Raw genomic sequence first — 259,869 nt, forward strand, 5'->3', positions numbered from 1 at the left:
GGGTCCGGACCTGGACCCGGTCCAACTGGGTCCGGGTCCGGGTCCAAAAAAGTGGACCCGGTTGCATCTGGTTCCAATTCTGGGTAATATTTTTTTGGACCCGGTACCTGGTGGGTACCCGGTTTGACTGGTCCCGACTCTGGGTACCCGGTTGGAGCGGGTATAAGTCCGGGTACCCAGTACTTAGAATTGGTTTTTTTCATATACTCATATAAAATTGGTAATAGGATAATAGTTGTTAAGTAAAAAATTAGTATTTAGTAGGCCTTTAGGCCCATTTATTTTTTTAAAAAATTTTATATCTCAATTTGCCCATTTTAGTATGTTGTTAAACTTACAACTGGGTACCCAGTTCGGGACCTGGTACCCACCGGTTCCGGGTCTGGGTCCAAAAATTTAAGACCCGGTTGGACCAATTCCAATTCCAGATTTTCAATACCCAGTGGGTCCGGGTCTGGGTCCGGGTCTATGAAATTCTACCGGGTACCCGGTTGTGCTCACCCCTAATTAACAACACCGTTTTCAACCACTGCCATCTCTACTCTTCTTCAACAACTCTTCTCTTTCTCTCCTTTTGAAAAATTCGGCTACCTAATTTTAGGGAGCAAATTGGAGGAAGAGAGAGAAGGGTGTTGAAGGAAGAGTTTTGTCTTGTTCGATTGGTGAAACATTTGGAGCATTTCCCTGTATTCAATAAATTGTGTTATGGTCAGCATCTCAGTGTATTATACTTGTGTTGAACATTGATATAACATTGTTGCAATCAGAGATAATCATGAGGTGATTTATGAATTCACGTTGGGCATAATGTATCCCCTCAAGTATGGCCAGTGGCCAGTAGTTCTACCATCAAACTATCCAAGAAGTATATGTTTCGTTGAAATCCATCAATACATTCTCCTCTATAGTTTCCAATAACTCCTGCACTAAACAAAGGATCAATATGTGTATAAGATACCTAAGAAAGAATACTTCACATATAAACAAGATTTTAGTAAATTTATTGCCATGTTGCTGATGTAGCTAGGTAGTACATCAAGCACTGACATGTTGCTAATTATTTGTACTGCAATATAGATGGTTTAAGAATCATTATACGCACTTGAAAAGCTGAAATAAATCTCTTATAGCATGAACTAGTTAAGCTGAATTATGATGTAGCATCACTCCAACTATGCTTGAAAGCTGAAATTCGAGAGTGGTGCTTGTTGTTTAACTGGATGTTAACTTGAACATGATAGTAGCGCCTATTGAATTGTGCTTGAATTCGATACTTGATGTTATTGAACTGGATAAAATGTGCTTGAAATGGATTTATACTTTAACTCGATGTTGTTGAACCATATATATACTTTCGTGTTGTTAGGGATTGGATTTATACTCGAACTAGATTTATACTTTGCTAAGAACCAAAAATTCACAAGAAAATTCAGAAATAGATGAGTAGACTTTGATGAAAGTGGGTATAGTTAGTATTGATTGATAAGGTAATCTCTCAATACACTCGTATGGAGAATTGTACAATTCGTTGGTTTTAATTCTTGCAAAATTTGTAATTTCGTTGTATTCAACACATTTATTTGACGATTAATATCTTCATCATGTATTAGTATCAAATATCAGTTATAGAAAAAATTGATATTTAAAGCTACACATCAAGATGAATACAACTATGTTTTTCTTATATAATGGTGAAAATTGGTTTTGATCTTAGAATTGTAATTGTTATAAAAATTATGAAATGGATGAAAAATATATATATAGGATCACGTGAAAACTACTCCTTGTGCTAAAAACTGAAAACTACAATATAAAATGAGCAAAAAGTTTTTGAAAATGAGCAAAACTATAAAATAAGCAAAAATTTGTAAAATGAGCAAACGTTTTTAAAAATGAGCGAAAACATAAAATGAACAAAAGTTTGTAAAATGAGCATAAACTTCGTAAAATGAGCAAAAGTTTGCTAAAATGAGAAAAAAATTCTTAAAATGGGCAAAAACATGAAATGAGCAACAAACATAAAATGAGCAAAAAAACTACAAAATGAACAAAAAGTCGATTTTCAGTTTTCAGCTTGAAGTTACTTTTCAGTGAATTCTAACTCTATAAAGTAAATATATAAAAAGAACAAGTGTCAGAATCTCATTTTTATATGCAACCATAGATTTCCTGTTTTTGGTTGTTCTTTAGTCATATGGCAACTTAAAGAACAAATTAGACAGCATTAGGAGGAGCTTTATTGCACGAACTCGTGGGTCGCAATATTGCGAAACAAAGAACAATTTGATGCTGGCTAGATCTCTGATCTATCTCAGCAATTTGCTTTGCAATTTCAACTGAGTTAGGGTGCAAATCAAAGTGACCATCCTTATGATCAGTCTAATATTGACATGTATATGAATTCTAATCAATTTTTTTGTGGGTGATAGGGATGTTGTTGGGTGAATCAAGTGATGTAAAGCCGTTTGGGATTCAAAATTTTTTTAGGGAGGTATAACTCTAATGAACAAGTGTTGTAACTCTAATCTAATCGTATGGTTGAGATTCATTCTCATTTCTCAGGTAAGGATCATTCTCATGTGATCTTATACTAACATTATTATGTAATCTAATGAGATAAATATTAGACATTTTATATAAAAGAAAGTAAATATATAAAAACAACAAGTGTCAAAATCTCATTTTTATATGCAACCCCTCCTCTAACAAAATACAAACAATATATTTCATAATTTTATCTTTTATATATTGTTTTTCTTGACTCAACAACTCATATATTTAACATAATATCTTGAAAGGAAAAAGAAGTTACATCAACATAATATATATTTCCTGACCCCGCCTGTTCTCATTTTCTTCTATCTTCTCTATGCTCTTCCACAAAATCCATATTTTATTTTCCCTTTGTTGCTAATGTTATTGTTTCTAATAAATTTCAGTATCTCTCTAACGGAGAGTTTTTCTATCTATATATTGTGTTATATTTACCCATATAATGGTTCATTCACTCCATGTGAGAGTTTAACTTTATCTTTGGTTTTTTATGTAATTCAAGAGATTATTTGTTGATCAAATTTTGTGTGGAGTTGCAACAGATGTCAGTACTTTGTTTACAATTACTGTAATTAAATTCAGTTATATTTCAAAACTACAAAGATTGATAGACGTTCTTGTAGATGGTTGCATCAGACAACAATGTGAAAGATAAGGGTTTTCAGAAGTGTTAAGTCTCCTCAATGTATGTTGTATGACTTTGACTCAATGAATCAATTTTAATTTCAAAAAAGTAACATAATATTTACTTCCTTTATCTCTAATTGTTTGCTCCATTATATTCCCAAATTTAAAGTCAAAGTTGACCAACTTTTACCATAAATTCCAATTTTTAAGAAAGTTGTTTCAATTAGAGATCTCGAGTTTTAGCCTCAAAGTGTAACATGTATTAGTATATACAAATCTAGAGTAGTAGGCCTATATATAATAGGCTTTCATCACTAGAGCTACCAGGTCTAGTATATATAAAAAAAAAGAATTATGTATAGGGTGAAAGAAGGTTTAATGTATAGGGTGGGAAATGGGAAGGATATTGACAAATGGAGAGATTTGTGGATTGGAGATGAGAGGGGGAGATTTATTGAGAGTGATGAGATTGATGACTTGAAGGTTGTTGGAGATTTGATAGGTTATGAAAAGATAGAGTAGAGAAGTGACCTAGTTGACCAACATTTCACTGACAAATAAGAAATGTATTTATGTTATTCCTCTTAGCCTTCGGGGTGGAAGTGATGACTTTATGTGGGCATACTCAAAGGATGGGAAGTACACGATTAAAACCGCATATATGACAGGAATGAAGGAAGTCTTGATGAATTTCATGAAGCTTGGGTGAATCTATGGAAGATGGAATTCTCCCCAAAGGCTCACCATTTCATGTGGCGTGTGTATAATAACACACTCCATGTACGTGTATCGCTTAAGGTGCGACATATAGTGGAGGAGGCATCGTGTCCTTAGCGCCTTGGTACCGACGAGACGGTTCAACATGGCATCTTGAACTTTAGCAGAATTCGGTAGCTATGGAAGGATTGTGGCTGTGACAAGGAGGATATACTTGAGCTGATTGTAAGGTGGTATGAATTGGATGGGAAGATGGTGCAAAGAGGTTGCATTTTTGCATGAAATTTATGGTTCTAAAGAAATATTATGTATTTGAGAATAAATTCTCTTATTGAAGTTGTTGAAGTTGTGGCTCTTCGCATGGGCAATCGGATGAATACAATGCACACACCCAACATATCTATGCTAGTTCGAGGAGAAGTGTTCTCCCTAGTTCGAACAAGTGGTGTGCTCCAGTACCGGGTATGATACAAATTAGTATCGATGCCTCGTTTAGTGAGGACTTGAGGAGAGTTGGACGGGTTTGGGTGTCGTAGCACGTGACAACAAGGGTAAGGTAATCTTCTCGACAGTGAAGAGATTGAAGGCATGTTCGTCGCCGGACATAGCCGAAGCTAAGACCATCTCGTGGCTGTGGGTTGGGTGAGGAAGCAAGGCCTTTAGCAGATTATTGTTGAGTCGAATGCACAAGTTATCATCTCTCTATCGCAACTCTCTATTTTTTGGGTTTGGATGCGATCCTTGGAGACATTTTTTTCTTTGCTCTGAATTTTATTATATTCGTTTCTCTCGTGTTAGAAGAAGGTTGGAATTTCGTTGCCCATTATCTTGCTAAGATTATGCCTTTTGGTTATGAACCATGTCGGATGAATCCTTGTCCCAAAACTGTTGCTCTTTATGTACTCATGGACGTTTTCATCCCTTGATTGATGGCACTTTTTTTTCCTAAAAAAAAAAATATAAAAAAGGAAGAATAAAACTATAATACCCCGAACTTTAATCTCGTTTTATTAACTACTAATTATGTTTATTAGCATAATTACGTCCTAAATTTTTTCGAAATTATTCTGATAAAAGTTATTTTCTAAAATAAGTATATTTACTTTAGTTATACAAATGATATTTATTATTATAAATGATTTTATCTATAATATAGTTTATGACTTTAATATTTTAGATAAAAGTTAAAGTTAGAACATTTGAAAAGGGTCTTGCTAAATGGCGCCCTAGAATTTCCAGTTAACCCCCTGTATTTTTTTATTTGTATACATGGGTTGTATTTCCCTCCCTACATCTCTTTCATCCACAATAACTCCGGCAATTATTCCGACTAACTTTCGCATCAAGAACTCCGACAATTTTTCCGGCTAACTTTCCGACGACAATATCTCCTGCACAATAAATCTGGCAACTTTTCCGGCCACATTATTGCAATATTAATATTACTTAAATTTTATAATTCTTTTAATACACAAAATCGAAGTATCGAACTATATTGACTTTAAAAAAAGTGTCCAGGCACCTAAATTAGGTGTCTGAACCTGTGGTCAGGCGCCTAAATTAAGCACCCAACCACAGGTACATGCACCTAATTAGGTGCCTGAACCTGTGGTCAGGTGCCTAAATTAGGTGCCTGGTCAAGCACCTAAATTAGGCGCACAACCACATGTACATGCACCTAATTTAGGCACCAGTGGTTGGGCACCTAATTTAGGTGCCTGACCAATGACCATAGTTTCGGGCACCTAATTTAGGTGCCTGGACACTTTTTTTTAAAGTCAATATAGTCCGATTTTGTGTATTAAAAGAATTATAAAATTTCATTAATATTGATAATGCAATAATGTGGCCGTAAAATTAGTCGGAAAAGTTGTCAGAGTTATTGTCGCCGGAAAAATTGCCGGAGTTCTTGATGGGAGACCGTTGTTGATGAAAGAGATGTAGTGAGGGAGTGATGGAGATAACTCCGGCAATTATTCCGGGTAACTTTCCCATCAAGAACTCCGGCAATTTTTCCGGCTAACTTTCCGACGACAATATCTCCGGCAACATTATTAATATTAATTAAATTTCATAATTCTTTTAATACACAAAATCGGACATATTGACTTAAAAAAAAGTGTCAGGCAACTAATTTAGGCGCCTGAACCCATGGTAAGGAAACTAATTTAGGCGCCTGAACCCGTGGTCAGGCGCCTAAATTAGGCGCCCAACCACAGGTACAGGCACCTAAATTAGGTGCCTGAACCTATGGTCAGACGCCTAAATTAAGCGCCCAACCACAGGTACATGCACCTTATTTAGGCGCCTGTACCTGTGGTTGGGCGCCTAATTTTGGTGTCTGACCACAAGTTCGGGCATCTAATTTAGGTGCTTGGACACTTTTTTTTTTATTCAATATAGTCCGATTTTGTGTATTGAATGAATTATAAAATTTCATTAATATTAATAATGCAATAATGTGGCTGGAAAATTAGTCGGAGTTATTGTCGCCGAAAAAATCGCCGGAGTTTTTGATAGGAGATCCTTGTTGATGAAAGAGATGTAGTGATGGAGTGATGGAGAGTGAAGAGAGTGAGGGAGAGTGAAAAGAGAGTGGGATAGTTAAAGAAAGTGGGATAGTTAGTGTTAAAGTATAAATACATGTATATGTATTTATACAGGGCGTTAGTAGGAAAATCCAGGGCGGCATTTAGCAAATGAGTTTGAAAATAGCAAAGTTTGACATTCAAAGAAAATAGGAAAGAAATACTCCCTCCGTCCCTTAATAGAGTGCCCATTTCTCCAATGCACGTTTGCCAATGCACGTTTTGTATCGTTAATATCTTTAATTTCATATTAGTAAAAATTATAAAAGTTTGATTTTCTTAATGTACGTAATGAGATGAATCAAACAAGACCCCACATGACTATGTTTTTTCTTAAAAGTTTGAGTGCTCAGTCTCGTTTTTCGCTCATTGCTAATCCTGCGTGGGATCTGTGTCAGTCTCATGGCTGACAATCTCGCAGACAAAGTTTCGAATCTCAAAATCACAGCAGATGAAGGTATTGTCGTAGACTTGGAGGGTTGGACGAAAATCCTACGGCGTCGATAAACCTAGCACTGGTGGGAAAAGTCCTCACTATTAGAACGTATAATTTTGAAGCCCTTAAAAGGACTTTGAATCAAATCTGGACTCTTTCAAAAGGGGCTCTTTTCCGTCAAATCGAAAATAGCCTTTTTGTGATTCAATTTGCTACGGCAAAGGACAAAGCCAAGGTTATGGCTGGCCGACCTTGGACTTTTGACAACCATCTCGTGCTTTTGGAGGAGATTGAGAGTAGTATACAACCATCCGAAATTTCACTGACTCGATGCCCTTTTTGGGTGAGACTTTATAACCTCCCTATGGATAGTAGAGCGGAGGCCGTGGTGAGGACTATAGGCAACAGTATAGGGCCCGTGTTAGAGGTGGAGTCAGATGGTATTACATGGGACAAGTCGGCTCGGGTAAAGGTGAATCTGGACGTATCCAAGCCGCTTCGCCGCATTCAAAAACTCAAAACTAGGAATGGGAGGATGGTGGTGATTGAAATCAAATATGAGAGGCTTCCCACTTTTTGCTATGAATGTGGGGTTATGGGACATATTGAGAGAGATTGCCCAGTAGAGATCGAGGAGGACCAAGCGTTGTAAACAATGGGGGTGGCTTCGGGCATCCCCACGGAAGGGTCGCATGAAGATGATAGAGGAGACCAAAGAGTTTCTTCACCGCTCGCGTCGATTGATCTTTAGCGCTCAAGCTAATGAGGAGGATGTCACGTTGAGGGGTGGTGCGGTGATAGGGTGTGTGGAAGAGGGAACAAGTAAGGAGGCCGAGAATGATGGTGAGCAAGGTGAATGCAGCAACGTAGTAAAGCAGACCACAAATTCTCATGCAGTAAGTGATATTCTTAATACTCAATCTCTTTCTTCCACAAAGAATGTGGAGTTATTTAATAATGATGCTGGGCCCCTTTTTAATGAATTAAATGTTGACTTTGTGGGCAAAGAAGTTAGTGATTTAGTTAATTATGAGCATGTTGACAATAAGGGGTCACAAGGAAAGCTGGCAGTAGACTTTGGGGAAGTTGGTTTCAATGATTTTAATCATAAAAATGTAGGGGATTGCGTGGATAAGGGTGTAAGAGGGAGGGATGTTGTGCATATGGGAGAAAAGGGGGAGTTGGCAGTAGATAATGTAGTGGGGTCATTTAATGTTTTTGATGTTGAAAAAGAGGGGGGGTGTGTGGACAAAGGGACGGATGTTGGGGACTCAGATGGCATGGGTTTCAATTTGGATACAGTGATGCAAGAGGATGTTGGGGTAGTGAGTACTACAGTGAGGAAATGGAGAAAATTGGGTCGTGAAAAAAAGGTTAATTCTGCTAGCTTACCAGTGAATGATGATGGTGGTAAAAATGGTAAAAGAGATAGGGATAAAGTGGACGTTGACTTTTCTAGTGGCCCTTCGAATAAAAAAATTATTTTGGATGTTTCTTCTTCTGGATGGCGAATGGCGAGGACTGATGATGACCAGTCCCGCGCTCAATGAGTATTTTGAGTCTCAACTGTAGAGGGTTGGGCAACCCCTCTGCAGTTGGTAATCTTCGGGATTTACTCCGAAGAGAGGCCCCGTCTCTGGTGTTCTTGTCGGAGACGAAGTTGAGTAGTGGCGAATTTGCGCGGATTATTAGTAGATTGGGGGATTTTTATGGGCTCTCAGTTGATTCTAGAGGTCGATCTGGAGGTCTAGCTTTACTTTGGAAAAAGGATATTAATGTTGTTTTGAGCTCTATGTCCCTACACCACATTGATGTGATCGTGAGAAGGGGCTTGGGGAGGAGGAATGGAGATGCACAGGTTTCTATGGCTGGCCAGAGATACAGAATAGACACTTATCTTGGAGCTTATTGGAGAGTCTTACTGCTCAGTCTACTCTTCCGTGGCTCTGTTTGGGTGATTTTAATGAAATTTTACTGGATTCGGAGAAGATGGGGGGAAATGATAGAGCGTCTTGGCAAATGGAGAATTTTAGAAATGCTGTTAATGTGTGTGGTTTTCATGATGTCCCGTTCTCAGGGTATGAGTTTACATATGATAATGGCCGCGAGCTTCAGGATAATGTTCAATGCAGGCTTGATAGGGCTCTTGTCACTACTAGTTGGTCGAATTTGTTTTTGGATGCTCATCTATGGAATTTGGATCGAGAATGGTCGGACCATGCCCCGATTAAACTCACCTTGTGGAGACGCGATAGTGTGCAACAGCTGGGTGGTAAACCTTTTCGGTTTGAGCAAATCTGGGCTAGCGAAGCAGAGTGTGAGGAGGTCATTGCGGGAGCGTGGTTGTATGGGGCGAACTTGGAGACTAAGGTGGAGGCATGTGCGGCGAATTTGAAGAAGTGGAGTGGGGAAAAGTTTGGGCCCATCTTCCGAGAATTAAAGAAGAAGCGCAAGAAATTAAAGAAGCTTAATGGTGCTCAGCTCTCGGCAAGCCAGTTGGAGAGTAGGCGTGGGTTGCTCCGTGAGATCGAGATTTTGTCCCAACATGAGGAGCGGTACTGGCAGCAGCGTTCACGTGCTTTATGGTTAGCGGATGGTGATCGTAATACTAAATTCTTCCATCAGAGAGCTTCAGAGAGGAAGAAGAAGAATCGCATAACTAGTCTCAAAGATGATGCGGGTGTTGAGCACGAGGGATGAGAGTGTGGGAAAGCTTGCAGTGCACTATTTTCGCAAAATGTTCACTTCGGAGAACCCTTCATTGATTTCACAGGCCCTTGCAGATTTTCAGAGCCGGGTTTCTGTAGAAATGAACAACATTCTGAGAGCGGAGTATAATGGAGAGGAGGTTCGTATAGCGCTTAGCCAGATGCATCCAATCAAGGCTCCTGGCCCTGATGGTATGTGTCCTATGTTCTTTCAGACATACTGGCACATTGTTGGTAAGTCTGTTACTGATGCAGTTCTTGATATTTTGCGTGGAGCTAAGATTCCTAGTCCTTTGAACAAAACTTTCATTGTTCTGATCCCGAAAAAAAGCAAAGCTGATTGTATGTCTGACTTCCGCCCTATTTCTCTCTGTAATGTCATCTATAAATTGGTGTCAAAGGTGCTTGCTAATCGCCTCAAAGTTTTCCTTGATAAAATTGTTACTGTTAATCAGAGTGCTTTTGTTCCGGGGCGTCTGATAACAGATAACATTCTGGTGGCTTTTGAGTTGTTTCATCATATGAAAAACTCGCAACATGTAGAGGGGCATATGGCTCTGAAACTGGATATGTCTAAAGCATATGATCGTATTGAATGGGATTTTTTGGATGAGGTGCTGAAAAAATTTGGTTTTGCGGTTGACTGGTGCAACAGGGTTATGGATTGTGTCCGTTCTGTGACCTTCTCAGTTCTTATTAATGGTCGACCTTCGGAGGAATTCTCTCCTAACAGAGGTCTCAGACAAGGGGACCCCCTATCGCCATATTTGTTCATCTTGTGTGCTGAAGTGTTCTCCCATTTGCTTAGGAAAGCGGAGGAGAATAATTCTCTGAGAGGTATCAAGGTGGCCCCCACCGCTCCTTCTGTTAATCATTTACTGTTTGCTGATGATTGTGTGATTTTCTCTAGAGCTACCATTCATGATGCGAGGCTATTCAGGAAGCCCTACGGGTGTATGAGTTATCCTCGGGTCAAAAGGTAAATTTTGATAAAACAACTCTTTCGTTCAGCAAGGGCGTAAGAGATTCAAGGAGGGGTGAAATTGAGCAGAAATTGGGTGTTAGAGTGGTTGAGGTGCATGATAGATACCTTGGCTTACCTACTACAGTTGGTCGTTCGAAAAAAGTCATTACAAAAGGTGTCAAAGAAAAATTATGGAAAAAGCTTCAAGGGTGGAAGGGGATGATTCTTTCAAAAGCTGGTAGGGAGGTTATGATAAAGGCAGTGGCCCAATCTCTTCCTACCTACGCGATGAGTGTGTTTAAGTTTCCCTCTTCTTTTTGTGATGAGATACGATCTTTGATAGCTCAATTCTGGTGGGGGCAAAAAAATGGTGAAACGGAAGATCCACTGGGTTGCTTGGAAGAAACTATGTAAATCAAAAGGGGAAGGTGGTTTGGGATTCCGAGATATGAAACTGTTCAACTGGGCTCTATTGGGAAAACAGGCATGGCGTCTTGCGACTCATAAGGGGAGTTTGATTGAACAAGTTCTAAAGGCGAAGTATTATCCCTCATTCTCTTTATGGATGCTGAGCTGGGGTCGAATCCGAGTTATACTTGGCGTGGTATTTGGGAAGCGAGGTGGGTGTTGAGAAGAGGAGTTAGGTGGAGGGTTGGTGATGGTGAAAAAACCGAGTTTGGCATGATGAATGGATTCCAGGTACGCAGTCTCGCAAAATTATTTCTCCGCGAGGGAATTCGAATCCTAATACTATGGTGGGGATTTAATTCATCCTATTTATAAGAATTGGAATAGAAGTTTATTATCACAACTCTTTTCTACCTTTTGAGGTGGAACGAGTAATGAGTATCCCTATAAGTTCCCGTCTTCCGGAGGATGTTATGTGTTGGGACCTTGAAAAGGATGGAGTGTATTCGGTGAGATCTGCATACAAAGCTATTTGGGGGACTCGAACAAGCTATTGAAGCCTCTACTTCGTCTCCTTCGATGGTTTGGAAGAAAATATGGAGTTTGCAAGTGCTGCCCCGGGTTAAAATTTTTGCGTGGAGGGCTCTCTAAACGCCTCCCACAAACTTAGCTCTGAACCGTCGTGTTCCTAGTAGGGAAAAGATTTGTAGCGTGTGTGGGCAAGGAGATGAATCTGTAGTTCATGCACTATACTACTGCTCTTTCGCACAGGAGGTTTGGAGACTTAGTGATTTCGACATTAGGGAGCGAGACGTGGGCAGGTATGTGGGTGACTGGTGGAAGGTTGTTTCGAAAAGTCGAAGGGGAGGCGATGTGCGAGTTGGGACTCTATCTTGGGCGATTTGGGGGGCTAGATGCAAGATGTTAATGGAAGTGAGGGGGGCTATCCTATGGCCACATGGCAATATGCAAGAAGATATGTAAAGAAGCCTTGGAAATTAGCCAAACTCGCCACAAGGAGAGCTGCTGCTGCCCCCACGCAACTGAATGGGCCAAGCCAGGCTGGAACCGTGAAGCTCAATATTGATGCGGGCCAAATTGGGTTGGTGGGTGCGGGTTAGGTGCGGTGTCCGTGATGAGAAGGGTGATGTACTAGCTGCTGGTGTGCGTTTCAATTCGAGGTCGCTTGGGAGCCGCGTGTTAGCGGAAGCAAAGGCGATTTATCATGGTCTCAAACTGGCGAAGGAGTTAGGCTACCGTCACTTGGAGGTGGAGAGTGATAGCCTTCTAGCGATACAAGCTTTAAGAAAGGGTAGAGGGGATCTAGTGAGTTTCATTTAATTATAGATGACATTTTAGATTTGGTTGTTTGTTTTGATTTTTGTTTTGGTCTTTCGTGAAACGTTCCGGTAATAATGTTGCTCATATGTTGGCTCATCTCCAACCTTGGGAGATTGGCAAACGTGTTTGGGTGGATGATATTCCGGTTGATGTTATGTCTTTGGCTATGACTGATATAATATGATCTCCCTCTTGGGGTTCCCCTCAAAAAAAAAAAAAAAGAAATATTTTTTGAGGGCTTTCTTTACCTTTGAATAGTGTCCAAAAAAGAAATGGGCACTCTATTAAGCGACAGAGGGAGTAGGAATGAAGAAAGCTGATGTTCAGCTTCCCCAATCCAACACAACGGACCATCCTACCACTCTTCTTCTTTCTTCTCCGCTCTTGTCTCCCACCTTGCTCTCCAAGGTGTTGAACCACCAATCTTCAATAAAGCCACCTCCATTTTGTCTCCTCAATTCAGCTATAAAAACCCATTGAATCTGAGCTTGGAAAATCACAAACAAAATTACAAAATTTCCCTCTTTTCTTTCGACACTACCATCAACACCACCTGCTTGGTGCGCCGCACAACCACCACCAGAGCATCCCGGTGCGCCGCCCAGATTCGCTGCACCACCGCAGCTCTGCCGCGCCGCCCAGCACCCTTCTTCCTTCACTCGCCTCCTACGCTCGACTGCACTGCTGCTGCTTGTTCGGCCTTCTGCTCGGTTCTCCACCAACGAACACCGCCGACATTCTGTCTCCGTGCCTGCTTCCTATTATCGCCGGCGTACCCCCTGATCGCCGGAGTTCTATTTCCCCTGCTTTCTCTCCTCTGCTACGTTCGATGCTGTATTCGCTGCTCACCGGAGTTTGAAGGTCGACGAACACCACCGGGATTCTGCTGACGTCACCGCGCTGCTTCTGCCCATCAACACCGGCGCTCAGTCGCCACTCGTCGGAGCTTGAAGCTCCCCTGTCTTCGCTGCTCATAGTAGCAGAGGTATATATACCTCTTTTCTAATTCTGACCTTTTGTTTTAAAAGTTTAAGCCCAAGTTAACTTTGTAGTTGTTTAATTGGGCCAAAATCTTATTCAAAGTAGTTAAACTTATTAGGTTAAAATCAGATTTACATAGTGATAGAGAAAACCTTCTTTTTTTTGAAATTAACCATTTAGTTAATTGTTGGACTATTAGAGTTTAACTAAAACTGATCTGCCTAATTAAACTATCTAGTTTATTTTATTCCTTGACTTGTTGGGCTAATGAAAGACTAAATTGATTTAATTAATTTTAATTAAGATACTTAGTTTAACTCTTTTAATTGATTTATCTTATTCTTATGATTAAATTATGTTATATTAAATATTTTTAGTATAGGAAGTGGTTATAAGTGATTTATGTTATATAATATTCATTAATTAATGTTGATGGCATTTTAAAAACAAGAGGTTTAAGTATTTCAAATCAAAGGGATTCAAATGGTTTGACTTAATGCCAAATCTTCTCAATTAGTTTGAGTAATTGCAATCATAGGTTATATTTGACATTTTGCAGTTATAAAATTAGGGGTGATATACGCAAGAATCATTTGGTTGTTTAGCGGATGATTTCTAATTATGGGTCATGTTGTTATAACTTTGAGGAGGTCATGTATAACGATTCTTGGAGGCTAAGTTATGATGATACTTAAGGAGTAAGAAAAGGAATAGCGTACAAGGTAACTTTTCATGTCTAGCAACTATGCATGCTCGTATATGTTACATGAAATGATGAGTTCGAATGTGTTAATATGACTTTGTAATGATATGACTATGTGATGCTACGACTCGATGAATGCTCATGAATTTATGAATATGTATGTTTATGAAGTATGGTTATATGAATTATGGATCTATTATGATTTTTGGGTGTTGTTTGGAAATATGAATATGTGCAAGTTTGTAAAAGTGTATGGTTCTGCTAGCTTAGCATTATGAACTGAACTGACAAATGAGTAAGTTACATGTGGAGGAATTTGTTACGATATACGAACGAACACGGACCAAGAGGGTCATATGATGAAGTTAATGCCATGTCCAAAGCGTGTACTTGCCAATGAACTATGATCACGTAAATGTTCCCTGTCAGCAGACTATTCAATGAGAATATTTTCTGATAGTATTTTCGAACAATTACCAATATAACGTGATATATGTCTATGTATGAAAATGTCTATGCATGAAAATGTTTATGAACTAACATCGTTTTTACGGGCTGGAGTAAAGTTACTGAGTTTTCAACTCATTTTAGGTTATTTTCTGTGTTTTCTCTTTTTTTTTTATTTTATGAAATCATTCAGGTATTATGAAGATAGATCATGATAAGTTATATGAAGGATACTCCAGAAAGGTTGGGTTGAAGCGACTTTGTATATTATTTGGGTTACCTAGAATTCCCTATATTTTTGGGTAATAATTATTGCATAAAGATGATCATTTGTATGACTAAGAGGTCATTTTAAGCTATCATTTTATTAGTGGACCATAACCCACAGGCTTAAATTATGTTTTTGCTGACGATTAAGGTTGTGTAATTTGTCGGGGCGTTACAAAAACAACAACGGACGTTTGTTACTTGACCAAAAATGATCTATTTGGCTGATGGTTTGTATCAAACAAATAACTCCATTAACCTTGTTATCCTTATTTTCTCGAGCAAAGATAGAAATGATGAGTTATGAGGTGAAGGCATGTTCTCTTCACATTATTTTTTTTTCTAAACTTCTTTGGACTTTTCTTATTTTTCTGTACTTTCTAAACATTTCTTATTTGTTTCCTGAAATTTTCTTATTTTTTCAAACTTTTCTTATTTCTTCCTAACTTTTCTTAACTTTGTTCAACTTTTCTTCTTAACTCTTAAGCTAATGTTATTTTTTCTGCACTTATCCAACTTTTTTGAAAATAAGCAAAATATAAGGTGAAGTAAACAAATTCTAAATCTATAGAAAAATAAATCCTGTATAATTCTTTTCATGTATAGAGAAATAACTATTCCTAAATATATATCCTTCAAAACCCTTAGAACAAATACATTTTGAAGCCCACGAACAACTCCTGAGTGACATATAGCCACCAGATCCCTAATAACAAAACACTGTAACTTTTTTTTAGGGGACAAAACACGGTTACTTAATACCAGCACAGTGAGCAAATCATGCAAAGTATCTCTCTTCAAGATTCTAAGTTAGATTGTAAAAAAAAAAAGTTCTAAGCTGATTTCCTTTAGACTAGGACTCTCTTTAATTTCTCTCTCTATGACTCTATATACTATCTAGGACTAAAACGTTTCAAATTTAAACTTTTACTTGGTAGTTAGTTATCAGTAATCTTCTTCTTCTCGTCCATTCACACTATAAATCTATAATATCTCATTACTTATCAAACTTTGCCATTTCCAAACTCCAGCTTCAACTATCTATTTTAACCTATGATTTTTATGTACATCATCCACTATATATGATGACAATAAAAGGAGGTGCAAGTCAAGCTTGTGCAGCATGCAAGTATCAAAGGAGAAGATGTGCTCCAAATTGTGTACTTGCACCTTATTTCCCTGCTGATAAGCCTAAGATGTTCCTAAATGCGCATAGATTGTTTGGAGTATGCAACATAATGAAGATACTTAAACAATTAGGAGATGAACAAAAGGAAGAAGCAATGAGATCTATCATATATGAGTCTGAAATGCGCCATAGATTTCCTGTGTTGGGTTGTTCTTTAGTCATATCGCAACTTAGAGAACGAATTAGACAGCATGAGGAGGAGCTTTATTGCACGAACGCGTGGCTCGCAATATTGCGAAACAAAGAACAATTTGATGCTGGCCAGATCGCTGATCTTTCTCAGCAATTTGCTTCGCAATTTCAACTGAGTCTGAGTGCAAATCAAAGTGACCATCCTTATGATCAGTCTAATATTGACATGTATTTGAATTCTAATCCATTTTTTGTGGGTGATAGGGATGTTGTTGGGTATGGTGAATCAAGTGATGTGAAGCCGTTTTGGATTCAACAGCAGCAGATACTACAACAACAACATGAAGTTAATAACTTTTATATGAATAATTTGAATATTAATGCTTCACTTGAAATGAAACCGTTAATGATTTCACAAGAGTTGCCTCTTCAACAAGAAATTGAGGTTTCTCATGATTATGATGTTCATACTATTGCTGATGATCCACAATCTAATATTGAATCCAAGGATGCTTGTCAATCAAGGTCGGTTATTTCTTCTTTTTCTTGTTTTGTTTGCGACTCGTTAAGTATGTTGGTTTCAGCACGTATATGGCTAATGGCTTCGGTGTTAATTAGTTTGGTTCAATACGATTGTTCTTGTATCAGTGTATGCGATGTGAGTTACTCTTAATGTTAATGTATATATGAGGTTATTGATAAGAATTATCTGTGGTTTATGATATACTAACAAGCATAGATTAATTTGGTGATGATTAAAGGTGGCAAATACTACCACAACTTATTAATACCATTCTGAACTCGAGATAAAATTATCGGATTTAGGTTAGTGTTTCATCCTGTTTATGTAGATGGGATTATATGACTCGACCCATTAACTTGATTGGGTTCGAGTTCAATTTTTATATTTGAATCCTTGTAATGGTTTACTTAAATTGTCTATGTTTTGTTTTTAATGCATGGTTGTATATGGTTCATTTCGACATGATGCTCACATATACAAAGATGGTTAAGACGAAGGTGATCAATTTGATTTGTTTTGTTTGTATGTGTTTGATAATTGGGTCGAGTTAGTATTATTGTTAACCCGTACAATAAACGGGTTGTATCAAGGTTTAGTGAACTCAACCTTTCTTAATATGTGAAGTCGACAAGAACTCATTAGTTGAAGATTACTTATCGCAATTCATATAAATATTTGAGCATACAACAACTTGCACGAAAGATAGATTAGTGAATCAATTTTCAAAGTTTTTAGTTTATGTTCATTATCGAAGTGCTTGTAGAGAATGGTATCTCCTTACCATTTCCATCTAAAATTTTCGTAGACGATGCCCTCCATTCCTGTGTCAATAGAGCGGAGCCGAGCTAGTGCAGTTTATGTTCCATCCACACCCAACCCAACCTAAAATTTTCATAGACAATCCCATGTCCATCATCCATCATCCATGGTGGTATGAAATGAAAATCTATTCGTCGCCTTAACGTGAAAATTCTATTGTGCTCCCGGGAGCACAGTGCACACCATGCACCCAGTAAATTTGTTCCATTTCCGATAAGTAAAATTTCTATTTTAACAAATGTTCATTTTAAGCATATTTTTCAGCAAAAATATATGTTCTAGTTTTCGTAAAATTGTTCTATTTTCAATAAATAAATGTTCTATTTCAACAAATGTTCGTTTTAAGCTTATTTTTTAGCAAAAATTTATGTTCTATATTTTGTGAATCCGTTTTATTTTCGATAAGCAGATGTTCAATTTTAAAAATTGTTTTATTTTCCACCAAAAAATATGTTCTATTTTCTCTGAGAATATGTTCTATATTTGATAAGCATATGTTTTATTTAAGTAATTGAATTCTAGTAATGTTCCACTTTAACAAAACAATGTTCTCTTTCGTATTTGGATTATGGTAATGTTTCACTTCAACAGTAAAATATTCTTTTTCATAAATGAATTCTTGTAATGTTTTATTTCAACAATAAAATATACGTTTTCGTAAATGAATTTTGTAATGTTCCACTTCAACAGTAAAATATTCGTTTTCGTATTCGTAAATGTTCGTATTCGTAAATGTTCGTATTCGTAAATGTTCTATTTTGTATTGTGGGAGCACAGTTCTCATTGTGTCCCGGGAGCATAATGCACGCATTAGCCTTAACGGGTACAACAGAATAACTATTCCCACCCTACCATCCACTTGAGGTCCACACCCAATCCATATCCACCCTACCCACGCCATTACCCGGCTTAAGAAAATAAATCTACATACCTAGTGTATTGAATTATAAGTTCACCTTAACCTATTCTTGCAAAATCCACGTACAAACATTAAAAATAAGGATACTTTAAATTAGAGCTGATGAACTCTGGCCCGGCTTAATTTTTGGGCAGGTTTGAGAAGAATTTTTTGGCCCGCGGTCAGGCCGCTTTTTTTGCTTTGGGGAGTCAGAAATGATTTTTAGTCTATTTTTAACCCGGCCCGAAAACCCACTCATTTTGGCCCAAAATACCGAGCTTTGGGTCCAAAAATTTGGCCCGAATTTTGGCCTGACTCGACCAATGGACAATTTTTTAGGCATGGCCCGACCCATAATTGTCTCTACTTTAGATAGGTCGTCTTATCATCCACAATCGGTATAAATTCATTCTCATGCTCGCCTCACCAAAGTGTGGATGGTGGACTAGAGACCACCTTCTTCTACGTGGTCCTGCTCCAAAACGCATAGCGTAAAACATTAAATACAATTTTGAAGAAAAGGAAATAAATTTTTAAAAAAAAAAAAAAAACAAAATGGCCTGGTAACCTAGGGGCGAGAATTGCGGTTGATAAGTCCCCAAGAATTGCGGCAAATCACTCCCACAATAACATCACATTTAATTTATTTTTTTTAAATAAACTACTATTTTTTATTAGTTTTTGTTTTGTCATGTTTTTTACAATTAGTATGGTATTCTTTATTTTATACCTTAATAATGTTCTTTTTCATATTTATTTTCATGTTTATGAATTTATAATATTTTTCTATTTCTCAAGTATTATATACACATGTTCTTTTATGATTTGTATGTGTTTGTTTGATATATCCATGTTCTTTTCATTTTTATGAACTTTTAGCCTTTTGTTTCTCAATTTATATACACACATTCTTTTATAATTAGGGCATGTTCTCCCCACCTTATTTTCAATTCAGTTCAATTCATTTCAATTCAATTCAGTTCAGTTCAGCTCTGGACAATACTTTTAGGGCCTGTTCTCCCCAGCTTATTTTCAGTTCAGATCAGTTCAGTTCAGCTCTTGACAATACTTTTACTCTCACATATCACTATTCAGTTCAGTTCAATTCAACTCAGTTCAGATCAGTTCAGTTTAGATCAGTTCAGCTATTTTATGCCGAAGAGAACATGCCCCTACTCTCATATATCACTATTCATTTCAGTTCAATTCAATTCAGTTCAGTTTAATTCAGTTCAATTTAGTTCAGTTTAATTCAGTTCAACTCAATTCAGTTTAATTCAGTTCAGCTGTTTTATGTCGAAGAGAACATGCCCTTTGTATGATGTTCTTTGTTTGATATATTTATGTTCTTTTTTATGATTGTATTCATTATTGTGATTTTTGATATTTTTTTGTTTATCAACTATTATATGCACATGTTCCTTTATAGTCACTATGATGTTCTTTTTTTATATACCTTCATGTACTTTTTATGATTTACTTGTATTTGTGAAATTCACTCTAAAATTTAATATGTTAAAAAGCAATTTGTTAGTCCACGAATTGTGTTAATTATGCTATTACTAGTGTTTCTTTTTAATGGTTATTGTGATTTTTGATTATTTTTTGTTTATCAATTATTATACGCACATGTTCTTTTGTAATCAGTATGATGTTCTTTGTTTTACATCTTCATGTTCTTTTTATGATTTTACTCATATTTGTGAAATTTTCATTAAAAATTAATTTGTTAGTTAGTTCACGAATTGCGTTAATTTTGCTACAACCTATGTTTCTTCTTAATGGCTCCATTATGAGTTTTGATACTATTTACAAGTTTATGTGTGACCAAAATATGTGATTAATAGGTAAGGAAAAATATACTTATGTGACTATGTGATCGAGATTGTGTTTGACACGTTTCGCCATGTATTTTTTGAAATATTAACTTCTTATAATTTGTGTATATGTAAAATTGGAGATATATATATTCAAACACACATTGACAAGCGTGAAAAGGTGAAAAATAGATATTCAAAAGAAACAGGTCAAATATGATTTAGATAATAATAATTGAAAATCCTCCCACTATTATTAATTAGTCTCATTCTCTCCTAAAAATTAATTTAATGCTACCTTTACATTTCTATCTTACTGGCAGCACTAAACTTCCTTGTTTTCAGTAAAAAAATCTTCTTTGCGTTTATACAGGAAGCACATAGCTCTTCATGGTCTCGTGTGCATTTGCCAAGCGCAGATTATGCACTAAGGTGCCCAGTGTTTATTGTACACCCAAAAAAAACATATCATTTATATAAAAGAACACAGACTTTTTTCAACAACTTTTCTACTTTAAAAAAGAACACACGGCTTAAAATTAAAGTTATAAAAGAACAAATGTTATAATGAAAAGAACATACCGTAAATGAACATCTACACTTAAGGTAAAAGAACATATACCTTTTAAATTTAAATTTGAAAAAGAAATCTTTAGTTGCAAAATTTAAAGAAGCAAATAACAACAATTTTTAAAAATTATAGACTCTAAAAATGATAGAACGACTTAGTTTAGATAAGGTTGGGCCGTGGGGCAGGTATATATGTAGTCATTTTACAGAGGAAAATGAGCTGGGTCCAAACAAATCTCCAGGTATCGGAAGAGCTTTAGTAAGATCTGTGAGTTAGTTGCAATGTAGCATAATGACAAATATAATTTCTGTTTTGCAGCGCTGAATCAAAGATGAAGAACGCAATAGCTATAGATACATTGTCTCAAAACTATGAACTCAAAAGTGCTGCAGCATGTTTTAGCCTTAGCAAACGTTAATTAGTGGGATGGGCGAGGACACAACATGGTCTCATATATATTTTACTTAATTATTCTTTTCTTACTCATCAGTATAAACTTTTGAATTCCTTGATTTCTTTTCCCACATTCAATAATGTAGTACTCAAGGTCAATATACTTATTATATACTCCATAAATTTATATAATTTTATTTGTTTTCAAAGCAAATCTTCATATAGTGATGTATTCTTATTTTATAAACTAGTTTTTATACCCCGTTGAGAGAATATGGGTATATAATATATTGGATCAATATTTGTTTAAGTGAAAGTATTGGGTCAGACCGTCTGACCAATGCTTATTGTCAGACGGGCTGACGGCGCCACCGCTGACGGCGGCATTGATAGTTTGGACTTAGTCGGAAATCATGGAGATTAGTGAATTATTGAATTTGCAAGTAAATCATTATGTTTGCATATTCAACTACTGGAATGTTTTTCATTATTATCCTTCTTGAGTAAGAAAATGGTCTTCCTTCAGAAACACTGTAGCTGTTCGATGCATATGTGACATTAGTTATGTAATTCAAACTCTGGAATGGTGGAAAATTCAATTGTTTTTCATGGCCACGTAAGGAATTGTTGTCAATAGCCCCTTAAAATGTAAGTGTAGTTTTTCTGTGGGTTGGAGAATTTTTCGAGGGGAGGGGGATCTTCCTCTTTGCTGACCATGGTTATTTGATCTTCATTCTTTCAGATGGTTGTTTTATTCTTTCAGTTCGTTGGTATATTCTTTCCGTTGGTTGGTTTATCCTTTCAGTTGGTTCCTTCATTCTTTCAGTTGGTTCCTTTATTCTTTCAGTTGGTGTGTAAATTCTTTCAGTTGTTTTCTGTGTGTGACGTCCGACGAGAATAATTTGTCAGACGAGTCTGACACAATACCAACTCTTTGTTCAAAATTGTTTAAGTTTTACAAAGAATAAATATATAGAATGAGGAATAATCATTAAGGTGTATGATTAGAAACCATAATATTAACAAATAATAAATATATAGAGAGAGTTTTTTTGTCAGAAACAACCTTTTAAAAGTGTCATTTTGTGATAAACAACCTTATAAAATTTTTTTTGGTGAGAAACAACCTTTAAATGCGATTTTCTTGTCAGATCAGACCCTTTGACCATTTTTCGGTATTGACTTGATTTTTCTGGCGAAGACTTGATTTTCCGATGAAGACACGACGCAATGTAGACAGGGTCCTTCTCCTTTCCCGTTAAAAAAACGACCCAAGTCTTTAGACAGGATATAGTTTACAATTGTAGCAGAGTTATGATATACAGACTTTAATCAAGAAAAAGAAATCTTAGATTCCTACATCCATCAAGATCAATTATCAAAATTTTATTTCCGGGATCCATCTCAGCTTGTAGCAGATATCGCATGTATCTGCCGTCCTCAATCCAATGTATATTCTTACAAGTACGACTAATCATCATCATCGATATGACACAACACATTAGGTGCAACAAACTGTAAGCCTCATGAAATCAATATGATGAGAAGAAAGTTCACAAAGAGAAATTTACAAACATGGAAGTCCCTTCTCAAGCATTTCAGGTCAATCATCGCCCTAGCAAAGCAACACGATCCTTCTGCACTGCTTGAGCAAGGTTGATGTCGAAGAGCTCACAACGTATGGGCATCTCCATTTCATAGAACGGGTTCTTCAACACATAATCTGTATACAGCTCATAAATATGTTTCAAGAGATACTCCATATGTTGTGTTCCGGGCTCACATACAACAAAAAATTTTGTTCCTGCAAGCAGCATCATACAATAAGTCTAGCACGAGCAGAAACCTTACATTGGTAATCGACCATGCCCTCTTCACGTGGCAGTTTACAAAGATAAACAATAACTAGATTTTGGGATTTCATCAACAGGGATGCTCAATAAATTCTTGGACCCCTCCAAGCTATAAGTTTGTGTTGGACATAGATGAAACTCGGAAATAGGCAGGCAGCTTACTACATAGCAGCAATTATTAAATATTTCTGCAAATCAATCATAATTATGATTCCGTTCCTATAATAAAATGCCAATTGCTACCCCCACCAAACCACACAAACAGAGTATTTATCACTCCCAAACTCAAACCTTTCCTGGAAACAGAAAATGTAAAAGCAAATAACTGCAAGATAAAAGGTTTATCAATGGGGTCCCTAATATTTGTTGAAGATGTACATTGTACCCTCACCATAGAATTTGTTCTCATTAAATTGATACTTAAATTTTTTGTGATTAAGATAACAACTTCCAAAGTTGCGATGATGAGTAATTAGCGGGCCAGGCCTTGGCTAAGCCTTTTCCTGTCAAAAGATAAGCGCTGCTCTAAACTAAGGTATCGTTTGGTTGCATTTGGGAAGTTGATCTTCCCTTGATTTTTCACTTCCCATGAAATTTCACTTCCTAGGAAGTAAAGAAAATTGTTTGGTAGGCTATGGGAAGATGGAATTCCCATGGGAAGTGGCACTTACCTAGGGGGAACTAGGTAAGCAACTTCCCCCATTGTGTGGGAAGTAGAACTTCCTAGGAAGTGCAAATTCCCATGATTTTGCCAACCAAACAACTTCATATACTTCTACTTCCTAGGAATTTGCAATTCCCATGATTTGTTTTGTCAACCAAACAAGGCCTAAGTAGAAATCCTGAAGTTTTAAAACTAGGATTAACACATCCAAACTTTTTACAAATTTATCTGCTTACCCAGCTCAGAATAAGAGTTGAGGAAATCGGAATCCTCAACTAACTAAGTGAAGGGACCTCTCACAATATGGGTTTTCCTAGTTGCTGACGACTCCCTAATTTCTCAGCTTAGAGGATATAATTCTAGGTAGGGTTGAATATGTCAATCTTCCGTAACTCATAACGGTGTCAGACGCCAGTGACTCCATTCATGCTCTGCATGTCCTAGATTATAGGACAAGATCTAAAGCACAAGAAGCGTCCCCTCTGATGCTGATCTCAATCATGATTCTTACACCTTGGTTTCTTGTTGTTTGAATTCTAAACACTAGTCAATCCATGGCCTAAATAGTAAATATACAACCTTGCTGATTTACCAAGTTCAGCTTTCAAGATAATAGCAGAAGATGATATTTTATGACTTTATAATAGCAATACGGCTGTCACTACTGTTGATCCTTATTCCTTAAGACCTTAATCCCTCATCCCACGACTACTGTGAAATAAATCAATTGTAAAGTGGGCTTGGTAGGTACTTCAAAAGCTATAAGCAATAGTACACTTTGCTTATAGCGGTTGCTTTAGAATTGTATTGGTAATTTGTGATAAAGAATTGTATTGGTAACTTGTGATAACATTATCCTGTTCCAAAGCTGAATAATTAGCATTCTAATTCAATGACCTGACTTGGTAGTCATTTGACTTTGGACTTTGAATGCCTCGAATCTCGATACACCGTACCCCCCTAGATATCACTGATATACCTAGTTAGATTTCAAACATTATTGGAAAAGGTTTGTTATGTGGCTGTCAGCCCAACATCATTGTTTTGTTTTCATCCCAAACTAACAATTAACTAATTAAGGACCCGTTCGGGATCATATGCAATTTTTAGTTTTTGGTTTTATAAATGTAAAAATCATATGATACAAGAGATATAATGAACTTAAAATTAGTCATACTTATACTAAACATGTCAATTTTTAAAACTCACAACAGAAAATTGGAAACTACATTTTATGGTTCCATATTTTGTTTTTATTTTTTATTTTTAGAAAAAAACTGAAAATAAAAAATGATTACAAACATGCCCTGAGTTATGAAATTGATCTCATTTTGGGGTCTAGAGTCGATTTAATTAGTTTAAACTTATTTCATGAAGTGGGAATACATAGGAGTATGTTAATTTTTCCAGCTCTATAACAGAAAAGTTAGCTAACTAAATCAATTTCCAACCCCAAAAGATAAGTTTTAAAACAAGTAGAATATCACACGAACATAATTTATTAATTGGGAGATAAAAGTAGAGGCTTCATTGTGATAGAAAACTAGGCCCTAAAAGAAACACACATTATCTATTTGTGTTGTAATTAATCGAAAACAATACATTGCTCTACAAACTATCCTTAGATCTGAAAACTACTTTAAATGTTTCACCCTTTAAGAATCAAATCCAGTTCCTAATGTTATGTTCAATACCAAGACAATTAATTGGTTTTCTAATTAAGCAATGCCAAATCATGTGCGTTGTGAAACCTCCACCACCAAAGCCGAAAACTCATTCCATTCAGCCACAGATTATCACGAACAGAGTCATTTCACAGCTAACTTTGTCAATGATAGCATTACCCTACCTCACTTCATACTTCCTCTACTCCAAAAAGAATGCAACAATTGCATTTTTGGACCAAATATTACAAACTTTGACCACAAATTCCCACCACTACTTAAATAATAACATGGTCATGTATGGTCTTGTTAAACTCATGTCAGTGTGTAGTTTAAAATATAGTTTATGATAATTATAATCGATAATTAATTAGAAATATTTATGGTCAAAGATATGCATTAGAGACCGCAAAAACTAAAACGTCGCATTCTTTTTGGAGAAATTAGCAGCTCAAACTTGCATATATCAGACAAAAAGAAGTACAATTTTGTCATATAACAAGAAATTGATCATTTTAATCAAATTTAAACGAAATAGGGATTATACCAGTAAGAGATTGAAAGCAATGGAGATCAAAGGTATCGGCTTCGAGGAGTTCGATACCGAAACAGCCCGAAACAGGAGATAATTGCTGGGAAATGGCGTGCATTGAGTGCCATAAACTCGCTAATCTCAATGTATCATTCGTATCCATTCTACCAGCCGATCCATAATCCTATAAAGTTTATATAATAATCTTCATATTTTACTATAAAGAAAATAATAACTGCAACTACAAAGCAAATTGTATGTAAAATGTAAATTAAGAGATGTTTATACCTTATAATATATGAGACCTCCAGATTTGTTGATGATGTAAAAATTATAAATTGCCGCCATTTGTGGACTCCAATTAACTTCAGAGGAAAACCCTAATTCACGAGATATCCTCTTCAAATCCTGGTTTTTTTGGGGGGAGATGAATTTGTGGGATTTCAGTTTACATCAGTATAAAGATAGGTGAAATTGGGAGTGAAATCAAAAGAATTTATGATACATGTCAAACCAGGAGCTCTAGTCAAGCTTCTAATCTCTATAAAAAAAAATTAGTGAAAATAAAATTATGGGATTCTAGAGGAGATGTGCTATATACAGTAAATATATTACAAATAAATAATAAAAAAAGCTAAATACATCACTTAAAATCTTGTAGAACTCAATTATGGTTAATTTTATCTTTTTTATAATTAAAAAACAATTAACAAAAAGTGAAAATATAAAATCCATTACATATATCTCCTCGGCCAATAAGACTTAGGCTCTGTTCTTTTGGACTAAATTAATAAAAACTCAGTTCATTTCAGACAAATTCATTTCAGTTCAGATCAGATCATTTCAGTTAATTTCTCTCATAATTTTCATTCTTTCTATTCAGTTCAGACAAATTCATTTCATTTCAGCTCAATCAGACTAATTCGGTCAAAGAATAAAGCTACAAGGACAAGTTTTTTGGGTTGACTAAATTTATAAGGAGGGTAAGGGTTGCTAGTGTTGGGCGTCAGGTGTATCCGATATGGTCAGGAGTTAGATGAGAGGAGGTTGTGAGGTGCGGAATAAGTAGTAATAATGATCCACTTTTGTTGTTGGGGTTAATATTCAAAGGGGGTAGGTTAGTCTTTTATTTTTTTGCTATATTAAAGATGCATTAGTTCCAAAATCCAAGATCCTCTTTGCCTTTTTTTAAAAAAAAAACTAAATAAATAAAATAAAATCGGAACCTCCCCTTTTTAGAATTAAGTCATGTCTTTCTTCCTATGTAGTGAATATTTCTTGTAATCATCACTCGGAAGAACAACTTATCTTTTCTCTAATGTCATTTTATTAATTGATGTCTTTGAGGAAGCTTCAATCCCCAACTGAAGTGGGTTGCCCCTCCTATAATTGAGGATGTGTCCCCTTTCCTAGTTTTTTTTCAAATTGAAAGCTTCCTTCTCAGTGTCCTAGGTTGAGTGTCTGTATGACTGGTGGTTTGTGTGGTATACTAAAGGGGTGATCTTCCGGCAGGAAAATTTCCCATTTAAGGTTAGTATGATGATTAGAGCATAGTGCCAATAAATTAATATTTCGGAGAATGTGGTTGATATTGTTGATGCTCAGGTTACTTCCCTTAATAGGCAGAAAAATAAGGCAAAAATGCATGATCAGGTAAGTTGGTCCACCCCTCCTAGTGACTATTATAAGGTTAATTTTAATGGATCTAAACTGGATAGTGGTCAAGCGGCTTTTGGTTTTGTTATTCGGGATTCTGAAGGTAAAGTTCTGCTTTGTGGTGCGGGGACTTTAGATGATTCGGATTCTATTCTGGTGGCGGAGGCTAGGGGCCTTCGGGAAGGTATTAGAGGGGCTAGGTCTTTAGGTATTGACAAAAATTTTATTGAAGGTGACAACTTGGCTGTCATTAACTCTATTAAGCAGATTTGGAAGATTCTATGGATGATCCATTCCATCATCTTAGATACAGGAAATGATTTGTGTCATTTTGGGATGTTCAAATTTGTCATGTGTTAGGGAAGCAAAAGCGGTTGCGGATTGGATGGCGCATCGTGGACATTCGACGTCCACCACGACATAGTGGTTGATGTTACCGATTTACCTTTGCTTTAATCATCCGCAAGATTGCTTTAGGGTGGCCCAACTCTTGGGATTCTCCCTAGTTCTTTCTTCCTTTCTAAAAAAAAGGATCAATCACAAAGCATCAAATACAAGAATAGAGGATAAGGTAGAAACAATAAAACAATTGATAGATGAAACAAAGTATCCAACATTGGTTATCTAATCAACAAATCATCAGTTTATTAAAGTATCTAGCTATCAAGTGAAATCTTATATCCAACCTTTCTCCACCTCAACCAAATTTCGTGGTGAAGCACAAGGGCCTTTTTCAATGAAGGACTTGCGGAGTTTTTGTTTTTTGTTTTTAGGGGAAAAGCATGATATTATTACTCATTGATGACGAATCCATCAAAACATAAGGAGCCACCTCCATAGGAGAGTGGTTCTCCCAAATTTACTCAACTCCAAAAGGGATGATTTTAGCTAAATTATGGGCTACAAAGTTACCGTCACGTTTAACATGTGACCATACAATGGGGAATAATGCATACTAGAAGAAAGAATATTGTGCAGGACAAGATCAAGATTCGCGAGATAAATGGCATGCTTTGAGAGACGGTTAATGACTGTTTGACAATCGGATTCCAACATAACATCTTGCAAGTCGAATATTCGACACAAGACGGACAACCATTTCTATAGCCTTAGTGTAACACCCCGATAATTCTCTTTTCTAGAAAATACTTATAATATAAAACTTAGAGAATTACCCAGGCATTATCGCCCGTGTGATAACGTTTCGGCTTACTCAGAATTTTGCAGCGGAAAACTTACTAAAACAAAACCAACTTTATTAAACTTATGAAATAAGAGTCAAACAATGTTTGAACTGAAACACACCAACTCAAAGCTAAAGTCTGAAAATATAAACTCCTAGAAACAACTTAAATACTACTATCACAAAAGCCTCTCCATTCCAGATTCCCCAATGGTATGCATCTTCGAACCTGTAATGTCAATGCTTTCTTGACTCTGCTCCCCCGAAGGATCACCACAGGATCAATAGGCAAAGCCATGATCACAAACACAGACAAGCACGTAATCAGCAAAGCTGAGTACTACATATCAGACAACAATAATCCTAAACATGATACTACAACACAACTTGTAGAATAAAATAACAATAATAATATAACAACTGCAGATGACTCTTACTGAACTAGACTCTAACTTTTATTTCTTCTTTAAATGGAATAGTTATTGGGACGAGTTGACTTCTGAAATAGGAAATACGGTCATGACTCCGTAAACCAGAATGACCTACGATATCGAGGAACCTTTGAACTAAAGAGGAATGGTGATCAATCCAACCTCGAGAATACATATCACGGCGGACTATGTACTCCAACCCTTAGTGTCCAACTCTAGACGTGCACCAGTCTAAAGTCTATAACCTATTCTCGTTTCACTTTACGTTGCATTCATTTTATACTTGTGTTGACACCAACCAAGCACATAATACTCACAACTACTAATCACATAACATCACAAAACTCCTTTTTAATCTTAGAATTAATAAGTGTTCACAACTTAGCATCCAAGACTCTTTTAACTTCTTTTATTCTTTACTAACTTGCCTGTTGAACCTAGCCAACAGTAAACTGTACCTTTATATAGGTATAACTCAAAATTACCAAATAAGATCCTCGGTTCTTATAAGATAAATAGTAACTCAAAGAATCCATGATTCCAATTTACTTACATTAATTCACTCACGAATTAATACCAAACTAAACTTAGTTGCTTGCATCAAACTTCCATACAAACAATCTACTTAAACATATTCTTAGTTTACATGTAGCATACAAGCAAATAACATGTAAAGCCATCTCAGTAAATCATATATATGAACTACAAGGTCCTATACATGATACTACAAATTAAAAACATCCCTAGAGCATGTTTCTAACCATTTAGCACGTAGACTATGTACGTACCTCGTATAAACGTAACGGTAGGCCACTTTTAAGCACTAAAAGTCCCCTACAGTGAATTCTCCGCCTAAAACAACCAAGAAACGAGTAAAATACTTGTACTAAAAAAATACAGCAACTTTAAAACGTCCCAAACCCTTCTAAACTTCTTTAAAAATCGTTTTATAATTTAAACTCTCATTATTTTTAATCCCTAGTATAGATAAACTATTCTAGTGATTAAAAACCATTAAAAACCTTAAAATATTAACTTTCTGAATTTCCAGCAACTATAAAATTTTCTAAACCTTCTGAAAATATTTTAAATGAATATAAAAATCGTATTCCAATCAAAATCATATTCATACTCTAAATATCGATTTCTAGTGATTTAAAACCCTAAAAATCACATCTTTCATGATTAAAACTAAAAATAATAAATCTGAAATTTTCTTTTATACATATGATCCGAAAAATATATTTCATAATAAAAATAATAACTCAAATCGAAATCATGCAAATAATAATAAAATAACAATAAAAATTAGAACTTTAATGGAATCTTAAAGGAGAAGTAAAGAAAACAACCAAAATAAGAGGAGGAAGAGGGCGCCGGACTGAAACAGCAGCAAGGACCGGCGGCAGCAGCTTTTTCGGCTTCAAAAATGTTTGTGACGTTTCTTGTTCAACAAGAAACGTTACTTAGCGAAGAAGAAACAATTTTTGAGAGAGAGAGATGAAAGTCACGCTCAAGAGGAAGAAGAGAGAGAAAATGTCGAGTGGGAGAGGAGGCTCAAAGATCACGTGCAAGTGAGGAGAGAGAAAATAAGTGTAGGGCAAAAATTCGGGTTTTAGGATATTTAAATAGGCTAATCCTATTGGGCTTAGGAAAAGGAATTCAATAATTAAAACAATAGGCTAATCCTATTGGGCTTAGGAAAAGGAATTCAATAATTAAAACTTTGATGACTAACAAGATGGGCTTGTTAGGACTTTAGTCATCAAATTATCCTTTCCCTTTTTATTTCTTTTGGGCTTTCGATTCCATTAAGTTTCTTTTCAAATATACTTTTAATAATTAAACTCTTATTTAAAACACGCTTAATTAAAATATTACAAACTTTATTAAGCTTAGAAAAATATTTTTAGTTGACTTTTAAAATAGTCAACCCTTTTTAAAAGTCAAATCATTTTCCAAACTCATTTGGATTTAATATAATTACATAAATAACTTAATATATTTATGAAAATCCTTTAAAAATGTGGGGGATTACAGTCTACCCCCCTTAAAAGAAGTTTCGTCCCGAAACTTAACACAAAACCCTCTTGTTTTCAAAAATGTCTGAACTCATCATTTCGAAAATCTTTGAAGAAAAGATAGTGCCTCTGTGCACTTTCCCATTTTTAAACACTTGTGTACTTAGAACACTTTTCTTATGCGGAGACTCTACTTCTTTTGCACTAACATGTGCAAATTGCCCAACATAGGCATACATATACATGAAAATGTCATAAAAATAGACAAAAAGCGCGAAATTTATCGCATTCTACCCCCCTTAAAGAAAACGAGTTACGCCCTCGTAACTCACCTCAAGGAATAGGTCTGGATACTTTTTCTTCATATCCTCTTCGGCTTCCCACGTTGCCTCTTCTGACTCGTGGTTAGACCAAAGAACTTTGACAATATGAACATCCTTGTTACGCGTACTACGCACTTTCCTGTCGAGAATCTTGACAGGTCTTTCCTCATAAGTGAGGCTACTATCTATCTGCACTCGTTCAGGCTCTAACACATGGCGCTCATCAGGGATATAGCGCTTCAATTGGGATATGTGAAACACATCTGCATCTTTTCAAACTCCATTGGCAATGCCAATCTATAAGCTACTTTCCCAATGCGCTCCAAAATTTCATATGGGCCTACATATTTAGCACTCAGCTTGCCCTTTTTCCCAAATCGCATAACGCCTTTGGTGGGTGATACTTTCAGGAATACTTTATCACCTACAGCGAACTCATCTTCGCGCCGCTTTAAGTCTGCGTAACTCTTCTGCCTATCTTGCGCAGCTTGAATTCTAGCCTGAATCAATCTAACGTTCTTGACGGTCTCCTCAATGAATTCTGTCCCCAAAACTACATTCTCACTATAGTCGTTCCAGCAAATGGGACTTCTACACTTCCGCCATATAACGCCTCAAAAGGTGCCATCTTGATACTCGCATGGTAACTATTATTGTAAGAGAACTCAATCAAATCTAATTGGTCCTCCCAACTTCCTTGAAAATCTATAGCACAAGCTCGCAACATATCTTCCATAGTTTGGTTAGTCCGCTCAGTCTGACCATCGGTCGCAGGGTGAAAGGCGGTACTCATCTTTAATGTTGTCCCAAGGTTTGCTTGACCTTCTTCCAAAACTTAGATAGAAATCTAGAGTCACGGTCTGAAATAATGTCCTTTGGGACTCCGTGCAATCTCACTACATGCTTGATATAGGTTGTAGCGAGTTGCTTCTTCTTCCATGTCTCCTTAATAGGTATGAAAACAGCGGACTTGGTCAGTCTATCCACTATAACCCAAATGGTATCATTTCCACTCCTCGACTTGGGTAAGGCAGTCACAAAGTCCATAGAAATCGAATCCCACTTCCATCCAGGAACCTCTAGTGGTTGGACTGTCCCCATGGGCCTCTTATGGTCTATCTTCACTTTCTGACAGGTTAGACACTTAGACACATACTCGGCTACCTCTCGTTTCATGTTCGGCCACCAATATATCACCTTAAGATCCTTATACAACTTGTCACCCCCAGGGTGCACAGAATACGGAGTATTATGTCCCTCATCCATAAGACGTCTCTTTAGATCGTTACACTTCTGTGGTACACACCACCTTCCCTTAAACCTTAGACTCCCATCTCATGAATCTTGAAGTATTTCCTTACCTTGCTTCATTTTCTCTTTTATCTTATCTAGATGCTCATCCCCAACTTGACCCTCAATGATCTCATCGAAAACTGACACTCCCAAAGAAAGATTACTGAGTCTAGCCTCACTTTCCCCAGGATTTAAAATTTCTAGGTTCAACCTTTGCATATCTCTACACAACTCCTCAGGAACTATCAAAGACTCAGCTATGACTCGATTTCCTACTCAAGGCGTCAGCCACCACATTGGCTTTCCCTTCATGATACTGGATGTCTAGATCGTAATCCTTAATCAACTCTAGCCATCTCCTTTGTCTCATATTCAAGTCTTTTTGGGTAAATATGTATTTCAAGCTCTTATGGTCTGTGAATATCTTGCAGGTTGCCCCATAAAGATAATGTCTCCAAATCTTCAATGCAAATACTATGGCAGCTAACTCTAGATCATGGGTAGGGTAATTAGCCTCATAAGGTTTCAGTTGACGCGATGCATAAGCTATTACCTTCCCATTCTGTTGCAACACACAACCCAAACCATTCTTCGAAGCATCACTATAGACCTCAAATCCCTCATTCCCATCAGGTAGGGTTAAGACAGGTGCAGTGGTTAAACGATCTTTCAAGATCTGGAAGGCTTCCTCACACTTCTCATTCCACTCAAACTTGGACTCCTTTTTCATTAAATTCGTCATAGGTCTCGCTATCTTCGAGAAATCCCTCACAAATCTCCTATAATAGCCAGCTAAACCCAAGAAACTTCTAATGTCAGTCACACTCTTTGGAGTTGGCCACTCACTCACAGCTTGAATCTTAGCAGGATCTACAGATACTCCTTCCTTAGACACAAAATGACCCAAGAATGCTACTTTCTCCAAACGAAACTCACACTTAGAGAACTTGGCATAAATTGGTTCTTCCTCAAGGTTTCTAAGATAATCCTCAAATGTTCATCGTGTTCGGTTTCATTCCTCGAATAAATCAAAATGTCATCGATGAAAACCACTACGAACTTATCTAAAAACTCATGAAAGATTCTATTCATCAAATCCATAAATATAGCAGGAGCATTGGTTAACCCAAATGGCATTACAGTGAACTCGTAGTGACCATAACGCGTTCTAAAGGCAGTCTTAGGTACATCCTTATCAGCTACCCTCAACTGGTGATATCCTGAACGTAAGTCAATCTTCGAGAACACACTAGCTCCGTTCAATTGATCGAATAGGTCATCTATTCTAGGCAAAGGGTACTTGTTCTTGATGGTAACATTATTCAACTCCCTATAGTCTATACATAATCTCATACTCCCATCCTTTTTCTTCACGAACAAAACAGGAGCTCCCCAAGGCGATGCACTAGGTCTGATATAACCCTTATCCAAAAGTTCTTGCAATTGTGTCTTTAACTCACTCATCTCAGGAGGTGCCATTCTATAAGGTGCCTTAGATATAGGTGCAGTTCCAGGAACTAAGTCTATGGTAAACTCAACAGCTCTTGCAGGCGGCATCCTGAAATTTCACTCGGAAATACGTCCATAAACTCATTCACTATTGGAACATCCTCAAGTTTTAACTCAGCTTCTTTACTCACATCTTGCACACTACAGAAAAACAGCTCACACCCCTTTCTCATCAACTTCTGCACTTGTAGAGCAGAGATCACCCAAAGTTTTTAGGTTTCCCAAATCGTCTATATGAGGTAAATTTTCCCGAAGGGTTTCTCAACACTACTTTCTGGACTTCACAATCGATCCTGGCCTTGTAATGACTCAACCAGTTCATCCCAAGAATCACATCTAAATCTCCTAAGTTAAACTCGATCAAATCGGATGGAAAAACACTCCCTCCTATCTTCAAAGGTAAGTTCTTAAATAACTTAGTACACTTAACGACTTCCCCAGTAGGAATACTAACAGACAAGTCAATTGACTCATACTCCACCAATCCCAGACTCTTTAAAACAGAAGGCGAAATAAAAGAATAAGTAGCCCCCGAATCGAATAACGTTTTAACGAAAACTGAGTTGATAGAGAAATTACCAGTTACCACATCCGCAGATCTCTCTGCCTCGTTATGACTCATCACGAACACTTTTCCTGCAGGTTTGTTCTGGGAGAATTATCATTAGCAGCAGGCCTACTATGGTTCCTTGGTTATTTTGACCTCCAGGCTTAGGACCCTGGTTCCCTATTTGATTAGACCCTGGTCTAGCCTGATTACCGTTTCCCTGAATTCTCAAACCTTTTCCGTGCTTAGGTAGCACTCATACTCTCTGTGACCCTTCTTCTGGCAGTAATGACAGGTCACTAGCTCTCCTTACAGTCTTCCCAGGATGGTTTTTGTCACAGAACTTACAAATGTGAACCCTCTCAGGTTTACCCTGACTATTATCCTGGTTGTTCCTTCCTTGAAAGTTCCCATTCCCATTCCGGTTTTTCTTAAAGTTATTTTGGTTTCCTCCAGTACTAACCTCCTTTCTCTTCTCACCAACTATTCCAGCCTTCTTATCTTTCTCGATTGCAACCCATAAATATGAGAAGCTCTCCCATACACTACATCTAAGGATGTAAAGGTCTCACCCCCTAATCCCAGCTGGATCTCATCAGTCAACCCTGTTCGAACCTCTGAGCCTTAAGCTCCTCAGTAGCTACAACCTCAGGTGCAAACCTAGACAAGGCTATGAACTTACTATAGTATTCAGAAATGGTCATACTACCCATTCTAAGGTTGATGAACTCTTGGGCTTTCTGCTTCCTCATGAAGGCAGGGTAAAACTTTCCTCTCAGCACAATCACAAAGGCTTCCCAATTGAATCCCTCAGCAGCACTCAATCTAGCCCCATTTTCTCTCCACCACAAGTCAGCCTCATCTTTAGGTATAAAACAGCTTGTCCTACTCTCATGTCAGCAGGGCAATTCACTACCTCAAACAACTTTTCAAATTCCCTAATCCAGTTTTCTAGGAAAGTAGGGTCAGCTTGTCCCTTAAAGTAAGGTGGTTTCACTTTGGACAGTCTTTCAAACATTTCTCCAGCAGTCTCTGGACGTTCAACCTTGTCCTGGTTCAGTTTCTCCGCCAAGAGGCGAATAGCGTCAGCTAGTTCAGTGTTGTTAGCCATTCTACTTCGGGACCTGAAAGTAATATAACTCTACTCAGGCTCCAGAAAACTAGTATAGACGTCTAAGCAAGACAATACTTGATTTGATCACTAAGATCGCATCACATACAATTTCACTAAGTTTCAACATGGAATGTTCACTAATATTCATACAGTTGTTCACGTAAGTAAATTCATAGTCACATGAATTTAGGCAAGAAAAATTGAAATCACATAATAAAAAAAAAAAAATTCCCCATTACGTGTCCAAAATAAATTTTTACTCCTTGAATTAGACAAACTAAAACTTTATTCTTCCATAGAAGGGAAAAGAAAAAATGTGAAATAAAATAACACACTAGTATATATATTTTTCCTAAAATGCTACTCCTATAAAACACCTTTGTTTGTTGGCATATACCCAACCTTATTCTTTTAACTAAAACCTTATGTACCTCTATATATATATATATATAAAAAAAATATCTATAATTTATAACCTATGGCACTACACTGCCATCCTTGTCCTTATCTTCCTTATATTGTTGAGGTACAAAGTCTTCATCACTAACTTCGTCCTCTTCGTCAGTCTCATAGTAGTCAACGAATTTCCTCTTGATCTTAGACTGCCTAGTAGGTATGGTGTCCAATCTTCCTCAGGTTCAGATTCCACCCTCATACATGCATCATATATGTCTTCCCTGTAGTTCCTCTAGCATGATCCATTTCTATGATGACTTCATCATCCCTAGCATAGTGTCTCCTCAAGATGCGACGCATTATCCAATGCAGTTCTTCATATTCTCTATGGTCAATGGGTGGATGATGGTCGTCGTCTTCATCGTCAGTCAGGACGATAGGGTTAAAGTAGTTTCCTAAATTTGCAGCCATAATAGTAGAGCTACATCACAATAACCCAAAAGGTTTAGCACTCTTCCTTAACGTATTCCCACCAAGAATCAAAGAATAAGAAAACAAAAGCATGAAAATATAACACTTTAATAGGCAAAGGATATAACAATTAGCAGGAAAGAAAACATTCATGCATCGTTAGTAGGGAAGAAAAATAATAATGCACTTATTTGCAGGGAAGAAAATTTATAATGATGCTGAACTAAATTTTCAATGCAGGCATATAATATTTTTATCCTATATGCCCTTCCTATACTACCCATTCTCACAATGTCATGTTGTAAACCCTTAAAGGTATGAAAATAATGCAGGCACTTTTTATAATAACATTACTTTTGTGCCTAAATAAATTTTCTAAAAAAAAATTTCGAACTAAGACATTCGAAAAAAAATTTTACTCGACACAAATTTTTTTTTTTTTTTTTATTCGGCTCCTAAAAAAATTTCCGAAAAAAACGAAAACGACAAAAAATTTCGAACTCCTCGACTTTCGGAAAACGAGATTTTCGAACCTTATTTCCAAAAAAAAAAATTTCGGTTCTAAAAAAAAAATTTTGATCCTCAAAATATTTGTGTTCATCTTTCGAAAGAAACGTAGGAGCAATACTAAGGTTTCCTTCAAATAATCAATAAGCTAGGTAACTTAAGAAGCTAAAGTCACTTAATAAGCTAGTTAGTTAGGCGCCTATAAGTCTTAAACTAACCTAAAGCTCGATACCACTTTGTAACACCCCGATAATTCTCTCTTTCTAGAAAATACTTATAATATAAAACTTAGAGAATTACCCAGGCATTATCGCCCGTGTGATAACGTTTCGGCTTACTCAGAATTTTGCAGCGGAAAACTTACTAAAACAAAACCAACTTTATTAAACTTATGAAATAAGAGTCAAACAATGTTTGAACTGAAACACACCAACTTAAAGCTAAAGTCTGAAAATATAAACTCCTAGAAACAACTTAAATACTACTATCACAAAAGCCTCTCCATTCCAGATTCCCCAATGGTATGCATCTTCGAACCTGTAATGTCAATGCTTTCTTGACTCTGCTCCCCCGAAGGATCACCACAGAACTCAATTATGGTTAATTTTATCTTTTTTATAATTAAAAAACAATTAACAAAAAGTGAAAATATAAAATCCATTACATATATCTCCTCGGCCAATAAGACTTAGGCTCTGTTCTTTTGGACTAAATTAATAAAAACTCAGTTCATTTCAGACAAATTCATTTCAGTTCAGATCAGATCATTTCAGTTAATTTTCTCTCATAATTTTCATTCTTTCTAGTTCAGTTCAGACAAATTCATTTCATTTCAGCTCAATTCAGACTAATTCGGTCCAAAAGAATAAAGCTAACAAGGACAAGTTTTTTGGGTTGACTCAAATTTATAAGGAGGGTAAGGGTTGCTAGTGTTGGGCGTCAGGGTATCCGATATGGTCAGGAGTTAGATGAGAGGAGGGTTGTGAGGTGCGGAATAAGTAGTAATAATGATCCACTTTTGTTGTTGGGGTTAATATTCAAAGGGGGTAGGTTAGTCTTTTATTTTTTTGCTATATTAAAGATGCATTAGTTCCAAAATCCAAGATCCTCTTTGCCTTTTTTTAAAAAAAAAACTAAATAAATAAAATAAAATCGGAACCTCCCCTTTTTAGAATTAAGTCATGTCTTTCTTCCTATGTAGTGTATATTCTGTAATCATCACTCGGAAGACACAACTTATCTTTTCTCTAAGTGTCCTTTTATTATTGATGTCTTTGAGGAGCTTCAATCCCAACTGAAGTGGGTTGCCCCTCCTATAATTGAGGATGGTGTCCCCTTTCCTAGTTTTTTTCAAAATTTGAAAGCTTCCTTCTCAGTGTCCTAGGTTGAGTGTCTGGCTATGACTTGGTGGTTTGTGTGGTATACTCGCAATGGGGTGATCTTCCGGCAGGAAAATTGTTCCCCATTTAAGGTTAGTATGATGATTAGAGCATATGTGCAATAAATTAATATTTCGGAGAATGTGGTTGATATTGTTGATGCTCAGGTTACTTCCCTTAATAGGCAGAAAAATAAGGCAAAAATGCATGATCAGGTAAGTTGGTCCACCCCTCCTAGTGACTATTATAAGGTTAATTTTAATGGATCTAAACTGGATAGTGGTCAAGCGGCTTTTGGTTTTGTTATTCGGGATTCTGAAGGTAAAGTTCTGCTTTGTGGTGCGGGGACTTTAGATGATTCGGATTCTATTCTGGTGGCGGAGGCTAGGGGCCTTCGGGAAGGTATTAGAGGGGCTAGGTCTTTAGGTATTGACAAAAATTTTATTGAAGGTGACAACTTGGCTGTCATTAACTCTATTAAGCAGATTTGGAAGATTCTATGGATGATCCATTCCATCATCTTAGATACAGGAAATGATTTGTGTCATTTTGAGGATGTTCAAATTTGTCATGTGTTAGGGAAGCAAAAGCGGTTGCGGATTGGATGGCGCATCGTGGACATTCGACGTCCACCACGACATAGTGGTTTGATGTTACCGATTTACCCTTTGCTTTAATCATCCGCAAGGATGCTTTAGGGTGGCCCAACTCTTGGGATTCTCCCTAGTTCTTTCTTTCCTTTCTAAAAAAAAAGGATCAATCACAAAGCATCAAATACAAGAATAGAGGATAAGGTAGAAACAATAAAACAATTGATAGATGAAACAAAGTATCCAACATTGGTTATCTAATCAACAAATCATCAGTTTATTAAAGTATCTAGCTATCAAGTGAAATCTTATATCCAACCTTTCTCCACCTCAACCAAATTTCGTGGTGAAGCACAAGGGCCTTTTTCAATGAAGGACTTGCGGAGTTTTTGTTTTTTGTTTTTAGGGGAAAAGCATGATATTATTACTTCATTGATGACGAATCCATCAAAACATAAGGAGCCACCTCCATAGGAGAGTGGTTCTCCCAAATTTACTCAACTCCAAAAGGGATGAGTTTAGCTAAATTATGGGCTACAAAGTTACCGTCACGTTTAACATGTGACCATACAATGGGGGAATAATGCATACTAGAAGAAAGAATATTGTGCAGGACAAGATCAAGATTCGCGAGATAAATGGCATGCTTTGAGAGACGGTTAATGACTGTTTGACAATCGGATTCCAACATAACATCTTGCAAGTCGAATATTCGACCAAGACGGACAACCATTTCTATAGCCTTAGTGTAACACCCCGATAATTCTCTCTTTCTAGAAAATACTTGATAATATAAAACTTAGAGAATTACCCAGGCATTATCGCCCGTGTGATAACGTTTCGGCTTACTCAGAATTTTGCAGCGGAAAACTTACTAAAACAAAACCAACTTTATTAAACTTATGAAATAAGAGTCAAACAATGTTTGAACTGAAACACACCAACTCAAAGCTAAAGTCTGAAAATATAAACTCCTAGAAACAACTTAAATACTACTATCACAAAAGCCTCTCCATTCCAGATTCCCAATGGTATGCATCTTCGAACCTGTAATGTCAATGCTTTCTTGACTCTGCTCCCCGAAGGATCACCACAGGATCAATAGGCAAAGCCATGATCACAAACACAGACAAGCACGTAATCAGCAAAGCTGAGTACTACATATCAGACAACAATAATCCTAAACATGATACTACAACACAACTTGTAGAATAAAATAACAATAATAATATAACAACTGCAGATGACTCTTACTGAACTAGACTCTAACTTTTAGTTCTTCTTTAAATGGAATAGTTATTGGGACGAGTTGACTTTTCTGAAATAGGAAATACGGTCATGACTCCGTAAACCAGAATGACCTACGATATCGAGGAACCTTTAGACTAAAGAGGAATGGTGATCAATCCAACCTCGAGAATACATATCACGGCGGACTATGTACTCCAACCTTAGTGTCCAACTCTAGACGTGCACCAGTCTAAAGTCTATAACCTATTCTCGTTTCACTTTACGTTGCATTCATGTTATACTTGTGTTGACACCAACCAAGCACATAATACTCACAACTACTAATCACATAACATCACAAAACTCCTTTTTAATCTTAGAATTAATAAGTGTTCACAACTTAGCATCCAAGACTCTTTTAACTTCTTTTATTCTTTACTAACTTGCCTGTTGAACCTAGCCAACAGTAAACTGTACCTTTATATAGGTATAACTCAAAATTACCAAATAAGATCCTCGGTTCTTATAAGATAAATAGATAACTCAAAGAATCCATGATTCCAATTTACTTACTTAATTCACTCACGAATTAATACCAAACTAAACTTAGTTGCTTGCATCAAACTTCCATACAAAAATGCATACTTAAACATATTCTTAGTTTACATGTAGCATACAAGCAAATAACATGTAAAGCCATCTCAGTAAATCATATATATGAACTACAAGGTCCTATACATGATACTACAAATTAAAAACATCCCTAGAGCATGTTTCTAACCATTTAGCACGTAGACTATGTACGTACCTCGTATAAACGTAACGGTAGGCCACTTTTAAGCACTAAAAGTCCCCTACAGTGAATTCTCCGCCTAAAACAACCAAGAAATCGAGTAAATACTTGTACTAAAAAAATACAGCAACTTTAAAACGTCCCAAACCCTTTTAAACTTCTTTAAAAATCGTTTTTATAATTTAAACTCTCATTATTTTTAATCCCTAGTATAGATAAACTATTCTAGTGATTAAAAACCATTAAAAACCTTAAAATATTAACTTTCTGAATTTCCAGCAACTATAAAATTTTCTAAACCTTCTGAAAATATTTTAAATGAATATAAAAATCGTATTCCAATCAAAATCATATTCATACTCTAAATATCGATTTCTAGTGATTTAAAACCCTAAAAATCACATCTTTCATGATTAAAATAAAAATAATAAATCTGAAATTTTTCTTTTATACATATGATCCGAAAAATATATTTCATAATAAAAATAATAACTCAAATCGTAATCATGCAAATAATAATAAAATAACAATAAAAATTAGAACTTTAATGGAATCTTAAAGGAGAAGTAAAGAAAACAACCAAAATAAGAGGAGGAAAGAGGGCGCCGGACTGAACAGCAGCAAGGACCGGCGGCAGCAGCTTTTTCGGCTTCAAAAATAGTTTGTGACGTTTCTTGTTCAACAAGAAACGTTACTTAGCGAAGAAGAAACAATTTTTGAGAGAAAGATGAAAGTCACGCTCAAGAGGAAGAAGAGAGAGAAAATGTCGAGTGGGAGAGGAGGCTCAAAGATCACGTGCAAGTGAGGAGAGAGAAAATAAGTGTAGGGCAAAAATTCGGGTTTTAGGATATTTAAATAGGCTAATCCTATTGGGCTTAGGAAAAGGAATTCAATAATTAAAACAATAGGCTAATCCTATTGGGCTTAGGAAAAGGAATTCAATAATTAAAACTTTGATGACTAACAAGATGGGCTTGTTAGGACTTTAGTCATCAAATTATCCTTTCCCTTTTTATTTCTTTTGGGCTTTCGATTCCATTAAGTTTCTTTTCAAATATACTTTTAATAATTAAACTCTTATTTAAAACACGCTTAATTAAAATATTACAAACTTTATTAAGCTTAGAAAAATATTTTTAGTTGACTTTTAAAATAGTCAACCCTTTTTAAAAGTCAAATCATTTTCCAAACTCATTTGGATTTAATATAATTACATAAATAACTTAATATATTTATGAAAATCCTTTAAAAATGTGGGGGATTACACTTAGCTTCGGCTACTTCTACCGACCAATGGGCACGAACCCTTCGTGTGGCAGCAAACAAAATACGCCCAAATGAGTCACGTGCAATGGCTCCCAATCCTACCCAACCCTCAACAGCAAGGGAAGCATCAACATTAAGTTTGACAACATCCTTGGGTGGGGCAGACCAAATACGAGAGTTGGTGCCACTAGTACAGAAAAGGCAATTTGTGTCGGATGTGAGGCGCCTATTTGCGTCGCACATAGGTCCGACGCCAAAGGCCTCGACGCAGATAGCCCAAACATGATCTGCGTCGTATGACGAGTGACGCAGATGGTTGTGCTATTTGCGTCGCACCCTATATACGGTGCGACGCACATTATCAATCCCCAGCCCCCAATCCCCAGCAGCCCATGAAATGTGCGTCGCACATGGCCAATGGTGCGACGCACATCACGCATCTGCGTCGCACCATTGGCCATGTGCGACGCATATGCTTCATTTTTTTTTAAAAAAAGTAGGCTTTGCGTCGGATGGAGGGCCACATCCGACGCAAATGGCTCATTTATCAAAAAAAAAAACGAAAATCTATTTCACCATTAACCAGATCTAAATTACAGAATGACAACATATGAACGAAAATAAAACTGAACGAAAATAAAACTGAACGAAAATAAAACTAGATCTAAAAATGTCAAAATTATATTATACAACATGGATGAAACAGAATTACAACATTTGTCAAAACAGAATGAAACACATGAACGAAAATAAAACAAAATCAGATCTAAAAACTGAACAAAAATAAAACGAAATTGAAAATAAAAATTGAACAAAAATAAAATATTATTGTTCTTCAATTTTGTTCTTTGTCAGATCTAAAAATTACAACACTAAGATAAAAAATTAAACCTAAAAATCAACAAAATCAGATCTAAACAAACGAAGAAGTGTTCGAACTGATAGTCACGAAATTTCTGGAATTTATGACTCTTCCTCAGTTGTTCTTTGTTAAATTTCTGGAAATTCGAACTGGAAAAGCGAAGAAATGTCGAAAAAAAGACGGTCTTCAAACAGATCTGAAAAAAAATGGCAAATAACTAAAAATTAATACATGCAAAAAAGAAGAAAAACGAAAAATAAACATGTTACCTTAGTCTTGGAGTGCGAAGAACGAAATCAGTAGACTCATAAAACAAAAACGATTCCAATTCACGAACGAACGAAGGAAATGAAGTGAGTGAGGGAACGAAAGATATTTCACGAAATCAGTAGTCTTGTAGTGCTGAATGAACGAAATGGGACCGTGAAATGGAGTGAGTGAGGGAGGGAGAGAGAGAAGAGAGAGAGAAGAGAGAGAACCACGGATCTGAAAGAAATGTAGGGCCTGTTTGGTTCAGAAAACTGGAATGGAATGGTATGGATATCCCATACCATCCTGGTATGGATATCCATACCAGGGTGGTATGGATCCAGAATCCCATACCAGTTTCAAATTGTTTGGTTCAATCCTGTAATGGATTCAATGTCCATTTCTGCTGTTTGGTTCACTTTTGGAATGGATTCTGCATTCAGTTTTTATTTTAATATAATTGTACCAGCTATATGTGTGTGTGTGTGTATATATATATATATATATATATATATATATATACACTTTACAACTTGCATCCAGATCCAAGTAGCCATATCAATACAGTAAAGAAATTTGGTGGCACAACTTCTATCAAGCGACAAAAAAAAAGATGTAATCAAAGTCTAAACAAAATCATTGTATATTACACCAAACTTATTGAAACACCTGGACAAACATATGCAAAAAATGAAAGATGCCAACCATTGTATATTACACCAAACTTATGCGCAAATATTCTACCAGAGGCAAAAAGATGAAAAAAATGAAAATTCATAGAATACCTTCTGCAAATAAGATGTTCGCCGGTCGGTCGGTGGTCGGAAAAGGTGGCTTCTCTTGTCTAGGGTTTAACCCCTCTCTCCCCCTTCCACAAAAATTAGGGTTTGAAACTTGAGTGGAATGGAGTTAGAAACTTAGGGGGGAGGGGAGATCGGGATTCTAGGGGGATGGGGTGGAGATAGATACCCATGGGTATGAGACTCTACCCTAAATATGCCCAACCAAACAATGGAATGGATGTCATTCCATTCCATTAAAAATACCCCAACCAAACACCCCCGTAGTGAGTGAGGGGAAGAGAGAGGAGAGTGATAGGAGTGAGTGAGAGTGAAATGGAACCCTGAAATTCACGCGGAGAGTAAATGGGTTTAGGTTTAATAGGAGTGAGTGAGAGTGAAATGGAACCCTGAAATTCACGCGGGTTAATGGGCCGCGACTGCGTCGGACGGGTCATGGAGTCCGACGCAAATTGGGTTTTTGCAATGCGCTAAAGTAACATGCGACGCACATTGGGTTCTCGATTTGCGTCGCATGTTCCTGCAGGTCCGACGCACATTGGGTTCTTGCAACGCACCTATGGTATATGCGACGCATATAGCTCATATTGGTGCTCACTTACATATGATGTGCGTCGCACTCTTCTTCGCGTGCGACGCAAATGACCCTTTTGCGTCATTTCCGTTTCAGTGCGATGCAAATCAGGGGACGCAAATCAATGTTTTTGTACTAGTGTGCTTGAGGAAGACACATGAGAAGAATGAATCTGCTTCACATACGAGCCATGTTCATCGACCCATCTTGAAACTCGGGCTAGCAGAACATTGTGAGTCGTCGCCATGTTGTTGAACACCATGGAATTGTGAGCTCCCCAAATGCACCAAGCAAGAAAAGCACCTTTGATCCTGATTTTGCTATCAACCTCACGCCAACTCACTAGAGCATCACACATAGATGAATCCAGTGCTCGCTGCCGCAGCTCGTCACAACCGCTGTCAATCCATAAATCTAGCATACAAAGGCAATTAATGATAGAATGCACCTGTGATTCAGCTTGGCCGCAACCCCAAGGAGGCAAGGACATGAGTTGTCTTGGTCAAATGTCGCTGGGTTAGGAGGCCACGAACGGAAGTGTATTCGTACACATGCGCCACAAGAAATGCCTCACCTTAGGACTCACATCCATACACCCAATATCCACCCACACCTAATGAAAATTGTCAAGACTCCCACCTCTCCCAAGCATATAAGCGGTTTTCACCAAATAACAAGCATTTTTGGTGTAAGCCCAAATAAGTTCATTTTTCATGGCAGTTGAACTTAGGGGGTGCTGAGAATACATTTCACATCTCTCGCATTAAAATTATCTTCAATTAAATCAAGCTTCCACTCTTTTCTTTCAAAATCAATTAAGTCCCTAATAACCATGGTGAGCTCATTATTTCGGCCACTAGACAGGAATCTTCCATCATCATCAACAACCCAAGGGTCGTCCCATATCTTCACTTGAGCCCCATTACCAATTCTCCAAACTACGCCTTCTTTAATAAGAGCTTTAGAGCTCCAAATGCTGCTCCAAGAGTAGCTACAAGAATGCCCAAGCGAAGCTTCCAAAAAGTCACAATAATTGGGTAGTATTTTGCCCTCATAACTCTAGCAAAAAGCGATTATGGTTCCCGAACTAACCTCCAAGCTTGCCGACCAAGAAGGGCATCATTAAAAACTTTAAGATCCTGAATCCCATACCGCCAAAACATTTTAGAGTACACAATGACTCCCAACTCTTCCAGTGAATCTTCCTGTGAGAATCTGAACAGCCCCACCAGAACCGTGCCATGCCGAATGAATTTTTTGAATAACTGAACTAGGGAGTTTATAAACTCCCATCAAATAAGTGGGAATAGCTTGAATGACTGATTTCAGTAAAATTTCTTTGCCTAATCTTGACAATAGTTTCTCCTTTCAACCTTGGAGTTTCTTCCAAATTCTATCCAATAGAGATTCGAAAAGAAGTTTTTTCAAACACCCCAAAATAGAAGGGATACCAAGATACTTTCCATGTCGATCCACCTGTCTCATGCTCAAAATATTTGTCAAAGCTTCTCTTTGGTTGATGCTGACTCCTCTGCTAAAAGACACCTCCGATTTTTCATAATTAATTTTCTGTCCGGAACTAAATGAGATGAAACAAAGTATCCAACATTGGTTATCTAATCGACAAATCATCAGTTTATTAAAGTACCTAGCTATCAAGTGAAATCTTATATCCATCCTTTCTCCACCTCAACCAAATTTCGCGGTGAAGCACAAGGGCCTTTTTCAATGAAGGACTTGGGGAGTTAGCATATGCTTTAAGAATATAAACATCGTCATTTAATAAAATCATCCCAACTAAAACTAAGATTGAAAATCGTGAACCACCAACTTTAGTTTCATAAAATCAAAAACATTAAATTGATTTGGCTAGCTATAGTAAAATATCAACTTCACCCTCATCTAACCGTGGAAAAAAAAACCTTAATGAGTTACAATAGAACCCTAAAAGTAAACAACAACGACAACTAAAAAGCAATAACACAACATATATGTTATTATCCCACATTTTTAGGACTTCACTTTTTTTATTAGAAAAGATAATTGGTCCGAAGATCAACCTCTATTAGGTTACTAGTCTACGAAACATGGGTAATACTCTGAAATTCGAGGTGATACTTCACTGATCTACTACCTCCTCCTCATCTAACCTCACGTACTTAATAATGTATTAATTATACATCCAGATGTACCACGTACCGTTTCACCTCCAAACCTACCACTAAGCGCGCGCGCAAGTCATTTTGTGACCGAGAGGTCATACAATTGCCACGCCTCAACATTCCACCCCCTTATTTGTCTTTACATTCTTATAAATCTCTCTCTAATTTTCTCCATTTTTGGCGCTCATACTTTACCGACCCACCCAACTACCAAAACTCCCATATCAATGGCAGACACACCAACACCATCACCATCACCAACGGTCGAGATCAACGGCCTAGCATTCACGTACCCAGGAATCGACGGTCACCCACCACCGGGGTCCACCCCTCTAATTAAAGACTTCAACCTTTCCCTCTTCGCCGGTGATCGATCCCTTCTTGTGGGCGCCAATGGCGCAGGTTCGATTCTTCGTAAACACCAAGATTTCATCTTTTTCTCTCCTCCATTTTAAATTCACTTGACATTGCTTTTTTTTTGTTTTAGGGAAAACGACGATACTGAAGATATTAGGTGGGAAACATATGGTTGAGCCTCACATGGTTCGGGTTCTCGGGCGATCCGCTTTTCATGATACCAATTTAACTTCTTCGGGTGATTTGTGTTATCTTGGTGGAGAGGTTTGCTATTTCATTTTACTCCTCTCTTTATTATTTCTTAGCTGTTTTTTCTACCACCTCCTTTCAAAATATAAGACACGCCCGATGTTCGAGGTCGAACTTTTTGTTAATTACTCTTAATCTTAATTTATGTTAATAGAAAAATTTTAAAAATAACGTTATTATAGTAAAAGAAAATTTAAAGCGTGAATGTCTTATATTTGAAACGGAAGGAGAATTGGAGATGGTACTAGTTTAGGGTAAATTAATGACAAAATTATGCATCAATGGGTGTTATTAATGGCTTAATGCTTAGTTATTAAATGTATCACATTTACCATAATGCTAGTAGCTTGCTGGACATAGCTACATCTAGCCACCGGATGGATTACAACTCCAAGTAGATCATTTAAGAATAACGGTTAATGTTGAGTTGAATTCAAACTTTACCTTAAAATTCTATCAGTAGTGGGTAAATTATGTACTGGGTCAACCGAGTTTTATCCGGAGCTTTTCACTGTTGTGTTTGGTAATTTGTGCTTTATTGTGGTAATATTGATTCAATGAAAAGATTTTGTTCTCCTCTTTGATTTAAAATTTCAAATTTATATTGTCACTTGGAAATGGATATGTAGATGCTGTTTATTTCTATAGCTTGAATTTAATTCGAGGAAAAGTGACTCAGAAGAATTTCAAGTTATTAGTTTGTGATGAGTTTATACGTGTTTGCAAAGGACTCAGACATACTTGTGATAGCTATGCAGTTCCTTTACAAGATCAATATTGTCTGTGTAGTGGAAGCGAGATGTTGCTTTTGCTGGATTTGAGGTTTCTATACAGATGGATATTTCTGCTGAGAAAATGATATTTGGAGTAGGCGGTGTAGATCCTGCAAGAAGGGCTGAACTAATCAAGGTACATTGAAGAAGAAAACTATATATTTGACATGTTAATGATGCTGCCTTTTCATTTATTTTTTTGACATGAGCGCAAATTCATTTGTCAGTATTGGTGAAAGAGTGGTGGGGTTAGTGCGTCTAATAATCATTTTAGCATCTCCTGTTTTTACTTGAAAGCCAATGTCTTTTAGCAATTAATCAATGGTTATTGTAGATGAGTCCACCCACCCCCAAAGAAAAAGGAAAAGAAAATAGAAATAGATCTCGAGATAGAGCGAGGGTAAAAAAACTAGGTGGATGGTGATCTCAAACAGTCTAGAGTTTAGTCCTGAAGATCCATGAAACCCCTAGTTTTGAATTAACTGTAGTTTTTTTTTTTTCACCTGGAACCAGAGGAGCAGATTATAGTCCTGCAAAGTTACATGGATAAATAGAAAGCCTCTTTTGGCTACTGTGATTATAAACCTATTGCAATGACATTTTGAATCCATGCTCTCGATAGAGTAATGCAACTAAAGGTATGCTTGTTGATTGCTGTTCTCCACATCATGTAACCTCGTGATCTTTTATCATTTCTCTTGAGGTTGGGGGTAGAGATTGAGAGATAAGATTATAACTTTTCTAGAGCTTAAGATATCTATGCAACTCTAAAGGAGCTTGCTGCACCAACTGATGACTGGTCCTTGTGCTTTGATCTACTTTTGTCTTACCCTTTTCATGTTATATTCCTCCTGTGGTTCTGCACATCTACAGGATGATTTAACGTATGCAGGTTATTGCATGAATTTGGCAATTCTTCTTCATGACTCTATCTCTCTTCCTGTCTAAAACATACTTTATTCATGGCCTTAGTGAATGGTACATATCCAATGACTAGGGATGAAGTTGTCCAGGGTCAGCTTTCAGACCTAGTAACCATATAACTTGATATTGGAGCTTTTAGGATCTCATTGGGGATAGATAGAGGAGGTATTTCATCTTCTTCCCTGCTTTTCTTGACCGTTCTAACAGCCCAAGCATTTTTGTTGGTTTAAGAAGTAGATCTTCTTTCTCAGGTACAATTTTTAGTGCATATTAGAGCAAACAATGTCTATATAATCTACCTCATCCTTCAAATTGGACTTAAACTAGAATGATCCGCCAGAATTGTAAGGGAGCCAAGCTTTGTGTTATCTGGCATTTCTCTTATTCTAGGATTAATTTTTAGAAAAATCTACTCAGTGCCGGTTGCACTTAACTAGATTGTTTCCTGTTAAGCTCTTGATTTAATTATTTGCACATAGGTCTTCATATTTCTCATACCACAATTTGGGAAGCATTATATAGTTTTCTTCACTCTTCTCCTGCTCAGTAACATCTCCTTACTTTGCGTTGCTTCATTTCCACTAGAGTTCCTTTTTTCATGTTGCTTCACGCAATATTAAGGAGCCTATTTTTGTTTGAACACAGACGACAACCAAGGTTCATTTGGTTGGTTTCCCCCATTATTTTCCGAATGTGATTTTAGTCCTATTTTCATATGCGGTGACTTATTGAATCGTAATGTTCCTCTCTTGTTTTTCTGTCCATCTTATACAAAGGGGATTGTTAAACATCGCCATGAAATTACTTAAAATCGCCCAAAATTTATTTTTATAGACAATTTTACCCTTTCCTCTTTTCCACCACCCACCACCCCCACCACTGCCCTTTCACCCTGTCCTCTTTTTCACACCACCCACCACCCCCACCACCACCACTGCCGTGTCACCCTCTTCTTTTTCCACACCACGCACCACCCCCACCACCTATTTTCCCACTGCCACCTGCGACGTCCACCACCTCCATCTCCACTCACACGCTGAAAAAAACTCAATTTTTTTTAAAATGCAAACGTTCGGCATTGAATTTCTTGTTCAGCTTTCATTGTATTTGGACTCATCGTTATCCTTCTACAACTGCTATTGTTTTTGTTTGACATCTTGGACTTGAATTTCTTAGAACTTGCTTATTACGGACTCTGGTACAGTGTTCTTCAAATTATATTCATTATTACTTCCCAACGGTATGTGATAAGCATGTTAACATGTAAAGTTCGTACTTCTAAGTATGCAAGCTTGGTTCTACTTTATGCTAAAATTTTGTACCTTGCAAGAAGAGTGTAAACTCTGATCTTGAATCTTTCAACAGCAGCACATTATTATTGAAAACTCAATTTTTTTTTAAAATGCGAACGTCCGGCCAGGACGTTCGCCCCATGGGATCGCCCCATGGCCAGAACGTCCTGGCCGGACGTTCGAACCATGGGGCGAACGTCCTGGCCGGACGTTCGCATTTTAAAAAAAAATTGAGTTTTCTTCAGCGTGTGCGTGGAGGTGGAGGTGGTGGACGTCGTAGGTGGCAGTGGGAAAATAGATGATGGTGGTTGTGTGCGACGAAAGAAGTGGAGGTGAGGGTGGTGGAATGAGGTGGATGGGTGGTGGTACACATGGTGTTGAAGAAGGAGAGAGAAGGGTGATTCAAATGGAGGTGAGGATGGTGGAGTGAGGTGGGTGGGTGGTGGTGGCAGCCAATAGGAGATGAGTGGTGGTGGTGGTAGCCAATAGGAGGTGAGTGGTGGTGGTCATTTAAGAATAGAAAAGAAAAAGGTTATAAATGTAATTTTAAATTTTTTTTTGGGCGATTTTAAGTAATAGTAGGGCGATGTATAGAAGTTCAGTATACAAAATATCATCAACTTAAGTGCTTTGGACATACAACCTCTGAGGATTCGGTAAAGGATTATAAACCTTACCTTTGACCGCTTAAGCTTCAGCTTGCTAAGAGTTGCTAAGAGTTGAAACTTTGCAGAAGTTCTCGGAAACTCTGATGACCGATTGCCGACCAGTAACTCTGAATATTTTCTTTTTACTTTTTGTGTCATACAGCCTCCTCCCTGGAATCAGGAGCTCCCTTCTTTTTACCATATGAGAGTAACCTGTCCTCTTTTTCACCCAAGACATTTACGGAAAACCTTATGATTCATTATATGCTTGATGGATATTGTAGATCGTAGGAAAGCAGGATACTTCATTTTGTTCCATGCTTCCTTAGGGTGATAATGTGTATGTTGAGCTAGAAAAGGCGGCATCAGATGTGTAATATGGTTAGAAGAGGTTAGTAGCTTGCCTTAAAGTCATCAATTTTTAAACGCACTTCTCTCTTAGAGCAAGCACATTGGTGACATGGTCACCGTTCTTTCACCCAATTCCTTAATTCAATCAATGACCTAGTACCTTGCTAAGCATGCTCTATGGTAGTTGGTCCTAATTCTAAGCTCTAACTCAAATTCAAGCTTGTCATTGTCTACAAACCAATGAAATCAGATCAGGCATTTGGAGTAAGGCGCTTGATCTGTTTGTCAGATCTTTTTCCTTGTATATATGTATATAAATGCCCTTCTCTGGCTTTTATCTTCCAAATCTAGAGGATATGTTATGTACCTGCCACATCAACTTGACTCAGTAATTCAGTAATTTTGATTCTAGCAAGGTGATTTGTCCATTTTTATTAGGCAATATAAGCATAAAAGAATGGAACGGTCTTCACGTGTTAATCTGTTCTCTTGTCAGTAGGTGTTGGACATCGATCTATCTTGGAGGATGCACAATGTATCCGATGGCCAGAGAAGAAGAGTGCAAATCTGTATGGGCCTCCTGAAGCCATTCAAGGTATATCTTGCCGTTGCTCAAATTTCAGAGTTAACCTTGGGTGCTACCTTAAATATCTTATTATCAGCTGAGTTAAACCCTTGTCCTGTTTTTCTAGGTTCTTCTGCTTGATGAGATCACTGTTGACCTTGATGTCTTGGCAAGAGCTGACCTTCTCAAGTTTCTGAAGAAGGAATGTGAAGAGAGGGGTGCTACAATCATCTACGCAACACATATATTCGATGGGCTCGAGAACTGGCCAACACATATTGTGGGTTTAGTTAATCTCTAATAGTTTGTGATAGATACACTATTTTTAGTAGTTTTTTTAAAAAAAACTGAACGATGCAATGGCTTAACTAACACTTCTTTTTCTGCAGGTTTACGTAGCTCAGGGCACGCTACAATTAGCAACGCCCATGGACAAACTTAAGGATATATCAAATATGTCACTAATGGTTAGTCCCCCCCCCATCCCCTCTCTCCTGAAACCACCAATACGGGAGGGGGAGAAGAAGTCGATTACAATTTCTTAGCTCTTCTGGCTTAATGGAGTAATGATGACCTCTGATGGTTTTCTTGCAGAGAACGGTGGAGAGTTGGCTGAGGAAAGCACGAGATGAGGAGAGAGAAAGAAGGAAAGAAAGAAAAGCAAAGGGGCTCCCAGAATTCGAGAAACAAGTTGAGGGAAGCAGAGTCGTCGGTGATCCTGCTCATGCTGCTATTCGTGTAATTAACAATGGATGGGCTGCTGGTAGACTGCATTCCACTCTTGCTGGTGAAGAGAACTTCACCTTCAGCTCTAACAGAGTCCTAAGACAATAGCTCTACTCATTCAATGTATCAAATTTAGTGGATTTGATGGTGTTCTATGACTGTTTCAACAAGCTATCTACAAGCAGGCTGCCATTTTTTCGGGCTGTTTACACATTACACATATAGCATTCAGGGAGACTTATTCTTCTTATTATCATTATTTTCTGTTGTACGCATAAATTTGCATATCTTTTTGGGAGAATTCCTTTTGTAGAATGGAAAGAAATTTCAAGTTAGTCCAATTTACCACTTCTATTGTTTGAGATTGGTTGGCTACTGTTTTCTGGTGGATTCTGCTAGCATTTGCCCACCCCTTCTGCTAAGTACGAAATACACGAATTGGTTAAACCAATTACTTCCTCCTGTTTTTCAGATGTACTTGTTATTTAGAAGTGCACATTCAATTAGTAAAAAGCAAGAGAGAATGTGGTATTTTTGCATTAAAAAATATATTTATAATATATACTTGGCTAGATTTTCGTTTGCTAAACAAGAAATAGGTTGGTTGTAATTAGGGGTGAGCCTGAGCTGTTCGTGAACAGTTCGAACTCAACTCGATCAAAGTTCGTTCAGAGCTCGACTCTTTGTGGCTCGGCTCGAGTTTAAGTTCGGCTTGAGACTTTAACGAGTCAAGCTGAGTTACAACAAGTTTGGATCAAAAACCTCGTGAACAGGCTCGATTACTTTTTTATATATGGAAATAATGATTATGTATGTATGTATGTATGTATGTATGTATGTATGTATATATATATATATATATATATATATATATATATATATATATATATATATATATATATATATATATATATATATATATATACTAAATAATAGTAAGTTAATTGTTTTGTTATCAAAGAATAAACTCAAAAAAAAAATAAAAAAAAGACGAGTAAACTGATGATAATTAGGTCAAGCTTGTTCGAGAACAACTCGATAACGGTTTCGATCAACGCTTGGTCAAAGTTCGGCTCGGTCCCAGGCTCCCAACTCAGTTCGGCAAGTTCTTCGAACTCGAGCCCAGCTAACAAGAGTTATGGCTCAGCTCGATCGAATAAGCACCCCTAGTAGTAAGCCCCGAATAGAGTATAATTAAGAGTTGTTAAATCCCATGGACAAACATACAGCTAGTCCTTGTATCTTAGGAGCCCATAAATCCACTAGAATAGCTGCAAATCCATACAATTGACCACCGAGGCATGGTTGCCAGCTCTAACTATCCTCTTCCCAACCACGCCAATGTTGACGTTTGATCATCAAAGCATACTCTTCACGCAAATTCTCTTTCCTTGGTCCTTTGATCATCAAGGTCACCACAGGAGAATTAATACTAATTATACATTGCCTTCAAAAGAACAAAAAATGACTTTTTTACACTTAAAACCGAAATTGTAACTGAGCGTTTCGTGGTTCAAAAATGCCAAACGCTCAAAAATGCTGAATCTCATCTAAACCATCACTTATTCGTCTTAATCAGTGATAGGCAACGCTACTCGAGCTCGGTTATATTGGTTTACTGTAATTTCCTTGTAGTGCAACTTGGTGTTTGAAACTTGCCTTAGTTGTAGATCTTTTGCCAATCACTTCAATAGTACCAACTCCTGGTACCTTTTACAATGGACCATCTTCCCTTTCATTGATTCTATCCTTCCACAATTTTTAGGCCTTATCGAATAAAAATGGCACCTCCCACAGTATAATAATCCAAGCTGCTGATATAGCCATTATTATTACTCCCTCCTTCATGGATTACTAGCAACATTAGGTATTATTCGTAAGAGAGAATAAATTCAATTGTTGCTAGTACTTTGTTACATAGGGAGTAACGTTTTGATAACCAGAAGAGCTATACAGCTGTTGTGAACTAGATCCTAAAAATTCAGCTACTGGAGATGAATAGTTAGCCTCTAATCAGTAATCACAATAATAATACTCTTCAGTGACTAATAAGAGTAACTAAATCAGATGGACGAAAGTCCAACACTACTTTAATCAACCTAGAGTCCCTACAAAGCTACAATAACACAACTATAAAATGGAACTGCCATCGTTTTGCTCCAAAAGAATATCACCGTCACAGTATATATATCAACATGAAACAAACTCTTTTCCTGAGATACATTTTAGTTATTCTGAATCTACAAAAGTATTGATATAACAATTTCTATGATCATAACAAAACCTTCATAAACATAATCACATTAACACAATAACTCTTGTGATTTTTAACACAACAAAGAAAAACACATGCCAAACGCTCAATATCATCTCCCACTTGAACAGGTGCTGCAAAATCCACACATATTCTCATCCTACGCTCAGCCGGGCATATCCTGCCATCTAAGCCTGTCAAATGAACAGAAAGATTTCAGTAAAATGCAAAAATGTAAAATACTTCATATTTGTATGATAAAATCTCTATAGGTTTAGAAATCCACCTTGCTAGCAATGTTGTTGGACAGCCAGTCCAGTCCTTCGTAGAGACCTTCACCAGAAGTGGCGCACGTGCTCTGGATATACCTGCAGATACAAAATTTAAAAGTTAGGAACCCTTCAAATTCAGTCACAGCCAGCAAGGGCGTGTAGAGAAAGGAAATAGTGTAGTGCAAAAGCACAAAATTAAGTTACCAATGACGCTGACGAAGGGAGTTGAGACCAAGCTTATCAGTAATCTCCGCAGCAGTCATAGCATTTGGAAGATCTTGCTTGTTAGCAAATACCAGGAGGACAGCATCTCTCAACTCATCCTACACAAGAAGATATCACACGATGATAAAATCATCAATCACACAGATGTTCAACCTCAGCTCTCAAATCCTAGTTCAATACTCACCTCATTCAACATCCTGTGCAGCTCATCCCTTGCCTCAACAGCACGATCACGATCATTGCTATCCACCACAAAGATGAGACCTTGGGTGTTTTGGAAGTAATGTCTCCATAGAGGTCGGATCTGGATATTCCACAAGATTATGAATGAGACAACATTTTAACCCATGTATTACTACCAAAATTAACGCAGTGGAGCTAAATTAATGTGCAACTTGATGTGCAATGTGAGCAGCATCATGAGTTCCACATTTACATAAAAAAAAGTAAGGGAACTCACAAAAAAGCCCAAATATATTTAGCTTATGAAAACGTAGAGTGCCAACCAAGGATATATAATCAGCACTGGACCATGAATAAGCATTGTTGCATTACAATATGTTGAAAATAATTTCAACAAATTAGCAGGGCAACATGGTATTAAGAGATATATGCCACATTTCATAAAAGAACCTTCGATTACAAAATCCGGAAGGAAACCCAACACATATGGTGCAAACAAAATACAACTTATGCTTTTGCTATGTGCAGACAAGAAAAGAAACGTCAGCACAAGACCATAAGCATGCACAATTTACGATAAGTGCATCTAGAATTCAATCAAATATATTTCAGAAACAAGGTTTATAGTAAATTCAACATTTGATGTCTGCCACAGCATGGATAGCCTTCCCTTACAACAACGAAGAGAAAACTGAAAGACGAGGCGGCACCAACTGATATTGCTTATTGTTATGTTATGTACTGACGGAACAATAAGTAATCAGCACAAGACCGTCAATAAGCATACACATCAAAAATGAATACACCTTCTTGGAACTCAAAGAGTAAAAACAGGTAGGAACCAGTCCTCCAGCTACACAACTTCTTCAATTATATTTTATAAGGGTATCATGAGTAATGTAAGCCACAGCATGAATAACCTTCCCTCATTCATATTGAAGGGAAAAAGATATTACAAGGTGGCGCAATCATTATAGCTTATGATTTTGTTGAGTGCTGATGGAGGATTAAGAAATCAGCACAAGACCGGCAATAAGCACACAAGTATAAGTATTTACTTAGTATTGATTGCCGTTGAATAGAAGATGTAGGTCATATAACACAGCCTTTTCTCACCTCACAGAGGAAAAACATAAACAAGTGCCGATACTTATAGCAAACAATTTTATAAGTAAATTTTGGAGATAAACAGCAAAAAGAAGTAGCACAAGACCGTACAGAAGCACAGCAAGAAGAAACAGAATCCTAGCATATGTTCAGTCTGAAATACACACACATAATGCGTGCACAAAGATATCCAAGTATCATATTGTTGCATTATTTCACATTAATCAAAAAGTCAACAAAACATTTATGTGTCCACATTACTTGTCAGTTGAAATATCAATGTACACTAGTGTCGCTTTAAAATTCTAACAAAGCATTACTAGTTAATTGCACATAAAAATGAGATAACTAAGATAGTTATTGAGAAATTTAAATAAATAATTACCTTGTCTTGACCTCCAACATCCCACACAGTAAAGCTGATGTTCTTGTATTCCACGGTCTCAACATTGAAACCTAATCACAAAGCAAAAAGTATACTCCTTAATATGATCCATATGACAGAAGCAAGTATAACAGATGTAACAAGTAGAAAATCTACAGAAACACTAGACCATCATCTATCATCACTTCAACAGCAACAACATGAATGTATAAAGACAGAGAAGCATATAAGGATGGCATGAAATACTCTAAAAAGACGATACCTCACGGACCTAAATCCTATCATAACCTAAAAAATAATCGAAGAAAAATAAGATAGATTTAAAAGGATCTTCACCTCTCCTTCACCTCTCCCTCATCTAGGTTGCTTCTTTCACCCTACCCCCATCCCTCTACAAATCAAGAGAAATGTTCAACCATTTCATGATCAAGATAAATTTATTGATCATTTCATTACAGCACTACCAGCAAATGTGCTGTTAAAATGACATCGGCATACTCCCTCTGATCCAAGATCTTAGTATCACCTAATTACTTTTGATCCAAATCTTAGTATCAACAAATCACTATTGTATCATTTCATTACAGCACTACCAGCAAATGTGCTGTTAAAATGACATCGGCATACTCCCTCTGATCCAAGATCTTAGTATCACCTAATTACTTTTGATCCAAATCTTAGTATCAACCAATCACTATTGATCCGCATTATAACTCATAAACTCAATGTGGAGTACTAATGCAACATTTTCACATAAATCAAAATAACATTAAACCATTGTATATTACACTACATTTTATACTATACTCAAAATGGCTAAAGATGTTTACATTTTGGATCAATAGACATGAAATAATACACAGACTACAAAACACTTCTGATCTGCACCAATTTACAATTCTAATCCTTAAATCTCAGTAACATAAGCAACAAAAAAACTTAACAGAACATATAAGACAAATATAATGGCGAAAAAAGCTTACCGATGGTAGGAATGGTGGTAACAATCTCTCCAAGCTTAAGCTTATACAAAATGGTGGTCTTACCAGCCGCATCGAGACCTACCATTAAAATTCTCATTTCTTTCTTCGCGAAAAGGCGACTGAAAAGCTTCGTGAATGAGAGCCCCATTTTCTTCAACAAATCTACACCAAAATCCACCAAAAATTCACAAGTCAAAGATCAAATCACCGACAACAATCACGTAAATTTCTTCTCATTCAAATTCAAAATCGATCAACAGATTCAATCGTGAATCTGTTTTCAAACACAATTCCGATCACAAAAATGTGATAGATCTTTGAAAATCGCAAACAAAACAGATCGAATTTGAGCGAACAATGAAGATTTCTTCGCAATTTTGATCGAAAATTACCAGATTCAAAAATTCAGTTGAAGATCTGATAATGATGATCAAAATGAGCTCAAAAAAATGAAGAGAGAGAAAGAGAAATGCGCTTACATTGAGGAGAGAGAAAAAAGAGCTAGGGCAAGAGGGTGGACGGCGGGCAATTCTTGAGTGTCCGCCCGTTTTAAAAGTTTATAATATCAACGGGTCCGTCAAATTTATTTGGGTTGATATTAAGGGGTTATTTATAGATGGGCCTTTGTGGGCTGTGGGCCCATGATGGTATAATTTGATGACGTTATAACGACGGTATGATTTGCCGTTTGATTTAGAAGTAGTAGCTAGTTCGTGTCCTGGGCAATACATTCCCGATTTATTTACCATCGTGTATTTGAATCTTTAAAAATAGAAATATTGTCTTGTTTTTAAATTATTTCTATTTGAAAAAAGACCAATTGAGTATTATAATGTAGTTGATGAGTGCTTTAGCATATCAAATAACAGATGAGGGGTTCGAGTTTTGAAATCACGCATTTTTATTGTTTAACTAGTATTTGGGCTTGAGAGTTGCCCTGGGTTGGAATTGTTTTCCGAACTTAATATACATTTTTTTAATTCCCATTACAAGAAAAACTGAACATTTAAAAAGTGCAAATATAATAATATAAACACTTAAAATATGATTAAAAATTGATTAAGATGATAATTGTGTCATGTAATAACAAGAGGTCAAGAAAATAGTAACATTTGTTTGACTTCGGTTTTAGATGTTTTTTTAGGGGAAGAAGTGGTAATGTTTTAATTAATTATAGTGTGTGGCGCGGTGCATGAATGATGACACATGGTTGGATTGGTTGTTTCACGTGATGGGTTTTATCATTTATGCTTTTAGGTCGTAGATCGTACGCTAATGGTGGATTCTTCAGGGATTTGAGAGGTGGGCTTCATAGTTAATGGGCCATGGTTATAGTGATTCTGTCGGTGGTTTTTCCTCATATTCCCCATATTTTGAGATGTATAATTGTACCGTCCTGTCAAAACAAGAGGGAGAATGTATAATGGTTCTATTTTCGGAAGCATTTTAATTATATTAAATGATTAGGTGTTAATATATTTTATGTATTAAAATAATTAGTAGTGTTTAAATGATAAGTTAAAATCTTTACTTTTTTAAAATCAGGTGACTGATATTTTGGAAAATTATTTATTTTGTCAAAATAATTTATCAACTTAAGCAACTAATTTTGCCAAACAGTTAAACTGATTACTTACCTTATCAGTTTCAACTTTATCAATTTATTTTCAGCTAATATTGTCAAATAGAGCCAATTTAATGGTCCCCCTTGGTCCAAGGAAGGGTGATATAGCCAGTTACCTGAATTTAGACTTGAAATTGATTAAAAATCCCATATGTGAATCTCCAATTTCGCGTATAAAATTAGATTGGTTGAATGTGAATTTGGTTCCGATCCTTCATTATTTTTAGAATTATAAATAGTTGCATATCTATTTAAGTTGAGCTAATATTAAATATTAAAAATAGATCACATCAAGATCAAATAACTTTATGTTTGAGGAGGTTAATACATGACGCACAACACACTAGCATACTACCAACAAACTGGTGCGACAAACTACTTTCGGCAAAGTATGGTCCGTAGTGGTGCTTAGATAGCGAGTCAACCATCTGGTCAGCGACTTTGTTGGACAAGGAAATCAAACAACACCAACCAACTGCAAAGGATTAGCAAAATTCCAAAGAAAACAACTTTCAGAACGTTGTGTCCTAATCCGACGCAAATCATGTATGACAAATTTGTGTCGAGGCATGTAGCGTTGGATCCAGAACCGACACAAATGATTTTCTGATCGTTTGAGAACCGACGCAAATCGTGGTTTTCCGTACTAGTGAGCATAACCCTAGATCTTGAGAGAAAACACGAGGAAGGAGAGAAATGAGGGAAGAAAAATACACCTTCACTTACCATTGGCATTTAAGAAACAGCTTGACAAGTTTTAAATTCCTACTTTACCTTAAAATAGCGATGATATTGATGATGATATCTATCTCTATTATATAAGCCAAGGGAGGAGGTGTGGTGTCCTCTTTTGAAGTGACTAAAATACCCTTAATGATCTAATTAATGGAATGAAAAAAATTACAAAAGCAAATCACTTAAAAATTCTCTTTCCAACTTGCCATTTAAAACAAGTTTAAAATGGTATATGCATCAAATACTTCAATCAAAAATTAAATAGACAAAATATCTATACCTTATTAAAAAAGATGACATACATAACGTGCACTGAAAAGTCTGGACATTCACTACCTTTGATACTCTTTAATTCAGTTAAACTAGAGGTGATCATGGGCCGGGCCGGGCCGCGGCCAAAAAAATTTGCCCAATGGTCGGGCCGGGCCAGGCCTAAATTCGGGCCGATTTTTTGTGTCCAAAGCCCGCTATTTCGGGCCTAAATTAGCGGGCCAAAACGGGCCGGGCCAAAAAATAGACTAAAAAGTCGTTTTTGGCTTGTCCAAAGCCCGCCCAAAGACAAAAAAATATGAGCGGGCCCGGCCCGGCCCGCGGGCCCAAAAATTCTGCCCAAAACCCGGCCAAAAAGCGGGCCGGGCTCGCGGGCCGGGCCAAAATGATCACCTCTAAGTTAAACCAACTCATTATTTTTGTTCTTTCTGTTCAATATTCATTCACAAAAAATTAATTAATGTTAACAATCACTCACAACCTTTTTATTTTTTTACATTAGAGAATTAATATTTCTAAATTTCTCTGACTGTTGAATTTTTCACATTTAAGTTTTATCATAAATAAAGTACGAATGGAGTATCTAATAGAATAACAAATTTTGAAATTAACGCACGCATCGCGTGCATATGAAGGCTAGTATGATTGATTCTAACAATGAAGGTGAGCTGAATTATGGCAACAACTTAATGAATGTGAGGAAGAGGTTGTTGAGAAAGAGTCTAAAAAGAATGGTCGGTGTGACTTATGTTTGAGATCAAATTTAAAAGGGAAATTTCCTTAGTTACCCTCGAGGTTTGACGTAATTCTTAAAATACTCCTTACATTTGGGGAATTCATCAATTACCCAAAAACTTTGACTTTGTCAATGTTCAAAATACACTTACTATTGACGGAGTCCTAACGCTATATATAAGGTTTTTTTCTCCTTCTTTTCTCCATCTTCGTCGTATTCCTCTTTCTTCTCACCTTCCTCTATTAATGACATCCTAAACCTTCAATTTTCCTTCTCTCCTTCCACCTGGCCTACATGCTTTTCTTTCTCTTCCTCATCTTCATCTTCTTCATAATGATATTTTTACTTAAATGATAAAAGTTATAAAAGTATTCATTGGTTGCCCAAAAATTTCAAATAAAACACAACGCAATGCACGGAAAATATACCACAAAGAAGCATGTTTACACATAAAAATGTGTAATAACTTTTAACACATATTAAATACAATTTTTCTTTGATTTACTTAAAGATTTTATATAAATAATATTAATTTTTACGAAAATTTGGAAGTGGACATAACTTTGACATGTTGTGGGGCGGCTCGACATGCCCATAATAACCTTGTTTGAGAAAGAAAACTAGTTTGAATATAAAATTAAATAATTCATGTAATCCTACACATTCATTGATGCGCGTCAATCTCTCAAAAACTCTTTCATCACTTCGATCCCAAATTATCAAAATAGTTGTTGATCTTCAGATCCACCAATTGTTGTTGCTTTTCTAAATCTTCCTTTTCTGAATCATTGTATTTTCCTTCCTCAATATGTGTGCCATTTAGGCCTATTTGATTGCCATCATCGAGCATCTCCTTGTTCTTTCCCCATAGAACTGCATATAGCCCCAACACAATGAACAATGATCCTATAGCCCTGTACATCAAGTAACACACAAAATAATGTTACCACCATAAACATTACAAATATTTTTAGAAATTGTCTTACAATAGACCGCCTACTTTAAAATTAAAATTATATTAAAAAGAGAATTAGTCAATAGTGATTAGGTTAATTTCTTTCAATGATTAGTTTAATCTATTTAGTGACTAGGTCTACTTTTATATTAAAATTAGACCGTATTTTTTTTATAATTTTTGATATTTTTATTACACACATATAGGCCAAGACTACATTTGACCCCACATTCGAATTAGTATCAATGGTGGCTTAATCTCTATTATATAAGCCAAGGGAGGAGGTGTGGTGTCCTCTTTTGAAGTGACTAAAATACCCTTAATGATCTAGTTAATGGAAAGAAAAAAAATTACAAAAGCAAATCATTCAAAAATTCTCATTCCAACTTGCCATTTAAAACAAGTTTAAAATGATATATGCATCAAATCTTTCAATCAAAAATTAAATGGACAAAATATTTATACCTTATTAAAAAAGATGACATACATAACGTGCACATAAAAAGTCTGAACATTCACTACCTTTGATACTCTTTAATTCAGTTAAACCAACTCATTATTTTTATTCTTTCTGTTCCATATTCATTCACAAAAAATTAATGTTAACAATCACTCACAACCTTTTTAATTTTTTTACATTAGCGAATTAATATATCTAAATTCATCTAATTGTTGAATTTTTCACATTTAAGTTTAATCATAAATAAAGTACAAATGGAGTATCTAATAGAATAACAAATTTTAAAATGAACGCACGCATCGCGTGCATATGAAGGCTAGTTGGGATATAAGCTAGGTTGAATAAGTTAAAAGAAGTGAAGTCTGGTTGGATAAGTTCAAATTATATTTTGAAGCAAATCTAACAAGATTTCACATTATATCTATATAAATATATTAAAAAACATTCTTAAACAAGTCTACACGCCACGTAACACTATCTCTTCAATAGTTTCATTCCATGTCATCAATATTCATTAAAAAATTGAAAACATGTTTAATACAAGATTCAACCACATGACCTCAAGACTCAAGTTAATAAAGTAAAGTTCTAACCAAAGAACTATGCAACATTAGATACTACTCTTTTAACGTGAAAATATTAATAACCCAGAGCATCGTTCGGACCTATTAACTAGTTAGTTTTTCTATATACTGATGAGATTTATGGTCAAAATTTCACTCCGTAATAAGTTATTTCATTTAGGGAGAACAAACAGAAACAGAAGTACTAGCTACTAACGAGATAGCTAGATTAAAAAGTAAACATATTTCAAATAGAAAGAAGATTTGGTACTCACGTTCCAATATAGAGTTTCTCCATGCGCAAGGCCCAACTAAGTAAAGCCACAATCACCAACAACAAGGGATTGAAGACAGAAACATACAAAGGACCTTTCTTTTGTATTGTCCATGACATTAAGCAAACTGCAACTGCAGATCCCACAATACCCTATACAATCAATTGCATATATAGTACTGTTAGACCTAGAAATATTGATCATTCAAGAATTATATACATTTACTACCTTAGTTTAAAGTGTTGTCTTGTTTTCTCATCAAAAAAAAGGTTTTGTTTAAAAAATTACCGCGTAAATACTTGATACCATTCGAATATGAGATTTCAAGGACCAATCAGAGATTTTGTGGTTCGTGCAGGCTGCAATAACGGTGCACTGGATCGTAGCCATGAGGCACATTAAAGCCGAACTTGTGTAAGGTGCTGCAAAATTCTTGCTCATTTTCGCCTATCAATTTAATAGACAAATTAGCATAGCATTTGCAGACAGCAACTGTGCAATAATTTTTCATCACTACACCTTCTGACCTGGGAAAAACTTTATCTACCCAGTAGGTCAACAACCCTCACTAATAGAAATAAATAAATAGTTTTTAATGTTCTATTTCTAGTGGGTTAACTACCCAATGGGTAGATGTAGCATTGCGCTTCTGACCTTCATTTCATTTTAATCTACACACTTATACTTTTTATGCATGCCAATGCAAAACATTGATGACATATATCTTTAATTTTGTATTTGTAAAAATTATAAAAAGTACATATTAATAAAATACATGTTATGATGAATCTAACAAGATCCACACGACTATATTTTCATCCGTGTATAAATCACAAATGATGGTCAAAGTGAAATTTGTGAATAATGTAAAATATCAAAGTGTAACCATTAAAAAGAAACAGAGAGAGTATATAATACGTGTAAAGTTCATATAATTTTTATATCATGATAATCCATTATTTTGAAATGAATCTAACAAAAATTAAATATTTATCGTCATAATTTGTTTAGTTCTTGTTACAGGGAAAAAAAACATATAATAATGTAATAATTTCAAAGAAATAGAGGCAGTACGTAATACGAACTTTCGTTAAAAGTGAATTCCTATGAGAGAATATAATGAAAAAGTGCATGGACTTACTTGGAGAATAAACCAAATAGCCATGGCAAGGTTGCTTGCAAGGAGAAGAAGAGGTCCCAAGAAGAGATTAAGGTGACTATTTGACCCATTGTTTCTATTATTCATAGAATCGTCACCATCATAATGCCAGTGAATATCAGGTTGACGTATGTAAATAAGATGCCCATGATAAAATGAGAGTAGCATAGCTCCACCAACACATACTAATGTCCCTACTATTTTTGCTTGCCCTCCTCTCTTTCTTATTCCAACTGCTTCTAAGCTATTCACAATACAAGTGATAAAAGAAAAAGAGCATTAGGGCAAAAATAGGCAAAAAATTACTTCTTATTTAGAGGTGATCATTTTGGCCCGGAACGCGGGTCCGACCCGATTTTGGGCAGAATTTTTCGTCCCGCGGGCCAGGCCCGGCCCATCCGTATTTTTTTTTTGCTTTGGGCGGGCTTTGGGCAAGCCAAAAATGACTTTTTAGTCTATTTTTTGACCCGCAAAGCCCGCTAATTTAGGCCCGAAATAGCGGGCTTTTGACACAAAAATTCGACCCGAATATAGGCCCGGCCCGACCCGACCAATGGGCAAATTTTTTTGGCCTCGGCCTGGCCCATGATCACCTCTATTCTTATCTCCTTTTAGAAATATTTCTATCATGTTTTGTTCAATATTAAAGATAGATATAGAATAATTTAGTTACCCAAAAGGAACGGCAAGAAGGAAGGTCATTGCTGGGAGAATATTATTCAAAGCGCAAGCAATTGTTGCTGTGGTCTCCTTGAGTCCAATGAAATAACATATTTGATTCAAGGTTGCCCTGTTTTTTACAATTAAAACAAATTTATATATTTATTACAAAATGAATAAAATACTTAATCACCCATAATATGAATGTACAATATCACTTACCCAAAAAGAGAACACAAAAAGACCTGAAAGAGAATTTGCTTGGTAATCTTGGGTCTTTTTTCTCTGCAAATAACTTACTATATTTAGCATGGCACATAATGATAAGGATTAAGGACCAAAATTATAAACTTACCCCCCATGGCCCTATGTACATATAGTATGGAGTACAAAAGACAACTAAAAATCAAAAGTGTATTTTTTTTTTTACATATGGAGTATATTAATTTAATTAGCTTTGATTTTTTTTTTTGTGATATTAAAATCAAATGTGATGAAATAAAACCCACTAAACAATCTGACAAGATAATATCGAATATATGATGAAGTAGTATGTTTTTTCGCTTGAACAAATGTACTTCATACTCTCATAGTACTATACTAAGATTACCTCTCTTAGATTATACTTACCTTAATTCCCGTGAAAAAATAAAAATGAAAACTATGTTTTGAGACGGAAGGAGTAGTCGAGTACCATATATGAACATTATGTAAAGCTAAGCAAGTACTTAATCCACGTATACTGACGATGAACTGGACGTACATGTTTGATGTTTGTAACTTTGGAATATGATAAACGTGGGGAAGGAACAAACGAATGAAACGATGCATGCATGCAAAAAGCAATATACATTCATTTATCCAAGAATGAAGGCCAATTATATTGGGTGTTTTGGTTTGTTTAGTTTGCATGACAGCAGGCACCCATTTGATACCCTACCAATAACCAAATACTAATTCGGCTTAATTAACTTCGCCATTTTTATACAGCTGTTCTCAATTACCATGTTGCTTTATGTGTGCTACTTTCATTTTAGTTTTTCACTCCACCTTTACCACTTCATTAATTTTCATGATTCTTGTTTATAAATTGAGTTTTTAGTGATTAATTAACCCATTGCTTCAAGCCTTCAACAAAGATATGTCTTTTTGCAAGTTGCTTATTCATACAAACAAATATAGTACTTGAAAAAAGAGTATATCTTTGTAAACATTTTCAAGATTTCAAGTAAAAATAACGAAAAAAAGGAGTATTATTTGATAGAGTAAAAGTCTATTCATGAGGTCTCAACCATCAGTTTAAACTTTTGGTTGAGTTGATCCTTTAACATCATTCAATCAAAATACTGAAAGTCTGGAATAGATTACGTGGCAGCTCGAGATCTAATATTATTAATGGTACTCTAGGATACTCGGATTCATCAAGTACTCCTTGGTTGCATTGCCAAGTTTGCATGCATGCAAATGATAACGCAACATTAGCTATAGTTACAAATAGTACGTTAAATATATGCATACTATATAATATAGAAGATGAAGAATCATTAATAAACACACTCTTCTTTCATTTCAGTCACTTATTATATTATGACTCTTCTTGGACTTCATGGAGTAAGTCGTTCAAGCAATGAATTGTAATATTTTCTTTTCACTTTCAATCATCAAGGGCGTTTCAATTAGCTCAATAACATTTTTTGTCTCTCTCTAATAATACTAGTATAATATACACACCAAAATCTTAAAATTAGCCGCTTATGTTATACTTCACCTGTAACAAAATAGATGTTACACTTACTAAATATGATTTGTAACAAAATAAATGTTACACTTCTTTTTTGGACAACAATTTTCTCTGTATCTCTTTTATCTGACGAGGCTTTTTTTCTTTATGATCTATCTCTATTCTCTTCAAAAAAATTGCATAGAAAAATGTGTATGTTTTGAAGAGTGTAACATTTAATTCGTTACGGAGGATATTACGGAGGGAGTAAAAAAAGTTTAAAAGGATAGCTAGCTCAAATCCTACAATCAATCAATTTGATAACTATATTGTTATACATATATCATGCATAAAGTTTGAACAAAGATATATAATTCATTAGTTAAAATGTTTAATATATATACCTTTCAGAGAAATAAGCGAAAGGGACGAGAACAATAGTGGCAAAAAGTTGACGGTAAGCAACAAGGACAAGAGGGGCCATGCCAGATTCCATTGCCACCTTAGAGCTAATATTCATCCCAGCATACCCTATTTGTACTATAACCATTGCAAAAAATGGCAATAACTCATTTCTTCCCATTATTATTTTTCTCTTTTCTCTTCCTCTTTAATTATTTATTAGAAGTTTTAATTCCTCAATTTTCAAAATGAGGAGAGGAGAGAGAGAGAATATAAGAGAGATAAAAATGAAGAATGTAAGTAGTATAGAAATGAATGAGAGTGTTTATTATGTGTTAGTGTACATATATAGGAGGGTTTTAGGGGGAGGTTTGAGGCTTTTAAGTAACAATAACTCTAATAATTTGATGATGAGAGCATAAAGCCAAAAAAAAGTAGAAGCTTAACCGTAAAAAAGGGAGAGATTTTCTTACAACACTTGGAGTATTGCATGATATATGGTGATGAAGGTGATGAACACATACTTATGTGGCATGCATATTAGTTCCATGAAAATAAGTACGTCTTGCTTTTTTGGAGATCTTGTATTCCTATTGGTGTATAGTTATTGTGAATCTTGTTGTATCAAATATATTAATTACTTTACAGTATTATTCATATTCTTTTTATGATGTAGTCATATTCTTTTCTTTGTTCATGTTATTTTTATTAAACGAGTTAACAAACAACAACCCTAATCCGACTTGTTTATTTATACCTTACTTTTAAGCTCGCACATATGCAAAAACCAAAGAAATCAACCTTATATATTTCTCAATCCACTTCTCATCATTTACTAATATTTTACTAGAAATAATAAACTAATCCAAACAACCAAAAACTAAATCTTAAGCAATTAAGGAATTATTCGAACTATTTCAAGCAAAACTAATAATATTATCTTGTCGATTATGGGTTAAATAGTTCGACCCTAACCCAATCCATTTAATAAATAGGTCGTGTTAGATCAACCTGCGTACTTAAAGGACCGAGGTTGAAAATGTTAACGCATATCCGTTAATTTTGAGTTGGATTTGAGTCGAGTTAACGGATCACATCAATTTTTACCGTTTCTAGTCAAGTGATACCCCTAGGCCCTAGCGTCGATATAGGTCCTCCACTATTACTATTAAGCTATTAGCACTTTATAAATAAGTTTAGCTATTGGAAAAAAGAAGAAATACATGGGAAAAAGAAAAGGAAGCCGTCTCTATTCTCTGTATTGCATAAATGTGACTACCTTTCAGTTGAATGCTATTGCTAAGAATCTTGGCTTATTTTGAGCTTTCGCTTTAGCTTTATTTCCGTTTTTTGTCTTTTCGGGACTAACGGTTCTTGGCTTTTGTATGATGTGTCTCTTGCCAAAATTTGGGCACTAGTGCCTCGCCCTCTGCGTGAGGGTTTAAGTTTTAACCTGAATTAGTTCCAAGTGTTCCCATAATTTCTTCTTAAAAAGAAAGGCCACACGCATAAAACTTGCCTTCTGTTTCATATTAGCTACGGTTATTGAATTTAAACACATAGGGAATAGTTTAGTTTCTTTGGAGAAACAATAATAATACTATTAATAAAAGATTACAATATAAATTGTGTAAGATCACCTTAATATCAAATTAGTGTAAGTTCAACTTATTCTTTTTGTTATAAAAGGGTCACTTTAGAAAATCGATCACCTCTTTCCTTAAAACGGGTCAGTTACGCTCTAAGGGTGTGTTCTCTTTGCCTTAACAAAATAAGTTTCAAGTTAGTTATGAGAAGGTTCAAATTTCAATCACATCTAAATATTTTCAATCACATCTAATAAGTTTCAATTATAAGGTTCAATCAGAATTAATAAGTTCCAAAAAGTTAATACCAAGTAAATTAATGTTACCTTAAATGTGCATGTAATAAGTGGTAAATTATCATTAAAAAAACATGTTAATAATTAACAATATTAAGTAATATTAGTGGCTGATTATAAATTTATAATTAATGACCATGGTGTTTGTCTAAAATTGTCAAGACTAATAGTATGTAGTTAGGGTTTAATAACTCTAGCATATTGTATACGTTTTTTCTTTTTTCTCCAATGTAGCTATCTCATATTGTTGTCATTTTTTCCCTCCTCTTGTTTTTTGATCCATATGAGCCACAAAGGCAATACAAAATACAAAGAAGGGAATGGAGAGTCGAACCTGTGACTTATCGTTCACATCACCTCAATCTTAACCACTAGGTCAAGACATTCTTGGTTCCCCTTGCAAGTTTTGGTGTTGTATCTCTTAGCATCCTAGCATAGCAATTGTATATTTGCTTATGTTTTTCCCTTCCTTTTTTTTGAATGAACCTTTCACTTCATTTTAGTTATACTAGCCTTATATGCACGCAATGCGTTTGAAAGCATACTAAAATTAAATTAATTGTATAGTAGAATTGTATTTGCATTTTGAAACAAAAAACTCATGTTCAGTTTAAATGTGATACTTTTTCCCTTCCTTTTTTCGTTCACATGAAATATTTAATTATCCCTTAGTTTTAATTCTTTTTTTTTTCCCTTTTTCTATTCTTTCTTGCCCCACCCATGTTGCCTTATATAATAGCGATGAAAAAAGGTGGGAAAGAACAATAAACTAGGGAATTATTAAGGCAATAAACAGTGTAAATGAATTAAATTAGGTAGAAAGAAAAAAGAAAGTACAAACCATGCGCTAACTTATGGAATAAAAAGATAATTTGTATATCATTTGATGTGAATATTATTGTAACAAAATAAATATCAATATAGCAAAGATATGTTCAATTAGATACTTATCTTTTCGTTTATTTTTAATCTACATAATTTCCTTTTTGGTATGTTTTTTAATCAACATATTGTTGCTTTTTGTTTTGTTGGGTAACATGTCTCATCTGCTTTCTCCTCTTTTTTTCCACCCATACACTAGTGGAAAAATGAAGAAAGGTTGTGCTGAAAAAGGCCTGTAGGGCTGCGCTTTTTGACAGCAGCCTTTTCAATAGTAGCCCTTCACTTTTTAAGTAGGGCTGCGCTAGACAAGCGCAACCCTTCCTACCAAAAAAATAAATAATTTTTTTTTCCGACATTTTTTTACTATTAATCTCACATTTTCTGAATTTTAACATTTGCATTAAACTTTAAAGTAAACCATCCAAATCCAGAAGAGAAGAAATTACAGAATAGAAGAAATTATAGATCTACAATGCAACTAAACCCAAATATACAGAAGAGAAGAAATTATAGATCTACAATGCAACTAAACCCAAAACAAAAAAAGAACGAAACGAAAAAGAACAAACACTAATATACAGAAGAGAAGAAATTATAGATCTGAAAATACAAGAACATTAATCAAAACAAAGATTAAGAAATTATAGATCTGAAAAATACAAGAACTACCTCCAAACATTAACCTAATAATGTTTAAATACATAAAACAAAACCCTAATACATAATTAAGGAAAAAAAAATTCGAAAATACTTAAAATGCCTATTTGGAGCCTTAAACGAACTCGGATGGCTTAAAAAGCCTAAACATCACAGCATAGCGGTGAGTTTGACTTGTTGGGCCGTTCCGCTTCTGAAAAGATATCACAATAGGCAATCAGACTCCGTCGGCATGATTAGTGCAAATCATTTCAGGGTTTTTGTCGCAATGTTTCTGGGAGTTTTTGAGAGAGAAGAGAGGATGAGAGAGAAGGAGGAAAGGGAGGAGGGACGTGAGAGAAGGAGGAAAAGGGATGAGGGACGTGAGAGAATGAGGGATAATATATTTGACGAATCCCGCTTAATATTTGAAGCCCGTGAACTTTTTTATTTCAAATTTTTTTAAGAAGGCCTGCGCTTTTCTTCAAAAGCGCAGCCCTACATAGCAAAAGGGCTTCACTTTTTAAAAAAGCGCAACCCTTCACTTAGTAGGGCTGCGCTTTTTAAAAAAAGCGCAACCCTTCACTAGTAGGGCTGCACTTTTTTAAAAAAGCGCAACCCTTCACTAGTAGGGCTGCACTTTTTTAAAAAAGCGCAACCCTTCACTAGTAAGGCTGCGCTTTTAGGAAAAGCGCAGCCCTTCCTGCGCAACCCTTTCTTTTTTTTCCCCTAGTGATATCATCCATTTTTTAAATATTTTAACGTACTTTTTATTAATTTTTCACCTCGAGTGAAGTGAGTAATATAAAAAGAAACGGAGCTAATTTTTTTTTTATTAGGAAAAATAATTGATGCGAAGACCAATTCCTATTAGACTAATAGCATGGGAGACACGCATAAATTAAATACAAGGTTATACAGTCCAAAAATAAATGCGACAACATAAAGTTAGAATGAGAATTCAAATCCTAAACAATATCTTAAAATTCGGAATGACACTTCACTGATCTACCACCTCTCAGCAGAGCTAATCGAATTACCCAATTATCAACTTATATAATATGATAGTTGTCCCCAACATTAGTTAAAGCCTCGTAAGAATAGTCAAATTTTGTCTTCAGCGGCAGCAAGGTATATCTAATCTAGGCTTATATTAGCTGTGGCTAGTTCATCGTCGTCAGTCCTATACTCTATAGTCTATAGCATAGTAATTTCATGAGTTGTGCATATCTCACACGCAGCATGCAAGATGAAAGCTTTATTTGCAAATTGCAATTGCTATGTAGAACACGTTAAACAGCTAACACCTTGAGAGAATGAATGAGCTAGGTTTTACGTGTAGTTTTTGATATTATCCATATGACCATATCGTAGTAATTACAAATTTGTTGGATGGGCATCCATCATCTTACCAATAATGAATGAACCCTACGAAGAAGAACATTTTAATTTCGCATTCATCGGTTATGAAGATTTAAGGTGGGTCATGGGTGGTGGATTTGGTGAGATATTTCCAAGTCATATTTCCACTAATTCCATCAATTTCTTGTTGCTTAATTGATATAATGCCATTGTGGTACTATAGCTACTTGTGAATGTTGTACGTGATGCTGGTACTATACTAACTGCTCATAACCAAAATCCAAAGACAACGTTATCAATATGGACTGATCAATTCATCATCGTTGGTCCTAATAAAAAATACAAGCAAAGCCAAAAAAAAAAATATATCTGAAATGAACAAATTATAAAAAAAGGAGTTATATTACAACCAATTAAAGTTGGTAAAAGGGTTGTGTTATGTCAAATTCATATCAGGTCCATGATCGATAAACGAGTTAAACATCCTCAATTGTAACACGACCTGTATCAGAGGTCAACAACACGCAACCTTACCCGAATCGTTTATTGACTCGTTTATCAAGCGTGCATATATACATAAACTAACAAAAGTATGTCATAAAATTATTAACCCATGTCTTATATACTAAAACTAATAAATAAACCAAATTGAAATAAACAAATAATAAATATTATATATTTATTCAAAATACTCATATTATTTTAATTCCAACTAAAATAATTGATAATAAAATAGTAATCAAACGGGTTATCGTGTCGGATTCAGGTCAAAATGTTCAACCTGACCCAACCTGTTTAATAAACAGGTCATGTAAGGTTAACCCACTCACTGAAACGGTTTGAAAACCTTGACCGAAACCCGCTAATTTCGTATCAGGAATGGGTCGAGTTAACAGGTTGTGTCAATTTTAACCGCTTGTAATCCATATATACGTTCGGGGTGTTTGTTAAGTTTTTTCATGGATTTTTGACATTTACATATGGCCAAATAACAAAGAAAAAGTAAGTATATGGGTAAATGACTTTTTAGGTATCTAAAAAGCCAACTTTTTTTTTATCAGGATAAATAATTGACCCAAAATACTAACCCATGCTAGGCTACTAGCTTGCATGAGACACCAACTTTAGAACTGACATGTGTACAAGGTTTCACAACCTAGAAAACAATAGGACCAAAGGCCACTACCACCACAAGAGGGAAATTCCCAACTTATTGTTAGAATGAGGATTTGAATCCTAAGCAACACCCTTGGATTTGGGGTGATACTCCACTAATCTACCACCTCTTCTTCTCTCCAACTTCGTTCTAGCTAAATCCCCGCCTTTTTTTAATCATATAATCAATTTTTTCATGACTAATTGTCCCACTATATCTCACCTTTTGACAATAGTTATTCCAAAATTTAAAAAATCAGTGACAAGTAACATCCCACAAAGGCTTGTGCATTACACGAGCTCATATTTCACTCCACGACTAAGTATTTTTTTTAAACAAATTTTTCGAGGTAAGATGAATATTATTTAAGTGGGTAGATATTTTAAGAGTCTCACAATAGAAATAGAACGAGAGTCTACAACCAATTAGACCAACCTTAATTACTACTGCAATTAAATAATTGATTAGTATCATTTCACTTTTTCAAGAGATAGTGATTCTCTTTTGGTTCATCCACCCTTGTTTTGGGTCATCACCAACTTTATACCACAAAGTAGCATATAAGTATAACAAAACCATATTCCATATATTTCCATGGACCACACCCACAAATGGATGAAGGTCATAGCTAAATATAGACCTATGGAGTCCATGTCCATATAGTACTTGTTTATGTAATTATTTGGGACTTCATTTATAAACTCCATAGTCCATATGTTGTATGAATATGACATGACATGTATGGAAGTCGTACGTTCGGACAAATGGTAGCTTAGGGGACCAACAATTGACACTTTCTGATAATAGATTCATAGATTCATAGTACATACTCGATACTCCCACTTTGAACTTTCCACTCCATCAAAAAAATATTGGGACCCATTTCAATGCTCTCTCATTGTTGACTTGCATTCTTTCTTCTCACTCATTTTTTCTCTCCCCAAATCAAATGACTCACTCAACGACGTCGTTTTTGCCATCCATGGCAGTTTTTCCGGCGACACCTATGTTTTCTACTCGCCGCTTCACATTTCGTCGGCGCTTTTTCTCCGCTTCTTTCAGGTTATTTATCCCTATTTTTCCTTAGTTTTGAATCGTGATTATAAATGTTTGTACATTATCATATAATCATATACTTCCTCCGTTCAAATAATAAGTGAAACACTTCTCTCGTTTATGTGAGAGTTTTTTTTTTTAGATAAGTGTTTTACTTATTATGGAACGGAGGAAGTATCATATAATGAGAGAGTTATCTTAAAGGAGTGTGTTATTTGAGATTGTATTTGTATTGTAACTTGTTTGTTTGTCAAGTATATCATATACTTGACAAACAAACAAGTTACAATACTGTATATGTGTTTGTTTGATTTGGTTATGATAAATAAATTGAAATGCAATTTCATGACTCTCATAAATCATAGTACTAGTGTACTACTAATTTACATCATATTGGGGTATTGTTGGAGCTTTTATAGTCTTGTAGTATTTGTGATTGTTGAAGTTGTTGTTTAATATTGATGTCGAAGTCGAACTTTTGAATTGTGATTGTTGGTTTGTGTACAAGTTTTCAATAAGAGTTACTTCCTCTGTATTTTTTTTACTTGCATCATTTGTGTTTGTACAAGGACCAACCAAGGAGAGGAGAGAGATAGAGAGGGAAAAAGGGCGACTCATGTGATAGGAGAGAGGTAGAGAGTAATTATTGTCCAAAAAGGAAATGATGCAAGTAATTTGCAATTTCTAGAAGTGGGAAATGATGAAAGTAAAAGAAAAGCGGAGGAAGTAATTAGTAAGAAGTAGTTTGTATGAACTATCTTTGGCCTTCACAAAGGGTATGATTAGAGAGGGAGCAAAACTTTTGCGACTCGAAAGAGTTGGGAGTTCTTCATTTAGAATGAAGTAGTAAATGAAAAAAAAAAGTGTGCCAATCACACATTACATGAGACATAAAAATCATAGGAGGGTGAGAAAGCATGTGTAAAGGAAGCAATTGCAGCTGTCGTGTCCACCTGAAAGCATGACTCGAACTAGACAAGCTGTCGAAAGATTTCATCTATTTGTTCTCAATTCCAAAAGAAGGATTTTTGCGTTCAGTTGGACAAAGGCAAAGGACCTAGTCGAACAAATCTTCTCCTGCTACTACATGAAACGTGTTAGTAAAGTAGCAATCCTCTGTCATTAGCGTCTCTCTTTCACGCCTTTTATGTAGAAGAGCTAAACCAGAACTGACTAAACGTGGAAGGAGGCACTTTGTTTTATTTGTTGGGACGAAAGATAATGGAAGTTGTGGAAAAATAAGTGGAGATTGTGTAACTCCCTTCGTCTCTTTTACTTGCTTGTCCGTGTTGTCCTGCAAGTATATAAGAGAAAATATTATGTTGTGGGACCTTGTTAGATTGGTCTCGATGTGTATTTTCATAGTATCAACTTTTCATAATGTTAATATGACGTAAATAAAGATATTAATGGTCAAAAATTGGATCGGACGACCACCAAAAAGCATGTAGCAAGTATAAAGAGACAGTCATATTTCTTCTAGCGATGCAGGCTTCTCTGCCTTAACTTGAATTTCTTTATCTTTGAGTGTGACTAGGGTATAAGTGAGGTATCTTGTAATCTAAATATTTGAGCGGGTAGCATTGCACACAGTTGCAGTATAAAGATTTTACTTTCATTTGAGTGCATTTAGTTTGGTAATGTAAATAATATGGAATGGTATTGCTCCAGATGTCTGTATAAAAGGCTAAGTAGGAACATAAAAGAACTCTGTGAATATAAGATAGTTTAATAAATTTATTCAGATAATTATGGTTAGGACTTTGAACTTGGTCTAACTTATGTCACTTATGACCAGAACCTAAGCATGTTCTGCCCTAGGTGGTGGTTTCAAAACTTACTTTAGTGATATTTTGCAGGAATACATATTGCACCCAGGACTTTTGGTTGGAAGGTTCATCTTTGTTGTCAAATAACAATATACATTATAGAAGTGAGTACTAAATGGATGTCAATTTTATTGTCAGACACTGTTACATATTTGCCTGTTCACTTTACCATATAGCTTACCATGATATTGGCTGGTTATCACTAATCAGGCATTTTAGGGTAGAGGGAGGGGAATGGAGGGTTTCTATGCATAATGGTACAATTGCACATGGATTCTTAGAGCATATGCATATGTAAACCCTCGTTGGTTCAATAAAGTTCTATATACGTTGAAAATTCATACTTTCTGGAGTGTCTTGACTGCCACATTCCTTTTATGTCCACCACTCTAGAGGCTAGGACTAAATGCTTATAGAGATGTTTTTAGAGTTTTTGGTTTTGTGTCTTACATAACCATGTCATATTTCAGTTACCTAGAAGAGATGAAGGATTATTGTTGTTATAATGCTGGTGGAGAGTGACAAAACTCAACAATTTTAGTGAAAAATGGCAACGCAATATTGAGATTCTTCTTAAAATTAAGCTTGTGAGTAAAACTTATGGCGATAACCTCCAACTAGGAAACTGATATGGTCTATGAGACATTGTTGATCTACATTGGATGCATCGTAATTAGTACATGTCTAAATGCTGTCACTTTATTTCACGATAATTTTTCATATGCTTTTATTGTTAGCGATCTTTAGAATTATGAGTTTTAGCTTTTCTTTTCTACTTTATAATGTCTCATATCGTTCGTTAGGGAAGTTGTTGACCTATGCCATGAGGAAAGATACGGAGAAATTACTTCCTTGTTCAGATTTGACAAATGAGGGGAAAGGTACATGTTCAAGGCCGGAACTCAAACATAGTCTGAAGGTAAGAATTTATGTGATGCTGTGGAATTTTCAAGTCAAAAGTTCTAAGAAATATGTGAATGCTTGTCCTTATGTTTCTTTCAAGATTAAGTCTTTTAGAATACATGTGTTAACTTGCGTTATATATTTGATTCCTTTCACGGCCTATTCCTCATGTTTTCCCCTATTCATTGCGAGACATATGGTATTCATGGTGAATTGGTGATGGACATGACTTTCTTCAAATCTGAGATGCATTTGATTTGTAAAGGAACTTTGTAAATACCTTGGAGTTTGACGTTGTTTGGTTGATTTCCTTGGTCTTCTATGGCATAAGAGATGTATACTACTATCCAAGACTTATTAAGATAATTTTTATATTTGCTAGCAAGCCCACTGGCTGAAGCATTTCAAGAAAGATGCTAGAGCCTGTAGGGCATCTTCAGCTGGGAGTGGGGAGAGGGGAGAGGGAGGAAAGAATTGGAGAAAACTCGGCATTTATATGGTTTTTGTTTTTATGTATTCAACATTATGCGTTTTTTTGGTTAATCTTAGATTAAAATTGTACATGGTGATCTTCTGTCTTGTCATTTTTAAATTGGAGGATAGTGTTGAGATAAAATTTCATAAATTAACCCCTTGCTAATGAATCAATGCTTTCCATGACCTCAAAATGATAGAATTGTCAAGTCAATTTTTTTTTACTACAACATTACTGGTTTTTGGCTCTCAATAGTTGAGAGAGGATGAATGGTGGAGAGGGTAGTGGATAGGATCGCAAGGTGACAAAGGTGTTTGTAGGGTGACACTCATGGTGGTGGTGGTGGCATACGTAAGCTGCTCAACAATACGTTCCTTATATAGTATCTGTGTCATCGGGCTTGACTAATACAAAATGAGGAAATGGTGAATGTGATCAATTTACATCAATAGCAATGGTCTGCAGAGGTTTCCGGTGGTTAGCAATAAAAAGATAAGGCAAGGATTCAGTGAGGGTTGGACGCGGCAACACCAGTAAATATAAGAGAGGGAGTGAGAGAGTTAAATGAGGGTGAGGGACGAGATGACCCAGAGGAAAAAAGAGATCACAAGATGAAGTTGATGGTGGTGGTGGCAGCACTCAACGATGTATGGAGGTCAAGTTTTGGCTGGTGATTTGTGGCAATGAACTGTAAGGGTATTGAATGAAAGAGAGATAGTGAGAATGAGAGGGAGGGTGTTAAATGGTGATGATTTGGTGGTGGCATGTGACAATTGGACTGCAGTAGCATGGTCCCATAGGCGGTGGAAGGAACAGAGAGAGAGAGAGAGGGGGGGGGGAGAGAGAGACTGTGTGAGAGAGACAGAGGTTGTGGCAAGGACCATCATTCCTGGTTCCCATGTCCGTGTCAGAGGAGAGGGTAAGTGAAGGGGTTTTTTTTTTTGGGGGGGGGGGAGATAGGCCATATTAGAGTTGGCTGGTGAAGGGTTAATTGGATTATGATGGTGTTTGGCTGTTTGTATACTAAGGTCATGACAATTATTAAAATAGTAGTGAAGGGCTATTTGTAACATCCTATGATCCTATATTATTTGTCCTCCAAATAAAATTTGCAAAAAGACAGGTTCACCATGTAGATTTTAAGTGAAGGTATTAGTCATTTCACCACAATAACCACATTAAGTAACAAAGTTAATTTTTATCCATGCAGAAGATTATTTTGGAATGTTTCCACAACTTAGGGTTTGGGTGATAAATCACAAAAATGTTGTTGCTTTGACGAATTTCCTATATATGTTTGGACCAAAGGGAACGGATCTTCACAGCTTGACGCTTTGTCTGTTGATCGCTCTGATCTTCTTGTAGTGTGCCTTTCTGACCTCCTTGGTCAGAAGATCTTGTTTAGCTGAGGCAGTGTTGAGCTTCAAATGTGTGGATGTTAATTGTTACAAGCTATACAAGCTTACTATGTGGGACTGAGTACCGAAGACTCATAATTCTGACACAAGTTATCTCTGTATTGAACTAATAACTCTTTTTTAGTTGGGCGAGTACTGCTATATATCGTGTCTAAGTAGTATCTCTCCTAGTTTTTATGTCCTTTTTATGTTTCACCAAAATCTTGGAATCAGGCAACGCTTGGTGTTGAAGTGTTCCCCCTTTCCCCAACTGGAACTAATGTTAAGGATGAATCAGAAAAGGTACAGGGGATAACAATTTGACATTTGTGCTTGTTGAGAAGTTTATGTCACAACTTACAAATAGTCATGTGGATAATGCAAGGAGAGATGAATAAAAGTGACTGGCAGTAGATAATAGCTGCTATTAGAAAAGAGTGAAGCTTTAGTCACAGGACATAAGTAACTAGGTTTCGTTGTGGAGCCTGATGATTTGATCAGAGATGATGGAGTTATATTTTCTACTTTTGGGTGAAAAAGGTTCTAGCTGTCAAAGAATAGCTGATGTTTTATTGAGTTAAAGGGCCCTCTCCTTCATTTTCGTCTTGGAATCCCATATCCACTTTCATGAGAAGGTGAATTCTTTGAGGCATTTACCACTTCTTCTTCAGGCCCCTAAATTCCCCCCCCCCCTTCTTTTTTTTTTTTTTTTTTTTTTTTTTTTGCTTTTTCTTAGAACTTAATTTTCTGCTCTTATGCCTTGAGTTTTATATTCCTCTTTCTATCGAACATAGTTTATGAATAGGTTATGACCTATTTGAAACTAGTTGCTTTTGCAGTGTTTGACTTTGCTCTCTATATGCGCAGGGTCACCTAGCTACCATAATTCACTCCTTATCAATATCATCCTTTATCTTGCTTAGATGGAGTCCTTTGAATATGGGAAGCATATTACTGAAAATGATCAACTGTCTGCATGCCTTTTCAATGCAAGCTTTTGGGTCCAGAAAACTGCTGTTTGCTTCCTTGTCTAGTTCAGTGAACAAGCCTACGCCTCTTAACTTGGATGTATCTCTACCTTCTATCGGAGATCTCCAATGGAGTCTTGCACGAATGATGTATCTATTCAACATGCAAGTAGAAAGAAATGTTGCTACGTAAGTGAAAGTTGCATATAAGATAGTTTAATGCCGTTAATTTCTTATAATATCATGTTCTCGGAAGCTACCATGTTATTTTATGAAAACCATTAACAGTTATATGAAGCTCTTGGTTTATTTTCTCTTGATCTTTGTTTTCATTGGCTTAAAATCTAAGTGTCAACTTCAAGTGTTCGTGCAGATGTTGTGAGTTTCCAGTATGGGTATTAAGGGAAATGAAGAGTCTCAGGAACATAGTTTAAAAGTCTCCTGGAAGTGGTTAGTGAGGAGATCTCATCTTTACTTAGAGCTTGTACAATGATAATGGCTCTCCAATGAATCCGCTATTCTCTCTCTTCAAGCTATTCTTAAAGACTATGTCTAAAAAACACCCAACAATAATAGAACTCTTTAAGGAGCTCTCCATTTTATATTTTACTATGTAATGGTCCCCATGTCAATTAATGAAACTCATACCTTTGTGTTTGTGTCACCAATTGATTGGTTGGGGGCAATGGACAGTCATTTCCCATTTCTCCTAAATAGTATCTCCTCCAAGAGACACTTGTCAAAGTGTCTCCATGGAGATACACTCAAGATACACCCAAGAGCCTGTGGTGAACCCACTAATGGCGCAAATACACAGGCAAGAGATAAAGAATAACAGGGAAATGGTAGCATAGGTTAATACAGAAATGGGAAGGGATAGTGTACTGCTTTCGAGAGGCAGACTCTCTCCAATTACAAAAGACTTGGCTAATTTCTCAATGCCTTGATTCAATTAATCTCTCCTCTATATATACAGCAATCTCAACAAAAAGATGCCCATTTAATTACACCTCATTACCTCCTATTTCTCCCTCCACAACTAACACCTCATGATTCATCATATCTAACTGAAAAACATTCCCTTCTAGAAGGACTCCTTTTCACCTTTTACTGATTTGCCCTCCTGCTCTAAGTAAACCAAATAGGGGGTTTGGGTGGGTATATTTCATTACCCCCTTCCCAAACTCGCACCTTGTCCTCAAGGTGGAAGGTAGGAAAGTGCTCCTGGATGAATGAGAAATGCTCCCAAGTAGCTTCAAATTCAGGCATTTCCTCCCATTGGATTAGGACTTCCAAAGTTGAGACATCCCCATGTAAAGTAGTGCGCAGTGCGCACTCCCAATAACTTAAGAGGATGAGCCTCCAAAAACAAATCACCAGTTAGCTCCTCACGTAGTGGAGTAGGAGTAATGGAAGGAGACCTATGTATGTGATCGAGACTCTGCAACCACGTTCTGATATCTGTCATGCCAAAGGTTGAGCTGATGTTGAGGACAGTTTTTGATCATTAATTTTCACGAATTGAATGAAAAATGGTTCCATAACTCCATGTATATGATCGAGACTCCGCAAACGACGTTTCCATATCGAGTTTGGTTGAATTACTGTATCTGCTAGTACTATTCTTTACGTTAGGAGTTATTAGTAGCTATATGAGTTTGTCTATGGAGATATCATGCTGGTGCTCCAATCTTTTATAGTAGCTTAAATCTGCCTTAAAAGTTTTGCATTAACCTTCTTAGTTCTTGATTGATCCTTCCTCTCCAAATAGGTGAAACGTAATACTATTTACTAGTAAGGGATCTCCTATTGCTGTCTTTTTTACCATGAACTTTCATTTATCACTTACAAATCAAGGTGTCTAAAGGGCCTGTTTCAACGTGCTCGCTCCAGTGTCTAAGCAGTGTGGTTCATGGGTGGCTTGAAAAGTTATCCAGACTGGCCCATTTCAAGCCGGGGACCTGTTTATCCAGCTTCTAAGTTTATGGATGTAGTTTCTTCTTTAAATTAGAAATTATATAAACTGGAAAGTGATGAGCCCAACCTGGGAACAAACTGCCCAAAACCTTATCCATCTGTGATCTGTGCGTACACTGGATATATAATCCCGGCCGAGGTCTTGCTCAGACTAATCCTGAGAGCGGTGGCCTCCTCTGCTCACACCTGCTATCCATGCACGATTTTAATGCAACCTTGACCTTGTCTTCGGTTGGCATCCATTCAAAAACTTGTGCCACCTATCTCAATAGGAGTATATGGTTACCTGTTACTGTTTTTCTGTTGGACTTCTCATCGATTTTTCACTACAATATTGTATCATAATGGCTAAACCAGCTGGAATTGACATTATGCAGGTTCTTATTGGTACTTCTTGTGGCATGCTTCTCTTTCGTTGTCATTGGTGGATTCCTCTTCTTTAGGTTCAGGTACCCTGTGATATCCACTTTCACCATACAATATTATTGATTAAGTTTATAAGTTTTGTAAGTTGCTCATATATCACAATATACTTCCTTAAATGAAGACGTAAGCTTCGTGTTTGCACTTATCTTTTCCCAGTCACCTGGCTTTCCTTGCTGATCCCAGAAAAAAGGAAATAAAGAATATAGCAAATGCAACTGTGCAACACTGGTTGTCTGTTTGTTGTTTGAATAACCAAGCATTTTCTGCTGTTTCCTCTGTTCTACTTTGTTAATGTTTTCCCTGTTTGATAACATAGGAATAATTCACAATCTCTGGAGGATTGCTTCTGGGAGGCCTGGGCTTGTCTTTGTTCTTCATCAACCCATTTAAGAGTGTGAAAATGATGCTCTTGTGAACTTTCTGGCACTGTTTCTTGTGATATTCACTTGATTCTGCTTGGCTTATCAATTATCTGGTAGTTAATGCAGCTGCTGCATCTAATATCAATTTTTCCATGGTAAATTGCAGCTGAGAACACGTTTTGAGCGAGTGGTTGGGTTTATGCTTGCTATCTGGGGCATATTATTCTACTCTCGTCTATTGAGCACAATGACAGAGCAGTTCAGAGTAAGTTTAGGAGCATAATTTCTCATAGGAGTCCTGCCAAATGGCAAAATTTTAGCCAACAAAGCCTCTGATATATCATCCTCACATAATGCCATAAAGGCAGCTAGTGATGGTATAAAGGGACTAAAGGTAGCCTGAAATTGGCACTTGGGTAAATACTGTAATAGATTATGGCATTTAGCTGTCTAATTGAGGTACTTAAAGTTTATTCTCATAGGGATCATGTTACACTGTGCAGTGACCACTGAAATATCTTCTTGAATTTCTGACCATAAACTCTGTTGCATCATGTCCATCGTGTCTCACCAGAATAATATGCAAAGGCTCAGGGAGGGTGCCCAAATGCAAGTTTTGGAGACTGATCATATAATCATTTGTGGAGTGAATAGTCATCTGAACTTCATTCTCAAGCAGATAAATAAGTATCACGAGTTTTCCATCCGTTTAGGCACTGCACACGATAGGTATTGTGTTTTGTGTGAATTATAGATGTAATTTGTGTCATCTGGCAACCTGTTCTTGTTTGCATGCTATACAGGAGGCAGAGAATCCTTCTCCTTTCTGACCTTCCGAGGAAGCAAATGGAAAGGATTGCTGAAAATATTGCTAAAGATCTTAACCATATCGATGTTCTTACAAAAAGGTAAGATTAGTTACTGTTTCTTATTCGTAGAATTAAACTACTTCACAATTTAACCATCTGAGATTTCATTTGATCATTCCAAGCAAGCCTGTTCTTTCACTGCTTTCAGAAATGCCAATCTTTTGGTCGGGAGTCTTCCTGTTTGTGGTTGTCTACTTTTCTATAGCTTAGGCCGATGTGTAAAACCACCTTTAATATATCATGTAATCTACCTTACCCCAGTACCTCTCATGGGATCCTGTTTTGAACAAACTAAAGCAACCACTTCCATGGTGAAATCATTGGGCATCGTTTTGAACAAAACAGGAAAGATCTAGCTGAACTTAGGAAATTGCAAGCATGCAGGTCTTTTATGAGTGACGCACACATCTAGGTAGCGTTCTGAAACGAAATAGCCAGTTTTGGAATAAAAAATTGTAATAACTTGTGTATGGTCAAATAGGCATCAATGCTTTTTATAGTTCTTTGAATACTACAATTTGAGTTTAATATGCCACTCCTTGGCCTTCTGTACTATAGGTTGAATGCCCATAAAAGTAAAGCTGACTGACAACGGAGCATAGGAACGTCGATTATTTGATTAGAGTGCTGTCAAACCTTTTCTTATAGGTTAAGGATCTCTCTTTGATTTCTGGAAATCCTGTTAGTTTAACCATGCCCTAGCTAATGTGGATGAAGTATCTTTCTCTTTCTTAGTTGTTGTAAGTAAACTTGTTCGATTAAAGAATGTGTTGGTGGGTAATATTTTTGGGAGCTTACGTTGGATTTTGCAATGAGACAGCTGCAGTCTCAGCTCGACGAAATCTTTTGAAAGAGCTGCTGCAAACAAGGCTCGTGCTGTAATTATATTACCAACAAAAGGAGATAGGTAAGCGTCTCCCAGTTTATTATGTAACTTTTTCTCAGACTGCATGTAGACATCATGCAGACATTTCTAGTCTGCAATATGTGTTCCTTCGAGTGTTTTGAATGTTAGGAGCTGTTTACATTTATATTCCTCTCCAAATTTACTCCATAAAAGTTAATAGAAGGCCTGGATGGTTGGTCATTGGTGACAAACATTTAGTTGTTTTTGCGGTAGGTTGGATGTTGTGCTCAAAGAAGAAATATACTCAGATAAGGGATCTCTCTCTACAAATCTCTATAATCTGAGCCAGAGAGAGGCTGAGTATCTCTAAGACAAATTGCTGGTAGCTTTTATATGATAATGTGTGACTATCTGAGTATTCATTGCCTGAGAGGCGATATGTTTTTGGAAAGGTCTAAAAATGTACAGCAGTTCAGTAAGCTCATCCAGTTTTCTACTATGATGTTTACTCTAGAAATGAAATTTTCAAGAACTGCTCTCTTTATCCCTCACATGATTTGCAGAAAGGAATATCATAAATGGCTGAAAGTATGAAATGACGAGGAAAGCTGATCATAAAAGAAACCTTCCCCTTCTAACCATCTTAATGATCGACCAACCTACAGCATGTTGGCTCCTCTGGCCCCCGCTTGGCATAGAATTATTTTTCATTCTAGAACTTAATGGAATCTCCTTATAATTTGTGATCAATATACTAAAATGCTTCAAGTAATGGGTTTATTAATATCTACTACAGTCTACATGTCATGTACACAAAAGTTGGTGTGCTTGTCTGACCTTGTTTCTTTTCTTCTACCTTTCTAAAATCTACTACCACCTTGCTGTCAATTTCTACATTTTGGAGTATCTTCTAGTATGAGAAATGTTTGTATTGATCTATCGACCCTTTGCCTTTCCAGGAGATACAAAGATATATAAGTAATTAATTGTCAATATCTAATACCACTAATTTATTTTTCTAAATGATACGACATTGAGATCTTTATTTGGAACGTGTCTGTTTTATGAGATTATTTGCGTTGCTTGGCCTTCTATCAGTTGGTCAAGGATTAGGATGCGCGATAGGACTGATGATAATTTATCGTAGTTGGTTTTCAGTTGGACTCTTATTATTGCTATCACCCTTGCCCAAATAAACCACAGGGGCTTTTTCCTGGCTAAATGTCAATCATTGAACTTCACATTTTTCTTGATGTGAGAAACCTTACGAATGACCTATAAAAGAAGTGTAAACCTCTTTGATATGGAAAAGGGAGCTTAAATTTTAGTGATTTGAAAGCATTGCTTGGGTAATTTATTCAGTATTCCCATTGATTTGAAATCATTGCTTGGGTAACTTATTTAGTATTTCCATTTCCATGTGTCACTAAACCTCTTTGACAGCAGATTAACCTGATCTGTATGCTCTGACAACTTGGTGAGGAAAAGACTGCTTAAAACTGCGTGTGACAGTTATCTTTATTTCTCAGGTATGAAGTTGATACAGATGCGTTTTTATCGGTACTGGCATTACAACCGCTTGCTGAAATGGCTTCTGTACCTACTGTCGTTGAGGTGTCATCTTCTAAAACTATGGCCAAGTACTTTCAAATTGGTCATTGCATACATGTTTTTTTAAGTGGACTTGTGTGAAATTGAAGCAAGAATTTAGATGCATATGTTTATATTCAACTTCTTATAGACTCATACTAATTGCAGGTTTCAAATTCCAGTACTTGCGAGTTGCTCAAGTCAATATCAGGCCTCAAAGTCGAACCAGTAGAAAATGTTTCTTCCAAATTGTTTGTTCAGTGCTCTCGACAAAAGGGCCTCTTCAAGATCTATCGGCACTTGCTCAATTACAGAAGTACTGTATATTTTCCTATTTTGAGACACTTTTGATATTGTCTTGTAGTAGATTTTCAAACTCCTATGCAAAATAAATATGTTTGTGTCAATAGTTGCATGTCTTACTTAGAGGGAATCCTGTTTTAAGTTTGGTGTTGAAGTAGCTAGTACTCTGTGATGAACTGGCCTAAGGTAGAGGGGTAATTTGGGTAGTGCACTATAAGAAGTTAGGTTGCAAAATAAGTTAAGAGAGTTAGTGAGGAAAAGATGCTATAAATACAGCAGATTAGGCAGAAAACAAATCACGTTGAAAATTGATGAGCATTTGTGTGAGCTCTTAACAGTTCATTGGGAGAGAACAAGCCTCTCAAAATCTTGTAGTTATCACTGTATTTTACTGTTTTTCGAGAAATTATCAAAGGTTATCTTATCTCTATGATCAGTTTCATATATTCACTCTTAGACTCTTAGGCTTTGTTCTTTTGGACTGAACTGAAGTGAATTTGTATGAACTGAAGTGAATTTGTCTGAACTAAACTGAACTGAACTTAATTTGTCTGAACTTAACTGAGTGAAACCTGTGAGAGGAAACTAACTGAATTAAACTGAACCAAACTGAATTTTCCTGAACTTGACTGACTGAACAGAACTAAATTTTCATTAATTCAGTCCAAAAGAACAGAGCCTTAGTCTGTTAGTTCGTACATACTCGCATTTTATGAACCTAGTGATTGGGAACTTTTGCAACTCTCTTTAATGTCATGTATACTAGGGTGGTTCCCTTGTAAGCAGCTAATTGACAGTGCTCAGCAGTAGTATTAGTTGTTCGTTGCTTTCCTTGCTCTAGTTTGTGTAGTATGGCGTGGTTTTTCTATAAGATTCTCACATCCTTGTCTAACATAATGGTTTTAGCAATCTATGAGTCCCAATGTCTAATCTTAAGATGAAGTGAATGGACTATTGGTTGTTGATAGTGTTTTAATCAATATGATTTTTTGCTGTAATTCTAAAATGCTGCGATGTACTAAAATCAAGCCCCAAGTATCTAGAATTATCCCTCACCTGACTGACTGACTAACATTTTTGTACCTCGTTGCAGAAAATGTGTTTAATCTCTGTGATTTCCCTGACCTAGCTGGAATGAAGTACAGGCAACTGAGACGTGGTCTACAAGAGGTAATTGTCTATCAGACGAAACTTAATTGGCAATTTGCTAGTAACTGGTCAACGATTTCCCTGACATCTTTTTCCGCTGTTGTGATTGTTAGTTCACTTCTTACAAATTTCTCTTTCAGGTGGTTGTTTGTGGTCTTCACCGAAGTGGAAGAGTAATCTTCCATCCAAATGATGAAGAGGTGTTGAAAGAAACTGACAAAGTAAGTTAGTATTAAATGTTTTATGTAGTTGCTTTGTACTGATACAGGAATCCACTGTAGATCTAGCCCTTGATTGCCGATGCTCACAATGATCTTCAACATTTTTGGTCAATTGAGCTGCAAAAAGCGTGTAAGAAATGGCCATGAAATGAGAATCAGAATATATATGATGTCATGAACTGATATTGTTTAGATGTAGCTAGCCAATAATTTAACAGAAGATTAACAAAAGAGACTTGATATATTTGCGTTTTTCATATGACTTACAACTAATGTGTTGCAACATGCAAACTTGCATCTAATACAAAACGGAGGAAATAACTATGTAACCCTGTGCTGCAATTAACTTGGTAGTTGGTCTTTAAGACGACTGTCTTACCTTAATGTCTGAGCTATAGGGGTAACTTGAAAAGTAGTGTAAACAAAAAGAGACCCTTTGAGAAATATAGTGAGGCGGACTCATCAAAGTTTGCCTTAACTTGAAGAAATTGGCAATTACTAGTTATGGCAATGCTATACCTTTTATTTCATGATCTTCCACTCTGCATGGAATCGAAGGAACTTTTTGCGTATAATTAATTACCATTTGTAAAATAAAGGGAAATGTACTTTATGTATATGGTATCCTTTTAACAAAATCAACCATTGATATTTTCCAAACTAGAGAGGGATCTGGACTTTGCAAGTATTCTTAAACAGCACAACATAGTTCCTCAGTTTCAATGCAACCAAGCTCCTTGACATGCAGTTTTAGGAGAATAGACAAGGTAAATTGACAAATTAATGAAAATAATCTAAACACCGGTGAGGGAGTGACTGGGTTATTACATGTATAATTAATATGGCTGTTTTCCTGGTCTATCATGCTCCTAAAAATCTGCGCTAAGGTTGCAAGTATTCTAAAACAGAGCAAGTATAATCTGTTCTTTGATTTCAAGAAATAAAGAAGGAACCAAATACTAATGAAAAATAGCAGAGATATGGCTTTGGAAATCAAATTGGTGATCACCGCTTTATCGCACTTCTTTGTGATGTTTTGCGTGGACAAGCATATGAAGGCGATCCTAATAAAATTCAAGTATTTTTTTTTATGTAATTGAAAGCAAACAAGGATGATACAGATTCGCCGGACTTCGAATGGTAAACTGTTTGTTTACTAGAGTCGTTTGTCACAACTCTTTACTTTCGTTACATTAGATTGCCTTGGAACATTGAGATAGATCTCTTATAAATATGTGCAATTTGTAGTATAATCAGGGTAAATCTTGCTTTGAAATTTGAATAAGCTCTTAAGAAAAATATTTTTGGATGGCCGCCAGCCTGCATGGATGAATGCGGCCAGGAAGGATGAGATATCCATCAGCTGGCCTGGCTAGAAGGATTTTATGGGAACCGGGGCCTTTCGCTTCATCCTTTAAGCTCCTATTTCTGTTGGACGGATTTAGGCCTCCTTTTAAATCCTTGTCTTCTATTGTTTTGAGTTCGATCTCATAGTTTTTCTGTCTTTCGACGACAGTTTCTTGGATTAGAAGGGGAAACTGGAATAATAAAAATGTTTATGCGCATTGCATCAATTGCAATGACACATTTCTTAACTTTCTGTTTGATTTCCGATGCCTAAATAGAAATAACTCTGAGGGCACGGAATCACTTGCCCTAATTTTGTTATTTAGCTGTCATTCTGAATTTTTTTGATGATAGTATATCTTCAGGCAATCTTCTACATTTCAGCCATACTGTATTCAGTCTGGGTGGCCAACTTTAAATTTATCTTTTTTTTTTCCAAGGAAACAATTTATATTGATTGACAACTAGGAATTGGCAGGAATGTGCCGTGTTTGATATTTCATCTCTAGATATCTCTCTCTAGTCTTTGACAGTCATCCTTTTTGATACTTCATACCTGTATCGTGAAGGTTTTATTCATTGCTCCTCTCTATGGAAGAATGAAACCACAAGTTTCCTACTCAATTGTTGGAGATGTAAATAAGGAGATCCACAACTTAAAAGACTTGGGAAATAAAGGTGACTCTGACAAATATATGGCAGCAATAGAGAAATTGCGGCGTGAAAATACTCAAAAACGTCGTTCAAAACGCCGATTTACGGTATGCTGTAACTGAAACATGATTGAATACTTTCTACAGAAAATGTAACGGGAATTAGAAGAAGCTTAACTGTTGGTTCCATTTGGTGTTGTCCTAGGCATCAGACTGGACTCTAGGGCCAAAAGAAAGCATACTTTTGCTAGGTTGGAGCCCAAATGTAGCGGAGGTGATTAAAGAATATGACTGTTATCTTGGACCTGGAAGCTCATTGGTATGCTGTTTTTTCTTAAACCATCTATCCGTGTAGACATATCTCTGCTCAGTGATAGTAATCTGATGTGGGGAAATTCTGAAACGTACTTGATACTGGCTACATGCATTTTCTCTTACCTTATAGAATAAGTTGAAACAAATTTTCTTACTCTCAAGATACTTGCTATTATTTCTATGTGGGCTTTGCCAAAATATTGTGTTGCCTTACCGCCACATATATGATTACAGAATCTTGTCCTCTTGATGCGACCCTATAACGGAAATTAATCCTAAAATGTAAGTAATTATGCTGTGTGCAAGGTTGACAATAATTTTTGGACAAAGAATGTTCATTTGTTTGGTGCTGTGACTTTTATTATTATTGTTTTGGTCAGATTCTTTAACATTATCTAATTCAACAAAAGTCTAGGTTTTCTGGTTCTGATTTTAGTTTGTGTTGGCTCATAAAACATAGACAAGTCAACATCTATGCAAGCAATAATGGTGGCTGAATAATAGCTCCATGCAGAGAGCTTCTGACATGTTTTTAGTGCAATAATTTGCTCACATAATTAGATACAGGTCAGTACAGTAAGCCATCTTCTGGTGGGGACTCATCTGCAGGAATCTAAATATTGGATATAATCATAGATCAGAGACTACAAATCCAGATATGATGAGGATGAGCCTTGGACCTGATTACTTCATGAAAATTTTCTTCTCAAATGCAGGAAATATTAGCTGATGTTCCTCTAGAGGAGAGGAATAGCACTCTTGTTGGTATAAAGAAACTTGAACACATACAAGTTTCCCACATGGTAACCGTTTGACCCCGAATGGCAAAGTCAGTTAGCTGTAACTACTATATACTGTGTTTATCTTACTAACGTGTAAAATCTACTTGTTCCTGCTTCCTTTACAGGTAGGAAACCCAATGGATTATGATACGTTAAAGGAGGCAATAATGAGAAGCCAATCGTCTATGAAACAGGATGAAGAGATCCCATTCTCAGTTGTTGTAATCTCAGATAGACAGATAGTACTTGGAGGTGAGAATCTACTGTCATTGAGGATTTGACTCAGATGAGCTTTGTGTTTGTATTTATTGTGTTTGCTTCAGATCCATCCAGGGCAGACAAGCACTCTGTATTTTCTCTTCTGTTGGCTGAGAATATATGCAATAAACTCGGACTAAAGGTGAGCAATCTTAGCTGTCTCAGTACATTCTTCCTCAGAACTCTGTTTGCATCTTGTCCCTAGATATGTTATCTTGAGTTCCTGGCATTAAAGAGCATCTTGTCCCTAGATATGTTATCTTGAGTTCCCGGCATAAAAGAGCATCTTGTCCCTAGATATGTTATCTTGAGTTCCCGGCATTAAATATTCTATTTCCCTCGTCTTTCTTTATTCCGAGTCCTTCAACATTGAAGGTCTGGTATTGGAGATGTCATTATAGATGTATGGCTTGCAAACTATTTACAGTTTTTTAATATGAATGAAGTGACATCTTCTTGGAATTTGTGTGTTTCTTACAGGTGCAAAATCTTGTTGCGGAGATCTTTGACTCAAAACTTGGCAAACAAGTAACCCTTCCTGTAGCAAGATTTAGTTTCTTAACATGATTCTGCATTAGAATTATTGTCTTATATGTTTTAGCATCTTTCAGGTAACAAAAATAAAGCCATCACTGACTTATATTGCTGCAGAAGAATTGATGAGTCTTGTTACTGCTAATGGTTTACTCTTTGTCCTCGTTAGACGCTTGTGCATTTGATGTGCCAGAATCATTTACTTAGGATATTGATTCCCGAGAAACATTTTGTGCTGCAGTTGCAGGGAATAGTGAACTGAATGGAGTATGGAAAGACATTTTCGATGCTGAGGGCGACGAAATATATGTTAAGGTACTCAACTTTAATCCTGAAAATGCCCTTTGGACACCTCTGTTCCTGCTGTTAAGCTCTTTTAATCCCTCTATTACTTCCTAACTGAACGCATTACCATGTTAATACAGGAAACAGGCCAATTGTTTAATTTGCTAACCACTGAACATGAGATGCACTATGATTGTAGGCTCTATATACTGTGGACTGTGGTCCTCTTGCATAACTGATTACTCTGCCATGGAATGTGCACATGGTTAGAGTTGTATAAATATACATTTAGCACCCCTTACAAACTGTGAACTATACCAAATTTTATATTATAGGTTTCTATCCTGGCAACTTCATATTTTATTATTGTAAAATCTTGTGAATTTTGTTTCAACTTTCAATTGCTAACTTTCAATTGCTGTTACCATGGATGCTAGTAAGAATTATATCAGGCTTCAGAAAAAGTGCAATCCAGGGCAAGTAATCTTTATAATTTACAAACCAGGCTTAGCCATGGTAGAATCTTTTTGAGATGGCCTCTGCTCTGGTTTTAGCTTAGTTTCAAAGCCTCAATAGTATCCTTGTACAATTTCTAGGTTAGATTGATCCTTAATCCTTGTTAGTATCCTTGTACATCTGAACTGTACTTTGAACTCTTCATCCTTAACAACTTCTTTGCAGGATATTTCCTTGTACATGAAGGAGGGGGAAACCCCATCATTTAATGAGCTGTCTGAAAGAGCATGTTTGAGGCGAGAAGCGGCCATCGGTTATGTGAAAAACAACAAAAAGGTATGTGACTTCTGCTTAGCTAGAACATCTTAGCAAATGAAATTTTATTAATAGTTCATTGTTACTGCAGGTTATAAATCCAATCCCCAAATCCGAACCTCTGAACCTTGATATGACTGACTCACTAATTGTGATATCCGAGGTTGAAGGAGAGCAACCTGTTATTGTCCAGTAAAGTTGTACCTCCCTTATTTTTTTTGTCTATTGGTCCATTCTTCTCTTTTATTGTTGTGTACAGCCACGGCCCACGAGCATCGGTTCTAGGTGCTAATATCTGCGCGATCATGTTTAAGTGCAGTTTTTTTTGTAGTTAGTTTAATGTTCACCTTGTAGAGTCATAAATCTGAAGCTCAAATTTGGCACCACACCACTCTGGGTTTCAATAAAAGCCAGTTCTTAGAACATGTCATTGGCTTCAAATATTGCGAATAAGAGCTGTTTTCACTGTTATATGATGAAACATTAGTTTCAATATCTCATCAGAATTGGACTATGTGGTTGAAGCCAAATTTTTTAGATTTAATTATGTTGACAAAGTTCCAGTTCTTTAATATCTTGTGTAATCTTGTTTAGCATTCACAAAGCCAAAATTGTGCAAGCTTGGTTCCAGATGATCTTTCAATCTCTCTGTCGTTGAGAGCCGGTGGCATTCTTCGAGGGTTGGATATTGGTTCATTTCACTACTCTTAAGACTTGATGATTATTATTACGGGGACATGGATACAAAGAGATTCAAAAGTAGGTCACTGTTCCGAGCGAGGTTATGACATCTTCTAACTTGGCTAAGCTCGTAATTTGGCATGCAAGGGCATCATACTCTTATCAAGAATGAGCAGGAACTATGGATGAAAGAGGCATGCAAATCTTCTGTATTATCTGTGTGGTTGGGATGTAAGAAGAAAGAAACGTGAGAAAGCTATGTATAAGTTAGTAAGCAGATATAGGTTGGGAATAATGGGATGTAAGAAGGGACTAACATAACCACAAACTACAACCTTATTAAGTTTCCAATAAGTAGTTTTAAACTACGTTACGTGATATGCTTGCTCCTGGGCCATACAAACTCTCATTGATGATATACGACATTTACTTCGTCACTTCAGATTCTATACCATTAAACATATTTTTTGGGAAGTCAATCGAGTAGCAGAACTCCTATCAAAAAAAGATCACAATAATTCTGCTGCCTCAATTGACGTTGATCCCCCAACTGATCCTAATCTTCACAATTTTTGTTTTACTTGATTCGTTAGGATTCTCCCTTGAGAGAAGGGTATCCTAACTTCACTCATGTACCCAGAAAAAAAAACGTTACGTGATTGTCTTCGAATGCTAATGGAGGTAAATTGTCTAACACTAAAAAGTTGAAAAAGAGATGTATGAAGTTGGGTAACAGAACAAAATTCATCTCTCCATATTCATTCATTATGTAATATCCAATTTACAGAAACCTCTGGACATGCATCATGCATGAGCATGTGCTTCATCACACACGCATACTATAATACTAATGAGTTCAATTATTTCATCTATTCTTTTTTCCTACTTTGCCTCTCATGCTATTTATTCATTTTGGCAGTTTTTTTTCCTACTAATCGTATGTGAATATAAAAAACATAAATTATCATCCAACTTGTTTTGATATATACTTTCAAATGTTTTTTGAGTTAGATTATTAATAATTAAAGATATTAACAGTTAAATTATACAGTGATAAATGTTAAAGCAAAAAAAAAACAACTTAAAAACAATATAATATATTTTTAAGTAAGCCTTATATCTTTGCACTTTCATTTAACCTTTATTTGGGTTTTTTATGGTCTATTTGGTAGATGGTAACAAATGGTGTTAATAATATAAATATGAAGATGTCAATATCTATGGTGCATTTTGCTTCTTCTTAGGACAATGTTTTTAACTTTTCATTCCCAAACTTGTGAATTTCTGTAAATTTCAATAGTTATTAGTTAAGATTTAGGAGGTGGTATTAAATAAAAACTGAAATTTGTAAAACAAAAAACATATACTTCCTCCGTTTCAATTTAGTTGTGATAATTTTTATTTTAGGAAGTTTCAGTGACACTTTCATTTTAGGTAATAACTTCTCTTTGTCTCTCTCGTATCACACGGGACACTTTTATTTTCTTTCTCTATCTCTCTCCTCTCCGAAAATTGCCTAGGAGTCCGGAATTTTAAAAGTATCACAATTAAATTGAAACGGAGAAAGTACTTCTATTTTATTAATGTTTTGTTTCATTCCGTTACAAGAAAAACGGAAAAATATTAACATGAAGACAAGCTTTCCCCTCAATTCACCGAACATAAACTGTTGAAATATACTGAATTATCTGGCATCAGAATTAATTTTTATGTTTATTGTTTTTAATTCTTTGTTGCTTTATCACTTTCATGCTGATAAAGGCCTGTTCACCCCAGCTTATTTTCAGTTCAGTTCAGTTCAGTTCAATTCAGTTCAGTTCAGTTCAGTTCAGTTCAGTTTAGCTCTTGACAATACTTTTACTCTCACATATCACTATTCATTTCAGTTCAGTTCAGTTAAACTGTTTTATGTCAAAGAGAACAAGTCCTAAGTTATAACCTAAACTATTTACAAGAGAGCCATCATAATTATCCTTCTTTCTTTTCAATTTACTCACTTCACTTTGGGGAGAACCAAGGAGGAAGTACAAAAGTATGAGAAAGAAACTAAAAAGGTGGAGAGATAAACTAAAAAGTGGGTTAAAACATTAAAAAGTGAATGACATGAGTAGAGAAAGAGGATAAAGTAGATGAGACATGTTATCAATAATCGAAAAAACAACGTGTAAATATGCCAAAAAGGAAAGTGGTTAGATTAAAAAGAATAAAAAAATCGTACGAACCCGATATACACTAATTAGTGTGTACCCAATATTTGCCTTTTTAGTTTCTCTCTCTTCGAGTTCTTACTTTGTTTTGCAATTTTTGTGATATAGTTGATTGTGCAATTGAACCTGTTATAGAAGATTAGGATTATATTGTTACTTTCGATATAGTATGTTTGTGTATGATATTATGTGTTTCCCTGTGCTATACTATATTTATTTGTGATAGCGTTTCTTTGTGCTATATTGTATTTGTTTGTGATATCGTGTATTTCTTTGTGATATAGTATATCAGTTTGTGATATAGTATATTTTTGTGTATTATAGTTCATTGTATAATTGAAGCAATTATAGAAAATTAGGATAATATTGTTAGTTTCGATAGTTTGTTTGTATGTGGTATATTGTGTTTTTTTGTAATATAGTGTTTGGCAAGAGTTGTAGTATTTCTTTGTGATAGTTTTTCTTTGCGTTATTGTGTATTTGTTTGTGATATAATGTATTTCTGTTTCATATAGCGTATTTATTAAGAATTGCGGTTGGCTCAAGTAGTGAGTTTTTCTCATCTTCCCTAACAATGCTTAGGATTCAATTCCTACCCCAAGCATTTGTTTGCGATTAGGGGGGAGGGGTTGGGGGTTGTCTGGCTTATAATGGGCCTCTGGATGGGGCCCTGTGTGAGGGCAGTCCAAAAGAATTCTTTTTACCAATTTTTTTATTTTTTAAAATATAGTGTATTTGTTTGTGATATAGTGAATATATGTGTATTATAGTAGCGTATTCCGATTCACGAGCATGAGTCTAGAACACTCAAATGGCCCGTAATAATCCAACCTTTTACCGGTCCGCTCAAAATGGTCCCAACTTTTAATTAGTATATAATAAACCGTATTTTGGGGGGTATTAGCTTATGATGGACCATAACCTGCTATTAACCTGCTGCTATAGGTCACCTATTATAACGGTAAGTTTTTCCCTTTTTTCATTTCTGTCCCCTTTATTTTTCTGCTGCACTCCCTTTATTTAAATAAACTTCCTCTCCAAATCCTCCTCTTTCTTAATTTTCACTCATGTTCTTCCATTAATTCCTCCATAATTATCAATCTTCATCAATGGCTATTTCATCTTCCAACTCTGGGTCTGCATCAAGTGGAAGGGTTTGGCCTGTGTTGAGATGTTACCACAACGATATTTCACCCCTGAGAACTGTGAAGCACAAGGGCCCTAGCTTGGGGAGGAAATTCTATGGCTGCATTCACTTCCCAGTAAGTTATGTTGATGAAAAAAAAACTTTTTTCTTTTGTCAATTTCCCTAATTTAATTCAGTTCTTAAATTTGTTAAAAATAAGTAGGAACATTGTGGGTTCTTCTTGTGGGAGGATGACGTACGTCGCGGTTGCACAGCAGAGAGGGAGGAGATGAATTACTTGTTATTGGAGAAGGACACTACCATTTCTGAGCTGCAGCATCAAAATATGGAGTTGAAGGAAACAGTTAAGAAGTTGAAGACCAAGATTTGTAGTTTACAAGTGAAGGTTAGAAGTGGGGGCCAGCCAAATTCAAGCAAAGATCAGACATTTGTTAGGACTGTAATTGCTTGTTGCATTACATTTGTGGTTGTGTATCTATTAAAATGAATTGAGGGTGGTTTAAGTTGTGTAAGTTAAATTCATGTAATAGGGTGTAGGGTTTAAATAGTTAATGTGTTAATTGAGGAAAATGTAATTCTGTGGCAGCATTTAAAGTGAAATATATGAAGTCCTTCAGTCCTTGCATTCTAACACTCATCCATTAGCCACAAAATGTTTGCAATGGTGATCAACTAATTAATCATTAATAAACCAAGTCACAAAATGTTACAGTTAGTTGAATTCAATCCTAATACCAAACTAAACTTGACAAAAAAGGACTTCAAATGGACTGGACTTTCACCAGTAGCCTTTACATGGATTTGCAACATAGTCCTTTACATGGACTTTCACCAATGGGCTTCACATGGACTTGCAAAAAAGGAATTCACATGGGCTTCTAATGGGGAGCATTTACTGATTCTTGAGTTGAAGGTGGATTATTCATTGCTGCAAATGAAGGAACCACCACAGGTGTAGGCCTTGCCCTTACTCTAGGAACCTGTCACCACAAGCAGATGTTAGACAGCAAGCACAATATTCATTGAACCAACTAATGCACCAAATCACTTACATTAGTGAAAGCACTCCCATCTGAACCAAATAATACACCAAATCCAGTAGGAACCTAAAATTAGAAGGAATTATATTAGCAAAGTTTCAAAATGATGTTGGAAAATCAAAATCATTCAAGGAAAAATCCATGTGATGAGCATTACCCTGCCTCTGTCTCTGGTTCTTCCCCTTCCCCTACCTCTGCTTTCAGCCCCAGTGTCTCCTGTAGACCCATCACCTCTTCCTTGACCACCAGCCCTTCCACCTCTTCCTTGACCACCAGCCCTTTCACCTCTTCCTTCACCACCAGCCCTTCCACCCCTTCCTTCACCACCAGCTCTACCACCTCTTGACCCTCTGCCTCCCCTTATAACCCTGCCACCTCTTCCTGTTCTTGAGGGCTCTGCTATTATGGGTTGGGCTGTGTTTGAGGGTTGTGTTGTGATTGTTGATCTAGTGTTATCCCTAGGCCTACCTACTGGCCTCTTCATTGGTGGCTCTTGCTGAACAGGTCTGTCTCTGTTAAGACACCTCTTCTTGTTGTGTCCCTTCTCCTTGCAAATTGAACATGTCATTTCTAACCCATGCCTAGTCAATTTTCCAGGTTTCTTAGGATTTTCATATGGATCTTTTCTCCTGTTCAGTCTAGGTCTACCAGGCCCAATCTTTATTGGAGGTGGGGTAAGTGGACATGCCATTACAGGCCAATGCCTTTCACCTGTGCATGGTGGGATGGACCATGCATATGCTCTTAGGTACATCTCCCTCTTATGGTGGTCAGCAACATAGTCCTCTGCCTCTTTATTGCAGAAGTAAATGCAGGACACAGCATGACAACATGGAATGCCAGTCATGTCCCACTTTCTACATGTGCAAGTTCTCTTCTCTATGTCAACAACAAAGCTATCTATAAACTGGTTCACTTGGAACAAAGTTGTGGAAGAAGGACAGGGGAGGCAATTTGCTGCCAATTCTTTCTCTCTCTCAAGTTTAACTTGAATCCTAGGACAAATTTTTGCACTGGACTTCTCCATTTCACCTTTTTTCATAACTAGTCTATGCATTAAGGCAACCCTAATATCCTCTAGCATATATATCAAATGTTTCACCCTAGCATTGATTATATACCCATTGAAAGTTTCTGCAAGGTTATTCACTATCACATCTACTTTCATAGTATCTTTCAAGTGTGCCCTACAAAATACCTTTGGATTGTAGCTTTTGAACCCCACAACAGCCAAAGGATTGACCTTCTCCATATTTGCCAGTGCTTCATTCATGTCTGAGATGTTATATGATTTGGCAGCTCTCCAAAAAAGCTCCTTCATTTCATCACCTTTGAAGGTCCTATGCCACAAAGCAAAGATGTGCCTGGCACAATGCCTGTGCTCTGCTTTTGGCAACAACCTTGCAACTGTACTGAGTATAGCCTATACATTTAGACAAGGGATTAATTCAGACAAGTATAAAAAAAGTAGGGTGAAATAAAAGCAACTGTGAATGGATATGTAAATGTAAACTGACCTGATTTTCATCACTTAGTATGGCTAATCCATCACCATCTTCCAACTGTAAATGGACTTGTAACTTTGTAATGAACCATTCCCATGAACTTGTGTTCTCTCCCTCTACAACTGCCCAAGCTATGGGGTACATTTGATCATTACCATCCCTACCCACAACTGCCATGAGTTGTCCCCCAAAAAGGTTTTCAAAAAACATGCATCAATGCATATAACCCTCTTGCATCCTTCTATCCATCCTTTCTTCAGTCCATCAAAACCCATAAACAATCTCTGGAAAACTGGTGGTTTGTCCTCATTACTACTGTCAATCAAAAGAACAATATGTGACTCTGGACTTGCTACTCTCAATGCTTGAATGTACATCCCTAGCTTGTTATAATGATCTACCATTGACCCATGCAACAGTTTATGGGCTTCCCTCTTAGTTTTGTAGGCAAAATCCCTAGACACAACAACCCTGTAAGCCCTCCTAATAGTCTCTTTTATCTCAGATGCTGGCCAGTGAGGTCTAGATTTGAAGACCTCAAGCAACTGTTGTGCTGCCCAAGTGCTTTTCAGCTGTATATTTTTCTTCATGTTCCTGCAACATGTATGTTCATTCTGTATAGTCTTCACAACAAAACATGCCCTTCTACTGTCCCAAGAAGAATACAGTTTGAAAGGGAATCCAAGCAATGCAACAAGCACCTAATCTTTGCCCTCTTTTCTTGTTACTAATATTAAACCTCAAGTTTCTACCTTGCATAATTGCAAAACTTGCAACAGCTTGTTTGAAAGACTCTCTATTTGGAAACCTTTGCCCCACCTTCCACTGAAAGGTCCTAAAGTCCACACTTGCAGTATCAACAGCCACTGACCTTCTGCTTCTTCTTTTATTTAATTCCACTTCTCCATCACTTCCCTTTGGTGTGTGTATTTCATCCTCAGAGTTCTCATACTCACTCATATAACCACCCTCATTTGCTTGTCCATCATCAGCCCTAGACCCCTTATTGCTGTTAGTAGCAATAAAACCTTCATCTGCCTGCTTTCTTAGTTCCTCCACAATCTCTAACAAATTGTTTTTGCAAACTTTCACCCTATTCTTTGCAGTTAGATATTCTTCATCACTAGTGTATACTTCATCATCATCAAGCTCTTCAGGCTGTTCTAACTCACCCTCAAACTCACCCTCAAGCTCACCCTCTAATTCACCCTCAAGCTCATCCAACTGTTCATCCTCACCTTCAATCTGCCTTCCTTCAGGCTCATACAATGGATCACTGTCACTACTAGAGCTTACCTCATCACCAATCAGTTCTTGCCAACCAAGGGGGCTATCTGGCCTGGGATCATTCCAGTACTCATGAGGTATATAGTGATTGGCAGTTGAGGTTTGTGTGTTAACAACAGTTTCAGCAGGTTCAGATGTATGAGGATGGGAGATATTGTGATTGGCTTCCTTTGAGGGTGTATGGAGTTTCTGTGGAGTTGGCTGCTTGTTTGTCTCAATATGCACAGTGCTAAGGTTATCATGTGCACTAAGAATAGGTTGGTGGGTGGAATCAATATGCACATCAGCTGACTGTGTATTCTTTTTAGATAAGAATCTTGGACTACTCCTAGTTGGAGAAAAGTTGGCTGACTGTGTTTTTTTGGGGGCCACTTTTTTCAGGTTGGCCTCTTCTTGTGGGGTATCTTTGGTTTGGTTATCAGGTTTTAGTGGTGCCCTTCTTGGGATGGGCTTTTGGGGTCTGTCCTGGGTTGGTTGTGGCAGGGGTAACAACACATCATTAACAACATCAGGTTCATCTACTCCATGCAAGACAAACAGATCAATGGACCTTGATTTTTCAACAATTTTAGTCATAGTCCTCACCTTAGCATCATCATACACCCTTTTCAAACCATCATCCAGTGAACAACCAGATTTCAAGTAATAAATCATTTCGTTATTTCTATAACCACCACACTCCTTTGCCATCTCTTCTAAGAAAAACCAACATAATTCATCAGGATCAACTGGGTATGTTTTACCTTCCCCTCCCACATACGCGGTCCCATTTTTAGTTGACTTAAACAGCCCACCATGCCAAAATCTCAAACAAACCCAATCCATATCCCTTTAACCTACCCAGAAATTCAATAATTCAACAATAAGAAGCTAATTTCCACAAATTTAACTGTAAATAAAAAAATCAAATTTCAAAAGTTAAATGAGGAAATACCTGCAATCGTCTTTTTGTCTTCAAAAAATCGAATTTTCTGCACTACTGTCCCAATCGTAGTTAATCGTTTTTAATGGAGGCTAATCTAGTAGCTAATTTCTGAAATTAAAAAAGAAAGAAAGAAGAAGATGAAGAGATGAAGAGTGTAAGAGAGGAAGGAATGCCAGGCATTAATGGAGGTTAGAGAGGAAGGAGAGAGAGAAAAAGCATTAAACTGAGTTTGGGAGGGAATTAAACCCACGTGAGTTTCACGTGCTTCAGGTTAACCTGTTTCTCAGGTTGCCCATGGGTATGGTCCATCATAAGCTAATACCCCCAAAATACGGTTTATTATATAATAATAAAAGTTGGGACCATTTTGAGCGGACCGGTAAAAGGTTGGATTATTACGGGCCATTTTTCCATTTTACTTTGAACCAGATCCATACAAGTCGAATTGTAAAAAGAAACGGAGGAAGTAAAAGAATGAAGGAAGCAAATAATTTGAGATGAAGTCATGAAGTTAGAGTAAGGTAGAAGCTGTAGAAGACACAAAAGCAAGTAAGCAGTAATCCAGTTCATAATTTGGCGCTTCTGTTATTTTCCTCTCTTCTTTATCCATTTACTCTCTCTCTCTTCAATTTCCCAAATCGCCGACGCTTATATAGGACCCACAATATAGTCTCACTCTCAACAAGCCTACCATTATTTCTTACAACCATTTCTCATTTCTATACCACACTCTTAACTCTTAACTCTTAACCGACATCATACCACCATTAATGACATAATTCCATTTTTTTTAGCTATAAAAACCATTTGTATACTCTTTCAAATTTGTCCTACTTTCAGTTTGTTTTTTTTTTTTGACGGGTACTTTCAGTTTGGCTAAAATTGTGATTGATAAAAATACTAAAAATGAAGTTTGTTACTGTTACTTTGTCATCAATGGTAGTATTAGTAGTAATTGAAATGCATTTTGGTGTTGCATTTGGTGGGTGTCAAAAAACTCCTGTAATATTTAACTTTGGTGACTCCAACTCGGACACTGGTGGACTCACTTCTGGACTCGGTTACCAGATCAATCCTCCTAATGGTCGCTCCTTCTTTGGCCGCCCTGCTGGCCGCCTTTCTGATGGTCGACTTATCATTGATTTTCTTTGTAAGTTGCTTTCTTTTATCGTTATTGGTAGAGTATTAAACTATTCCTGTAAATTCGACCGTCAGCTTAATCTTTTAGTTGCGTTGCTCCTTTAATATGATATTAGTCGTGACATAAAGGTCACGGGTTCAAATTTTATCTACCCTTCCTTTTTAAGTGGAATATTTAGTGTCAAGTATGTGGGCTCTTGCGTAAGGGGGTGTGATAGAGTATTAAACTATTTGTAGAAGTTCAACTATCAGCTTAAATTTTTGGTTGAGTGGGTCCTTTTACAGTTATTTCATTGCCTTTGTTCAGTTATAGTCTTAATATGATAAATGTTGTATACGAAAATATTAATGTTTATGACGAATGATTAAATGTTGTACATAATGTGATTTAAGTTTGAACATAGTATGAACAAATTTATGTTTCTCGCTAGGAGGAATTGGGTAAGGGTTGGTAGAATCATGATGGTTTAATTTGAGTAGGATACAACCGTAGAAGTGATAAATCATGATTGAATTTCCTATAGTACCTCTCTTGAAATGAGTGTACTCTATATGAAAATGTGTAATGCTTATGCAAGCTGTTTGAAAACATGAAATTATGAATATACCACACCAATTCCTTATATATGGATGATGAGATTCTATTGATAGAGAGCCAATTCCAATAGACTTATTGGAGGGTCCTATTGGCGTAATGCGTTTATCAAGATTCAAGGCAATACGATCATTATTTTGAAGTTGAGGTCGTAAAGTAGTGATATTATGCTAGCTCAATATACCAATTAGTTCTTTTTTCATTTTTTTAAGGGGTTAAGTAGTTGCTAGTCTAGTGATAAAGTTTGTATCTCACACTATTGAGGTTGTGAGATCAAACCCTACTAGAGGCACTTTGGAGGCTCTCCTCACTCCATAAGGCATTGCTTGTGTAGTTGGGTAGGAACAACCTGTTCGAGGTTCCAATCTAGTAGGGCTCTTCTACTTACCCAATCTAAAAAAAGGAAATTTTGTTTCAATATATAGTAACCTTATCAGATGGTCATGCCACAATTTCCTTTCGTTCTTCTAAACAATGATCTATAACTTGCCACTTTAGTTATACTAAAAAAAAAAACTTAGTAATTAATTTACAATATTAGTACATTGCTGTCTCTGTAATCTAAGTGAATCAGCAAAAATGTTGGGAGGAATAAGAGTCAGCTTACGCTTAAATAGACTAAAAAAACTTACCCAAATGATAGTATAGTAGTTCATTGTTTTACTCATAGGCAGTCATGCTTGTTCTTATTCCTAAAATCCATTTTTCTAGGTTTTGTGTTTCCAAAAAAAAGGGTTCATGGGATTTTATTTATGCAATGGTTCAAAATTTGAATCAAAGAAATTGTACACCTTTTCCCAGTATTTGATGACACTAGTGGTCCAGTCCCCACCTTTTTTTAAGATTTGAATCCTGTCTGATAGTTATCTAAAATCTGAATTGGGACAAATACCACATGATATATCATTTTCTCCTGTTTTTAATCAAGTAGGAGTGTTGATTTTTGTGGTAGATCAGAATTAAATTTTTGTAGGCCCTCAAAATTTTGTATCCAAGATCTCTAATTAGGGTGAAAATATGTCAATTCTGCTATAAAAGAATGGCTACCAATTTTTCATTCTTATTGTTTACAAGTTACAACTTTTTTCATGCTTTCTTCTTTTAGTCTTATGAAAGCTTTGGCTCTTGTAGTCTTTATCTTGCTTTGATAGCAAACTAGCAATTAAAGGGCGGTGATTCGGGAAAAGTAATCTAGCAATCTAGCATAGATCAATTTACAAAATCCTGGAATAGTAGATGTCACCTAGTTCAATTAGTAAGATCTATAGAGCATGTTACCTGAACCTAAACGCGCTCATTGCTATGCCTCCTATAACTCCTGCCAACTCTTAGAGATTAGGTAAAGAATCTAATCTCTTAAGCGACGTACGTAGAAATTAGCACTTTAATCTCTGAACACTCGTTATTAGTATGGAAAACCCCAAATTTTCCTGATTGGACTTTTTAATCCCACCTCATAAGTATCTATATTGTAATTACAGTTTCTTACCTATAATTGTAGTTGATTTGATCTACAATCCAGATATGTTGAAAAAAACTTGTAGATGAAGGAAATCTCATAAGTTGGATCTTTTGGCAAGGAGAAGATTACTTTTGTTTTGTGTGCATATGGAAAAGAACAAGATGAGATTGCATCTTCCCATGTTAATCTGTTGTTCTTCTATTTTTTTTTTCTAAAGGTAGATCTACATGTCAGAATTCAGAAAACTCGGGAAAAATCAAATCTTTGTCCCTTAGATCTGCTATGTGCATAGTGGTAATAAACTAATAATGTATGTCGGTTCACAACTCACAAGTGATTAAAAATAGGTTCCAAATATTTTTGTCTTGTAAGCAACATCAGCTCCCACATTATTCATATTAATAGATTCCTAACCATATGGCTGTTTTATGCAGGCCAAAGTTTAAATACAAAATTTTTGAGCCCATACCTGGAATCATTGGGGTCTAATTTCGAAAACGGGGCGAATTTTGCTATAGTAGGGTCTACTACACTCCCTGAATATAAGCCATTTGCTTTGAATGTTCAGGTTATGCAATTTCATCATTTCAGAAGCCGTTCCCTTGAACTTGCTGCGACAGGTGGTTCTCTAACTCATAAGTAACAAAAATTTGAACTACTAATCCCTTTTTTCACAACTCTCTTTACTGATGAACTAGCACTTTCCGCTCTCTTGTGTTTTTCGGAGCACTTTCCACAATTTTATACCCTACGTCCCAATTTTAGTTACAATATTTAATCTATACTGGCTCTTAGAGACTGAGATACACCTTTGACCATTGGTATCTATATTTACGTATTAGTAAAAAAAAATAAGTTGTGCTTAATTGGTTTATGAAATATAAATCTTGGCAAAATACTTCCATAATTTGATGGAAAAGCTATCGGAGGGAAAAGATCATACATCTTTTCTTACATGACATCACGGATAAAAAAAAAAACTGGATAGCTAGTCTTTTGCATTGGTGTCTAGTCAAATGTCAGGAGGGGAGTTCAGTATTATGCTTAAAACAGTAATTATATGCAAGTCATATAGCTTTTCCATGGAATGACTGGTATGACAGGAGCAAAAGGGTTTTTTGATGAACAACAGTTCCGAAATGCGCTCTACATGATAGATATTGGGCAAAATGACCTTGCTGATTCATTCTCCAAAAATCATTCATATGCACAAGTCGTCAAAATTATTCCTCTGGTAATTGGAGAAATAAAGAAAGCAGTGAAGGTTAGTCTAGTTTATACTTTATCAAATAGAAGATGGTGCACCCTTGATGTTTTTTCTCTTCTTACATTCTTTCGCGTGTTTCTCAAAAAGTGTGTTGCTTTAATGTTTGCATAGACATTGTATGATCAAGGAGGAAGGAAATTTTGGATTCACAACACAGGGCCGTTAGGCTGTCTACCTCAGAAACTATCGTTAGTACAACATAAAGAAGGCGATGTTGACACAGCAGGATGCATCTCAAGTTACAACTCTGCTGCACAACTGTTTAATGCAGCACTTCTGCATTCGTGCCAAGAGATGAAATCAGAGTTAGCAGATGCTACAATTGTTCATGTTGACATATACTCCATCAAGTACGACATAATAAGCCATGGTGTGAAACACGGTAAGTTCTATAAGAAGCTAAAATATTATTGAATACGATATATTATCATGCTAATGTGGATGCATTAATCAATTGATTAATGTGTGATTATGTAGGATTCTCAAGTCCATTAATGGCTTGTTGTGGATCTGGTGGACCTCCATATAATTATAATATCCATATGACTTGTGGTAATTATGGTTCCCAACCTTGTAACAATGGATCTCAATCTGTAAGTTGGGATGGGATTCATTATACAGAAGCAGCTAACGCGATTGTAGCCAAAAGAATACTTTCTATGGATTATTCGACTCCGAAGATGCCGTTTGATTTCTTTTGTTAGATATAAGTTATATGATCATCGACTCTGCAATTGTTGTGTATTGTACCTGGGATTAAGATGGCTAAGTGTACTAATAAAAATAAATTATTTGTAATCTCTACTAGTGATTTTAAGCAGCAATCTGAAATGTAATCTTAAGAAAAAATTTCAATGCAACAGGTAAAACCTCAATTTGGAAAAAATAAGTATCACATATGATCCTAACTGTCAACAATATAACAGTTCAATTATATAAGCTTTGAAGTTTCTCTTTTGTGAAACCTCACATATCATCAATATCTTACAGAATTTCTAGTTCTAATGACTCCTACAATAATTAAAAGAAAAAATGAAGTCACCATTAACTGAATTGTTCCTCCAATTGTTTCTCCAGCATAACAGTTCCATTGAATTCTGTCAACCGAAACTCTCTGGTATAAATACACAATTTCTCCTGACTAATATCTGCAAAACCAAATCTATTTACCCACATAGATTTAGCTTTCTCTGCTGCTGGAAGCACTAGTTTCTTCACCTTCAAAGAACAAAGCAACTTTTCGATACACGAAAATAATGCTAGAAAGTAGCCTTTCCCTCGAAATTTTTCTCTTGTGGCCACAAGAGGAAGCTCAGCTACTTCATGCCCAAGAATTCTAAGAAGACCAGCTGACACAACAGCTGATTTAACAGTTAAAACTACACAATACATTCCTCTAAAATCCTGACCAGCAATATGCCTTCCATGGACCATCAGAGGTATCAAATCACGCCCGTCCTCTAAAGTTAACTGACTAAAACACTTTCTAAACAGATAAACAGCCTTAGACAGGAGAGGGAGATGTTCAGGAAGACGATGTTTCCCATTCAATATATGCAATTGTACATCATCATTAGCAACCTCAGCCAATCCTTCCTCCAAAAGTTTATGGTTTATTTTGCTGAACTCGGATGATGGAATCGCCTCAGAGCCACAGGCAACGCGATCATTGAGAGCAACAAAGATTCTGTCACAATCATAACTGCAGAACCACTTGTCCTCGGGTAGTTTTTTCAGATCACAACGCCCATCTTCTCTCAAGCAACCAACATGATGTTCCTTTTCACATTGATCACAGATTATAACAGTTCTGTCATCAAAATTGTTGACACTGAAATCATTTTCCAAGCATAGAACACAGGTGCCGCCATAGTCAATGTCAGATTTCCTAACCACTCGTGTCCTAGTAATTGGCTTAGACCTACTTGAAGAATCATAAATCTCTCTTTCTTTGTCATCATTGTTCTTCAGAGTGGTCTGACTCTGATTAGCTAAGGAAATCGCTACGTCATGGAGTGTAATCCCATCGGCTGTATAAATTTGTTGATAAGGTTTTTTCCTGGTAGCCATTCCTGCATGAGCTTCAAACTGTGAAGGGCTAATCTTATTGCTGCAATGACCACAAACAATACCATTATCTTGCTTGTACCCCTCAAGAATCTTCTGTCCCCTTACACAGTATGCCAAATAACTCCCATCTGGAAGCCCATTAGACTGGAAAGGCAACCGATGTAGATCATCATTTCTCTTCTTACCTTCACCCCTTTTCTTCTCAGTCGCATTCAACAGCGAGGTAGACTGTTGATTCAAAGTTTCCCCTACACATTGTGAAGGTAACACACCTTGTTTGCCACCACATAGCTCATCTTCAGAACATTCAACCTTCGTGAGACTCAGATTTGTAGAACCAATGCTCTTGTAATCCTCTGATTTATTTTGGAATTTAATTCTTATCTTTAGGAACCCTGTAGAACTAGACTGTGTAGGAATTTTTCGAGTCACAGTACAAACTCTACTAGAACCATCATAGCTCCTATTGATCTTTTCATCACTACAGCTCGCGCTGCATGAGTTATCTGAACTTTCTGATGTAATTTCACCAGAATTGACTTGATTATTACTGCCACTTAAGTCATTAAAATTAGGGATACTACTAATATCCAAGATATCAGATGCATTCTCATTCTGTACAATAACGGGGTCTGAAACTCCTGAACATATATCATCACTATGTTTATGCTCATTTGAAACTACTCTTGCATATTTCTTCATAGGTGATGATGCTCCTAACGCTTGAATAATAACACAATCTAGCTTCCTCTTCAACTCAACCCTTCTTGGAGCTTTATTATTTTTCAGTTGTTCATATACAGGTAATGCTAGCACAGTAACTCTTTCTTCTCCCATATTAAGAGACTATGTACCTGTTAAAAAACAGAGCTTCAAATCAACTGGAGATAAGGGGGAACAATTAAGTATAACTGTATAAGATAACAAAGACTTACAACTTTAACCACTAATATACTTATTTTCACGTAATGATGTACACGTTGACATTTTGAAATATATGTTGCATGACAATTTTTTATATTTTAATATAATGGTGATAATATATGATCAAAGTTTCACTTTTTAATATATATTATTCCGTTCAAAAAGAACAAACGAATTGAACTGGCGAACTACGGATTAGGTGTGTGACTTTAAGACTTAATTCGCGTATAAATTTGGTTATTTATATATTTTTGTATATCACTATTATAAATTTGTAGTCTTTCACATGAACAATTTCATTACAATTTATATTAAAAGTCACCTACTGTACTGTTCATTTTTTAAATAGACTTCTCAAACCTCCCCGAAAAAACATCTCTTTTAAAAAAAACCTCTTATACAAGTATTACCTTGATTCTTGATTACAAAAAGTCCAAAACCCTAATAAAAAAACCCTAATAACAAACCCCACAATGCCACAAGTGATACTTGTTCATCAAAAGGAAAAAAAAATGACATCATTAATTCTTAATCTATTTATTATTTACAGAAACAAAACAAATACTACCATAATTGCTTACCCTTAAATCTTAATTAATCGTACTTAATTATTATATCTTCCTTAACAAATAAGTAAAGAAAATTTTCCACTATTCAAAAGTGTGAATTTTTTGCACTTACTCTCAAAATAATCATTCAATCATCAAAGTTCTTGAATTACAAAGGAAAAGGCTACAAAAATTCAAACACTTAATTATGTAGAGTTGAAAAAAGTAAAAGAACATACCTTGAACTTTAAAGGGTAGTAAATTGGTTTCCACGAGAGAATTTGCGCCCTTTTTTTTACTCTATGAAACACAAATTATTTTTTTGCGTTATACACAATATAGTCGGTTAAAAATTATAGCTAAAGTCGGTGTAAATAAAGTGATAAACGATCATAATTTATCTTCGTATATACTTGAGGATTATGCCCATGAATTATAGTCTTTCAAAGATAATATTTTTAGGGGGAAAAGATAGCAATTCATCTTTACTTATCCGGTTTTTTCAATATATTTTTTATATATATAGTTAACGGTAATTGTTGTTGATAATACTCGATGTTGATGGTTTAATGAAACATAAATACCAAAAACTAATTATAAAAAGACCTATTAAACATCATCTTATATTTTCATTCCCTCCTAAACCACCACATAAAATTAAGAATTTACATATAATAATAATAATAATAATAATAATAATAATAATAATAATAATAATAATAATAATAATAATAATAATAATAATAATAATAATAATAATAATAATAACAACAATAATAATAATAATAATAATAATAACAATAATAATAATAGTAATAATAATAGTGATAATGATAATGATAATGTAATGATTATATATAAATTTTGGATGCATTAAATGGGCATCAATTGATATTTTGATAGAGTACATTATTAATTTGAAGTTACAATTGCATCGATCATACTTGTTGGCCCACGTGCCAAGCCCGCGTGCCTCGTGCCACAACGTGCCGTGCCAAAATGGGCCAAGAAATGCTCGTGCCGTGTCGGGCTCGTGCCAAGTTGTAAAATCTAAGGCCCATGCACGACTCGGCCCACGTGCCGTGCCATCGTGTCTTATACAAATTTTAAATATTATGAAATTTTAACCAAAATAAACGTGCCAACTTGTGGGACGGCCCGTCGTGCTCGTGCCGGGTTCCTGTCAAACTTTTAGAATGTTGTTCATGCGTGGCCCACGGCCCACGACCCACGACTCGTTCCGGCGTGCCGTGTCGTGCTCATAGCGGGCTCGTGCTGGGCCGAGCTCAAATCGTGTCGTGCCAGCCCGGCCCATGCCCAGCTCTACTTGTTGTATAATAATCTCAAGAGCACTATTTAATTTCTTTTATATTTTGTTTTAATGCTTTACGATGATATACTTATTTAGAAACAAAGGAGCATCCTTTAAGCAAAGATGAGGTGTAGAAATAAAAGTTACGTCAAGATTTAAGTACTCTTTTTTTATCTAGTCTTTAGATAGACGGTTCAAAACGTATAATTTTGCACTTACGATTATCAATTTCTGATACAAATATGCAATATATCTTCTTCAAGTGGTTCATTCTCTCTTCAGAAGAAAAGGTTGGAAATACATAAATGAATAAAACAAAATGATAAGAGCATTTTGGCCCCTTGTATATATTTTTTAAACTTATATAGTACATTAGGTGTTAAATTTAAAATGCATAATGGGAATGGAATAGATGATGAATCACTACCAAAATAGCGAATTCTAACTATGGACGCTATTAGCCTCATGTCGAATAATATTTGACGATGGATAAATGGTGCACATCCGCTATTAACGCTATCGTGTTTTCAACAAAACTGGTTGTACCTACTGTTTCTTTTTGGGGGTCAATATCCGCAATGCAGCTGATTCAAAAAAAAAAGTGATACTTCAAATTAACCCTTACTAAAAAAAATAAAAATAAAAAACCAACCCGTAATAAATTAATTAAGACAGAGTAAAAACAAGTCACCCACATGGCCACATATCTATCAAAAATGTAATTAATCACACCTCAAGAGTCAGCTAATCACATAGAAATGTTGTAATGAGATTATCATATAAGTTTTTGGTGTTTCTCTTTACGAAACCTCACACATCATCATCATATTCTCAAGATTTTGAAGTTGTAATGACTCCTATAATACAAAATAAACAGGTACCTATTATTAATCCATCTGTTGCTGATCTAATTGTTTCTCCAGCATGACTGTTCCACTGAATACTGCTAATCGAAACTCTTTCATATACATAACCAACTTCTCCTGACTCACATCTTCAAAACCAAATTTATCTACCCACATAGTTTTAGTTTCCTCTACTGCTGCAACCACTAATTTCTCCACCTTCAAAGAACAAAGCAACTTCTTAATACACAAGAACAATGCTTTAAAATACCCTTTGCCGCGATATCTCTTTCTTGTAGCCACAAGAGGAAGCTCAGCTATTTTTTGGCCAAAAATTCTAAGAACACCAACTGATACAACAACTGATTTAGCAGTTAAAATGACACAATACATTCCTCTATAATCCTGGCCATAAGCGTTTTTTCCATTGACCATCAAAGGTATAAGATCACGTCCTGTAAGTGTATCTTCAAGACTAAAACCTTCTCGAAACAGATAAATAGCCTTAGACAGCAAAGGCAGATGTCCAGAAATACAATGTTTTCCACTCAATAAACGCCATTGCGCGTCATCATCAGCAACCTTGCACAACCCCTTCTCCAAAAGTTTCCTGTTTATTTTACTTAATTCGGATGATGGAATTGCCTCTGAGCCTCTGACAACACGATCATTCAGAGCGACGGAAATTCTGGCACAATCATAACAGCAGAACCACTTGTCTCTTGTTGGAAGTTCTTTCAGATCACAAAGCCCACCCTTTCTCAAGCAGCCAACATGGTATCCCTTTTCACATTGCTCACAGATTATAATAATTCTGTCATCAAATTTGTTGACACTGTGATCATGTCTTGAGCACAAAACACAGGTCCTGCCATTATCGACTCCAGATTTTTTAACTGCTCGTGTCAGTCTGATTGTTCTGATTTTGTCATCATTCTTCTTCAGAGCGGTCTGATTTTGTTCATTTAACTGAATTGCATATTCATGGAGTGAACACCCTTTATCTAATAAGTATATATATTGATAAGGTCTTTTTTTGACAGACATTTTTGCATGAGCTTCAAAACCTGAAGGACTAATCTCATTACTGCAATGATCACAGAAAATACCATTCCCTTTCTTGTATCCCTGGAGAAGGTCTTGTCCATTAACACGGTATGTCAATTTAGACCCGTCTGGAATCCCATTACGCCCAAAAATCAACTGATGCAAGCTATCATCTCTCTTCCTACCACATAAACCCTTTCTCTTCTTTGAGCCCTTAATCACCGAGGTAGACTGTTGCTTCAAAGGTATTCTTTCAGAATCCTCTGGTTCAACTCGAATCTTGAACGTTACCTTTCGGACCTCAGTTGTGCAAGCATGCTCAGGAATTTCCCGAGTAAAAGTCAGGATTCCATTAGAAATAGAACCAATCTGGATCCTACTTATGTTATCATCACTACTACAGCAGGTTTCCCACGAGTTTGCCGAACTTTCTGATGTTATTTCACCACAATTAACTTGATTACTACTGCTACCATCTAACACATCAGAATTTACGCTTACGCTAAGTTCCAAGATATTAGATGCATTCTCATTCTGTACAACAATGGAATCTGAACCTCCCGAATATATATCATCACTATATACATTTGAAACTACTCTTGCATATTTCTGTGTAGGAGAATTCTGATTTTTGACTTGTTCATTTACAGGAATGGTTACCACATACGCTTTCCCTTCTACCATATTTACATAAAAAATGTACCTGTAAGAGGAGGACTCAAGTTACAACTTTAAAACAACTGCATCATTCCTTTATCTCGCTTTGACCATAATTATAACTATTTTAAATAACCGGTACTTTTAAGTTTTAAACTACCAACTTTTTATAATTTTGCAAACGAAAAAGCTAAAGATAGTATTTGATACTTCCTCCTTTAAAAATAGTTGCACCATTTGTATAATGTTTAAGATTCACATCTTGCACTTTGATTGTCTTTGATGATTTATATTTTAGATAGTCATATGAGGTCTTGTTAGATTTGTCAATGTATATTATTTTAATATCAAGTTTCTATAATTTTTACGTATTGATAATTAGAGATAATAATGTTCGAAATAATGTATAGACAAACGTGAAAACATGAAATGATACAACTATTTCTAAATCGAACTCAAAAGTATATCTGAAGGTGCGAAAGTCAAAGTCACATTTTACACGGAATAATGCATCAGAATTTTAACTCCTAGAAACTAACGTCTAGCAAGTAGCCAAGTAGTACTAGTAGAGTAGTAGTATTCATTCATTAACTGAGATTTTATGAGATTGGACCAAGTCAAGGTTTAACAAGAACATGCACAAAATGCATTCATCTTCTTTCTGAATTCTGACCCAAAATATCTTTCATAAACTTCCTAAAATACCCCTACCATTTTTCTTTCATCCCAATATATCTTCTAATTAACTAAATATCTTGAATTAAATCACCCAAAAAAAAGGGAAATTCCTAAAAAGTTTAACATAATCAACAAAATTACAATGTTAATTAGAAACGATACTTTTGAAATCAACTGTAACTTTCTTAACAAGTGAAGAAGATTTCCCACATCCCAGTTTTCAGAAAGTGTCGATTTTTTTGCAGATTTTCTCTGTAAGAACTATTTAATTCTACACAATTATTCAAAGAATACGTACAAAATGTAAAAAGAAAAACTCAAGAAAAGTAAGAATATTGAGTAAAAATAGTACCTTTATTTTGTTTGACGAATATAAAATTTGATTATTGGTAGAAGAATTGAGCCATTTTTCTTACTCCATTCATTGGATTGTGGACCCCATTTGCAGACAGAAATTCTTAAACGTTACGCGAAGACCCAAATTTTTTTATACCAAACAAAATAACGTCGGTTAAAGAAAAGCCAAAGTTAAGTCGGTGGAAAACCTATCATATTTTTCTCAACATTTTACACTTCTTGATTCTTGATTCTTGATTTGTCTTTATTTCTTCAGGGGAATATACTGTATATGGAATTTTACTGCGAAAAAACAAGCCAAAAGTCTGAGATGGCAAAATTTATTTCTCACTACTCCACTATTCAATCTTGAGTGGTGAGATTTTAACGTTTGGGGATTTATCAAAGAAAGTCGAGACTGGAGATGGAATCCTCCTTAGGTGTACACATTTCGTTTTTAAATAAAAATTATTAAAAGAGAAGGTTTAATTTTAATATAAAAGTAGATGTAGTCATTAAATAATTAAATTAGTCACCGAAAGAAATTAATCTATTGTTGAACTAATTCTCTCTTTAATATTGGACTTATCATTATTTAATTTTAATTTAAAAGTAGGTGGTCTTTTACACGATAAACTCTTTATTAAATAGAAAGAAAAAGGAAATCAAGGACTTATAAGTTCTAGATGAAGGGTTGAAAATACACCAAAGGAAAAAAAAATTAAATGGAGTTTTCGGTTTTTTTTTTTTTTGTGTGGGATGGGGGATAGATAAGAGTACTAGTGTCTAATTAGAGCTTAGTTTTCAAAAAGAGATGGAGCTCTTCAAGATTTCGGTTCTACATAGATTTAAATACATATAAGAATTCTAGATAAGCTAAAATTAGAGTTTGGTTTCGAATGAACAACCTAATTATTATAATATACAAATTGTGTATAACTTTTGCTACGTAATTCGAATTATTAGAATTATTGTTCCATTAAATAGTGCTCGAAAGGTGTTCCGAAATAAGATTATTTATAATATAATTATACAACTTATGAAATAGAGAGCGCCACGTAGGATAGTCATATCATTCATTTTTATTTTGAATATTTTTTTAAAAAAAATAGAGTTTTACATAGATTTAAATACATAAATGGAGTTTTGGATAACAAGAAATTAGAGTTTCGTTTTGAACAAACAACCTAAATTATTGTATTATGTAAATTTAATAACTTTTGCTACATGATTTAAAGCATTATAATTTTTTAACATTTGAGAGTGCTTGAAATATACTTTAAAATAAAATATGTTTACAATATAGTTTTACAACTCATGAACATTTATTGAACCAGATGAATGGTAAGATATTATTTAATCTTTCTCTTAGATAAATATAATAGTTATATAATAATTATAACTATAGTGTACTATAGTATGACATTGTGACTATATCATTTTACAAGATTAAACATTCGTCTTTCACAACCTCAGCCTTACAATTTCGGATGATCTAGAGTTTTAATAAAATTCTACAATGTAGAGTCGTATATGAACTATATATTTTAAAACCAATGGCTTATATTGGTGGAATGTGAGAAAATAAGGAGGTGGATTTTAATGAGAAAAAATAGAGGGGGTTTCAAAAAGATAATATATGAGTCATTGATTTTTTATTCAATGGTTAATATTGCTCAAACTCTACATTCTAAAGTTCTTAGAGGATCCAAACACCAGCCTTTCTCAACTGAACCAAAACAATTTAGTATTGCAACAAAATTTATTAAGGAAACTTTGTTGCTAAAATAAAAATTAAAATGTATAGTGATAATATGTTACATATATATACTAGAGTTTTTTATGATGCAAAAATTAGAGTATGATTTTAAAAAATAAATTAGAATAGTATAGAGAGCTCTATCTAATCATGACATGTCATTCTTTTTAAAAAAATTTTAAAGTAGTGATTGATATAGATATAAATACATATAAGGTGTTGTTAATAAGTGAATAGTACACTATCATTTTAAATAAACAAACTAAATGATTCAATTATGTAAATTGAATATAACTTTTGCTACCTAATTCGCAATATTATAATCTTTTTTACCATCGGAGAGTGTTCAAAATATGTTTGGAAATAAGTTCCATATACAATATAGTTTTACAACTTATGAAAATATATTTATTTAGATGAACAATAACGTATCATTTATTCTTTATTTTAAATACATATAACAGAAACTATAAAAATAGCGTATGCATGTGACAGTAGCAATTATGTCTTTGAAAATCATACTTTTAAAAATTGAGTTATATAACTATAAAAAATACATACATATAGTTTTGAACATATAACATACCATGATGGAATTACATGAAAAATCAAATGAAAGTTTGTCAACGACATCGCAGATATATTATGCAATTGACTAATTATTTTATTTCTAGGATATTTGTTATATACATAATTTTTTATATTTTTCTTTTTCATATATCTATATGTCATATCTTATTTTTTTTTTTTCTCAAAGAACTTAATTCTACTAAAATAATAGAAAAATCAAGGTTCAAGTTTCTAGATTATTTGAGATCACATATCATAAAAAAAAAGATGAAGTTTGATAATTCTTGATATGGTCATGATTAATGAAGATATTTTTTCTCTTAAATAGTATTTTCAATTAGTAATAGAGGTTAACTTTATATTTAATTTATTTTATTTATGATACCATCGCTATGATCTTATTTTTGGCTTTTTCATCGTATATTCACATACGCCTTAGTGTTTATGTGTGATATTAAAAGTTGAAGTTGGGGCTGTAACTCATATATTTTTCTCTATTCTTCCTGTCCTGCTTTTATTAAATTATTACCCTCTACTTTCTTAAATTATCATTTGAACATTTTTCATGTTAAAACTATGTTAGCTATTGTTAGTCTTCCCAATTATGGGATACTTTTTAATAATAATAGACTTAGCTACAATATTTAGTTGAACATTCAAAAATATAAAATTTATACATCACAATAACAAATCTATAAATTAAAGTATGATGACAAGCAAATACTTTCTCTATCTTTTCTTATTGCAATGATGGACTTGGTTTTAAGAGAATTAAACAAAAAATAGGTACTTTAACATAGAGGGGTTAACTAGAGTAGGGGATAAGCAAAACTCTAATGAAGTAACTTTATGAGGCAATTTGATTTATATAAAGTAAATGCGATGTTGTCAACTATAGTTGTTTTTTTTTTTTTGCCAAAAGTGGAATGGTAATTTCAATAAATGAAACTACCATTGTTGCAATAGAAAAAGAATTGAGGAAGTATATAAATACAATGGTGTTGAAAAATCTTAATTCACAACAACAAAAAATCAATAATGTTAACAAATTAGAAAATTTGCAAAAAATTAAATTAAACAACAACCTGTGCAACGCACAAGCTTCAAAAATAGTTATATGTTTAAATTATAAATCTAATACTCCCTCCGTCCTATAATACTCTGACACTTATGAGGCATGTAGTTTTAGATCATAAGTTGTTGTCTGGTTATCAATTGTTATTTTATTGAAAAGTAGATGTGATAGGAGTGAGTAGTTAGTAGTTAGTAAAAGTAGTATTATTTTATTTTAAAGAGAGAAAATGTGGATCATGGTTAGAGTTGGTAGGTAATAAGAGTGTTATTATTTTATTTGGAGGAGAAAGAGTGTGGGTAAATAGTTTAAAGGTAGAATAATTAAAATAATAGTGGGTCAAATGCCAAAATAAAAGTGTAAAGAGTATTATGAGACAGATAAAAAAGGAAAATGTAAAGAGGTTATGGGACGTAGGGAGAAAATAGAAAATAGTAACACATTAACATTAGTAAGGCAAAATCAAAGGCACCTTTTGAATAAGCTCTGTCTTTAGCTTTGGACTCCACTGACTTTAATTTATTTGCATCAAGGCAAGAGCTATGCGATGAATAGCCATGTGTTACAATCTTGCCTTATTACAATCTATTTTAATGTTTTAACTAGGTTTTGGACCCGTGCATAATGCACGGGAACTTTAATACAATAAAAATGTTTATATATCCGCTACATTGAAAACATATAAATGATTATTTACGTCTACTTGATCAAAAACTTTGTGTTTAAGAGAAATACACATTTATATTAATTATAAAGTTGTTTAACAGATACATGATATTCATATGTTTTGGAAGACTTCGTTTTAGAGCAAAACAAAATGTTTTAAGAAGCTACTTCATCCTAATATAACAATGAGATTTTTACACTATTCATTCACTATCATACCCTTTCGCTATATATTGTTATTTTTATGTAAAGACAAATATAGTCATGGGGGTATTGTTATATTCGTCTTGATATAATTTCAAAATACAAATGTGTATAATTTTACTAAATAGTAAATAAAGATACTAACAGTAAAAATTGAGCATTGGCAAGCGTGAAAACCCAATTGCTGCAGTAGAAAAAGAACGGAGGAAGTATAATATAGTCAGAAGCAATTATATCATCATAAGTAAAGTCAACAACACCTTAGGAGGAAGATTGAAATTCCAGATTTTCTTCCACACTTCCGATACAATAGAATCGCCAACAATTGTATGGGAATTCATAAAAAAATTAATAAAGTGATGGTCTTATTTAGTAGAACATACCAATTTTGGTGAGCCCCATAGAAAGCCATCATCTAAGGGTTGAGATGGTAAAGGTTAAGGATCTCAACCGCCTCAACAGGGAGAAAATTTGCACATTGGTTTTCGTCCCAGTAACCAGTGGGGGGTCAATCGTCTCAGAAACTCTCTCTACATTACATCTTCATTTTTTCCTCGAAATGGCCTTAAAGTATTAGACTTCCCATTATCTTTCTGATATAGGAGTACTATTAGGCAATTTTTACCAATGACTGAGAAATGGCTACATAAAATTGGCCATGACTGAGAACTGGTCTCGGGAGATACAAACCCACCATGCGATAGGGATTGTCCTTGACTTTTGACACACCACCAACTAAAATTGCCTTTTTTGAAACCTCAGAGGAAATTTGTTCCATCTGACGGAATGAGTACCATACGGGGTATAAATACCTTATTCCACGTTGCTACCTAAAATGACCACAATTTCGATGATATATTGTATCATACTTTATTCCCCATTTCATCTGGTGGAATGAGTATCATACAGGGTTTCCCCACTCTACTTTTTTCCTAAATACCTATTCCCCATTGCTACTTGAAATGATCACAATTTCGATGATATATTGTATCATACCTTATTTCCCATTCCATCTGACGGAATGAGTATAATACAGGGTTTCTCAATTTACTTTTCACCTCCCAAAGACTACCTCAAGTGACTTCAATGGTCCACAATTAACCCTTATTCATTAATTTCTTCCTAAAACCAATTTTCGAATATATTAAGCGAACTAAAGTTTTAATATTCATTAAGACTAATTTAGAAAATGTAAACAAATATAAATACGCACTACTTGTATAATATATGTGTGTTTTATAGGTTCTTTATAAGATGTACATTTCAATATTATCTTCTACATCAAAGAAAAAAAAACCAAAACAAAGTTAAATAAATTAACAACTTTTCCAATTCAATAACTTTATTTGATCTTTTCAAAACAGTTTCACTCTATTATAAACCAATTAAACTTGAATACTTATAAATCCCCCTTTTTTTTTACATATAAGCTTGAGAATTAACTCATCTTGTTGATTCACCTTCTAAATTAGTGTCGCAATGCTCATTAGATATCTCTCTTTCCAGTCTAATATCGTCCACACGATTTATGGTTTAAAAATTGTAACATTACTTTTATATAAAATTATAAGATAATTATTTTACTTGTAGTTCCCTAAAATGACCACAATTTTGATGATATATTTTATCTTACATCATTCCCCATTTCATCTAACTGAATAAGTATTATACAATATTAATTATATAAGAAAATCATGGCCCTGCTTAACTTTAATGATGAATAAGTGAGAAATATCTATTTTAGCAAGGAAACTATATTTAATCATGCATATAAGAAATAATTATTGATATCCTATAATGTCAACTACTTCATGATTCACTCATACTTTATATATATTTGAGTTTAGGATGTTAAATTTATGAACAGTTATATTAGTTTTTTTTTGCAAGAATAATTAGTTAAAGAATATTGGATTATATTAAGAAAAATAATTACTATTCTTAGTTTCTTAATACACGTAACATATTTCTTTTTGGGATATTTCATAAAAGTTGCAAAATAATTCGCAAACTATTATAAAAATTAAAGAAAGCTTTATTTTATAATTTAAGCACATGTGTCATGTTTTCACTCTCTCTCCTACTCTTTTATTTTATAATTTTTATAGAATGGGCCAAATTCAAGTGTGTGAATTTTCTTTAAAAATGATATTAGTATCAAGCGTAAGTTCATAAGTGTATGTACTTATATCGTTTGATTCATTTGAATGTAAGAATGTGGGAAAATATTTGAGTGACCCTAGTCCCTAAGCCTAAGGTTGTCAACCTTCTTAGTCGCAATAATAGAATAATATATTAATATATATCCAATAAATTGGAGAGAGAATTGCCATAGATTAATGTTTTGATGTACTCTTGACCTTAATTTTTAGTAGTGAGAAGAATATCCATTTTTATCTTTAAACAACTTATCTTGTCTGACTTTTCTTAATTCTCCCTTAAGTTGTCTGAAAAACATTATAATTATTATAATTTGTTTAATCTTATCTAAATTTTCCAAACTTATATTATATAGTTATGTCAAAATTAGTTAAAGTAGACAGATGCTTATATATTGGTTTTCATTTTTTTTTACCTAATTCAATTTCTTGAACATATATATAGATGAATCTTATTTTACCTCTCTCACTTTAACTTTGTTTTTTTAAAAAATACTTTTAGTATGTATTGGTCATGGATATGTTTTTTTATGATTATCATATTAGCTTACCTAAACCACTTTGGGACTAAAAATTGAATATTTGAGTTGTTATTGTTTTTGTTATATGTAATCTCTAGTCATAATCATGGTGTGATATTTTTTTCAACAAAATCATCTTTTTATTTCTTGTTTGGTAATAAAATAAACTTGCATTACTATTATTATCACATTTGCATATTTTCTTGAAGGGGCTAGCATCTCATGATAATGGTGTGGTATTCATTACCAAAAGTGAATAATATTAAAAAAAAAAAAACTTATTAGACCAATGTACCCATTGGCTTGAAATTAGGTAATTTTTAAATTAATTATATTATATAAGTTTGATAGGTGTGATGAAAAACTTAAAGTTGTTATACCAACGCACCCATTGGCTTGTACTTAGCTAATATTTGTTTTATATTTGGAATTTCATATTTTGACTTTTTGAGTATCTTGTATTAGTGAAAAACTTAAAGTTGTTATATCAATTCATCTTTTTCATTGTATATTTTCTCTCTCATCTAAATTGGTATTTAGCTTGAAAATAATTCCATAACTGGTTTTTGTGAAAATAATAAGAATGACCGCTAAGATAATATATGATTTTCGTTTTAAAAAAAAAAGATAATATTTGATTTGTTTCCTTAATTGATAATTGGTTGATCGATTCCTTTAGTTATTGTAGTTGATATTATTTTTAGCAATGCCACGTGGCATAAGCAAGCATTAGGTCGAAAAGTTGAGGGTGAAGGAGAACAGAGGAAGGTTGAGGTCTTGCCACGTAGGACAATTTTTTCTTGCTTTAATATTATATATGATAGTTAACAAGCAAGCTCATAGTTTTAACTTTTCATCAATATATATTCTCAACCTTTAGTTTTCTTTAGGAGTGTATTAAAATTATTGCTTAGTTATTTAAGTTAGGAGTAATTTAAGGAAATTAAAACCATGATTAATTAGATAATTAGAAATGATATTTCGATCAATTTAATATTCGATTTCATATCATCATACTTCTATAACAATACTATGCATATATGATATATGAGTCATACACCAAATATAAGAAATGTCATTATGCAATGAGTCTGTGTCGCACGTGCTCATGTAGCGTCGCCCCTGTTTGCTGCTAATATCTCTCTAACCCCCTCTTCCGCTGATTTTATAAAATTATGAATAATTACAATCTAAAATCAACCATTACTTCTACAACGGAAAGAGTCGCGTGCATAGCATGCAGATCCCAAAGATGAAAATGCCTCACAGCCTGCATTTTTGCACTCTCCCGACAACATCCCAAAAAACTTTTTATTGTGCTCAAGCTTTTCTTCGTTAACAATATCGTAAAATTTTAGAAATTGTCCCTCCGGAAGCTCGTCAAACGCCATGACCTCTCTTATCTACTCTGCTAATGCCCGTGCTCAAGATCCTGTTGGTGGTTGTCCACATTTCATTGAGTTGTTGGCGGTGAAGATTGCCCACTACGAGGGCCAACTTCAAGATGTTCTTGCCAAGATTGTCGAGCACGAAGCCAAATTCCGCCGCAGCCGCCTTTGTTTCCGCTACTAGCAATGATGAACAAGTTCAACCGCCATTACACTGATTCATGTAGAATCCGACCGTTCATGCCTTATGTTCAAAACAAGTTTTAAGTTTTTTCTTTTGCTATTCAGTGTTTTGGGTGCATGCTTTGGGTAAATTAATTGTTTCGGAAACCACTATCAAAAAGTACATTTTATATTTTTTCATAACCACTAGAGTATCAAATAACATTTATTTTTTAAACATTTATTTTTTAAACATTTATTTTTTAAATAATTAATTTATAAGTGTTTTTTCAGTTAACAGTCACATGTCCTCCCAAAATACGATCAAGTAGAGGGTCGATTTAACTACTTCATTTCTTTAACGTGGAGGTGAGAATTTGAAACAAATGCGGAAATATCATTTTTAAATGACATACAAACCAAGGGTAATGATAGAGAGGGTTGTGATTGCATTTCGAACCCATATGGTTATTGTTTAGAATATGTATGTGATTTGTTTTAAGGATGGATTTGACAATGGGCATGCTTAATTTATTGTTTTAGTATTACGTTAGTAATAGATGATGATGAATCATAATTCATTCATTATACATCCGGGCTTATTAGATTGTGATACATATCCTATCATATTTTTTTTGTATCATGCGCTCTGTAACACATGTTTGAGAATGTATGAGGATATTATTTAGATGAAGAAACTTAATAGAAAAGATTTTTTCAAAGTAATTTGTTATGAAGAACGTGTACTTTTCATAATGGAACACATAGATCATGTTTGGCAAAATTAGCGATTGCAGTAGCTGTTAGCTGTTGCAGTAGCGTTTAGCTGTTGTGGTAGCTATTTGTAGTCAACCAGTAGCTGTCAGCGATTAGCGTTCAAAGTAGTTGTTTAAAATATAGGTGTTTAGCAAAAGTAGCTGTCAGAATTGCAAAAAAAAAAAGGACGTACATTTACTTATAGAATTAAACATAAAAAATTGATTAATTAGTTTAATAATTAAATTCAATGATTAATTTTCAATGAAACTTACATATAAGGAGTATACAACGTTTACTACTCAAACAAACGTACAAGTTTAAGATAGTCCTTCACCCTTGCAAAATGGTCATCATTTATAAAAACATATATACTTCCACTGTTATTTTAGTTGTTAAATATTGACTTTTTACACTATTCATCTTATGTAGTTTGACCGTCTTTGGTTACTTTTCATAAAAAAACATAGTCAAGTAGGATCTTGTTGGATTCGTCTCAATATATATACTTTCCAAATATCAACTTTTTATAATTTTTACTTATGTATAATTAGAGATATTAAAGGTATAAATTGTGCGTTAATAACCATGTTGAGGACAAATAAAACAACTAAAAAAATCAGGAAAAATATATGTATAGAGTTGAATATATGCATGGTGTCATATTTGAACCACATACACTCCTATAAAAAAGAGTATATATAGTATTCTATGTATATTTTATAATAATATACTTATTTTGTACGCTTATATATTCTCTATCAAAAAAAAAACATAAATCAATTTTTGTAAAATATATATATGTAAACTAAACGTTTTAATAATACTAATAATCATAGAAAAAGAGGCATATATCTTGTTTATAATAGCTAGATTAACTTAGATACTTGTGGAATTTAGGTCATAAAATATTATGAAACTTTAGCTAGCCTTTTTTGTAAAAGAAAAAGATCAACAAAAACTGTAGGACAACTAAAAGCATTTTACACAATACTATTAAAGTTTTATTGATATAAAAAAAGGGTTGATCAAAAGCATAATGAATGCAATAGCAGCAAACGCTAGCTTATGTGCTTCAAACGTTACCTATTGTAATGTTTCACAAAAGCTACCTATAACTTACCCTAATCTTTATCCGCTGCCATAATCCCTACCTTGTCAAACACTTTTAATTTTCCTTAAGCAGCTTTTTGACTTGTCTGAACTCTACGCGCTACCTAAAACGCAGTGCCAAACAGGGCCTTAGTGAACATAAGACACAACTAAGGGTAATAATGAGGTGCTAATGATGCGGGTCAAGTTCGAGTTTAGGTTAGTTCGCCTTGACTTGTTAAATTCTCGAGTTGAGTCGAGCTCACTCAAGTCGAATATTATTGTCCAAGACGAGTTCCCTTGAGTTGAATTTTAATCGGGTTGATCTCGACTACTTCGCAATTTGTCTCATATGATTAATTCCCCTTGGGTACAAACTTTATCGAATTTAAATATTTTACAATTTGTAGTAATTGATAGTTGTGTTTTCGAGTTTCTCATTAGCTTTCGAGTCAACTTAACTCAATTTGCAACATATCGAGTCGAGCTCGAGTTTGATTTGAGCTCACCCTAATAGATTATTTTTTATTGAGTCGGTCTCGAGTAGCACGTAAGCTATCTTATCTGATTGCCACCTCTGAGCGCAACTCTGCTGTTTTATCTCATTCTTGCTTTATTAATCACTATATTTCTGTTTTATGAAAATTTACCGTCAATAACTTTATACTTATTTAAAGTTATTTTTCTCTTTTGCATATCTATTATTTCACATAAGAACCATTTATCTTTACTTTTTTTTCATTGTTTTAATATGTGGGCCAAGGATCATATAGTAATTAATAAAGGATAGAGAAAGTCTGATTTGTATAGCTATTTTTTCTGTGTAAACGAGCGATTAAGCTCATTGTTGTAGACGAGGTTTAATCCCGGGTCTTGGATACTACCTTATAAAACTTTACTAATAAGCTAGATAACATCAATTGAGTAACTTATCGTACATTTTATACAAAAGAAAATAACCTCATAGCATTCAATTATAATGATTTGCTTAGTTTATCTCTCAAATAAACAAAAAAAGCTTATAAGGAATTGTTCTTTTATATTAAATTGAAGTAAACTTAATTTTTCTCAAATGAATTAAAACTGTGAGAAAACACAAGATGAACTTTTTTGGTCATAATACGAGGAGTTTCCCACTGCCTTCGACGAGTGGACTAATTTCCTGCGGGAGTTTGCATGAGTACCTCAAAGGGAAGCATGTCTCTCAACTGGGATTTTTTTTCCATATTCAAAGTTTGAACTCGAAATTTTGGGTAAGGAGCGAGAGGCCCTTAACCACTTATGCCAACCCCAATTGGTAAAAAAAAACAAGCTGAATTGAGTTTATCTAAATTAAACTAAATTCAATTTTCATTAATTCGGTTTAAAAGAGATGGACTAAATCTACCATGCTCACTCAAATGTAGCTTTGAAAGAAGACATATGGCTAGTTGAGGGTGATCAAAATTCGAAATTCTTCCATCAAAGAGCTTCGGGGGGTAAGCGGAGGAATACTGTCCGAAAGTTGAAGGATGACGAGGGCAATGAGCATGTGGGGGATCGATAGGTAGGGTGAATTGCCATGAATTACTTTCGAAACATGTTCACTTCTTCTAATCCCTCTCTGATTGATCAAGCGTTGGTAGACTTCGAGCCTCGGGTTACGAGTGATATGAATGATGTTTTGAAGAAAGATTATACTGAGGAAGAAATTCGAGTGGCGCTTAGCCAAATGCACCCGATTAAGTCTCCATGATGGTTTGTGCCCTATGTTTTTTCAGACTTACAAGCATATTGTTGGTTATTCAGTGTCTTAGATGGTGTTAGGGATTCTTAATGGTGGGGACATTCCAAGCTTTATTAATCGCACCTTTATCACTCTTATCCCGAACAAGAGCAATGCAAATAATATGTCCCAGTTTCGACCGATCTCTCTTTATAAACTTGTTTCTAAAGTGCCTGCTAATCGTTTGAAGATTTTTCTGGACAAGATTCTGTCTGCTAATTAGAGATCTTTCACCGCTGGGCGCTTAATTACAGATAATATTTTAGTGGCTTTTGAGTTGTTTCATCATATGAAAAATCTCAAAAGTGTGGAGGGTTGTATGGCGATGAAGCTTGATATGTCCAAGGCCTACGATCGGATTGAGTGGGATTTCCTGGATGCGGTACTAGCGAGGTTTGGTTTTGATACTGGCTGGAAATGCAGGGTGATGGATTGTGTTCGTTCAGTGACTTTCTCCGTGCTTGTGAATAGGAAGCCGTCTAATGATTTTTCTCCTAATAGAGGTATACGGCAGGGTGATCTTTTATCACCATATATGTTTATTCTTTGTGCATAGATCTTTTCTCATTTGCTTAGGAAAGCGGAGGAACGAAATGCTCTGAAGGGTATCAAGGTGGCTGCTACGACTCCTCTGTTAACCATCTTTTATTTGCAGATGATTGCATTATCTTCTCCAGAGCTTCAATTCGGGATTCGGAGGCAATACATCAAGCTCTTAACATTTATGAATTATCATCGGGGTAGAAGGTGAATTTTGACAAAACGAATATTTCTTTTAGTAAAGGAGTGACACAGGACCGACGAAATGCGATTGCGACTTGCCTTAGGGTTCGAGAAGTTGATATCCATGATAGATACTTGGGACTTCCGACGGTGGTAGGGAGATCGAAGAAGGTGATTACTCGAGGAGTAAATCAGAAAATTTGGAAAAAGTTGCAGGGTTGGAAAGGGATGGTGCTATCTGAAGCTGGTAGGGAGGTCATGATAACCCAATCTTTCCCTACCTACGCTATGAGTGTTTTTAAGTTCCCATCTTCTTTTTGTGACGAAATTCGATCCCTTATTGCGCAATTCTGGTGGGGCCAAAAGAGGGGTGAGAGAAAGATTCATTGGGTGGCATGGAAGAAGCTCTGTAGACCTAATGCAGAAGGGGGTTTGGGTTTTAGATACATGAAGTTATTTAACTGGGCTCTGCTAGGCAAACAAGCTTGGAGATTGACGACACAGTGTGGCAGTTTGGTTGAGCAAATCTTACGAGATCGGTACCTCCCCAATTCGACTTTTATGGAGTCTGATATTGGTCACAATCCGAGTTATACATGGCGTGGCATATGGGAGGTGAAATGGGTACTAAGGAGAGGAATGTGATGGCGTGTTGGTGATGGGGAGTCTATTCGAGTATGGAAGGATGCTTGGATTCCCGGTACTAAAACTCGCAGAATTAATTTCCGAGAGGTAACGCAAATGTGGATGTGGAGGTAGAGGCTTTAATTGACCCAATTTCGAAGACTTGGAAAGCTGATTTGGTCTCTGATCTTTTCCTTCCGTTTGAAGCTGATAGAGTTCTAAGTATTCCCATTAGTCATATGCTTCTGAGGGATACTTTATGTTGGGATTTAGAGAAGGATGGTTGTTACTCTGTTAGATCGGCTTATAGAGCCTTGAGTAATGATGTATGACAACTGAGTGAGGGGCCTTCGGTTTATTCGAAGGAATTATGGAGCATGAACTGGAGCGCATCGGTGCTCCCCCGGGTAAATTTTTTTGCATGGAAGGCATGCCTTGATGCCCTTCCAACCAAGCTTGGGTTGAAACGAACAATGTGTAGCTTGGATACTAGATGTGGCATTTGTGGGGCGAGGGAGGAGACGGCGTTTCATGCTCTCTTTGCGTGTGGCTTGGCGCAGAGTGTATGGGAGGTAAGTCAACTTGATCCTTGCCTCCCTGACGGCTGCGATAAAATTGTTAATTGGTGGGCTGAAAGTTATAAGAAATTGGGTGAGGAGCAGGTGAGCTTATTCCTCACGCTTTGCTGGGCTATATGGAGTGAGCGCTGCAAAGCCGCGATGGAAGCCGAATTTCGAAGCGCATCGTCTATTTGGGCGTATGTTGTGAAGGTCTGCAAGGAGATGAAGGAGATGGTGGAAGGACGTATGGGTCAGCGTGAGGTGGGGGTTATCGATCACCAGGTGAAATGGAAGGTTCCGGAGGAGGCGTGGGTAAAGATTAATGTAGATGCGGGTCAGGTGGGGGAGCTAGGGACAAGTCTTGGTGTTGTTTGCAGGGACTCCAAAAGGCTCGCTTCTCGGCTGCGAGGCTGTTCAAAGTTCTGCGGTATGGGAGACCAGGATTGCCGAGGCCAAGGCAGCCCTTGCAGGCGTTAAATGCGCGATCCGAGGACGACATCCCAAGGTAGTTATTGAAAGTGATTGTCTCCAGGTGACCCAAGCTCTGAAAATCCCCGTAGTAGGGGCAAGTGATTTCCATTTAGTAATTGAGGATATTTTATCTTTGAGTTCACGATTAGATTCTGTAGTTTGGTCTTTTGTTAAGAGGTCGGGAAATATGGTAGCACATGTGCTCGCCTATTTTCAACTTTGGGATATTGGTCACCGTTGTTGGGTGCATGATGCTCCTGAAAACATTGTTCATCTTACTTCTATTGATTTATTAAATTAGAGTTCTTGTGGGTTTCCCCTCAAAAAAAAAAAAAAAAAATAGAAATAAGTAAATAACCAATTTGTTAAGACAAACGTGGATCATTGCTGCAAAAATTCAGACTCGGGGCAGGGCTCTTCAGTCTCCATCCATCTGTATAGCTGACGGGTGCTAGGCCACGTCCTCATTCGAATAGGTTGATGTTGGCAAAGGAAACGACACAGTCCACGATGTAACAAACTACTACCTCTATATCAAAATACTACCTTCGATCTTTATTAGTTTATATGAATTTCTTTTAGGAATATCTTTTATTAGTTTATCCATTTCAACTTCATAATATTGTTTCTCCTAAAACTATTCGCAAAAAGAAACAGGTAAACTAAGACATTGATGCTTTACAAAAATTTGCTTTGATCACAAATATCTATTATAATATGATAAACAAAAATTATAAAATTTATACCATTGAATTCGTCTTGAAAAATATTATAATAATATTATTTTTAAATATAGATGGAGAGTAATTCACATTAAAGTTCGACTTCGAACATGATAGGTACCTTATATTTTAAAACAAAGGCAGTAACAATTAGCAAACGTGGAGTCAATATCAGGGACCCAATGGGTCAAGGCTATGTTCAGTTCACCTTATTTTTGCTTATTTCAGATCTAATCAGATCAGATCAGATCAGAAAAAATAAGTTCAGATCAGATCATGCTTATATTTAAAAATTATTATACTATTTAATATCTTTCATTACATATTAGTAAAAATTATAATAATTGAATATTAATAAAGTACTCATTGAGATGAATCAAACAAGACCCACATGACTATATTTTTTCTTATATATTGAGAAAAATCTAAACGATAAGATCTTGTAATCAGATCAGATCAGTTCAGATCAAATCAGATCAGATCAGATCAGTTCAGAAAAAATAAATTCAGATAAGATAAGTTCAATCAGAAAATTTCAAGTGAACTAAACATCGTCTAAGTCGTAACAAAAGATTTGGGGCCTTTGGGATGGAGACCCGTGAATCGTGATAAATGATAATATATTACCAAAAATAAATAAATGTTGAAACATCATCGCGATGCAAGTGTTAAGATTCGAAGGAAGTATTTACCAAATGCATTATGCATCTCTATTCTATAAGGCAACACATGGGGGACACCAAAAAATAGAAAAAGGGAAAAAAGGAAGATAGAGGATAACTAACTGTTTCATCTGAATGAAGGAGGGGGGTAGGACATTTAAATATCAGTTTTTTGAGAAAATAAAATGTAAAGACAATTATTCTACCTAATTAATTTTATTTTCTACTTCATTTTTTTTCACACGTTATCGCACGCATTGCATGCATGTAAGACTAGTATACATATAATTGAAGGCGTGCACTTCTTGGCGAATTTTTTTTTAGGGTCGTTACTACTTTTTATTACGATGTTCCCATAATCATGGACAAGCACGCCATCTGTTCGACGTAATGCCTAAGAGAGATGTTGGAATTTCTGTGAATAATCTGGTTTCTGGGTATGTGAAAATTAGGAATTTAGGATAATAATGGAATGTGGTTTTGGTAAATGGTTATGTACAGAACTAGAAGATGGATGTTGTATTGTTGTGATCAGTGTGGACAAATGCAAGAATAATCTTTGAAGTGGAGGTTTAATTAGCATAGGTATCCTGGACCTGGAGGTTTAATCAGCCAGACTACCCTGTTTCGATTAGCGTTCTCTCAAGGAGTGTGGACACTGGACAGCCTATGTCTTGGCAGATGGATACATGAACAAACAGTATTAGTTGACAGTATATGGGGTTGTTTGGTTCAAGGTATGGAATAGAAACAAATAGAGAAGAGGAATGGTAACAGAAATGGTTAGCATTACCACCAAATAATGCATTTTGTTACTTGAGGGGGAGCCGAGAGGGAAAGGTAACAAATTGGGGGAGTCCATTACCACCAAGTAATGATTGATGAGGGGTTGAACCACACAAAAATTATGGAAATCGGTAATTGATTCCGTTTTTTGGAGCCCAAAAACCCAAACATGCTCTAAATGTGGTGATTTTTTTGAGTGAATATTATCATTTGAAAGATTTTCTTTGTAGGAAATTGCTAGTTGGAATTATATCATCAGAGGCTGTTTGCACCAATATGGGTTTGCTATGTATCACTTCCAGAAAATGGTTTCAGCTTCAGCAATTCACCTGTCTTAATTCTTGATCATGTGACTGTTCTACAAAAGGCATCACAATATCAGATAGAGCCTGGAGTAGAGCACTGTGCTTGCATAGTCGAGCTGGCATTTTCGATGAATCATGGATTTGATACATAATGTCATGTCACTAATGTCAGTTTAGGCAGATGCTGTCATCATTAATGCATCATCTTGTGCTCCCTATGTCCACATGAGATGCCACTCTAGCTGGTGTGACTGCAAAGAAACTATTCCTAGTGGACCTCGAAAGAGAAGGTTCTAACTTCTAAGCATTACGTTTTGATCTCTAACATTGACACATCAAAAGGTAGATAATGATGCTGAGGTCGAAATGAAAACTAAGGCTAGAGAACTAGGTTCTAGCTGGATGGAGGTTGACAAAGAAGTGCACATCTTTACTGGTGAAGTTAATGAAGCCCATCCTAGTTATGCATTGATACTAAGAAAGATGTAGAAGTGCAAGGATAAGTGACATTATGTAACAACCCAATGATAGATTTTGCCTGCATGACTCGGATGAGAAAGATAAGGGGTTAGGTATTCTGGTCAGAATCTGGCTTCTTAAGGTGGCCCCAAGGACTGCCCATTGGAGTGATGGAAAACCCACAAGTATATGGTCAATTTGTTAGAAACTAATATCGAAAATTACTGGTTTAGAGATCATATCAAGAGATGCTTATGCTGTCATGCATTTTATCATTCTAAAGACAGGGGGAGTGTTCTTGTAACGACTTTTTGTGACTTATGATTACTTTCTGAGGACTGAATGGCGTGCTCTTTTGATGTCTATCTGTCTGTTTTATTCATATGAGTTTACCTTTTAAAAGGTTTTCGTTTGAGGTATGGAGAAAATTTGTAGTTCTTGGAGGCATTATTTCCTTTACATTCATAAAAGTTTTGTCTGATCCACAAGTTGTGCTACTTGGTTGAGGCTTGCGTTGTACGTGTGACGTTGATATGGCATCACCTTGACATCCTAGAGGAAGACAGGGAATATATTTATCTTGTATGTTTACTTAAAAAAATGTGTGGTGGTCATGATCAGATTTAATATGAGTTGCACCATATACTGGTAAAAGTTCTTAATTAGTAGAGAGCATACTTACACTACTTGCGGTTGTGATCAGCAATCACAAATAGATCTTCTACTGTGATGCACTGCCGCTATGGAGCTCAGTTCGTTATCGATTTCAACGTGCATAAGGATCATTTTTCCACAAACCTCTAACTTCCGGCAATGGAATGCATGGTATTTGTTCCAGGTAAACTTCGCTTTCCTTTAAGTGTAACCCCGAATTTCTTTATGAATGATAGTCCAAATGATCCCTATAGATGCATATGGGAAAATTCTTCAGTATCTGGTATTCTCTCATTGTCACTGGTTCACAAGGAGCTGTCTGTATTGCCACTTGTTTGTTGGGACCTTTTTCTGTCTGATACTTTGATGATTTTGATTGTCTATTATAAGGACTGCTTTTTCTATACAATAGTGCAATATGCTCCTTTAGGACCAGTTCTACACAGTGGCCAAATTTTTTTTAACGAGGTGTCAAGTCTGTATAGTATATCGTCTAGAAAGTAAAATAACTCCTCAAGATGGGCTATGTCATGGGACAAAAGAGGGTAAAAATTGAAACCATTAGTGTAATATTGCGAGTTTCGAACAGAAACGGGGTTGCCCTGAACTATGATATAGCAAATTAGCAACTAGCAAGTGCTTTTACCTTCAATGTTTCAATAGATTTCCAAAAGACATATAGCCATATAGGAGGCCATGGCCTACCTGAACTCCCCCACCATTGATTCCTCGGAATTCTATCTACTCCATTATTTTTGTACATCAACATTATTCTAAGAGAATCCTAAAAGCTTGACTAAGAACAGAGATGTCCAATATCTCCAAGAAGAAAACGTTGGACTTGGTCTGATCTCTTGTTATGTCTCACTCAAATACCCATGATTTTCCATCCCTCCATTACTTTTTACCCCATCAGTCCCAATATTTTTTGACTATCAGACGTGAATACACTTAAAAGTTTCCACTTTTTGACAGCATCGCGAATTGGTCTTAAGATTAATGATTCTCATGGCGAAGATATCCAATCCAATTAACCTAAGCAGCCAGGATTTCAGAGGCTTTCTCTTCTTTCTAGTTCCTATCTCAAAGGCGTACGATATAATGAAGTTGATGCATGCATGACTGTACTCGTTTGTTGCTTCTGCTTGTGCATTTGACTTTTCAATGAATCTCTAATCCATGTACAAGTGTATTTATTATAAGTTATAACTCGTGATACATAATTTGTGTCTACTACATGATTGCATGACTATTCAATGAATATTATTATATCATGCATACCTCATGTGTTGCACGTCATGCACCTGTTACTGTATTGTCTGTATACATATTTGTGGATTCTACTTGTCTGCATGAGTTTCTACGAACTTACATGGACCGAAAACGTTGAATAGTATAGGATCTCTGTTGAAAAAACAAATTAGTAGATTATTGAAGGTATTATTCTTGCTCTTCATAATGGTTTAAGCTTCACCTTTAATATTGTGATTTGTGAATACAGTTAGGAAAATCACCCCTTCTTCCAAAGCCATTTTAACTACTGTTCAGAATATTAAGGTCAAGAAAATGATGACAGATGCAGAGGTAAAAAAGAAAAGTAGACTATTAAGACTATGAGGACTTTAAAAGAGGTCAAGGATACCAAAGATGACTTAGATGGCATAAGTTAAAAAGGGTAAAAAAAAAAAACTGGTTTGCTGGAGCGTTTAACGTTGAATAGAAATGAATAGACGAAGAACATCTTAGACGCCTTGTATGTAATCAATTCTTGGTTCAACCGCCATTCCCATCTTTTAGCATTAAGGCTTTAACATCTTTTGGGATAATATTCTGAATATTGGATTTACAATGGATAACTGAAATAGTTGATTAAATCATTTACATCTATGAAATAGCATATGGTCTTTGCGTGGATGTCATTCAGCTTAGTTGGTAAACTCTTGTAGGGGTGGTATCCAAGACTTGGGATCGAATTCCGTCTACGTTTCTGTGTTTAATCGCTCATTTGCACCAAAAAAAGCCGATGGTCGGATCAATGCTGATCAACTTAAAAGAGCCTCGTTGGTACCCTCATGGGCAAGGCTGAGTAGATCTTATTTCTTTCCCCATCCTGGATGGATAGTATTAGGGTCAAGCAGACTGGTGTAATTTCTCTGACTGATTGTACACCTTTCCCCATTGCAGAACCGTGTCCAACTATCTTTTTTTCTAATTTTGTTAAAATGAGCTGTGGCCACGATTGTTCTAATATTATCTTGTACTTGTTTGCTTAACATCAAAAGGCGTAGGAACTTTAAGTTCTCAAAAGGTGAAAAACTCTAAACTTGGTTAGCTGATGACATGAATAGTTTTCCTCAAGTGAGTGAAACTTTTCCATGGAGTTTTTACATAGAGCTTCATTGACATGTGAAATTCTTATGGGGTGTTTGGTTGAAGGTTTTGGAATGGAATGAATGTGATACCATTCATGATATCAAAAATTGTTCGATTAAAGTAAATTGGATATCGAACCTCATATCCATAGGTTTCTTGTCCTCCTCGACTCATGGAATCTCATACCCACCACCCTAGTAAGAAAAATGTTATCCCCATACCTCCCCTTTACAAACGGATTCTAAATCCATACTTTTGAATGAAACCAACATGTGAAAAAATAAATAATAGGTTGTAAATTCACACCTACACCTAAATCCATTCCAAGTACTTCAACTAAACGACTCTTTAGAAAGTTACACTTTTTACGTTCAAATAAACTCGTGTAGGTCCCGTCCCACTCTCTTTACCCTTTCTTTTTGTAACAAACGGGGGTTTGATGTTTTAGCATACTCAAAAAAGTATCTAGCCTTTGCCTCTTGTAATAATTCATTGCTCTGAACTTTGGTCTTTGAGTTAGGTGGTTGGTATGTGGTTCTCAAATGGAGTTAGTAACTTGTGTCTATTAATGGCTAAAATGACATCTATCTGAGCCTGTATAAGAATATTAGTGCCATGTCTGTAATCAAACTGCAATATGTTTCCTTTTTCTCTGGTGAAGATATCAGACAAATTGTAAAATCATATCATCATCTCTTTCATCTTTCCTTGATTTTTTTAAGGCAATTTCTTAGATAAGATAAGATCATTACATTACTAAATCTCATTTTTCCATGAGTATAAAATCAGACAATAGATTATAAAAGCTTCAAAAAAATTCACCATAATAAACATGTGGCTATAACAAATTGAGCTTAATAGCCTACAGATAACCTTGATAGTCATAATCAAGTAATTAACAGATACTTAAATGCTAATCATAAGTTAAGCATTGATTTTCAGTCAGATCTGAAATGAAATCACAGCCTCACTCTTCCAGATTTACATGGAGATGGGCTATTCTACTAGCCTATAAAGTATAAACTACAGTACTTGTAACAAAAATGTAATAAAACAAAGAAAATAATTACCATTATTAGAACTTACATACCAAATATAGATAGAAATAAATAGTACTACTATACTACATCATTATTACAGGGAAAGATTAAGATCCAAGAAAATTCTACCCCCTTTATAATTACTATTGTTATTAATACTGTTATAATCTGTTGCTGTCTTATTACTGTTTTCTTCTGGTGATGATCTGCTAATCTTTGCATTAGCACCAGCAGCAGTAGAATCAGCAGCCACAACCTGTTTAACAGCAACTTCTGTAAAACTGTTATCATTCTTAACAGTTTTAACAGCAATCTCTGATTTCTTCTTCTCTGTTGTGACCGCCTTTTTAACTCGATGTTTCGATCCCTCTGCATCAAAGAGCTGATCACGGATGTCCTTTGCACTTCTTATAAGTGCAAAGAACTTCTCTATCTTTATATCTTCATCTTCTTCGTCATCTTCGGCCATGTTTATTATCTTCCTCTTCTTTGTTTCGCCTTCCATTATTAGTCTCATTTGAGCAACCAAGTATAGAGGTAATAGATAAGAGGAATAATGGGGGAAGAAATGGTAATCTTCAATGAGTTTTTTTAATGGCTTACTACATCATGATGATATAAGAGTTTTTCTTGTGTGGGGGAAGAAGATATAGGTGGGTTTATTGATTGGGTGGAATACCAAGAAATGTTTGCTTATATAAGATATACAAGTATATTATAGAAAAAAAATTAAACTTTTTTTTTTTTTGGAAATTGAATAGTAGAAGTAATATACAATGACTAACCTTATACTTCCTCCGTTTTATATTACTCGCTACACTTCTCAATTCGGGGACTCCTAGGCAATTTTTGAAGAAGAGAGAGGTAGAGAGTAAAAAGAAAAGAGATTCATGTGGGAGGAGAGAGATAGAGAGAGTTTATTGCCCAAAAAAAAAGTATAGCAAATTATATGAAACTTCCCACAATAAAAAGTGTAGCGAGTATTTTGAAATAGAAGAAATAAAAAAGGAAAAAGAAAGAAAGAAGAAAATATTGATTAAGTTGACTATTATGCTATAATGACTATGTCCATGTTATGGTCTTTCTTTTTGTTCATGAATCATGGTAGAAAGGAAAGACTAGTATTTTATTATTATTATTGTTGTTTTGAAGATTGTGCAATATTCTTATCAGGAAATCAATAAAATTCTGCTAAAAAATTGAATACAAGTTAAAAAGGTAGAATTAAAATAAAATTACTAAATATTCGTTTGGGCCAATGATAGGTTTTTTAAACGTGCAAAGTTTATTCGTTGGGCCAACATCTTCTTTTTTTAACAATTAGTGTAAATGACGGAAATACCCATCTTCAGTTGAAACTTTAAGGACAAGAGAAGATGGAGAAGTGGGTATGAAGCAATGATAAGGGGCAGATTAGTAAAAACTGTTACCTAGAAATCTCAATAGTATAATTTTTCTTAAGATTGTGAAAAAACAGAGAGAAAAATAAGATAAAATTGGTGAATAACTTTGCATCTCATCTCCTTCTAAGGTAATATGGTCCTCACAATCTTTTGCTATTATTCTCCTATTTTGATTTTGTTTGGTAATACTAGCTGAAAATGAATTAAAACTGATAAGATAATAGCTAAATCTGATAAAGTGCTAAAACTGATTAGGTAGCTATTTTGCTTAAATATTTGGCAATTAGTTACATAAGTTGATAAATTACTTTGGCAAAATTAGTAGTTATGAAAATTTTAGGATGGATTTAACTTTTTCTCTTAAAGTTATAAATTTTAACTTTTCAATTTTAGTCATTTAATTTTAGGTACTTCCTAAACAATACTAATTATTTTAGTACCTAAAATGTTATTAACACTTTATAAAATGCTTCTCCAAACACAATCTTTATATTTTCTAGAAAAAATTGGTAAGAAGAATTCCTGTTGACCACCCTCCCACAGGACTCCCACCCACAAGCCCATTACAAGTAATTTTCACAACGAAAAATTTGTTACCACAAAAAGATGATATAACTAATTAGAGAAATTCCAACACAAAAGTCCAAATATTGGGTGGATAGAATTCACGAATTTATAATGAAGCCTAACTCACTATATCCCATAAAATCTAGCTATATTAGAAAACATCGACTATCAGATGAAAACCGACTATAATAAATGAAAACTATATATCAAAAAACTGATTACTAAAAAGGTAATTAACATATAAAAAACTAATTATATCATATCGAAATTTTACTATATCAAATAAAAACTGAAGATATCATACAATATTTGATATACAATAAGTTTAAATCGAGTCCATTTAAATTATTTTAATACGAAAATGAAAGAAATAATAGTGAGTTTGGTGATAGAAGGTTTGGCAAGCATCATGGATTGCATCACCGTCCATCACGTAATGTTTGCCACTAGATGAGATTATACCTGATGTCATGTAGCTGATGCAGACGCCCTTATGTACAAGTTACAACTTTGTGGCGTCGTGTTTCCTCCTTGATTAGGGAAACTTTATTTTAGGAGAAAAGTATTCAGTATTTTACTAGTTTATTACTACTTCTCCATTAACTTTTGACTAACAATTTCACAATTGACCATACTACCCCGTAAAAGGAAAAAGAGAACATGGTCATTCTACAGAGAGTAAGAGATGGCCGAATGGTTAGAGTTTTTAATTTATTTCCCCAACTTGTTAAGTTTTCTCCTTACGTGATTAAAAATTATATACGTATAATCATTCTTGCAATTAGCTAATTATATATTGTTTCACGAAGACACCAGGGAATAAGGAATCCTTATGTCCAATGGTATTGCTTCCTATATTCCATATACGAGATCAATAAGGATGGGAGTTAGCTCAAGTGGTAGAGCGCTCCCCCTTGGCCCTTGAGGTCAGGGGTTCGATCCTTACCCCCAGCATATGTTGGGGTATTTCCTTAGCATGTTATGCATGCCTTACCAGCCAATGTGTTGGTGTTTCCTACAGGCTAGTAGCCTTGTAGGGGTTAGCTCTTGGGCTAACTTAATTTCCTAATCAAAAAAAAAAAAAAAAAATATACGAGATCAATGTTCAAATCTCAGTGAAAGTATAATCTTAGTGAAAGCATAATTTTAATGTTGGACCTTTGGATGAAAGTCTTGTGCAAACAACCCAAAGGAAAATTAAGCGTGAACACTCAAATGTTGTAACTAATAAAGATGGAGGAAGTATAAGTCTGAATAATGAAATTATTGTTAACTCTCTCATCGTGTCTTACCCCTCGTAAGAAGGAAACCCAATTTCCCCCTCCTTGCAAGAAAATCCATCTTACCTTTAAAAAAAAAAAAAAAATCAACCTTTTTCTTGACATTCCACAAAAATCAACCTTGTAATTAAATGTACTATTTCACATTCTGTTTTATCCCCTTCAAAGACGTAGTTAGTCCACCCCAACCATCCTTTCTCTGTTAATTTAATGGTCAAAATACTGGTTCTTTCTACTCTAATTATTTATAATTGCCGTAGTCTTATTAAGTTAATTTTAAGTTAATTTTATTGACTCAGATTTTACCAAAAAGTTTCAATTAATACAATTCTTTCTTTTTGTTAAAAAAAAGGAAAGCCTTGTACTTTTCCCTTATAAGTATGGCATTAAGACCCCGTTTGGTAGGATGTAAAATATTTTCCATGAAAATGAGTTTTCCTTTTCCTTTCATTTTCCGTTGTTTGGTTTAATAAGGGATGTAAAACAAGATTTCCATCGAAGGAGCTTTATTAGGGGAAAATCATTTTCCTTTCAAAATGAAGGGAAAACACATTTTCCTCCCTCTTACTTAGCAACCTTTTCCTATCCTCTTATTCATCCTCTCCCTTCTCCTTCCATTTTTCTTTTTTCCATAACTTTTTTTACATTGAACCAAACAAAGGAAAATTAGCTTTACATTTGAATTTTTCATTGTAAAATGTTTTACATGAAAAATCATTTTACATTGAAAATGTTTTACATCCAACCAAACGGAGCCTAAGTACAAACTATAACAAGATCCGTTTTCCTTAATTCTTGTGAAAATAAGAAACATGAGCTATTTTGTTAGAGATGCATGGAGTTTCACTTGCTTCCTCTATTTTTTTTTATATATGTCATTTTTCTTAAATGAAAATATCATAATAGATTTTATATACCATAAATAAATCCCTTTTCACCCTAAAAATTTTAAAATACGAAGTACTAAAAAGTTAGTGGTCCTCTACCTTCTCCTTTAAAATACCCATACTTGTTCCTTAACAAATATTTTTTATTCAAAAAGTGATAGTCCCATACTTATTCCTTAACAAATATTTTTTATTCAAAAAGTGATAGTCCCCTACTTTTTCTCTCTAACTTTCTTTATACCCCTATTTTCTTTACATAGCAATTAGCATGTATAAAAAAACGAAGGAAAAATATACCTAATTTTATATTTATTATAAAAACAAAAAACCAAAAAAAACAGCACCACAACAAGCAAGAAGATAGTTTACATTAATTTCTGGCCAGTGTTGGGTTTCTGTCGTTTATAACCACATGCATTATCAATTATTCGTGGGTAATTTGCTGTATGTTAGGCAGTAATATCAGTGGTCACTAATTCATTAGAGCTTGCATTGACAATTCAGTTAACTTCTGGATTAACTAACATGTAATTAATCTTCTACCCATCTAACTCCATGTTTTGCCCAGAGATAGTATGCTCCTACTGGACCTTCTCCCCCTAGGTCATACAATTCCGGACAAACGTTCTTATCGATCTCTTCGAGAACGGGAATGAGAATATCCCATGCAGCAGCAAGCTCATCACTTCTCATGAATAGATGGTTGTCTCCATCTATAACATCCAGAATAAGATGTTCATATGAATCAGGCACTTCAACGTTGTACCTTAAGATAATGCAATCAGATTAAAACACTTGGCATATTCCAGTGAGACAGCAAGTAAAAAGCTCAGCAGTTCAGGCATAGTCCCTGAGTAAGGCTCATGGTGAGCTCAAGTGGGCTTGCAAAAGTCCACTGGCACCATGATCCAGCACAAGGCCCCCTTGGGGGACTGTGGGCCATGTTCCTATAGACTGGCACAGGGCTCACAAGCGGGCACACTCAAACCATCAACAGGAAAATAACTTAAAGGTAGGCCTGTAGGCCAACATCTGGACTGTGCGTCTGTGCCATGCCATGAGCCTAGCCCCTCAGATGGCTGGCACAGCGCAACACAACTGTTGTTCCTACCAGGGCCCAACACTTATATTTGAGTCAATTAGTAGCGTAAGATATAAAAGAGTTTTTAAGACACATAAGCTTACTTGTCCTTGTAAAGCAAATTTAATTCTGAAGCATCCAGATGCAAACTTAGGCCAGGAACCTTGTTATTGACTCTAATTAGGATAGCCTCGTCAGGAACATCTCGCAATATCAACTCATTAGTGGCAAGATTAATATTATGCCCCATACGCCCCCTGTAAATGTTTCCTGGAACATAATCAAACTGTATACGTATTTCCATCCTGCAAATATAAGTACCTTAAGGTCAGGAATACATTATGTGATGTGATCGGTTTTTCTAATACAGTTGCAAGAAATATGACTACGTGGGTTCCTCTAGCAGCAAACAAGGGGTCATTCTTTCCATCTCTAATTTGGTAGATGTACAAGATGATCGTGAAATAACAGAACTTGTAGTAAGATTTGTAATGGTAGTGTATTACTCTAGCAAGTTGCCTTGGAAGACTATTCAGATATCAGGGTTTCTCAAGCACACTAATTATCAAGTTTTCTTAAACTATATCTGCATCAAGAACCATTCGTTACCAAATATAAGTACCAATAAGTAATAACTAATAAGTTCCTCTTCGTGCTATATCTCTTAAGCAATCCTCCCACTTGCTCCATTATTTATTTTGTGACTCAGCCTCCATCCATTTCCCCCATACATCCAGCCAATCACAAATTGGAGGTTTTGACACTTGTAATAATCCTTAACTATTAATAAGTACAGTTGAATTTATCATCCCAAAATGACTTTTTTTATTAGCAATTCGTGCACGCGAAACTCATGCCTCTCTTCACTGTCTTCATAAGCAACAAGACAGCAATTCATGATGTTTTTAAGATTAAACGGAGTCGATACTTGGATACATACCCCCAGTAACATAATCCAGAAGTTCATACCTGTGCTCAGTAAGTCCTGTCCCAGCTCTAATCAGAAATGGCACACCATCCCATCGTGCATTATTGATATACAAAGCTGCCGCAAAGAATGTTGGGGTCATTGAAGTCACAGAGACATCAAATTTGTCTTCGGACCTAGCCTTATACTGTCCAAGAATGACATCACTAGGTTGCAGTTTACCAATTGACCTCAGAACCTTGACCTGCACATATACTTAGTTGTAAGGAATATCACTATTGTGATGTGAGGTCTACAACAGACTCAAAGAGTGACACACCTTCTCATTTCGAATATCCTCGCCATCGAGACTTATAGGAGTTTCCATGGCTAAAAGTGCAACCATTTGGAGTACATGACTATGAACCATATCTCGGATGACTCCATAATTATCAGAATACCTGCAAAGGAAGAAAATGCACAAAGTTATGATATGACGAGACCAACAATGGATTGGAATAAAAGGATGGATCTATGTTGCCTTGATTGACCCTGTAAGTTCAGTTCTTCAGATACAATAACCTGCAAAAAAATTACTCAAAAAAAATCAGGTTTTCTAGTTCCTGCATGTAAAAAAAACTCATACAAAGAGACAAGTAGACAGCAATACCTGCACATTGCGTACATATTTACGGCTCCATAATGGCTCAAAAACTAGATTAGAAAATCTTAAAACAGTAAGGTTTTCTATAAGATTTCTCCCCAGAAGATGATCAATCCTGCAAAATGACATCTAATCAGCTACATGGAACTACTTTACAAACATCCATCACATACAGAAAGAAACGAACACCTGTATATTTGCTTCTCCTCAAATTTCAAAAGAAGAGAATCTGTCAGCATGTTAGACGACAATGCATTGAAACCAAAGGGTTTTTCAATTATTACACGGTTCCATCCATTTTTTGTTTGAGAATTATCCGCGATACAGGATGCAACATCCAACACTGCTTCTTGAGGCACAGACAGGTAAAAGATCCGGTTCGATCCACGCTCTCCCTGAAGATAGAAAACTTACATAGTTTAATTTCAGACAACTTCATAAACAGATCTAATTGTTCGTTAAAGAGATGTCGCCACATAGGTTGTTTCATCTGTTTTTATTCTCAATTCTAAAACAAATATGTGAATCGAAATTTACCTCAATTTGCTCCATCCTTGCGTTGAGCTTCACAATTCCTTCTTGGTTGTCATAACCTCCATAAACATAGCATGTCTTACTAAGAAAAGAGTCTATTTTGCTCCCACAATTCTCCCTGCACGATGAACCATAACAGGGTGATGCATGCAGCTACATGAAACTAATTGACATCCAGAATTGAAAGGAGAAAGAAGACAGCTAGGCAGAAAATCTCCACAAAGCTATTGCCTTCTCCAGCCCATCGTATCAAAATCTCATCATACACAAAGTCTACTTTACATGCCTCAGAAGTCAGATGACAATTAAAGTAACGCTCAGTAACAAGTTCACCCATGCATCTACTTAAGTACTTCATTTCCAATACAAAGAGATACGGGATGAAGGATCTCCTCCTCTCTCGCCTTTCTTCTCTGGAAAAAGGCTTAAGTCGGATTTGATTGATCAATATACAAAAGGGATACATGCCATGACCCATTGTAGGAACACTATAGAGCTCCCTCTTTCTTCCTCTGAAAAAGGTTCAAGCCGATTCGATGATCAATATATAGAAGAGATACATGCCGTGACTCATTGCATGAACTCTACAGAATAATTCGAATCCCTCATCAACATATGCATTAATTTCCACTCAACATGATTGATATTATCACATGTCTAGAAATCGCTTTTCCTAGAATAGCCCCTTACTTACTCCTGAGCAATAATAACTCTTATCACAAATCTCTCTCCCACGGATAAAACCGGATTAGGACACATCTATCACATCATCTATCGCTCTGGGAATTCTACCAGTTGATATCTGTAAAACTATTTCATAAAGAGCTGTACAACGTGCAATTGGTCTAAAGTCTCCAACCTTTGAAGTATTTTTGTATTTTTAGGAACCAATAAGGATAGTACAGTCTACCTGTTCAAGCATCTTACCCTTAGATAAGAACTCTTGCACAGCTTTATACACATCTGGCTTAATGACTAGCCATGCCTTTCCAAGAAATTCTGCATTGTACCCATCTATCCCAAGCATTATTCCCGTCATCAATAGAGCATAATTCACCTTTTTCTGTGACCCACATAACAACAGATAGAACAATCTTGTAAGAGGCTAAGAGCCATTACTGTCTTCATATTTAGACGGAAAAAAAAATTGGTACTGTCAGTGCTAGTCCCCTCTAACTTTATGAAAATGAACCCTTATCTTCACTTTTCACCTCAGAATCAGTATTTTTATTGCCTTAATCATCAGATAGAAAACAATTATGTTGCTATAAATTCTACTTTCTATCCTTAAGTACATAAGAGGTTATAGTTTGAATCTCCCATATAATTGCAATTTCAGTTGGGGAATATTTGCTTCAACTTTTAGCCAATCTGTTATGTCAGTTAAGCCTTTTGCTCTTGGTGCTGAAACCTAAGCTGAAGGATTCACTCTTAGACCTGACAATGTCATGATACCGTCTCCAGATCATCTCTTGCCAAACCAATTCTGCCTCTTAACACCTCCAACTTCTTTGCCATATCTAGAGCCCCATTTCAGAGCCTTCAACCCACTCCACACAGACAACATTTTGGTACCTAAACCTCTTTAAATCATTTATGTTGAGCCATTAAATTAAGAACTATTCCTATCTTCCTGCGTCCCCCGAATATGTTGTACACTTAATGGACGATGGTCAAAGAACCAATGGTTAAAGACGTCCACCGCATAATTTGTAAAATGATAACTCCCATTTCAAATTTCCTAGAGCTTTGTCTATCTTAAGTGTAACCCCAACCCACACTCCAAAGTTTTTGGCAACCCACTGTCTCAAACAATCAAGAAAACTCTAGTCCCGTAATCAGAAACACCAACACCATTCAACCTATCCTCAGTACTGCATTGAAAACCTCCGATGTGAGGCAATGATTTCTAATGCTGCTACAACTAATTTAAACAATCCCAACAAATCAGAGGTACTTTACCCAGACTTTAATATGGAGTCAGATATGGGGATGTGATGGAGTGTCCTATCTTCCAAGGCAAAAAGTTTCAGGGCACAGGGACTATACAAAATTTGGAGAGAGTATACATGCTTTAAGAGAAAGAAAGGTTGGTAGTGCTAGAAATCCAAATGACACTTCAGAACCATTAGGAAATGCTAAGGGGGTATGAATGTATTAAGGATCAAGGATCAAATAATACAGACTAACTCACTTTCGAGAGGTGAGGTCTCTCCAAAACAAAGGGGTAATACAGATATCTTTTTTCATGCCTTTCTTAATTTACCTTCCTCCTGTTTATACTACTAGCTACTGCTGATGACTACTGTCACCTTTTTTCTGCCTACGTCACATTCTTCTGCCGCAATAAGTTAGTGCCAATCACTAATACAGAGAATATGCTGCCACTCTGCCACCCTCTGTTGTACTAGGCTGCTGAGTCATTCTTGTTGTTCAGAATTCCCCCTTTTACCCCTTCTAGAATAGGTGATTAGGAATCTTCCAGGTGGGTTCCTTGCAAGTTGCAGATAGTCAAGTACAAAGGACGCTTAATACATAAAGAAAGAAGGAATGAGCGCCAGTGGATCAACACATCCCAGGGTTGAAGTTTTCCATCATATATCAATGTGCATGCATAAGTACTGAAATGAGCATTTTCTACATGAGCAATTGAGTCTGAGCTTTGCCCAATTCGTACCCCAGGAGAAACATACATCATTAGTTCATCCGTGAAAGGATTTAGGAATTTCTCATTGAACCTTGTTGCATAAGTAAATGAGCATCTTATAAGCTGTGTCACTGTGACTCTTCTATTTATCTTAAAAGTACCCATGTCAGACACACAACAATGCGGGCCCCATATGTTTTAAGCGTAGGATTGAGATTACTTCTTACTTTCTACTGAAGGATTCTTTGTACCGAAACCTTCCACACACACATTTATATAGGCATGATGAACAGATCTTCAACATCGATAGACAAAGGCCAAAATGGATACATTATTTTGGGCCTTTATTGGGCCTTTATCCAAAGGCAAGCTACATACACAAGCATAATGCCTTGGTCACAAACAACAGTGATCAGAAAAGGCCAACAAACATGACAAGATAGAAACAAAATAGCCGCTGTCACATCATGAGATACGAGAGGAAAAGCAACGACAGGGGGCGGTTCGTTCCTCTTCCGACCAGATAAGAATTCGACCTATTTCCAGAAGTCTCTGTTTTCAAAGGCTGTTGCCGCTAAGCCAGAAATCAAATCAAACAAAAAAAAAAGAGGAAGAGAGATTAAGCAACATCACTTGCAGACTGAAGAAGCTAGGCGGCCATCTGCCTCCCTCACTGTGAATCAGAGCGCCACGGATGAAGACACTATTGTGTGATGTCTTCCTCGCTAGCCATTTATCACCACCCAAGTCAGATCTCTCCCTTTTTTTTTTCTCCTTCCCTTTCTTCTCCTTGATTTCAGACTCATGTAGGCAACCTAGTTCGACGTAGAAAAAATGATTGACCGACCTCATAACCACGTGGTGACATGTCGGATTGACACAGCTATGTGAGGTATTCTGTCATGGCTGGGTGACAATGTGACTAAAATCATAAGTTGTTGCGAAACTAAAACAGGAAACTACCCACCACAATTCTATTTTACAGTGGATGAATAGAAAATTCAGAAACCATTTAATGCTTCCAACCCACCCACATTCAATAATTCATAGAAAGTACAGTTATCCTAGCATTGCTGGCAAAATGCCGACAATCACTAAGCTTCTTAAATTCTAATTACCTCAACAAACGTAAGATATCTAACTCTTGCCTCCAAGACAGCTGCAAGAGCTATCTTATCTACTTCACAAAACCTCTTAAGCAGATTATGTTTTTAAGGCTCTCTGAAGCCTCTAACCATGAGGAAATATCATCAGGATAAGTAGACACATTATTTCTGCTTGCTCTATCTGGTCCTAAGATCTTACCCCTTAACAATGCCAGAGGCATCAGTAATGCTATATGGGAAGTAATGCTCTATACGGGAAGTAATGCTTTGCAGTATGTACGTAAAGAGTTGTTTATCATTGGGCTACAAACAAATACAAGAACTATAAGCTAAACTAAGCAAATTCCAATAAAATGGTCATACTGATGATCAACACGGCATGTCAAAGTTGAAGCTATCAATGATCTCAAATCTCCATCTGTCATATTTTCTTGGGAATACCCAAATATTCGGACATTCTGCAACAATAAAAGAATAACTGAGAGGAATCTTGCATTTGGTAAGATAGATCACACAGGTATACAGAATTCTATCACAATAAATTTAGAGGCATTCTTAACACTCCTTTTTCAGCAACCATGAACCAAGCACATCCTTTCAGTTCTTTCCCGTCATATGTCATGCCCCCCAATAGATAAGTATCCTTCCTTCACCTCCCATTTTCTTAGGTCAACTACTGATGTTAGGTCTCATAAAATATTATATGTTTGTGATGTGAATCTAGGTACTCCAGAATCTTAGATATCATATATGCTCAAGGTTTATCTTTAGCAACAGAAACGAAGCTCCACTTCACCAACCATGCACATATAAATCCTAAGTCTTAATTGTCAATTTATGGGGATAAAGATCAACCAATGAGTTCATACACCACCACTTTACAAGTTGTTTCAGGTTCTATTGACAGATATGACACAAGATAATAAGAACTGCAACAAAGTAAGCAAAAATGTACGTAGAAGAGGTCCCACCTCTGGAAGAAAGCCACTGTAATATAGAGCAAATAATGCTGGAAAGATCTTCCTTCTGGATAGGTCACTTGTTGCTCCTATAATTGCAATACTAAGGGACGGTACCTCAGCCACCTTAAGACCAAATCCAAAGGAATGCGTCTGCATCACATTTGAACATCCGTCTAATGGAGCCACTATTGGAGAAGTTATAGAACTTCCTTCGGGCAGTGAAATATTTCTTGTTTCATTGATTGGATCTGCAAAATTTTATAATTATAGGTTGTTACCTCGTGAAAATGTCAAACTACAAAATTCATTTCCCACAAAATTTCAGAGGACAAGAAAGACAAGAGAATTATATTAAAACCTCTTCTATTTTCATAGGATCTTAACTGTTGTTGTCCCATCTATTAACCTAGGAACTTCTCTATAAGCTGACAAGCTACGCCAGGAAAGCTAAACTAGTAGTAGACTCTTAGCAAGTTGCACCTGATTCATCTTGAACCTGATCCTCACAAGACGCAATTATTCTCGAAGAATCAGCCAAACGGTTGCTGTCAAGAACTTTTGATTTTTTTAGCTTGTTTTCTTGTCCATATTTTCTGTTGCACAATTTAATCTTAAGATTTTTAAGAAACCAAAGTTTCAAGCCTTGGAACTTGTGACAAAAATTGCCAGCACGCCCATATAAAACCAGACTAGCTGCTGGAGAGGCAAGAAGATCTCCAGCCACCTGCATATTATACCAAACAGATGATACAAGTCTCCAATCATATTAGATAAATTGATACTCACAAAAGAGCATGTTACAAAATCAGATCTCAAATATACATGTACAATCATATGAAGGTATATTGAACCTTGCTATATCTATATTAGATGATCCTCTTAGATTGGGAAAATAAACTAACTGGAACTTTTGCATTGTGAAAATGAGTCCAATTGGGAATTATTAGTTTTACTTTCTCCAATCATGAAATTTATCCCGTAAAAACTACACGAGGGTCGCGAACAGCTCAAAATTACTAAAACATTATGCTTAACAACATAAAAAAACCTTTTTCTTTTTCTTTTGGGAAGGGGGGGGGGGAGAAGATAAGTACACCCAAGGACATATCTTAAGGACACTACAGATAATAATTTGATATACACATGTTGGTGGTGAGTCAAAGATAATGTTAATTGTTAATAATCGAAAATGATAGAATTCCCTCTATAATTGCCTTCGTATATAGAAGCAACATATGGGACCTCATTATCTAACCATAAACTACAGTTAAACTCTCCACAAATTATCCATACTCAAGACGACTCCGAAATAAAGACATCATTACAGCTCGATTACTCAAGCTCCAACCTGTAATAATAAATTACTTTCCTTCCATCTAATCATCTTGATTTCTGAAGTCAATATTATTCACAAATCACAAAATTGCTGGTATATAGTATATCAAAGACCAAACATAAGCCTTAGTTCAAATAACTTTCAAATACTTAATTCTCAATCTCACAAGGACTTCCCCCCCACATGTTGAAGAACATTCTGGCACACCAAAATAGAAACAGTCGTGCAAATCAAAATCACCTTTAAAATGCTCAAAAAGATTAGTCTATCAAAATCAAACCAAGATTCATGGAAGATACTTCAGCAGACTAACAGATTTAGTCAATTACATTAACTTTTATACTATTCCAACTAAACCACCTCATAACCCTCCACAATTTCTATACTACCTTTCAGCAAGAGACTTTGAAATAGTAATGATTATATTATTACTTCCAAACCATCACATTCACCAAATGATTTGAAATTTCTTGCAAAATGATCCTATCTTATAGTCTTGCAATCAAAGTCCACAAAACATAAGTACATCAAGTTGATTAACATAATACTAATATTTAATTAAACAATCATTAACAGACTTAATCAAACAATCATCCAGCAAAGACTCCAAGCTAATGATTGAGACCGAAAAGTGTATACCAAAAACCCATATCAGAAAAAAAAAATGTCAAATTCAAGTATTCAACCACAATCACCTAATAAATGTCTTCAAAAACCCAGAAAAAAAAAAAAGATTTTTGTGAAATAAAATCAAAATCCCAGAAATAAAAGACTAACCAGAGAGGTCCGAGATGTGATGAGAGGTCGTCTGGAAAGTTGTTGGAAGTGAATAGAGGAAGAAAGCGTCGAAAGTGACATCTGGGTATTGTTTATAATAAGATTTTAATGAAACCCAAGTAATGAAATAAATTTTTAGAAATTCTAACGATGATTTTGTTGGAAGTTGGGAAGAAAATTCTGTGAAGTGCGTAATAGAAGTTCGAGCAAAAGCTTGAATTTTTGCACACTGTGCTCTAGTGTCTCTTTACCAGTGTTACAAGTGTCGTATAGCTAAATCTGCAAGTCATAACTCATAAGTCGTAACCGCTTCTTCTGCGATTTTAACAACTGTGTTATAGTTTGTCCTGAATTTTATGGATACATACGATACTAATAGAAGATATCATCCCGTGAATGAATTCGGTTGGAACTTGGAACTGAAATTTCATTCGACCTCGTCTATGAACGAAACGAGATTTGATAATATAAACTAGTTATTAGGCCCGGGCTATGCCCCGCGTAAGAAAATTTTCATTTATTAATATTGTACTTTGATATGATATCACTAAATACAACTTGGTCTAGTGGTTAAAACTTTAGTACATGAACTTGAGGTCATAGGATCAAAACTTATACTATACAACTTCTAATTTTTTTCATTGTACATGGATTACATGAACTAAAGTATATTTGGCGCAATTTTTTGAGGTAGCTTTTAGGTAAATTTTAGTTGAGAACGTATTGTGTCGGACTCGTCCGACCATAATCTTTGGTCGGACGACTTTCAGGTGGTTCCAATTTTTTTTCAGTTAGTCTTAATTTTTTTCAGGTAGTTTTCATTTTTTTTCAGGTAGTCTTCATTTTTTTGTCAGTTAGTCCATTATTTCTTTCAGTTGGCCCATTATTTCTTTCAGTTGGTCCATTTTTTGTTTCAGTTGGTCCATTTTTTGTTTCAGTTGGTATACATATTACGAAACAAAGTCCAACTGAAACAAAACAAAGTCCAACTGAAACAAAACAAAGTCCAACTGAAAGAAAACAAAGTCCAACTGAAAGGAAACAAAGTCCAACTGAAACAAAGTCCAACTGAAAAGAAAACAATACACTAACCCCTGCTTTCTCTCAGACTCTCACTTTCTCCTTCTTCTTCATTCCTCTTAGCTGATTGCCCGAATCATTGTAGAACACCAGGTGCTCTTTTCGGGTACCTTTTGCAGGGAAATGAAGTTTTGGTCAGCCTCAGATGGTTGGAAGTGGTGGGACTGGTGCGCCCATAACGCAGAAATTAATCTCCATTTGTGTTTGTTGAATATAACGCATTTCAGCTGGTTTTGTTATGTTCATTCAAAGCCTTACATTATGAAGAATATTCTAGGCCGAATAAGAGCAAAGTTGTTGTGTTTGCGTTGATGCGCAAGCATTTGCAGGCTATTGCAGCTACAAACATGTGAAGGCAGAGTAGTGATGCTCCTCCCTTTGATTGAATCAGTGTAGGAATGCTTTTCCATGCGGAGATTGAAGACGGAGAAGCAATTTTTTTTGGAAGTTTGAACGAGAAGCAATGCTCCTTGCAAAGTTTGGTACAGGAAGGGGCGGTATGCAATATGCACGCAGAAATGTGCTGGATTCTTTTGTTATATATAGGTAGATACAGTAAGTATTGGGGTCAGCCCGTCTGACAGTAAGTATTGGTCAGACGGTCTGACCCAATACTTTCACATTTTAGTTTTTGAAAAATTATTTTTGCATTTGGCAAAATAGCTTTTGGGCGTAACTTTCATATTTCCTCTGTTCTGATTTAAATGAAACGATTTTCTTTTTTTACTGTTCCAAAATAAATGAAACATACCTTAAATAGGTTTTAAAAAAAATGAATGAAATGACATAAATACCCATACCCAGCCCTTCAATAAATACTCATTTCTTCATTAATCTCACTCTACTCTAACGTCTCTTTCTCTCTCTTGTCTTCATCTCTGAGACTTTAGTTCTCTTATTTCTCTCTACCACTTATAAAACAAACTCAGATCTCTTCTAATCTACTATATTTTTACAAAACAACACCATAATAATAATCTACACCTTTTTCTGAGTATTTCGCCCTCATATCACGCCCTAAGAGAGAGTTGGGCGCACGAATTAACCTCCAAGCTTGACGCCCAAGTAATGCATCATTGAAAACTGCAAGTTCCTTAAACCCCATACCTCCAAGACACTTAAGAGAGCACATAGAGTCCAAATTCTTCCAATGAACTTTCCGACTAGTGACACTACTTCCCCACCAAAATCTCATCATAGCTGAATGTATCTTTTGGATGATCATAGCAGGGAATTGTAACCTCCCATTAAGTAGGTTGGTATTGCTTGAGTAATAGCTTTGGGAAGAACTTCCTTTCCAGCTCTAAATAGTAATTTCTCCTTCCATCTTTAGAGTTTCTTCCAAATTCTATCCAGGATAGCATCAAAAATGGCTTTCTTTGATCTTCCTGCAATAGAAGGGATACCAAGGTACTTTTCGTGCTTGTCAACTTGTCGCATGTTCAAAATACCCCTCAAAACTTCCCATTGCTCAACAGTAACACCTTTGCTAAAAGAGACCTCCGACTTGTCATAATTAATTTTCTGCTGAGATGCTACTTCATATTGGTTGAGAATATCAACTATTATAATGCATTCCTGACGGGTGGCTCTAGTAAGCAGTAAACTGTCATCAGCAAAAAGAAGGTGAGAGATTTCAGGCCCACTACAACTCGTCTTAGCACCATGTATCTTCTTATCCTGCGCTTTATTTTGTATCATTTTAGAGAAAGCATCAGCAATCAGAATAAAAAGATACGGGGAGAGAGGATCTCCCTGATGAAGTCCCCGAGCATGAATAAAGCACATACACCTCCATTGATGATGAAGGAGTAAGAAACATAAGAAACACAATTCATAATCAGATTCACCCAACATCCATCAAAGCCCATGGTAAGCAACAACTTCCTTAGAAAACCCCACTCCACTCTGTCATATGCCTTGCTTATATCAAGTTCAATAGCAATAGTACCCCGATGACTCCTCTGGCGGTATTTCATAGAATGAAAAACTTCCATAGCAGTAAAAGCATTATCAGTGATTAGACGACCCAACACAAAAGCACTTTGATTCTCATAAACTATGCCAGGAAGCAAAGTTTTTAAGCGTATCACAATAGCTTTGGACACTAGTTTATAGAGAACATTACATAGTGTTATATGGTGAAATTCAGCAGCCTGAGTTGGATCTTTGACTTTCGGGAAAGCAATATTAGTTTTTCTGATACAACCAGGTAAAACATCACCATGAAGAATATTACTAACAAAAGCAGTAACATCATCACCAATAACATGCCAGAAACGTTGATAAAAAATAGCATGTACACCATCCGGCCCAGGAGCTCTCCAGGGGTGTATTTGCTGGAGAGCAGCTAATCATCTTTGGTGACACTAGTAGAATAAATGCTATTTTCTGCGGTGATATTGCTGCGGTGTTACCTATACGCAGCAATATAACACGCAAAAAGAAAAGAAAAAATAGAAATTGACAATATTGCTGCGGTTCCCGCTCAAAACCGCAGCAATATTGTTTAACGGACACTTTTTAAAAAAAATTGTGGGGCCCTGAACAGAAAATATTGCTGCGGTTTCCACGTAGGACCGCAGCAATATATTAAAAAAATATTTTTTTAATATATTGTTGCGGTTCCTAATAAAAACCGCAGCAATATGGTGTTTTACAATAACTAGCACGCCCAATTAGGGTTTATTCTACTTCCTTTTAACAACTCCTCCCAACCAGCCGTTTTTTATACCTTCTCTTCCCCACTCTCTCTCTTCTCTCTCCCATTCATTTCCTCCTCATCAATTAAAAAAAATATTACGCTCACGTCACTCTCTCTCTCCTCTATCTCCTCTCTCTCTCCTCAACGCATTTGGTGCGTTCATCGCATTTCTTTTTCGTTTTCTTGTTCCTGATTCGATTTTCCGACTTTGGTGCGTTTTCTTGTGGTGCGTTTGGTGCGTTTGGTGGTCGTTTTCTTGTTCCTGCTTCGATTCTCCAGCGAGCCTTGTTTTTTCTTTGATATCCGGCGAGTCTCATCAGTGAACACCGTAAGTTTTTTGTTCGCCGGCCGTCCTTCGCCAGCATACAGTCCTTCGTCTCTCTTTCGTCGTCCCTCGTCGCTCCGTCGTCTCTCCTTCGTCGGCCCTCGTCGCTCCTTCGTCGGCGTTCGTCGCTTGCTAATCTCCTCCTTCGTCGTTCCTTCGTCGGCGTTCATTCGTTGCTAATCTCATCCTTTTTTTGTATATTTTTCTGTATTAGTAGTTTTGTAATTACTGATTTTTAGTGTTACAGCTTTTTCAGATTTTCTTTTTGTTATATATTTTTTTGGTTTTTTTTTGGTTTTGTTTAATTACAGTTTCTTAGTGTTATAAGTTTTTTAGTGTTACTTTGATGTAGTTTTGTCGGATTTTTTTTTCGATTTTCATATTTTTAAGTTTCTTGGTCTTTTTATAACAGTTTCTTAATTTTGTATTTTTTAGTTTCTTAATTTTGGTCTTTTTATAACAGTTTCATATGATGTTTAGGATTATGTGGTTGATGTTTAATGAATTTAAATGTTATTGTTGTTAAATACATCTTCTGGTCTGGTTAAAATATGAGTTTTGTTGAATGAACATTGATTTGGGTCATGTTTATGTTATTATTTTTCTAAATATTATTTTGGTGGTTGATAGATTTGATGTTGTAGTTATCTTTAATTTTTATTGCATTTTAAGTACTTTAAACATTGAAGATTTTAATTTTAAATTTTTTTTTTTTTTTTTGAAAAAGTGCACTGATTGCTGCGGGTTTAGCCCAAAACCGCAGCAATATGTGCACTTTTTTAATATTAAAAAATACATATTGCTGCGGTTTATGCTAGGAACCGCAGCAATATGTTGATATATTGCTGCGGTTTAAAACCGCAGCAATATAGTTATTACATATTGCTGCGCCCTTAATTGTTGCGCGCCCAAAATCGCAGCAACATGGCACTTTTTAACCGCAACAAATAGCATTTATTCTACTAGTGTGAAAGGCTTCAATATAGCTTGATTACATTCGGCTGAAATAACAGGAAGGACGTCTTAAAGAACTTGCTGCATAGCCGAATCAGAAGGGTGGGAAGTTTCAAAAATGGAGATAAAATATGCATCGAAAATGCTCTCAATATCATCTTCCTCACTACACCAACCACCCCGAGAATCAAACAAACCCGCAACATAATTATGTTTCTGTCTTTGAGATGCTTTGTGATGAAAGTATTGGGTGTTTCTGTCACCATCCTTCACCGACACGGGTTCGTACATACCGGTAAGCCTCGTATTTTTCATGAAGATCATCTAACTGTTGTTCAAGATCACTGCACTCCTTACACGAGGCATCTGAGATAGGCTGATGATGTGCTGCTGCCAACGCCTTTTCCACCTTCGAAATCTCATCATTAAGTTTGTGAAAATACACCTTGCTCTAGCCCATCAAACTATGGGCCATGCCTTCCAAGCGGTTCGAGAAAATATGCCCAACAGACTCTTCCCAGGCTTGCCGCACAACAGCCTCGCAATGCTCATCAAGGAGCCACCTGGTTTCGAACCGGAAATCCCTCTTATTCCTATGGGGTCTGATGTGCTTCTTGAGACGAGTGATAATGGATACATGATCAGACTTATAACGCATGAGGTGCACAACAATAAAGTGGGGATACAAGTCAAGCTAAGTAGATGTTCTCAGATATCAGTGAAGCCTTTCCCGGATACAAGTTGAAGGAGTCTTTCCCCTCTCCCAAGTATATTTCGAGCCTACATAGCCAAGGTCCCGGATCCCCAAATCATCAATTGTGGTCCAAAAGTTTTCCATTTCCCTACTAACACGGTCCACACCACCTTACTTTTCAGCATAAGCAAGTATCTCATTAAAATCTCCTCCCTAAGAATAGGAAGAGAAGTGTCATCACAAAGGTGCCTAATAAAAGTCCAAGTTATGTGATTTTCTTCTTCTTGAGCCCAACCATAAATCCCATAAATCTCCAACGCTTCCCATCATCATCCACATCGCCAAAAATGTGGTGTTGAGAAAAAGAAACAAGAGAAAAAGAGATGTTATCATTCCAGTAAATACAGAGACCACATGTCCTTCCAATGCTAGCTACACCAAAAGCATTATGAAAACCTAAGCGATCTTTTAAACCTTCAACCTCATTTTTTTTTATCATGGTTCTCAACAAGAAAAGAATGTCGGGGGCATGAGTTGTGCTCCAATGATGGAGCTGACGAACTGATTGAGGGTTTACCATCCCTCGACAATTCCAGCATAGATTAATCATAATGAGAGGCGGGGTTGGTCATTTCCAACCATCGCAGAATATGTGGACACAGATTCTTGAATAGTTGTTTTGCTTTGAACGCTTCATTGCACTATCCCCAGTACCATGATCCATCTCACCACAATCAAAAGATCTTTTTTGGGCCCCCATAGTAGGGTCATCTCCATAAGCATAAAGTCCCATTTTTCCTCCATACTCGCACGAGCCATTCTTTTCCATGACTTTGCTTTAACCACTGATTTACTTCATTACTTGAAAAAACAAAAGCAGCTTCATGAGTGGAGGCGGGGTCCACGTTTCCCACATGATGAGGGAGTGAAATAGAAAGAGTAGCGTCAGTGGGTTCCACACCAGCCACCAATAAAGGAGCATTAAATGTAATTCCAAATTCAACTTCATTATTGCCAACCAAAACCTCCTTCGCAGATTCACTCTCTTTGGGCTTAGCATTACTGACTCCATTCCCAAGGAAAGGTCCTGATTCTACTCGAGAAAAATCAGTTTCAAGTTTTAAAAATGATTTTCTTAGCATACCTGAATTTAATCTCTTCCTCTATTTCTTTCGATCTTCCTTTGTGAGGCGTGGTTTTTAGATCCAAACTCCAGCAAAGTCTTCCATTTTGTCCTCCTATACTACAGTATGTCAATCTTTTCTGAATGCCCCATCAGACCACAAGCAAAACAAAAAAGGAAGTCTTTCATATGCAAAGTCTACTTGAATGTCCCTCCTTCTTTTGTCTTTGATCTTACAGTAGCACCGTAAGGGTTTTGTAATATCAATCATAACCTTCATACATATATACTTGCCAAAACCCAAGACATCTTCTTCAATCTCTAAAATATCTCTCATATTACCAATTAAACTTTAACTATTTCATTTGTTCTACAATTAAAGGGAAGATTTTCTATTCGCACCTAGAAAGGGGAATGTTACTTGACCAGGTTGTTCATCACCATCCCCTTCCTTCAATAGTACCAGCATGTTGTGGAAACACCAAGGCCTTCCTTCGAGCACTTTCATCATATCTCTCCAGTGAAAAAACTGGAAGGCATACAAATTGGGGCTTAAAACCCTAATCACAAGACCATGGACAGGAGCCCAGACAGCGTTAATGGTGCTCTTAAAAACTTCAACATTATAAGACCGTTCAGTTAATAATCGTCCTATAACAAGTAACAAAACCGGGTTTGATTATGTTGAATGTATGGCATAAAGTTCGAAAACTTTGTCCTCTTCGTCAACAATATGAAGTTTTGAAACAGAATCTAATAAATCCTCATCCATGGACAAAGGATTAAGGCCGCCGCAATGGAGCAGGGACCGGAAGGAGCAGTAGGTTTTTCAATGGCCAAGGTAGAGAGAGAATTCCTTTTTTTCAAGGGAAAGCTTTCCATATAGAGATAATTCCTTTTTTTTCAAGGAAGTTAGGATTTGCAATGCTTTGAGTATATAATGTATAATTATTGTAATTATAAAATATAAAATCATATCATATTGGTTGGTTGACTGAAACCTGACTGACGGTGTTCAGGTTATGGTTTTTGACCTGAAATCAAAATCATGCTAGGTTTGGGTTAAGGGTAATTGACGTAAAATAGAAGCCATGTCGACCTGAATCTGACTCGACCTAATTGTCACCCCTAGTAAATTGTCATTAGTTCATTGTTTTATAAATTACTCTATCAAATTTTTGTGGGGACTCTTCCATCACTATATATATTTTAGAAAAATCACGTCACTTTTCAAATAGTTCTTGACAAAAGTTTATGGATTTTATGAATTTTGTTAGTATTAATAGTTAGAACTTAGATGAAGACTCAATTTTCAAGTAATGAGAATATTTGTAAGAGAAGTAGAAGATAAGAACCAAAAGAAATCGAAGACAAGATTAAAGACAAGCAAAAACAAAAAATGAAAATTTGTCAATATTAGAATCTCCTATGGTAGATGTAATTATTCCTATCCATTAGAAAAAGTTGATATATATAGAGAGAGAGCTTTGCACGGTTCATAGAACGATTGTTTCACAACTGATTGTTTGTGGTAATTAAGATTGATTAATCTCTCTCTGGCTCGATTTAACGTTACTGTGCAGACACCTAACCCAATTGAGCTTTTGTGCCTGATAAAACTGATGTATCTGTGTCAGTTCTATTTTTTTTCATGTGTGATTAGTTCATCGTTGTTGCATTGATCTTGACTTTGACTTGGCACCCCTTGATATTTGATAGTGCATGCATTTTGATATGATTGAGGCGTTTCATTTCATGATCTTAGCTCCAGAGTTATTTTCTTTTTCATATTATCCTTTCTCTATCCCCATTGAACCTTTTTGACTGTGTTTAACTAAAACCTACATTACAAGCCTTTGGCCTCATTTGATTCTTGTCCCAAGTCTAGCTTGGGGGAGCAAGTATTTGTTTTGGTTCGCTTTGTATTAAATTGAAATGCTCTAGTTGTGGTTTAAATGGATGAAAAAATATGTTTAGTGAGCTTGGAAATTGAAAATGGAAGTTCCAAAAGAGAAACCAAAAAAAAAATGAAAAATGAAATGAAAAAAGAAGTGAAAAAGAGTTGTGAATAAAGTGAAATAAAAAGGGTTATGATTGAATTTCTTGAGTGAAAAGTGTTGTTTATTATATTTGGAAATTGTTGGTTGTTGCATGGAGTTGTTATGACCTTTCATGATCATGTTTTCAGTTATATGATGCTCCCCCATATTGGTTTTTTTACCAGAATCCTCAAATTATTTTCCATACCTTTAACCTCAACCCCATTACAATCCTTAAAAGTCCTCTTGATCATTATGTATTGTATTGTTGAGTATTAAGTGAGTCAAAAAGTCAAAGTTAAAGAGTATCATATGAGTCGACATATTTAGGTTGAGAAACATTATCTAACCCTTAAACACATGAGAGATTTGAGTCCACATAACTATATATAGTGAGGTATTGTCATGTTTGGTTAAATCCAGTTTGGGAGAGATGATATGTGGTATGATTGGAGAGTCGATTACGATACATGACATGCTATGCAGTTTTGTTCGAGTTTGTTTGATGCTTGGTTTGTGTAGTGATTATATCTCTCTTGTTTTCAATTGAGTGTTTAGCCCTGTTATAGTTCTATATTGTAGGTTGTCTTACTTTTCCGTGTCTATGTCTTATTGCTTGAGGACAATCCATGGTTTAGATTGGGCAAGTTTGATAAGTCATATATATATATATGTATATATATATATATGTATATATGTATATATATATATATATTATAATATATATACATATACATATATATATATATATGTATACATATATATATATATATATATATATATATATAATATATATATATATATTATATATATATATATATATATACATACATACATACATATATGTATATGTATATAGTTTTTAGGTGCATTTAGGTTACATTTTAGAGCATTTAGTTTCATATTTAGATTCATTATTGCATTATATTCTTAACTTATGTTATTCTACTCCTATTTGGTATATTTTCTTAATTTTTTATGAATTTCAGATAATGAGAACATATTTGGAGTAAAATTAGCTAAGCTTGAGTATTATGAGCACTTGGACGAAAGCTAAATGCATAATGATCATCATGGATATTTTATAGTACGAGTTTGAGTGAAAATGAAGCGGAAAATCATTAGAAGAAATGTGAAAAAGAGTTGTGTCTACTCCTCTGATAATAACTTTTGACGTGAATATTATAATCGAGTAATTCCAACAGATTTAGAACTAGACTTGAATATCTTTCTAACGATAGATGGTACGCTCCGAGGAGACTTCTAGTCAAACAGTTATGCCTTTTCGAAGTTAGAAAATGTCACTTGTTGTACATAAGATGTCCACGATCACTGCTCATTTAAGCAACTATCAGTATGGATATATTGTGTTGTGGTTAGTGTAATGGTCTTTGTTATTTTGCTATTAATATAGATTTGAGTTTAAAAATGTTAAAAACTGAAATTTTATTATGTAAGCAAGAAAGAATTTTGTATTAATAATATTACAGTTTGACTTATACTCTTTGCTTTCTCCTTAGTATCTTGAAGTGTGACGAGTATAGCAATATCTTGTTGTGATAGTATGTAGTAACTCTTTGCTAAAATGCTTCCAATTTCGAGCAACTCACTGCATCACACAGCCCGTCATTTCATGTACTCTACTTTAATGAGATATTCAATGTTCTCATCAATATTTCCATCCATGTATACTATATACTATTGTCCACAATTCATGGAAAATAAAGAGCCAAATTAGATTAAAAATATATACTATACACTATTGTCTACGATTCACGAAACAAAGAGCCAAATCAGATTAAAAATAAATCAATACACATAGCTAACCAAACATTACTCCTAAGGAGAAAAAAATCTACGTATTCCATTTCTTGTCCCTGAAACAGACCAATGCAATAAAGTATACATGATATCCATCATCATCGCATCGAACTTGAGTGCATGATGTATACAAGTCTCATGCAACCAAATCCAACAACATTCGTGTTCCTGAGAACAACTTGTAATGTGATTCCATACCCATTTGCAACTCTGATTTGTAATCAGCAATAAAAAAATGATCTTTGAATAGTGTTGTACAATTGTACCATGTCAAACCAAACACCATTTTTCTTTGTTTTTTAAAAGTACATCAACAATGGCTTAAAAGTACATCATCAATGACTTAGAAGTACATCACTAATGACTTAAAAGTACATTAAAAATGACTTAAAAGTACATCACTAATTATAAATTTTAGATCTATAATCAAAAACATATGCAACAATAGTTACAATGGAGCGCAAAATAAATTTTAAAATGTACATCTATACATATAAGAAAAATGATAATGGATCATACATATAAGAAATTCCATTAGATATTTGAAATGACAATGCTTAGGAAGGTTCACTTGTTAATTTGAAAAAAAAAACTAGGGAGTTTTAGCTAATTCTTGTGCAAATATAGCTAGTCTGTACTCATGTAAATTCTATATTGTGTTACTATATCATAAGGAGTATTTGTGCACCAAAGAAACCAAATGTGAGGTTACAAAGCACCAACAGTTAGCTCATAGAAAAATTATATATCTTGGAGATTCTAAGTCTAATTAACTACTGGCAGCAGGTTTGAACTAGTTAAGTATACACCGATTTAAGTTATTCCCGTCACTTAAAGTATATTAGTAGGCATAGCCGAATTCTTCAAAAAAAGGAGGATCACATTCCATCTAAATTTCTTAAGGACGAAAAGAAAAATAATAGAAACAAAGCAGCACTTTTGAAGCAATTTGCTTAGACGTCCACATATGTTCAAAGCGTGGATTATGCACTAGGGTGCACAATGCTCATTGTGCACCCAAAAAGAACATACCATTTATATAAAACAACACAAACTTTTTTCAACAAATTAAAAAACATATAGTAAATTGAAGAACTTGTAAATTTATATTTATAAAAGAAAAAAGGTTATAATGAAAAGAACATATAGTAAATGAGCATCTATACTTAAGGTAAAAGAACATATACCTTTTAAATTTAAATTTGAAAAAGGAACCTTTAGTTGCAAAATTTCAGGAAGCAAATAACAACAATTTTTTAAAATTATAGACTCTAAAAATGATAAAACGACGTAGTTTAGAAAAGGGTGCACCATGCTTTACATGCACTTGGGTGCATGTACTTATTTGCGACATATGTTCTCACACCCAGTACCAAACATAAATGATAGATACCACTCGAATCATAGAGCTCGAGATGGGATGAACGAGTTATTCATACATTTAGCTTGTCGAATCAACATCAATTTTTAGAAAGGAAGTGACTAGCAAACTTGTAAAGCTTTATCCTATTTTTACTTTACTTAGCTTGAGAGATCCCACTGAATCATCTAGAATTAGACGAGTTTTATTTCTATAATTCAATTGAGCTTCTTGTAAAAAAAATCCTTCTACTAGTCCAAATCAATTCTAGCTACTTCTATCATTCATCTAATTCCAAATATGGAACATTTTGAGTTTATCAGTGAGAAATAATTTTGAAAAAAATTGAATTTTAAATCTACTCAAACATTAGAACCAAGGTATTATCAATAATATGTATTTACATTATCATAATTATCACAAGTTATCAACTGATATAACTAATGGTGGCTTAAAAATACATCACCAGTGGCTTAAAAGTGCATCACTAACTGCTTTAAAGTACATCACCAATTACAAATACAAATCAAAACACCTAAATGCCATATATATATTACCTAAAACATATGGAAGTTTTACCTTACAAATTAAAGATCAAGATCGAAGAAAAATAGTATGGAACAAGTAAAACAAACAAGGAAACTGAGAATCACATTTTTCATAGCTTAATTTCACAGTAACAACATCAAAGTTATGATAACAAAACCCCAACATTCGAAAAACAACTAAAAAATAGAGCTTGAAAAATCAGAAAAAATCACAACTTTGAATCTTCCTCGAGCTTTTAGAGAACTTTGAATCTTGATTCTTGCTATAGCTTCAATTGAGGACGAGATCGCTATTTTTGAATCTTGTTTGAGCTTTGATAATGGAGGATGAAATTGTTGGTTTGTACAGTAGGTCGAGCTACTGCAGGTAGGTGAAGGAAGTACGATAATTCTTTTTGGATTAGTACGATAAATTGCGACCGTTAGATCAGAGTGATCCAAGGCCTCATATAACTAGGTATTCTCATATAACCATGTTCTCACGTGAGCCCAAATAACCATGTTAAAATGAAATGTGAGAGTTTAACCACCAATCTACACTTTTAATGTATCAAAGTAAAACATAATAAAATCTTATAATTATATGTAACTATAAAGACATAGACAAGATTTTTCGATCTCTAACACTTTCATTAATGTAATAACATTCTCTTACCTCTATTGTATTGACATTGTTATTTTTATCTTTATCATGTCATAACGTCTATTTTTCAATTTTGCATTAAACAAAAAATTACGAAAAACTAATAAAATCAATGGTACTTACAATAATAATATATATGATAATTATAACTAACCTGAACCAAAAATAATAGTTAAAGCATTAAAGACTATATACAAAAAGCATAAAAGAGCAAGACGTAACGCATATGTTGACAATTGTGGTTGCCAAATTGAATCATGATTCATTAACTTCTAGAGACTCCTACAAGCAAATTACTTACCAAACTATCAAATGGTGGCTAGTGGCTATATAAATGCATGGCCAAATATATGTAAAAGAGTGTTGTATGCATCCTATGCTAATATAGTAATATGTGACCTAGAGATCGGTTACTTATATTGACAAATAGACAATGAAAGAGACTCTTAGCTCAGCCAATTGGTAAACCCTACTTTATGCCAAGTAAAACCACCTCAGAGTTGGACTACACTATCAATTTGACTTTACGAATAACATGCACAAAAACTGTTAAACTTTCTCTCTTCTTTTCAAAATAATAGAACAAAAAGTAACATATACATATATACATGTATATAAATATAACGTCGTTTTCAAAATTATATGGATAGATAAAGCAGAAACTAGCTACTCGAGGGCATCCAATACTTTCTAGTTTCTAGATGCAAATAATTTAGTTTTAAGTGGACAAACTTTCTATTAATTTTACAACTTTTCTGTTAGTAACATGATGATTAATGTTGGTAAAGTTATCTATACAAATATATTAAAACGCTTACGTAGTAATGTATATACGTCATGTGACACCTCTATTATTCCGCTAATATTATTCAATGTGTACATAAGTCATGTCAATTAAAAAAGTAAAATTAGCTTACAACAAGATTTGAACCAGCAACCTCTTAGGCTATGTTCAGTTCACCTTATTTTTACTTATTTCAGATCTAATCAGATCAGACCAGATCAGATCAGAAAAAATAAGTTCAGATCAGATCAGTTCAGATGATGCTTATATTTAAAAATCATTATATCTTTCATTACATATTAGTAAAAATTATAATAATTGAATATTAATAAAGTACTCATTGAGACAAATCAAACAAGACCCCACATGACTATATTTTTTCTTATATATTGAGAAAAATCTAAAAGATAAGATCTTGTAATCAGAAAAAATAAGTTCAGATCAGATCAGATCAGAAAAAATAAGTTCAGATCAGATCAGATAAGTTCAGATCAGAAAATTTCAGGTGAACTAAACATAGCCTTACTATTATACATAACACAATTAACATCTCAACCAACTCTTAATCATGTTTTAAGTGTCCACATTATTATATTTGTAACCTTTTAAATGTTGAATTTTTCTTAATATATTTTAATGGAAATGGAAAAAAATACATATCAAATTCGAAAAACAATACCAACTCGGGACAATGCTCGAGTACATATACTAGTTAATAACTAATAAGGGTGATGATAGATTGATGATGTGGATAAAATTATAAATAATAAAACCGCGTAAACTTTGTTGTGGCATGTGTGAATAAGATCAATAAGGTGTGGCCTGTGGGGTATAAACTAGTGGCTACTATAAAACTAAGGGCTAGTGCTGAGTGCATGTAATTTGCCCCCAATCTTTTTGCTCTCCAACAAAACCAAAGGCGTAAGGGGGATGATATAATACACATATCACAATTCATACATTGTAACATCAAGAATATTATGATATACTATTAATATATGTCCCTTTAAATGCGTGAATCAAGTTGATGTGGCAAGTTAACAACCCTACCAACTTGCTTTTCATCTTAAAGAAAACATGTAAACAACAAGAGTATTATTATAGGGAGTAAGTTTGAGTATAGTTGGTTATGCACAAAAGTTATTTGTCATCCATTGATTTATATCTTTAATTTCATCCTCAAGTGTTTAGGATAGATGCAAATTGCAATAAGAAGTTCAAATTGGCATGGTTAATCAAAAGTCGAAATTGGCTTCATTTGGAGGAGTTTGGTCAATATTTTTCTTTGGCTTGACTAATAAAATTATGTTTGTTTGTGTAGCATTTTCTATGCTTAAAAACTATCCATCCTTTTTGTTAAATTTCGATCCACGATCACCTTTAACATTAATATTAAAATTCTCCATAAATTATCATCTCTTCTCGTTAATTTTATCACAATATTAATATATAAAGTAAGACAAGAGTCCTAATCTTAGCCACAAGCTCTAAATGCATTGCCCATATTATCTACAAAAATAGGATAAGGATAGCTATATAGAGTCCTAAATGCAATAGGAGCGGATCATATCTCTAACATATATGAATTGGGACATTGAGCAACCATGTATTTCAAATGGTGTTCAATTACTATTTTTTCAATCAAAATTTACTATGATGAGAAGCTCTTATGAACAAGGAGAAAAATATGGGGTGCTCAATGAGGTTTAGAGAAAATGTTTATAAGATCGATGAATAAACCAATTCTTAAAGTTAATAATTTAGTTTTTTCAGTTGATCTTGTAATCCACCTACTTTTAACCTAAAATCATGAAACGGTTCGAACTCAATAAATCATGCAACGATTCAAACTCAATATTAAAAAGAGAACAATATCACCTTTCTTAATAGAGTGATTAGATAAATATAGTGACCAGAATAATATATTTAGTAATCATTCTCGGTAATCATATTCTTTAATCCATTTAGTGACTAGCTTTATTCATTTGGTAAGTCTGTCATATTATTTTGAAACCCGTCTGCTCTAGTTCGAGATCTAAAGGGAAACAAAGGAATGAGAAGAGAATGGACGATTTGGTTGGTGCGATTGTACGAGATGTATAAGGATAGTGTTGGATTATATATAGTGAGATGAAATAAGCTTGTTATGACTTTAGGATAATGTACGACTTGGGTTCGTGTAATTTTATGTTAAAAGTAAATGGCCTATTCTAATAATTTGTATAGTTTCTTAAAGCAAAAACGGTTTGAAGATGAAACATGTGGAGATTTAAAACAACTGGCTGATCTGACTTTTTTGTAAGGAGGTTATCGTTTAGATATTAGTATAATACTTCCTCCATTTCTAAATAAGTGCAAAATAGAGTAACTGCACAAGGCACCTAGAGAGAGAAACTTGGGGACCACAATTAAAAGAGATATTAGACAACTTAATTAAACTAAGGAAAATTTGCCAAAAAAAAACTTTTACGAGTTCAGTTTTGCGAAAAAAAACCATATAAAGTATTTTTTGCGAAAACAAACCAAAAAGTTAATTATTTTTGCAAGATGAAACCTGAGACCATTTTCCGGTGTTGACCCTAGCGATTTCCCTTCTTCCTCCATAGTCACCACCTAGCACCACTACCAACATCTGCCGCCAGCCCCCCACCCACCCCTGCATCCCCCCACTTCACCCCCAACCCAGCCCCCATCACTTGCAGCCCACCCCACCCCACTAGCAGCCCCCGACCCCTCCCTCCACCACTCAGGCGGTAGCCCACCACCACCGCTTCACCCCTACCCTCTCTCCTCTCCCTTCTTCCTCCCTTCCCCCCTCTCCTCTCCCTTCGTCCACCCCACCATTGCGCCACCCGGATCCCCCTCCACAACCTCATCCCCCCTCCGCAACCCAGAAAATTTGTACCCACCATCATCATATGATCATAACACCATGAACCCCCCCCCCCACCACCACCACGAAACTCACTACCCACTACCACCACAAATGAAATGGAAACTACCTCGAAAACCTTTACTCAACATCAAACCAAAAACCACAAATGAGCAGATCTCGAACTTAAAAACTCAAGAATCAAATTTTTGGGTTTGATACTTTGATAGTCAAACCTTAAAATTCGATTATTGGGTTTAAACTTTGAGATTCAAGCTGAAATTTCTAAAAACAAGTGTTCGAAGTTGAGATTCAAACAAAAAACCCAAAAAGTCAAAGGAAGAGGGAGGTAATTCAGGAAGGGACGTGGCTCAGAGTATGAAGCGACAGCACACAGGAGGAGGAGAGGTGCGAGAGAAGAAAGTGGGAACCATGGAAAGTGAGAGAGAGGATGGCTGGATAGGTGAGGAAAATAGGGAGAGGGGTGGTTGGTGTGGTGGGGGGTTGGCGGCAGGTGTTGGTGTGGTGGCTAGGTGGTGATTATGGAGGAAGACGGAAAATTGACAGGGTCAACGCCGGAAAGATAAGGGTCAACACCGGAAGATGGTCTCAAGTTTCATCTTTCAAAAATAATTAACTTTTTGGTTTGTTTTTGCAAAAAATATTTTATAAGGTTTCTTTTCGCTACGGAGAATTTGCGACGGAGACGGCTCCCTCCCTTCACCGACCGACGCGACAGAGAATTCGCAACGGAGAATTTGCGCAGGACGACGAGGAAGAGGAGTGTTGCGAGGGAGGGGGTGGGGGTGGGGTGGGGGAAAGGGAAGGGGAAGGGAGATGGTGGCTGTTGGGTGGGGGTGGGGTGTTGTTGGTTGGATGGTGATGGGGTTAGGGTTTGAAGTTAGGGAGTTAGGATTAGGGTTAGGGTTAGGATAAAGTTAGATGTTAGGATTTACTTAGTTAATTAGGATTTAATTAGGGTTAGAGGGGTTAAAGAGGTTAATCAACCCTAATGACTAACGAAAACTTAACACCTTTAGTCATTAAGGACATTTCATGCATTTTGTGAAAATAATAAGGGGACCCGGTGCATTTTTTTTTAAATTAGGGATACACTATGAATTTTAATAAAGTATATGGGTACCTGGTGAAAAAACCGAAAAAACTATTAATTTGGAAACTAGCACGACGAGGCCTGATGCCCTCATCATTGAAAATCACTCTATTTCTATAGAACCAGATAAACCACCATACAAAAGAAAACTTTTTGATTACTTCCAAAGAGAGCTCAGAATGATAGCTATGTTGCACTTAATATAACATTTTTTTTTGGCGACAAGAACAAACAGACCAATTAGGACACTAATTTACCATGTCTAGCTGCAACGGCTAACTTATGAGCTAGGGTGACCTCCATTCTACCAACTTTCTTTATTTCACAAGAGTTAAATTCCCTACGTAAGGCTCTGATGTCGTGCATTAAGGTGGCAATCTCAAAGGGTTGATGTGGGTTACTAATAGCTTGGACAACTTCCACTGAATCTGAGTGAACTTGAAGGTGTCAGATTCCTCTCAACTTTGCTTCGTATATGCCTCCGTAGACAGCATATGCTTCAGTTTGAAGAGACGACGAGGCGACAATTATTGAATTGCCTTCAAAGGCTCTAGTCCCATTCACATTAGCTGACCAACCAATTCCTGCTCGTGGATGCTTAGCCTTATGCCGTTTCCACGCCCCATCCACCACCATGACACATATATCTTCCTGGCAATTAGAGGTCTGAGAGCTTGGAATGTCCTGTTGAGTTCCAGATGAGAAAAGGATATTCTTACGCGAAGTTTCCTTTAAATTTTTGCTCTCAGTCCATTCTCTGAGAAGGGCGTCTTTCCTCTGTATAATATTTGTAGAGTCTTCATATATTTGTCTGAAAACAATATTATTCCTGTGGATCCAGATCGACCAGAGAGTAGCTACGAATTCTTTGGCTCTTTCTGATTTGACTCCATCCTCCTTCCAAAACAACTGAAGGAAATTTCTTACCCATTATCCTAAGGGGATAATCTGGCTCGAGTCCGTTTTGATGCCTAAATTTGAGCTCAACCAGACACGGGTTGAAATTTCGCAATCTCGAAAGAGATGGTTTTCATCCTCATTCTGCCGATGGCAAAAATAACAGCTAGATTGCACTGGGACGTTTCGTTTTATCAAGTTGGTATTAGTGGCTAGGGCCTTATGAATAAGCCTCCACATGAAAATTTTCCATTTGGGTATGAGGTTTGAGGCCCATAGTTTACTCCAAAAGAATCTTTGACTTTGAGATGCATCTAACTTGCCACTTCGAAGCAGAAAGTGGGTATACTTAATATAACATTTACTAAAATAGAAAATGTTGCATTTATTTTGAGACGGATGAAGTATGTTATTGATTGGCTAAAATTCATTATACTATGGGAGTGTGTTTCTTAAAGTCAAAGAACCTCTTAATTGTTATCCATTAATTGATATAATAGAGTTTATCCAAACTATTAATTTATTAAAAAAAGTCAAAATAATTGAATAAAACATTTACTCGAATTAAAAAAAATTCTTTTGCTCAAAGAGGAAAGACCATCCAACTAGATAACTCAAACCTACACATCTCCGAAATCAAAATAGTGGCAATCCTCATTCAACTACACTTACCAGATTACTACAACCATACCCACCCATTGATATTTTTAGAAGCCATATACAACCAAAAAAACTTTGCTCCTTTATTCGTTTTGTTTTTTATGGTACAATGACGAACAATGTGACCCATAACAAATTAAAATTCAAGACTTTTTCATCACTTATAGTTTAACAAACTCCAAAAATAAAAAAAAACTTTCATAATTCTCTCACCTCTTGCACAAATAGTTCTACTAGATAAAGACTTTCTAGAGGCACAGAAAGTGACCTTCCCACTACAACTCTCATCACCCTCATCAATCGCCAATCACCCACGTTTTCTACTTGTATATAATTATTCATTCATTTCTTTTTTTTCCTTCGTTTCTATCTCATTGGAATCTTTCATCACATTAATCAAAGAAAACCAGATAAGACTGGTGGTTGTCTCAATTATTTTTTAGAAAAATACCCATTTTTTATCATCCTCTTTTTCTTCATTGTTGTTGCTATAAACAGGTATTCAAAGTTTATTCCTTTTTTCCTTTTTCCTGTTTAATTGTGATCTTAGTGTTTAAATTTCAAGTCTTTTTCAGGTTTGATTTCTGGGTTATGGATCTTTTTATTGATAAGTTCTATATGGGTATTGTTTGTTTTTGTTGATATGTGCTTTAATTTCTTAAATTTGGGGATTTTTGGGTTTTGGGTTTTGAATTGAGTAATTGTTTCATGTATTAGGTTGATTGATTGCTGGGTAAGTTTTATTTGCGTGTCAAAATTCAAACTTTGACACAATTTTTGGTTTGCTTTAGTGGTGGATTTTTCCGCTTTTTGGGTCTTTTTTTCTTCTTTTTTGTAGTTTGAGTTTTGTTGCTGGGAATTTGAGGTTGTTCAAAATTAGAATTGTTGTTTATATTTTATTTTCTCCTGTTGTCATCTGTTTTCCAGAAAATTAGCTGCTTTCTTGAACAACATGATTATTCTGTTGATGAGATTAATTATTGGTTTGTTTTAATTTCTGTGCTTCACGTTTCTTTCACTTGGTGTTGATTATTCATAGGTCAGCCAAATCTAAGAAATTTCTGAATTTAGTTAGAAGATTATATTTGGAGACAGATTTTCAGTTTGGGTTTAAGAATTGTGAATTGGTATTCAGATTTCTGAATTGGGTTTTAACTTTTTAAGTGTATCTCATTGGTTTTTATATGTTTTCTCTTTAGGGTGTGATTGATTCTTTGCCTTGAGTTCCCTTTGTAGAACTTCATGATGCTTAACACTTCCTGTACTTGGAATATTCCTGTTTAATTTAGCTTAAATTGGGTTAACAATATTCACTTGAGATGATCTTTTTCTAATATGAAGTGACACTTACTCAATATACATAAATAACACTCTCTTTTTTTCAATACTTGCTTTTTGCAAACATGTACTGATGTACATATGCTTATAGTTGCTCAGACCGGAGATCTGAAACTTGCTCCTGTTGCATATAGTTTGCGAATTTTCTGTTCTTAAGTTAAATTTATGTCTTCTGGTGCAGGTTATTAATCATTCTAGTTCATATTGGGGGTTTATAGATTTGCTCAGTAGTATCTTGATTGTTGGATCATGGGTTCAGAAGGTCCTGCTCCATCACCAGTAACAGTTAATGTGACGGGTTTTAAGAAATTCCATGGAGTTGCCGAAAATCCAACTGAGACGATCGTGCGTAATTTGAAAGAGTACATGGAGAAGAAGGGTTTACCAAAAGGTCTGGCTCTAGGAAGCTGCAATATTCTCGAGACTGCAGGGCACGGGGCAGTTGTTCCTCTTTACCAGACGCTGCAATCTGCCATTAACGGGAATGATTCAGAATTACCAAATTCTGGGAAAGTTATATGGGTCAGTCTCTCTATATTTTCTTCTTCATGGTTTGTCAAATACTGGTTGATCACTTTTGTTCATCATATATCTGAAAATTGTTAAAGAGTTGTCATGAGTATGTGGAAGTCCATACTTTTTGCTCCAGTAGAATTTCAATCACTTGATGGCTTGATGCTACTATAAATTGTTGAGTCTGTGAACCAGGACTGCGCTTTTGTATTCAGTTTGACTTGTGCACATTTGTTCTGTCTATTGATACGTGGAAATTGTACTTTGATATTTACTCAACCTTCTGAATTGTTTTTATGGTATTATTACTACTCATTGCATGCTTAGATAGTGCTACCGACTAATTGAAATCCAAGAAGTTGTGTGAGCTACCATATATGTGCTATGTCATGTGGTGGGGAACATGATATATATAGGACTTTCCCACTTGGAGTAGAAGAGTAACAAAAAGTATCTATGTTTCTATGAGAATAAGTTACCCCGACTTTGCTCAACCTTTGATTCTTCAATGTGTTTTGGTGGGATTGTCACTAAGACTAATATGTATGGGTAGATTTAAAAGGAGGTAGTCTCACTATTGGCATTATGATTTGTTCTTAAAATAGTTAGTATACCTGATTGTGAAATGGATGTGAATCTCACCTTGTTAATCTTAATAAAATGGTTGAAATGGACTGAAAATGATCTCCTTTTTACTATTGGCATATTTTGCTATGGAAAGGGGAAGCTGGTTAAATACTTACACCATACAATAAGTCATTATCCAGCCTGCGAGAATGAAAACAAAAGCACCCTAGGATGAGTGGAAATCATCTCAGAGTATATCCCTCAAGTTTAGATGCATCACTCACTGTGGCTATCTTTATTCTCATAGGAGTCATCCTTTAGAATGTATTTCGCATCTCTCTCCACCCATCCTCCCCCCCTCCCCACCCTTACGGAAAGAAAGAATGAAAGGAAGGGCCCTGTTAGAAGTCTTTTATGGCGCATTAAAATATTTTGATTTTTGTCCTTTACAGGTGCATTTAGGAGTAAATAGCGGTGCTACCCGATTTGCCATTGAGAATCAGGCTTTCAACGAAGCCACTTTTCGTTGCCCTGATGAGATGGGATGGAAACCTCAGGTTATATGGATTTCCTCTGATTGTGCTCCTTTATTGTAGCATTACTTGCTGTTTCTCCAGCGCCTAACTCTTTTTCTGATTACTTGCAGAAAGTCCATATTATCCCTGCAGATGGAGAGATCTCTAGAACAAGAAAGGTAAATTGGCTTTATTCATCCTTCAATTACCATGTTCGCAGTCAATTTTCATATTTATTCTTTAGTGCTGAAAACCACCTCAAGGTTTTGAATGATTGAGTTCTGTTTCTGGAAGTTGGAAATTTCTGTTATCTAGTGAATATATGTCACGACTTTGGTGTCAAAGACACATGATGAAGATGAAGTCTCAGTGCTATTTTAGAAACCACTTTGAATTTACATTTCAATCAGTAATAGATAGAGAAAAGAAGAGCAACTGCAAATGCAGGAATGATAGTAAACACTAACGGCAGTAGATTCTGTGCTATCTTATCTTTTAATTGTCTGTTGATGTATTAAGTCAATTCAAAGTCTTCATAACCATGAGATGTAATGGGAAAGATGAAAAACAGGGGGGGGAACTAATTTGCTGGTTTCTTGTTACATATTTGCTCCATTGAAACTAATACTTTCCATACCTGTACAAAAAGTAAACTACTTAGCCTGTTGATTGGCATTCTTTAATGGTTTCTGAATTTAGAAGTTTGAAGTTTAGAATAGGTGCTGGCTGGTAAATTGCAAACTAGACTCGTCTCTGCCTTTGCTTCTGGTGTTCCATTGTTTTTTTCTTTTTTTCTTTTTTTTCCTTTTTATCATATTGGCCACTTACTTGCCATACCACTTCTATTGTATATAATATGATCTTTGTCCAAATGCCCTCTTAAAAAATTGTGTTAACTCCCCTTTCTTCTCCTTGCTGTTTGGTTTTGGTTATTGTTTGAAATTTGAATTATCTAGGCAGCCAAAACGCAAACAAGTATACTAGAAGTCTAGAACATTCCTTAATTTAGTGAGTATGAAATATGCGTGTATTATATGCAATCACCAGTTGAAAGACTGATATGTTTATAAGGAATTCATGTATAAAACAAAGAAAACTAATCCAATGTTTGTCTAGTTTGTGAATATGATAAAATGTATAAAACAAGCAATTCATGCCTCTGCATGTATATATGCAATCATCTGTTTATAAGGAATTCATATTGGCCACTTACTAGCCAAAGCATTGTGGGTGATTTATGTACATTTTTGGTAAATCTATTGTTCTTTATGTTTGTCTTTGATATTCTGTTGTCACCACATAAACGAACAAATAATAGTCCATTGATATTCTGATTGATGTATATTATGGAATGAGGTAAATTAAGTGGAGAGACTTGTTTATGCCTCCTTTAATATCCTAATACTAGGTTCTCCATCTTGCATTTTATGAAGTTTTATCATCAGTAGTTGAAAGTGTGATTTCTTTTTTTGTGAAAAATAATCCAGACTACGCTCCCGGTTGAGGAGATCACATCCGCTTTGACGAAGAAAGGTTATGAGGTGATGACATCGGATGATGCAGGACGCTTTGTCTGTAACTACGTGTATTACCATTCACTCTGGTTTGCGGAGCAAAACGGGACAATGTCCCTATTTGTACATGTACCTCTTTTCTCAACTATAAACGAGGAAACCCAGATGCAGTTTGTAGCTTCCCTATTGGAGGTACTTGCATCTTTGCCTTAGCACTCTAGTGAGCAACTCGCTCGACTTGTGTTGTGTCTTGTGTCCACTACTTGTGTCAGTTTGTATTGGTTGGCTAATGGTATTCGGCGTGCCGGGCATGGACACATGTTTATTACATGCTGGAGTAAACCGTCTTAAATTGCTGATTACAAGTTGGGTTTTTCTCCTTTTCCTTCTCATTTGTCTCATTGTCTGTTTATCTTGTGGATTCCATTGCTTTTTTTTTCATGTGTATATTATCTGGAAATAATTGCAGTTTCTTTCATACTCAATTATGATAGTAAGAGTCTAGGGCCTGTTCTCTTCGGCGTAAAACAGTTGAACTGAACTTAATTGAAATGAATAGTGATATGTGAGAGTAAAAGCACTTTAACTGAACTGAAAATAAGCTGGGGAGAACAGATGGTTGAAGGCAATATAATGAGATGAATATGATTTAAGAACATCATAAATAAATATGCATTTGTTCCCAAGAGCTGGAGACAGGCAGTAATTTACTGAAGGTTTTTCAATGTCATTAATTTGAATGGTATGGACACAAGACTTTTTCAGTAATGGACATCAATTGTCCTTAACTGGTTCATCATTCACTTCTTGAAACTAGCTTGGTTCTTGGTTGTATATCTCTTCTTTTTTGCGGGATGCATGTGTACACTATTTATTCCAGCTACTAGTTCTGCCGAATTTGATCAAACTACAAAGTCGAACAACTCGAATTTGATCCACCACAATTGTCCAACAACTCTTAATTGATCCATCGCAGTCGAATAACTCGAATTTGATTCATAAATATAATTTTTCGTAATTTTTGTTTTGGCTTTACGCATAAGTATAATTTTCGCAATTTTTGTTTTGCTTTTAAGCATAAACCGAAAAATGATATATGAATCCAATTTATTCATTAATATTCTTTTTAGTAGCCATTCTGATTTTTTATGTTCATTTATAAAACGTATTGATAGTATTGAAGTTTAGTGAGATTACTAGTAGGAGAGGTAGCAAAACTATGATTATCTATGTCGTCAATTATTTGTCTTTTTAATGTTGGACATGCATATTAAGTATGGGTGAGTGACAGTATTATATTTCAAACCTAGTAATATCTGCAAGTTTCAAAATTGGAATAGCAATGCATTGGACAAGTTTCGGATATAAAAAGTCGGACACAGTTGTAACCGGTTATGGTTATGAGTTTCAATTTTTTGGATATTATTGTTGGATAGGTCTCGAAAATTAAGTACTCCATCCGTTTCAAAATATAAGGCACGCACGATGTTTAAGGTTAAATTTTGACCGTTAATTACTCTCAATTTATGTGGATAAAAAAATTAAAAAATTAATATTATCATATTATTTTTCTAGACGAATCCAACGATATAATTTTTATTATATTATGAGAGATATTTATGGTCAAAGCAAATTTCTATAAAGCATGAATGCCTTACTATTTTGAAACGAATGGAGTATCATATAGATCCAGTTTCAAAACAGGGTGCTCAATCCCAAATATAGGAGAACTATAAATTTGTATATCAAATTGATATGAGAATTAAGAAAAAAATCACAAAATTAAAACATTATCAAGTAACTTACGTGACATTTTGATCATAAAAAGAAATTAGTATTGTTAGTATTGGGATTTTTTTCCTCGCTTTACTCTAAATAAAAAATGATGTATCCCCTTCGTTCTTTATTGATGTTACTAGCTCGACTTGTGCACTAATTGACTATTAAGACATGTAATTACGTATTAGTAATTAAAAATTTGATATTATTAATATGCTAATTAGGACAAATCAAAGAAGAACCCACAATGACTGTAATTTTTGTTATATATTGGAAAAAAAACTAGAAGATTTTGTGTAATAATATTAAATAGCGTGTCAAGATTTCAAGTCTGAACATCAGTTTAGAACGGAGGAAGTACAAAGAAATTTAGTAAGTTGATTAGGTACCTAGAACCGAAATTGATTTCCATTGGCTCCAGTTCCTTATTCCTCGAACCTTCAACCAATCTTTGTTCCAGATACAATTTTTTATTTATCAGTTACATGGTCTCGCTCACCAATAATGTTAAGAGTATACTTTCTTTATTCAGATTTATTTGCAACTTGGGGGAGACACATTAATGAAGATGAGGAGAGTGATAGGGAGGAATAAAAAGAGAATCGTGTGATGAGGAGAGTTGATATGAAAGGATAAAAAAGGTACTATGTGATGACGAGAGAGATAGAAATAAAGAATATTCGAAGTAGGTAATGTTGCAGCTTAATCGAAATATCCATAAATAAAAATGTTGCAAGTAAAAGAGAACAGAAGAAATAGAGTGTGGATAGGTTACGTCGGTTGTGGGTAGATAGAGTTAAAATAAATATAGAAATTTGATTTAGAGAGAAAAATAGTTTAGAGTTTCATATTATATGAGTAAAAGAGAGTATAAAATACGGTTTTTTTACCAGGGTATAGGTTTCTTAATATTCACCTGGTACCGTTGCATTTTCCAAAATTCACCAGGTACCCCTGTGGTTTGGAAAAATACCTGACGTGACCCTACCGTCAACTTTCTGTTTAATATAACCCTAAAAAAACGTAATTAACCCTAACTTCGAACCCTACCCGACCTAAACCCTAACCCTTAACACTAACCCTTAACCCTCCCACCACCCCTGCCCCTCCCCACCGCAACCCCTCCCCCACCCCTCGCACAACACCTCCCCTTGTATATCTTGTCAAACCATCAATTGAACCCATTGCGCGACACTTGGCACCCTTTGATTCACCGCAAACATCAAATAGTAACCTGGTGGAGCCACCATCCCATTAGGTGGTGCCACACAACTAATTTTATAACCACCATTATCATTCAAAATAGCCGGCTTCACATTTAACTTTACTCACCTGTGTCCTTGTGAGAAAGAATGTGTAGCAAATGGTGCATTTTCCAAATTAATTTCAACGAGTCCCACCACAGATAATGGAAACTATGCTACTTTGAGGTAGGTACTTTGGGGTATACGTTTCCCGAGTTATAGAAGAAATCCACCCTCGAGAAGATGTCAGACTTCTTAATATCTTATGGTACTCTATATCCAGTGCCCTCCATGACTTCTACCCCTCTCCCCTTTAAAAAGCACAAGTGTAGACCATGTATGATAGGTGCGTCTGATACTGGATCAAGTTCTACAATTTCACTTCTATCTATGTTAAGCTTAATAGTGGTTTAAAGCGCCAAAAAACTTGTTAGTATATGCAAGTGGGTGTTACTGCTGTTAGGGATAAAGCATGTGCTTTTGTGAAGCTTGATTCTTTTGCAATAGAAGAAAGCTTTGTTTTCCTAGACTTTAATATGATCAGTTATGATCCTTTTGTATTGGAACAAATGCTTCATTTCCCAATAGTTCAAGCAGATCAGTCATGTGATATTAGGGATTCTAGGAAACTCACTCCTGTTTTAGAAAAACGCTTCCTTTTCGTAGAATTGAAGCTAATAAGTCGTGATAGCCTTTCGCTTTTCTTCGGGAAAAATACGAAGTTGTGGTAGCCTTTCCTACTAATCTTTCTTGCTTAGTCTATGCTTCTTATGCAATTTTGCTTCTATGTAATTTGGTTCACTAAATGAAAATTCTTATTTGGTATCAATTTTCTCCCTTTTAGTTTTTTTGTATTGGTGCTTTTTATAAAAAGTCTTTTGTTTATTCTATATATTTGGTATTCTATGTAGTTAAGTGCTTTTCTACATTAAATCAAAATTACAAGTGCAAGTATCAAACATCTAAAAACAATAGCTTCATATTCAATATGTTAATTATATCTACTAATTATTTGAGTATCGCATTTACGCCATATAAGTTGAGATCACTTTATAACAAAAATTTATACTGGAATTCAAATTGCAAGCAACTGTTATTAGGAATTGGAGATCACTTTAACTTTATATCAAAATTGGGGATTTTGGTAGATAAGGACTCTGTTCCCAGGACTTGGCAAATTTTGTCAAATATCCATGTCGTACGACACAACATCAACACGAAATACATGTCAGCGCAAGTTTCACTTGGACATGGCTAAATCCATAATCCTAGAGTTCATATGCAATTAGGAGAATAGGAAAAGAGAAGAAGATGAGAACTCATCTCGACCTCGTTGACTACAACTAGATCTGGAGGAGATGAAGAGAGAGAAGACTAATTACATTAGTTGTAAACCCTAGATTCGGAAATTGATTGAGAAATACACAATTTTTTTTTTTGTAGATATTGTGGATTTAACTCGGGAGGTTGAGTCGTTTGCAATGGTCGGAATTTCGCCGTCATAAGTCATCTTCTCCAGCGACCATAGAGGATAGGAAGGTGAAGGGTACTCAAGGTGGAAACTCAGATTGTCGACCGTGATCTCCAACTTTATGTTTTTTGTTCACGTGCTTCTTTCGATCCCAAGTTCCATGATATGGGTATTGTTTGTTATCCTGTGAATAATTTGTATCAAATTCAAAAAATTGTTTCATGTTCCTTGTCTCAAACAATGAGGTTAGTCTAAATCCAAATTTGTTTAAATCATGGTGTCAAAACAAGGTCGCATCGTTTCGTATCCATGTCGGATTTTCGAATCTACCGAACTGGCAATGCTGACAACTTTAAAGGTAATAAAAAAATCCGCATTTTAGGTGAGTTTAAGGGATATCTCATGGTTTGAACCGATATTTGACGGTGCGACGACACATCACCTTGTTCCCACTTCGCCGTAACTAGGGCTGTGCAAAGACCATATCTTTTCCATGATTTCGGGTTTCCGGTCCGATCCGAACCCAGAAAATTTCGTCCAGACCAGTGGATCGGAAATTCTAATTTTTTAGTAAAAAATAATAATTATATATTAAAAAAGTTCTGAAAAGTAGAAAGTTAGAAACTTAAAAACCTACTATTTATTACCTTTAGGAATATTGTTATTAAAATTATTAAATTTTAATGTATATAGTTTATAAATGTGTTTAAATCAAACAAAAAAGATTTTTGTTTTTAAAAAAATATATATTCCGGTCCAATATGTCCAAAACTGGATCGGACCGTAATAATTCCGGTTCAGGTCCAAAAATATTCCAGATTCTAGTCCATCCGATCCCGGTCCTAGCATGGGCCGGTGAACACTCCTAACCGTGACCATCCACAACCGCGACGAAAATCGCATTTTCAAGTTATGGTTTAAATTCCATCTTAAAATACAGATTTTAAGTGGCAATTTATACTCTTCAGTTAACAACTTTAGGAAAATTAAAACGTGCATGTACACCCTAATTAAATAAGGAAAATTTGTCAGAAACCACCTTTTATAATCACTTTTTTGTGAGAAACCACCTTTTAAAAAAAAATTGGTTAATTAGCCACCTTTTTGGTTCTTTTTTTTGTTGGAAGCCACCACTTGCCAAAATCCGGCGTTGACCTTGATTTTCCGGCGTTGATCATCAAATTTTTGCCATTTTTTTCCATATTTTTGCCATTTCTTCCAACTAAGATGTCGGGGGATGCGAGGGAGGTGATGGGCTTAGGGCTGGGAGGGTGGGGACGGTCGTGGGGGGGTGTTTTCCGGCAGGTTGCGAGAAAGGAGGGGGGTTGTTGGGGATGCGAGGGGGGAGGGGGGGTTGCCAGGGATGCGAGGGGGGAGGTGGGAGAAAGATAAAGGTGGAAATATGGCGAAAATCTGATGGTCAACGCCGGAAAATCAAGGTCAACGCCGGATCCCGACAAGTGGTGGCTTGCAACAAAAAAAAGAATGAAAAAGGTGGCTACCAATTTTTTTTAAAAGGTGGTTTCTCACAAAAAAGTGATTATAAAAGGTGGTTTCTGACAAATTTTCCATTAAATAATTAGTTGCTTTGTCACAAAAAACCAACATTGCAAGTACCAGTATCAAACATCTTCGTGCATAGCGTCGCCTTCAACATGCCAAGTAGATTTAACCTAATTCGAGCATCGCAAATACGTCAATTTGGAGCTAGGGTTTGGATTTTGGTACTTCTAATCTAAAGCACGCAACTTTTTCAGATTTGCTTACATATATTGGTTGCTACTGTGCCAAACATGTTTCATTTGCAAGCAATGTGGCATATGGTTGTTCACATTGTTTAAAAGAGAGTTTATCTTTGCCAAGGTATGCACGTCCTTAAATAACTACTTATCATTGTTCAGTAAAGAAGAAAAAAACTGATGCTCCCTTTTACTCCTAGGGTCAATTTCCAACACTAAGCGTCCGATGCCACTGGTTAATGTTTCTTACTGCTTTCACCGAAGAATGTGAAACTTTTTTCGCCACATGCCGATGTGAACATCTTGAGTTTCTTACTTTTATTCTCGCTTTACATCCATTCTCATGCTAATCTCAAATATACCACAAATGCTAAACCTTTGTACGTTTGCTTTTACTTGCTAGGCCTTTACTACCATCTTTAGTGAATTGATGGCAACAAGTTTATGTCCAAATCATGTCAACTGCATAAATTTTTAGAAATTGCGTCCGGCTATGGAAGCTTATATCCATCTTGTGGAGTAGGCCAAAGCTCCATTTAAAAGCACTTCAGAGACATGTGAAATAATTACAAGTTAGCAGCAAGTTCCGGTTTAGAGGATTCTCTAAAATTGTCGCATTTAACCTTTAAAATGCACTTTAAACAGCCACCGAAATGTGTATTGTCTTCTGCATAGTATGGCAGTAGCCAATATGAATAAATTGCGTATATACACCTTGATTTTGTGCTTTTCCTCATACACCCCAAACAGCAAGTGCAAGCACCGACTTTTTTTTGGAACAACAACTTCATTATCATCTTGCTAATTAAATCAAACATGATTCGAATATAATGAGTACGCTTTTTTGGGGAGCCGTGCGCGTAGGGGAAGACCAGATGAGAATCAACATTCTGAATTTCAAGAACCTACGGGCAGAGAGTGATGATAATGAACCAGAACCGGCTCCCAAGGTTGTCGGGAGGAGAAGATCACCAAAAAAAATTGAAGAGACCACCATAGACCTTCACTAGAGATGGATAACTCTGACTTTCTAGAAGCAATTGTTGCTACTGCTGCTGGTAAGACTACAAATTGATCTAACAATGAGGTGAGAAAATTGTTTATGCCGATTTTGTACCAAGTACTAAAAAGGTTTAGGTGCCAACAACGAGATCAACATACTAATATTAAATGACATGATAAATAAAATGAATTGCATAAAGGACAAAATAATGAAGGAAACAAGAAATTGTTGACGCGGAAAACCCAAAAGGGAAAAACCGCGGGTGATGCTCCTGATCACCAATCCACTAATATGACGCTTGAAGTAGATGTTACAATGGTAGCTGATTACAATGATGATGGAACTCAAAGTATTTAGAGAGAAGAGTAATATATGTGTGTTTTTCTAGAGAGAGGCGATGGGAGTGAAGATAAAGAACTTAAGTCCAAACTAGGTTACAAATTATGTATATATACTACTAAGAAAATATCTCCCCAGCTGCTTTTGAGTTGTTCCGCAATTTAAGGGCCCCGTCAGCATAATCCCGTGCATATCTCAACCGCCAAGAATGACGCCAAGTAACGTCGCTTGACTCAGTCTTCCCACTCCTTTGCCAAACTGCCACGTTAATTAGAAATTCAAAATAAGCAGGGAAGCCCGCCTATTCCAGAAAACTGAGGGCCCAACAAAAATCATCTCATCTAGAAAAGTATGAATCATTGCTAGGGATGGCAATGGGGCGGGTCTGGGTCGGGTCCAGCTAGACCCAGACCCAGACCCATTAATTTTTCACAGACCCCGACCCGCCCCAGATCCGTTGGGTCTAGATTTTTCAGACCCAGACCCAGATCCGGTGGGTCTAGCGGGTCCGTGGGTCCTAAATGGGTCCTTCTTAGTTTTAAGTTTTCATCACATTTTTGAATATATGTAATTAAAAATTTTCGCCTGATATATATATGTTTTTGTATCCATGGTTAAAACATTCTCTAAATAAAATTTTAAGAATTAACTCATAAAATATTTAAATGTTACAAATTATAGAGTTACATGTCTTAGTGGAGTTATAACACTAACGAGTTTACAAAATCAAAACTCATAAAATTATAGAGTTTAGGCAAAAAAAAAAAAAAAATCTAATATGTAAATGGGTCCGTGGGGCGGGTCTGGGTCTAGCATATGTGGACCCGGACCCAGACCCGACCCATGCTCTTTGGGACCCAGACCCGACCCGGACCCATTGGGTCTAAAGTTTCAGGACCCAGACCCTTATAAATAGGTCGGGTCCTAGCGGGTCTGGGTTGGGTCCAGGACCCATTGCCATCCCTAATCATTGCATTGAAGATATTCTTCTCACAGCTCCTCATATCGCCTTGTACACAATCAGCATGTATCAAAATCAATGGGTTCAACATCCTTCTTCCTCTCTTTTGTTCTTTAGATTTTTCTCTTTTAAAATTTCCTAATTCCTTTCTATTAAGTTCCATTAATTACAGAACTGCAAGGATGTTCAAGCTTCACTCTTTGTTGTTAAAAGGTATATGAATTATGTAATTCTAATGCGATTCAATTTTAAAATCAAATATAGTGGTTCAAATTTATGTTTCCGACATAATCGTGAAGCTCGCCAAATTTGCTGGCTTTCTTTAATTTGTATCCTCAATCTTTCGAATCCTAACTTTTCATACGATGATCTCAAATTAAAATTATTCATAATTGGTTTCCAAATTTCGAGAAGTTCTTGCTTAGAATCAGCGGCAATACTGCCATAATCAAGGGCTTAGATCTTAATGTAAAGAAAACTGACTACAATCCACCACCAACGAGCCTAATGATTATGCTATTTTGGTGGCAACTGATTCGTACGAAGTTGATCCCTCTAGGATAGTGGTTCGACAATTGATGATATTAACGAAATTGGATAAATTTTTTAAGAATTAAAATCTAGTAATACACAAAATATAGTTAGTTATTCATTCGTTCTTATCCAAGAATTTGACAAAGAACTGAAGTAACATGTGTATAAAATGACTGAGAAGCCTAAGATCTTTGAGGTGTTATGAAAGAGTGGAGTTTAAGTGGATATTTCACTTAGACCCGATTAAGTAAGTTAGTTATGCAAAAATTAGCGTCTAAATATTATGTGGCACAAAAGATTTCGATGGTTATATATTACAGGATTCAAAAGACGTACATAAGAAGAATATATCAACTAATTGGCAGAAATTATATTTTAGATGGATTGTGATAATGGACATTATGCATGTGTGAAGGATTTGAATACTGGTTTTTTGATTGCTTCATGGTCTCCCTTTCATAATTTATAGAAATAATTTTTAATTGTTTGAGGAGGTAGTGTCTTTAGTAATCCTCCTAGCATAAAGGAGTCTCTTATTCATAAAATCTTATTTTGCAAGTAAGGCAATGTAATTCAGGTTTATTGCTAAATTTTAGTAGTAATGAAGTTCTTACTGCACAATATTATGTATCTATACTCTGTCCTATTTTTGGCTGATAATAACTAAATTTTGTCGCTGCAGCAACACTAAGGAGACACTATACGTGAAGCCTAGAGTATATGCAGGCTGCATGAAGCACGGTAGATTCTTGCTAAAAGAAAAGTAAGTCTTGGTGCCTCGAAGGTGTAGGCCAATCTATTAGTCTATTAGTTCCTCTGTGGCTAACTTGAATCATTTGAGATTTAGAGCGCAATTATATGGATTTTGGATCAATTTTCAAAATTAAATCCTGCCATGAAATATACCTTCACACTTTTGCACCAGTGCCCTTTACTACTATGCTTCTTTTGGGATGAAAAATGATCTCTTATTGTATAATTTATTATGTTGTCTAACACAAATATATTTGATTTTAGAACAAATACAAGGTTTAAGATTGCAAGCGGGTTGTTAGTTGGTGCATCGTCTGAATTGGTCGAGTAGGGAGAAAGGGAGCCTTTGGTTTGCTCTGCTTTGGACCTTTTGGTTATGGAACAAAAGCACTTGTAACACATATCTTGTGTGACTAAGTGATATCTTGAGAGCATATTATCAATGATTTGTTATTTTTTCTTTTAACGTCAAATCTTGTTGATACTCTTCCTAATTTGGTTGAATAAAGAATGATTGTTCATGCGAAGTACAAATTAAATAAACTTTCTCCATATTGTGGGAATATAATATTCTCGAAAGTGCAACATGTCATAAATTTTTAATTGAACATTAGGTAATTCTACTTTATTAACATCTACTTTCCATTTTTATGTTAACAAAGCAAACACTTAGATTTCTATAGGAAAAAATAGTAATGCAAATAGTGTTGATCATATCGACCTTCATTTCTTAACAATTGTAACATATTTTTGGATGTTTCACAATACGTGTTTTTTTTTTCTTGGGTGAGGTTTATCTAAACCTTATTCTATTATAATTATATGGGTATAGTTCACGTTCTCCCAGTTATTTATCCGCCATATTCATAAGTTCCAATATTATAGAACGAAGGTGATATATTTCGTGATGTATTTTTAGTTTGTGGATTCTTCGGTTGTTATCGGCCAAGGACGATTGTTGTTCAGTAATCATTCAAAGATCTTGGCTAAATTCCGTTTTGTTGGTAATATTATAGATAGGATTAATTTCTTTTTTTTCACTAGATTCTATTTACATTTACATTTCCAATCTTTTTTAAGTTTTCAGGATATAATTTTTATATATATGATTTATGTAATAATTTAGGGAAGTAGTACATTTCCTTTTATAGATATATAATTTATGTAACAATTATACCATTAATTTTTGTTGAATATACTACCAAAAATTATGGCGAGAAGGAAATATTTAGAAGAGGTCTAATTTTTGTAATAATTTAGGGAAGTAGTACATTTCCTTTAAGTTTTTTAAGCTTTCCATTAAACTTGAAATGTAAGCGTTATTTTAACCCGTTACCAACGCGCAACAGAGCATCACGCTTTTTCACAGTTATGAATTTTTGTTGCAGAGCTCAAAACTCAAAACTCAAAACTCAACACTCAACACTCAACACTCTACAGTTATGAATTTTTGTTGCAGAGCTGCTTCTTCCTTTGCAATCTTTCATGGCGGAAAAGGTACTTTCTTTTCCCCTTTTCAATTTCCTTTTCGAAATTACTCTCATTTCTCCAATGCACGAGATGCTGTTATTGAAGATCGTCAGTTGTTTCTCAAATCAGTTAGAGAGCATTGTAAATTAGGGTTTTCAAATCTCAATTATCCTCTTTCTCTCTTCCATCAATTGATCTCTTTGCGTCCCCTTCCTTCTATCATTGTTTTCACTCAACTGTTTACTGCTATGTCTAAATTGAAACGCCTTCAACCTCACTCCATCCTCATCTCTCTTCTCAGAGAGCTAGATTTATCTGGTATTCGACCCGATATGCATACATTGGGTATTCTCACCAATTGTTACTGCCATTTGGGCCGCTTTGATTTCGCCTTCTCTCTTCTCGCCAAAAGCCTTAAGCTTGGTTACCCCTTTGAGGGTGATTGTGTTATCTTTACTACCTTAATTAATGGCTATATCCACTGTGATAAGCTTCCTCAAGCTCTTCAATTGCTCGATCAAATTGTTAAGCTAGGTTTCCAACCCGACATTGTTACCTATGGTGCTATCTTCAAAGGCCTTTGTCGGATTGGTGACAATGCTGCTGCCCTCCACTTGCTCAGGAAGATGCAATCTAGTCGTCGTCAGCCTGACCTTGTCATATATAGCACCATCATTGATAGTCTTTGTAAGGATAGGCTGTTAAAAGAGGCCCTCGACCTGTTCACCGCCATGAAAAGTGAGGGCATTGTACCTGACGTTATCACTTATAGCTCCTTAATTAGAGGTCTCTACAACTCTGGCTCCAAAGTCGAGGCTAAAGATGTTTTAGCGGAGATGTTGGAGTGTAACATAACACCAGATGTTACCACCTTCAACATACTTGTTGACATGTTTTGCAAAGACGGGAATGTTGATGAAGCACAAGCTATTCTAGACTACATGATTGAGAGAGGTGAGATTCCAAATGTCATAACTTACAGTGCTTTACTTGATGGTTATTGTTTGCGTGGTCAGATGGAGGATGCAGAAAAACTACTTGATTTGATGGCCAAGAATGGTTGTGAGCCTGATATTGTAAGTTTTAGCACTATCATTAATGGATATTGCAAGGCTAGAAACATTGACAAAGCACTCTACTTATTCCAAGAAATACTTCAAAAAGGAATGACACCTGATGTTGTTACCTATACCACTCTCATCGATGGACTATGCAAAGTTAATAGACTCCCACTTGCCCGTAAATTGTTCAAGGATATGCAAGGTCATGGAGTTACTCCTGATATTGTTACATATGCTTCATTGCTTGACAACTTATGCAAAAATGCGCTACTTGATGAGGCAATAGCATTACTTGAAGATATGGAATATAATGGTGTTAAGCCTGATATTGTCATCTACAGTATCCTAATGGATAGTTTGTGTGAGGCTGGGAAAATTGAAGATGCAGCCAATTTCTTCTCCGATCTTGTATTGAAGGGTCTACAGCCTAATGTTAAAACGTACAACATATTGATCAAAGGTTTTTGCAAGAAAAGGCTCATGAATGAAGCTGTTGAATTGTTGACAATAATGGAGGAAATGGGTTGTTATCCTAATGATCGTACCTATAATACAATTATCAGAGGATATATTGTCAACAATGACTTATCAAATGCATTCTACTACTCTGACCTTATGGTTAGCAAGGGATATGAAGCTGAAGCTGATACTTTCTCGTTGTTTATTGGCCTCTTGTCTTCTGATAATTTAAGTGACTCGGCCAAGGACCAGATAAGGAAATTCATCAAATGACTTGAATAAAAAAAGCAGGGTAATTATGACGAAAGTTTGGAGATATGCGAGATCTCAGTATAGTTGCGATGTACCCCCTTGTTGTTTGTAATGTCTAAAACGATGCGAGTCAGGCGTTAGATTACTTGAGATTTTGCTTTTAGTTTCTCAGTCAACTTCATCTCATGTCCCTGATGACCATCTTATTGTATGACCTGTATTTCTGGTCCTTGGGTTGTTTGTTTCTTCAGTGTATTAAGTTGGATGTCTGCTGATAGTATATTGTAGAAGAAGCTGATGAAGCGTCCTTTCACTGTGTTATCGTCGATTTAAGTTTCTTTCTTCTTGACAAAATCCAAGTTGGCTATTCCCTTATTGTGTCATATTTACAACCTTAATCAATGGCTCTATCCACAGTGATATCCTATCTCCTAACTGAGAACACACCCATATTATATTGAATTTCGGATTGATCACCTCTTTTAACTCATCAGTTTGCAGTGCCCTGGTTGGAAGCAACTAATCTTTGGTCTGTCACTTCCTGGTGTAGCTATTAATTTATATTGTTGCTGTTAATTTTTTGTTTGAAAGAAGCTGATCATTTTGTTGACAACCGGTCAGTTACTGTTTGATCTGGTGATCGGAAAAATTACGAAAAGCATGGGACTCCATCAAGTTCCAACCTGTGATAATCATCAGAAAAGCGGAGTCATGGTTTGGTACACGCCTTATGTGTGACAAAGAAGTAGAATCATCTGAACAGATCATTGACGAGAACAGGTGACGCGGAAGATGATGTGTCTTATCTTGTATGATTCTATCTTTAGTCTTGGGAACACTGCAACATGGCCATCGATGAATTTGGTGAGCAGCAGGTCAAACTTTGGCTCATCTTAATTTTACTGTAACTCCTGTAACTCCTTCCTGCATTGTTGTTATGAATTGTGTAAGTTGCAATATGAGGCAGTTGAAGATATCTTTATCATATGAAGCTAACATATAACTTTGTTGGATTTTTGCATAAATGTAGGAATGACGGAAGTGAGTGAAAAGACCAACAGTAGAGTTGCTCAGTTAAGTATTATGTCCCTTGGCGTGGGTATAGTATTAGTGGCTTCACTATTCCAGGTGTGGCATCTGAAGCACCACTTCCAGAAAAAGAAAATTATAGAGCTTCCTTATCGCATTTCTAAGTCTGATAGAATCATGGACTGCCGAGAAGTTGACAACCAGAAGTGCAAAAGTTTTGTTGTCTGAAAAGGAGGACAAGTGGTAACTTTTGACCAAACAATGTGTTATTGTTTTAGCACAGCAACCCGGAACAACAGCTGTGCAATTTACCTCGTTTGTTATTTGATTGTTTTAGCCTGCCGGCTCTGAAGCCTGTTCTGACAGGAATTACATTTAGTTGTTTTACTGTGCCATTATTCGTGGATATATCAGAAATAGTGAAGTTTCCTAAAAACTGTTATTATGAATTTATGATACTGTGCCTTTGTTTGGTTGTCAACTATGACGAATTATTTCGGTCGGAGGGGACAAAAGAAATATAATGATTTGTATTATTTGCAAAATATGAATCACAATTAGAAAGTCTGTAATCCAAAATAATGCTTCAGGTATCATATATTCCTACTAAAGTTTTAAAGTTTATATTATGGAGAAGTTCCTACATTGTGGTTCTTGTTTACCATAATAACTTGGGAGCTGGGCCTTTTATGATGGTTTCTGGTGTTCACTTTATGTTTTAGCTCTCACGTCATTCCTGGTTAGCTCTCTCGTCATAGAAACTAGCTGATGCAAATTCTCACCTGAATTAAGTTCCGACGTACTCCACATTCTTTGAACTTGAAAAACTTGTGCACTTCTGCTGAGGACGCAAAGTCCCAGTAGATATGTGATGTAGAATTGTGCTAACAATTGGATATTTGTCAAGATTGTCGAGTCAGGCTAGATGTAAAAAGAAACCAGCAGGTTCTTTGTGCCTTCATTAGCCTTTTACAAAGAGTAATTGCTGCAGGATTCTTCACTTGGAACTATCCAACCATCTAATGGTTGGCCTAAATCTGTGATCAAATTTATCAACCGCTTTATCGAACATGGTATTAGTATTACCGTTAATATGACTGTTTGGCTAAATTTCTGTGCCAATAGTTAATGGGCCATTTTGGTGAGTTAACTATGGTTGAAACCCATTCTTCTCTTATTTTTGAATTTTGGTTTTTGGTGGACAAAATCTGAAAATGAGACAGTTTTACTATAGGCGTGCCTCACTATTTTTGTTGAAGGGGATTAGTTATTGTTTACTACATTTTGGGGTGTTTGGCGATTAAAGTTTTAGAGTAAAAAGAGAGTTTTGGATCACTTTTAGAGGTTTGACTAGTCAAAAACTCTAAAAGAAGTATATTTGGTAAAAGAGAGTTTTGGAATAAAAACTCTCAAAATGAAAACCTCTTAATAGGAGCTTTTTTTTAGAGGATTAGGTAATGATATGTTCAATGACTTTTTTACCTTTAATAATAGTACTACACATATATATTAAAATGTCTATAAATGTTATTTCACACAAACAAATGACAATAAGCTTTTAGCAATCACTTTTAGCTCGAGCATTAAGGTAATATGGATTTTGTGTAGACTAATTATTCCTTGTGTGGGTGTTTTTTTTTTTCCGAAAGAAACGTAAAGAATTACTTAAACAATTTATTGCTAAACAAAGCTCAAAGATGCAAGATGGAGAGTCTTCGACCCATGTTCTACACACAATACTAACCCAGGTTGAAGGTGAGCTTGGGCGACCTTATGTAAAATTAGCTTTCTAAGATAGTGGTAGTATTTAATTTAGTTTTCGAAGGTAGACCGGCCATAGTTAAAGATTTATCTTTTACTTCCCTAATCCTCCAACCAACCTTTAATAGTTAATGGCTCTGTTTGGTAACACTAGCTGAAATGTAGTTGAAACTGATAAGGTAGCTAAAAATGATAAGATATATCTGAAACTAACAAGGTAACTGATTAGTTTAACTATGTTGTAGAACTAGTTGCATGAGTTGATTAATTATTCAAAATTTTGTATTTTTATTACTTCCTCCGTTTTGAATTAATCGCAACAGTTAACATTTTGCACTATTCACAGTAGGTACTTTGACTAAGATTTGAACTTTTTACATAATGAAAAATATAGTCAAGTGAAATCTTGTTAGATTCGTCTCGTTAAATACTTTTGTAATATCAACTTTTTATAATTTTTACAGATATATTATAGTAGATATTAACCGTCAAAGTTATGTTTCAACAAACGTGAAAAGTGAATTGTTGCGATTAATTCGAAACGGAGGAAGTACATTATATTTCAACACTAATTTTATACAAACCAAATTTTTTGACTGTTTGACCAATTGAAAAAGCGAAAACTAAAAAGTCACTCAAAAGCCCTTTGTTCTCTAATAAGGGTTGATTGCATAAGCCTTCGACTGAATTTTGCTTACCCATCAATTTTTTTTTCTCTTAGAAGTTACTCTCTTAAAGTTTCTATTTTTTTTATTAATAAAGATAATTGGTCCGAAGACCAATCCCTGCTACGCTACTTGTAGCCTGTAGGCTGCAGGACACACCAGTTCAAGGGCTAGGTACAATGCTAAATAGCCAAAAAAATAGTTGGGATGATGATTCAAACCCTGGACAATGCCCTATAATTCAGGATTCAAAAGACGTACATAAGAAGAATATATCAACTAAGGCAGAAACAATATTTTAGATGGATTGTGATGATGGACATTATGCATGTGTGAAGGATTTGAATACTGGTTTTTTGATTGCTTCATGGCCCCCCTTTCATAATCTATAGAACTAATTTTTAATTGTTTGAGGAGGTAGTGTCTTTAGTAATCCTCTTAGCATAAAGGAGGCTCTTATTCATACATTTTTATTTTGCAAGTAAGGCAATGTAATTCAGGTTTGCTAAAATTTAGTAGTAATGGAGTTCTACTGCACAATATATTATGTCCTAATATTCGACTGATAATAACTAAATTTTGTCACTGCAGCAACACTAGGGAGACACTATCTAGACACTACGTGAAGCCTAGAGTATATGCAGGCTGCATGAAGTATGGTCGATCCTTGCTAAAAGAAAAGTGAGTCTTGGTGCCTTGATGTGTAGGCCAATCTATTAGACTATTAGTTCCTCTATGGCTATCTTGAATCATTTGAAATTTAGAGCGCAATTATATGGATTTTGGATCAATTTACAAAATTAAATCCTGCCATGAAATATACCTTCACACTTTTGCATCAATGCCCTTTACTACTATGCTTCTTTTGGGATGAAAAATGATCTCTTATTGTATAATTTATTATGTTGTCTAACACAAATATATTTGATTTTAGAACAAATACAAGGTTTAAGATTGCAAGCGGGTTGTCAGTTGGTGCATCGCCTGAATTGGTCGAGTAGGGAGGAAGGGAGCCTTTGGTTTGCTCTGTTTTAGACCTTTTGGTCATGAACAAAAGCACTTGTAACACATATCTTGTGTGACTAAGTGATATTTTGAGAGCATATTATCAATGGTTTGCTATTTTTTCTTTTGACGTCAAATCTTGTTCATACTCTTCCTAATTTGGTTGGATAAAGAATGATTATTCATGCGAAGTTCAAATTAAATAAACTTTCTCCATATTGTGGGAAATATAATATTCTCGAAAGTGCAACATGTCATAAATTTTTAATTGAACATTAGGTAATTCTACTTTGTTAACATCTACTTTCCATTTTTATGTTAACAAAACAAACACTTAGATTTCTATAGGAAAAAATAGTAATGCAAATAGTGTTGATCATATCGACCTTCATTTCTTAACAATTGTAACATATTTTTGGATGTTTCACAATACGTGTCTTTTTTTCCTTGAGTGAGGTTTATCTAAGGAAAACCTTATTCTATTATAATTATATGGGTATAGTTCACGTTCTCCCAGTGATTTATCTGCCATATTCATAAGTTCCAATATTATAGAACGAAGGTGATATACTTCGTGATGTATTTTTAGTTTGTGGATTCTTCGGTTGTTATCGGCCAAGGACGATTGTTGTTCAGTAATCATTCAAAGATCTTGGCTAAATTCCGTTTCGTTGGTACTATTATAGATAGGATTAATTTCTTTTTCTTCACTAGATTCTATTTACATTTACATTTTCAATCTTTTTTAAGTTTTCAGGATATAATTTATAGATATATATTTATGTAATAATTTAGGGAAGTAATACATTTCCTTTTATAGATATATAATTTATGTAACAATTATACCATTAATTTTTGTTGAATATACTACCAAAAATTATGGCGAGAAGGAAATATTTAGAACAGGTCTAATTCTGATATTTAAGCTTTCCATTAAACTTGAAATTTAAGCGTTATTTTAACCCGTTACCAACGCGCAACAGAGCATCACGCTTTTTCACAGTGAAGAAGAAGACTCAAAACTCAACTCAACACTCAACAGTTATGAATTTCTGTTGCAGAGCTGCTTCTTCCTTTGCAATCTTTCATGGCGGAAAAGGTACTTTCTTTTCCCCTTTTCAATTTCCTTTTCGAAATTACTCTCATTTCTCCAATGCACGAGATGCTGTTATTGAAGATCGTCAGTTGTTTCTTAAATCAGTTAGAGAGCATTGTAAATTAGGGTTTTCAAATCTCAATTATCCCCTTTCTCTCTTCCATCAATTGATCTCTTTGCGTCCCCTTCCTTCTATCATTGTTTTCACTCAACTGTTTACTGCTATGTCTAAATTGAAACGCCTTCAACCTCACTCCACCCTCATCTCTCTCCTCAGAGAGCTAGAGTTATCTGGTATTCGACCAAATATGCATTCTATTGGTATTCTTGTTAATTGTTACTGCCATTTGGGCCGTGTTGATTTCGGCTTCTCTCTTCTCGCCAAAAGACTTAAGCTTGGTTACCCCTTTGATCGTGATTGTGTTATCTTTACTACCTTAATTAATGGCTATATCCACTGTGATAAGCTTCCTCAAGCTCTTCAATTGCTAGATGAAATTGTTAAGCAAGGTTTCCAACCCGACATTGTTACCTATGGTGCTATTTTCAAAGGCCTTTGTCGGATTGGTGACAATGCTGCTGCCCTCCACTTGCTCAGGAAGATGCAATCTGGTCGTTGTCAACCTAACCTTGTTATATATAGCACCATCATTGATAGTCTTTGTAAGGATAGGCTGTTGAAAGAGGCCCTCGACCTGTTCACCGCCATGAAAAGTGAGGGCATTATAGCTAACGTTATCACTTATAACTCTTTGATTAGAGGTCTCTACAACTCTGGCTCCAAGGTCGAGGCTAAATATATGCTGGCGGAGATGTTGGAGTGTAATGTAGCACCAGATGTTCCCACCTTCAGCATGCTGGTTGACATGTTATGCAAAGATGGGAATGTTGATGAAGCACAAGCTATTCTAGACTATATGATTGAGAGAGGTGAGGTGCCAGATGTCATTACTTACAATGCTTTACTCGATGGTTATTGTTTGCGTGGTCAGATGGAGGATGCGGAAAAACTACTTGATTTGATGGCCAAGAATGGTTGTGAGCCTGATATTGTAAGTTTCAACACTATGATTAATGGATACTGCAAGGCTAGAACCATTGACAAAGCACTCAATTTATTCCAAGAAATACTTGAGAAACGAATAATGACACCTGATGTTGTTACCTATAATACTCTCATTGATGGACTATGCAAAGTTAATAGACTCCCACTTGCGCGTAAATTGTTCAAGGATATGCAAAGTCATGGAATTATTCTTGACATTTTTACATATGCTTCATTGCTTGACAGCTTATGCAAAAAAGCGCTACTTGATGAGGCAATAGCATTACTTGAAGATATGGAATATAATGGTGTTAAGCCTCATATTGTCATCTACAATATCCTAATGGACAGTTTGTGTGAGGCTGGGCAACTTGAAGATGCAGCCAATTTCTTCTCCGATCTTGTATTGAAGGGTCTACAGCCTAATGTTAAAACGTACAACATATTGATCAAAGGTTTTTGCAAGAAAAGGCTCATGAATGAAGCTATTGAATTGTTGACAATAATGGAGGAAAATGGTTGTTATCCTAATGATCGTACCTATAATACAATTATCAGAGGATATGTTGTCAACAATGACTTATCAAATGCAATGTACTATTGTGACCTTATGGTTAGCAAGGGATATGAAGTTGAAGCTGATACTTTCTCGTTATTTATTGGCCTCTTGTCTTCTGATAACTTAAGTGACTTGGCGAAGGACTGGCTAAGGAAGTTCACCAAATGAGTTGAATAAAAACAATAGAGGGTAATTATGACTAAATTTTGGAGATATGCGAGATCTTAGTATAGTTGAGACGTACCTCCTTGTTGTTTGTAATGTTTAAAATGATACGAGTCATGCGTTAGATTACTTGTGCTTTGGCTTGAGATTAAGCTTTTAGTTTCTTTGTCTACTTCATCTCATGTCCCTGATGACCATCTTATTTCATGACCTATATTTCTGGTCCTTGTGCTGTTTGTTTCTTCAGTGTATTAAGTTGGATGTCTGCTGATAATATATTGTGTTATGTTTCTATCATGGAAGAAGCTGATGAAGTGTCCTTTCACCGTGTTATTGTCGATTACAGTTTCTGTCTTCTTGACATATCCAAGTTGGCTATTTCCCTCATTATCATGTTTACAACCTTAATCAATCGCTCTATCCACGGTAATGTCCTATCTCCTAACTGAGAAGACTCCCATATTATATTGAATTTCGGATTGATCACCTCTTTTTAACTCATGACTTTGCAGTGCCCTGGTTCGAAGTAACTAATCTTTGGTCTGTCGCTTCCTGGTGTAGCTATTAATTTATATCGTTGCTGTTAACTTTTTGTTTGAAAGAAGCTGATCATTTTGTTGACAACCGGTCAGTTACTGTTTGATCTGGTGATCGGAAAAATTACGAAAAGCATGTGACTCTTCCAAGTTCCAACCTGTGATAATCATCAGAAAAGCGGAGTCATGGTTAATGGTACACGCCTTATGTGTAACAAAGAAGTAGAATCATTTGAACAGATCATTGACGAGAACAGGTGACGGGGAAGATGATGTGGTAACTTTTGACCAAACAATGTGTTATTGTTTTAGCACAGCAACCCGGAACAACAGCTCTGCAATTTACCTCGTTTGTCATTTGATTGTTTTAGCCTGCCGCTCTGAAGCCTGTTTTGACAGGAATTACATTTAGTTGTTTTACTGTGCCATTATTCGTGAATATATCAGAAATAGTGAAGTTCCTAAAAACTGTTATTATGATAATGTGCCTTTGTTTGGTTGTCAACTATTATGAATTATTTCGGTCGAAGTATTGTGTGTATTTGTCTTTAATGTTCTTTACTGGAAAGATAATTTTGGGCATCATATTTTGCTCTAGCATTTTTATACCAGTTGGATTTGGGGCTAAATTACTGGCTTTGTTTAGTAGTATTATGTATTTTCTTCTCTGTCCATTTCTAAAGAACAATTCTTTTCTTTAAAAAATTATAGACTTGTTTTGTTGCCCTCAAATTGGTTTTATTTTACCTGTCTAACAGAACCAATAGATCTGTTTACTTACTTTCGTTGGATAACTCATTTGCTACTGTTTTTATTTGTTTTTTGGGTTTCTTATTTTTGAATTCTGGTTCTTGGTTGACAAAATCTGAAAATGAGACAGTTTTACTATAGGCGTGCCTCAGTATTTTTGTTGAAGGGGATTAGTTATTGTTTACTACATTTTGGGGTGTTTGGCAATTAAAGTTTTGGAGTAAAAAGAGAGTTTTGGACACTTTTAGAGGTTTGACTAGTCAAAAACTTTAAAAGGGGTGTTTGGTAAAAAAAAGAGTTTTAGAGAAAGTTTTAGAATAAAAACTTTAAAAATGAAAAAGCTCTTAATAGGAGCTTTTTCTTTTGAAGATTAGGTAATATGTTCAATGATTTGTTTACCTCTAATAATAATATTACGCATATATATTAAAATGTCTATAAATGTTATTTCACATAAACAAATGACAATAAGTTTTTAGCAATCAGTTAATTGTTACCAAACACATCTATGCATTTTTTTTTGTCAAATCTGCTGAACAAAAACTTAAGACTCTAACAACAACCTCTAAACAACTGCTAAACTCTAAACTCTATTTGCCAAACAGGACCTTTAAATGACACTTTTAGCTTGAGCATTAAGGTAATATGGACTTTGTGTAGACTAATTATTCCTTGTGTGGGTGTTTTTTTTTCTGAAAGAAACGTAAAGAATTACTTAAACAATTTATTGCTAAACAAAGCTCAAAGATGCAAGATGGAGAGTCTTCAACCCATGTTCTAAACAACACAATACTAACCCAGGTTGAAGGTGAGCTTGGACTACCTTATGTAAAATTAGCTTTCTAAGATAGTGGTAGTATTTAATTTAGTTTTCGAAGGTAGATCGGCCATAGTTAAAGATTTATCTTTTACTTCCCTAATCCTCCAACTAACCTCTAATAGCTAATGGCTCTGTTTGGTAATAATAGTTGAAATGTAGCTGAAATTGATAAGGTAGCTAAAAGTGATAAGATATATCTGAAACTAATAAGATAACTGATTAGTTTAACTATTTTGTAGAACTAGTTGCATAAGTTGATTAATTATTCAAAATTTTGTATTTTTATTACATTATATTTCAACACTAATTTTATACAAACCAATTTTTTTGACTGTTTGACCAATTGAAAAAGCGAAAACTAAAAAGTCACTCAAAAACCCTTTGTTCTCAAATAAGGGTTGATTGCATAAGCCTTCCATTGAATTTTGCTTCCCCATCAATTTTTTTTTTTCTCTTAGAAGTTACTCCCTTAAAGTTTCTATTTTTTTATTAATAAAGATAATTGATCCGAAAATCAACCCCTGCTACGTTACTTGTAGCCTGCAGGGTACACCAGCTCAAGGGTTAGGTACAAGGCTAAACCAATGCGTGGATGGTGGACTAGAGACCACCTTCCTCTACGTGGTCCTGTTTCAAAACGCATCATTTTTGTGATTTTATATAGTTTTTTTTTCTCAAATCTTATATGTATGTATATATTCTTTTAAAATCCATGTAGTGTTTTTTGTTTGATACATTTCTCTTGCTTTTATGTTCTAATTCATTTGTGTTTTTAATAATTTATTGTTTTACAAGTATTATACACACATGTTCTTTTTGGGTACAAGTATTGTGCACCCAAAAGAACATACCATTTATATAATAGAACACGAACTTTTTTCAACAACTTTTTTACTTTAAAAAAGAACACGCGACTTAAAATTAAAGAACATGTAAATTTATATTTATAAAAAGAACATAGGTTATAGTGAAAAGAACATATAGTAAATGAACATATACGCTTAAAGTAAAAGAACATATACCTTTTAAATTTAAATTTTTAAAAAAAACTTTAGTTGCATAATTTAAGGAAACAAATAACAACAATTTTTTTGAAATTATAAATACTAAAAATGCTAAAACGACGTAGTTTAGAACAGGGTGCACCATGCTCTACATACACTTGGGTCCATGTACTTATTTGCGAGGCTAAACAGCCAAAAAATAAATGACCCAACATATTGTTGGGATGAGGATTTGAACCCTGAAGAATGCCCTATAATTCGAAATAGTACTCCACTGAGCTACCACCTTTCCCCCCATGAAGTTTCTATGATATAAACCAAATTATGCTCGAAGAAATCTACTAATGATTTTCCAAAAGAATCTACTTGAAATTTCTTAAAAGATAAAAAAAGTAGTACTCATTTATACTGTACAAAATACAATTACTACATCTTGATTCTTGACAAGCTAATAGATAGTAGGTCTCTTTTGCTGAAAATGCTGGTTCTCCATTCCAATTAATCATACTCTGTTGAAAGAAAATCTAAGTGGTAACTAAGTTTATTTTCCTCACCTAAGAACATAACTGTTGCAAGACCTACAGAAATCACTTTCTCACTTTTCTATATGGATTAATATTGACTAGATAAACCTAATTTTTACTAATTGAAACTTGTTTTGCTAATGGATGTAAAAAAAAAAAAAACTTGTTTTGCTAATACGTTTATTAATGGAAATGGACATGATTCTTTGCTAAATATTGGATTTTTAAGTTGAAGTGGATATGATTTTAAAGTCCCTCATAACACGATGCTACACACTATAGTGTTTTTTTTTTTGCTAATTAAGTGAGTATATTGATTAAGAACATGCCAATTTACAACCTAACCTATCCTAAAGGAGGCAAACCAACTAGGATGGACTCCCATACCCTTTAGGATAGAGCAAACAAGAGGTTTACATTGTAATTGAGAGATCCCTTAACCACAATCTATCTCTCATAGTAGTTTTCTTTGGCAAAACACTATAGATTCTATCTATACATGTATGTTTAATCCTATACACATGTTTCTCCACTGTGTCCAGTTTGCTATTCCAAAGTACATCATTCCTTGCCCACCAGACTTGATACACAGTAGCACAGATAACAGCTGATTTAACTTGTCTTCTAAATCTTGATTCACTGTTCACCCTATCAATCAATCCCTGAATTGACAGATCATGTGATGGTAGTTGCAACCATTGTAAAATCCTCCTAAGTACAACTTTGCTGAAATGGCATTGGAAAAACAGATGGCTATGTGTCTCTTCAGCTGAACCACAAATCAGGCATGTAGCATCATCTAGCACACCCATTTTGGTTAGTCTCTCAGCTGTTTTCAGTCTGTTTAACATTACCATCCAACATAGAAATCTATGCTTTGGGATGTTCAATCTACCCCAAATAGCACTATGCCAACTTACATTTTGCTGCTCATTCAACAGCTTCTTGTATATCTCTTTAACTGAGTATACCCCCATATTCAAGATCTGAGGCAGAGAGATTTTCAACTTCAACTGATCTTTAACCTGGCAGATCATCTTCCAGTACCAGCTACACTGCTGAGGATGGTTATACTCCCACCAATCTGTCTCCTTTACATACTGCTCATGAACCCATCTTATTCATAAGTTGTCTTTCTTTAAGGCAATAGCCCACACATACCTCCCTAGTGCAGCCTGGTTCCAAAGCAAAGTGTTTTTGATTCCAACCCCACCCTCTTTTTTACTACAGCAAACTGCATCCCATTTTACATTCCCTGAACTTTGACTGTAATGTTCACCAGTCCAAAGATATGATCTGCATATCTTGTTTATATCTTGTAAAACTTTCCTGGGAATGATCATTATCTGTGCCCAATATACATGCAAACTCATGAGGACAGAATTCACCAAGCACAATCTTCCTTGATATGAAAGGTGTCTACTACTCCAACACCTAATTCTAGCTGTCATTTTATCCACAAGACCATCACACTCTTTGATGCTTAGTCTTTTATAACAAATAGGGACCCCCAGGTACCTAAAAGGAAACCTCCCCAAACTAAAGCCTGACATATTCAACAGCCTTTGAACTTCCTGCTGTTTAACTCCCACTGTGTACAGCTCAGACTTTTGCTTGTTGGCCTCTAATCCTGAAGTCTCAGAGAAATGAGTGAAACCTTGCAACATTCTCAGAACAGACTTGAACTCACCTTTACAACACATGATGATATCATCTGCAAAACACAGATGATTGATTTTGATACCAGTGCATCTAGGATGAAACTTGAAGTCCTCTTTCTCCCCCACTTTCTTCATTGTTCTACTGAAATATTCCATGCATATCACAAATAGCAGTGGTGAGAGGGGATCTCCTTGCCTAAGACCTCTCTTGCCTTTGAAAAAACCAACCAATTCCCCATTTATCATCAAAGAGAAGCTAGGAGTTTTAACACACTCCATAATCATCTCCACAAAATTGGAAGGGAATTTCATAGCTTGCAATAGCTCTTCAATAAAGCACCAGTCTATTGAGTCATAAGCTTTTTTTAGATCCATTTTGATGATACAACCTGGAGCAGCTGCTTTCTTCCCATAACTCTTGACAATATCTTGACAAATTAAGATATTGTGTGCTATAAATCTCCCTTTTATGAATGCTCCTTGATTTGCAGCTATGATATCAGGAAGAATCTTGCTTAATCTAGAACACAACAACTTGGTAATGCATTTGTATATAACATTGCAGCAAGCAATTGGTCTGAATTCAGTGACATTACCAGGGCATTTGACCTTTGGGATCAAAGCCAAAATAGTATGATTTATCTCTTTCAATAATTTTCTGGATTGAAAGAAGTCCAAGACAGCAGCAGTGCATTCATCACCTACAATACTCCATGTATCCTTGTAGAAAGCTGATCCATAACCATCAGGCCCTGGTGATTTATCACCAGGGATAGAAAAAATTGCCTGCTTCACTTCTTCAGGAGTAAAAGGAACCATTAGTATTTGACTTTGTTCTTCAGTTAAAACAGGTTTTACACACTATAGTGTTGATAAACTATTGCATACATTCACTACATTTTACTATATTTACAGGTTTTTATTAATCTATGGATGGAAATATTACTATACTTATATTAGAAAACATATAATTTTGTTTTATAAATCGAATTTTTTAGAGAAGGAATTGAGTTATTCAATTTAAGGAACAAAAATGATAGCCTACTTATGTTGAACTACTATAAATATAGAAAAGTGTAGATTTTCTCTTGTTATTCAAGGATAATTAAAAAAATTACGTTGTATGATACCTTATTCCATGACTAGGACCACAAGTAATATTCTTGATATCCAAATAATGACTACCATCTCCAATTGAAATACAGTCATCACCTGCATTCACCAACAATCAACATAATTTAGATAATTTTCACACCAAAAATAATATATATCTACATAAATAAATTTACATTATACATATATGAGAAAAAAAGAAGAAAGAAGTCAATTAGAATATAATTTTGTTCCAATAAGAAAAAATTTCCATTGGATATGACTAAATTGTGAATCATCACATCATTTGTATTCTCCACATGAATTCCATCAGTGTTAGGATTGTTATCGGGTGACTTTATGACAATAGAATCCACACTAACATTTTCACAAACGTCAAAACGAATATGAAATTGAGGACTATTTATGACTTTTTCTTGGGTGAGGTTTATCTAAAGAAAGCCTTATTCTATTATAATTATATGGGTATAGTTTATGTTCTCCTAGTGATTTATCCGCCATATTCATAAGTTCCAATATTATAGAACGAAGGTGATATACTTCGTGATGTATTTTTAGTTTGTGGATTCTTGGGTGTTATCAGCCAAGGACGATTGTTGTTCAGTAATCATTCAAAGATCTTGGCTAAACTATTACAATTTCCCGACTTCATTGTAAACTATTGATTTTCCAGCAATTCTATATTTTTTTCATTATATTTTTTCTTCCTGTTCCCGTTAAAAAGAAAATTTCTCCCCCTTTCTCTATATTTTTCTCTCTATCTTAGTAAATTGTTGAGAAATATTTATAATTTTTCTCTATCTTGAGTACAACAATACTACTTTTTAGGAGATAAAACACATTATCTTCTCTCTCTTCAAAATTTTCTCCCTGTTTCTCTGTATTTTTCACTCTCTATCTCATTAAATTTTTGAGAAATATTTTGAATTTTTTTTGTCCCAAACTACATTTAACTTTTCAGTTTTTGCGAGAAACTACATTAAAATAAAATTGTCGTCCCAAACTACATTTAACTTTTCAGTTTTTGCGAGAAACTACATTAAAATAAAATTGTCGTCCCAAACTACCTTAGTTTTACAGTTTTGTTGTTGACAACTATCTTATTTTGGTTTCCGGTGCTGACTTTTGTTTTTTCAGTTACAAATTATGGGAAAAACAAAATTACCCTTGTGGAAATTGCTTGAGATTCGAGGATATGGAGAGGGTGATTGTTTCAATTTTAATTGAAGTAGAAGAGGAAGTTAATGGTAGATTGGTGGTACAAGTGTCACAGAAATATGATAAAGAGAGCGCGCCCACACAAGAAAATGAGAAATTATGGTATGGAAAATTAAAAAAAGAATTTGAAGAGATCAAGTGATATAAAGTTACGATTAAAAATCGAAAAAAACAAAAGTCACCGTCGAAAATCGGCATAAGTTAGTTGTCAACAACAAAATGGTAATAGTAATGTAGGTTAGGACAACAATTTTTTTATAAAATAGTTTCTCGCAAAAACTTGAAAGTAAAAAAATAGTTTCGAACAATAAATTTAAATATTTATAAATTTATCTCTCTTGAGTAACACAACACTAGTCTTTAGGATGTAAAATAAATTATCTTTTCTCTCTCTTCAATACACTAACACTATCCCACTCTCTTGCATTTGGATTTATTTTTGAGGAGGTTGAGTCACGCACAATGTATTCTCTCTTTCCTCACTTTTAGTTGCAATCTCCACTCTCATTGTTGAGTTTCAGTAGTCAGTACTCCATTTCATTTTCATTTGTGGCGAAGACGACAATGAGGCTGAGTCGTCCATTAATTGGTAATAGCTTTCTTCCTTGCTCTCTCACTTCTTCTTCTTCTTCTTATTCCCTTTCCCCTTTCTTTTCTGCTTTTCATTTTCATTTTCAATTTCATTCACGCAATTATTACTCCATTGCAACTCATGAACATCGTAAGCTGTTTCTTCAATCAGTTAAAGAACACTGCAAATTAGGGTTTTCAAATCTCAATTTCCCCCTTTCTCTCTTTCATCAAATGACTTCATTGCACCCTCTTCCTTCTGTTATCGATTTCACTCAACTGTTTACTGCTATGTCTAAATTGAAACGCCTTCACCCTCACTCCACCATTATCTCTCTCATCAGAGACCTTGAATTCTCTGGTGTTCGACCCAATTGGTATTCATTGGGTATTCTCACCAATTGTTACTGCCATTTGGGCCGTGTTGATTTCGGCTTCTCTCTTCTCGCCAAAAGACTTAAGCTTGGTTACCCCTTTGATGGTGATTGTGTTATCTTTAATACCTTAATCAATGGCTTTATCCACTGTGATAAGCTTCCTCAAGCTCTTCAATTGCTCGATCAAATTGTTAAGCTAGGTTTCCAACCCGACATTGTTACCTATGGTGCTATTTTCAAAGGCCTTTGTCGGATTGGTGACAATGCTGCTGCCCTCCACTTGCTCAGGAAGATGCAATCTAGTCCTTGTCAGCCTGGTCTTGTCATATATAGCACCATTATTGATAGTCTTTGTAAGGATAGGCTGTTGAAAGAGGCCCTCGATTTGTTCACCGCCATGAAAAGTGAGGGCATTATACCTAATGTTGTCACTTATAACTCCTTGATTAGAGGTCTCTACAACTCCGGCTTCAAGGTCGAGGCTAAAGATATGCTAGCTGAGATGTTGGAGTGTAACATAACACCAGATGTTACCACCTTCAACATACTCGTTGACATGTTTTGCAAAGACGGGAATGTTGATGAAGCGCAAGCGATTCTAGACTACATGATTGAGAGAGGTGAGGTTCCAAATGTCATTACTTACAATGCTTTACTCGATGGTTATTGTTTGCGTGGTCAGATGGAGGATGCGGAAAAACTACTTGATTTGATGGCCAAGAATGGTTGTGAGCCTGATATTGTAAGTTTCAACACTTTGATTAATGGATACTGCAAGGCTAGAACCATTGACAAGGCACTCAATTTATTCCAAGAAATACTTCAAAAAGGAATAATGACACCTAATATTGTTACCTATACCACTCTTATTGATGGACTATGCAAAGTTAATAGACTCCCACTTGCACGTAAATTATTCATGGATATGCAAGTTCATGGAGTTACTCCTGATATTGTTACATATGCTTCATTGCTTGACAGCTTATGCAAAAATACGCTACTTGATGAGGCAAAAGCGTTACTTGAAGTTATGGAATATAATGTTGTTAAGCCTGATATTGTCATCTACAATATCCTGATGGGCAGTTTGTGTCAGGCTGGGAAACTTGAAATGCTGCAAAATTATTCTCCGATCTTGTATTGAAGGGCCTACAACCTGATGTTATATCATACATAATATTGATCAAAGGTTTTTGCAAGAAAAGGCTCATGAATGAAGCTGTTGAATTGTTGACAATAATGGAGGAAAATGGTTGTTATCCTGATCATCGTATCTATAATACAATTATCAGAGGATATATTGGCCTACAACCTGAACCTGATGTTAAATCATACAACATATTGATCAAAGGTTTTTGCAAGAAAATGCTCATGAATGAAGCTGTTGAATTGTTGACAATAATGGAGGAAAAGGTTGTTATCCTGATCATCGTATCTATAATACAATTATCAGAGGATATATTGTCAACAATGACCTATCAAATGCATTTTACTACTCTGAACTTATGGTGAGCAAGGGATATGAAGCTGAAGCTGATACTTTGTCGTTATTTATTGGCCTCTTGTCTTCTGATAATTTAAGTGACTCGGCCAAGGACCAGATAAGGAAATTCATCAAATGACTTGAATAAAAAAAGCAGGGTAATTATGACTAAAGTTTGGAGATATGCGAGATCTCAGTATAGTTGAGATGTACCCCCTTGTTGAGTTGTTGTTTGTAATGTCTAAAACGATACGAGTCAGGCGTTAGATTACTTGAGATTTTGCTTTTAGTTTCTCTGTCAACTTCATCTCATGTCCCTGATGACCATCTTATTGTATGACCTGTATTTCTGGTCCTTGGGCTGTTTGTTTCTTCAGTGTATTAAGTTGGATGTCTGCTAATAGTATATTGTGTTTTTGTTCTATTATAGAAGAAGTTGATGAAGCATCCTTTCACTGTGTTATTGTCGATTTAAGTTTCTCTCTTCTTGACAAAATCCAAGTTGGCTATTCCCTCATTGTGTCATGTTTCAACCTTAATCAATGGCTCTATCCACAGTGATATCCTATCTCCTAACTGAGAACAGAGGAATGACTGTTTGGCTAAATTTTTGTGCCAATAGTTAATGGGCCATTTTGGTGAGTTAACTATGGTTGAAACCCATTCTTCTCTTATTTTTGAATTTTGGTTCTTGGTGGACAAAATCTGAAAATCAGACAGTTTTACTATAGGCGTGCCTCACTATTTTTGTTGAAGGGTATTAGTTATTATTGTTTACTACATTTTGGGGTGTTTGACGATTAAAGTTTTAGAGTAAAAAGAGAGTTTTGAATCACTTTTAGAGGTTTTGACTAGTCAAAAACTCTAAAAGAGGTATTTGGTAAAAAAGAGTTTTAGAGAGAGTTTTGGAATAAAAACTTTCAAAATGAAAAAGCTCTTAATAGGAGCTTTTTCTCTAGAGGATTAGGTAATAATATGTTCAATGATTTTTTTTGCTATTTATGTCAAACAAGTTATTGTGGAAGTGGAAAGAAGACCATTTCAAGACTCAAGAGTGAGAGGGTGTCACTCCCTATATGCTATATCATCACAACACATGGTATTACTTCTACCGTTAACTTTTTAATTACTAATTCATTAAGATTAAATAATTAATCTGAAATTGTCAATAAATTTCATCACGGATGAAGCAACATACATTAAAGTTACTCTATTGTATGAGAATCATGTAGGAGTATTGGACTCCCACCTCCCAACCTCATGATTGGGAGTTCGATTCTCATCAACCCTATATTTGGAGTGTTTGTGTGGATATTTGCTTTGCGTGGATATTTACTTCTGGGTATAAATCTTCATTTTTCAGTCTCTAGAAGTTCACTTATGGGTTGGGGAACAGAGGCAAAAGATACACTAGCAGAGATGTTGGAACGTAAAATAACACCGACTTTCAACATGCTTGTTGACATGCTAGAAACATTAACAAGACACTATAGTTTTTTGAAATCTTAATACTTATTCCAAGAATTGTTTCCAAGTGATCTCTTAGTTTCAATCTATTGTCTACATGGAAATGCACCTGTCATTTATTATAATACAACATTTGAGGTTGATTGGCTTAGTTACAGAGGAGGTTGTAGGTACTTCAGGTACTTGTGATAGTTCTCATCTCTAAGTAGCCACTATAGTTTTTTTAAAAATCTTAATACTTATATAATTCTATACTGTATGTAATATTTGGATCTAATCAAACTATAGTGGTGGAGTCTAATGCTAGAGTCGCATAATTAATGTATTTTGATAACCTTTTGGTAAAATTTTGATATTTGAATCACCTGAATTGATGTTATAAGACGAGTATTTATTTCCTCCATACAAAAAAAATCCCAAATTATTATGATGGTCTTTAGGTTGGTTATAATTACTAAGATTAAGGTTAATAGAATCCACCTTATTTCTCCATAAATTTGTATTACAATAGAATCTCTTTAAGAAAATAAGTGGTATGGTCTCCAATTGTTTAGTAAATTACCTTGCAACTGGTGTTTCCTATTGAAGTTTTATTTTTGTAAGCCTAACTTAAAATATGTAGAAAAGATTCTTCAATCTTGACAAGTCTTTTAAACATGAATATCTGTTGTGCTTTGTGTAAAACTTCTATTTTCCATAGACACATACACTTATTTCTAACTCGGAAAATGAGGTGTTTGGAACAGCTTAATGTGCAATGGTAGAATATATCCTTCAATACTTGAACAAATAAGCGCTTGAAAGGGAGATCAAAGAAATGGATATGTAGCTCATTTTAATGAACGTGATTGAATGAATAACAACTTTAACTTTCCATTTATATTGTGTTTTAGCGACGTTAAGCTTTTTCTATGTCATAATATTAAGTTTAAGAATCATTTTGTCAATTGTCATATCTAGGCTATGGAGTATCTATTGAGATGTGGGGAATTAAGAGGTCAGAGTTCTATTATGATGTGCAGAACAAGGAGGTTATGGTATTATTCTTTTCTATTATTGCATGTTTCTTTTGACCAATATTTTATACTCAATATTCCAGTCATTTGAATTAAGATGGGATTAGTAGCAAATGAGGATGGAAAATTGCTGAGACTATTTGTAACTAGCTTTTGGCCCGTGCAAAATGCACGGGAATTTTTTGTTTTGTAAGAATATTTACATTCCAACAATACTGAATACGTGCATATATTTCATGTTTGCGTCAAAAGTTGATAAATTATAAGATAATGAATCGTATATTCGATGTTATTTCCCCTTAGATTATGTTATATAAATTTATAAAGTGATTGACTTATTAAAGACATTAACTGCTCCTTTGTCTAACTATGTATTTACTTCTTAAAGAAATTAGACGTTTAAAGTATATGATATACTTTTTCTTTTTTTTTTCTTTGGCCTAATATTAACTTTCACCCAACAAAATACATGGCCATCTTTATGTAGCAAATCGAATTCTCCCAATTTGAAAACCAGTTATGCAATTTAGACCCATAAATTTCGATTAGAATAAATTGACCTCTAATGTTTTATTCCATGTTTAATATTAACCCCATGTTTTTAAAAGGTTTAAGGATGTTTTTTTAAATTGGTATGATTCTGCTGCGCCATTCCAAGCATAATATACTTTATCTTTTTACACGCTTATATAAAGTGGTTTGCACGACTACACATGTTATTATATGATTGTCTTTTTTTATTTTTATTTTCTCGAAACTGGTTACATAATTAATGGAGTTCTAGTCGTCGACGAATTTTGTTTATGAAATTTGAAAAGAAGGATATTAAGTTAGTTATAAAGCTTTATAATATATGTTGCACGTAAATTAATTAAAATTAGGACTACTAATTTAGATTTAGATAGACTCGTCCAATATATGCAGTTATTCTATGTATCTCTTATTTTGCCACACATTTTTATCAAGTTTTTAAAAATGTTTCAAGTAACTATAAGCTATAAGATGTCTTATTATTAATTTCATATGCTATAACATTGAAATAGTTTTTTATATCAAACATTTCTTAACTGAATCGTTTTAATTGACTCCTAATTTTTCTTTTATGTTGATTGTCAAATAATGTTTTTATATATAATCACCAGTTCAACAGGTACAATACTTATATGAAGACAACTTATTTACTTAATTAAGTGACCAATATTGACTTAAAAGTGACCCATTTTGAATAATGACTACCATCATCAAATTTTTTGAGATAAACTTAATAAACTAAATGTTCACATATATACTTAGCTTGTACCAATGAACTTAGCAAATGGGTATAATTTAGGGGTGTTTAGGAAAACCCACCCTGAATTATCCGTCCCGAAAAATCTGATGACCCGCAACAAAAAAACCGGGTATCAAATCTGATGTTTTTTGTCGGGTCGGGTTAAAATTCGTGAACCGGGTCGAGTGATGGGCCACATATATACAATAAATGGGTACCTCGAGTACCCGAACCTCTTGTTTCCCAATTCTTTTTTGGTATTGAAGTCCTCCCGACTTTAGTTTTACCTTTTAAGTTTATAGGTTTTTCACTTTTCAATAGCTTTCGATTTAATTTAATTTTTTTTCATTAATTTATTTTTTTTTTCTCTCCTCATGTCATAGTTGTTGATCCAAGGTCCAAGAAGTGCATTGGCAAAAGCACAAAAAAGTGGGTAAAGTATTTAGCTACGGAGTAAGTATGTATTAAATTTGACAATTTATGAAGAAGAATATTGTCTTAATTATGTAAGTGAAGATTAATTTTTTATTCTAATTATGTAAGCTGATATATGGATGATGGCTAAAATCTATATTTGAAACCCCAGGCCTAAAGTAATGGGTCATCCACCGAAGATAAGAAATATATTTTGCTTATTTAATAGTAGTATATAAATTGTAATATAAATAAAAAGTACTACTTACATAGCCGGTATATAATGCCACGGTTTATATTTAATTTGCTAAAATTAAGGAATCATTTTTTGATATAATTGATTTATAAATCACAATTGTGTGAGATACTATTTCATTGATTGCCAATATTCTCTTTGCTATAATCACGGATCAAATTTGGTTATAATTGATTTCTTTCCTTCTATGTCAATTTGTGAAAAAATGATTGGCAATCATGCTTAAATCAACAGGATTTGCAAGATATCATTTATGTCAATGACACGTGGCAAATGAATGAGATGGTTCGAAAATCCAAGAAGCAATGAGAGGCTTTGAATAATATGAAGATGCCACATAGGATAATTTTTTCTTGCTTTAATATTATATATGATTTTGAGTTGGAAACAACTGAAGTGGTAAGTTAATCTTTATTATTGCTTCTAAGTATCTATTGAGATGTGGAGAACAAGGAGGCCAGAGTTTATTTTTTGGGCAACTACAAAATTATTATGTCATTATTTTGCTGAGCTAATTAAAAGTGAATTTGAAATGTCTATGATGGGGGAATTAAGTTTCTTCCTAGGTCTACAAATCAAGCAACTGGAAAATGGCATAATGGTACATCAACACAAATATGTGAAGGAGCTTTTGAAGAAGTATGGTATGGAAGACTCAAAAACTTATCCTACACCTGTACCTACTGCTCTTAAGTTAGATATGGACGAAAATGGTAAGAAAGTAGATGAAACAATCTACAGAGGTATGATAGGCTCTCTTCTCTACTTGACATCAAGTTGACCAGATATTCTGCACAGTGTATGCCTCTGTGCCAGATTTCAGTCCTGCCCAAAGTAATCACACCTCAAAGCTGTCAAACGAATACTTAGATATTTAAGAGGCACTAATAACTTATATCTATGTTGCCGCCGCTTCTTGTTGTGCACAGGTATTATGGGTAAGACAACAACTTCGAGATTTCGGAATTATGATTGATAATGTGCCCATTATGTGTGATAATACTAGTGCTATTAACATCTCGAAAAAGCCTGTTCAACATTCACGAACTAAGCATATAGAAATCAAATATCATTTCTTACGTGATCATGTAGAGAAAGGTAACATTGCCCTTGAATTTATTTGTACTGAGGACCAAATAGCTGATATTTTCACTAAACCACTTGCTCGTGAAAGATTTGAAAAACTTAGAGTAGCTTTGGGATTGATTTCTGGAACTTAGCTGCTTTATATGTTTAATTGACCTCCTTTACATGTCTCAATAAGCTCGAAAGATTTTACCTAAACTAAGTTAGAAAGAACCTTATCATAAGTCAAGACTCCTACAAAGGCTATTGATGTTGTCCTGATAATCTACACCTAAGTTGCCTCATGAAAATTCCCTAAACAATCATATAAGTGTCACCAATTTTTTTTTTCAAAAATACTGATGTAATCCCCCACATTTTTAAAGGATTTTCATAAATATATTAAAGTATTTATGTAGTTATATTTAAATCCAAATGAGTTTGGAAAATGATTTGACTTTTAAAAAGGGTTGACTATTTTTAAAAGTCAACTAAAAACATTTTCATACCTTAATAAAATTGAAAATGTTTTAATTAAGCATGTCTTAATAAAAGCTTTAAGTATTAAAAGTATTTATTTAAAAAGAAGTTTAATGGAATCGAAACTCCTAAAAGGATAAAAAGGAAAAGAGTCCTATTGATGATTAAAGTCCTAAGTTGATCATCTTATTAATCATCAAATCTTTTTTTAAATCTTATCTCTTTTCCTAAACCTAAAAGGATTAGCCTTTTTGTAAATATCCTAATACCCAATTATTTTATTTCACACAAAGATTATTTTCTCTCTCCTCACACTCAATAATTTCGCCACTTTCTATTCTCTCTCCTCATGGTTTTCTTTTCTTCCCTTCACTCGTTTTTTTCTCTCACCCGAATCTGATTGGCCAGATTTCTCATAGTTCCGTTTATTTTTAGCCAAAACTTCCTTCTTGAAAGTTGTAGATCTCGAAAAGTTATTGAACTTAGGCTCAAGAATCACTCAATTCCGATTCTTACTCAATTAGTTATGGCCTCTGCAAGTTTCGCAATTCTGCTGCCATATTTCACTCGGGATTTCGGTATTTCACTATTTTTCTCCGTTTTTCTTTTGATTCTTTTCCTCGTTTTCTTATATATTGACTTCATATATATTATATATTGAATATTAATATTTTCGATTTGTTATTATTTTTAGATTGAAGTTTTAATCATTAAAGCATGGATTTTTAGAGTTTTAATTACTATAAAACCATAGTAGCATATTAGATACTATGAGATTGATTTAGATTATGATTTTAAACACGTTTATATACGTTTAAAGAAGGTTTTATGATTTTAAAAGTTGCTGGAATTTTAGAAAGAGTTTTATTAATGGAGTTTTAAGATTTTTAATTACTAGTATGGTAGTACTATGCTAGGAATTAAAAGTTATTGAAGTTTTGATATTAAAATAAGCTTTTGAATATATTTAAAGGGGATTTTAAATATTTTAAAGCTGCTGTATTTTTAATTAAGAGTATTGATTTTAGTTTATATTAATTTTTAGGCGGAGAATCTTTCGTAGGAGACTTTTAACGTTTTAAAAGTGGCCTACGGGCTAGTATATAAAGGTACGTACATAGTCTACGTGCTATATGGTTAGAAACATGCTTTAGGGATGTTTTTATTTGTAGTATCATGTATAGGACCTTGTTGTTCATATATATGATTTACTGAGATTGCTTTACATGTTATTGCCTGTGTGCTACATGTAAACTAAGAATATGTATAGTAGATTGTTTGTATGGAAGTTTGATGCAAGCAGATAAGTTTAGTTTGGTATTAATTCGTGAGTGAATTAATGTAGTGAATTGGAATCATGTGTTACATAGATTCTTTGAAGTTATTTATTTATCTTATAAGAACCGTGGATCTTATTTGGTAATTATGAGTTATACCTATATAAAGGTACAATTTACTGTTGGCTAGGTTCAACAGACAAGTTAGTAAAGAATAAAAGAAGTTAAAAGAGTCTTGAATGATAAGTTGTGAACTTGTTAATTCTAAGATAAAAAGGAGTTTTGTGATTTATGTGATTATTAGTTATATATGTGTGTGCTTGGTTGGTGTCAACACAAGTATAAAAATGAATGCAACGTAAAGTGAAACGAGATAGGTTATAGACTTTAGACTGGTGCACGTCTAGAGTTGGACACTAAGGGTTGGGATACATAGTCCGCCGTGATATGTATTTTCCTAGGATTGGATTGATCACCTTTCCTTTTTAGCTCAAAGGTTCCTCGATATCGCAGGTCAATTGGAATATGTGGTAGCTCCCATATCTCCTACTTCAGTATAGACAACTCGTCCCATAACTATTCCATTTAAAGAAGAAATAAAAGTTTAGAGTCTAGTTCAGTAAGAGTCATCTGCAGTTGTTATATGCTTATTATTATTTGGTTTTTGTAGTATCATGTTTAGGATTATTTATGCTGATATGTAGTACTCAGCTTTGCTGATTACGTGCTTGTCTGTGTTTGTGATCATGGCTTTGCCTATTGATCCTGTGGTGATCCTTCGGGGGAGCAGAGTCAAGAAAGCATTGACATTACAGGTTCGAAGATGCATACCATGGGGAATCTGGAATGGAGAGGCTTTTGTACATTAGTAGTATTTAAGTTGTTTCTAGGAATTTATATTTTCAGACTTTAGCTTAAGTTGGTGTGTTTCAGTTCAAACATTGTTTGGTTCTTATTTCATAAGTTTAATAAAGTTGATTTTGTTTTAATAAGTTTTCCGCTGCAAAATTCTGGGTAAGCCTAAACGTTTTCACACGGGCGATAATGCCTGGGTAATTCTCTAGATTTGTTATAAAGGTATTTTCTAGAAAGAGAGAATTATCGGGGTGTTACAACTGAGATGTTGCTTTGCATAAAATACAAAAACATTTTTTTTTTTTTAAAAAAAAAATTCAAAATTTTTTCCAAAAATTTTAGGCTGCCATGTTCAATTGTACTCCCTAACCCACCAAACACCAAACCAAACACACGCCCAGCACAAAACCCACCCTTCCCAAACCTGTGTCTTTCCATCTTCCCCCCCAAACCCACCTAAACCTTCCTTTCCCAACCTTAACCACCTTCAAAATCTGAACAACCTTTCATTTTCTTTCAACTCTCTTTAAACCCACACCTATGGCGAGAAGGAAAACTACCCGGCGGCCCCTCCAGAAAACCGCCGTCGCCACCTCGTCTCCTCCTCCTTCACCAGATCCGCCTTCACCCCCTTCCCGTGACCTAACTCCTCCACCCTCTCCTCCTCGTGACTCACCCCTCACACACTCACCGGAGAAAACCGTTACCAAGAACACTCCACCCTCTCGACAAAAAACTCCGGTAAAACCCTCTCCTCTCAAGAAAACTCCGGTCAAAAAGCCTCCTCTCAAGAAACCTCCGGTCAAACGGCCTCCTTTCAAGAAACCTCCGGTCAAAACGCCTCCTCTCAAGAAAACTCCGGCCAAAAAACCCCCACCGAAAAAACCTCTGAACAAGAAACTGGGTTCGTCACCGGTTCTGGATTCCGGCGAGGAGCACGTGTCCACGTCGAATTCCGCTGCTACATCTTCTGGCACTGCTCAAACTCGAAAAAGAAAGGTCTCCGATAAGCCTAGTTCATCTAACCCCCCTCCTTCGAAAACGAAAAAAACACAAGTTCTACATTCTTCCACTTCGGTTAAGATTTTATCCGGTCGAGTCTTTCCAATGCTTTGGCTTAAAAAACCTGGGTTTAAGTTTCTGTCTGATGCATTAAAGAGTCAAGGTTGGTTGAACTTGCTGAATTCTATGGATGGTATATATGTTGATGAGGTTACTCAGTTTTATGAAAATTTGGTTGTTAATGAGAGTTTGGTTCTAACCTCTACTGTGAATGACATTGGGATTACTTTATCTGTGGACGAATTGGCTCAATTACTAGGTGTTCCCAATAGTGGGTTTTCGGATTATACAACCTAGGCGTGGCCTTTTGTTCCTGATGTGGACAATGCCACGATTAGTCGCACTATATCTGACCGCCCTCTGCTCAAATCTTTTCTGCTTCTATGCTTCCTGCTATTTCAAGTTGATTCGTAGCTTGATTACAAAGACCCTTCTTCCCCGTATAGAAAACCGTGGAGATTGTTTAATTATGGACCAAGTTTTAATCTGGTTGTTATCTCATGGACATCCCATAAACCTTCCTCACCTGATGATCTCACATATGGGTCATTTGTCCTCTTCTTCTCCCTATTATCCATATGGGATGTGGCTTACTAGAGTGTTTAAAGCGTTTGATGTGTTGATCCCTACTTCTAAGGGAGTTCCTTGTACTGACACTATGAGCGATGGGATGCTCAGTAGAATGGAGCTGTGTATCATGGGTTAAGAGTTACTGAAAAAAGATTTCGTGGGGTTTCAACCGAAAGAGGCTTGTGCGGGTTGTCTTAAGATGAATGAGGAGATGCGGGTTCTGAAACAACAACAGCAGCAGACATTGGCTCGTCTGAGAGCTTTTGAGACTCTTGCAGCACAACGGCACCGTCAACTTCTCTCTGCTGTCCTTCTCAAACCATCCCCACCCTGATCCTAGGTGTCCTATGATATTGGCTAGTCTTGTACTTTTTTGCTAAAACTTGTCTGTTTTCACAAATTGGTTTTTGGTTTGTTGTGATACTTTATGATATATTTTGGTTGTCAGAGGATTGTGAATTGGTGATGATTGTAGCACCAGCATCACTAGCTAGCTTAGTAGAGCTATTGATTATTTTGGAATGTTCTAACTACGTGCATGGCTTTTTTGTCTTCTCGTACTTTTTGAGGATGCCAAAAGGGGGAAAAAAGATCTATATAATATTATGCTTTGTAACAGTAAGATATTTTCATTGCTACTTTGAGAATCGAATATAAAAATGAGCATGTGGAAACAAGTGGGAATTGAAAGCTATTAATCTAATGTATGGATAGGTTATAAAGGGTAAGTGAATAACAATAACATATGCATCATACCTTGAGGGGGAATAAAAGAGAATATCATATGCATACTTTGAGGGGGAACAAGTCATTATCTAACAATATTATATTGATAGTTTGTCATCATCAAAAAGGGGGAATTTGTTGTGCATGTAATATATTATGTTTTGATGATGAAAATTAATATAATATGTTATCGTATGAAAGTATGTAACAGTTGAAACAGATGCATGAAGAAAGGAATTAATAAATGAAGACTTTGAAGAAAAGAAGAATCAAGATTGAAGTCAAGTTTATATGTTCCTTAGAATAGTTACTTTGTGTAAAAATGTAATAGGCTTGAATTAGGTGATATACTATGTGCTAAATATAGAAATATAAAATTAGTATAATTATTATTTTCTTAGAGTTAAGAAAATAAATAATTGTAGTAATATTATATGTCTATATAAAAAGGAAATTAGTTTATGAAATAAGATAAAAGATTTTCATAAAAAATGTTTTAGAAAAAGAATTTTATAAAAAACGTGGTTTTAGAAAAATATTTTTACAAACGTGTTTTATGAAAATAATTTTATGAAAACGAGTTTTAGAAAAGAATTTCAGTAAACAACGTAATTTGGTTTTCAAAAAGGATTTGGAAAATATTTTTTGATAAAAACAGAATTTTAGTTGAAAAGAAAATCTAATATGAAAAACTTATCTTTTTGAGATTAAAGATAAAGATAGAAAAAGATAAAGTTTGTTTTTCTAAAAAGAGAGTTTTATCCCTTAAATTAAGGATTAAAAGATAAAGATATTTTTGAAGGATTTTCGTCCAAACCAAGTCCTATAAAAGGGATTTATAATTCACTTTTAGATCTCATGTTTTCAGAGAGAAAAATCGGAGATATTAAGAGCTGAAAACTATTTCCTTACGCACAGAGTATAGCACTGTTTGAGTCAGATTCAAGTAACGATTATACGAGTGTAATTGTCCTCTAATTGCTTGACTAAGAAGCACAAGTTTGAGGATTCTTTTTTCTGTAATTTCACTATTATAGAAAGTGTCAATTCTTAGAGTTAAGAGTTGGCTAGCACTACTAGGGTTAGTAGTGAGTGAGTCTTATTGTATCAAGAGGTTGGTATCTTAAGATTCAAAGAAATAAAGAGTTTTGTTTCGTGTGGACGTAGATCTCAGAGGTGACATTGAACCACGTTATATTCTGTGTTTGTGCATCAAATTCTACATAATTTAAGTTTTAGTTTTCGCAAAAACTCAAATCAGATATTTACGATTATTTCGCACAGTGGCTGGCACTATGCAATAACAAAGGTTTTGCGAAAATCGATCAAATTTCGTCACTCAATTCAACCCCCCCTTCTTGAGTGTCACCTTGGGTTCCAACACAATTGTTTCCAAGTGATCTCTTAGTTATAGGATTATGCCCAAAAAAAAAATAGGTGATACTGAAGTCAAAATATGATATGTGATGATTGGAAGCTGGAGGCAGAACATATGTAGGAAATTTTCCTACTTATGGATATGGATGCAACAGGATTCATAGCACTCCCCTTAGGCCTGTGGCTCCTGATGCTCTCCTTTGGTTCTTTACAGAAGGTTATGTTTTTCCCCTCGATGCGCTTACCCCGCCCTAGCTTACAGCATCTGAAGAGAACGCCTTCGTTTCCAGCAGTTGGTAGATGGGATTATCCTATCCATCCATTCTTTCGATGTAATTAGACTGTGTAGTGTGTAGTGTGTAGTATATAGTATATTCTGTTGATTTGATTAGTAGGTAGATGGAATTAACCTACCTATGAATTGGTGCACGAATCTAAAATGTGTTGACATATGGAATGTTAGAAAATATTTCTTATATTTCCTAGAATATAAATGGTAGAAGATGATCAAGTTTATAATTTCATTTTGTTATTATATAGTAGTGGGAGCACAAAGCTTTATTAAAATGTGTTGACATATGGTCCTAAGTTCAGTTTAGTTGTTTTATGCCGAAGAGAACATGCCTTAAAACTAAGTTCTATTGTTTGAGAGGTATCACTTTTCTATATGGATTAATATTGACTAGATAAACCTACTTTTTACTAATTGAAACTTGTTTTGCTAATGGATGTCAAAAAAAAAAACTTGTTTTGCTAATACGTTTACTAGGTGGAAATGGACATGATTCTTTGCTAAATAGTGGATTTTTAAGTTGAAGTGGACATGATTTTAAAGTCCCTCATAACACGATGCTACACATTATAGTGTTGATAAACTATTGCATACATTCACTACATTTTACTATATTTACAGGTTTTATTAATCTATGGATGGAAATATTACTATACTTATATTAGAAAACATATAATTTTGTTTTATAAATCGAATTTTTTAGAGAAGAAATTGAGTTATTCAATTTGAGGAACAAAAATGATAGCCTACTTATGTTGAACTACTATAAATATAGAAAAGTGTAGATTTTCTCTTGTTATTCAAGGATAATTAAAAAAAATTACGTTGTATGATACCTTATTCCATGATTAGGACCACAAGTAATATTCTTGATATCCAAATTATTACTACCATCTCCAATTGAAATACAGTCATCACCTGCATTCACCAACAATCAACATAATTTAGATAATTTTCACACCAAAAATAATATATATCTACATAAATAAATAAATTTATAAATTTATATTATACATATATGAGAAAAAAATAAGAAAGAAGTCAATTAGAATATAATTTTGTTCCAATAAGAAAAATTTACCATTGGATATGACTGAATTGTGAATCATCACATCATTTGTATTCTCTACATGAATTCCATCAGTATTAGGACTGTTTTGTGACAATAGAATCCACACTAACATTTTCACAAACGTCAAAACGGATATGAAATTGAGGACTATTTATGACTTTTTCTTGGGTGAGGTTTATCTAAAGAAAGCCTTATTCTATTATAGTTATATGGGTATAGCTTATGTTCTCCCAGTGATTTGTCCGCCATATTCATAAGTTCCAATATTATAGAACGAAGGTGATATACTTCGTGATGTATTTTTAGTTTGTGGATTCTTTGGGTGTTATCGGCCAATGACGATTGTTGTTCAGGTAATCATTCAAAGATCTTGGCTAAACTATTACAATTTCCCGACTTCATTGTAAACTATTGATTTTCCAGCAATTCTATATTTTTTTCATTGTATTTTTTCTTCCTATTCCCGTTAAAAAAAAAACCTCCCCCTTTCTCTATATTATTCTCTCTATCTTAGTAAATTGTTGAGAAATATTTATAATTTTTCTTTATCTTGAGTACCACAACACTACTTTTTAGGAGATAAAGCACATTATCTTCTCTCTCTTCAAAATTTTCTCCCTCTTTCTCTGTATTTTTCACTCTCTATCTCATTAAATTGTTGAGAAATATTTTGAATTTTTTTGTCCCAAACTACATTTAACTTTTAAGTTTTTGCGAGAAACTACATTAAAATAAAATTGTCGTCCCAAACTACCTTAGTTTTACAGTTTTGTTGTTGACAACTATCTTATTTCGGTTTTCGGCGCTGACTTTTGTTTTTTCAGTTACAAATTATGGGAAAAACAAAATTACCCTTGTGGAAATTGCTTGAGATTCGACGATATGGAGAGGGTGATTGTTTCAATTTTAGTTGAAATAGAAGAGGAAGTTAACAGTAAATTGGTAATAGCAATGTAATTTAGGATAACAATTTTTTTATAAGATAGTTTCTCACAAAAAACTTAAAAGTTAAAAATAGTTTCCAACAATAAATCTAAACATTTATAATTTTATCTCTCTTGAGTAATACAACACTAGCATTAGGATTTTTTTTTTGAGGAGGTTGAGTCACGCACAATGTATTCCTTCTTTCCTCTTCTCCACTTCTCCACTTCTCCACTGTCCTTGTTGAGTTTGAATACTGCATTTCATTTGTGGCGAAGACGACAATGAGGCTGAGTCGTCCATTAATTGGTAATAGCTTTCTTCTTCTCTCTTCTTTTCTTTCTTCTTTTCCCTTCCTTTCTTTGTCTTTTTCATTTTCATTTTCATTCACGCAATTATTACTCCATTGCAACTCATGAACATCGTAAGTTGTTTCTTCTATCAGTTAGAGAACACTGCAAATTAGGGTTTTCCAATCTCAATTTTCCCCTTTCTCTCTTTCATCAATTGATCTCTTTGTGTCCCCTCCCTTCTATTATTGTTTTCACTCAACTCTTCACTGCCATGTCCAAATTGAAAGCCCTTCAACCTCACTCTACCCTTATCTCTCTACTCAGAAACCTTGAATTGTCAGGTATTCGACCCGATATGCACTCTATTGGTATTCTCGCCAATTGTTACTGTCATTTGGGCCGTGTTGATTTCGGCTTCTCTCTTCTCGCCAAAAGACTTAAGCTTGGATACCCCCTTGATCGTGATTGTGTTATCTTTAATACCTTAATTAATGGCTTTATCCACTGTGATAAGCTTCCTCAAGCTCTTCAATTGCTCGAGCAAATTGTTAAGCTAGGTTTCCAACCCAACATTGTTACCTATGGTGCTATTTTCAAAGGCCTTTGTCGGATTGGTGACAATGCTGCTGCCCTCCACTTGCTCAGGAAGATGCAATCTAGTCCTTGTCAGCCTGGTCTTGTCATATATAACACCATTATTGATAGTCTTTGTAAGGATAGGCTGTTGAAAGAGGCCCTCAACCTGTTCACCGCCATGAAAAGCGAGGGGATGATACCTGACGTTATCACTTATAACTCCTTAATTAGAGGTCTCTACAACTCTGGCTCCAAAGTCGAGGCTAAAGATGTTTTAGCGGAGATGTTGGAGTGTAACATAGCACCAGATGTTATCACCTTCAACATACTTGTTGACATGTTTTGCAAAGACGGGAATGTTGATGAAGCGCAAGCTATTCTAGACTACATGATTGAGAGAGGTGAGGTTCCAAATGTCATTACTTACAATGCTTTACTCGATGGTTATTGTTTGCGTGGTCAGATGGAGGATGCGGAAAAACTACTTGATTTGATGGCCAAGAATGGTTGTGAGCCTGATGTTGTAAGTTTCAACACTATGATTAATGGATACTGCAAGGCTAGAAACATTGACAAGGCACTATACTTATTCCAAGAAATACTTCAAAAAGGAATAATGACACCTAATGTTGTTACCTATACCACTCTCATCGATGGACTATGCAAAGTTAATAGACTCCCACTTGCGCGTAAATTATTCATGGATATGCAAGTTCATGGAGTTACTCCTGATATTGTTACATATGCTTCATTGCTTGACAGCTTATGCAAAAATACGCTACTTGATGAGGCAAAAGCGTTACTTGAAGTTATGGAATATAATGTTGTTAAGCCTGATATTGTCATCTACAATATCCTGATGGGCAGTTTGTGTCAGGCTGGGAAACTTGAAGATGCTGCAAAATTATTCTCCGATCTTGTATTGAAGGGCCTACAACCTGATGTTATATCATACATAATATTGATCAAAGGTTTTTGCAAGAAAAGGCTCATGAATGAAGCTGTTGAATTGTTGACAATAATGGAGGAAAATGGTTGTTATCCTGATCATCGTATCTATAATACAATTATCAGAGGATATATTGGCCTACAACCTGAACCTGATGTTAAATCATACAACATATTGATCAAAGGTTTTTGCAAGAAAATGCTCATGAATGAAGCTGTTGAATTGTTGACAATAATGGAGGAAAATGGTTGTTATCCTGATCATCGTATCTATAATACAATTATCAGAGGATATATTGTCAACAATGACCTATCAAATGCATTTTACTACTCTGAACTTATGGTGAGCAAGGGATATGAAGCTGAAGCTGATACTTTGTCGTTATTTATTGGCCTCTTGTCTTCTGATAATTTAAGTGACTCGGCCAAGGACCAGATAAGGAAATTCATCAAATGACTTGAATAAAAAAAGCAGGGTAATTATGACTAAAGTTTGGAGATATGCGAGATCTCAGTATAGTTGAGATGTACCCCCTTGTTGAGTTGTTGTTTGTAATGTCTAAAAACGATACGAGTCAGGTGTTAGATTACTTGAGATTTTGCTTTTAGTTTCTCTGTCAACTTCATCTCATGTCCCTGATGACCATCTTATTGTATGACCTGTATTTCTGGTCCTTGGGCTGTTTGTTTCTTCAGTGTATTAAGTTGGATGTCTGCTAATAGTATATTGTGTTTTTGTTCTATTATAGAAGAAGTTGATGAAGCATCCTTTCACTGTGTTATTGTCGATTTAAGTTTCTCTCTTCTTGACAAAATCCAAGTTGGCTATTCCCTCATTGTGTCATGTTTACAACCTTAATCAATGGCTCTATCCACAGTGATATCCTATCTCCTAACTGAGAACAGAGGAATGACTGTTTGGCTAAATTTTTGTGCCAATAGTTAATGGGCCATTTTGGTGAGTTAACTATGGTTGAAACCCATTCTTCTCTTATTTTTGAATTTTGGTTCTTGGTGGACAAAATCTGAAAATCAGACAGTTTTACTATAGGCGTGCCTCAGTATTTTTGTTGAAGGGGATTAGTTATTATTGTTTACTACATTTTGGGGTGTTTGACGATTAAAGTTTTAGAGTAAAAAGAGAGTTTTGAATCACTTTTAGAGGTTTTGACTAGTCAAAAACTCTAAAAGAGGTATTTGGTAAAAAAGAGTTTTAGAGAGAGTTTTGGAATAAAAACTTTCAAAATGAAAAAGCTCTTAATAGGAGCTTTTTCTCTAGAGGATTAGGTAATAATATGTTCAATGATTCTTTTTGCTATTTATGTCAAACAAGTTATTGTGGAAGTGGAAAGAAGACCATTTCAAGACTCAAGAGTGAGAGGGTGTCACTCCCCTATATGCTATATCATCACAACACATGGTATTACTTCTAACGTTAACTTTTTAATTACTAATTCATTAAGATTAAATAATTAATCTGAAATTGTCAATAAATTTCATCACGGATGAAGCAACATACATTAAAGTTACTCTATTGTATGAGAATCATGTAGGAGTATTGGACTCCCACCTCCCAACCTCATGATTGGGAGTTCGATTCTCATCAACCCTATATTTGGAGTGTTTGTGTGGATATTTGCTTTGCGTGAATATTTACTTCTGGGTATAAATCTCCATTTTTCAGTCTCTAGAAGTTTACTTATGGGTTGGGGAACAGAGGCAAAACATACACTAGCAGAGATGTTGGAGCGTAAAATAACACCGACTTTCAACATGCTTGTTGACATGCTAGAAACATTAACAAGACACTATAGTTTTTTTGAAATCTTAATACTTATTCCAAGAATTGTTTCCAAGTGATCTCTTAGTTTCAATCTATTGTCTACATGGAAATGCACCTGTCATTTATTATAATACAACATTTGAGGTTGATTGGCTTAGTTACAGAGGAGGTTGTAGGTACTTCAGGTACTTGTGATAGTTCTCATCTCTAAGTAGCCACTATAGTTTTTTTAAAAATCTTAATACTTATATAATTCTATACTGTATGTAATATTTGGATCTAATCAAACTATAGTGGTGGAGAGTCTAATGCTAGAGTCGCATAATTAATGTATTTTGATAACCTTTTGGTAAAATTTTGATATTTGAATCACCTGAATTGATGTTATAAGACGAGTATTTATTTCCTCCATACAAAAAAAATCCCAAATTATTATGATGGTCTTTAGGTTGGTTATAATTACTAAGATTAAGGTTAATAGAATCCACCTTATTTCTCCATAAATTTGTATTACAATAGAATCTCTTTAAGAAAATAAGTGGTATGGTCTCCAATTGTTTAGTAAATTACCTTGCGCAACTGGTGTTTCCTATTGAAGTTTTATTTTTGTAAGCCTAACTTAAAATATGTAGAAAATATTCTTCAATCTTGACAAGTCTTTTAAACATGAAATATCTGTTGTGCATTGTGTAAAACTTCTATTTTTCCATGGACACACTTATTTCTAACTCGGAAAATGAGGTGTTTGGAACAACTTAATGTGCAATGGTACACTACTACAAAAAAGGGCAAAGATAACTGTTAAATAAGGCTTTACATAACATTTTTGAGGTGTTATCCAAGTCAATGTAATGTAAAGTAAACATAACACCTGACGAAAGTGTTATGTTTGCCAGAGAAAGCATAACAATTATTTATAATACATGTGATGCCATTAGATAACACATTTTATAAATAAGTGTTATGTTTGCTATTTATATATAACACTTATCTTGAATAACTGTTATGTTTTCTATAATATAATAACATATATTACCTATAACTGTTATCTATGATATTTTTTTAAAATAATGAAATTATCATTTCACACATATATTATTGGTCGTAGGCAGCATACAGACATTGACAGTACAATACCTGTATCTGTTGTATAATTAATACTCAACCCATAAGATCTTAACCAATAAATTGAATTGATATTCCAAACTTCCAAAATTCTTTATATTACAAAATAATTCAACTATATTCATAAATCTAAACTTCTAAAAAGAACTACTATATATACATATCAATATTAATCTAAATCATAAACAAGATCAAATCTATCTCTATAGCCACATCCACATGATATCAATATCCAAATCCAAAAATATAATGTATGTCCAAAAGTGGATTAAGGTTAAAAAAATTAGGCGGAAAGTTATAACTCATTCATCATTTGTGCTTCATGTTGATCTCCGACATATGTAATCCACAACTCCCTGATTCATCAATTTTCTCCTGAGAATAGTTTGGACCAATGCCTTGATAGTACTACAATAAAGATAATTACAAAATAAGTACTCATATACAAAAACTTGAAAAGTAATTAAACTTTATAATTAATCATGCACAAATTAATTTATCATAGTTGTGGCAAGATCATTCAATAAAAATAATAATCAAGTATTTTCAACCAATTTATCCAAACTGCTCTTCATATCTCTAATATAATATAGATATAAATCTATAGTATAAAAGATTCGTAATCATATAGAAATTAAAAAAAGCCAAATTATAACTAATGTTCAAGTACCTTATCAGGAATAAATAGTCGTCTCAACTGTACCGTCTCAAGCATGTAGCGACACACATAATATCCACAGTCTAGAGTACCAAGCGGTTGACGAGGGTACTATACACAAGAAATCGCAAATACTTTAATTTTTTGTGTTATCAAAATAATGAAATGAAAGTCAGATACCTCTATTTGATTCCATCTAATTTCGGGATTCTTTTTTATCTTCTTGATATATTTTCGATGGTACGTGCAAAATTTGATAATTCCCCTATGTGTTCATAACAAGTTTAGGCAAATAATAAAATAGTATATTAATAATATCAAGAATCCACTATCAACTGAAACAAGATAAATGATTAAAACCTGAAGGCTGAGAAACACCAAAAGGCATTTTGGGGGTAATCATGCAACTAATAGGTAATAGAGGTACTTTAGTGGAGAAGTACTTCTCCACTAAAGTACCTCCTGAGTTAGCATTGAATCGATTCCAGTTGTTGACCTATTATATGGTCAATAAAACAAGATAATTAAAACACTAACAAGGATTACAGTGAGGGATTGATTGGTTCGCAAATATCGCAGGCTCGCAGCCACTACTGACCTTAACCAAGAAAGGAAACCTATGCTCTCTTATCGCCACCATTCTGATTGGACCTACTTCTCCAACCTTGACAATTTCTATCAGCTTGGCACTGAGAGGCATGTATCTGTACTCTAAACCTACTTACACCATTATATCTGGTCTTTTCTTGGCAGCATCTACCACCTGACAAATAAAGCTAGATTATGGAGATACTATCAATTGGAATGAGGAGTCTGGTGTAACTATCTATTAAATCTAGTAAACTTCATAAATTACACATCAACATCTTCATAACCACCTCATCTACTTCTTCATAACTACCCATATCCGTTCCCGTGGTAGTTCCTCCGATATAATCCAAATCGATATCATTCAAGTCATCAACAAGAACTGCAGAGTGTAGTCTGACCCAAATAAGACAGAGCAAAGCAGAGCTCAACATTTGAGTAAAAATATGGGAAATGCGAGTAGAAATCAAGCAGAGATTAAATAAGAAATTCGAGCAAACAAGATCAAGTTTCAATCAGAAATTTAAGCAACAAAATCAAGCAAAAATTCGACCATTAAATCAATAGCAAAATCGAGCAAAAAAGCAAAGCAACAAAATTTCGCAAAAAATCTAGCAGCAACATAGCACAAATTCGAGTGAAATTCAAGTGGGTTAGCATAATTTCCACTTAGAAATAATATTCACAATCATTCCAATCAGAATTTAATAAGAAATCAGAAAAAAAGCAAGTAATTCTTCTAAATAGGCGCTTTGAATGAAAAAAATGCAAACCTCAAAACTTGTGATTCGCACGAAATTCGTGTTGAATAATCTAATAGTTTAACTTGAGTATTTCATTGGCCCGATTAGTAGAACGATTTCAGTAGATCGATTAGCCCTAGCAGGAAGTTTTTTTTGGGAGAAATAGGAGAGACTGAGAGTAAGAAAGAGAAATATTAGGGTTTTAGTGAAGTGAAAATGAAATTTGACATGGGAAATATCGTTGGAGATGAATTTGTCACAGGCCGAATGAATTTGTCTGCTGCAATGGAATTTGACACGGGAATTGTCGTCGAAGATGAGAGCCGAAGGTAGAAAGGGGAACAGGAGGTAGCAATGGTGAGGGGTACACAGCAACTGGCAAGTGAACTTGAAAAAGATACGTATAAGTGCTCCTAATTTTTAGTTGGGGCAGTTTTTTTTTTCAATTTAATTATTTTGACAAATTCATTATTATCAATAATAAAAAAAGATAACATTTTTTGATATTCTCACTAAAAAAAATTAAAACATCACAAGCAAAGATAACAAACATCAAAATAAGTGTTAAGTGATATATTCTCAATACAACTTAAGATAACCGTTACACGGGTAAAATGTTAAATTTAGACTTTACATAACTTTTGCTTAAATAAGAGTTAATTTAGGGGTGTTATGTTTTCCCTTTTTTGTAGTAGTGGTAGAATATATCCTTCAATACTTGAACAAATAAGCGCTTGAAAGAGAGATCAAAGAAAAGGATATGTAGCTCATTTTAATGAACATGATTGAATGAATAACAACTTTAACTTTCCATTTATATTGTGTTTTAGCTACGTTAAGCTTTCTCTATGTCATAATATTAAGTTCAAGAATCATTTTGTCAATTGTCATATCTAGGCTATGGAGTATCTATTGAGATGTGGGGAATTAAGAGGTCAGAGTTCTATTAAGATGTGCAGAACAAGGAGGTTATGATATTATTTTTTCTATTATTGCATGTTTCTTTTGACCAATATTTTATAGTACTCAATATTCCAGTCATTCAAATTCAGAGATGGGATTAGTAGCAAATGAGGATGGAAAATTGCTTAGACTAGTTGTAATTTTGAGTCGGAAACAACTGAAGTGGTAAGTTAATCTTTATTATTGCTTCTAAGTATGTATTTAGATGTGGAGAACAAGGAGGCCAGAGTTTATTTTTTATCTATTGAGTCAGATGCTAACAACACATCTAACATTCAGATGCTAAATTATTAGTAGGTGAGAGGGATATTATGAGATGATGCCTTCATTGAAATGGTAGTTTTTTTTTTCTTGAGAACTTGGTACGTATTATTGCACTTATAAAAGTTGTGTGGCTATCTAAATTTTCAATACGTGCCTCCTTTATCTCGCACCCATATCTAAGCATTGCCCTACTAACTTATATCAATAGCATTTTCCCCTACCCTTCCCAAGAAAATGTATTGCATTCAGGCCCGTCTCGAACTATATAGAGGCCCTGTGCGATTTCATATTTGAAGAATTCAATAATGTAGTAGCTCATCCATACTTCATATAATCATATTATGAAAAAAAAATAGTCCAAATAAGTAGATAAATTTTTTTCTTTTTACTACTTGAACTTTCTCTATTTTGGGGCCCTCACAATTAAGGGGCCCTGTTCCATGGAACATGTTGAACATGCTAAAAGCCGCCCCTGATTGCATTCCACTCATATTATTGTGCGCCAAAAGAATGAAAAAGTAACAAAAATAGTCGAGTTGGACACTTAGATACATACCTGTGTCCTACGCGGGTACCCGAGTTTTTATGGTGGTAATCGGTGTTTGTGCCTGTTTTGCTCGATGGTTACAAAGGCTACAAGAGTTAGTGAGAGTCAAACTAAGCTTAGTGCACTGCTTTTGATGAATTTAAATAATCATACAAGTATATACTCGAAAGGATGATGACGAACCTCTTGAAGCTATTTCGGAAGTTGATTTCGGTAAACTTACAATCGAATTAATAAGGGGGAAGTTCGAAGTTGTCTAGTAAAAAAATATAAAATAAATGTAAAAATAAAGGGGATGTTGTAAAATGTGTTGTATTTCTCTTTCCTTGTGCAAACAAGGTTGTGCTAATTCTACCTATGTTGGTTGGTGTCTTTGTGGATTTTACTCCTGCTGTAACTAGTACTTGTGCCAATGATGGGCACTTGCCTTTTGTTCAGTTGAAATTCACAGGATTAGACTCCTATCTAGCATTAGCGTTTCCACAAATTTGAACTTATTGACACAATATACAAGTTTGAAAACTATGCTACTTTGAGGTAGGTGCTTGACAGTAGTGGGGTATGCGTTTCTCGAGTTATAGAAGAAATCCAGCCTCGAGAAGATGTCAGACTCCTTAATATCTTGTGGTACTCTATATCCAGTACCCTCAATTACTTCTACCCCTCTCCCCTTTAAAAAGAACAAGTGTAGACCATGTATGATAGGTGCGTCTATTACTGGATCAAGTTCTACAATCTCACTTCTATTTGTGTTCAGCTTAATAGTGGTTTAAAGCGCCAAAAAACTTGTTAGTATATGCAAGTGGTTGTTATTGCTGTTAGGGATAAAGCATGTGCTTTTGTGAAGCTTGATTTTTTGTAATAGAAGAACACTTTGTTTCATAGCGTTTAATAAGAATAGTTATGATCCTTTTGTATTGGAAAAAATGCTTCATTTTCCAATAGTTCAAGCAGATCAGCCATGTGATGTTAGGGATTCTAGGAAACTTACTCCTGATTTAGAAAAAAATGCTTCCTTTTCATAGAATTGAAGCTAATAAGTTGTGGTAGCCTTTCCCTTTTCTTCGGAAAAAAATACGAAGTTGCGGTAGCCTGTCCTACTAATGTTTCTTGCTTAGTCTATGATTCTTAAGCCATTGAGCTTCTATGTAATTTGGTTCACTAAATGAAAGTTCTTATTTGGTATCAATTTTCTCCGTTTTAGTTCTTTATATTGGTGCTTTTTATAAAAAGTCTTTTGTTTATTCTATATCTTTAGTATCCTACGTAATTAAGTGCTTTTCTACATTAAATCAAAATTACAAGTGCAAGTATCAAACATCTAAAAACAATAGCTTCATATTCAATATGTTAATTATATCTACTAATTTGAGTATCGCATTTACGTCATATAACTTGAGATGCAAATGATTGCTTTTCTAACAATAATTTATATCGGAATTCAAATTGCAAGCAACTGTTATTAGTGCAAGGAATTGGAGATCACATTAACTCTATATCAAAATTGGGGATTTTGGTAGATAAGGATTCTGTTCCAGGACTTGGCAAATTTTGTCAAATATCAATGTCGTACGGTACACAACATCAATAGTAAATACATGTCAGAGCAAGTTTCACTTGGACATGGCTAAATCCTTAACCCTAGAGTTCATATGCTATGAGGAGAATAGGAAAAGAGAAGAAGAAGAGAACTCATCTCGGCCTCGTTGACTACAACTAGATCCAGAGGAGATGAAGGGAGAGAAGACCAAATACATTAGTTGTAAACCCTAGATTTGGAAATTGATTGATAAATACAAAAAAAAATTAGATAATGGGGATTTAACTCGGGAGGTTGAGTCGTTTGCAACGGTCGAAATTTCGCCGTCATAAGTCATTTTCTTCAGCGACCCTAGAGGAGAGGGAGGTGAAGGATACTCAAGGTGGAAACTCCGATTGTCGACCATGATCTCTAACTTTATTTTTTTTGTTCACGTGCTTCTTTTGATCCCAAGTTCCATATTATGGGTATTGTTTGTTTTCCTGTAAATACTTTGTATCGAATTCAAAATTTTGTTTCATGTTCCTCGTCTCAACAATGAGGTTAGTCTAAATCCCGATTTGTTTAAATCATGGTGTCAAAAAAATCGCATTTTAGGTGAGTTATTTAAGAGATATCTCATGCTTTGAACCGATATTTGACTGTACGACGATACATCATCCCTGTTCCCGCATCGCCGTGACTAGGGTTGTGCAAAGACCATATCTTTTATACGATCCGGGTTTCCGGTCCGATCCAAATCCATAAAATTTTGGTCCAGATCAGTGGATCGGAATTTTCGATTTTTTAGTAAAAATAATAATTATATATTAAAAAAGTTTGAAAAAGTAGAAAGTTAGAAACTTATAAACCTACTATTTATTACCTTTAGGAATATTGCTATTAAAATTATTAAATTTTAATGTATATAGTTTATAAATGTGTTTAAATCAAATAAAAAAGTTTTTTGTTTTTAAAAGAATATACATTCAGGGCCAATAGATCCAAAAATGGACCGGACCGTAATAATTCTAGTAGTCCAGGTCAAAAAATATTCCAGATTCCGGTCCATCCGATCCCAGTCCTAGCCTGGGCCGGTGAACACCCCTAGCGGTGACCATCCACGACCGCGACGAAAATCGCATTTTCGACCTATGGTTTAAATTCCATCTGAAAATACAGATTTTAAGTGGCAATTTATACTCTTCAGTTACCAACTTTAGGAAAATTAAAAAGTGCATATATGTACACCCCAATTAGATAATTAATTGCTTTGTCACATAAAACCAACGTTGTAGGTGCAAGTATCAAACATCTTCGTGCACCTTCAACATGCTAAGTAGATTTAGCCTAATTCGAACATAGCAAATACGTTAATTTGGATCTAGGGTTTGGATTTTGGTACTTCTAACCTAAAGCACGCAACTTATTCAGATTTGCTTACACATATGGGGTGCTACTGTGCCAAACATGTTTCATTTGCAAGTAATTTGGCATATAGTTGTTCACATTGTTTAAAAGAGAGTTTATCTTTGCCAAGGTATGCACGTCCTTAAATAACTACTTATCAGTGTTCAGTAAAGAAGAAAAAAAATGACGCTCCCTTTTACTCCTAGGGTCAATTTCTAACACTAAGTGTCCGATGCCACTGCCTTAATGTTTCTTACTGCTTTCACCGAAGAATGTGAAGCTTTTTTCGCCACATGCCTATGTAAACATCTTGAGTTTTTACATTTATTCTCGCTTTACATCCGTTCTCATGCTAATCTCAAATATACCATAGATGTTAAACCCTTGTACGTTTGCTTTTACTTGCTAGGCCTTTACTACCATCTTCTGTGAATTGATGGCAACAAGTTTTATATCCAGATCACGTCAACTGCATCAATTTTCAGAAATTGTGTCCTATTACGGAAGCTTATATCCATCTTGTGGGAGTAGGCCAAAGCTCCATTTCAAAGCACTTCCAAGACATGTGAAATAATTACAAGTTAGCAGCAAGTTCCAATTTAGAAGATTCTCTAAAATTGTTGCATTTAACCTTTGAAATGCACTTTGAACAACCACTGGAATGTGTATTGTCTTCTCCATAGTATGGCAATATGAATAAATTGCGTATATACACCTTGCTTTTGTGCTTTTCCCCATACACCCCAAACAACAAGTCCAAGCACCAACTTTTTTTGGAACAACAACTTCATTATCATCTTGCTAATTAAATCCAACGTGATTCGAATATGACGAGTACGCTTTTTTGGGGTGCCACGCGCGTAAGGAAGACCAGAACGAGAATGAACATTCTGAATTTCGAGAACCTACGGGAATAGAGTGATGATAATGAACTAGAACCGAAATCCAAGGTTGTCAGGAGGGGAAGAGCGCCAACAAAAAATTGATGAGACCACCAGGTAGACCTCCACTAGAGATGGCTAACTCTGACTTTCTAGAAGCAATTGTTGCTACTGCTGTCTGCTGCTGGTAAGACTACAAATCGATCTAACAATGAGGTGAGAAAAGCATCTCATCTACAAAAGTATGGATCTTTGCATTGAAGATATTCTTCTCACAGCTCCTGATATCGCCTTGTACGCAATCAATACGTATCAAAATCAATGGGTTCGGCATCCTTCTTCCTCTCTTTTGTTCTTTAGATTTTTCTCTTTTAAAATTTCCTAATTCCTTTCTATTAAGTTCCATTAATTACAGAACTGCAAGGATGTTCAAGCTTCACTCTTTGTTGTTAAAAGGTATATGAATTATGTAATTCTATTGGGATTTAATTTTAAAATCAAATATAGTGGTTCAAATTTATGTTTCCGACATAACCGTGAAGCTCGTCAAATTTGCTGGCTTTCTTTAATTTGTATCCTCAATCTTTCGAATCCTAACTTTTCATACGATGATCTCAAATTAAAATTATTCATAATTGGTTTCCAAATTTCGAGAAGTTCTTGCTTAGAATCAGCGGCAATACTGCCATAATCAAGGGCTTAGATCTTAATGTAAAGAAAACTGACTACAATCCACCACCAACGAGCCTAATGATTATGCTATTTTGGTGGCAACTGATTCGCACGAAGTTGATCCCTCTAGGATAGTGGTTCGACAATTGATGATATTAACGAAATTGGATAATTTTTTTAAGAATTAAATTCTAGGAATATAGAAAATACATATCCAAGAATTTGACAAAGAACTAAAGTACCATGTGTATAAAGTGACTGAGAAGCCTAAAATCTTTGAGGTGTTATGAAAGGTTGGAGTTCAAGTGGGTATTTCACTTAGACCCGATCAAGTAAGTTAGTTATGCAAAAATTGGCGTCTAAATATTATGTGGCATAAAAGATTTCGATGGTTATATATTTATACAAATATATTAAAAGGCGTGCGAAAACAAGAAACTGTGCCACGTGGCACTCTCCCTATGGAGTTTTAGTTCATGTAATCCATGTACAATAAAAAAATTAAGAAATTGCATAGTATAGGGTTTGATCTCGAGACCTTAAGTACATATACTAAAGTGTTAACCACTAGGCTAAGGTATATTTAGTGTTATTATCATAAAGTATTATATTAATAAATGAAATTTTTTCTTATCCGGGGCATAGCCCGGGCCTCATATCTAGTTATAGGATTCAAAAGACGTACATAAGAAGAATATATCAACTAAGGCAAAAACAATATTTCAAATGGATCGTGATGATGGACATGATGCATGTGTGAAGGATTTGAATACTGGTTTTTGATTGCTTCATGGTCTCCCTTTCATAATTTATAGAAATAATTTTCCATTGTTTGAGGAGGTAGTGTCTTTATTAATCCTCTTAGCGTAAAGGAGTCTCTCATTCATAAATTCTTATTTTGCAAGTAAGGCAAGGTAATTCAGGTTCACTAAATTTTAGTAGTAATGCAGTTCTTACTGCACAATATCATGTATCTATACTCTATTCTAATATTCGGCTGACAATATCTGAATTTTGTCACTACAGCAACACTAGGGAGATACTATCGAGACACTACTTGAAGCATAGAGTATATGCATGCTGCATGAAGTCTGGTTGATCTGCTAAAAAGAAAAGTGAGTCTTGGTGCCTTGATGGTGTAGGCCAATCTATTAGACTATTAGTTCCTCTCTGGCTAGCTTGTATCATTTGATATTTAGAGCGCAATTATATGAATTTTGGATAAATTTTCAAAATTAAATCTTGCCATCAAATATACCTTCACACTTTTGCATCAATGCCCTTTACTATTATGCTTCTTTTGGGTTGAAAAATGGTCTCTTATTGTTAGTTTATTATGTTGTCTAACACAAATATATATATGATTTTAGAACAAATGCAAGGTTTGAGATTGCAAGCGGGTTATTATCAGTAGGTGCAGCGTCTAAATTGGTCGAGTAGGGAGGAAGGGAGCCTTTGGTTTGCTCCGTTTTGACGTTTGGTCATGAACACAAGCACTTGTAACACATATCTAGTGTGACTAAGTAATATTTTGAGAGCATATTATCAATGATTTGCTATTTTTTCTTTTAATGTCAAATCCTTGTTCATTGTCTTCCTCATTTGTTTAAATAAAGAATGATTATTCATGCGAAGTTCAAATCAAATAAACTTTCTCCATGTTGTGGGAAATATAATATTCTTGAAAGTGCAACATGTCATAAATTTTTATTGAACATTAAGTAATATCTACTTTTCATTTTTATGTTAACAAAACAAACAGTTAGATTTCTATAGGAAAAATTAATAATGCATATAGTGTTGATCATATCAAATTTTTTAACAATTGTAACATATTTTTGGATGTTTCACAATACGTGTGTTATTTTTTCTTGGGTGAGGTTTATCTAAAGAAAGCCTTATTCTATTATAATTATATGGGTATAGTTCACATTCTCCTAGTGATTTTTGCGCCATATTCATAAGTTCCAATATTATAGAACGAATGTGATATATTCTCCGTGATGTATTTTTAGGTTGTTGATTCTTCGGGTTTCGTCGGCCAAGGACGAAAGTTGTTCAGGAATCATTCAATGATCTTGGCTAAAATCCCTTTTAGTTGGTACTATTATGGATAGGATTAATTTCTTTTTCTTCACTGGATTCTATTTACATTTTCAATCTTTTTAAAGTTTTCAGGAAAAAAAACAAGTGAAAGATGGAGAAAGGACGAGAGGGGAGGGAGTAAGAAGGCGGACGAGTAGGACTTGACTTGCAAAAAATTGAAAAATCATAAAGATGAGTAAGAGAGAAAGGAAAAGAGAAAAGAATACATTTTTCCTTTTATCGTAAAATTATTAATATTAACCTAAATCTTAGATTGCTCAAGAGTCGACGCTCAAATTTTCAACTTCAAATAGCTGGAGATAAGGATGATAAATACAATTACGAAAAGGTAGAACTACGTTATAAAAAAACGATATTATCTAGAGCGAGCTTTGGCTTGTATTACTCAAAATTCATGTTTTCGTATTTAACAATTTAACCATTTGGGAAAACTATGTTTTTTTGTGTTTGATTTTGGGAAAACAATTTAACCCTTGCCATTACGATATTTTGGGGTAGCGCGAGGGACAACAACTCGTTAGAACAAAAAAAAAAAACATCACTTTGATAATATACCTATAATTACGGATTCGGATTCGGTGGAGTTTGATGAAAACTCTACATAGTGGAGTTGAATCCTAACCTTATATTTTAAAATCAACGACTCAGATTTTATGGAAAGATTTTATGGAAAGAGATAAGGAGGGAGAGGATTTTTGGGGAAAATAGGGGGAGTTTTGGGAAAGAATATATAAACATTGAAACAGAGGAAATATATGAAAATCCAACATATCAGTAATTATAGAGTTTAGATCCAGTAGAGTTAGTAAATAACTCTACCACGTAGAGTTTAACAAATCATAGCCATTGATTTTAAAATCAATGGTTTATATATTCTTTCCCAAAACTCCATAAAGGGTTGTTATTTGTTAGATATAAAATATTTATTTGTTGCATTTAAAATGAAATGGGAAAGTACTACATTTCCTTTTATAGATATACTTTATGTAGTATCTTTCAAAAAAAAAAAAAAAATTTATGTAGTAATTATACCATTAATAATTATAGAACAGGTCTAATTCTGATATTTCTGGATCGTATTTAAGCTTTCCATTATTTTAACCAGAACCAGAGCATCACGAAATCGAAGAACAAGACTCAACACTCAACACTCAGTCACTCAACAGTTATGAATTTTTGTTGCAGAGCTGCTTCTTCCTTTGCAATCTTTCATGGCGGAAAAGGTACTTTCTTTTCCCCTTTTCAAGTTCATTTTCGAAATTACTCTCATTTCTCCAATGCACGAGATGCTGTTAAAGAAGATCGTCAGTTGTTTCTCAAATCAGTTAGAGAGCATTGTAAATTAGGGTTTTCAAATCTCAATTATCCCCTTTCTCTCTTCCATCAATTGATCTCTTTGCGTCCCCTTCCTTCTATCATTGTTTTCACTCAACTGTTTACTGCTATGTCTAAATTGAAACGCCTTCACCAGTTCACCCTCACTCCATCATCATATCTCTCGTCAGAGAGCTAGAGTTATCTGGTATTCGACCAAATATGCATTCTATTGGTATTCTTGCTAATTGTTACTGCCATTTGGGCCGTGTTGATTTCGGCTTCTCTCTTCTCGCCAAAAGACTTAAGCTTGGTTACCCCTTTGATCGTGATTGTGTTATCTTTACTACCTTAATTAATGGCTATATCCACTGTGATAAGCTTCCTCAAGCTCTTCAATTGCTAGATGAAATTGTTAAGCAGGTTTCCAACCCACATTGTTACCTATGGTGCTATTTTCAAAGGCCTTTGTCGGATTGGTGACAATGCTGCTGCCCTCCACTTGCTCAGGAAGATGCAATCTGGTCGTTGTCAACCTAACCTTGTTATATATAGCACCATCATTGATAGTCTTTGTAAGGATAGGCTGTTGAAAGAGGCCCTCGACCTGTTCACCGCCATGAAAAGTGAGGGCATTATACCTAACGTTATCACTTATAACTCTTTGATTAGAGGTCTCTACAACTCTGGCTCCAAGGTCGAGGCTAAATATATGCTGGCGGAGATGTTGGAGTGTAATGTAGCACCAGATGTTCCCACCTTCAGCATGCTGGTTGACATGTTATGCAAAGATGGGAATGTTGATGAAGCACAAGCTATTCTAGACTATATGATTGAGAGAGGTGAGGTGCCAGATGTCATTACTTACAATGCTTTACTCGATGGTTATTGTTTGCGTGGTCAGATGGAGGATGCGGAAAAACTACTTGATTTGATGGCCAAGAATGGTTGTGAGCCTGATATTGTAAGTTTCAACACTATGATTAATGGATACTGCAAGGCTAGAACCATTGACAAAGCACTCAATTTATTCCAAGAAATACTTGAGAAACAAATAATGACACCTGATGTTGTTACCTATAATACTCTCATTGATGGACTATGCAAAGTTAATAGACTCCCACTTGCGCGTAAATTGTTCAAGGATATGCAAAGTCATGGAATTATTCTTGACATTTTTCATATGCTTCATTGCTTGACAGCTTATGCAAAAAAGCGCTACTTGATGAGGCAATAGCATTACTTGAAGATATGGAATATAATGGTGTTAAGCCTCATATTGTCATCTACAATATCCTAATGGACAGTTTGTGTGAGGCTGGGCAACTTTGAAGATGCAGCCAATTTCTTCTCCGATCTTGTATTGAAGGGTCTACAGCCTAATGTTAAAACGTACAACATATTGATCAAAGGTTTTTGCAAGAAAAGGCTCATGAATGAAGCTTTGAATTGTTGACAATAATGGAGGAAAATGGTTGTTATCCTAATGATCGTACCTATAATACAATTATCAGAGGATATGTTGTCAACAATGACTTATCAAATGCATTCTACTACTCTGACCTTATGGTTAGCAAGGGATATGAAGCTGATACTTTGTCGTTATTTATTGGCCTCTTGTCTTCTGATAATTTAAGTGACTCGGCAAAGGACCAGCTAATGAAGTTTATCAGGTGACTTGAATAAAAACAATTGAGGTAATTATGACTAAATATTGGAGATATGCGAGATCTCAGTATAGTTGGGGACGTACCTCCTTGTTTTTTGTAATGTCTAAAACGATATGAGTCGGCGTTAGATTACTTGTGCTTTGGCTTGAGATTAAGCTTTAAGTTTCTTTGTCTACTTCATCTCTTGTCCCTGATGACCATCTTATTTTATGACCCGTATTTCTGGCCCTTGGGCTGTTTGTTTCTTCATTCTATTAAGTTGGATGTGTGCTGATAATATATGGTGTTTTGTTTCTATCATAGAAAAAGCTGATGGAGTGTCCTTTCACTGTGTTGTCGATTTCAGTTTCTCTCTTCTTGACAAATCCATCTGACTATTTCCCTCATCGTGTCATGTTTACAAATTACAACCTTAATCAATGCTCTATCCACAGTGATGTCCTAACTCCTAACTGAGAACAAACCCATATTATATTGAATTTCTGATTGATCACCTCTTTTAAGTTTTAACTCATCAGTTTGCAGTGTCTTAACCAACTAATCTTTGGTCTGTCCCTTCCCGGCGTAGCTATTAATTTATATTGTTGCTGTTAATTTTTTGTCTGAAAGAAGCTGATCATTTTGTTGACAACCGGTCAGTTACTTTTTGATCTGGTGATTGGAAAAATTACGAAAAGCATGTGACTCTTCCAGGTTCCAACCTGTGATAATCTTTAGAAAAGTGGAGTCATGGTTAATGGTACACACCTTATGTGTAACAAAGAAGTAGAATCATCTGAACAGATCATTGACGAGAACAGGTGACGGGGAAGATGATGTGTCGTATCTCTTATGATTCTATCTCTAGTCTTGGGGAACACTGCAATATGGCCACCGATGAATTTGGTGAGCAGCCGGTCAAAATTTGGCTCATCTTAATTTTACTGTAACTCCTTCGTGCATTGTTGTTAGTGAATTGTGTAAGTTGCAATATGAGGCAGTTGAAGATATCTTTACCATATTCGTGGATATATTGGAAATAGTGAAAATTTCAAATCAAACATTTTGTGCCAGATGACATCTTATGAAGCAATGTCAATAATCCACGGCTTTTAGGTTGTTTCGTTTTCCTTCTGTGGTGTTAGTTGGGGAACATTATCAAAACAGAGACCGATTGCATTAAGTACACACGTCTTGATTTTGGGTTCCCATGTTCCATCAATTGATCTCTTTACGTCCCCTTCCTTCTACCATTGTTTTTACTCAACTGTTTACTGCTATGTCTAAATTGATATGCCTTCAATCTCACTCCATCCTCATCTCTCTCCTCAGAGAGCTAGAGTTATCTGGTATTCGACCCGATATGCATTCTATTGGTATTCTTGCCAATTGTTACTGCCATTTGGGCCGTGTCAATTTCGGTTTCTCTCTTCTTGGCAAAAGACTTAAGCTTGGATACCCCTTTGATCGTGATTGTGTTATCTTTACTACCTTGATCAATGGTTTTATCCACTGTCATAAGCTCCCTCAAACTCTTCAATTGGTCAATCATATTGTTAAGCTAGGTTTCCAACCCAACATTGTTACCTATGGTGCTAGTTTCAAAGGCCTTTGTTGGATTGGTAACAATACTGCTGCCCTGCACTTACTTACCAAAATGCAATCTGGTCCTTGCGTAAACCTAACCTTGTCATATATAACACCATTATGGATAGTCTTTGTAAAGATAGGCGGTTGAAAGAGGGCTTAGACCTGTTATCTGCTATGAAAAGCGAGGGCATTATACCTGACGTTGTCACTTATAACTCCTTGATTAGAGGCAAAAGATACACTAGCAGAGATGTTGGAGCGTAACATAACACCAAGCGTTAACACCTTCAACATGCTTGTTGACATGTTTTGCAAAGATGGGAATGTTGATGAAGCACAAGCTATTATGAGTTTCATGATTGAGAAAGTTTTGGCTCCAAACATCATTACTTACGGTGCTTTGCTCGATGGTTATTGTCAGATGGAGGATGCAGAAAAGCTACTTGATCTTATGGTCCAAAATGGTTGTGAGTTTGATATTTTAAGTTTTAGTGCTATGATTAATGGATATTGCAAGGCTAGAAACATTAACAAGACACTCTACTTATTCCAAGAAATACTTCAGAAAGGAAATGTTCCTCAATTATGCAGTTTTTATTTTTCATGAGTCGATCAAAGAGTTAGGTGTCAAGTGAATGGTATTCTAGGCTCCCTTTTTGTTTTTATTACTTGGTCTCTTGTCCATTATTGAGTGTGAGCTGACTGACATCTTAATTTATTACGTTTTCCTACTGGTCTCTTGGATTAATTTTGATCATGTTAGTTCAAAATATTAGCTTTTGAAAGATGGATCAATGTTTCTAATATCTATTTGGCTTCACTTTGTGAGAAATTGTCACATCCAGCAGAGGTTTTTTTTTTTTGTGTGTGTGCTTGCACATTTTAAACATTCACTTTGACTCACAAGACTAAATTTTGCTGGACATGCATTGCAGATGATGTACTAGTTTTTCGTTCTTTTAGCTTCAATGAGGGACTAATATTCTTTTATTGGTCTTTTTGTCCTGTGCTGACAGGTTGTTGCTGCAGAATGACATAAGTTGATCACTTGACATGGAGTTAAAACTGTGTCCCTGGAAAGTTTTGGGGCCAGTTTTCTCAATATTGAAGTAGTTCTTCAGCCTTCAGGTAATGTTCTAGTAATTGCTCTACAGTTGAGCTGTTGTTCTACCTCATGGCTCAGATTGATGTTTAATTTCTTCAATCTACTGCTTAGTTCTCATTGAATCATATATTTAGATTCATGTCTTACTCAAATGGCACCCTTACCTTTGAAACAATTGTTTCCAAGTGATCTCTTAGTTATAGGATTATGCCCAAAAAAAATAGGTGATACTGAAGTCAAAATGCGATATGTGATGATTGGAAGCTGGATGCAGAACACATGTAGGAAATTTTCCTAATTACAGAAGGGTATGTTTTCCCCCTCGATACGCTTACCCCGCTCTAGCTTACAGCATCTGAAGAGAATGCCTTCGTTTCCAGCAGTTGGTAGATGGAATTATCCTATCCATCCATTCTTTCGATGTAATTAGACTGTGTAGTGTGTAGTATATAGTACATTCTGTGGATTTTATTTGTAGGTAGATGGAATTATCGTACCTATGAACTGCTGCACGAATCCAAAATGTGTTGACATATGGAATGTTAGAATATATTTCTTATATTTCCTAGAATATAAATGGTAGAAGATGATCAAGTATATAATTTCATTTTATTATTATATAGTAGTAATATGTCCTCACATCATTTGCATAAAGGGAGCACAAAGCTTTCTCACCTAGTACTTGATTACAAAGACATTCTTGAATTTAGATTTCTAGTAGAGTTGGCTAGATCCTATGGGTATAGTGATATATAGTTGAATCACTTTCGTTATACCTTTTCCATCTTGCTTCAAGAAAAGGAATGTGCATACTTTAAACATCCATTTTTTTAGACAACTTCACTTTCTGTACAATTTGGTTACTATCCATGAGCCTAGCACTGTCCAATATCACTGCCTGATACATCTAAATATGGCAAACCCTCCAACAAACAGTAGACAGGAGGAGTAGTCATATCTCCTAAGCTACTCCCATAAGCATTCCAACAGAAGGGCTGCAATTTATGCTTCTGACTTGTTACCGGACTCGTGGGCACTGCAGGTAGGAGCTCCAAACCCGAGAGGGTGATGTTGGTGCAGGCAACCGAGTCGCTGCATGCCAAGCGAACGGGTGGTGTCCGTGGGTCATAAGTGCCCTTGATATTGGAATATGAAATTGTGTTGATGGAAATAGCTGAGGTTTGGTTAGAGCAGTTCGAGGAGAGGCAATAGTATTGGTCTATGATAATCGGGTTTCGGACCGTGTCCATATGGATCGCTTCGAAGGTCACAGCGGATACTGATCCAGATCCGCCTTGCCATGTCTTGATTCGGACCCCATTGTCTGAGTGCTTGATCAGACAGTTGGTAACTGTGATGTTGGATACGCAGGCTTTGGAATTATGGATTCCTAGGCTCCCAATGCTGCAGGGTAAATCAAAATTGAAAGTCCAAGTTACCACATTAGCTCACTAGAAAACTACTTCATCCGTTTCTTTTTAATTGTTACACTTGCGTTTTTCACGCATGCCAATGTATAACTTTGACAACATATACCTTTAGTTTTGTATTTGTGAAAATTATTAATAAAATACATGTTAAGACAAATCTAACAATATCCCACATGACTATATTTTTATTTATGTATAAATCACAAACGATGGTCAAAGTGGAATTTATGAAGTGTAAAATGTCAAAGTGTAACAATTAAAAATAACGGAGGTAGTACATTTTTTCTTTTCTTTTTCCATTTTTGATAATTTAATAACTGTGTATGTATTTCTTTCAGAAAATACAAAAGGAGTTTAGGCTTAATAAGTCATCTAAATCTTCCTAGATATACATTCAATTGATTTTTTTTTTTGCCGATTAAAACTAAGTTCTATTGTTTAAGAGGTATATAATTAGGTCACTTTTCTATATGGATTAATATTGAATTTTACAAGATAAACTTAGTTTTTACTAATTGAAACTTGTTTTCTAATACGTTTACTGATAGAAATGGACATGATTCTTTGCTAAACAGTGGATTTTTAAGTTGAAGTGGACATGATTTTAAAGTCCCTCATACACGATGCTACACACTATAGTGTTGATAAACTATTGCATACATTCACTAAATTTTACTACATTTACAGGTTTTTATTAATCTATGGATGGAAATATTACTAGACTTATATTAGAAGACATATAATTTTGTTTTATAAATCGAATTTCTCAGAGAAGAAATTGAGTTATTCAATTTGAGGAACAAAAATGATAGCCTACTTATGTTGAACTACTATAAATATAGAAAAGTGTAGATTTTCTCTTGTTATTCAAGGATAATTAGAAAGATTACGTTGTATGATACCTTATTCCATGACTAGGACCACAAGTAATATTCTTGATATCCAAATTATGACTACCAGCTCCAATTGAAATACAGTCATCACCTGCATTCACCAACAATCAACATAATTTAGATAATTTTCACACAAAATAATATATAAAAATATATATCTACATAAATAAATAAATTTATATTATACATATATGAGAAAAAAATAAGAAAGAACTCAATTAGAATATAATTTTGTTCCAATAAGAAAAATTACCATTGGATATGACTGAATTGTGAATCATCACATCATTTGTATTCTCTACATGAATTCCATCAGTGTTAGGACTGTTACCAGGTGACTTTATGATAATAGAATCCACACTAACATTTTGACAAACATCAAAACGAATATGAAATTGAGGACTATTTATGACTTTTATCCCTCTCATGGTTAAATTTGTGCTCCCAAAGAACCTTATAGCCTGCCCAAAGAAAATAAATTGAGAAATGGGGTTAGTCCATACTCTAATTTGCATGGTGATATACACTCTTCGCGGAAAGATGATTTTACCATATTAACATCCATATAATTAATAATATGGTTCATTAATCTATACTAATATATTAAAAAGCGTAAAAAAAAAAATAAAAAAAATAAAAAAAATAAAAAAAATAAAAAAATATATATATATATATATATATATATTAAAAAGCGTGCATGATAATGTATACACGCCTCGTGGCATCTCTGTTACTCCACTAGAATTGTTTAATGTGTATATAAGTCACGTCAATTAGCAAAAGTAAAATGAACTTGCAACAAGATTTGAACACATGACCTCTTACTATTATACATGATATGATTACCATCTCAACCAACTTTTAATTATGCTTTAGGCATCCACATTATTATATTTGTATCTTTTAAATGTTGAGTTTTCGTAATATATTTTGATGGGAATGGAAAAAATTCATATCAAGTTAAAAAAAAAAACCAATCCGGAGAAACGCCCGGGCCCAAATACTAGTTTAGTTACTATAAGATGTAGGGAAACTGAAAAGTTATCACTTACAACTGGGCTGTCACAAGGACCAGGCATGGTAGTTCCATTGATCCCCTGTACCAAATTAGTAAATATAAATATTGTTAGCGCCTGGTTGTAGCTTTTTTTATAAAAAAATAAATAAAATAAAACCAAAACCAGTTATTTGTTGGGCAGTTGTCAATATAAATATGATCAGAATAAGTATAAATAATTTTATGTTTGATTACTCTCTATAAGTAATAATATAACCTATGTAATATATGTATTAAAATTTCTCAATATACCACTACCTTAATAGAGTATATGATATATAGACTCCACACGACTTATATAAAAATATATTAATTAATGAGAAATCATGTCATATATATCTATATAAATATATTAAAAGGTGATCCTGCTAAATAAAAAACGGCGTCACGGGGCAATCCTTCAAGAAAAAGAAAATAAGAATGAATTGGATTATATATTAAACAAGCTAACCTTATGATGTTTACAAGGTAGATTCCACCACTTTTCTCCTCTACCATCAATAAGGCCACCACCTTGGAGTGTTAATCCATGAATTCTATAAAAGATTATCCATTGTCTTTTGCTGCTATTTTTAGGCCATGACTCTGGTCCGTCTGGTGCCATAATACTTCCTTCAATCTTCACAACAAAATAGATTTATGCATAATTATTATTCACTCAAATATACTTAATAATACTCGTCATCTATCTCTCTGCTGGTCGGTCAACTATTAGTTAGTGGAACTATATAATATGATATCTCATATCTGTAATCTTACTCAGGATAAAATTCCTTTTCACTAAGTTATTAATACTTAGGACTTCAACTATACTTTGTCTTTTAGCTTCTTCACTTTTCAGCTTTTCTTCCTCTTTTAGTAAGAAGATTATGTATTTAGTAATATGTCAAAGTATGAGAAAAATTGTCATTTCAGTCCCAAACCGTATTTTGCCAGAGTAATTATAAGAAGTTTTGTTAGATTTTTATTTTTATATCTTTGAGTAATATCTAGACTTAGGGCTTATTCTGTTCGACATATATAAAACAGCTGAATTGAACTAAGCTGAAACGAATAGTGATATGTAAGAGTAAATATATTGTCCAGAGTTAAACTGAACTGAAAATAAGTTGTGGAGAACAGACCCTTATACAATATTGTACAGCTTGTAACGAGTTTAACCGAAATCCCAACTTTTACCGGAGAATCTATTTTGATGTGTTTAAAATAATTAAGCAACATCATATTGAGTTCCTTATATTACTGGACTACCTTTCTCTTATATGGCTACAGACCAATTCGTGAATTGAATTGTGCAAGAAATAAACTCCTTACTTTTCTATATACGTTGTTACAAGTGTTTCATACATTACTATATAAATGTACTGTTTAATTCTTTGGTAATAGTATCATCAATATCAAATTATCCATTATCTCAACCACTTAATTAACCTAAAACTAAGTCTTACTCTCATTTTTGCAAAAATAACAGTATCCGAGTATTGAGATAATTTTCGAATGACAATAATATTTGAATAAAGCTTGCTTAGTAATTAAACATGGTACGTAGATCTAGTTGGAAGTTAATTAATTACCTGAAACACAACACCGACGTTGCATGGGCCAGTGAAAATCAAAGGTTGAAGCAAGAAAGAATACCCTTTAGGCACAACAATCTTTGCATTATTCTCTACTTTGCAAGCAGCATCCCAAGCTGATTTAAATGCAATTGTATCATCTGTTAATCCATCACCAGTAGCACCAAACGATCGAACATCGAAAATATTCTCATGAACATTACTAGTACTAGCATTACCATCATCAATACTAGGTGAAGGTGCAGGACTATAATGCTCAACATTATGTTCATAGCTAGGGTTAGTATTAGCATTTGGAGCCTGAGAAGGCGGTATCGAAATTTCGGAGTACTTAAGAGTGCCATGCATAGGCATTAACGTTAAAAATCTTCCTTGGATTGAGCTAATGATAAAAGACAATGAAAATATAGTGAATAACATGTAGCTAAAATAATTAGCCATAATTGAAAAAATAACCTTTTTTTGTTTTGTTTTGTTTAGGAAAGTATTGCTTATTATGCTTAGGTTTGAAATGAGTTGTAGTTTAAAAAAATATCTTTGAATTTGACCTATTTATAGAAAAACAAAACAAGTAAAAAGTTAAAAGAAACCAAGCTAATATTATAGCTAGTACCCTAGAGTAGGGTAAAGAGAGGGTAACCCTTAAAGTATAGGGCAATGGAAGTAGTTTTAGTAGACTATCCCCCCCACAATTTCGGAGGCAAGAAAATTTGGCAAGTTTTATGTATGATTTGAGCAAGTTGGAGCACGAGGAATACAAGTTGGTAGAGTACAATGTAGGATATTTATATTGTCAAAAAAGTTAACAAATTATTGCACTAAGGAAAAAAAATTTATGTTAAAAGTGGGATTTTGAGTAAGAATATATTTCATGCATGTGAGATAGTGGAACATATATATACTCTTATATTATTGGTCGGTTTTTGTAGTTCAACTTATAACCACAAAGTTGTATAAAAATGATTGAAATATAAGCATGAACCGACCACAACTAAAGTTTGCAAGATGAATTTGTGGTTGGGGAAGGTTGATGATCATATACTTCTTAAGGAAATTTCATTATTTTTTCCTTGCTTTTGCTTGATTGGGTGGAAGCTTGCCTGAATATACTAAATTAGCTCAAAGTTCCTAGAACTCTTAAAAGGTTAAAGGTCTTAGGGAAGAAGAATAATACTTGGAACTGGCTAAATTGTTCGAAATCTACCTTATTCTCTTCACCTAATAATTTAGGAGTTAGGTTACATTTAACTAATTAAACTTGTGATAGTAACATGTCAAATGTCATGAGGGAGTGGTGGTAGCTCAGTGGAGTATTACCTCGAATTACACGGTATTGTCTAGGGTTTGAATCCTCGTATCGACAATATGTTGAAGTTTAATCTTGTGGTGGCAGTTGTCTTCTGGGCTGTTTAGCCTTTTACCCAGCCTTTGAGCTAGTGTGCCATGCAAAATAGTAGCATATTAGGGGTTGGTCTTCGGACTAATTATCTTTCCTAATGAATAAAAAAAAGGGCAAATGTCAATTATGTATAGAGGCAGATCAGACCTAGAGTTGGGGACTCAGCTAGATTTTTCCATGAAAACTTTTACTTAATTAACTATAGAGTCCGTCTTAGATGTATGTAATATGTTACACCATAATTTATTGTGTAAAATGCATAATGGCATATATTTTAACAAAAATGACATGAACTATACGAATAATAACACGAAACTCATGTCATTTTGTTACTTATTTTATGTCATTTGAATTTATTTAATTTTTACAAAAGAACAGGTGGTTTGTGGGAGTTAGACCAAAAATTATGGTGTAACAGTTACACCCAAAAATTTGTTTTAAATATAATCCTCCCTTTTATCCTTTTGTGTAAATATATTTTCACTCTAAATATTTCAATATTTTGTTTTAAACTTTTTGAAAATGAGTAAGGCCATATGGAGACGCACGAATATATATTCTGTTCATACCCAGGTACATGTAGATTAAATTTCTGTCTCTATATGACTATATTTATATCTATATAAGCTCTTTTTTCCTAGTGGTGGTCGAATTCTTGCGAGTTGCTCCAATGGATGTTCAGGCGTCAGGCGATATGTGTAATTGGGATGAAAGATTAAGAAGTGAGCTAATCAAGCTAAGTGAGAGCTGAGTATAATATATAGCAGTAAGAGAAGTATAATAAGTGCATAACAGTGTGTGTAGAAATTAAGAAGGTCTGACATATAGCTCCGCAGTTCTCCAAAGTCCAAGCTACTTGGGCATCTCTATAGAATATATTACACTGATTCTCGCATCCAAAAATATGAGGAATGAACGTTTCTCAAATCCATTATAGGGTCCCATCCAAAAATCTCTTTGGTCCCAAAGTAAAGATTTTAAAAATTAAAGACAAAGGGAAAATATGGTTTTTATATTAATAATTTGAAGTCATAACTTATAAATTAGCTAAGTGAAAGCTATTGGGCGTATTCGGCGCAAGCTTTTGAGGTAGTTTTTAGTGTTTTGACTCGGTCAAACACTAATTAAAAAAAAAGTAGGGTTTGATTAAGCAGTGGTATGAGTAATTTTTTGTGGTAGAAGTAGTGTTTGTCAAAAGTTATAATTTGCGACTTTGAGAGTTTTTATGGTGTGTAAAATTTATATCTACTTTGACAACTTATTTTACCGAAAATTAGTACAGCTAGTTTGACAGCTAACAGCTACAAGCTACACACCAACCACTAAGACCTAACAGCACAACTAATAACTACTCTCACAGCTAAAAACCACCACTACAACTATCATTGTCGAACACGTCCATTGTCGAACGAAGCCTAATCCCTAATCTTGTTTTCCAAGGTTAATCCTGGCAATTTATATGCCCAAGGTGAAATAATTAATTATGGCGGCCTCTTGTTAAGTACTACCTCGAATATTTGTTAGTTTTGCACATATTTATATATAGACTTTGACCGATATTTTTTTATTAAAATATGTAAACATATTTTAGGTTGTAAGATGTTGAATATATTTCATATATGTTTACAAAAAAAAAAAAAAGCAACATGTTATAATTTTCACTGGTAAAACATTATAGAGATTAATAGTCAAGATTATGCAATGACAAATGTAAAAATTAAATATTGTGACTAATTAAAATTGAGAAAGTATATTCTAGAAGCATAAATTTATAGATATACTCTATAAAAAAATGACACATAATTCTTTCTTTTGGATTATTTTTGTGATGACATGAACTTAATATAATAAACTGTACACATACACGATAAGATATTTGCCATAACATAAGATGGAATTTAAACTGTTAACTGACTTATACTTGTTTTTCTACCTTCTTAATTAGCTTATCTCGTTCATGGTACTACATAAAAAGTATTGTAAAGTTTTGTGCATTTGAATGGAGGCAAGATGTGAACCTTCAGAGTTGGAACTCGATTAAAATGTTTGTTGGCTAGCTAGAATATACTTGTTGATTCCCCACTAGATCAAAAATTCTAGTATTAGTAAATGTGAGGGAGATAACGCAAGTTGGGAGGAAACCAATATCTTATTGGAATTTCCATATCCATCGCCTAGTGATATTTTTGAAAAAAAAAATCGGTAAGAAAAATTCCTCTAGGTTACCTTCGTACAGGGTTTTCACCCAGAGACCTATTACAAGTCAGACACCCTCAAGGCCTCAACTCTCCTTCCTCCTTAAATACCAAGCAAATGCTTGGGGTAGACTTGGAGTCCACTCATGGTACACCCGAGTGTACCATGAGCATGGTACACCTAGGGGCATTTTCGTAATTAATTAAAACTTCAATTTCCAAATTTGTTCTTTCCGGCAACTTTCACCACCATCATCATTTTCTTCCTCCATTTCTTCATCTGAATCTCCATGAAACCTCGAAACATGACGTTGATTATCACCGCAATTCGTATTTATTATCATCATCAACGCATCAATCTCTTTCTCTCCTCCATTTACATCTGCTCTCCAGTTTCAATACTGTTTATTAATTAATGGCGACGTGAGTTTTTTCGACTTTTCATTTTCATTCTAGTAACTCCACTTCTTCTCCTGCTTCTTCTTCGTTTTCTCTCCCATGATTTTTTTCCCAATTTTTTTTCGCCATTTTTCTCAATTTTAAGAAATTTCTCACGATGATTGGGGGTTTAGGGTTTTCCGACGCATTGTAGCACATTTGTTCTGTTGTTGTTTTAATCGTTGCTCATTTGTTCAATTGTTTAGTTGTTGTTGGTGTTGTTTAGTTGTTGTTGTTTCAATTCTTCTCTCTCCTCCTTCCAAATCTTCCAACAATGGAGATTTAAAATTCGCAAAAAAAAAAGAGAAATTTCCAGATCTGAAAGTGAGGAAGATGATGATGCGCAAATGACAAAGATTGCTCATTTGGGTACAAGTATTTGCTCATTTTCTTAAATGAGTAAAAATACTTGCTCATTTGCTCATTTTACTCATTTGCTCATTTGATCATTTGCTCATTCGCTCATTTGATCATTTGCTCATTCGCTCATTTGCCCATTTTGCTTATTTGGCGAAAATAGCCTTGGGTGTACCATGAGCATGGTACACCGAGGTTTACTATAAAGATTCCCGTAGACTTGTTAGGAAAGATGGGAAAGCTCACCACTTGAGCCATCCCCTATTCTTATAGCCTAGCCTAGTGATATTGGCAAAATCGACTCGACACGTATTTTTCAAACATCTAATTTCCATTATCTTTATTAATATAGAATCAAGTCTATTTAGTACAAAATAAACAGAAATAAGAAGATTTGGTACGATGATTTTGATCTAATCTTATCTGATTTGTTTTCATTTCATTAAGAATAGTAATGAGTTCTTGAAATAGTAAAAAGGAATAGAGCTTAGACGAGGACAAATTTATCTTCAAGGAAATGTTAATGGATGATAAGTGAAGTTCTTAAGTGGAGACTAAAAGATGGAGGAAAATAAAAGTTTTCTTATAGGAGAAATGATTATTTTCATGCAAGCTAAGCTGCTATTGAGTATTGACCACAAATTCTTAAGACAAAAAAAAAATAGTGAACAAGTGGGTGTGGCATGGATGGCAGAGCACTCACTGAGTTCAACTTACTTTCACTAAAAATGGCAGTGGCGCCGACTCCAAGGATGATTTGCACTATAAAAAAAATTTACCACCATTTCTTTGGCAGAATGCACTTACTTTCTTTCTTGCTAATGCTAATACCTTGTTTGGAAAAGATTTTGTGAAGGGGAAAAGTTATTATTTTTAAAAAAAAAAATGGTAAGAAGAATCTTTGGGTTGTCTCCGCATAAGGCACCCATCCAGAGGCCTATTATAAGTTAAACACTCGCAACCTCCCTCCTTAAATCTCAAACATTAATCTAGATCTTGTTAGAGAAAATGGGAAAGTTTGAGCCAACCTCAATTCCTGAAGAGGAAAAGTTATTGAGGGAAGGGAGAGGGAGGGAATTTTTCAAATCTTACAAGGGGGAGGAGAGGATCAAGGATATTGGACAATTTGATACTCTGCATCTGGTATGAACTCGTCTTATTGCAATTCCACAAGCATAAACTTAGTCAACTATCCCAATCATAAATTGATGCATAATGGCAATTGACAATTTTATAGGGTTATACCCGTAACTGAAAAAAACATTTATCTATTCAGTGAGTAATCTACTCTCTGCCGTTGTGTATTTAATAAAAAAAAATAGATGACACTTTGTCAAAGGAGCTCTTTCAATTTCTAACTGTTATAAATTTATAACATAGGATTTTGCTACATTTACTGTCAACCAACTCGACACTTTTCAACTTCGTTTACCATAGAAAGAATTGCAATTAACAACATTTGAAAATATTGTAAATTAGAATTACACTAAGGAAAACATGTGGAACCAAATATAAAACATGTACTTTAGAAATAAAAAAAAGTTACATTTTCTCCACAAATTGAACCCATAAAAGAGATTTGTATCAATTATGATCGATTAGAAACAGAATAGTCATGCATAATTAGAGGGAATTTTCTATGCTTTTCAATATATAAGAAAAAATAAACTCATATAAAATCTTGTTTCATTCGTCTCCATGAGTACTTTATTAATATACAGCCGTTACAATTTTACTAATATATAATGAAAGATATTTAAGAGCAAAAAAGTGTATTGACAAACGTGCAAAGTTAAAATAGGAAGAGCAATAGGGAGTAATTTCCAAAATTTTACCTTTGGTCAAAAAAATTAGTAGGAAACCAATGGTCTAATCCAAAAAGGAGAAATAATAAAGCTTAATAGTACATCTACTCTAAGAATAGTGTGTTAAACTGTTGTACAATAGTCATTTGAAAAACAAAATAAGATAAGGTAATTTTTGCGAAATTCAAACTTCTGTTTTTTTATTACTTGCAATATCGAAACACGGTACCAAGAATTTAGGGGAGGAGAAAAAAAAGGGTCCACATGCGTAATAGATGAGAAAAAGAGAATATATTGCCAAAAATGTCAATATTGCAAGTAATATACAGCTTCCTAAAATATAAAACGTTGCAGGTAAAAAAAAAACTCAAGGAAGTATATAATAAGAAATTTCTACAAAAAAAATTCCATGATTAGATGGGACATCTGAACAAGTGTAAACATGCTTTTCATAATACATGAAGCATTCTGGAAATCTTAATTACACAACTCTCAAGTCTCATCCACAAAAAGTTCATTGGACAAATAGCCATACAAGATTATCCATACTGCCATACCCGAAGCAAATGCTTAGTTCAATAATTGTACATCTCAGTTTGCAGATATACTTCTGTAGCTGGTAATATCCAGAACAAATAGCTTCGTCCGTACTATATTACACCCGCCAAACTTCTGTATTGCGGATTTTTTTCACATTGCATACATAGGATTATCAGATAACATATAGACTGCGGACCACGAACAATAACACAAACACAAAACCAACGTTATGATAAAGAGTCTGTCAGAGATGGATATGATGGACATGGAAAAATCATGGTCCAACTGAACATGGTAGATGACAGAACAAACAGGAGATGAAGTGTGCTAAAACTTAAAGACAACCTAAAAAAGATGAATTATAGGATTGTCCCCCTACCTTGGCCTCCCCAATTTTCTTCCAAGTACCTATGCGGGTTTAATTCAGCTGCCATAACAGCGCCTTTCCTCCTTCACAAGCATGCCCAACACATCTTTGCCTATCTTCTTGATCTCTTCTAACTTCTAAACAAATGGTTCTTCCCGTTTCGGATTAGTGCTGCCTATCAAACAATTAAACCACATAGTTTTAACACCATGGGCACATATACATATATATCGATCATGTACCCAAAATGACACATTGCAAATCACAGCCAGTGAAAATTAACATATTGCAAATCAGAGCCAGTAACCATCAAGCATTTCGCCTGTAATATGCGGTTTTTTCATCTATGATGGTCTGATGGAGGATCAATCTGTAAATTAAGTTCGGATACAATTCATCCAAAAAAAAGTACACGAGTTCTTATGGGATTGAATATGCATGATGTTATTAAGGACATCAAGAGTATAAAGACAAAAGCCAATACTAGGCTGTATCTCGTTTCATGGGCATCTGTGATCTGGCTACACATTAGCAGTTCGACCAAACTGACAAGGAGAATTGCTAATTTCATGGGATGACTGAAATTAAAAATGAAACCATGCAATATCCATAGAAAAGCCACAAATACTTAAATAACAAAATTATCAAACAAAGAAAAACTCCTTATCACATTATTTAGGCAGAGTATTATTAGTCACTATGAGCTTTGGTATGCTAAAGAATAGAACAGTAACATAAGGGCAAGATATCTAACAAAGAAATGCAAAAATTAGAAGTAGAGTGGATGACTGGTTGCCAAAGGAAGGCAAAGAGTGGTAATAGTATAGTTCTATTAGAGAAAACTAGCAAATTACGCACGCAATGCGTGCCTGATTTGCTTTTTTATTCAAACATAAATTCTAGCTTTTTTGGGCATAAACAGGGTAAAATTTCGAACATTAGATATTTTTTTTGGCTAAAATTCGTAGGTTAAGCCTCTATCATTAATCCTTCTTTTAATAATTTCTTTTTACTAATGTTAAGTGAATTAATTTAGATTTTCTTATATTGTATTAACATAATCTTTCGTGTTATAAAAAGGAAAATGATATACATAGCCCTAAGGGCTATGTATAAGGTGTTTAAAATGGAAATAAAATATTGAATCAAGCATTTATTACCTCAGTTGATGTGAATATGTGTCTTGAATTCTTAAACTGTTTCCATTTAAAGAAATGTATTTATTGCTTATATGTAGCCCTAAGAGCTACATATAACATTACCCTTATAAAAAATCATTTCACTTTGTTACTTGATGAATTTTTCTTTTGATGTAATACTTTATTGTGTTTGTGAAATGATTAATAAGATATTTGATTGATGTAATATTTCTTTTTACTTTTTTTTTTGAGCATAAATATACTAAATCCTATAGTTAATGTTTCTTTTTTTGGTGGCTCAATTTTAACTGAACTGCGTTTAACATTTAAGTTAATTTTTTAATGTTATATTTGAGTTTTAATTTGTTGTTCCCCTTTTTCTAGTAGTAGTTAATTTACTAATGGGCAATTATGTAATTTTATAGGGGGGCACCATAGCTCCTCCCTTTCCTTATATAATAGAGATTTGGAATGCAGATTAAGCAAGTAAGATCCTTATTATTTTGATTCAAAATCATAGGTCTGAAAAACCGAGGGATCGATTGTAAGCAACATAGTGCATATAGATTTATGTCTTAGGGTGATTTTGCCATCCAGGGCAAGGAGACTTGTAGAGGAAAAAAAAAAGGGATCATTTAGAGCATGCTTTGGGGTTTGGAATAAGGGCCCATTCTCTTATATCTCCTGAACTCATCTGAACTTATTGGAATTTAATAGAACTAAATGACAAGATATTAGAACTTGTCTGAACTTATTAGACCTCAAACTTAATTTTTTGAAGGTGAAGAGAACACGTCCTTAAGGAGTTATATAAAGGATTCTTGTACTATCAAGAAAACCCTCCAATCTATGTCAAAATTCCCTGCCCCGCAGTGTCTTAAGCAATAGTGACCAAGCTGCTTGAGAATCAAAGACTCTTGTCTCTTTCTATTTCTTAGAATTTCCACAAGGAAATTCTTTAGCATGACTTTATGCTTTTGTCATCACTAACTTATTTTCGTCTAAATTCATCTATGCTCCACAAGTTGAGTGGCTTAATTAGGTTATCATCCACTTCATATAATGATTCACCACCCACTACAAGTAGTTGATGGGCCTGAGTTGCAGTTTTTATAAAGGACTTACAAAAGCCAATTTCGGCCCTGTGTCATACTCCTCTATGATCTATAAAAAATCAACACAAAAACGAATATAGGTGGTTGCTCAAGAGCCGAAAAGCATTCCGCCAAATTGTTTCCAAGGTGGTTTAGTAATGTCCCAAACAATCTCCTAAACAAGAACTTAGGAATTCGAATATAAGATATTCGGACTCTTCAAGTTAATCTACTGTTAAAAGGTCTTATACAGAAATGTTGCAGTTCTACAAAAGAAAAGTAGCAAGCAAAATTAAACCGCCCACGTCCAATTCTTCAAGCATCTCAGAGGGTCAGCATTAGGCATTTCAGCTTTACATTACAGCCTAAGTTAGTGCATCATTAAAGCACCCTCTGCCTATAGTTTGCTGTATTATAGCAGAAGGACGAATAGGTTTCCATTAAGAATATAATGCGAGGGTTTGTATGCAATTAAAAACCCCTGCTTTACTTCATACACAAGCCACACAAAACATAACAGTAAGAGTGATGACAATGACTGGTCTCATGATCAAAAAGCTGCTCCAATTATACAACAGCTGATTCAAGAGCCAGCATTTCTTTGTCAGAATGTTGAATTGCGCAAAGTTAAAATTTTTGATGCGAACATCCAGCTCTATCGAGACCTACACCAACTAAAAATGCCACAAGATAGAACCCAAGACTTACACAATTTCCTAGTCAAAACAATCATAATCCACTAAAGTCGATCAGGATTCATTCAATTGAAACCATAGACAACTATACTCAGTATATGCCATGTAACAAATAATAAAGAAATTATATTTCTAATATAGATATACAGATAACATACTCATGGCTCATGCTCATCCCCAATCAACAAATGGTAGAGGTGGATATCCTCCTTCAGGAGGAGGCCTTAGTGATGGAGGTAGGTTCTCCAATGACATCCCAAAGCTTTGGCTAGCTACATGACCTGCATATAACCAAAAACATAAGCAAGTTTAACAAAAAATTCATGCAATCACATGAGCACATGATTATGAATCTATAGCTTGTAGATTTAGCATAGCCTCAAGAGATCCTGAGCTTTGTGCCAAAACCAAACAGTTGGGGCACAGCGTGCAAAAAAACAAGTATGGTGGGAAGGAATATAGCTCCTTTACTACCTTGTAGTTCCAAATTGTCAGAAAAACTTTCCCCTAATATGTTGTACACTGTAATAGAGGGACATCATTCAGACTTAGCTGATTATCAGTAGTTATTATTATCATGTAAGACACCCTGAAGTTATCCAAGATGACAATTGCAACAAGTTGACTATAAAAACAATGGAACAAGTCAACCCAACTTGCAAGAAACTGAATATCTATAAGAAGACGTTCATTGGATTGAGCAACTTCCCACTAAGAGTCATTAAGAACTTAGGAAATAACGATAAGCCTAGCCCCCATACTCATATTCACCACCTGCAAAAGTAATTCCTTATTGAACAAATATGATAGTTCAAGATCATTTTTTTACTACAGATTGGTGATCAGGCGGACCAAGAGCATGCAAAGAAACATTATGGTCCAAAAGAAGGATAAAGAACAAAAGATCACCCGCTATTATTCAAAAGTCTTGATCCTAAGATCAGAGCATTAATAATCAGACTACAATATGTGTTGTTGTATCTATATCTCCGCAGCTCTGCCTTCTTCAATCAACATAAAAATATGAGTCTGGTCCATGATACTTCTAATTATTCCATATATATAGTATAAGGATAAAGTATGAGAAAGATAACCAAAACACTACAAGAAAAGACAAAGGAATCAGATTGAAAAATGCCAAAAAGAACTTACTAGATGTTCCTTGAATAACTGGAACTTGCAAACTATGTTTGGGATGAAGGTATTTGCAAGAATCCCCATAAGAGCAAAAACCCTGATAAATCAGAAGCAGAAATTTTCCACATAATGTATTACATTTATTGTAACAAAATAAAGGGGGAAAACCATCACATTTAATCTGATTTTAAACACCAACACATCTCAAAATGATAATAACATCCTTGTTTCTTTTATTAGCAGAAAGCTACAATGCTCAACTCGAATTAGCGTAAAATTAGTTTATGCCCATAACGACCCGTTTGGTAGTTGATTATAAATGATGGTAATGGGAATGAATCAATGAATTTGTATGTAATTTGTGAAAAAAATCAATGTCCATTCTCATGATAATGCTAATTCATCTCAAAGTATCTATTCCCATGAATCCATGATAATGCTAATTCATCTCAAAGTATCCATTTTTCTTCTCAAATTTTCATTCCCACTTAATATCACTCCCCCATGTGGTAATGGGTGGTAATGAAAATACATGAAGAAACACAAGCTTGGGGTGATATTGCTTCCCATGGAGAAAAAAACACATGCTTAGGGGTGAGAGATTGCTTCTTCATAGAGATTTTAAAGGTGTTTTTCTTGTTAAATTATACTTGAAATTCATTCTCATTACCACCATTTATTAACAAATACCAAACAGGGCGGAATGTTACACCATACAGGAATATATAATCCTGAAGTAGGAGACGCGAATTCGCTTAAACAACAAAAAGAATTAGACATTCATTAAGAAGTTCTATGCCAAAACCAAACACCACTACAACAAGATTCAGGAGAAAAGCAAAATTACCATAGCACATGTGAATATGTGATGAACCCTCAACAAAATTATAGCAATCAATCAATTATGAAGTATTTAGAACTAATGATTAAAACTTCAAAGCACACATACTGAATTAAACTATGAAAAATTCGTACTTCTCATAAATAAAATAAAATAAAAATTAAAGGATAGGGTTTACTGTTGTCATGAAACGATTGCATACTCCTTTCCCGAAATTTGGAGTGGCAACAGGAATCTGATTATGGCCTGCATTAACAAAAAACAGGAAAAATAAAATGGCGAAAAATTAGAGGAAAGAAGAAGAAAATTAGGGTTTAAAGGAAAAGAAATTGAGAATGAAAGTTACCTTGTTGAAAAGAGATAGAATCGTACCAGAGTTTGCGATTACGTTGATGTTGAATTCCTTGAAGATGACGCCTCCTTGCAGCCGGAGTATCACGGAATTCCTTGTCGCAATAATCGCAGTTATATTTACCAGCCGTCATTCTCTCTCCTCTGTTTTTCTATCACAGCTGCATAAACTAGATGCATGCTCAAGGGGGAGGTTAGAGGTGAGAGAAAAGGAAGGGAGGTATACTTATGCAGTATAAAAATAATTATGCAGTATAAAAAGATTGAGGGTGTTTGACGATTAGAGTTCTGGAACAAAAAGAGAATTTTGAACCACTTTTAGAGTTTTGATTAGTCGAAAATTTTAAAATGGGTGTTTGGTAAAATAGAGTTTTAGAGAGAGTTTTGAATGAACTCTCAAAATGAAAAAGCTCCTAATAAGAGCTTTTTTTTTTAGAGGATTAGGTACACATATGTTCAATGACTTTTTTGCCTCTACTAATACTATTACACATTGTATTAAGATGTCTATAAATGTCATTTTACTCAAACAAATGGCAATAAGCTTTTAGCAATCAGTTAATTGTTACCAAACACATTTATAAAAAAAAAGTTGTCAAATCAGCAGTTAAATTTGTTGAACAAAAAGTTAAAACTTTAACAGTAAACTCTAAACTCTAACAGCTAAACTCTAAACTCTATTTGCCAAACAGGCCTATATCTCATTAAAAGACTATACAAGTAGTTAGATACTTAACACATTAATGGTAATGATAATAAATTATTGTGGTCAATTTTTTCCTCACAAGACAAAAATTTAAGAAAAGAAACAATCCGACGTATCACTGGCATACTCACTAGTTAAAACTTAAAAAGCTATCACACAAGGGGAGCTATGCCCAAAGATGTGGGATCTCCACTTGAATTTTGGTATTAAGTACTATTTTTTAATAAAATGTAAATTGTAATCTTTTGTTTCAAAATTTGACATTTGCCCTACTAAAATATTCGAATTTTATAATATATTTTTTTGAATGCACTACTCTATCACATATGGCTTTAAACACATAATACGACAACCAACGACTAAAATTGTCAAAAATGAAGTTGGTCAAGGAATTATTCTCCCATACCCGATAGGGAACAACTTGTCCCATACCATAGCATTTTTGTAATTTCACTAGCAACTTGATACAATGTAACATTTACTCGATATGATTAGATGCAGCCAAGATATAATATAATAACTAACTGATACGATAAGATATTAAGATAGTGTTAAAATATGATACACTAGTCATCTAATACATCAATTAGATTTCAACTAATAATCCCCAAATAAAAATATATGATTTTTTTAAAACAAAATTATAATTTTTTAATATTACTTTTTGGCATAAAAATTACTGAAATGCCATGATGTTAGACCATACTGAATATAGGATATTGCTCGAAGTTGGTCAGTGTGTAATAATGAAGACACTGATACAGTTGAAACGGTTACGGACCAGAAAAGCAAGTTAGTACTCGTGATTTGCTCATAAATTCGTCATTCGATATGGCTGGAATGGGTAATGAGCCACGTCTGGAATGATCAGTAAGTGCTCATGCGGCCATGCCTAACATGGTTTATTGTTTGATTTTGGTTTAGATTGTCATGCATGATATGTTGGAACTTGTGGAACCCTTCTATGTTTTTTGTGGAGATGGATGTATTGGTTGTCAAAAGCTATGTCCATCAAATCAGAAGTAACCTTCATCAAAAACATGTTTGGTCATAGTTGTTAGGTTGTAATTTGAAGAATAGCCTATTTTGTTGTAATATTTGTATGTAAAACCCAAAGTATTCAATGGAATTACTGCTTATAGTTACACAAATTACACCAAAACAATTGATGAATACGTTAGATATTTCTTTTTGGTTTAAGCAAATATTTAACCTTGTTCAGATTTTAGGTAAGTTGTTCGGATTTGTTTAGAGTTAATAAAGTTATTCAGTTTTGTATCTAGTTATTTGGATTGTTTAATTTTAGAAGGCATATTAAAATTACTACTACTATATACATTTTTTTTTAATATATGATGGTAAAGAAGACCCTCACGAGTCACAAGAATATAATCCTCAAGATTTCTTAGAAGTTTTACATGACTTATAATTTCGATTGCGTAAACACAACTATGAAAGCTTATGGTTGGCTTTTTCTTATTCTTATATCTCATTCTGTCATATAAATTCATATTCTTGTCTTCACATATACCTCCTTATGGTGCATTCTCTCACCTTATATTTCTTTAATCTATTATAATCGAACTTTTTGAAACTTATCTAAACTTATTAAAATATTTGAACTTTGTTCCATTTACATTTTCAATTTTGTCTATATTCAAACCCGAGATTTGTCCTTTTCGTGACTCATAATCCATTCTTTAATCGTTAATTGAAAAAGAAAAAACAAGTGTATGAATGATGTTTACTACCATACTCACAATGTCATCGTCAAAAGTTCCATCTTTATCTTTTATTGACGTTATTCAGCTTAAAGCCTCCTCATTCTTTCCATATCCCCTTCAAACAACAGTCATATTTCTGCCAACAAATTGATTAAAAGATACTCCCCTTAGCTTGATTAAATATATTGTAAATGAACATAG

At 35.0% G+C, this 259,869-nt stretch overlaps 18 protein-coding genes, 4 long non-coding RNA genes and 1 pseudogene across 35 annotated transcripts; 13 read left to right on the forward strand and 10 right to left on the reverse strand.

Annotated features, from left to right (window-relative positions):
* The first annotated feature begins 14,065 nt into the window (after positions 1-14,065).
* LOC104890673 (LOB domain-containing protein 27) lies at positions 14,066-22,015 on the forward strand. The gene is made up of 2 exons (XM_048642336.2): positions 14,066-16,586; positions 21,008-22,015. The coding sequence occupies exons 1-2, from the start codon at positions 15,823-15,825 to the stop codon at positions 21,105-21,107; spliced, it is 864 nt and encodes a 287-aa protein (XP_048498293.2). The 5' UTR covers positions 14,066-15,822; the 3' UTR covers positions 21,108-22,015.
* Positions 22,016-22,443: 428 nt separating this feature from the next.
* On the reverse strand, positions 22,444-26,362 carry LOC104890672 (uncharacterized). Of its 2 annotated transcripts, none has more exons than XM_048641805.2 (3): positions 26,084-26,362; positions 25,811-25,979; positions 22,444-22,805 (listed from the first exon to the last, which is right to left on the reverse strand). In XM_048641805.2, the coding sequence occupies exons 1-3, from the start codon at positions 26,141-26,143 to the stop codon at positions 22,690-22,692; spliced, it is 345 nt and encodes a 114-aa protein (XP_048497762.1). In that variant the 5' UTR covers positions 26,144-26,362; the 3' UTR covers positions 22,444-22,689. The 2 variants fall into 2 exon arrangements, with proteins under 2 accessions (XP_048497762.1, XP_010674551.1); XM_010676249.4 differs by having other exon boundaries at positions 22,444-22,886; positions 26,084-26,354.
* A 2,324-nt stretch (positions 26,363-28,686) lies between these two features.
* LOC130591007 (uncharacterized) lies at positions 28,687-29,921 on the reverse strand. Its single transcript, XR_008968884.1, has 2 exons — positions 29,854-29,921; positions 28,687-28,888 (listed from the first exon to the last, which is right to left on the reverse strand). It is a non-coding gene; the product is annotated as an uncharacterized LOC130591007 (long non-coding RNA).
* Positions 29,922-47,256: 17,335 nt separating this feature from the next.
* Positions 47,257-53,397, forward strand: LOC104890670 (ABC transporter I family member 20). Its single transcript, XM_010676248.4, has 7 exons — positions 47,257-47,553; positions 47,639-47,772; positions 48,547-48,666; positions 52,244-52,339; positions 52,437-52,589; positions 52,699-52,776; positions 52,904-53,397. Exons 1-7 carry the CDS (start codon positions 47,379-47,381, stop codon positions 53,141-53,143), a joined length of 996 nt encoding a protein of 331 aa, XP_010674550.1. The 5' UTR covers positions 47,257-47,378; the 3' UTR covers positions 53,144-53,397.
* A 1,790-nt stretch (positions 53,398-55,187) lies between these two features.
* LOC104890669 (ADP-ribosylation factor) lies at positions 55,188-59,051 on the reverse strand. Its single transcript, XM_010676247.3, has 7 exons — positions 58,924-59,051; positions 58,445-58,606; positions 57,462-57,532; positions 55,971-56,090; positions 55,766-55,884; positions 55,576-55,657; positions 55,188-55,483 (listed from the first exon to the last, which is right to left on the reverse strand). Exons 2-7 carry the CDS (start codon positions 58,590-58,592, stop codon positions 55,478-55,480), a joined length of 546 nt encoding a protein of 181 aa, XP_010674549.1. The 5' UTR covers positions 58,593-58,606; positions 58,924-59,051; the 3' UTR covers positions 55,188-55,477.
* Positions 59,052-62,232: 3,181 nt separating this feature from the next.
* Positions 62,233-68,350, reverse strand: LOC104890668 (WAT1-related protein At1g09380). The gene is made up of 7 exons (XM_010676245.4): positions 68,006-68,350; positions 66,104-66,166; positions 65,895-66,011; positions 65,204-65,465; positions 64,351-64,509; positions 64,063-64,214; positions 62,233-62,723 (listed from the first exon to the last, which is right to left on the reverse strand). Exons 1-7 carry the CDS (start codon positions 68,182-68,184, stop codon positions 62,510-62,512), a joined length of 1,146 nt encoding a protein of 381 aa, XP_010674547.1. The 5' UTR covers positions 68,185-68,350; the 3' UTR covers positions 62,233-62,509.
* Positions 68,351-74,743: 6,393 nt separating this feature from the next.
* LOC104890667 (putative ion channel POLLUX-like 2) lies at positions 74,744-93,810 on the forward strand. Of its 5 annotated transcripts, XM_010676243.4 has the most exons (24): positions 74,747-74,983; positions 76,837-76,910; positions 77,610-77,725; positions 80,449-80,738; positions 82,904-82,975; positions 83,269-83,344; positions 83,481-83,579; positions 83,889-84,043; positions 84,118-84,222; positions 85,004-85,090; positions 86,560-86,644; positions 86,789-86,936; positions 88,017-88,093; positions 88,213-88,293; positions 90,210-90,401; positions 90,499-90,612; positions 91,325-91,411; positions 91,516-91,642; positions 91,714-91,790; positions 92,129-92,176; positions 92,260-92,329; positions 92,424-92,497; positions 93,149-93,259; positions 93,330-93,810. In XM_010676243.4, exons 1-24 carry the CDS (start codon positions 74,871-74,873, stop codon positions 93,432-93,434), a joined length of 2,583 nt encoding a protein of 860 aa, XP_010674545.1. In that variant the 5' UTR covers positions 74,747-74,870; the 3' UTR covers positions 93,435-93,810. The 5 variants fall into 5 exon arrangements, with proteins under 5 accessions (XP_048497733.1, XP_010674545.1, XP_019104522.1 ...); XM_048641776.2 differs by lacking the exons at positions 93,149-93,259; positions 93,330-93,810 and adding an exon at positions 92,608-92,861 and having other exon boundaries at positions 74,744-74,983; XM_019248977.3 differs by lacking the exon at positions 76,837-76,910 and having other exon boundaries at positions 74,844-74,983.
* Positions 93,811-97,859: 4,049 nt separating this feature from the next.
* On the reverse strand, positions 97,860-100,028 carry LOC125496290 (uncharacterized). Its single transcript, XM_048641771.2, has 4 exons — positions 99,831-100,028; positions 98,471-99,736; positions 98,326-98,379; positions 97,860-98,253 (listed from the first exon to the last, which is right to left on the reverse strand). The coding sequence occupies exons 1-4, from the start codon at positions 100,026-100,028 to the stop codon at positions 98,152-98,154; spliced, it is 1,620 nt and encodes a 539-aa protein (XP_048497728.2). The 3' UTR covers positions 97,860-98,151.
* Positions 100,029-102,507: 2,479 nt separating this feature from the next.
* Positions 102,508-107,292, forward strand: LOC104890666 (GDSL esterase/lipase At1g09390). Its single transcript, XM_057394380.1, has 6 exons — positions 102,508-102,861; positions 102,893-103,180; positions 105,662-105,847; positions 106,331-106,491; positions 106,606-106,876; positions 106,972-107,292. Exons 2-6 carry the CDS (start codon positions 102,937-102,939, stop codon positions 107,196-107,198), a joined length of 1,089 nt encoding a protein of 362 aa, XP_057250363.1. The 5' UTR covers positions 102,508-102,861; positions 102,893-102,936; the 3' UTR covers positions 107,199-107,292.
* A 103-nt stretch (positions 107,293-107,395) lies between these two features.
* Positions 107,396-115,300, reverse strand: LOC104890665 (hypothetical protein). 2 transcript variants are annotated; one of them, XM_048641781.2, is made up of 3 exons: positions 114,928-115,300; positions 110,276-110,336; positions 107,396-109,418 (listed from the first exon to the last, which is right to left on the reverse strand). In XM_048641781.2, exon 3 carries the CDS (start codon positions 109,399-109,401, stop codon positions 107,539-107,541), a length of 1,863 nt encoding a protein of 620 aa, XP_048497738.1. In that variant the 5' UTR covers positions 109,402-109,418; positions 110,276-110,336; positions 114,928-115,300; the 3' UTR covers positions 107,396-107,538. The 2 variants fall into 2 exon arrangements, with proteins under 2 accessions (XP_048497738.1, XP_019104521.1); XM_019248976.3 differs by lacking the exons at positions 107,396-109,418; positions 110,276-110,336 and adding exons at positions 111,624-111,932; positions 112,230-113,943 and having other exon boundaries at positions 114,928-115,136.
* Positions 115,301-122,822: 7,522 nt separating this feature from the next.
* LOC125496298 (uncharacterized) lies at positions 122,823-133,149 on the reverse strand. The gene is made up of 3 exons (XR_007272976.2): positions 133,020-133,149; positions 132,731-132,889; positions 122,823-123,464 (listed from the first exon to the last, which is right to left on the reverse strand). It is a non-coding gene; the product is annotated as an uncharacterized LOC125496298 (long non-coding RNA).
* Positions 133,150-140,824: 7,675 nt separating this feature from the next.
* On the reverse strand, positions 140,825-150,972 carry LOC104890663 (inactive glucose-6-phosphate 1-dehydrogenase 4, chloroplastic). Of its 4 annotated transcripts, XM_010676236.3 has the most exons (12): positions 150,556-150,972; positions 148,923-149,166; positions 148,452-148,690; positions 147,844-147,938; positions 143,731-143,845; positions 143,383-143,588; positions 143,200-143,308; positions 143,071-143,111; positions 142,870-142,990; positions 142,592-142,794; positions 141,727-141,927; positions 140,825-141,307 (listed from the first exon to the last, which is right to left on the reverse strand). In XM_010676236.3, exons 1-12 carry the CDS (start codon positions 150,634-150,636, stop codon positions 141,073-141,075), a joined length of 1,890 nt encoding a protein of 629 aa, XP_010674538.1. In that variant the 5' UTR covers positions 150,637-150,972; the 3' UTR covers positions 140,825-141,072. The 4 variants fall into 4 exon arrangements, with proteins under 4 accessions (XP_010674538.1, XP_048497737.1, XP_048497736.1 ...); XM_048641780.2 differs by lacking the exon at positions 148,923-149,166 and having other exon boundaries at positions 150,556-150,969; XM_048641779.2 differs by lacking the exon at positions 150,556-150,972 and having other exon boundaries at positions 148,827-149,066.
* A 19,382-nt stretch (positions 150,973-170,354) lies between these two features.
* On the forward strand, positions 170,355-175,012 carry LOC104890662 (uncharacterized). Of its 2 annotated transcripts, none has more exons than XM_010676234.4 (5): positions 170,355-170,671; positions 171,693-172,033; positions 173,044-173,148; positions 173,238-173,285; positions 174,594-175,012. In XM_010676234.4, the coding sequence occupies exons 2-5, from the start codon at positions 171,761-171,763 to the stop codon at positions 174,831-174,833; spliced, it is 666 nt and encodes a 221-aa protein (XP_010674536.1). In that variant the 5' UTR covers positions 170,355-170,671; positions 171,693-171,760; the 3' UTR covers positions 174,834-175,012. The 2 variants fall into 2 exon arrangements, with proteins under 2 accessions (XP_010674536.1, XP_010674537.1); XM_010676235.4 differs by lacking the exon at positions 170,355-170,671 and adding an exon at positions 170,685-170,748.
* A 7,723-nt stretch (positions 175,013-182,735) lies between these two features.
* LOC130591294 (uncharacterized) lies at positions 182,736-184,858 on the forward strand. The gene is made up of 3 exons (XR_008969114.1): positions 182,736-183,369; positions 184,373-184,453; positions 184,708-184,858. It is a non-coding gene; the product is annotated as an uncharacterized LOC130591294 (long non-coding RNA).
* Positions 184,859-185,809: 951 nt separating this feature from the next.
* On the forward strand, positions 185,810-196,278 carry LOC109134774 (pentatricopeptide repeat-containing protein At1g63080, mitochondrial). Its single transcript, XM_057394141.1, has 7 exons — positions 185,810-187,701; positions 188,716-188,784; positions 188,888-188,957; positions 189,052-189,138; positions 191,785-191,821; positions 193,129-193,244; positions 194,002-196,278. The coding sequence occupies exons 1-7, from the start codon at positions 185,886-185,888 to the stop codon at positions 195,011-195,013; spliced, it is 3,207 nt and encodes a 1,068-aa protein (XP_057250124.1). The 5' UTR covers positions 185,810-185,885; the 3' UTR covers positions 195,014-196,278.
* A 7,023-nt stretch (positions 196,279-203,301) lies between these two features.
* LOC125496292 (putative pentatricopeptide repeat-containing protein At1g12700, mitochondrial) lies at positions 203,302-205,521 on the forward strand (annotated as a pseudogene).
* An 8,185-nt stretch (positions 205,522-213,706) lies between these two features.
* On the forward strand, positions 213,707-214,525 carry LOC130591201 (early nodulin-11-like). The gene has a single exon (XM_057394142.1). The coding sequence runs from the start codon at positions 213,707-213,709 to the stop codon at positions 214,523-214,525; it is 819 nt and encodes a 272-aa protein (XP_057250125.1).
* Positions 214,526-219,561: 5,036 nt separating this feature from the next.
* LOC104890729 (putative pentatricopeptide repeat-containing protein At1g12700, mitochondrial) lies at positions 219,562-221,788 on the forward strand (the record flags this gene model as incomplete). Its single annotated transcript, XM_048642338.2, has 1 exon — positions 219,562-221,788. A coding segment is annotated over one exon (1,902 nt), but the record flags the coding sequence as incomplete, so codon positions are not given.
* A 9,059-nt stretch (positions 221,789-230,847) lies between these two features.
* Positions 230,848-233,809, forward strand: LOC104890660 (uncharacterized). Of its 2 annotated transcripts, XR_008969113.1 has the most exons (3): positions 231,328-231,943; positions 233,186-233,274; positions 233,530-233,809. It is a non-coding gene; the product is annotated as an uncharacterized LOC104890660 (long non-coding RNA). The 2 variants fall into 2 exon arrangements; XR_007272971.1 differs by lacking the exon at positions 233,530-233,809 and having other exon boundaries at positions 230,848-231,943; positions 233,186-233,436.
* A 1,332-nt stretch (positions 233,810-235,141) lies between these two features.
* Positions 235,142-241,104, forward strand: LOC104890659 (pentatricopeptide repeat-containing protein At3g22470, mitochondrial). 2 transcript variants are annotated; one of them, XM_057394381.1, is made up of 3 exons: positions 235,142-237,276; positions 239,835-239,946; positions 240,966-241,104. In XM_057394381.1, exon 1 carries the CDS (start codon positions 235,986-235,988, stop codon positions 236,814-236,816), a length of 831 nt encoding a protein of 276 aa, XP_057250364.1. In that variant the 5' UTR covers positions 235,142-235,985; the 3' UTR covers positions 236,817-237,276; positions 239,835-239,946; positions 240,966-241,104. The 2 variants fall into 2 exon arrangements, with proteins under 2 accessions (XP_057250364.1, XP_019104260.3); XM_019248715.3 differs by lacking the exon at positions 240,966-241,104 and having other exon boundaries at positions 239,835-240,541.
* LOC130591202 (pentatricopeptide repeat-containing protein At1g62680, mitochondrial-like) lies at positions 237,041-239,425 on the forward strand. Its single transcript, XM_057394143.1, has 3 exons — positions 237,041-237,252; positions 238,561-238,850; positions 239,046-239,425. The coding sequence occupies exons 1-3, from the start codon at positions 237,041-237,043 to the stop codon at positions 239,423-239,425; spliced, it is 882 nt and encodes a 293-aa protein (XP_057250126.1).
* LOC104890658 (polygalacturonase At1g48100) lies at positions 240,575-245,641 on the reverse strand. Its single transcript, XM_010676230.4, has 6 exons — positions 244,878-245,641; positions 243,755-243,922; positions 243,299-243,343; positions 242,500-242,707; positions 242,256-242,337; positions 240,575-241,327 (listed from the first exon to the last, which is right to left on the reverse strand). The coding sequence occupies exons 1-6, from the start codon at positions 245,319-245,321 to the stop codon at positions 240,799-240,801; spliced, it is 1,476 nt and encodes a 491-aa protein (XP_010674532.2). The 5' UTR covers positions 245,322-245,641; the 3' UTR covers positions 240,575-240,798.
* Positions 245,642-251,501: 5,860 nt separating this feature from the next.
* LOC104890657 (zinc finger CCCH domain-containing protein 3) lies at positions 251,502-257,464 on the reverse strand. Of its 2 annotated transcripts, none has more exons than XM_010676229.4 (5): positions 257,234-257,464; positions 257,066-257,133; positions 256,062-256,143; positions 255,068-255,190; positions 251,502-252,152 (listed from the first exon to the last, which is right to left on the reverse strand). In XM_010676229.4, exons 1-4 carry the CDS (start codon positions 257,370-257,372, stop codon positions 255,081-255,083), a joined length of 399 nt encoding a protein of 132 aa, XP_010674531.1. In that variant the 5' UTR covers positions 257,373-257,464; the 3' UTR covers positions 251,502-252,152; positions 255,068-255,080. The 2 variants fall into 2 exon arrangements, with proteins under 2 accessions (XP_010674531.1, XP_010674530.1); XM_010676228.4 differs by having other exon boundaries at positions 251,502-252,156; positions 257,234-257,461.
* Positions 257,465-259,869: the final 2,405 nt, after the last annotated feature.

Source organism: Beta vulgaris, chromosome 4, assembly GCF_026745355.1.
Source record: "Beta vulgaris subsp. vulgaris cultivar EL10 chromosome 4, EL10.2, whole genome shotgun sequence".
Classification (NCBI taxonomy): Eukaryota; Viridiplantae; Streptophyta; class Magnoliopsida; order Caryophyllales; family Amaranthaceae; genus Beta; species Beta vulgaris.

What these genes read in the sequence shown, in the direction of transcription:
- LOC125496290 (XM_048641771.2), bottom strand. Translation starts at nt 100,028, where the DNA reads ATGTTTTTTGAAAACCTTTTTGGGGGACAACTCATGGCAGTTGTGGGT. An exon ending in TACTAAGTGATGAAAATCAG is followed by an intron (nt 99,737 to 99,830) that starts GTCAGTTTACAT and finishes CTAAATGTATAG; the next exon opens with GCTATACTCAGTACAGTTGC. An exon ending in ATGGGAGTGCTTTCACTAAT is followed by an intron (nt 98,254 to 98,325) that starts GTAAGTGATTTG and finishes TTGTGGTGACAG; the next exon opens with GTTCCTAGAGTAAGGGCAAG.
- LOC104890663 (XM_010676236.3), bottom strand. Translation starts at nt 150,636, where the DNA reads ATGTCACTTTCGACGCTTTCTTCCTCTATTCACTTCCAACAACTTTCC. An exon ending in TCAGGTTCAAGATGAATCAG is followed by an intron (nt 148,691 to 148,922) that starts GTGCAACTTGCT and finishes AAAATTTTGCAG; the next exon opens with ATCCAATCAATGAAACAAGA. An exon ending in GAGGAGAAGCAAATATACAG is followed by an intron (nt 143,309 to 143,382) that starts GTGTTCGTTTCT and finishes GTCATTTTGCAG; the next exon opens with GATTGATCATCTTCTGGGGA.
- LOC104890666 (XM_057394380.1), top strand. Translation starts at nt 102,937, where the DNA reads ATGAAGTTTGTTACTGTTACTTTGTCATCAATGGTAGTATTAGTAGTA. An exon ending in ACTTATCATTGATTTTCTTT is followed by an intron (nt 103,181 to 105,661) that starts GTAAGTTGCTTT and finishes TGTTTTATGCAG; the next exon opens with GCCAAAGTTTAAATACAAAA. An exon ending in AAATAAAGAAAGCAGTGAAG is followed by an intron (nt 106,492 to 106,605) that starts GTTAGTCTAGTT and finishes ATGTTTGCATAG; the next exon opens with ACATTGTATGATCAAGGAGG.
- LOC104890669 (XM_010676247.3), bottom strand. Translation starts at nt 58,592, where the DNA reads ATGGGGCTCTCATTCACGAAGCTTTTCAGTCGCCTTTTCGCGAAGAAA. An exon ending in ATGTTGGAGGTCAAGACAAG is followed by an intron (nt 56,091 to 57,461) that starts GTAATTATTTAT and finishes TGGAATATCCAG; the next exon opens with ATCCGACCTCTATGGAGACA. An exon ending in TCCCTTCGTCAGCGTCATTG is followed by an intron (nt 55,658 to 55,765) that starts GTAACTTAATTT and finishes TTGTATCTGCAG; the next exon opens with GTATATCCAGAGCACGTGCG.
- LOC104890667 (XM_010676243.4), top strand. Translation starts at nt 74,871, where the DNA reads ATGACTCACTCAACGACGTCGTTTTTGCCATCCATGGCAGTTTTTCCG. An exon ending in ACATACAAGTTTCCCACATG is followed by an intron (nt 91,412 to 91,515) that starts GTAACCGTTTGA and finishes CTTCCTTTACAG; the next exon opens with GTAGGAAACCCAATGGATTA. An exon ending in GCAATAAACTCGGACTAAAG is followed by an intron (nt 91,791 to 92,128) that starts GTGAGCAATCTT and finishes TGTTTCTTACAG; the next exon opens with GTGCAAAATCTTGTTGCGGA.
- LOC104890659 (XM_057394381.1), top strand. Translation starts at nt 235,986, where the DNA reads ATGAAATTGTTAAGCAGGTTTCCAACCCACATTGTTACCTATGGTGCT.
- LOC104890657 (XM_010676229.4), bottom strand. Translation starts at nt 257,372, where the DNA reads ATGACGGCTGGTAAATATAACTGCGATTATTGCGACAAGGAATTCCGT. An exon ending in TTCTATCTCTTTTCAACAAG is followed by an intron (nt 257,134 to 257,233) that starts GTAACTTTCATT and finishes TTGTTAATGCAG; the next exon opens with GCCATAATCAGATTCCTGTT. An exon ending in GCAATCGTTTCATGACAACA is followed by an intron (nt 256,144 to 257,065) that starts GTAAACCCTATC and finishes CTGATTTATCAG; the next exon opens with GGTTTTTGCTCTTATGGGGA.
- LOC104890668 (XM_010676245.4), bottom strand. Translation starts at nt 68,184, where the DNA reads ATGGGAAGAAATGAGTTATTGCCATTTTTTGCAATGGTTATAGTACAA. An exon ending in TTCGCTTATTTCTCTGAAAG is followed by an intron (nt 66,167 to 68,005) that starts GTATATATATTA and finishes AGTTATTTGCAG; the next exon opens with AGAAAAAAGACCCAAGATTA. An exon ending in TTTTTGTGTTCTCTTTTTGG is followed by an intron (nt 66,012 to 66,103) that starts GTAAGTGATATT and finishes TGTAAAAAACAG; the next exon opens with GGCAACCTTGAATCAAATAT.
- LOC104890670 (XM_010676248.4), top strand. Translation starts at nt 47,379, where the DNA reads ATGGCAGACACACCAACACCATCACCATCACCAACGGTCGAGATCAAC. An exon ending in GCCTCCTGAAGCCATTCAAG is followed by an intron (nt 52,340 to 52,436) that starts GTATATCTTGCC and finishes CTGTTTTTCTAG; the next exon opens with GTTCTTCTGCTTGATGAGAT. An exon ending in TATCAAATATGTCACTAATG is followed by an intron (nt 52,777 to 52,903) that starts GTTAGTCCCCCC and finishes GTTTTCTTGCAG; the next exon opens with AGAACGGTGGAGAGTTGGCT.
- LOC109134774 (XM_057394141.1), top strand. Translation starts at nt 185,886, where the DNA reads ATGAATTTTTGTTGCAGAGCTGCTTCTTCCTTTGCAATCTTTCATGGC. An exon ending in TATTATGTCCCTTGGCGTGG is followed by an intron (nt 188,785 to 188,887) that starts GTATAGTATTAG and finishes TAAGTCTGATAG; the next exon opens with AATCATGGACTGCCGAGAAG. An exon ending in TCTGAAAAGGAGGACAAGTG is followed by an intron (nt 188,958 to 189,051) that starts GTAACTTTTGAC and finishes TGATTGTTTTAG; the next exon opens with CCTGCCGGCTCTGAAGCCTG.
- LOC104890658 (XM_010676230.4), bottom strand. Translation starts at nt 245,321, where the DNA reads ATGGCTAATTATTTTAGCTACATGTTATTCACTATATTTTCATTGTCT. An exon ending in TACCTTGTAAACATCATAAG is followed by an intron (nt 243,344 to 243,754) that starts GTTAGCTTGTTT and finishes AATTTGGTACAG; the next exon opens with GGGATCAATGGAACTACCAT. An exon ending in GGTCCTAGTCATGGAATAAG is followed by an intron (nt 241,328 to 242,255) that starts GTATCATACAAC and finishes TTTACCCTGCAG; the next exon opens with CATTGGGAGCCTAGGAATCC.
- LOC104890672 (XM_010676249.4), bottom strand. Translation starts at nt 26,143, where the DNA reads ATGGCGGCAATTTATAATTTTTACATCATCAACAAATCTGGAGGTCTC. An exon ending in GAGGTCTCATATATTATAAG is followed by an intron (nt 25,980 to 26,083) that starts GTATAAACATCT and finishes TAAACTTTATAG; the next exon opens with GATTATGGATCGGCTGGTAG. An exon ending in TTGCTTTCAATCTCTTACTG is followed by an intron (nt 22,887 to 25,810) that starts GTATAATCCCTA and finishes TGCTGCTTGCAG; the next exon opens with GAACAAAATTTTTTGTTGTA.
- LOC130591202 (XM_057394143.1), top strand. Translation starts at nt 237,041, where the DNA reads ATGGAGGAAAATGGTTGTTATCCTAATGATCGTACCTATAATACAATT. An exon ending in CAGCTAATGAAGTTTATCAG is followed by an intron (nt 237,253 to 238,560) that starts GTGACTTGAATA and finishes CTCTCTCCTCAG; the next exon opens with AGAGCTAGAGTTATCTGGTA. An exon ending in CAAAGGCCTTTGTTGGATTG is followed by an intron (nt 238,851 to 239,045) that starts GTAACAATACTG and finishes CTCCTTGATTAG; the next exon opens with AGGCAAAAGATACACTAGCA.
- LOC130591201 (XM_057394142.1), top strand. Translation starts at nt 213,707, where the DNA reads ATGGCGAGAAGGAAAACTACCCGGCGGCCCCTCCAGAAAACCGCCGTC.
- LOC104890662 (XM_010676234.4), top strand. Translation starts at nt 171,761, where the DNA reads ATGGGTTCAGAAGGTCCTGCTCCATCACCAGTAACAGTTAATGTGACG. An exon ending in ATTCTGGGAAAGTTATATGG is followed by an intron (nt 172,034 to 173,043) that starts GTCAGTCTCTCT and finishes TGTCCTTTACAG; the next exon opens with GTGCATTTAGGAGTAAATAG. An exon ending in AGATCTCTAGAACAAGAAAG is followed by an intron (nt 173,286 to 174,593) that starts GTAAATTGGCTT and finishes AAAATAATCCAG; the next exon opens with ACTACGCTCCCGGTTGAGGA.
- LOC104890673 (XM_048642336.2), top strand. Translation starts at nt 15,823, where the DNA reads ATGATGACAATAAAAGGAGGTGCAAGTCAAGCTTGTGCAGCATGCAAG. An exon ending in AAGGATGCTTGTCAATCAAG is followed by an intron (nt 16,587 to 21,007) that starts GTCGGTTATTTC and finishes TCTGTTTTGCAG; the next exon opens with CGCTGAATCAAAGATGAAGA.
- LOC104890665 (XM_048641781.2), bottom strand. Translation starts at nt 109,401, where the DNA reads ATGGGAGAAGAAAGAGTTACTGTGCTAGCATTACCTGTATATGAACAA.